At 47.3% G+C, this 280,368-nt stretch overlaps 18 protein-coding genes and 1 pseudogene across 38 annotated transcripts in view; 5 read left to right on the forward strand and 14 right to left on the reverse strand.

Moving 5' to 3' along the window:
- The first annotated feature begins 6,596 nt into the window (after positions 1-6,596).
- On the forward strand, positions 6,597-7,427 carry LOC115402717 (interleukin-17D-like). The gene is made up of 2 exons (XM_030111241.1): positions 6,597-6,914; positions 7,076-7,427. The coding sequence occupies exons 1-2, from the start codon at positions 6,601-6,603 to the stop codon at positions 7,425-7,427; spliced, it is 666 nt and encodes a 221-aa protein (XP_029967101.1). The 5' UTR covers positions 6,597-6,600.
- A 572-nt stretch (positions 7,428-7,999) lies between these two features.
- LOC115403276 (EEF1A lysine methyltransferase 1-like) lies at positions 8,000-11,338 on the reverse strand. 3 transcript variants are annotated; one of them, XM_030112138.1, is made up of 6 exons: positions 11,196-11,338; positions 10,472-10,560; positions 9,557-9,717; positions 9,281-9,363; positions 8,881-9,170; positions 8,000-8,793 (listed from the first exon to the last, which is right to left on the reverse strand). In XM_030112138.1, exons 3-6 carry the CDS (start codon positions 9,704-9,706, stop codon positions 8,666-8,668), a joined length of 651 nt encoding a protein of 216 aa, XP_029967998.1. In that variant the 5' UTR covers positions 9,707-9,717; positions 10,472-10,560; positions 11,196-11,338; the 3' UTR covers positions 8,000-8,665. The 3 variants fall into 3 exon arrangements, with proteins under 3 accessions (XP_029967998.1, XP_029967996.1, XP_029967997.1); XM_030112136.1 differs by having other exon boundaries at positions 9,557-9,723; XM_030112137.1 differs by having other exon boundaries at positions 9,557-9,729.
- A 13,465-nt stretch (positions 11,339-24,803) lies between these two features.
- On the forward strand, positions 24,804-26,047 carry LOC115403253 (interleukin-17D-like). Its single transcript, XM_030112111.1, has 2 exons — positions 24,804-25,114; positions 25,277-26,047. Exons 1-2 carry the CDS (start codon positions 24,804-24,806, stop codon positions 25,596-25,598), a joined length of 633 nt encoding a protein of 210 aa, XP_029967971.1. The 3' UTR covers positions 25,599-26,047.
- Positions 26,048-26,743: 696 nt separating this feature from the next.
- Positions 26,744-29,501, reverse strand: LOC115403347 (EEF1A lysine methyltransferase 1-like). Of its 2 annotated transcripts, none has more exons than XM_030112213.1 (6): positions 29,360-29,501; positions 28,638-28,726; positions 27,767-27,927; positions 27,491-27,573; positions 27,091-27,380; positions 26,744-27,003 (listed from the first exon to the last, which is right to left on the reverse strand). In XM_030112213.1, the coding sequence occupies exons 3-6, from the start codon at positions 27,914-27,916 to the stop codon at positions 26,876-26,878; spliced, it is 651 nt and encodes a 216-aa protein (XP_029968073.1). In that variant the 5' UTR covers positions 27,917-27,927; positions 28,638-28,726; positions 29,360-29,501; the 3' UTR covers positions 26,744-26,875. The 2 variants fall into 2 exon arrangements, with proteins under 2 accessions (XP_029968073.1, XP_029968072.1); XM_030112212.1 differs by having other exon boundaries at positions 27,767-27,933.
- Positions 29,502-44,113: 14,612 nt separating this feature from the next.
- Positions 44,114-45,134, forward strand: LOC115403445 (interleukin-17D-like). Its single transcript, XM_030112340.1, has 2 exons — positions 44,114-44,463; positions 44,626-45,134. The coding sequence occupies exons 1-2, from the start codon at positions 44,153-44,155 to the stop codon at positions 44,945-44,947; spliced, it is 633 nt and encodes a 210-aa protein (XP_029968200.1). The 5' UTR covers positions 44,114-44,152; the 3' UTR covers positions 44,948-45,134.
- A 372-nt stretch (positions 45,135-45,506) lies between these two features.
- On the reverse strand, positions 45,507-49,035 carry LOC115403304 (EEF1A lysine methyltransferase 1-like). Of its 2 annotated transcripts, none has more exons than XM_030112163.1 (7): positions 49,010-49,035; positions 48,718-48,898; positions 47,998-48,086; positions 47,115-47,275; positions 46,839-46,921; positions 46,439-46,728; positions 45,507-46,351 (listed from the first exon to the last, which is right to left on the reverse strand). In XM_030112163.1, exons 4-7 carry the CDS (start codon positions 47,262-47,264, stop codon positions 46,224-46,226), a joined length of 651 nt encoding a protein of 216 aa, XP_029968023.1. In that variant the 5' UTR covers positions 47,265-47,275; positions 47,998-48,086; positions 48,718-48,898; positions 49,010-49,035; the 3' UTR covers positions 45,507-46,223. The 2 variants fall into 2 exon arrangements, with proteins under 2 accessions (XP_029968023.1, XP_029968022.1); XM_030112162.1 differs by having other exon boundaries at positions 47,115-47,281.
- LOC115402718 (poly(A) polymerase type 3-like) lies at positions 48,889-58,965 on the reverse strand. The gene is made up of 18 exons (XM_030111242.1): positions 58,901-58,965; positions 52,580-52,771; positions 52,401-52,467; positions 52,225-52,306; positions 52,021-52,130; positions 51,862-51,915; positions 51,662-51,773; positions 51,449-51,538; positions 51,146-51,284; positions 50,949-51,012; positions 50,685-50,805; positions 50,418-50,523; positions 50,180-50,233; positions 49,902-50,021; positions 49,701-49,714; positions 49,455-49,612; positions 49,010-49,086; positions 48,889-48,898 (listed from the first exon to the last, which is right to left on the reverse strand). Exons 1-18 carry the CDS (start codon positions 58,963-58,965, stop codon positions 48,889-48,891), a joined length of 1,635 nt encoding a protein of 544 aa, XP_029967102.1.
- Positions 58,966-62,429: 3,464 nt separating this feature from the next.
- LOC115403483 (interleukin-17D-like) lies at positions 62,430-63,594 on the forward strand. The gene is made up of 2 exons (XM_030112382.1): positions 62,430-62,743; positions 62,906-63,594. The coding sequence occupies exons 1-2, from the start codon at positions 62,430-62,432 to the stop codon at positions 63,225-63,227; spliced, it is 636 nt and encodes a 211-aa protein (XP_029968242.1). The 3' UTR covers positions 63,228-63,594.
- Positions 63,595-63,837: 243 nt separating this feature from the next.
- Positions 63,838-67,108, reverse strand: LOC115403274 (EEF1A lysine methyltransferase 1-like). 2 transcript variants are annotated; one of them, XM_030112134.1, is made up of 6 exons: positions 66,994-67,108; positions 66,274-66,362; positions 65,398-65,558; positions 65,122-65,204; positions 64,721-65,010; positions 63,838-64,632 (listed from the first exon to the last, which is right to left on the reverse strand). In XM_030112134.1, the coding sequence occupies exons 3-6, from the start codon at positions 65,545-65,547 to the stop codon at positions 64,505-64,507; spliced, it is 651 nt and encodes a 216-aa protein (XP_029967994.1). In that variant the 5' UTR covers positions 65,548-65,558; positions 66,274-66,362; positions 66,994-67,108; the 3' UTR covers positions 63,838-64,504. The 2 variants fall into 2 exon arrangements, with proteins under 2 accessions (XP_029967994.1, XP_029967993.1); XM_030112133.1 differs by having other exon boundaries at positions 65,398-65,564.
- Positions 67,109-83,296: 16,188 nt separating this feature from the next.
- On the reverse strand, positions 83,297-85,502 carry LOC115402720 (EEF1A lysine methyltransferase 1-like; annotated as a pseudogene).
- A 14,477-nt stretch (positions 85,503-99,979) lies between these two features.
- Positions 99,980-141,731, reverse strand: xpo4 (exportin 4). Its single transcript, XM_030112458.1, is given in 25 exon segments — positions 99,980-101,274; positions 101,866-101,958; positions 102,187-102,304; positions 102,393-102,523; positions 102,596-102,717; positions 102,795-102,975; positions 103,190-103,276; positions 103,372-103,578; positions 104,190-104,364; positions 104,482-104,651; positions 104,730-104,889; positions 107,067-107,244; positions 107,416-107,561; positions 108,122-108,264; positions 108,355-108,443; positions 108,446-108,530; positions 109,136-109,310; positions 115,423-115,580; positions 123,251-123,363; positions 131,920-132,073; positions 132,168-132,284; positions 133,512-133,650; positions 133,750-133,891; positions 134,044-134,149; positions 141,659-141,731. Coding segments are annotated over 25 exon segments (3,453 nt in total). The 5' UTR covers positions 141,725-141,731; the 3' UTR covers positions 99,980-101,076.
- Positions 141,732-144,077: 2,346 nt separating this feature from the next.
- Positions 144,078-165,154, reverse strand: lats2 (large tumor suppressor kinase 2). The gene is made up of 9 exons (XM_030112088.1): positions 164,953-165,154; positions 158,522-159,261; positions 151,395-151,527; positions 149,732-151,305; positions 148,827-149,054; positions 148,378-148,732; positions 148,028-148,210; positions 147,600-147,706; positions 144,078-147,465 (listed from the first exon to the last, which is right to left on the reverse strand). The coding sequence occupies exons 2-9, from the start codon at positions 158,885-158,887 to the stop codon at positions 146,905-146,907; spliced, it is 3,507 nt and encodes a 1,168-aa protein (XP_029967948.1). The 5' UTR covers positions 158,888-159,261; positions 164,953-165,154; the 3' UTR covers positions 144,078-146,904.
- Positions 165,155-165,832: 678 nt separating this feature from the next.
- LOC115403480 (uncharacterized) lies at positions 165,833-172,664 on the reverse strand. 2 transcript variants are annotated; one of them, XM_030112376.1, is made up of 2 exons: positions 172,413-172,664; positions 165,833-170,375 (listed from the first exon to the last, which is right to left on the reverse strand). In XM_030112376.1, the coding sequence occupies exons 1-2, from the start codon at positions 172,588-172,590 to the stop codon at positions 169,081-169,083; spliced, it is 1,473 nt and encodes a 490-aa protein (XP_029968236.1). In that variant the 5' UTR covers positions 172,591-172,664; the 3' UTR covers positions 165,833-169,080. The 2 variants fall into 2 exon arrangements, with proteins under 2 accessions (XP_029968236.1, XP_029968235.1); XM_030112375.1 differs by having other exon boundaries at positions 165,833-170,432.
- Positions 172,665-173,528: 864 nt separating this feature from the next.
- Positions 173,529-177,371, reverse strand: ska3 (spindle and kinetochore associated complex subunit 3). Its single transcript, XM_030112373.1, has 11 exons — positions 177,152-177,371; positions 176,997-177,058; positions 176,692-176,863; positions 176,159-176,585; positions 176,009-176,070; positions 175,724-175,926; positions 175,385-175,579; positions 174,914-175,114; positions 174,681-174,760; positions 174,460-174,599; positions 173,529-173,814 (listed from the first exon to the last, which is right to left on the reverse strand). Exons 1-11 carry the CDS (start codon positions 177,267-177,269, stop codon positions 173,657-173,659), a joined length of 1,818 nt encoding a protein of 605 aa, XP_029968233.1. The 5' UTR covers positions 177,270-177,371; the 3' UTR covers positions 173,529-173,656.
- Positions 177,372-178,775: 1,404 nt separating this feature from the next.
- On the reverse strand, positions 178,776-185,988 carry LOC115403479 (immunoglobulin-like domain-containing receptor 1). Its single transcript, XM_030112374.1, has 8 exons — positions 185,752-185,988; positions 183,966-184,136; positions 183,059-183,208; positions 182,838-182,957; positions 182,604-182,750; positions 181,899-182,024; positions 180,334-181,178; positions 178,776-180,019 (listed from the first exon to the last, which is right to left on the reverse strand). Exons 1-8 carry the CDS (start codon positions 185,798-185,800, stop codon positions 179,981-179,983), a joined length of 1,647 nt encoding a protein of 548 aa, XP_029968234.1. The 5' UTR covers positions 185,801-185,988; the 3' UTR covers positions 178,776-179,980.
- Positions 185,989-198,979: 12,991 nt separating this feature from the next.
- Positions 198,980-206,386, reverse strand: LOC115402721 (immunoglobulin-like domain-containing receptor 1). Its single transcript, XM_030111243.1, has 8 exons — positions 206,338-206,386; positions 202,991-203,161; positions 201,755-201,904; positions 201,559-201,678; positions 201,325-201,471; positions 200,495-200,608; positions 199,116-199,362; positions 198,980-199,004 (listed from the first exon to the last, which is right to left on the reverse strand). The coding sequence occupies exons 1-8, from the start codon at positions 206,384-206,386 to the stop codon at positions 198,980-198,982; spliced, it is 1,023 nt and encodes a 340-aa protein (XP_029967103.1).
- An 11,228-nt stretch (positions 206,387-217,614) lies between these two features.
- LOC115403481 (immunoglobulin-like domain containing receptor 2) lies at positions 217,615-231,955 on the reverse strand. Of its 3 annotated transcripts, XM_030112377.1 has the most exons (10): positions 231,619-231,955; positions 229,341-229,670; positions 227,751-227,870; positions 223,133-223,189; positions 221,791-221,937; positions 221,543-221,704; positions 220,867-220,980; positions 220,382-220,592; positions 219,642-220,299; positions 217,615-218,108 (listed from the first exon to the last, which is right to left on the reverse strand). In XM_030112377.1, the coding sequence occupies exons 1-10, from the start codon at positions 231,659-231,661 to the stop codon at positions 218,073-218,075; spliced, it is 1,878 nt and encodes a 625-aa protein (XP_029968237.1). In that variant the 5' UTR covers positions 231,662-231,955; the 3' UTR covers positions 217,615-218,072. The 3 variants fall into 3 exon arrangements, with proteins under 3 accessions (XP_029968237.1, XP_029968239.1, XP_029968240.1); XM_030112379.1 differs by lacking the exon at positions 223,133-223,189 and having other exon boundaries at positions 231,619-231,954; XM_030112380.1 differs by lacking the exon at positions 220,867-220,980 and having other exon boundaries at positions 231,619-231,954.
- A 31,539-nt stretch (positions 231,956-263,494) lies between these two features.
- Positions 263,495-267,061, reverse strand: LOC115402722 (cell surface A33 antigen-like). Its single transcript, XM_030111244.1, has 7 exons — positions 267,013-267,061; positions 266,546-266,712; positions 265,064-265,277; positions 264,826-264,990; positions 264,627-264,743; positions 264,237-264,363; positions 263,495-264,068 (listed from the first exon to the last, which is right to left on the reverse strand). The coding sequence occupies exons 1-7, from the start codon at positions 267,059-267,061 to the stop codon at positions 263,495-263,497; spliced, it is 1,413 nt and encodes a 470-aa protein (XP_029967104.1).
- pou2f1b (POU class 2 homeobox 1b) overlaps positions 266,465-280,368 on the forward strand; it is a 23,840-nt gene continuing 9,936 nt past the window's right edge. For 12 of the 13 annotated variants that reach the window (XM_030111506.1, XM_030111507.1, XM_030111510.1 and 9 more), the window contains exon 1: positions 272,487-272,532. In XM_030111506.1, the coding sequence (XP_029967366.1) occupies positions 272,487-272,532 (46 nt within the window). Of the gene's footprint in view, positions 266,472-272,486; positions 272,533-280,368 lie in introns of those variants that run through there. The other variant, XM_030111515.1, reaches the window with a different exon arrangement.

Consider the following 280,368-nt stretch of genomic DNA (forward strand, 5'->3'; position numbering starts at 1 on the left):
CGTACTCGCTCTTTCGTTTACGCTTTATGAAGGGGATTCCCGAAACCAGTGTTGATGATCTAGAATTTCTCTAAACCAACAAACTTTGACGGAGTTACAGAACTACTAACTCCAGAAACCGACAACAAAGCGCTGGCGCTAAGTCAAAAACATGTTGGAAGCAAAATATCAGATTTTGTCATGCTCAAAAAACGATTCTTACCGCTGAGGAGGTGTTCACCACAAAGGATTGTTGTATGGGTTGGTGTCCACTCCGAGCCGTCCGGTTCCACTCTCTTCACAGCGTTTGCCCACTTTCTCCGACAATCGGGGTTCATGGGAAAAATATGGAAAGACACTTTATCCTCCTTCATGTTGTGGTTGGACAGCAGAGTCCATTCTGCTGACAGATAGATGAGGAAATGAAATTATCAAAGAAATATAAATGACGAAGAATATAGCAAATATTTGGTAGAGAGTAGAGGTGTCCCCGACTAAGAATTTCCATAGTCGAATCTGATTCGTCCGATTCTGCCAATAGTCGACTGATAGTTGAATCTATCATCTTGTTTGGCGGAGCGGGGGAAGGGGGGTGGGGGGGTTGGGGGGGGGTGGGGAGGGGGGGGGGGCGCTGCAGAGCGTGCCTACATGGGGAGTCGGAGCAGCGCAGCACAATGCAGAGCGGTGCTCACACAGCACACGGAGCGTCGGGGCGCCTATACCCACAGCCGGCCCTGATTGCACTAATAATAATAAAAAATACAAATAATTAAAAAAAACAAACAAAAAAAAAAAAAAAACAGCGCAGGCAGGTAAAACAACACTTATTTTTTTCCTACACACTGAAACACAGACTGGAACAAAGTGTCATAACTCTAAACATCAAACAAATGAAGTATAGTTCAAATGACCAGAACCAAACCCACTTCTAACAAACGGGCTAAAGCATGTCATTTATTTGTATCTATAATCTCTGCAGATAAGCTCACATTTTTTGGCTAAACAGTTTCTCACATTATCTGCTCCAATTAAATGAAAGGCTTAATTGCACTGTGTTGGTCCATTTCGCAGCGCAACATCCATGCAAAAACAAACACTAAATTAAATAGAATTAGCCTTTTAGATAAATAAAAATAATAATATAATAATAACCTAAAATATTACAATTAAACGAAATAAAAGTCAGCATTAAAAATGAGAATTGAGTAACAGAACCGTCTTTTATTAGCCCAATTATCTGGCTACTTACCCGTTTAATGTGGAAAGCCATGTTGTTGTGGAGTGATATGAAAGAACACAATTTGCATTTGACTTTTTTTGGATCATCTTTGACTTGGTCTGAAGTTCTGTTTTTTTCCGACATTGTAAGACTTTTAAAGTTAAGCTAAATCACCACAGAGATGCTGCTCTGTGACGGAGCTCTGCGCAAAATGGGATTGTGCCACTCACCATGGTGGTTGATTCACAGACACTAAATAGATAGAATATTGAATAAAACTACAAGGTAAGTAAATTTTTCCACAGTATATTTGATAGGCTAACATGTATATCAAATAGGCTTTATATCATGTTTATTTGGGGAAAAAAACCAAGCAATTCTATGTAAAATCAGTCATTCAGCACCCCCATACAGCTGGAATGGAATGGTCCTCGTTTAATAATCACATTTTTTCGATGCTTCGACTGCGTGATTGGTAGTCGAATCAGGCCCCTCCGAACGAATCGTCGAATCGTCGACTATCTGAGGACAACCCTACTAGAGAGATAATAAAAATCACCCTGCATTATTGTTTATAAATCACAGGATCAGCATACTGGAATGAAAAACCCTGGAAAAGTGTGTAGTGCCTGAAGAGGGCGCCGAATGTAAAATTTCACTTACTGTGTAATAGGTGACACTTTTCTCACATTTAGGTCACTTTTCTCACATTTAGCTAATTTTTCTTTCATTTGAGAGAGATTTGTTAAAAATGTGTAAAAATAAAGAATAAATCTATATCTAAATGTTAAATCTAAATGTTAAATCTAAATCTAAATCTAAATGTTAAATCTAAATCTAAATCTAAATGTTAAATCTAAATGTCAAATCTAAATCTAAATGCTAAATCTAAATCTAAATGTTACATCTAAATATAAATCTAAATGTTAAATCTAAATGTTAAATCTAAATATAAATGCTAAATCTAAATCTAAATGTTAAATCTAAATCTAAATGTAAAAGTTAAATCTAAATGCTAAATCTAAATCTAAATGTTAAATCTAAGTCTAAATCTAAATGTTAAATCTAAATGTTAAATCTAAATCTAAATCTAAATGTTAAATCTAAATGTTAAATCTAAATGTTAAATCTAAATGTTTAGAAAATATGCAAAGTAGGCAGGTCTTCCACGCCTCTCGCACGAGCCTCTGATCACGAAGCCCCGCCCACAGCAGCAGCGGGGAAGAGGCAGAAACATGGCGGACGAGCTCCTATCTGGCGAAGAGAGGGCGGTTATGGCTGGCGTACGGGCTGCTCTTGCGAGTGTTGCTCCACTGGTTCCTTCTAAACCACAAACGGTAAGTGATTCACAGCAAAGATTTTTTTATTGCTATATATGATAAACGTAACCCCGTTTCGCCATAATAGTGCAGTGTTTGGCAACATGGCTGCCCGCTCGCCAAATGACATCTGAGGCGCCAGACGATTTTGAAAATCTGAGGCACCTGTTTCGCGTAGGCAGTAACATCGTCCACTAACTTCTATCCAGGTCCTCCTAAACTGCCTCAATTGCCCGTTTGAAAACCTCTGCGTGCTGGCAGCAAGCTGATAGCTTAGTTACCAGCGTCTCGTCAGCTGTTAGCTTAGCTGTTAGCCACCTCACGCAGCCTGGATCAAGTTGACGCTCGTTTAGCGGGTACCAGTAGCAACAGTGACCATGCTGTGCAGTCATTGCTGTTAAAAAATAATCTCCAAGCAGCTGACTTTAGCTTGATTGCAAGCAAAGGTTTGCCTGGTAAAGATCTTTACAAAATTCACATTCTATATCCTCCATAGGTGGCTGCAGGTCCAGGACTTAAGCTACATATGGTAAAATCTCAAATATGTTGACGTGTTGAGATCCACAGTGTCACCTGTGCTGAACTCAGAGAAATCTGACAGCCTGTACAGCACCTTTATTTGAGACTGAACCCATAATATAAATGTCTCTTAACATGATGTGTATATATTTACAATAAAACCTTTAGTGACTAATCTTCATTTCCATATGATCCACTTCTCCAAGTTGTCTTGGAGTTGATTCTTTTATTGATAAGTGGTCATTTAGTGTAGTTATTACTTGTAGTGATTTGAAGCAGAGTATAGACAGAGATGTCAACTGAAACAGTGTTTTATAGGTTCGCAAGTGATTAACTACTTGAAATTGGATAATTACTTTGCCCCAGTCTGCCTACTTTGTGTTAGGAACAGGGGCTCTTCCAACTCACGTGACATTTGAAATATGGCCCTTTGTTTCAGGTTTCCACACCACAGATGCCTCTGGCGGGGCCCTCACATGTATCAAGCTTTGCCACTACCACCACGTCATTGAGATCAGTAAGTAAAGCTGTCATATGTGGCCAAATAACGTGATGTAGGACACACTGGAAATGAGAATAGGTTGATAGGTTGTGTGCCAATCAGGATGGCTGTGGGTGAATTGTTTTACACTTAACATCTTTTTTTTTTTTTTTTTTTTTTTTTTTTACAGGGTGATGATACCTTCATCTCCAAAGAGGACATTGAAGATTTAGAAGTTAGTGGACGATGTTACTGCCTACGCGAAACAGGTGCCTCAGATTTTCAAAATCGTCTGGCGCCTCAGATGTCATTTGGCGAGCGGGCTGCCATGTTGCCAAACACTGCACTATTATGGCGAAACGGGGTTACGTTTATCATATATAGCAATAAAAAAATCTTTGCTGTGAATCACTTACCGTTTGTGGTTTAGAAGGAACCAGTGGAGCAACACTCGCAAGAGCAGCCCGTACGCCAGCCATAACCGCCCTCTCTTCGCCAGATAGGAGCTCGTCCGCCATGTTTCTGCCTCTTCCCCGCTGCTGCTGTGGGCGGGGCTTCGTGATCAGAGGCTCGTGCGAGAGGCGTGGAAGACCTGCCTACTTTGCATATTTTCTAAACATTTAGATTTAACATTTAGATTTAACATTTAGATTTAGATTTAGCATTTAGATTTAACTTTTACATTTAGATTTAGATTTAACATTTAGATTTAGATTTAGCATTTATATTTAGATTTAACATTTAGATTTATATTTAGATGTAACATTTAGATTTAGATTTAGCATTTAGATTTAGATTTAACATTTAGATTTAGATTTAGATTTAACATTTAGATTTAACATTTAGATATAGATGTATTCTTTATTTTTACACATTTTTAACAAATCTCTCTCAAATGAAAGAAAAATTAGCTAAATGTGAGAAAAGTGACCTAAATGTGAGAAAAGTGTCACCTATTACACAGTAAGTGAAATTTTACATTCAGCGCCCCATACAAGGCAACAAAAGGAGGAGGTTGAGGTAACTGATGACTGCAGCTCTTCCCTGCTTCAGCACAGCTGATTGTAATGAGGCTCGTTATCTGACTTCCTGCTGAACCCGGTCATGAACCTCCATGACTTCCAGGTGTGTTGAAGCAGGGCTGCGGCCCTCCAGGACCTGGGTTTGACGCCCCTGCATCAGTGTATGTGCTAATTATCAAGGTCAAATTATAGGATGCTTCTTCAGTGGGCCAGAAGACCCTGGAACTGGAAGCAGCTCAGGAACTGAAACAAGTGTCCAGGAGGATGAAAGCGTTGAGTGGACATGCAGTGACAACAACCCCGTCTCTTCCTGAAGCTGATCAGCTCCTGTAAAGCTGGCCTTCGCCTGTCTGCGCTGCACAGCTTGATTCTGCTTTTCTGTGGAAGAATGAAAATATGGAATGAGACATCAGAAGCACAACACCCAACACAGTGCTGTGTGCACAGATTTCATATGTACCTTGTCTTAATCCATTTTAGGAGGTGTCCTCCATCATGGGTGCTCAGCCCAGTTCCTGGAGAGTCCCTGTCCCACTTGTTTGAGCTCTCTCCCTGCTTCAGCATACGTGAACCCCATGGTCCTGTCCTGAGGCGCCAACGAAGCCCAGTGATGAACCAGTCAATACGAGTAGGCTGACTAGAGCAGGGAGAGTTTAGACAGGCAGGACAGGGACTCTGCAGGAACAGGGTTCAGCATCCCTGGACATGCAGATCACTGTTTTAATGCCAGATCTTTTATTTTTCTTTTTTTAATGAATGATTTTCTGTTTGTGTTTTTTCTTAACCTGCGGGTCCTCGAGACAAACCGTAGCTCTCAACCTGCTGCAGAAGCCTGATTGGAAGCAAGGACTGTGTTGCTGAGTGGAACAGCAGCCACAGTCACTGCCCAAAGGGTCGTGCTGTGGATCCAGAGAATGGTGTCCATGAAGTTCCTGGACTCACTGAGACACTGCTCTCTGGAGAAGGTATTCCTAAAGGTTCTTTTTTTGTTTTGATGGGGGGAGGGGGAGGGGGGGGGGGGGGGGGGGGGGATTCTGTAGTTGTATTTATGTTTAGCACTCTGAAGTATTCCAAAATGTTATAGTTGTTGATGTGCTCTCATTTAATTTTGGTTACGTGACCCTGGTTAGCGGATTGCCCACAGGTCCATCCATCTATCCATTTTTCATTCCAATCGTGTGGAATTCATCCATCCTGACCTCTGCTCTGGAACCGTGACTCATTCCACATATCGACATGAGAACGGTGTAGAGTGGTGTTTATAGTTTTCTTTGTATCTTTTGTGGTGAAATGTCTAATAAAAATAATTATTTCTGCATTTAAATGGAAAAGCGAGTTTCATTTTGAGCAGAAGATCATCTGAAGAAGCCTTTTCTAAACAGCAGAGTTATGACTGTGACCTTTTCCTCGAGCAGGACGCCAGACGATATTCAGAGTTTCCTGCAGAAACAACTGCACTGAATTAATCTTGGACCGTCTGATGATCGTTTTATTTCATCTGAAGCTAATAAATCTCGCCTCACAACAAGATGTAATGGCGTGGATCTGAAGTAGGGTCACTGAAAAGAAATGTACTAATAACAGCAGTGACATGTGATTTGTGTTTATTTAGCGTTTGCGTTAACTCGACTTGATAATTTCTCTAGAGCTGAAGTGACGCTTTTCTCTGTGCTGACTGCACAGAGTCTGGTGTGAAGCCAGGATCCAGAACCAGGGAACGCGACAAACAATTAAAACGCGCGGGAGAGAAAGCACCACTGGCCGCTACAAGACAGGAAATAATATTTTCTGATTCTGAGAGGATTATTGTCCCTGGAGAGGACAGTGGACGTGTGGCACCAACATGTTCCCGCGGTTCACCTGGCAGCGCGCCCGCGGCTCGGTTCCATCGTCCGGACACTGGACCTTCTGCGCGCTGCTGGACTGACAGGACGCAGTTTTCTGGATTATAACGCGACGCTGAAGCGTCCGGATTATTAAGGGGACATGCTTTATTCTCTGCAGCGACTTTTGAGAGGAGAACAGACCGAACATTGCGCAGTTTGGCACAGCGGCGCAGCGATGCCACATCAGATCACCCTCCTCCTCCTGCTGCTGCTGCACGTGGCTCTGATGCTGCACAGCCTGCCGGCAGAAGCGGTGCGCGTCCGCAAGAAGGTCCCCAGGACCCGGTCCTGCCTGGACCTGCCGGAGGAGATCCTGGAGCAGATGTTCGGGCGCCTCTCGGTGGGCGTGATGAGCGCCTTTCACCACGCGCTGCAGCTGGAGCCGCGGGACAAACTCAACCTGACCTGCCCGACGGCGGCACGAGACGCGGCCGACGGCAAGGCCCGCCTGCCCGTCAACCTGCTCAGCATCTCCCCTTGGGCCTACAGGTGAGTGTCACCTGCAGTCCCCGCAGGTCCCTGCAGGAGGCGCCAAACCCCCTGCAGCCCCCAAGTTTTCTCTTGAAACGTCGTCGTGTAAACGGGTCTCCAGTCTGACTGGAAGAAGTGTGAAGTTCAGGATTATGATGAGGATAAATGTGTGGTTCCAGGATCTCCTACGACCCGGCCCGGTACCCCCGCTACATCCCGGAGGCCTACTGCCTGTGCCAGGGCTGCCTGGCCGGGCCGCACGGCGAGGACCGCCGGCGGCTCCGCAGCACGCCGGTCTTCGCTCCCTCCGTCGTCCTGAGGAGGACCGGCTCCTGCGCCGGGGGCCGACACTCCTACGCCGAGGTCTACGTCTCCATCCCGGTGGGGTGCACCTGCGTGCCGCGGCTGGAGAAGGACCCGGACGGCCGGGCCGCAAACCAGAGCCTGGACCGGGCGCCGCCCAAGGCTTCTGTCCGGGGGGAAGAAAGTATGAAGCCCTGCTCCAGCGCCGCTCCGCCCGCCTTCTCCTGACGTGAAGGACTGGAATACAACATGCTGCTTGGAGGATCTGCATGTTCTTCCTGTTCGTTTCCTTCCACAGCCCAAAAACAGGCTTGAGCTTAAACTGCTGAGCTCCGGATCCAAGTTCCACAAATCAGTACAGGGTTGGTTTCATGGGTTGTGAGAGGATGAAAGTCATTTTTCCTTTATTATGAAACTGTCTGAAGCTGTTTGGTCAGGAAGACACGGTTCGTCAGGATTCAGCACCGGCATGAAATAAAGGTGTGAAAATGATGGAACTGGACCAACTGTCCCTGAACATGAAGATCTGTCCTGATGCGTCGTGTTCATTAAATGATCAATCTTTCTTCAGTGAAGCAAATTTTATTTTAGTATATTAAACATTTGGGAGGGTTTCAGCTTTCACAGGAGACATTTCTAAAACCAGTGGATTGATTAAAAGTCACTTTATCAGCTGTAGTTTCTACAGAATGGATTTGACCAGACTTTAGTGGGACTTTACAGAGACCACAGCAGACCAAGACTTCAGGATAAAAGAAAACTTTATTTGTCACATCTTTCGCTGGATTCACACACAGTTCCTCCAGCACGAAACATCAAAAATGACAAGTGTTGAGTCCACATAAACAACTGAAAAGTTCATCATGTGTGAAATATCTACATTTAAAGCACATTTCTTACTGAACAGAGAAATTCAGTTTTACAGAGATTTGTTTGGAGAAAAATAAACTATTTCCTTTCAGTGAAAGGAGAGATACGGTGTTGGAACACAGTAAAATGTGAATTCATTCCATCTGCCCCGGGAATTACTGAACCAGAGTTAATAAAAAGTCTTCATGTGTTGGATAAAAGTTAACACTTTTCAGAGTCCTGGTCGGTCAAACTGAGTCTGATTCATGTATCGACGCTGCCACCTACTGGCAGACACAGAGCCCAGACCTGAGCCTGTGGAGTTGGAAGAACCAGGTTGATTGTTCTGTCTTTGTGCTCAAATGGAGTCGCTCTGTCAGGAAACGTTCGTCACATCCAGAAAAACCACCAGAGCGTTTAAATCTGCTGGCGTGAAGTTAAGAGTGAATCACTCGATAAGTTCTGCGGGCCAATTAAAAACAGGCTTTAAAAAAAAGACCCGCTGGAGCTCCTCACTCTGGTCTCCATGTTGAAACCTCTGAGTGAACTCGGTGAGCCGAGGCCTTCCGGTCAGCTGATATGAGTAAATAAAGCGTCCTCCGGCAGCGGCGAGCTCCTCAGGACAGGCGGGACGGGTAGTTGACGAAGCAGCGGAACTCATTGGACAGGTTTCTGTTGTGTTTGGGCAGAAAGCTGCACATCGTCACACCCAGGAGCTCTCCGGCCAGCTTCTCCATGATGGCTCCTGTGGGAGTCAAAAGACAAAGAGGTGAGCGCCGAGCGGGCTTTTCCCTCCTCCCCGCTCCGGTCCGGCCTCTGGGTTGTCGGGTACCTGTGCACAGCAGCACCTTGCCTTTGCTCAGGTACTTGATGGTTTCAGCCACTTTGCTCAGACACTCCTCGGACAGGTAAGGCGGATCGGCCAGAACCACGTCGAAGCTCCGCGGCGCCACGACGGCCGGGAGGGACAGCGGCTGGTTGTAGTCGTAGTACACGAAGTCCTCGCCGTAGGCGGCGAAGCGGCGGTCGTACTCCAGCACCACGGCCGACACTCGGTCCGAGCCGCCGACGACTCCCTGCTTCAGCTTCTGGTACACGCTGGGCGCGCTCACACACGCGATCCTGGGAGGAAACACACACTGTCAGGACACACACACACTCCTTCAGTGGTCATTAAAGAACAGACCGCTCCCTGCTGCCCCCTGCTGGCTGGTGGAGCTGCGTCTCTTTACCTGCCTCCCTCTCCAGCCTCTCGGACGACCTCCTCGGCCAACCGGGCCGCCGTCTCGTCGCTGTACCAGAACTGGCTCATCCTCTGGAGGAGCAGACACAACGGCACAGGGAGCTTCAGAGACTTGATGAGAGCAAAACCATCAGTTCTTCTTCCTTTTGAAATCCTGCTCATAGCGGTCGCTGTTCATCGACATTACTGTGGGTTCCAGCCTCGGCGTCTGCCCACTTCGTCTCCACCAGCGCCAGAACGATGTCCTTCAATCCAGAAAACTCACCCAGTCCTCCTCCACCGCTCCCACCGCGAACTGGTCTGACGGTTGGACGCTGTGGTCCAGACCGGTCCTGGTCTCGCTGTAAAACTCCTGCAGGGCGGCCAGAGTGTGAGCAGACAGGGTGGGAACGCCGTCATCGTCACTGTCGCTCATGGCGTCTGGAGCTGGAGCTGGAGCTGGAGCAGGACAGAATCCAGAAACACATCAATAACATCCAATTTATTTTATTTCATCTCTGATCTGACTTCGTTTAGTCCTCTTTTGAATGAATAGCTTATTTCTGGTCACAGAAAACACAAAAAACAACTAATACTGATCAAGAAAACTGACCAAGAAAACATTTAATGGTTTATTTATGCATATCTCACTAATCCTGGAATAATCTGTATATGTGCAATTTACAAAAAAACATTTCACTGAGAACGCACACACACACACACACACACACACACACACACACACACACACACACACACCAACGTGTTTAAATCATGGACAGGATACGAAGTAAAAAGAGAAATAGTTTGGATTTGGAGAGATTTGTCTGTGAGAATCAGAACACAGACAACTCAACAATGTTCTGCTGAAACAAGCTGCAGGCAGGTGAGGATTCTCTAACAGGGAGGAAACAGCGCTGCTGCGGACACGAAGCAACTGTCAGGAGGAAACACTAAAGAGAAGGACTCCCGCTGCGGCCTCTCTCCAGACTGAACAGTTCAAACAAAACAGACGGTTTGGTCCAGAGACTCAGATTTCCTTCCACCAGAGGACTCAGACGGTCGGTCACTTCAAAGTGGGATTTCAACACAGAAACAGACGCAGACGGTTCGAGAGCAGAGAGACCGGAAGAAGCTCAGGGACCGGAACCTTCCACCGACGGAGGGAATCCACAGAAATCCCGCAGAACAGACGACTTACCTGAGCTCAAACCCGGGACTCACGCAGCTTCAGCAGCGACCAACACGTGAAGTGTCGCATGTTGATGACGTAGCAGCAAAGTACGGCTCCTGCAGAGGGACAAAGGGAGGGTTTCGCAAATATGCATATGTATATGCTCATCAATATTGCACTGCAGATTACTGATTTTAATGTTATTTGCAGGCTTAGAGCCGTGATGTAAACGCCGGCCGCTGCTCTCTCCAGAGCTGCTGTTTTTTTTTTTTTTTTTTTTTAGCCTCGACATTACACACCAGTATTTTATCCTGGTTCTACGTGCTTCGGCCGTTCTCCTGGACCGGACCGACGAGTGACCCCGGGTCCACGTCAGGCTGCCAGGCCAAATTTTGTTTTTTTGTTTTTTGTTTTTTGTGTTTATTGTTGACATCTACACTGTGGTAATTGTTTGTTGTTTTGTTTGGCTGTATTGTTTAACATCTCTGTTATTGTTGTGTCCATTTTCTTTTTTTTTCTTTTCTCCCTTCATTTTTGTTTCTTTTCTATTGTCTTGCGGGTTTTATGTGTTTGAATCGTTGGGTCGGCCTTTTTCCTATTATTCTTTGGCCAGTGGGAAATATGATTCCCTCCGGGGGCTTTTTAGTGAAAACCTCTTTCCCATAGGCCCGTAGGCCAAAAGTAACAGCTTCAGAATTTGTTAAAGCCCAAAATTTGCTGAGAGCTTGGTCCCCCAGTTCAGAAATCCTACCTGTGGCCCTGGTTGTGGTCATGTTCCTGAGCAGCAGTGGAGGAAGCCCGGCAGCTTCACTGAGACAGGAAGCGTGGCTCCGTCTCCTCCTCGGCCTCACCTGCAGAGGCTCCTCAGACTCCTCCCCCTCAAGGAGTCCGCTGCCCCCCCTGCAGCAGGAAGCTCAGTCGCTCAATTAAAACTGCAATGAGAGAAACACAGTGAAGTCAGTTTTCACGCCAAAACTTAAGATTTACAAATCTGCCACGTAGCATGACGGTGGCATCAGGGTCTGAAGGGGTGTGTATGGTACCTGGGGCGTCTCAGCTTGAAGACGCGTCTGGGCTGGACTGGCTTTTCCCTCGAGTCCAGCCGCTCCACATCAGGAGTCTGAAAAGAAAAATACCAGACAGAATAATCAGTCAGATCTCTGATATGAGCCAAACACACCTTCCGTCCCAGTTGAACTTACCGGCTCACGTCGCGGGATTTTGGCCGCCGGTGCCTGAAGCTCAGGACTCCGGGGTCTCTTGATGGAGGAGACACAGCCAGACGGTCCCTCCCCAGGACTGACTCTAGGGTGAACAGCAGCTCTGGCGTCTCTGCCTGGAGGCTGTAGGAGACAAGGTGTGGGAGCAGGCATGTTACAGCAGCACCAAGACTGTTACTGTTCAGACTGGAGAGCCAGACATCCAGGATGTCCACATGAGAACATTCAAATATCAAGTCATCAGGAAATGCTAGATGGGTCTACAAACCGTGTCCACTTTGGCCTTCTTTGCCACATTCAAAGATTCCTCCCCGAGTCTTCTCTTCTGGGCTGCAGGACGGCACACCTGCTGCCCCCTGCTGGTCACTGAGGCGGAGAGCCTCATTCCGTCCTCCAGGATGCCACACTTCCTGGCGAACATGTACACTGCAACAACATCACATCCAACAAGTGAATACAATCATTCAGAGTAAGTCAAAGAGACTGATTTCTTCCTGATCCAAAACATACTGACCATATTCAGTGAACCTGTGCAGCACAGCGGTGATGTCCAGCGGCCGTCTCAGGACTTCCTGGTTGAGCAGCAGTCCCAGCCTCCACCTGGTGCTCTTCTCCTCTCTGAACCACACACAAAAACACGAACACTCGTGAGCCCAGACAACAACACACAACACAACAGAAAAATGAAGTCTTCCTCAGAATTGCACATCCTTACCTGTTGTGGAGATTCTGGGGACCTGGAGAGGGCTCTGGGATGGTACGGACCAGGGAGATCTGCCAGTCCTTATCCAGATATCCCACCAGAATCCGGAGTTTGGCCTCCACTAAGCCCACCCTGCCAAAAAAAGACAAGAACTTTAGAAAGAGCACAACGCCACTGGAGCTGCAAACCAGAATCCAGCTCTGTTTCTACATCAAGACCAGTGACAAGTCACAGAAACATACTGTTCCTGGCCATGCCAAAGATTTGAAGACTGTTTTTGGTTTACTCACCATCGCAGAGCCTGACTCTCGGACGTGTACGAGACGTCCAACTCAACGTAATGCCTTTAAGGAGAGAGAGAGAAACGTTTTCTCAACAGGAGTCATATTTAAATTCTACAGTCATAAAGCATTGGCCTTATTCAGAGAAGTGGACACTTCTAGTCCATGGCACTGACACCAACCAGAAGAAGAACAGCTTCAAGGGCTGTCCACTCAGAATAAGAGCACATGTGAGTGTTGGGCTGACATTCCAGCCATCAATACGTACTGGTACTTCCGCTCGAGGTCCTCCATCTGGAAGAGTCTGGCCCACTCAGCTCTTCCGCTGTAGATGCCCTCGGTGATGTGCCAGCCTGTGGAGGGGAGAGAAACAGCTTTAGGACAAAACACATCTCTGGCTTCCAAGAATCACATCCCTGAAGGTTTGGTAGCAGCAGAGTCACCGGCGTCTGATCAGCTTCATCATCTGATTCAACACGCGATTCAACCACGGAGCAGAAAAGAGACTTCATACCTCGAACAAACTCCTGGGTGATGACGGCCATGTTGGACTTGGCCATGTTAAAGGTGGAGTTCTGCTGGGGGAACGCTGGGGTCATTATGGGCATCAGGGGGAAGCGGTCGCTCCAGGGAGCCTGAAAACACAGGGTAGAACGTATCATCATGGTTTCACCAACAGAGAAATCAACAGAGAAGCGTTGCATTCCTCTTCCTGCTGGATCATGATGCTGCTTTTTGCATCGACTGTTTGTACAGAAAGAAAGCTCATGTTTCTTACCTGGGAATCCCAGGAAGGGAACTCCCTGTTCTCATTTCTCAGGCGCACCGGGTTGTTCCAGTCCCTGAAACACACAAACAAATGAGGCTCTGATGATCATCTGCTACTTTCAGCAAGCAGTGGAAACTCAGCTCTGCTACGATCTCTACACATTCCAGCTGTTTCCTCCAGTGACGGGAAACAGAGGATTAACTCACCACGTGCTGTACAGCCTGAAGAAATGGGTCACCAGGGCCGCCACGGTGGCGTTGGGGTAGAGCTGGCAAACCCTGGCGACCAAGATGGCCCATGAGATACCGCCCAGGAAGCCCAGCCTGTTGGAGTAAATCTGGCGCTCTGGAGGAAAAGCAGAACAAAGATTAAACAGCAGCAAAGGTGTCAGACTGAATCCTGGGTGTGAATGTGACGGGCAGCGAGGAGGACGGAGGACATGATGCTCAGGATGTTCAGTCTCCCCCGTCACCAGCTGGCTTTGGGATGTTTGAGTGGGCTTTACTCACTTTTGGCCCAGACCTTGATGACCCTCAACACGGTGCGGAAGACGTACACGTTGGGGACACACCTCAGGATCTGTACGCTGTCTCTGTAGCCTGGAGGGAAAAACACACAGTGACATTAATAACGCTGAGAATCAGCTGGTGTCAACAGAGACCAGCAGGGAACCAGTCCAGGGTGTTTCAGAGAGCGCTCTATCTCTGCACTCTGATGCTCACCATTCAAACTCCGCACACAGCGTGGATCCAGACCCCTCACCAGACCGTCGTCCATGAGGTCCACCGCCTCCGGGACGCTGTCCTCCGGGTACTGGACGTAGACCAAGTCCATCTACGGAAACAAAAACAAATGAAGTGAGAACGTGAGAACAAACACAAAGGTGACTGCCACAGTGTGCTGGTGGTGTTTGGATAGTTACCTTCTCTCCTTTATAGGTCAGCTTCACGACCGGGACGACCGTCTTTTCGAAGGTCTGAACAAAACAAGGTTCAATTAGTCACTCTTTCACAATAAAAACACTTTTTACACCTGTTTTTCATGTCCAGAATGTCTCGTCTGCCATGCGAGACGCCACTCACCAGCATGTCGGTGACCTCTTTGTTTGCGGCCAGCTTGCGGCAGAAGGAGGAGAAGAAGTGGTGCCTCTGGACGAAGCAGGGTCCCACACAGACGGCGTCGATGTCAGAGCCTGGGGAAACAGCACACATTGAAATGAGGCCAGATTCAGGAAACACTGCTGCACTGAGCTGAAAGAAAGGTTGAAAAAGCATCAGCTCCATTACCTTTCACCTCTGCACCGAGCAGCTGTGAGCCCACGGGGATGAGCTTGCCTCCAGCGCTGCGCCTGATGGATTCCTCCACATTCTGAAAAAAGCATTACAATTAGAAAGTGCTGTCACTGAAGCAAGAGTTCTGTTCCATTTCTGGGCTCATTTTAACACAAAGAACATTCTCTTACCATCTCGACACACATCTCATCCAGCCACTCGGTGAAGAGGGACCTCAGAGACTCGGCCACCTTCTTCCTGGAAATGAAACACACCGTTTCAAACGTTTTGCTCACCAAAGGTGCATGCAGTCAATACTTTGTGCTTTTCAATATATCAAAGAAAATCCCTTGAAAAGTGTTTTTCTTACTTGGTCATCGTGGTCAGGCGGTCCTCATAGACATCAGCAGCTGCCATGAACCTCGCCAGACTCTTGGTCAGGCTGATGTCTCTCCCTGTGGGCGGAGCCTTGCTGCTGAGCTCCATGGTGCTGGAGACCCCGCGGTTTGGCGGCTGAGGCCTGGGAGGTGGTCTTGGACCAAACTGCTGAGTCTTCCTCATCCTGAAAACCATATGAACGTTTAAGTCAAGTTTCAGAGACCTCCATTCTCACCAGAACTCAGAATCAATATCACTGTTATCATGTGATATTGTCATGTAACCTCTAACTGTGATTTTCCTCTCAAGCTACAGCTTCTGTCAGCTATAATGCTTGAGATAGTATGAAGTACAAATGTTTGACTTGAGGGAACAAAGAAACTCTACCTGGTTTACTGTCTTACAGCAAAATGCATTATTCTTTGTTTTAATCACCATTAAAAAGCTGTAGTAACGTGAACTCAGACTAATGAGTCATTAATTGATAAATCATTACTTAAATCTGTCTTTTCTTAATCACACATTTTGAAATAAACCTTGTAAAAGAACCCACATTAGCAGATTTAAATAATTATGCAGTAGGAGTAACTTAACTAGCACAGGTTAACAGCAGGACATCTCTCCTGTTTTTACCTGCACCATCTTCAAAAAAAGTGAAAAATGAAACAGAACTGCTTACCAAGGATGCATAGCTGAGCTAGAATTGGAAATACTGCAAAAATCACGGATCATATGATCGGATGAACTGCTGCGCGCTGGTCTCTCGCTGGTCTCTCGCTGGTTTTGACTGGAAAAAGTGTGTCGCGTTCATTTCAAACGGGCCTGCTTTGATGTCAAGGAGATGTGATGACGTCACACCGGAATCGATTCGTTTTTAGAGCTGGAACCGGTTCCCAGTGACTCGATTCCAAGGAACTGTTTGTCTTGGCGGTTCTTCCGCTGATCGGCTCCGCTGCGTGCGTGACGGCCTACCATGCGCGGAGCGCCGCCGGGCTCCAGCAGCCACGGCGCGGCTGCGGTCCGCTCTGGCCCCGCTGCACAGCCGCGGACCAGAAACTTTCAGCAAGGATCCTCACTCCGGAGCCCTGCTGTGTCAACCTAAACAGAAGTAAGTGGAGTAGCAGAAGGACAGTAGATACATGCTCCGAAATGAGTGATTTCAAAATAAAATCTGTGTCGTGTTTTTGCCTTAACATTGTTTTTTCTTATTCTTCTGGTAGAATATATAACAAACAACATTATATGCAAAACAAAGCTCCATGACCGGAGGCTCTGTGTTGCCAGATTGGGCGGGTTTCTGCACAATCAAAGTTTTTTTGAACCCGACAGGTGCGCTGATGAAATGCTCATGTGTTTGTGACATGTTTTATTATTATTATTATTATTATTATTATTATTATTATTATTATTATGCAAATCTGTTTTTTGGTTTTAACATGCATTTTCTACAGAGATGGAGATTTCGGCTGCTTTCTACTGTTGGGCGGCTGTATATTTGTGTCACTACCAGAGGGCAGACCATGCTGGGAAGGTGCCTTTATACTGCACGTTCGGACTCTACTGCCGGAGAACAGAGTTGAGAAAGGCTTTGTGTTTTCAGTTTTGCACTACAATGTGCTGTAAATGCTTGGTAGTGTGCAGCAAAAGCTTAGTTGTGTGTGCTCAATGAATGGTATGTGTCATTGGAAAATGCGACTGTGTGTAGCAAATGAAAACATGGGTTCCATTTTGTGAAACAATGTAGAGATTTGATGGCAAGAGTCTTCTTGCAAAGGGAGTGTCAGGTTTAGCGTTTTGTGTGTACAGTTTTCAGTTTTGTGTGTGCAGTATTGAGAAAGCAGTTATTGTATTGAGAAACGTGTGTTGAAAATCGTGAAAAACTGTAATTTCATTATGTTCTGGAACTCCCTCTAGTCCCTCTACAGCCTGAAGGACATCCCATCATACTCCCTCAATGAATTCGGCTGTTGCGTCACAGTGTTTAAACTGTGAGTAGCCCAGGTCCCTCAGTGTGCGGAGAGCAACTGTTACTGAGCGACTCAAAGTCTGTGCGGCCAGGGACACCTTCATCTTCTGGTTGTCCAAGTGAACATGCTTCTGCGTGATCTTGTTTGCAGCATGTAGTCCCTCCTTTGTCTGAACCTCACTGAGATGAACGATGTACTTCCAGCTGACGGGACCAGTGGTGCTCATGATTGGGCTATAGGCCTTCAGAATCACAATCGCAATCTTCACTAGTCACAGCTCACACAAAGTACACAGATAAAATGTGAAGAATCACATACAGTCGTAATTATCCAAATGGAAACATGACAACAATACACTGTAAAATTAAAAAGTAGGTAAGTTAGAACAATCAGCATTTACCTGTAACATGTTATGGGCCAGCTTCAGCATATGGCAGGCGTCCATCATGACAAACACTCTCTCTCCAATCTCTGGATGTGCAAAAGAGGTCTTCAGGGGTTCGTGGGGGTTCCCCTTGAGCTCACATCCGGGGTGGTTGCACATGCTGATGTTCAATGCATGTCCATCCTTTCTCATGCACACCACTCTCAGACCACGAGCATGAAGTTCTTCCAGTGCATGAACAACTGAGACCTTTAGTGTATCTGGTGAGACAGCGCTGCATGGCCACACTGTAAAAAAAAGTACCCCCTATCTACTCAATAAAATTAAGGCAACACATTACAAGCAATATTATTAATTAAATTCAACTATGGTTGATATTGAGTAAATTTAAGTGAAATAAGGCGTGTCATAATTACCCATTTAAAATCAGTAAATTCTGATTCGAAACATAAATGAATTAACTGATAACTAAACTAAAATATTAATTTGAATTGAAATAAACTGAAACTTAGAAATGATTTAGCAGTATTTATAAAAATTAATTTAATTCTACACTTCAATGATATACAGTTTAGTAATAATCATCTAAATTAATCACAGAAATTTATTTGATTATTCATTCATTTATTATCTGCCGCTTCTTCCCTTTCGGGGTCACAGGTGGCTGGAGCCGATCCCAGCTGCTGTGGGCGAAGGCGGGGTCACCCTGGACAGTTCGCCAGTCTGTCACAGGGATGACACATATATATACAGACATATAACCATTCACTCACACATTCATACCTTGGGGCAATGCATGTTTTTGGACTGTGGGAGGAAGCTGGAGTACTCGGAGAGAACCCACGCTCACACGGGGAGAACATGCAAACTCCACACAGAAAGGCCTGAGCCCCGGCCGGTATTTGAACCCAGGACCTTCTTGCTGTGAGGCAAGAGCGCTAACCACTGCACCACCGTGTGGCCCTGTTAATTACATCAATTAAATCTTATTTTTAATTAATCACAAATTCAACCATTAATGTAGAACTCTTGACTTTATTTTAAATGTCACCAGCATCCTAAAATTGAAACAGTACAATGCTTGACCACAGTATAGTGCAAATGATGCAACCCAACATTAGAATACATCCTCGGTTTTCTGTCCATTATTTTTTAAAAGGCAGTAGTTAAATGATGGGTAAAACAAATATACAGAAATCATCCAATGAAATGAAAGTGTAATAAAGTGCATGGAGACCATATCAATAATAAAAATAACCATTTGTGGCAGCCCTAAAGAATACAACAACAGTTTTAAACCTGTGGGAGGGGGGATCAAACCGCCAACCTTCCGGTTATAAAACAACCCGCTCTACCAACTGAGCTACTGTCGCACTTGAGTAAAATAAGGAAAAGGCACTTGCCGCAGGGCGACTGTCTCAGTCCCTGTTTGCAATTAATATTGAACCACTCGCAGCTTCAATCAGGATGAATGAAAATATTAAAGGCATTAAGGATGGGAATAAGAAAGAACATAAGATATCGCTTTTTGCTGATGATATATTATCGTACATTAGTGATCCAGCCACTTCTGTAATTCCCCTCTTAAAAACTTTCGAAGATTATGGCAAACTTTCCGGATATCAAATAAATCAATCAAAATCAGAAGCGATGATGTTAAAAGGCCAATGGCCAACAAATCTTAGAAGTAAATTTAATTTTAACATGTCTAATCAAGGATTTCGATATCTGGGAATTATAATTACCCCTGAAATATCACACTTATTTAAAGCTAATTATGGCAAAGTTCTGGATGAAATTAAAAAAGATCTTACAAGGTGGGAAATCTTACCCCTCTCACTTGTGGGAAGAATAGAAACAATTAGAATGAACATATTACCCAGGCTGCTTTTTTTGTTTCAATCCTTACCTATAAAAATTCCAATGTCCACATTCACTATGCTTAATAAATGGCTCTCAAAATTTGTTTGGCAGAATAAACGCCCAAGAATCAAACTTAAAACCCTTATGTGCCCAAAAGAACTTGGAGGGTTGAATCTTCCAAATTTAAGAAATTATTATTATGCCGCTCAACTTCGATCCATGGTGGCATGGGTTCGTCAAGAAGAGGATACCATTTGGTGTAGGATGGAACAAGGGGATTGTAAAGACGTATCTCTTGATACGATTCTGTTCATAAGTCCAGATGCATGGTCACAAAAGAAGAAAAAAATTACAAATGAATGGATCAAAATTACTTTGTCAACATGGTCAAATATCAAAAAGATACTAAATCTCCCTAACTCGATTTGCAGATTAATTCAAATTCATCACAATCCTGAATTTCTTCCTTCATTTGGATTAAAAACTTGGGCTGAAAAGGGCCTTACGATGTTGGGTCAATTGGTAGATAGTGGGAATTTAATGACCTTCCAGCAACTCCAACAAAAATACAATCTTCCAGCCAATGATTTCTATAAATATTTACAATTAAGACACTATCTACATAAACATGATTATTTGACGTCTTTACAAGCCCCACCCACTAGCATAGAACAATTTTTTATTTCAGTAATCAAAAGGACAATTAATAGCAGATATGTCTCATATGTCTACAAAATATTGCAAGGTGACAGAACAGAGGATACAAAAGACATTAAAGGAAAATGGGAACTGGAAATGAACATAATAATCAAGGATGAGGATTGGGAGCAAACAATGCAGGAGGGATATAAAATAACAAACAGCCCAACACTAAGAGAGTTTGAATGGAAAACCAAAATTAGATTCTTTAGAACTCCTTTTGTCACATCCAAATTTGGTAAAACTTCAGATCGATGTTGGAGGGGTTGTGGTGGTGTGGGGGACCATACTCATATATTTTGGGATTGTCCCAGATTAACTTACTATTGGAAAGACATTCAGAGTGAAATTATGAACTGCTTGGGTATTAAAATTCCATTGGAACCTAATTTCATAATTCTGGGAATTTTCCCAATTAATTTTATACCACACTGTAACAGAATTCCATTAAAAATATTACTTTTGATTGCAAAAAAAAAGATTACTACCTCCTGGCTTAAACCTCAACCCCCCAACATTACACAATGGAAGAACAAACTGAAGGAAGTATATCACATGGAGCAGATAACTGCAAGACTGCAAATGAAAATTGACATATTTAAAGATAAATGGTCTCCAATTCACAATTATATCTGTACTTGACTTCTTGTTTATTGAGAAAAAAATTGTTAATGTTTCATTGTAATATGGGAAAAAAGTGTTTGATGGCAACAAGGAGTACTATTGTACCACATTGTATCTGTTAAATTTAGTATTTTACAGCTGTATGGTGGAATTTGTTTTGCAGATTTTGAATAAAGAATAAGTTCAAAAAAAAAAAAAAAAAGAAAAAGAAAAGGCACTTGCCTAAACAACACAAAAATAAATCCTTCACGTTAATTTTTTTTTTCTTAATTTGTGTTTAGCATCAAGCATAGCAACAATGAGGAAGGCACCTGTAAAACTACGGAATTACTGAAGTTTTCGTCTCACTGACTCAAATACAACAAAAGTGCATTTTGTGTTCAGCGCTCAACTGTATACAACTTTATTACACTCTGACTCTACATAATCCCAAACTACACACGGCTCTTGTCCACAGCCAGGACAGTCAGCATTTCTACATGTGTTGGAGACGGGCTGCTCTCTTTTGGGAGCAGATGTTCTGCTGCAGAGAAAATCCGCTCCGATGGGGTGAAGCTCTGAAACATAACGGTAGAAAACATCAGCGCGACGTCACTTCTTATTAAAACACATCACTGTTCTAACATTCCAGAAAACATGAAATGTGTGCTAAAGGCAGCTAATGAATCAAATCGTCACCACTAATGTTGACAGCTATGAGTAAACAGCAAGTTAGCCCTCTATGCTAATATTATTAGCTTACCGAGACGACGGGCAATCATCGTTGTCACGAGCCACGACGTTCTTCTGTTTCGGCTGCTCATGCATCGCAGTTGTGCTGCCGTGGAAGGCAAGTTCTGTCCTGCAGATACTGCAATGCACTTTTCTCTGACGTTTTCTTGTCATGCTCCCACACTTTTGAGCTCCGCTGCCGCTGGGTGGCCATGTTGTCGCAGCTGACACGACTGCACATGTGTGTCAAACACAGAAAGGCAGACGCGGCAGTGGAAAGTACTGCAGCAGTTTCGAGACAAAAACAAACATTAGAAAAAAAAAAAAAAAACACGACTAGTCGACTATTAAATTAGTAGTCGATTATTTTAATAGTCGACATAATCGTGATTAATCGACTAATCGTGGCAGCTCTACTTCGTGGTGAACACCTCCTCAGCGGTAAGAATCGTTTTTTGAGCATGACAAAATCTGATATTTTGCTTCCAACATGTTTTTGACTTAGCGCCAGCGCTTTGTTGTCGGTTTCTGGAGTTAGTACTTCTGCAACTCCGTCAAAGTTTGTTGACCTTGCCCAGTATGAAAGTTGTGAGAGTGAATGGTTGGTGGTGGTCGGAGGGGCCGATGGCGCAGATTGGCAGCCTCGCTTCCGTCAGTCTGCCCCAGGGCAGCTGTGGTAAAGTAGCAGCTTACCACCACCCAGTATGGAGAGAATGAAGAATGCAATGTAAAGTGTCTTTGAGTGTCCTGAAAAGCGCTATCTAAAACCAATGCATTATTAAGTATTTGCAATTTATGCCCTTAAATAAAGGTTTAATGAACTCTCATCTGAATTGTCTTTATTTTTAGTTAGCAATATACCTTAAACACTTAAAGCTGAAATCTGAAAGGCTGAAAGAACAGCTTCACGGTGGTGCGATAAACTATGTTCTACATTTAATTTATATATGATGCGATGAGTCGACTAATCGAAAAAATAATCAGTGATTAGTCGACTACCAAAATAATCGTTTGTGGCAGCCCTACCACGAAGGATTGTTGTATGGGTTGGTGTCCACTCCGAGCCGTCCGGTTCCACTCTCTTCACAGCGTTTGCCCACTTTCTCCGACAATCGGGGTTCATGGGAAAAATATGGAAAGACACTTTATCCTCCTTCCTTGTGTTGTGGTTGCACAGCAGAGTCCATTCTGCTGACAGATAGATGAGGAAATGAAATTATCAACTCCCATGAAACTAGGGGGGATGTTTTCTTCACCTGGATATAAATGACGACGAATATAGTGAATATTTGGTAGAGTGATAATAAAAATCACCCTGCATTATTGTTTATTAATCACAGAATCAGCATACTGGAATGAAAAACCCTGGAAAAGTGTGTGTTGTGCCTGAAGAGCAGATGCAGGAGCTGCAAGGCAACAAAAGGAGGAGGTTGAGGTAACTGATGACTGCAGCTCTTCCCTGCTTCAGCACAGCTGATTGTAATGAGGCTCCTTATCTGACTTCCTGCTGAACCTGGTCATGAACCTCCATGACCTCCAGGTGTGTTGAAGCAGGGCTGCGGCCCTCCAGGACCTGGGTTTGACGCTCCTGCATCAGTGTATGTGCTAATTATCAAGGTCAAATTATAGGATGCTTCTTCAGTGGGCCAGAAGACCCTGGAACTGGAAGCAGCTCAGGAACTGAAACAAGTGTCCAGGAGGATGAAAGCGTTGAGTGGACATGCAGTGACAACAACCCCGTCTCTTCCTGAAGCTGATCAGCTCCTGTAAAGCTGGCCTTCGCCTGTCTGCGCTGCACAGCTTGATTCTGCTTTTCTGTGGAAGAATGAAAATATGGAATGAGACATCAGAAGCACAACACCCAACACAGTGCTGTGTGTACAGATTTCATATGTACCTCGTCTTAATCCATTTTAGGAGGTGTCCTCCATCATGGGTGCTCAGCCCAGTTCCTGGAGAGTCCCTGTCCCGCTTGTTTGAGCTCTCTCCCTGCTTCAGCATACGTGAACCCCATGGTCCTGTCCTGAGGCGTCTAACGAAGCCCAGTGATGAACCAGTCAATACGAGTAGGCTGACTAGAGCAGGGAGAGTTTAGACAGGCGGGACAGGGACTCTGCAGGAACAGGGTTCAGCATCCCTGGACATGCAGATCACTGTTTCAATGCCAGATCTTTTATTTTTCTTTTTTAATGAATGATTTTCTGTTTGTGTTTTTTCTTAACCTGCGGGTCCTCTAGACAAACCGTAGCTCTCAACCTGCTGCAGAAGCCTGATTGGAAGCAAGGACTGTGTTGCTGAGTGGAACAGCAGCCACAGTCACTGCCCAAAGGGTCATGCTGTGGATCCAGAGAATGGTATCCATGAAGTTCCTGGACTCACTGAGACACTGCTCTCTGGAGAAGGTATTCCTATAGGTTCTTTTTTTGTTTTGATGGGGGAGGGGGGGGGGGGGGGGCGGATTCTGTAGTTGTATTTATGTTTAGCACTCTGAAGTATTCCAAAATGTTATAGTTGTTGATGTGCTCTCATTTAATTTTGGTTACGTGACCCTGGTTAGCGGATTGCCCACAGGTCCATCCATCTATCCATTTTTCATTCCAATCGTGTGGAATTCATCCATCCTGACCTCTGCTCTGGAACCGTGACTCATTCCACATATCGACATGAGAACGGTGTAGAGTGGTGTTTATAGTTTTCTTTGTATCTTTTGTGGTGAAATGTCTAATAAAAATAATTATTTCTGCATTTAAATGGAAAAGCGAGTTTCATTTTGAGCAGAAGATCATCTGAAGAAGCCTTTTCTAAACAGCAGAGTTATGACTGTGACCTTTTCCTCGAGCAGGACGCCAGACGATATTCAGAGTTTCCTGCAGAAACAACTGCACTGAATTAATCTTGGACCGTCTGATGATCGTTTTATTTCATCTGAAGCTAATAAATCTCGCCTCACAACAAGATGTAATGGCGTGGATCTGAAGTAGGGTCACTGAAAAGAAATGTACTAATAACAGCAGTGACATGTGATTTGTGTTTATTTAGCGTTTGCGTTAACTCGACTTGATAATTTCTCTAGAGCTGAAGTGACGCTTTTCTCTGTGCTGACTGCAGAGAGTCTGGTGTGAAGCCAGGATCCAGAACCAGGGAACGCGACAAACAATTAAAACGCGCGGGAGAGAAAGCACCACTGGCCGCTACAAGACAGGAAATAATATTTTCTGATTCTGAGAGGATTATTGTCCCTGGAGAGGACAGTGGACGTGTGGCACCAACATGTTCCCGCGGTTCACCTGGCAGCGCGCCCGCGGCTCGGTTCCATCGTCCGGACACTGGACCTTCTGCGCGCTGCTGGACTGACAGGACGCAGTTTTCTGGATTATAACGCGACGCTGAAGCGTCCGGATTATTAAGGGGACATGCTTTATTCTCTGCAGCGACTTTTGAGAGGAGAACAGACCGAACATTGCGCAGTTTGGCACAGCGGCGCAGCGATGCCACATCAGATCACCCTCCTCCTGCTGCTGCTGCACGTGGCTCTGATGCTGCACAGCCTGCCGGCAGAAGCGGTGCGCGTCCGCAAGAAGGTCCCCAGGACCCGGTCCTGCCTGGACCTGCCGGAGGAGATCCTGGAGCAGATGTTCGGGCGCCTCTCGGTGGGCGTGATGAGCGCCTTTCACCACGCGCTGCAGCTGGAGCCGCGGGACAAACTCAACCTGACCTGCCCGACGGCGGCACGAGACGCGGCCGACGGCAAGGCCCGCCTGCCGGTCAACCTGCTCAGCATCTCCCCCTGGGCCGACAGGTGAGTGTCACCTGCAGATCCCCGCAGGTCCCTGCAGGAGGCGCCAGACCCCCTGCAGCCCCCAAGTTTTCTCTTGAAACGTCGTCGTGTAAACGGGTCTCCAGTCTGACTGGAAGAAGTGTGAAGTTCAGGATTATGATGAGGATAAATGTGTGGTTCCAGGATCTCCTACGACCCGGCCCGGTACCCCCGCTACATCCCGGAGGCCTACTGCCTGTGCCAGGGCTGCCTGGCCGGGCCGCACGGCGAGGACCGCCGGCGGCTCCGCAGCACGCCGGTCTTCGCTCCCTCCGTCGTCCTGAGGAGGACCGGCTCCTGCGCCGGGGGCCGACACTCCTACGCCGAGGTCTACGTCTCCATCCCGGTGGGGTGCACCTGCGTGCCGCGGCTGGAGAAGGACCCGGACGGCCGGGCCGCCAACCAGAGCCTGGACCGGGCGCCGCCCAAGGCCGGGAGGCTTCTGTCCGGGGGGAAGAAAGTATGAAGCCCTGCTCCAGCGCCGCTCCGCCCGCCTTCTCCGGACGTGAAGGACTGGAATACAACATGCTGCTTGGAGGATCTGCATGTTCTTCCTGTTCGTTTCCTTCCACAGCCCAAAAACAGGCTTGAGCTTAAACTGCTGAGCTCCGGATCCAAGTTCCACAAATCAGTACAGGGTTGGTTTCATGGGTTGTGAGAGGATGAAAGTCATTTTTCCTTTATTATGAAACTGTCTGAAGGTGTTTGGTCAGGAAGACACGGTTCGTCAGGATTCAGCACCGGCATGAAATAAAGGGGTGAAAATGATGGAACTGGACCAACTGTCCCTGAACATGAAGATCTGTCCTGATGCGTCGTGTTCATTAAATGATCAATCTTTCTTCAGTGAAGCAAATTTTATTTTAGTATATTAAACATTTGGGAGGGTTTCAGCTTTCACAGGAGCCATTTCTAAAACCAGTGGATTGATTAAAAGTCAGTTTATCAGCTGTAGTTTCTACAGAATGGATTTGACCAGACTTTAGTGGGACTTTACAGAGACCACAGCAGACCAAGACTTCAGGATAAAAGAAAACTTTATTTGTCACATCTTTCGCTGGATTCACACACAGTTCCTCCAGCACGAAACATCAAAAATGACAAGTGTTGAGTCCACATAAACAACTGAAAAGTTCATCATGTGTGAAATATCTACATTTAAAGCACATTTCTTACTGAACAGAGAAATTCAGTTTTACAGAGATTTGTTTGGAGAAAAATAAACTATTTCCTTTCAGCGGAAGGAGATATACGGTGTTGGAACACAGTAAAATGTGAATTCATTCCATCTGCCCCGGGAATTACTGAACCAGAGTTAATAAAAAGTCTTCATGTGTTGGGATAAAAGTTAACACTTTTCAGAGTCCTGGTCGGTCAAACTGAGTCTGATTCATGTATCGACGCTGCCACCTACTGGCAGACACAGAGCCCAGACCTGAGCCTGTGGAGTTGGAAGAACCAGGTTGATTGTTCTGTCTTTGTGCTCAGATGGAGTCGCTCTGTCAGGAAACGTTCGTCACATCCAGAAAAACCACCAGAGCGTTTAAATCTGCTGGCGTGAAGTTAAGAGTGAATCACTCAATAAGTTCTGCGGGCCAATTAAAAACAGGCTTTAAAAAAAAGACCCGCTGGAGCTCCTCACTCTGGTCTCCATGTTGAAACCTCTGAGTGAACTCGGTGAGCCGAGGCCTTCCTGTCGGCTGACATGAGTAAATAAAGCGTCCTCCGGCAGCGGCGAGCTCCTCAGGACAGGCGGGACGGGTAGTTGACGAAGCAGCGGAACTCATTGGACAGGTTTCTGTTGTGTTTGGGCAGAAAGCTGCACATCGTCACACCCAGGAGCTCTCCGGCCAGCTTCTCCATGATGGCTCCTGTGGGAGTCAAAAGACAAAGAGGTGAGCGCCGAGCGGGCTTTTCCCTCCTCCCCGCTCCGGTCCGGCCTCTGGGTTGTCGGGTACCTGTGCACAGCAGCACCTTGCCTTTGCTCAGGTACTTGATGGTTTCAGCCACTTTGCTCAGACACTCCTCGGACAGGTAAGGCGGATCGGCCAGAACCACGTCGAAGCTCCGCGGCGCCACGACGGCCGGGAGGGACAGCGGCTGGTTGTAGTCGTAGTACACGAAGTCCTCGCCGTAGGCGGCGAAGCGGCGGTCGTACTCCAGCACCACGGCCGACACTCGGTCCGAGCCGCCGACGACTCCCTGCTTCAGCTTCTGGTACACGCTGGGCGCGCTCACACACGCGATCCTGGGAGGAAACACACACTGTCAGGACACACACACACTCCTTCAGTGGTCATTAAAGAACAGACCGCTCCCTGCTGCCCCCTGCTGGCTGGTGGAGCTGCGTCTCTTTACCTGCCTCCCTCTCCAGCCTCTCGGACGACCTCCTCGGCCAACCGGGCCGCCGTCTCGTCGCTGTACCAGAACTGGCTCATCCTCTGGAGGAGCAGACACAACGGCACAGGGAGCTTCAGAGACTTGATGAGAGCAAAACCATCAGTTCTTCTTCCTTTTGAAATCCTGCTCATAGCGGTCGCTGTTCATCGACATTACTGTGGGTTGAAGCCTCGGCGTCTGCCCACTTCGTCTCCACCAGCGCCAGAACGATGTCCTTCAATCCAGAAAACTCACCCAGTCCTCCTCCACCGCTCCCACCGCGAACTGGTCTGACGGTTGGACGCTGTGGTCCAGACCGGTCCTGGTCTCGCTGTAAAACTCCTGCAGGGCGGCCAGAGTGTGAGCAGACAGGGTGGGAACGCCGTCATCGTCACTGTCGCTCATGGCGTCTGGAGCTGGAGCTGGAGCAGGACAGAATCCAGAAACACATCAATAACATCCGATTTATTTTATTTCATCTCTGATCTGACTTCGTTTAGTCCTCTTTTGAATGAATAGCTTATTTCTGGTCACAGAAAACACAAAAAACAACTAATACTGATCAAGAAAACTGACCAAGAAAACGTTTAATGGTTCATTTATGCATATCTCACTAATCCTGGAATAATCTGTATATGTGCAATTTACAAAAAAACATTTCACTGAGAACGCACACACACACACCAACGTGTTTAAATCATGGACAGGATACGAAGTAAGAAGAGAAATAGTTTGGATTTGGAGAGATTTGTCTGTGAGAATCAGAACACAGACAACTCAACAATGTTCTCCTGAAACAAGCTGCAGGCAGGTGAGGATTCTCTAACAGGGAGGAAACAGCGCTGCTGCGGACACGAAGCAACTGTCAGGAGGAAACACTAAAGAGAAGGACTCCCGCTGCGGCCTCTCTCCAGACTGAACAGTTCAAACTAAACAGACGGTTTGGTCCAGAGACTCAGATTTCCTTCCACCAGAGGACTCAGACGGTCGGTCACTTCAAAGTGGGATTTCAACACAGAAACAAACGCAGACGGTTCGAGAGCAGAGAGACCGGAAGAAGCTCAGGGACCGGAACCTTCCACCGACGGAGGGAATCCACAGAAATCCCGCAGAACAGACGACTTACCTGAGCTCAAACCCGGGACTCACGCAGCTTCAGCAGCGACCAACACGTGAAGTGTCGCATGTTGATGACGTAGCAGCAAAGTACGGCTCCTGCAGAGGGACAAAGGGAGGGTTTCGCAAATATGCATATGTATATGCTCATCAATATTGCACTGCAGATTACTGATTTTAATGTTATTTGCAGGCTTAGAGCCGTGATGTAAACGCCGGCCGCTGCTCTCTCCAGAGCTGCTGTTTTTTTTTTTTTTTTTTTAGCCTCGACATTACACACCAGTATTTTATCCTGGTTCTACGTGCTTCGGCCGTTCTCCTGGACCGGACCGACGAGTGACCCCGGGTCCACGTCAGGCTGCCAGGCCAAATTTTGTTTTTTTGTTTTTTGTTTTTTGTGTTTATTGTTGACATCTACACTGTGGTAATTGTTTGTTGTTTTGTTTGGCTGTATTGTTTAACATCTCTGTTATTGTTGTGTCCATTTTCTTTTTTTTTCTTTTCTCCCTTCATTTTTGTTTCTTTTCTATTGTCTTGCGGGTTTTATGTGTTTGAATCGTTGGGTCGGCGTTTTTCCTATTATTCTTTGGCCAGTGGGAAATATGATTCCCTCCGGGGGCTTTTTAGTGAAAACCTCTTTCCCATAGGCCCGTAGGCCAAAAGTAACAGCTTCAGAATTTGTTAAAGCCCAAAATTTGCTGAGAGCTTGGTCCCCCAGTTCAGAAATCCTACCTGTGGCCCTGGTTGTGGTCATGTTCCTGAGCAGCAGTGGAGGAAGCCCGGCAGCTTCACTGAGACAGGAAGCGTGGCTCCGTCTCCTCCTCGGCCTCACCTGCAGAGGCTCCTCAGACTCCTCCCCCTCAAGGAGTCCGCTGCCCCCCCTGCAGCAGGAAGCTCAGTCGCTCAATTAAAACTGCAATGAGAGAAACACAGTGAAGTCAGTTTTCACGCCAAAACTTAAGATTTACAAATCTGCCACGTAGCATGACGGTGGCATCAGGGTCTGAAGGGGTGTGTATGGTACCTGGGGCGTCTCAGCTTGAAGACGCGTCTGGGCTGGACTGGCTTTTCCCTTGAGTCCAGCCGCTCCACATCAGGAGTCTGAAAAGAAAAATACCAGACAGAATAATCAGTCAGATCTCTGATATGAGCCAAACACACCTTCCGTCCCAGTTGAACTTACCGGCTCACGTCGCGGGATTTTGGCCGCCGGTGCCTGAAGCTCAGGACTCCGGGGTCTCTTGATGGAGGAGACACAGCCAGACGGTCCCTCCCCAGGACTGACTCTAGGGTGAACAGCAGCTCTGGCGTCTCTGCCTGGAGGCTGTAGGAGACAAGGTGAGGGAGCAGGCATGTTACAGCAGCACCAAGACTGTTACTGTTCAGACTGGAGAGCCAGACATCCAGGATGTCCACATGAGAACATTCAAATATCAAGTCATCAGGAAATGCTAGATGGGTCTACAAACCGTGTCCACTTTGGCCTTCTTTGCCACATTCAAAGATTCCTCCCCGAGTCTTCTCTTCTGGGCTGCAGGACGGCACACCTGCTGCCCCCTGCTGGTCACTGAGGCGGAGAGCCTCATTCCGTCCTCCAGGATGCCACACTTCCTGGCGAACATGTACACTGCAACAACATCACATCCAACAAGTGAATACAATCATTCAGAGTAAGTCAAAGAGACTGATTTCTTCCTGATCCAAAACATACTGACCATATTCAGTGAACCTGTGCAGCACAGCGGTGATGTCCAGCGGCCGTCTCAGGACTTCCTGGTTGAGCAGCAGTCCCAGCCTCCACCTGGTGCTCTTCTCCTCTCTGAACCACACACAAAAACACGAACACTCGTGAGCCCAGACAACAACACACAACACAACAGAAAAATGAAGTCTTCCTCAGAATTGCACATCCTTACCTGTTGTGGAGATTCTGGGGACCTGGAGAGGGCTCTGGGATGGTACGGACCAGGGAGATCTGCCAGTCCTTATCCAGATATCCCACCAGAATCCGGAGTTTGGCCTCCACTAAGCCCACCCTGCCAAAAAAAGACAAGAACTTTAGAAAGAGCACAATGCCACTGGAGCTGCAAACCAGAATCCAGCTCTGTTTCTACATCAAGACCAGTGACAAGTCACAGAAACATACTGTTCCTGGCCATGCCAAAGATTTGAAGACTGTTTTTGGTTTACTCACCATCGCAGAGCCTGACTCTCGGACGTGTACGAGACGTCCAACTCAACGTAATGCCTTTAAGGAGAGAGAGAGAAACGTTTTCTCAACAGGAGTCATATTTAAATTCTACAGTCATAAAGCATTGGCCTTATTCAGAGAAGTGGACACTTCTAGTCCATGGCACTGACACCAACCAGAAGAAGAACAGCTTCAAGGGCTGTCCACTCAGAATAAGAGCACATGTGAGTGTTGGGCTGACATTCCAGCCATCAATACGTACTGGTACTTTCGCTCGAGGTCCTCCATCTGGAAGAGTCTGGCCCACTCAGCTCTTCCGCTGTAGATGCCCTCGGTGATGTGCCAGCCTGTGGAGGGGAGAGAAACAGCTTTAGGACAAAACACATCTCTGGCTTCCAAGAATCACATCCCTGAAGGTTTGGTAGCAGCAGAGTCACCGGCGTCTGATCAGCTTCATCATCTGATTCAACACGCGATTCAACCACGGAGCAGAAAAGAGACTTCATACCTCGAACAAACTCCTGGGTGATGACGGCCATGTTGGACTTGGCCATGTTAAAGGTGGAGTTCTGCTGGGGGAACGCTGGGGTCATTATGGGCATCAGGGGGAAGCGGTCGCTCCAGGGAGCCTGAAAACACAGGGTAGAATGTATCATCATGGTTTCACCAACAGAGAAATCAACAGAGAAGCGTTGCATTCCTCTTCCTGCTGGATCATGATGCTGCTTTTTGCATCGACTGTTTGTACAGAAAGAAAGCTCATGTTTCTTACCTGGGAATCCCAGGAAGGGAACTCCCTGTTCTCATTTCTCAGGCGCACCGGGTTGTTCCAGTCCCTGAAACACACAAACAAATGAGGCTCTGATGATCATCTGCTACTTTCAGCAAGCAGTGGAAACTCAGCTCTGCTACGATCTCTACACATTCCAGCTGTTTCCTCCAGTGACGGGAAACAGAGGATTAACTCACCACGTGCTGTACAGCCTGAAGAAATGGGTCACCAGGGCCGCCACGGTGGCGTTGGGGTAGAGCTGGCAAACCCTGGCGACCAAGATGGCCCATGAGATACCGCCCAGGAAGCCCAGCCTGTTGGAGTAAATCTGGCGCTCTGGAGGAAAAGCAGAACAAAGATTAAAAAGCAGCAAAGGTGTCAGACTGAATCCTGGGTGTGAATGTGACGGGCAGCGAGGAGGACGGAGGACATGATGCTCAGGATGTTCAGTCTCCCCCGTCACCAGCTGGCTTTGGGATGTTTGAGTGGGCTTTACTCACTTTTGGCCCAGACCTTGATGACCCTCAACACGGTGCGGAAGACGTACACGTTGGGGACACACCTCAGGATCTGTACGCTGTCTCTGTAGCCTGGAGGGAAAAACACACAGTGACATTAATAACGCTGAGAATCAGCTGGTGTCAACAGAGACCAGCAGGGAACCAGTCCAGGGTGTTTCAGAGAGCGCTCTGTCTCTTCACTCTGATGCTCACCATTCAAACTCCGCACACAGCGTGGATCCAGACCCCTCACCAGATCGTCGTCCATCAGGTCCACCGTTTCCGGGACGCTGTCCTCCGGGTACTGGACGTACACTAAGTCCATCTACAGAAACAAAAACAAATGAAGTGAGAACGTGAGAACAAACACAAAGGTGACTGCCACAGTGTGCTGGTGGTGTTTGGATAGTTACCTTCTCTCCTTTATAGGTCAGCTTCACGACCGGGACGACCGTCTTTTCGAAGGTCTGAACAAAACAAGGTTCAATTAGTCACTCTTTCACAATAAAAACACTTTTTACACCTGCTTTTCATGTCCAGAATGTCTCGTCTGCCATGCGAGACGCCACTCACCAGCATGTCGGTGACCTCTTTGTTTGCGGCCAGCTTGCGGCAGAAGGAGGAGAAGAAGTGGTGCCTCTGGACGAAGCAGGGTCCCACACAGACGGCGTCGATGTCAGAGCCTGGGGAAACAGCACACATTGAAATGAGGCCAGATTCAGGAAACACTGCTGCACTGAGCTGAAAGAAAGGTTGAAAAAGCATCAGCTCCGTTACCTTTCACCTCTGCACCGAGCAGCTGTGAGCCCACGGGGATGAGCTTGCCTCCAGCGCTGCGCCTGATGGATTCCTCCACATTCTGAAAAAAGCATTACAATTAGAAAGTGCTGTCACTGAAGCAAGAGTTCTGTTCCATTTCTGGGCTCATTTTAACACAAAGAACATTTTCTTACCATCTCGACACACATCTCATCCAGCCACTCAGTGAAGAGGGACCCCAGAGACTCGGCCACCTTCTTCCTGGAAATGAAACACACCGTTTCAAACGTTTTGCTCACCAAAGGTGCATGCAGTCAATACTTTGTGCTTTTCAATATATCAAAGAAAATCCCTTGAAAAGTGTTTTTCTTACTTGGTCATCGTGGTCAGGCGGTCCTCATAGACATCAGCAGCTGCCATGAACCTCGCCAGACTCTTGGTCAGGCTGATGTCTCTCCCTGTGGGCGGAGCCTTGCTGCTGGGCACCATGGTGCTGGAGACCCCGCGGTTTGGCGGCTGAGGCCTGGGAGGTGGTCTTGGACCAAACTGCTGAGTCTTCCTCATCCTGAAAACCATATGAACGTTTAAGTCAAGTTTCAGAGACCTCCATTCTCACCAGAACTCAGAATCAATATCACTGTTATCATGTGATATTGTCATGTAACCTCTAACTGTGATTTTCCTCTCAAGCTACAGCTTCTGTCAGCTATAATGCTTGAGACAGTATGAAGTACAAATGTTTGACTTGAGGGAACAAAGAAACTCTATCTGGTTTACTGTCTTACAGCAAAATGCATTATTCTTTGTTTTAATCACCATTAAAAAGCTGTAGTAACGTGAACTCAGACTAATGAGTCATTAATTGATAAATCATTACTTAAATCTGTCTTTTCTTAATCACACATTTTGAAATAAACCTTGTAAAAGAAACCACATTAGCAGATTTAAATAATTATGCATTAGGAGTAACGTAAGCACAGGTTAACAGCAGGACATCTCTCCTGTTTTTACCTGCACCATCTTCAAAAAAAGTGAAAAATGAAACAGAACTGCTTACCAAGGATGCATAACTGAGCTAGAATTGGAAATACTGCAAAAATCACGGATCATATGATCGGATGAACTGCTGCGCGCTGGTCTCTCGCTGGTCTCTCGCTGGTTTTGACTGGAAAAAGTGTGTGGCGTTCATTTCAAACGGGCCTGCTTTGATGTCAAGGAGATGTGATGACGTCACGCCGGAATCGATTCGTTTTTAGAGCTGGAACCGGTTCCCGGTGACTCGATTCCAAGGAACTGTTTGTCTTGGCGGTTCCTCCGCTGATCGGCTCCGCTGCGTGCGTGATGGCGTGCCATGCGCGGAGCGCCGCCGGGCTCCAGCAGCCACGGCGCGGCTGCGGTCCGCTCTGGCCCCGCTGCACAGCCGCGGACCGGAAACTTTCAGCAAGGATCCTCACTCCGGAGCCCTGCTGTGTCAACCTAAACAGAAGTAAGTGGAGTAGCAGAAGGACAGTAGATACATGCTCCGAAATGAGTGATTTCAAAATAAAATCTGTGTCGTGTTTTTGCCTTAACATTGTTTTTTCTTATTCTTCTGGTAGAATATATAACAAACAACATTATATGCAAACAAAGCTCCATGACCGGAGGCTCTGTGTTGCCAGATTGGGCGGGTTTCTGCACGATCAAAGTTTTTTTGAACCCGACAGGTGGGCTGATGAAATGCTCATGTGTTTGTGACATGTTTTATTATTATTATTATTATTATTATTATTATTATTATTATTATTATTATTATTATTATTATCATTATTATGCAAATCCGTTTTTTGGTTTTAACATGCATTTTCTACAGAGATGGAGATTTCGGCTGCTTTCTACTGTTGGGCGGCTGTATATTTGTGTCACTACCAGAGGGCAGACCATGCTCGGAAGGTGCCTTTATACTGCACGTTCGGACTCTACTGCCGGAGAACAGAGTTGAGAAAGGCTTTGTGTTTTCAGTTTTGCACTACAATGTGCTGTAAATGCTTGGTAGTGTGCAGCAAAAGCTTAGTTGTGTGTGCTCAATGAATGGTATGTGTCATTGGAAAATGCGACTGTGTGTAGCAAATGAAAACATGGGTTCCATTTTGTGAAACAATGTAGAGATTTGATGGCAAGAGTCTTCTTGCAAAGGGAGTGTCAGGTTTAGCGTTTTGTGTGTACAGTTTTCAGTTTTGTGTGTGCAGTATTGAGAAAGCAGTTATTGTATTGAGAAACGTGTGTTGACAATCGTGAAAAACTGTAATTTCATTATGTTCTGGAACTCCCTCTAGTCCCTCTACAGCCTGAAGGACATCCCATCATACTCCCTCAATGAATTCGGCTGTTGCATCACAGTGTTTAAACTGTGAGTATCCCAGGTCCCTCAGTGTGCGGAGAGCAACTGTTACTGAGCGACTCAAAGTCTGTGCAGCCAGGGACACCTTCATCTTCTGGTTGTCCAAGTGAACATGCTTCTGCGTGATCTTGTTTGCAGCATGTAGTCCCTCCTTTGTCTGAACCTCACTCAGATGAACGATGTACTTCCAGCTGACGGGACCAGTGGTGCTCATGATTGGGCTATAGGCCTTCAGAATCACAATCACAATCTTCACTAGTCACAGCTCACACAAAGTACACAGATAAAATGTGAAGAATCACATACAGTCGTAATTATCCAAATGGAAACATGACAACAATACACTGTAAAATTAAAAAGTAGGTCAGTTAGAACAATCAGCATTTACCTGTAACATGTTACGGGCCAGCTTCAGCATATGGCAGGCGTCCATCATGACAAACACTCTCTCTCCAATCTCTGGATGTGCAAAAGAGGTCTTCAGGGGTTCGTGGGGGTTCCCCTTGAGCTCACATCCGGGGTGGTTGCACATGCTGATGTTCAATGCATGTCCATCCTTTCTCATGCACACCACTCTCAGACCACGAGCATGAAGTTCTTCCAGTGCATGAACAACTGAGACCTTTAGTGTATCTGGTGAGACAGCGCTGCATGGCCACACTGTAAAAAAAAGTACCCCCTATCTACTCAATAAAATTAAGGCAACACATTACAAGCAATATTATTAATTCAATTCAACTATGTTTGATATTGAGTAAATTTAAGTGACCCATTTAAAATCAGTAAATTCTGATTCGAAACATAAATGAATTAACTGATAACTAAACTAAAATATTAATTTGAATTGAAATAAACTGAAACTTAGAAATGATTTAGCAGTATTTATAAAAATTAATTTAATTCTACACTTCAATGATAACCATTCACTCACACCTTGGGGCAATTTAGGGTTATTAACCCGAAATGCATGTTTTTGGACTGTGGGAGGAAGCTGGAGTACTCGGAGAGAACCCACGCTCACACAGGGAGAACATGCAAACTCCACACAGAAAGGCCTGAGCCCCGGCCGGTATTTGAACCCAGGACCTTCTTGCTGTGAGGCAAGAGCACTAACCACTGCACCACCGTGTGGCCCTGTTAATTACATCAATTAAATCTTATTTTTAATTAATCACAAATTCAACCATTAATGTAGAACTCTTGACTTTATTTTAAATGTCACCAGCATCCTAAAATTGAAACAGTACAATGCTTGACCACAGTATAGTGCAAATGATGCAACCCAACATTAGAATACCGAAGCTGACACATCCTCGGTTTTCTGTCCATTATTTTTTAAAAGGCAGTAGTTAAATGATGGGTAAAACAAATATACAGAAATCATCCAATGAAATGAAAGTGTAATAAAGTGCATGGAGACCATATCAATAATAAAAATAATCGTTTGTGGCAGCCCTAAAGAATACAACAACAGTTTTAAACCTGTGGGATCGGGGATCAAACCGCCAACCTTCCGGTTATAAAACGACCCGCTCTCCCAACTGAGCTACTGTCGCACTTGAGTAAAATAAGGAAAAGGCACTTGCCGCAGGGCGACTGTCTCAGTCCCTGTTGTTTGCAATTAATATTGAACCACTCGCAGCTTCAATCAGGATGAATGAAAATATTAAAGGCATTAAGGATGGGAATAAGAAAGAACATAAGATATCGCTTTTTGCTGATGATATATTATCGTACATTAGTGATCCAGCCACTTCTGTAATTCCCCTCTTAAAAACTTTCGAAGATTATGGCAAACTTTCCGGATATCAAATAAATCAATCAAAATCAGAAGCGATGATGTTAAAAGGCCAATGGCCAACAAATCTTAGAAGTAAATTTAATTTTAACATGTCTAATCAAGGATTTCGATATCTGGGAATTATAATTACCCCTGAAATATCACACTTATTTAAAGCTAATTATGGCAAACTTCTGGATGAAATTAAAAAAGATCTTACAAGGTGGGAAATCTTACCCCTCTCACTTGTGGGAAGAATAGAAACAATTAGAATGAACATATTACCCAGGCTGCTTTTTTTGTTTCAATCCTTACCTATAAAAATTCCAATGTCCACATTCACTATGCTTAATAAATGGCTCTCAAAATTTGTTTGGCAGAATAAACGCCCAAGAATCAAACTTAAAACCCTTATGTGCCCAAAAGAACTTGGAGGGTTGAATCTTCCAAATTTAAGAAATTATTATTATGCCGCTCAACTTCGATCCATGGTGGCATGGGTTCGTCAAGAAGAGGATACCATTTGGTGTAGGATGGAACAAGGGGATTGTAAAGACGTATCTCTTGATACGATTCTGTTCATAAGTCCAGATGCATGGTCACAAAAGAAGAAAAAAATTACAAATGAATGGATCAAAATTACTTTGTCAACATGGTCAAATATCAAAAAGATACTAAATCTCCCTAACTCGATTTGCAGATTAATTCAAATTCATCACAATCCTGAATTTCTTCCTTCATTTGGATTAAAAACTTGGGCTGAAAAGGGCCTTACGATGTTGGGTCAATTGGTAGATAGTGGGAATTTAATGACCTTCCAGCAACTCCAACAAAAATACAATCTTCCAGCCAATGATTTCTATAAATATTTACAATTAAGACACTATCTACATAAACATGATTATTTGACGTCTCTACAAGCCCCACCCACTAGCATAGAACAATTTTTTATTTCTGTAATCAAAAGGACAATTAATAGCAGATATGTCTCATATGTCTACAAAATATTGCAAGGTGACAGAACAGAGGATACAAAAGACATTAAAGGAAAATGGGAACTGGAAATGAACATAATAATCAAGGATGAGGATTGGGAGCAAACAATGCAGGAGGGATATAAAATAACAAACAGCCCAACACTAAGAGAGTTTGAATGGAAAACCAAAATTAGATTCTTTAGAACTCCTTTTGTCACATCCAAATTTGGTAAAACTTCAGATCGATGTTGGAGGGGTTGTGGTGGTGTGGGGGACCATACTCATATATTTTGGGATTGTCCCAGATTAACTTACTATTGGAAAGACATTCAGAGTGAAATTATGAACTGCTTGGGTATTAAAATTCCATTGGAACCAAATTTCATAATTCTGGGAATTGTCCCAATTAATTTTATACCACACTGTAACAGAATTCCATTAAAAATATTACTTTTGATTGCAAAAAAAAAAGATTACTACCTCCTGGCTTAAACCTCAACCCCCCAACATTACACAATGGAAGAACAAACTGAAGGAAGTATATCACATGGAGCAGATAACTGCAAGACTGCAAATGAAAATTGACATATTTAAAGATAAATGGTCTCCAATTCACAATTATATCTGTACTTGACTTCTTGTTTATTGAGAAAAAAATTGTTAATGTTTCATTGTAATATGGGAAAAAAGTGTTTGATGGCAACAAGGAGTACTATTGTACCACACTGTATCTGTTAAATTTAGTATTTTACAGCTGTATGGTGGAATTTGTTTTGCAGATTTTGAATAAAGAATAAGTTCAAAAAAAAAAAAAAAAGAAAAAGAAAAAGAAAAGGCACTTGCCTAAACACTTGCCTAAACAACACAAAAATAAATCCTTCACGTTAATTTTTTTTTCTTCTTAATTTGTGTTTAGCATCAAGCATAGCAACAATGAGGGAGGCACCTGTAACTACGGAATTACTGAAGTTTTCGTCTCACTGACTCAAATACAACAAAAGTGCATTTTGTGTTCAGCGCTCAACTGTATACAACTTTATTACACTCTGACTCTACATAATCCCAAACTACACACGGCTCTTGTCCACAGCCAGGACAGTCAGCATTTCTACATGTGTTGGAGACGGGCTGCTCTCTTTTGGGAGCAGATGTTCTGCTGCAGAGAAAATCCGCTCCGATGGGGTGAAGCTCTGAAACATAACGGTAGAAAACATCAGCGCGACGTCACTTCTTATTACAACACATCACTGTTCTAACATTCCAGAAAACATGAAATGTGTGCTAAAGGCAGCTAATGAATCAAATCGTCACCACTAATGTTGACAGCTATGAGTAAACAGCAAGTTAGCCCTCTATGCTAATATTATTAGCTTACCGAGACGACGGGCAATCATCGTTGTCACGAGCCACGACGTTCTTCTGTTTCGGCTGCTCATGCATCGCAGTTGTGCTGCCGTGGAAGGCAAGTTCTGTCCTGCAGATACTGCAATGCACTTTTCTCTGACGTTTTCTTGTCATGCTCCCACACTTTTGAGCTCCGCTGCCGCTGGGTGGCCATGTTGTCGCAGCTGACACGACTGCACATTTGTGTCAAACACAGAAAGGCAGACGCGGCAGTGGAAAGTACCGCAGCAGTTTCGAGACAAAAACAAACATTAGAAAAAAAAAAAAAACCCACGACTAGTCGACTATTAAATTAGTAGTCGATTATTTTAATAGTCGACATAATCGTGATTAATCGACTAATCGTGGCAGCTCTACTTCGTGGTGAACACCTCCTCAGCGGTAAGAATCGTGTTTTGAGCATGACAAAATCTGATATTTTGCTTCCACCGTGTTTTTGACTTAGCGCCAGCGCTTTGTTGTCGATTTCTGGAGTTAGTACTTCTGCAACTCCGTCAAAGTTTGTTGACCTTGCCCAGTATGAAAGTTGTGAGAGTGAATGGTTGGTGGTGGTCGGAGGGGCCGATGGCGCAGATTGGCAGCCTCGCTTCCGTCAGTCTGCCCCAGGGCAGCTGTGGTAAAGTAGCAGCTTACCACCACCCAGTATGGAGAGAATGAAGAATGCAATGTAAAGTGTCTTTGAGTGTCCTGAAAAGCGCTATATAAAACCAATGCATTATTAAGTATTTGCAATTTATGCCCTTAAATAAAGGTTTAATGAACTCTCATCTGAATTGTCTTTATTTTTAGTTAGCAATATACCTTAAAACACTTAAAGCTGAAATCTGAAAGGCTGAAAGAACAGCTTCACGGTGGTGCGATAAAATATGTTCTACATTTAATTTATATATGATGCGATTAGTCGACTAATCGAAAAAATAATCAGCGACCAAAATAATCGTTTGTGGCAGCCCTACCACGAAGGATTGTTGTATGGGTTGGTGTCCACTCCGAGCCGTCCGGTTCCACTCTCTTCACAGCGTTTGCCCACTTTCTCCGACAATCGGGGTTCATGGGAAAAATATGGAAAGGCACTTTATCCTCCTTCCTTGTGTTGTGGTTGCACAGCAGAGTCCATTCTGCTGACAGATAGATGAGGAAATGAAATTATCAACTCCCATGAAACTAGGGGGATGTTTTCTTCACCTGGATATAAATGACGAAGAATATAGTGAATATTTGGTAGAGAGTAGGCCTGGGCGATTATATGATCGTGATTGTTGATCGCGATTAATTTCCAGTCGATCACGGTGATCAGCTGTGAGCACAATTACTAGATCAGACAAGGCAGAAATGTGCGTGACCACAGCCAATCAAAGTCGGCTTTTTCCTGCTCAACTTCCGCCTGAAAGTTGTCTGAGAAGTAACCAGAGATGGAGCTGAACGTGGAGCCGAGGGCAGCGAAGCAGATGAAGTCAGCCATGCCTCGGCGTTATGCTCTGAAGATGAGGCTGCTGCTGACAGGACAGGCTGCTCCACCCGCTCCGCTGCTAGCACGCCGCTGCTAGCACACCGTTCCGCAAAGAATCTGGTCTTTTTAGTAGGAGCTACTTGTGATACAGTTTAACTAACGATCGTTCAGTTCTTCTCTTTTACTGAAAAAACGCTGCATCGCATCATTGAACATATCTCCACGTCTTGCCGCTGACACTCTTCTTCTAACAACATGCAGAGAGAGCCTGCAGCGACTGCAGCGCCCTGCTTCTTCTGTGGTGTCTGTGTAAAATAAGGTTGAACATGCAAACAGCACCCCTAGTGGCATGAAGTGTAAATGCAGTCATGGCGTCGTCTGTGGCCGTGGTCTGAATGAGGATCTCTCTGGGGTTATTATGTTTCAGAAACCAGAATATTTATCTTAACACGAATATTGACTGCATGTAAACGTAGCCAGTGTCGTCTTTTCAGGCCACTGCACCATACGAGCAACATTCTAAGAGGATAAAAACAATTACTTTTGTCTATTTTTTTTGTGTGTTATTGTAGTTTTGTACTGCTACATTTTAAGTGTAATCTGTCCAATCTCGATTATTTAAATTTTGTACATTTGATGCAAGCATTAATGATGGCAGCAGCATATTTAGCATCAGAACTTGAAAATAATGTTTATATTCTAAAGCACCTTCATTATCTCCAGGCGGTTTCTTTAGTTTTTTAATCTTTTATAGCAACAAAAATCCTCAGGGCTGTAAACTGTAACACTGTAACTAACGATCGTTCAGTTCTTCTCCTTTACTGAAAAAAAAACGGTGCATCGCAAGATTTTATTATCTTGGTGCTAGATTTTTTTTTTCCATTTACTGCACTGTTAAGTGAAATTGTTCTTATTTTTCTATGTTTATATTATTTAATTTGCATTGCTATTTACTTAGTTTAATAAAATGTTTAACTATTCTTTACTTCTAGTTTTCAGTGCAGATGCTTTAAAACTGGTTTAAAAACAATATAACATATCGTGATTATAATCGAGATCGAATGATATGAAAAAAAAAATCGTGATCATTTTTTTTGCCATATCGCCCAGCCCTAGTAGAGTGATAATAAAAATCACCCTGCCTTATTGTTTATTAATCACAGGATCAGCATACTGGAATGAAAAACCCTGGAAAAGTGTGTGTTGTGCCTGAAGAGCAGATGCAGGAGCTGCAAGGCAACAAAAGGAGGAGGTTGAGGTAACTGAGGACTGCAGCTCTTCCCTGCTTCAGCACAGCTGATTGTAATGATACTCGTTATCTGACTTCCTGCTGAACCCGGTCATGAACCTCCATGACTTCCAGGTGTGTTGAAGCAGGGCTGCGGCCCTCCAGGACCTGGGTTTGACGCTCCTGCATCAGTGTATGTGCTAATTATCAAGGTCAAATTATAGAATGCTTCTTCAGTGGGCCAGAAGACCCTGGAACTGGAAGCAGCTCAGGAACTGAAACAAGTGTCCAGGAGGATGAAAGCGTTGAGTGGACATGCAGTGACAACAACCCCGTCTCTTCCTGAAGCTGATCAGCTCCTGTAAAGCTGGCCTTCGCCTGTCTGCGCTGCACAGCTTGATTCTGCTTTTCTGTGGAAGAATGAAAATATTGAATGAGACATCAGAAGCACAACACCCAACACAGTGCTGTGTGTACAGATTTCATATGTACCTCGTCTTAATCCATTTTAGGAGGTGTCCTCCATCATGGGTGCTCAGCCCAGTTCCTGGAGAGTCCCTGTCCCGCTTGTTTGAGCTCTCTCCCTGCTTCAGCATACGTGAACCCCATGGTCCTGTCCTGAGGCGCCTAACGAAGCCCAGTGATGAACCAGTCAATACGAGTAGGCTGACTAGAGCAGGGAGAGTTTAGACAGGCGGGACAGGGACTCTGCAGGAACAGGGTTCAGCATCCCTGGACATGCAGATCACTGTTTCAATGCCAGATCTTTTATTTTTCTTTTTTAATGAATGATTTTCTGTTTGTGTTTTTTCTTAACCTGCGGGTCCTCTAGACAAACCGTAGCTCTCAACCTGCTGCAGAAGCCTGATTGGAAGCAAGGACTGTGTTGCTGAGTGGAACAGCAACCACAGTCACTGCCCAAAGGGTCGTGCTGTGGATCCAGAGAACCGTGTCCATGAAGTTCCTGGACTCACTGAGACACTGCTCTCTGGAGAAGGTATTCCTATAGGTTCTTTTTTTGTTTTGATGGGGGGAGGGGGGGGGGGGGTTGTATTTATGTTTAGCACTCTGAAGTATTCCAAAATGTTATAGTTGTTGATGTGCTCTCATTTAATTTTGGTTACGTGACCCTGGTTAGCGGATTGCCCACAGGTCCATCCATCTATCCATTTTTCATTCCAATCGTGTGGAATTCATCCATCCTGACCTCTGCTCTGGAACCGTGACTCATTCCACATATCGACATGAGAACGGTGTAGAGTGGTGTTTATAGTTTTCTTTGTATCTTTTGTGGTGAAATGTCTAATAAAAATAATTATTTCTGCATTTAAATGGAAAAGCGAGTTTCATTTTGAGCAGAAGATCATCTGAAGAAGCCTTTTCTAAACAACAGAGTTATGACTGTGACCTTGTCCTCGAGCAGGATGCCAGACTATATTCAGAGTTTCCTGCAGAAACAACTGCACTGAATTAATCTTGGACCGTCTGATGATCGTTTTATTTCATCTGAAGCTAATAAATCTCGCCTCACAACAAGATGTAATGGCGTGGATCTGAAGTAGGGTCACTGAAAAGAAATGTACTAATAACAGCAGTGACATGTGATTTGTGTTTATTTAGCGTTTGCGTTAACTCGACTTGATAATTTCTCTCTGAAAGCTGAAGTGACGCTTTTCTCTGTGCTGACTGCAGAGAGTCTGGTGTGAAGCCAGGATCCAGAACCAGGGAACGCGACAAACAATTAAAACGCGCGGGAGAGAAAGCACCACTGGCCGCTACAAGACAGGAAATAACATTTTCTGATTCTGAGAGCATTATTGTCCCTGGAGAGGACAGTGGACGTGTGGCGCCAACATGTTCCCGCGGTTCACCTGGCAGCGCGCCCGCGGCTCGGTTCCATCGTCCGGACACTGGACCTTCTGCGCGCTGCTGGACTGACAGGACGCAGTTTTCTGGATTATAACGCGACACTGAAGCGTCCGGATTATTAAGGGGACATGCTTTATTCTCTGCAGCGACTTTTGAGAGGAGAACAGACCGAACGCTGTGCGCTACATTGCGCAGTTTGGCACAGCGGCGCAGCGATGCCACATCAGATCACCCTCCTCCTGCTGCTGCTGCACGTGGCTCTGATGCTGCACAGCCTGCCGGCAGAAGCGGTGCGCGTCCGCAAGAAGGTCCCCAGGACCCGGTCCTGCCTGGACCTGCCGGAGGAGATCCTGGAGCAGATGTTCGGGCGCCTCTCGGTGGGCGTGATGAGCGCCTTTCACCACGCGCTGCAGCTGGAGCCGCGGGACAAACTCAACCTGACCTGCCCGACGGCGGCACGAGACGCGGCCGACGGCAAGGCCCGCCTGCCGGTCAACCTGCTCAGCATCTCCCCCTGGGCCTACAGGTGAGTGTCACCTGCAGATCCCCGCAGGTCCCTGCAGGAGGCGCCAGACCCCCTGCAGCCCCCAAGTTGTCTCTTGAAACGTCGTCGTGTAAACGGGTCTCCAGTCTGACTGGAAGAAGTGTGAAGTTCAGGATTATGATGAGGATAAATGTGTGGTTCCAGGATCTCCTACGACCCGGCCCGGTACCCCCGCTACATCCCGGAGGCCTACTGCCTGTGCCAGGGCTGCCTGGCCGGGCCGCACGGCGAGGACCGCCGGCGGCTCCGCAGCACGCCGGTCTTCGCTCCCTCCGTCGTCCTGAGGAGGACCGGCTCCTGCGCCGGGGGCCGACACTCCTACGCCGAGGTCTACGTCTCCATCCCGGTGGGGTGCACCTGCGTGCCGTGGCTGGAGAAGGACCCGGACGGCCGGGCCGCCAACCAGAGCCTGGACCGGGTGCCGCCCAAGGCCGGGAGGCTTCTGTCCGGGGGGAAGAAAGTATGAAGCCCTGCTCCAGCGCCGCTCCGCCCGCCTTCTCCTGACGTGAAGGACTGGAATACAACATGCTGCTTGGAGGATCTGCATGTTCTTCCTGTTCGTTTCCTTCCACAGCCCAAAAACAGGCTTGAGGTTAAACAGCTGAGCTCCGGATCCAAGTTCCACAAATCAGTACAGGGTTGGTTTCATGGGTTGTGAGAGGATGAAAGTCATTTTTCCTTTGTTATGAAACTGTCTGAAGCTGTTTGGTCAGGAAGACACGGTTCGTCAGGATTCAGCACCGACATGAAATAAAGTGGTGAAAATGATGGAACTGGACCAACTGTCCCTGAACATGAAGATCTGTCCTGATGCGTCGTGTTCATTAAATGATCAATCTTTCTTCAGTGAAGCAAATTTTATTTTAGTATATTAAACATTTGGGAGGGTTTCAGCTTTCACAGGAGCCATTTCTAAAACCAGTGGATTGATTAAAAGTCAGTTTATCAGCTGTAGTTTCTACAGAATGGATTTGACCAGACTTTAGTGGGACCGTACAGAGACCACAGCAGACCAAGACTTCAGGATAAAAGAAAACTTTATTTGTCACATCTTTCGCTGGATTCACACACAGTTCCTCCAGTACGAAACATCAAAAATGACAAGTGTTGAGTCCACATAAACAACTGAAAAGTTCATCATGTGTGAAATATCTACATTTAAAGCACATTTCTTAGTGAACAGAGAAATTCAGTTTTACAGAGATTTGTTTGGAGAAAAATAAACTATTTCCTTTCAGTGGAAGGAGATATACGGTGTTGGAACACAGTAAAATGTGAATTCATTCCATCTGCCCCGGGAATTACTGAACCAGAGTTAATAAAAAGTCTTCATGTGTTGGATAAAAGTTAACACTCTTCAGAGTCCTGGTCGGTCAAACTGAGTCTGATTCATGTATCGACGCTGCCACCTACTGGCAGACACAGAGCCCAGACCTGAGCCTGTGGAGTTGGAAGAACCAGGTTGATTGTTCTGTCTTTGTGCTCAGATGGAGTCGCTCTGTCAGGAAACGTTCGTCACATCCAGAAAAACCAGCAGAGCGTTTAAATCTGCTGGCGTGAAGTTAAGAGTGAATCACTCGATAAGTTCTGCGGGCCAATTAAAAACAGGCTTTAAAAAAAAGACCCGCTGGAGCTCCTCACTCTGGTCTCCATGTTGAAACCTCTGAGTGAACTCGGTGAGCCGAGGCCTTCCTGTCGGCTGACATGAGTAAATAAAGCGTCCTCCAGCAGCGGCGAGCTCCTCAGGACAGGCGGGACGGGTAGTTGACGAAGCAGCGGAACTCATTGGACAGGTTTCTGTTGTGTTTGGGCAGAAAGCTGCACATCGTCACACCCAGGAGCTCTCCGGCCAGCTTCTCCATGATGGCTCCTGTGGGAGTCAAAAGACAAAGAGGTGAGCGCCGAGCGGGCTTTTCCCTCCTCCCCGCTCCGGTCCGGCCTCTGGGTCGTCGGGTACCTGTGCACAGCAGCACCTTGCCTTTGCTCAGGTACTTGATGGTTTCAGCCACTTTGCTCAGACACTCCTCGGACAGGTAAGGCGGATCGGCCAGAACCACGTCGAAGCTCCGCGGCGCCACGACGGCCGGGAGGGACAGCGGCTGGTTGTAGTCGTAGTACACAAAGTCCTCGCCGTAGGCGGCGAAGCGGCGGTCGTACTCGAGCACCACGGCCGACACTCGGTCCGAGCCGCCGACGACTCCCTGCTTCAGCTTCTGGTACACGCTGGGCGCGCTCACACACGCGATCCTGGGAGGAAACACACACTGTCAGGACACACACACACTCCTTCAGTGGTCATTAAAGAACAGACCGCTCCCTGCTGCCCCCTGCTGGCTGGTGGAGCTGCGTCTCTTTACCTGCCTCCCTCTCCAGCCTCTCGGACGACCTCCTCGGCCAACCGGGCCGCCGTCTCGTCGCTGTACCAGAACTGGCTCATCCTCTGGAGGAGCAGACACAACGGCACAGGGAGCTTCAGAGACTTGATGAGAGCAAAACCATCAGTTCTTCTTCCTTTTGAAATCCTGCTCATAGCGGTCGCTGTTCATCGACATTACTGTGGGTTGAAGCCTCGGCGTCTGCCCACTTCGTCTCCACCAGCGCCAGAACGATGTCCTTCAATCCAGAAAACTCACCCAGTCCTCCTCCACCGCTCCCACCGCGAACTGGTCTGACGGTTGGACGCTGCGGTCCAGACCGGTCCTGGTCTCGCTGTAAAACTCCTGCAGGGCGGCCAGAGTGTGAGCAGACAGGGTGGGAACGCCGTCATCGTCACTGTCGCTCATGGCGTCTGGAGCTGGAGCTGGAGCAGGACAGAATCCAGAAACACATCAATAACATCCGATTTATTTTATTTCATCTCTGATCTGACTTCGTTTAGTCCTCTTTTGAATGAACAGCTTATTTCTGGTCACAGAAAACACAAAAAATAACTAATACTGATCAAGAAAACTGACCAAGAAAACGTTTAATGGTTTATTTATGCGTATCTTACTAATCCTGGAATAATCTGTATATGTGCAATTTACAAAAAAACATTTCACTGAGAACGCACACACACACACACACACACACACCAACGTGTTTAAATCATGGACAGGATACGAAGTAAGAAGAGAAATAGTTTGGATTTGGAGAGATTTGTCTGTGAGAATCAGAACACAGACAACTCAACAATGTTCTCCTGAAACAAGCTGCAGGCAGGTGAGGATTCTCTAACAGGGAGGAAACAGCGCTGCTGCGGACACGAAGCAACTGTCAGGAGGAAACACTAAAGAGAAGGACTCCCGCTGCGGCCTCTCTCCAGACTGAACAGTTCAAACTAAACAGACGGTTTGGTCCAGAGACTCAGATTTCCTTCCACCAGAGGACTCAGACGGTCGGTCACTTCAAAGTGGGATTTCAACACAGAAACAAACGCAGACGGTTCGAGAGCAGAGAGACCGGAAGAAGCTCAGGGACCGGAACCTTCCACCGACGGAGGGAATCCACAGAAATCCCGCAGAACAGACGACTTACCTGAGCTCAAACCCGGGACTCACGCAGCTTCAGCAGCGACCAACACGTGAAGTGTCGCATGTTGATGACGTAGCAGCAAAGTACGGCTCCTGCGGAGGGACACAGGGAGGGTTTCGCAAATATGCATATGTCTATGCTCATCAATATTGCACTGCAGATTACTGATTTTAATGTTATTTGCAGGCTTAGAGCCGTGATGTAAACGCCGGCCGCTGCTCTCTCCAGAGCTGCTGTTTTTTTTTTTTTTTTTAGCCTCGACATTACACACCAGTATTTTATCCTGGTTCTACGTGCTTCGGCCGTTCTCCTGGACCGGACCGACGAGTGACCCCGGGTCCACGTCAGGCTGCCAGGCCAAATTTTGTTTTTTTGTTTTTTGTTTTTTGTGTTTATTGTTGACATCTACACTGTGGTAATTGTTTGTTGTTTTGTTTGGCTGTATTGTTTAACATCTCTGTTATTGTTGTGTCCATTTTCTTTTTTTTTCTTTTCTCCCTTCATTTTTGTTTCTTTTCTATTGTCTTGCGGGTTTTATGTGTTTGAATCGTTGGGTCGGCCTTTTTCCTATTATTCTTTGGCCAGTGGGAAATATGATTCCCTCCGGGGGCTTTTTAGTGAAAACCTCTTTCCCATAGGCCCGTAGGCCAAAAGTAACAGCTTCAGAACTTGTTAAAGCCCAAAATTTGCTGAGAGCTTGGTCCCCCAGTTCAGAAATCCTACCTGTGGCCCTGGTTGTGGTCATGTTCCTGAGCAGCAGTGGAGGAAGCCCGGCAGCTTCACTGAGACAGGAAGCGTGGCTCCGTCTCCTCCTCGGCCTCACCTGCAGAGGCTCCTCAGACTCCTCCCCCTCAAGGAGTCCGCTGCCCCCCCTGCAGCAGGAAGCTCAGTCGCTCAATTAAAACTGCAATGAGAGAAACACAGTGAAGTCAGTTTTCACGCCAAAACTTAAGATTTACAAATCTGCCACGTAGCATGACGGTGGCATCAGGGTCTGAAGGGGTGTGTATGGTACCTGGGGCGTCTCAGCTTGAAGACGCGTCTGGGCTGGACTGGCTTTTCCCTCGAGTCCAGCCGCTCCACATCAGGAGTCTGAAAAGAAAAATACCAGACAGAATAATCAGTCAGATCTCTGATATGAGCCAAACACACCTTCCGTCCCAGTTGAACTTACCGGCTCACGTCGCGGGATTTTGGCCGCCGGTGCCTGAAGCTCAGGACTCCGGGGTCTCTTGATGGAGGAGACACAGCCAGACGGTCCCTCCCCAGGACTGACTCTAGGGTGAACAACAGCTCTGGCGTCTCTGCCTGGAGGCTGTAGGAGACAAGGTGAGGGAGCAGGCATGTTACAGCAGCACCAAGACTGTTACTGTTCAGACTGGAGAGCCAGACATCCAGGATGTCCACATGAGAACATTCAAATATCAAGTCATCAGGAAATGCTAGATGGGTCTACAAACCGTGTCCACTTTGGCCTTCTTTGCCACATTCAAAGATTCCTCCCCGAGTCTTCTCTTCTGGGCTGCAGGACGGCACACCTGCTGCCCCCTGCTGGTCACTGAGGCGGAGAGCCTCATTCCGTCCTCCAGGATGCCACACTTCCTGGCGAACATGTACACTGCAACAACATCACATCCAACAAGTGAATACAATCATTCAGAGTAAGTCAAAGAGACTGATTTCTTCCTGATCCAAAACATACTGACCATATTCAGTGAACCTGTGCAGCACAGCGGTGATGTCCAGCGGCCGTCTCAGGACTTCCTGGTTGAGCAGCAGTCCCAGCCTCCACCTGGTGCTCTTCTCCTCTCTGAACCACACACAAAAACACGAACACTCGTGAGCCCAGACAACAACACACAACACAACAGAAAAATGAAGTCTTCCTCAGAATTGCACATCCTTACCTGTTGTGGAGATTCTGGGGACCTGGAGAGGGCTCTGGGATGGTACGGACCAGGGAGATCTGCCAGTCCTTATCCAGATATCCCACCAGAATCCGGAGTTTGGCCTCCACTAAGCCCACCCTGCCAAAAAAAGACAAGAACTTTAGAAAGAGCACAACGCCACTGGAGCTGCAAACCAGAATCCAGCTCTGTTTCTACATCAAGACCAGTGACAAGTCACAGAAACATACTGTTCCTGGCCATGCCAAAGATTTGAAGACTGTTTTTGGTTTACTCACCATCGCAGAGCCTGACTCTCGGACGTGTACGAGACGTCCAACTCAACGTAATGCCTTTAAGGAGAGAGAGAGAAACGTTTTCTCAACAGGAGTCATATTTAAATTCTACAGTCATAAAGCATTGGCCTTATTCAGAGAAGTGGACACTTCTAGTCCATGGCACTGACACCAACCAGAAGAAGAACAGCTTCAAGGGCTGTCCACTCAGAATAAGAGCACATGTGAGTGTTGGGCTGACATTCCAGCCATCAATACGTACTGGTACTTCCGCTCGAGGTCCTCCATCTGGAAGAGTCTGGCCCACTCAGCTCTTCCGCTGTAGATGCCCTCGGTGATGTGCCAGCCTGTGGAGGGGAGAGAAACAGCTTTAGGACAAAACACATCTCTGGCTTCCAAGAATCACATCCCTGAAGGTTTGGTAGCAGCAGAGTCACCGGCGTCTGATCAGCTTCATCATCTGATTCAACACGCGATTCAACCACGGAGCAGAAAAGAGACTTCATACCTCGAACAAACTCCTGGGTGATGACGGCCATGTTGGACTTGGCCATGTTAAAGGTGGAGTTCTGCTGGGGGAACGCTGGGGTCATTATGGGCATCAGGGGGAAGCGGTCACTCCAGGGAGCCTGAAAACACAGGGTAGAACGTATCATCATGGTTTCACCAACAGAGAAATCAACAGAGAAGCGTTGCATTCCTCTTCCTGCTGGATCATGATGCTGCTTTTTGCATCGACTGTTTGTACAGAAAGAAAGCTCATGTTTCTTACCTGGGAATCCCAGGAAGGGAACTCCCTGTTCTCATTTCTCAGGCGCACCGGGTTGTTCCAGTCCCTGAAACACACAAACAAATGAGGCTCTGATGATCATCTGCTACTTTCAGCAAGCAGTGGAAACTCAGCTCTGCTACGATCTCTACACATTCCAGCTGTTTCCTCCAGTGACAGGAAACAGAGGATTAACTCACCACGTGCTGTACAGCCTGAAGAAATGGGTCACCAGGGCCGCCACGGTGGCGTTGGGGTAGAGCTGGCAAACCCTGGCGACCAAGATGGCCCATGAGATACCGCCCAGGAAGCCCAGCCTGTTGGAGTAAATCTGGCGCTCTGGAGGAAAAGCAGAACAAAGATTAAACAGCAGCAAAGGTGTCAGACTGAATCCTGGTTGTGAATGTGACGGGCAGCGAGGAGGACGGAGGACATGATGCTCAGGATGTTCAGTCTCCCCCGTCACCAGCTGGCTTTGGGATGTTTGAGTGGGCTTTACTCACTTTTGGCCCAGACCTTGATGACCCTCAACACGGTGCGGAAGACGTACACGTTGGGGACACACCTCAGGATCTGTACGCTGTCTCTGTAGCCTGGAGGGAAAAACACACAGTGACATTAATAACACTGAGAATCAGCTGGTGTCAACAGAAACCAGCAGGGAACCAGTCCAGGGTGTTTCAGAGAGCGCTCTGTCTCTGCACTCTGATGCTCACCATTTAAACTCCGCACACAGCGTGGATCCAGACCCCTCACCAGACCGTCGTCCATGAGGTCCACCGCCTCCGGGACGCTGTCCTCCGGGTACTGGACGTAGACCAAGTCCATCTACGGAAACAAAAACAAATGAAGTGAGAACGTGAGAACAAACACAAAGGTGACTGCCACAGTGTGCTGGTGGTGTTTGGATAGTTACCTTCTCTCCTTTATAGGTCAGCTTCACGACCGGGACGACCGTCTTTTCGAAGGTCTGAACAAAACAAGGTTCAATTAGTCACTCTTTCACAATAAAACACTTTTTACACCTGTTTTTCATGTCCAGAATGTCTCGTCTGCCATGAGAGACGCTACTCACCAGCATGTCGGTGACCTCTTTGTTTGCGGCCAGCTTGCGGCAGAAGGAGGAGAAGAAGTGGTGCCTCTGGACGAAGCAGGGTCCCACACAGACGGCGTCGATGTCAGAGCCTGGGGAAACAGCACACATTGAAATGAGGCCAGATTCAGGAAACACTGCTGCACTGAGCTGAAAGAAAGGTTGAAAAAGCATCAGCTCCGTTACCTTTCACCTCTGCACCGAGCAGCTGTGAGCCCACGGGGATGAGCTTGCCTCCAGCGCTGCGCCTGATGGATTCCTCCACATTCTGAAAAAAGCATTACAATTAGAAAGTGCTGTCACTGAAGCAAGAGTTCTGTTCCATTTCTGGGCTCATTTTAACACAAAGAACATTTTCTTACCATCTCGACACACATCTCATCCAGCCACTCAGTGAAGAGGGACCCCAGAGACTCGGCCACCTTCTTCCTGGAAATGAAACACACCGTTTCAAACGTTTTGCTCACCAAAGGTGCATGCAGTCAATACTTTGTGCTTTTCAATATATCAAAGAAAATCCCTTGAAAAGTGTTTTTCTTACTTGGTCATCGTGGTCAGGCGGTCCTCATAGACATCAGCAGCTGCCATGAACCTCGCCAGACTCTTGGTCAGGCTGATGTCTCTCCCTGTGGGCGGAGCCTTGCTCCTGGGCTCCATGGTGCTGGAGACCCCGCGGTTTGGCGGCTGAGGCCTGGGAGGTGGTCTTGGACCAAACTGCTGAGTCTTCCTCATCCTGAAAACCATATGAACGTTTAAGTCAAGTTTCAGAGACCTCCATTCTCACCAGAACTCAGAATCAATATCACTGTTATCATGTGATATTGTCATGTAACCTCTAACTGTGATTTTCCTCTCAAGCTACAGCTTCTGTCAGCTATAATGCTTGAGACAGTATGAAGTACAAATGTTTGACTTGAGGGAACAAAGAAACTCTATCTGGTTTACTGTCTTACAGCAAAATGCATTATTCTTTGTTTTAATCACCATTAAAAAGCTTGTAGTAACGTGAACTCAGACTAATGAGTCATTAATTGATAAATCATTACTTAAATCTGTCTTTTCTTAATCACACATTTGAAATAAACCTTGTAAAAGAAACCACATTAGCAGATTTAAATAATTATGCATTAGGAGTAACGTAAGCACAGGTTAACAGCAGGACATCTCTCCTGTTTTTACCTGCACCATCTTCAAAAAAAGTGAAAAATGAAACAGAACTGCTTACCAAGGATGCATAACTGAGCTAGAATTGGAAATACTGCAAAAATCACGGATCATATGATCGGATGAACTGCTGCGCGCTGGTCTCTCGCTGGTCTCTCGCTGGTTTTGACTGGAAAAAGTGTGTGGCGTTCATTTCAAACGGGCCTGCTTTGATGTCAAGGAGATGTGATGACGTCACGCCGGAATCGATTCGTTTTTAGAGCTGGAACCGGTTCCCAGTGACTCGATTCCAAGAACTGTTTGTCTTGGCGGTTCCTCCGCTGATCGGCTCCGCTGCGTGCGTGATGGCGTGCCATGCGCGGAGCGCCGCAGGGCTCCAGCAGCCACGGCGCGGCTGCGGTCCGCTCTGGCCCCGCTGCACAGCCGCGGACCGGAAACTTTCAGCAAGGATCCTCACTCCGGAGCCCTGCTGTGTCAACCTAAACAGAAGTAAGTGGAGTAGCAGAAGGACAGTAGATACATGCTCCGAAATGAGTGATTTCAAAATAAAATCTGTGTCGTGTTTTTGCCTTAACATTGTTTTTTCTTATTCTTCTGGTAGAATATAACAAACAACATTATATGCAAAACAAAGCTCCATGACCGGAGGCTCTGTGTTGCCAGATTGGGCGGGTTTCTGCACAATCAAAGTTTTTTTGAACCCGACAGGTGGCTGATGAAATGCTCATGTGTTTGTGACATGTTTTATTATTATTATTATTATTATTATTATTATTATTATTATTATTATCATTATTATTATTATTATCATTATTATGCAAATCCGTTTTTTTGGTTTTAACATGCATTTTCTACAGAGATGGAGATTTCGGCTGCTTTCTACTGTGGGCGGCTGTATATTTGTGTCACTACCAGAGGGCAGACCATGCTCGGAAGGTGCCTTTATACTGCACGTTCGGACTCTACTGCCGGAGAACAGAGTTGAGAAAGGCTTTGTGTTTTCAGTTTTGCACTACAATGTGCTGTAAATGCTTGGTAGTGTGCAGCAAAAGCTTAGTTGTGTGTGCTCAATGAATGGTATGTGTCATTGGAAAATGCGACTGTGTGTAGCAAATGAAAACATGGGTTCCATTTTGTGAAACAATGTAGAGATTTGATGGCAAGAGTCTTCTTGCAAAGGGAGTGTCAGGTTTAGCGTTTTGTGTGTACAGTTTTTCAGTTTTGTGTGTGCAGTATTGAGAAAGCAGTTATTGTATTGAGAAACGTGTGTGACAATCGTGAAAACTGTAATTTCATTATGTTCTGGAACTCCCTCTAGTCCCTCTACAGCCTGAAGGACATCCCATCATACTCCCTCAATGAATTCGGCTGTTGCGTCACAGTGTTTAAACTGTGAGTAGCCCAGGTCCCTCAGTGTGCGGAGAGCAACTGTTACTGAGCGACTCAAAGTCTGTGCGGCCAGGGACACCTTCATCTTCTGGTTGTCCAAGTGAACATGCTTCTGCGTGATCTTGTTTGCAGCATGTAGTCCCTCCTTTGTCTGAACCTCACTGAGATGAACGATGTACTTCCAGCTGACGGGACCAGTGGTGCTCATGATTGGGCTATGGGCCTTCAGAATCACAATCGCAATCTTCACTAGTCACAGCTCACACAAAGTACACAGATAAAATGTGAAGAATCACATACAGTCGTAATTATCCAAATGGAAACATGACAACAATATACTGTAAAATTAAAAAGTAGGTAAGTTAGAACAATCAGCATTTACCTGTAACATGTTACGGGCCAGCTTCAGCATATGGCAGGCGTCCATCATGACAAACACTCTCTCTCCAATCTCTGGATGTGCAAAAGAGGTCTTCAGGGGTTCGTGGGGGTTTCCCTTGAGCTCACATCCGGGGTGGTTGCACATGCTGATGTTCAATGCATGTCCATCCTTTCTCATGCACACCACTCTCAGACCACGAGCATGAAGTTCTTCCAGTGCATGAACAACTGAGACCTTTAGTGTATCTGGTGAGACAGCGCTGCATGGCCACACTGTAAAAAAAAGTACCCCCTATCTACTCAATAAAATTAAGGCAACACATTACAAGCAATATTATTAATAAATTCAACTATGTTTGATATTGAGTAAATTTAAGTGAAATAAGGCGTGTCATAATTACCCATTTAAAATCAGTAAATTCTGATTCGAAACATAAATGAATTAAACTAAAATATTAATTTGAATTGAAATAAACTGAAACTTAGAAATGATTTAGCAGTATTATAAAATTAATTTAATTTAACTTCAATGATATACAGTTTAGTAATAATCATCTAAATTAATCACAGAAATTTATTTGATTATTCATTCATTTATTATCTGCCGCTTCTTCCCTTTCGGGGTCACAGGTGGCTGGAGCCGATCCCAGCTGCTGTGGGCAAAGGTGGGGTCACCCTGGACAGTTTGCCAGTCTGTCACAGGGCTGACACATACATATACAGACATATAACCATTCACTCACACATTCATACCTTGGGGCAATTTAGGGTTATTAACCCGAAATGCATGTTTTTGGACTGTGGGAGGAAGCTGGAGTACTTGGAGAGAACCCACGCTCACACAGGGAGAACATGCAAACTCCACACAGAAAGGCCTGAGCCCCGGCCGGTATTTGAACCCAGGACCTTCTTGCTGTGAGGCAAGAGCGCTAACCACTGCACCACCGTGTGGCCCTGTTAACTACATCAATTAAATCTTATTTTTAATTAATCACAAATTCAACCATTAATGTAGAACTCTTGACTTTATTTTAAATGTCACCAGCATCCTAAAATTGAAACAGTACAATGCTTGACCACAGTATAGTGCAAATGATGCAACCCAACATTAGAATACCGAAGCTGACACATCCTCGGTTTTCTGTCCATTATTTTTTAAAAGGCAGTAGTTAAATGATGGGTAAAACAAATATACAGAAATCATCCAATGAAATGAAAGTGTAATAAAGTGCATGGAGACCATATCAATAATAAAAATAATCGTTTGTGGCAGCCCTAAAGAATACAACAACAGTTTTAAACCTGTGGGAGGGGGGATCAAACCGCCAACCTTCCGGTTATAAACGACCCGCTCTACCAACTGAGCTACTGTCGCACTTGAGTAAAATAAGGAAAAAGGCACTTGCCGCAGGGCGACTGTCTCAGTCCCTGTTGTTTGCAATTAATATTGAACCATCGCAGCTTCAATCAGGATGAATGAAAATATTAAAGGCATAAGGATGGGAATAAGAAAGACATAAGATATCGCTTTTTGCTGATGATATATTATCGTACATTAGTGATCCAGCCACTTCGTAATTCCCCTCTTAAAAAATTTCGAAGATTATGGCAAACTTTCCGGATATATCAAATAATCAATCAAATCAGAAGCGATGATGTTAAAAGGCCAATGGCCAACAAATCTTAGAAGTAAATTTAATTTTAACATGTCTAATCAAGGATTTTCGATATGGGAATTATAATTACCCCTGAATATCACACTTATTTAAAGCTAATTATGGCAAACTTCTGGATTGAAATTAAAAAAGATCTTACAAGGTGGGAAATCTTACCCCTCTCACTTGTGGGAAGAATAGAAACAATTAGAATGAACATATTACCAGGCTGCTTTTTTTGTTTCAATCCTTACCTATAAAAATTCCAATGTCCACATTCACTATGCTTAATAAATGGCTCTCAAAATTTGTTTGGCAGAATAAACGCCCAAGAATCAAACTTAAAACCCTTACGTGCCCAAAAGAACTTGGAGGGTTGAATCTTCCAATTAAGAAATATTATTATGCCGCTCAACTTCGATCCATGGTGGCATGGGTTCGTCAAGAAGAGGATACCATTTGGTGTAGGATGGAACAAGGGGATTGTAAAGATGTATCTCTTGATACGATTCCTGTTCATAAGTCCAGACGCATGGTCACAAAAGAAAGAAAAATTACAAATGAATGGATCAAATTACTTTGTCAACATGGTCAAATATCAAAAAGATACTAAATCTCCCTAACCTCGATTTGCAGATTAATTCAAATTCATCACAATCCTGAATTTCTTCCTTCATTTGGATTAAAAACTTGGGCTGAAAAGGGCCTTACGATGTTGGGTCAATTGGTAGATTGTGGGAATTAATGACCTTCCAGCAACTCCAACCAAAAATACAATCTTCCAGCCAATGATTCTATAAATATTACAATTAAGACACTATCTACATAAACATGATTATTTGACGTCTCTACAAGCCCCACCCACTAGCATAGAACAATTTTTTATTTCTGTAATCAAAAGGACAATTAATAGCAGATATGTCTCATATGTCTACAAATATTGCAAGGTGACAGAACAGAGGATACAAAAGACATTAAAGGAAAATGGGAACTGGAAATGAACATAATAATCAGGATGAGGATTGGGAGCAAACAATGCAGGAGGGATATAAATACAAACAGCCCAACACTAAGAGAGTTTGAATGGAAACCAAAATTAGATTCTTTAGAACTCCTTTTGTCACATCCAAATTTGGTAAAACTTCAGATCGATGTTGTGGGGTTGTGGTGGTGTGGGGGGACCATACTCATATATTTTGGGATTGTCCCAGATTAACTTACTATTGGAAAGACATTCAGAGTGAAATTATGAACTGCTTGGGTATTAAAATTCCATTGGAACCAAATTTCATAATTCTGGGAATTTTCCCAATTAATTTTATACCACACTGTAACAGAATTCCATTAAAAATATTACTTTTGATTGCAAAAAAAAAGATTACTACCTCCTGGCTTAAACCTCAACCCCCCAACATTACACAATGGAAGAACAAACTGAAGGAAGTATATCACATGGAGCAGATAACTGCAAGACTGCAAATGAAAATTGACATATTTAAAGATAAATGGTCTCCAATTCACAATTATATCTGTACTTGACTTCTTGTTTATTGAGAAAAAAATTGTTAGTTTCATTGTAATATGGGAAAAAAGTGTTTGATGGCAACAAGGAGTACTATTGTACCACATTGTATCTGTTAAATTTAGTATTTTACAGCTGTATGGTGGAATTTGTTTTGCAGATTTTGAATAAAGAATAAGTTCAAAAAAAAAAAAAAAAAAAAAAGAAAAGGCACTTGCCTAAACACTTGCCTAAACAACACAAAAATAAATCCTTCACGTTAATTTTTTTTTTTCTTAATTTGTGTTTAGCATCAAGCATAGCAACAATGAGGGAGGCACCTGTAAAACTACGGAATTACTGAAGTTTTCGTCTCACTGACTCAAATAAAACAAAAGTGCATTTTGTGTTCAGCGCTCAACTGTATACAACTTTATTACACTCTGACTCTACATAATCCCAAACTACACACGGCTCTTGTCCACAGCCAGGACAGTCAGCATTTCTACATGTGTTGGAGACGGGCTGCTCTCTTTTGGGAGCAGATGTTCTGCTGCAGAGAAAATCCGCTCCGATGGGGTGAAGCTCTGAAACATAACGGTAGAAAACATCAGCGCGACGTCACTTCTTATTAAAACACATCACTGTTCTAACATTCCAGAAAACATGAAATGTGTGCTAAAGGCAGCTAATGAATCAAATCGTCACCACTAATGTTGACAGCTATGAGTAAACAGCAAGTTAGCCCTCTATGCTAATATTATTAGCTTACCGAGACGACGGGCAATCATCGTTGTCACGAGCTACGACGTTCTTCTGTTTCGGCTGCTCATGCATCGCAGTTGTGCTGCCGTGGAAGGCAAGTTCTGTCCTGCAGATACTGCAATGCACTTTTCTCTGACGTTTTCTTGTCATGCTCCCACACTTTTGAGCTCCGCTGCCGCTGGGTGGCCATGTTGTCGCAGCTGACACGACTGCACATTTGTGTCAAACACAGAAAGGCAGACGCGGCAGTGGAAAGTACCGCAGCAGTTTCGAGACAAAAACAAACATTAGAAAAAAAAAAAAAAAAACACGACTAGTCGACTATTAAATTAGTAGTCGATTATTTTAATAGTCGACATAATCGTGATTAATCGACTAATCGTGGCAGCTCTAGTTCGTGGTGAACACCTCCTCAGCGGTAAGAATCGTTTTTTGAGCATGACAAAATCTGATATTTTGCTTCCACCGTGTTTTTGACTTAGCGCCAGCGCTTTGTTGTCGATTTCTGGAGTTAGTACTTCTGCAACTCCGTCAAAGTTTGTTGACCTTGCCCAGTTTGAAAGTTGTGAGAGTGAATGGTTGGTGGTGGTCGGAGGGGCCGATGGCGCAGATTGGCAGCCTCGCTTCCGTCAGTCTGCCCCAGGGCAGCTGTGGTAAAGTAGCAGCTTACCACCACCCAGTATGGAGAGAATGAAGAATGCAATGTAAAGTGTCTTTGAGTGTCCTGAAAAGCGCTATATAAAACCAATGCATTATTAAGTATTTGCAATTTATGCCCTTAAATAAAGGTTTAATGAACTCTCATCTGAATTGTCTTTATTTTTAGTTAGCAATATACCTTAAACACTTAAAGCTGAAATCTGAAAGGCTGAAAGAACAGCTTCATGGTGGTGCGATAAACTATGTTCTACATTTAATTTATATATGATGCGATTAGTCGACTAATCGAAAAAATAATCAGTGATTAGTCGACTACCAAAATAATCGTTTGTGGCAGCCCTACCACGAAGGATTGTTGTATGGGTTGGTGTCCACTCCGAGCCGTCCGGTTCCACTCTCTTCACAGCGTTTGCCCACTTTCTCCGACAATCGGGGTTCATGGGAAAAATATGGAAAGGCACTTTATCCTCCTTCCTTGTGTTGTGGTTGCACAGCAGAGTCCATTCTGCTGACAGATAGATGAGGAAATGAAATTATCAACTCCCATGAAACTAGGGGGATGTTTTCTTCACCTGGATATAAATGACGACGAATATAGTGAATATTGGTAGAGTGATAATAAAAATCACCCTGCATTATTGTTTATTAATCACAGAATCAGCATACTGGAATGAAAAACCCTGGAAAAGTGTGTGTTGTGCCTGAAGAGCAGATGCAGGAGCTGCAAGGCAACAAAGGAGGAGGTTGAGGTAACTGATGACTGCAGCTCTTCCCTGCTTCAGCACAGCTGATTGTAATGAGGCTCGTTATCTGACTTCCTGCTGAACCGGTCATGAACCTCCATGACCTCCAGGTGTGTTGAAGCAGGGCTGCGGCCCTCCAGGACCTGGGTTTGACGCCCCTGCATCAGTGTATGTGCTAATTATCAAGGTCAAATTATAGGATGCTTCTTCAGTGGGCCAGAAGACCCTGGAACTGGAAGCAGCTCAGGAACTGAAACAAGTGTCCAGGAGGATGAAAGCGTTGAGTGGACATGCAGTGACAACAACCCCGTCTCTTCCTGAAGCTGATCAGCTCCTGTAAAGCTGGCCTTCGCCTGTCTGCGCTGCACAGCTTGATTCTGCTTTTCTGTGGAAGAATGAAAATATTGAATGAGACATCAGAAGCACAACACCCAACACAGTGCTGTGTGTACAGATTTCATATGTACCTCGTCTTAATCCATTTTAGGAGGTGTCCTCCATCATGGGTGCTCAGCCCAGTTCCTGGAGAGTCCCTGTCCCGCTTGTTTGAGCTCTCTCCCTGCTTCGGCATACGTGAACCCCATGGTCCTGTCCTGAGGCGCCTAACGAAGCCCAGTGATGAACCAGTCAATACGAGTAGGCTGACTAGAGCAGGGAGAGTTTAGACAGGCAGGACAGGGACTCTGCAGGAACAGGGTTCAGCATCCCTGGACATGCAGATCACTGTTTCAATGCCAGATCTTTTATTTTTCTTTTTTAATGAATGATTTTCTGTTTGTGTTTTTTTCTTAACCTGCGGGTCCTCTAGACACACCGTAGCTCTCAACCTGCTGCAGAAGCCTGATTGGAAGTAAGGACTGTGTTGCTGAGTGGAACAGCAGCCACAGTCACTGCCCAAAGGGTCCGTGCTGTGGATCCAGAGAACTGGTCCATGAAGTTCCTGGACTCACTGAGACACTGCTCTCTGGAGAAGGTATTCCTATAGGTTCTTTTTTTGTTTTGATGGGGGGAGGGGGAGGGGGGGGGGGGGGATTCTGTAGTTGTATTATGTTTAGCACTCTGAAGTATTCCAAATGTTATAGTTGTTGATGTGCTCTCATTTAATTTTGGTTACGTGACCCTGGTTAGCGGATTGCCCACAGGTCCATCCATCTATCCATTTTCATTCCAATCGTGTGGAATTCATCCATCCTGACCTCTGCTCTGGAACCGTGACTCATTCCACATATCGACATGAGAACGGTGTAGAGTGGTGTTTATAGTTTTCTTTGTATCTTTTGTGGTGAAATGTCTAATAAAAATAATTATTTCTGCATTTAAATGGAAAAGCGAGTTTCATTTTGAGCAGAAGATCATCTGAAGAAGCCTTTTCTAAACAGCAGAGTTATGACTGTGACCTTTCCTCGAGCAGGACGCCAGACGATATTCAGAGTTTCCTGCAGAAACAACTGCACTGAATTAATCTTGGACCGTCTGATGATCGTTTTATTTCATCTGAAGCTAATAAATCTCGCCTCACAACAAGATGTAATGGCGTGGATCTGAAATAGGGTCACTGAAAAGAAATAATAGCAGTGACATGTGATTTGTGTTTATTTAGCGTTTGCGTTAACTCGACTTGATAGTTTCTCTCTGAAACCAGAGCTGAAGTGACGCTTTTCTCTGGGCTGACTGCAGAGTCTGGTGTGAAGCAAGGATCCAGAACCAGATCTCTCAGAGCGCCAGTGTGGTTCATGTTCAGACGTCTGCGTAAAGCGCGCACGAATCCGCCGGATTTTACGCGACAAACAATTAAAACGCGCGGGAGAGAAAGCACCACTGGCCGCTACAAGACAGGAAATAATATTTTCTGATTCTGAGAGGATTATTGTCCCTGGAGAGGACAGTGGACGTGTGGCGCCAACATGTTCCCGCGGTTCACCTGGCAGCGCGCCCTCGGCTCGGTTCCATCGTCCGGACACTGGACCTTCTGCGCGCTGCTGGACTGACAGGACGCAGTTTCTGGATTATAACGCGACGCTGAAGCGTCCAGATTATTAAGGAGACGTGCTTTATTCTCTGCAGCGACTTTTGAGAGGAGAACAGACCGAACGCTGTGCGCTACATTGCGCAGTTTGGCACAGCGGCGCAGCGATGCCACATCAGATCACCCTCCTCCTGCTGCTGCTGCTGCACGTGGCTCTGATGCTGCACAGCCTGCCGGCAGAAGCGGTGCGCGTCCGCAAGAAGGTCCCCAGGACCCGGTCTTGCCTGGACCTGCCGGAGGAGATCCTGGAGCAGATGTTCGGGCGCCTCTCGGTGGGCGTGATGAGCGCCTTTCACCACGCGCTGCAGCTGGAGCCGCGGGACAAACTCAACCTGACCTGCCCGACGGCGGCACGAGACGCGGCCGACGGCAAGGCCCGCCTGCCGGTCAACCTGCTCAGCATCTCCCCCTGGGCCGACAGGTGAGTGTCACCTGCAGATCCCCGCAGGTCCCTGCAGGAGGCGCCAGACCCCCTGCAGCCCCCAAGTTTTCTCTTGAAACGTCGTCGTGTAAACGGGTCTCCAGTCTGACTGGAAGAAGTGTGAAGTTCAGGATTATGATGAGGATAAATGTGTGGTTCCAGGATCTCCTACGACCCGGCCCGGTACCCCCGTTACATCCCGGAGGCCTACTGCCTGTGCCAGGGCTGCCTGGCCGGGCCGCACGGCGAGGACCGCCGGTGGCTCCGCAGCACGCCGGTCTTCGCTCCCTCCGTCGTCCTGAGGAGGACCGGCTCCTGTGCCGGGGGCCGACACTCCTACGCCGAGGTCTACGTCTCCATCCCGGTGGGGTGCACCTGCGTGCCGCGGCTGGAGAAGGACCCGGACGGCCGGGCCGCCAACCAGAGCCTGGACCGGGCGCCGCCCAAGGCCGGGAGGCTTCTGTCCGGGGGGAAGAAAGTATGAAGCCCTGCTCCAGCGCCGCTCCGCCCGCCTTCTCCGGACGTGAAGGACTGGAATACAACATGCTGCTTGGAGGATCTGCATGTTCTTCCTGTTCGTTTCCTTCCACAGCCCAAAAACAGGCTTGAGCTTAAACTGCTGAGCTCCGGATCCAAGTTCCACAAATCAGTACAGGGTTGGTTTCATGGGTTGTGAGAGGATGAAAGTCATTTTTCCTTTATTATGAAACTGTCTGAAGGTGTTTGGTCAGGAAGACACGGTTCGTCAGGATTCAGCACCGGCATGAAATAAAGGGGTGAAAATGATGGAACTGGACCAACTGTCCCTGAACATGAAGATCTGTCCTGATGCGTCGTGTTCATTAAATGATCAATCTTTCTTCAGTGAAGCAAATTTTATTTTAGTATATTAAACATTTGGGAGGGTTTCAGCTTTCACAGGAGACATTTCTAAAACCAGTGGATTGATTAAAAGTCAGTTTATCAGCTGTAGTTTCTACAGAATGGATTTGACCAGACTTTAGTGGGACTTTACAGAGACCACAGCAGACCAAGACTTCAGGATAAAAGAAAACTTTATTTGTCACATCTTTCGCTGGATTCACACACAGTTCCTCCAGCACGAAACATCAAAAATGACAAGTGTTGAGTCCACATAAACAACTGAAAAGTTCATCATGTGTGAAATATCTACATTTAAAGCACATTTCTTACTGAACAGAGAAATTCAGTTTTACAGAGATTTGTTTGGAGAAAAATAAACTATTTCCTTTCAGCGGAAGGAGAGATACGGTGTTGGAACACAGTAAAATGTGAATTCATTCCATCTGCCCCGGGAATTACTGAACCAGAGTTAATAAAAAGTCTTCATGTGTTGGATAAAAGTGAACACTCTTCAGAGTCCTGGTCGGTCAAACTGAGTCTGATTCATGTATCGACGCTGCCACCTACTGGCAGAAACAGAGCCCAGACCTGAGCCTGTGGAGTTGGAAGAACCAGGTTGATTGTTCTGTCTTTGTGCTCAGATGGAGTCGCTCTGTCAGGAAACGTTCGTCACATCCAGAAAAACCACCAGAGCGTTTAAATCTGCTGGCGTGAAGTTAAGAGTGAATCACTCGATAAGTTCTGCGGGCCAATTAAAAACAGGCTTTAAAAAAAAAGACCCGCTGGAGCTCCTCACTCTGGTCTCCATGTTGAAACCTCTGAGTGAACTCGGTGAGCCGAGGCCTTCCGGTCAGCTGATATGAGTAAATAAAGCGTCCTCCGGCAGCGGCGAGCTCCTCAGGACAGGCGGGACGGGTAGTTGACGAAGCAGCGGAACTCATTGGACAGGTTTCTGTTGTGTTTGGGCAGAAAGCTGCACATCGTCACACCCAGGAGCTCTCCGGCCAGCTTCTCCATGATGGCTCCTGTGGGAGTCAAAAGACAAAGAGGTGAGCGCCGAGCGGGCTTTTCCCTCCTCCCCCGCTCCGGTCCGGCCTCTGGGTCGTCGGGTACCTGTGCACAGCAGCACCTTGCCTTTGCTCAGGTACTTGATGGTTTCAGCCACTTTGCTCAGACACTCCTCGGACAGGTAAGGCGGATCGGCCAGAACCACGTCGAAGCTCCGCGGCGCCACGACGGCCGGGAGGGACAGCGGCTGGTTGTAGTCGTAGTACACGAAGTCCTCGCCGTAGGCGGCGAAGCGGCGGTCGTACTCGAGCACCACGGCCGACACTCGGTCCGAGCCGCCGACGACTCCCTGCTTCAGCTTCTGGTACACGCTGGGCGCGCTCACACACGCGATCCTGGGAGGAAACACACACTGTCAGGACACACACACACTCCTTCAGTGGTCATTAAAGAACAGGACCGCTCCCTGCTGCCCCCTGCTGGCTGGTGGAGCTGCGTCTCTTTACCTGCCTCCCTCTCCAGCCTCTCGGACGACCTCCTCGGCCAACCGGGCCGCCGTCTCGTCGCTGTACCAGAACTGGCTCATCCTCTGGAGGAGCAGACACAACGGCACAGGGAGCTTCAGAGGCTTGATGAGAGCAAAACCATCAGTTCTTCTTCCTTTTGAAATCCTGCTCATAGCGGTCGCTGTTCATCGACATTACTGTGGGTTGAAGCCTCGGCGTCTGCCCACTTCGTCTCCACCAGCGCCAGAACGATGTCCTTCAATCCAGAAAACTCACCCAGTCCTCCTCCACCGCTCCCACCGCGAACTGGTCTGACGGTTGGACGCTGCGGTCCAGACCGGTCCTGGTCTCGCTGTAAAACTCCTGCAGGGCGGCCAGAGTGTGAGCAGACAGGGTGGGAACGCCGTCATCGTCACTGTCGCTCATGGCGTCTGGAGCTGGAGCTGGAGCAGGACAGAATCCAAAAACACATCAATAACATCCAATTTATTTTATTTCATCTCTGATCTGACTTCGTTTAGTCCTCTTTTGAATGAATAGCTTATTTCTGGTCACAGAAAACACAAAAAACAACTAATACTGATCAAGAAAACTGACCAAGAAAACATTTAATGGTTTATTTATGCGTATCTCACTAATCCTGGAATAATCTGTATATGTGCAATTTACAAAAAAAACATTTCACTGAGAACGCACACACACACACACACCAACGTGTTTAAATCATGGACAGGATACGAAGTAAGAAGAGAAATAGTTTGGATTTGGAGAGATTTGTCTGTGAGAATCAGAACACAGACAACTCAACAATGTTCTCCTGAAACAAGCTGCAGGCAGGTGAGGATTCTCTAACAGGGAGGAAACAGCGCTGCTGCGGACACGAAGCAACTGTCAGGAGGAAACACTAAAGAGAAGGACTCCCGCTGCGGCCTCTCTCCAGACTGAACAGTTCAAACAAAACAGACGGTTTGGTCCAGAGACTCAGATTTCCTTCCACCAGAGGACTCAGACGGTCGGTCACTTCAAAGTGGGATTTCAACACAGAAACAGACGCAGACGGTTCGAGAGCAGAGAGACCGGAAGAAGCTCAGGGACCGGAACCTTCCACCGACGGAGGGAATCCACAGAAATCCCGCAGAACAGACGACTTACCTGAGCTCAAACCCGGGACTCACGCAGCTTCAGCAGCGACCAACACGTGAAGTGTCGCATGTTGATGACGTAGCAGCAAAGTACGGCTCCTGCAGAGGGACAAAGGGAGGGTTTCGCAAATATGCATATGTATATGCTCATCAATATTGCACTGCAGATTACTGATTTTAATGTTATTTGCAGGCTTAGAGCCGTGATGTAAACGCCGGCCGCTGCTCTCTCCAGAGCTGCTGTTTTTTTTTTTTTTTTTAGCCTCAACATTACACACCAGTATTTTATCCTGGTTCTACGTGCTTCGGCCGTTCTCCTGGACCGGACCGACGAGTGACCCCGGGTCCACGTCAGGCTGCCAGGCCAAATTTGTTTTTTTGTTTTTTGTTTTTTGTGTTTATTGTTGACATCTACACTGTGGTAATTGTTTGTTGTTTTGTTTGGCTGTATTGTTTAACATCTCTGTTATTGTTGTGTCCATTTTCTTTTTTTTTTTCCTTTCTCCCTTCATTTTTGTTTCTTTTCTATTGTCTTGCGGGTTTTATGTGTTTGAATCGTTGGGTCGGCCTTTTTCCTATTATTCTTTGGCCAGTGGGAAATATGATTCCCTCCGGGGGCTTTTTAGTGAAAACCTCTTTCCCATAGGCCCGTAGGCCAAAGTAACAGCTTCAGAATTTGTTAAAGCCCAAAATTTGCTGAGAGCTTGGTCCCCCAGTTCAGAAATCCTACCTGTGGCCCTGGTTGTGGTCATGTTCCTGAGCAGCAGTGGAGGAAGCCCGGCAGCTTCACTGAGACAGGAAGCGTGGCTCCGTCTCCTCCTCGGCCTCACCTGCAGAGGCTCCTCAGACTCCTCCCCCTCAAGGAGCCCGCTGCCCCCCCTGCAGCAGGAAGCTCAGTCGCTCAATTAAAACTGCAATGAGAGAAACACAGTGAAGTCAGTTTTCACGCCAAAACTTAAGATTTACAAATCTGCCACGTAGCATGACGGTGGCATCAGGGTCTGAAGGGGTGTGTATGGTACCTGGGGCGTCTCAGCTTGAAGACGCGTCTGGGCTGGACTGGCTTTTCCCTCGAGTCCAGCCGCTCCACATCAGGAGTCTGAAAAGAAAAATACCAGACAGAATAATCAGTCAGATCTCTGATATGAGCCAAACACACCTTCCGTCCCAGTTGAACTTACCGGCTCACGTCGCGGGATTTTGGCCGCCGGTGCCTGAAGCTCAGGACTCCGGGGTCTCTTGATGGAGGAGACACAGCCAGACGGTCCCTCCCCAGGACTGACTCTAGGGTGAACAGCAGCTCTGGCGTCTCTGCCTGGAGGCTGTAGGAGACAAGGTGAGGGAGCAGGCATGTTACAGCAGCACCAAGACTGTTACTGTTCAGACTGGAGAGCCAGACATCCAGGATGTCCACATGAGAACATTCAAATATCAAGTCATCAGGAAATGCTAGATGGGTCTACAAACCGTGTCCACTTTGGCCTTCTTTGCCACATTCAAAGATTCCTCCCCGAGTCTTCTCTTCTGGGCTGCAGCGACGGCACACCTGCTGCCCCCTGCTGGTCACTGAGGCGGAGAGCCTCATTCCGTCCTCCAGGATGCCACACTTCCTGGCGAACATGTACACTGCAACAACATCACATCCAACAAGTGAATACAATCATTCAGAGTAAGTCAAAGAGACTGATTTCTTCCTGATCCAAAACATACTGACCATATTCAGTGAACCTGTGCAGCACAGCGGTGATGTCCAGCGGCCGTCTCAGGACTTCCTGGTTGAGCAGCAGTCCCAGCCTCCACCTGGTGCTCTTCTCCTCTCTGAACCACACACAAAAACACGAACACTCGTGAGCCCAGACAACAACACACAACACAACAGAAAAATGAAGTCTTCCTCAGAATTGCACATCCTTACCTGTTGTGGAGATTCTGGGGACCTGGAGAGGGCTCTGGGATGGTACGGACCAGGGAGATCTGCCAGTCCTTATCCAGATATCCCACCAGAATCCGGAGTTTGGCCTCCACTAAGCCCACCCTGCCAAAAAAAGACAAGAACTTTAGAAAGAGCACAACGCCACTGGAGCTGCAAACCAGAATCCAGCTCTGTTTCTACATCAAGACCAGTGACAAGTCACAGAAACATACTGTTCCTGGCCATGCCAAAGATTTGAAGACTGTTTTGGTTTACTCACCATCGCAGAGCCTGACTCTCGGACGTGTACGAGACGTCCAACTCAACGTAATGCCTTTAAGGAGAGAGAGAGAAACGTTTTCTCAACAGGAGTCATATTTAAATTCTACAGTCATAAAGCATTGGCCTTATTCAGAGAAGTGGACACTTCTAGTCCATGGCACTGACACCAACCAGAAGAAGAACAGCTTCAAGGGCTGTCCACTCAGAATAAGAGCACATGTGAGTGTTGGGCTGACATTCCAGCCATCAATACGTACTGGTACTTTCCGCTCGAGGTCCTCCATCTGGAAGAGTCTGGCCCACTCAGCTCTTCCGCTGTAGATGCCCTCGGTGATGTGCCAGCCTGTGGAGGGGAGAGAAACAGCTTTAGGACAAAACACATCTCTGGCTTCCAAGAATCACATCCCTGAAGGTTTGGTAGCAGCAGAGTCACCGGCGTCTGATCAGCTTCATCATCTGATTCAACACGCGATTCAACCACGGAGCAGAAAAGAGACTTCATACCTCGAACAAACTCCTGGGTGATGACGGCCATGTTGGACTTGGCCATGTTAAAGGTGGAGTTCTGCTGGGGGAACGCTGGGGTCATTATGGGCATCAGGGGGAAGCGGTCGCTCCAGGGAGCCTGAAAACACAGGGTAGAATGTATCATCATGGTTTCACCAACAGAGAAATCAACAGAGAAGCGTTGCATTCCTCTTCCTGCTGGATCATGATGCTGCTTTTTGCATCGACTGTTTGTACAGAAAGAAAGCTCATGTTTCTTACCTGGGAATCCCAGGAAGGGAACTCCCTGTTCTCATTTCTCAGGCGCACCGGGTTGTTCCAGTCCCTGAAACACACAAACAAATGAGGCTCTGATGATCATCTGCTACTTTCAGCAAGCAGTGGAAACTCAGCTCTGCTACGATCTCTACACATTCCAGCTGTTTCCTCCAGTGACAGGGAAACAGAGGATTAACTCACCACGTGCTGTACAGCCTGAAGAAATGGGTCACCAGGGCCGCCACGGTGGCGTTGGGGTAGAGCTGGCAAACCCTGGCGACCAAGATGGCCCATGAGATACCGCCCAGGAAGCCCAGCCTGTTGGAGTAAATCTGGCGCTCTGGAGGAAAAGCAGAACAAAGATTAAAAAGCAGCAAAGGTGTCAGACTGAATCCTGGGTGTGAATGTGACGGGCAGCGAGGAGGACGGAGGACATGATGCTCAGGATGTTCAGTCTCCCCCGTCACCAGCTGGCTTTGGGATGTTTGAGTGGGCTTTACTCACTTTTGGCCCAGACCTTGATGACCCTCAACACGGTGCGGAAGACGTACACGTTGGGGACACACCTCAGGATCTGTACGCTGTCTCTGTAGCCTGGAGGGAAAAACACACAGTGACATTAATAACGCTGAGAATCAGCTGGTGTCAACAGAGACCAGCAGGGAACCAGTCCAGGGTGTTTCAGAGAGCGCTCTGTCTCTTCACTCTGATGCTCACCATTCAAACTCCGCACACAGCGTGGATCCAGACCCCTCACCAGATCGTCGTCCATCAGGTCCACCGTTTCCGGGACGCTGTCCTCCGGGTACTGGACGTACACTAAGTCCATCTACAGAAACAAAACAAATGAAGTGAGAACGTGAGAACAAACACAAAGGTGACTGCCACAGTGTGCTGGTGGTGTTTGGATAGTTACCTTCTCTCCTTTATAGGTCAGCTTCACGACCGGGACGACCGTCTTTTCGAAGGTCTGAACAAAACAAGGTTCAATTAGTCACTCTTTCACAATAAAACACTTTTTACACCTGCTTTTCATGTCCAGAATGTCTCGTCTGCCATGCGAGACGCCACTCACCAGCATGTCGGTGACCTCTTTGTTTGCGGCCAGCTTGCGGCAGAAGGAGGAGAAGAAGTGGTGCCTCTGGACGAAGCAGGGTCCCACACAGACGGCGTCGATGTCAGAGCCTGGGGAAACAGCACACATTGAAATGAGGCCAGATTCAGGAAACACTGCTGCACTGAGCTGAAAGAAAGGTTGAAAAAGCATCAGCTCCGTTACCTTTCACCTCTGCACCGAGCAGCTGTGAGCCCACGGGGATGAGCTTGCCTCCAGCGCTGCGCCTGATGGATTCCTCCACATTCTGAAAAAAGCATTACAATTAGAAAGTGCTGTCACTGAAGCAAGAGTTCTGTTCCATTTCTGGGCTCATTTTAACACAAAGAACATTCTCTTACCATCTCGACACACATCTCATCCAGCCACTCAGTGAAGAGGGACCCCAGAGACTCGGCCACCTTCTTCCTGGAAATGAAACACACCGTTTCAAACGTTTTGCTCACCAAAGGTGCATGCAGTCAATACTTTGTGCTTTTCAATATATCAAAGAAAATCCCTTGAAAAGTGTTTTTCTTACTTGGTCATCGTGGTCAGGCGGTCCTCATAGACATCAGCAGCTGCCATGAACCTCGCCAGACTCTTGGTCAGGCTGATGTCTCTCCCTGTGGGCGGAGCCTTGCTGCCTGGGCTCCATGGTGCTGGAGACCCCGCGGTTTGGCGGCTGAGGCCTGGGAGGTGGTCTTGGACCAAACTGCTGAGTCTTCCTCATCCTGAAAACCATATGAACGTTTAAGTCAAGTTTCAGAGACCTCCATTCTCACCAGAACTCAGAATCAATATCACTGTTATCATGTGATATTGTCATGTAACCTCTAACTGTGATTTTCCTCTCAAGCTACAGCTTCTGTCAGCTATAATGCTTGAGACAGTATGAAGTACAAATGTTTGACTTGAGGGAACAAAGAAACTCTATCTGGTTTACTGTCTTACAGCAAAATGCATTATTCTTTGTTTTAATCACCATTAAAAAGCTGTAGTAACGTGAACTCAGACTAATGAGTCATTAATTGATAAATCATTACTTAAATCTGTCTTTTCTTAATCACACATTTTGAAATAAACCTTGTAAAAGAAACCACATTAGCAGATTTAAATAATTATGCATTAGGAGTAACGTAAGCACAGGTTAACAGCAGGACATCTCTCCTGTTTTTACCTGCACCATCTTCAAAAAAAGTGAAAAATGAAACAGAACTGCTTACCAAGGATGCATAACTGAGCTAGAATTGGAAATACTGCAAAAATCACGGATCATATGATCGGATGAACTGCTGCGCGCTGGTCTCTCGCTGGTCTCTCGCTGGTTTTGACTGGAAAAAGTGTGTGGCGTTCATTTCAAACGGGCCTGCTTTGATGTCAAGGAGATGTGATGACGTCACGCCGGAATCGATTCGTTTTTAGAGCTGGAACCGGTTCCCGGTGACTCGATTCCAAGGAACTGTTTGTCTTGGCGGTTCCTCCGCTGATCGGCTCCGCTGCGTGCGTGATGGCGTACCATGCGCGGAGCGCCGCAGGGCTCCAGCAGCCACGGCGCGGCTGCGGTCCGCTCTGGCCCCGCTGCACAGCCGCGGACCGGAAACTTTCAGCAAGGATCCTCACTCCGGAGCCCTGCTGTGTCAACCTAAACAGAAGTAAGTGGAGTAGCAGAAGGACAGTAGATACATGCTCCGAAATGAGTGATTTCAAAATAAAATCTGTGTCGTGTTTTTGCCTTAACATTGTTTTTTCTTATTCTTCTGGTAGAATATATAACAAACAACATTATATGCAAAACAAAGCTCCATGACCGGAGGCTCTGTGTTGCCAGATTGGGCGGGTTTCTGCACGATCAAAGTTTTTTTGAACCCGACAGGTGGGCTGATGAAATGCTCATGTGTTTGTGACATGTTTTATTATTATTATTATTATTATTATTATTATTATTATATTATTATTATTATTATTATCATTATTATGCAAATCCGTTTTTTGGTTTTAACATGCATTTTCTACAGAGATGGAGATTTCGGCTGCTTTCTACTGTTGGGCGGCTGTATATTTGTGTCACTACCAGAGGGCAGACCATGCTCGGAAGGTGCCTTTATACTGCACGTTCGGACTCTACTGCCGGAGAACAGAGTTGAGAAAGGCTTTGTGTTTTCAGTTTTGCACTACAATGTGCTGTAAATGCTTGGTAGTGTGCAGCAAAAGCTTAGTTGTGTGTGCTCAATGAATGGTATGTGTCATTGGAAAATGCGACTGTGTGTAGCAAATGAAAACATGGGTTCCATTTTGTGAAACAATGTAGAGATTTGATGGCAAGAGTCTTCTTGCAAAGGGAGTGTCAGGTTTAGCGTTTTGTGTGTACAGTTTTCAGTTTTGTGTGTGCAGTATTGAGAAAGCAGTTATTGTATTGAGAAACGTGTGTTGACAATCGTGAAAAACTGTAATTTCATTATGTTCTGGAACTCCCTCTAGTCCCTCTACAGCCTGAAGGACATCCCATCATACTCCCTCAATGAATTCGGCTGTTGCATCACAGTGTTTAAACTGTGAGTATCCCAGGTCCCTCAGTGTGCGGAGAGCAACTGTTACTGAGCGACTCAAAGTCTGTGCAGGCCAGGGACACCTCATCTTCTGGTTGTCCAAGTGAACATGCTTCTGCGTGATCTTGTTTGCAGCATGTAGTCCCTCCTTTGTCTGAACCTCACTGAGATGAACGATGTACTTCCAGCTGACGGGACCAGTGGTGCTCATGATTGGGCTATAGGCCTTCAGAATCACAATCACAATCTTCACTAGTCACAGCTCACACAAAGTACACAGATAAAATGTGAAGAATCACATACAGTCGTAATTATCCAAATGGAAACATGACAACAATACACTGTAAAATTAAAAAGTAGGTCAGTTAGAACAATCAGCATTTACCTGTAACATGTTACGGGCCAGCTTCAGCATATGGCAGGCGTCCATCATGACAAACACTCTCTCTCCAATCTCTGGATGTGCAAAAGAGGTCTTCAGGGGTTCGTGGGGGTTTCCCTTGAGCTCACATCCGGGGTGGTTGCACATGCTGATGTTCAATGCATGTCCATCCTTTCTCATGCACACCACTCTCAGACCACGAGCATGAAGTTCTTCCAGTGCATGAACAACTGAGACCTTTAGTGTATCTGGTGAGACAGCGCTGCATGGCCACACTGTAAAAAAAAGTACCCCCTATCTACTCAATAAAATTAAGGCAACACATTACAAGCAATATTATTAATTAAATTCAACTATGTTTGATATTGAGTAAATTTAAGTGAAATAAGGCGTGTCATAATTACCCATTTAAAATCAATAAATTCTGATTCGAAACATAAATGAATTAAACTAAAATATTAATTTGAATTGAAATAAACTGAAACTTAGAAATGATTTAGCAGTATTTATAAAAATTAATTTAATTCTACACTTCAATGATATACAGTTTAGTAATAATCATCTAAATTAATCACAGAAATTTATTTGATTATTCATTCATTTATTATCTGCCGCTTCTTCCCTTTCGGGGTCACAGGTGGCTGGAGCCGATCCCAGCTGCTGGGGGCGAAGGCGGGGTCACCCTGGACAGTTCGCCAGTCTGTCACAGGGCTGACACATATAACCATTCACTCACACATTCATACCTTGGGGCAGTTTAGGGTTATTAACCCGAAATGCATGTTTTTGGACTGTGGGAGGAAGCTGGAGTACTCGGAGAGAACCCACGCTCACACGGGGAGAACATGCAAACTCCACACAGAAAGGCCTGAGCCCCAGCCAGTATTTGAACCCAGGACCTTCTTGCTGTGAGGCAAGAGCACTAACCACTGCACCACCGTGTGGCCCTGTTAATTACATCAATTAAATCTTATTTTTAATTAATCACAAATTCAACCATTAATGTAGAACTCTTGACTTTATTTTAAATGTCACCAGCATCCTAAAATTGAAACAGTACAATGCTTGACCACAGTATAGTGCAAATGATGCAACCCAACATTAGAATACCGAAGCTGACACATCCTCGGTTTTCTGTCCATTATTTTTTAAAAGGCAGTAGTTAAATGATGGGTAAAACAAATATACAGAAATCATCCAATGAAATGAAAGTGTAATAAAGTGCATGGAGACCATATCAATAATAAAAATAATCGTTTGTGGCAGCCCTAAAGAATACAACAACAGTTTTAAACCTGTGGGATCGGGGATCAAACCGCCAACCTTCCGGTTATAAAACGACCCGCTCTACCAACTGAGCTACTGTCGCACTTGAGTAAAATAAGGAAAAGGCACTTGCCGCAGGGCGACTGTCTCAGTCCCTGTTGTTTGCAATTAATATTGAACCACTCGCAGCTTCAATCAGGATGAATGAAAATATTAAAGGCATTAAGGATGGGAATAAGAAAGAACATAAGATATCGCTTTTTGCTGATGATATATTATCGTACATTAGTGATCCAGCCACTTCTGTAATTCCCCTCTTAAAAACTTTCGAAGATTATGGCAAACTTTCCGGATATCAAATAAATCAATCAAAATCAGAAGCGATGATGTTAAAAGGCCAATGGCCAACAAATCTTAGAAGTAAATTTAATTTTAACATGTCTAATCAAGGATTTCGATATCTGGGAATTATAATTACCCCTGAAATATCACACTTATTTAAAGCTAATTATGGCAAACTTCTGGATGAAATTAAAAAAGATCTTACAAGGTGGGAAATCTTACTCCTCTCACTTGTGGGAAGAATAGAAACAATTAGAATGAACATATTACCCAGGCTGCTTTTTTTGTTTCAATCCTTACCTATAAAAATTCCAATGTCCACATTCACTATGCTTAATAAATGGCTCTCAAAATTTGTTTGGCAGAATAAACGCCCAAGAATCAAACTTAAAACCCTTATGTGCCCAAAAGAACTTGGAGGGTTGAATCTTCCAAATTTAAGAAATTATTATTATGCCGCTCAACTTCGATCCATGGTGGCATGGGTTCGTCAAGAAGAGGATACCATTTGGTGTAGGATGGAACAAGGGGATTGTAAAGACGTATCTCTTGATACGATTCTGTTCATAAGTCCAGATGCATGGTCACAAAAGAAGAAAAAAATTACAAATGAATGGATCAAAATTACTTTGTCAACATGGTCAAATATCAAAAAGATACTAAATCTCCCTAACTCGATTTGCAGATTAATTCAAATTCATCACAATCCTGAATTTCTTCCTTCATTTGGATTAAAAACTTGGGCTGAAAAGGGCCTTACGATGTTGGGTCAATTGGTAGATAGTGGGAATTTAATGACCTTCCAGCAACTCCAACAAAAATACAATCTTCCAGCCAATGATTTCTATAAATATTTACAATTAAGACACTATCTACATAAACATGATTATTTGACGTCTCTACAAGCCCCACCCACTAGCATAGAACAATTTTTTATTTCTGTAATCAAAAGGACAATTAATAGCAGATATGTCTCATATGTCTACAAAATATTGCAAGGTGACAGAACAGAGGATACAAAAGACATTAAAGGAAAATGGGAACTGGAAATGAACATAATAATCAAGGATGAGGATTGGGAGCAAACAATGCAGGAGGGATATAAAATAACAAACAGCCCAACACTAAGAGAGTTTGAATGGAAAACCAAAATTAGATTCTTTAGAACTCCTTTTGTCACATCCAAATTTGGTAAAACTTCAGATCGATGTTGGGGGGTTGTGGTGGTGTGGGGGACCATACTCATATATTTTGGGATTGTCCCAGATTAACTTACTATTGGAAAGACATTCAGAGTGAAATTATGAACTGCTTGGGTATTAAAATTCCATTGGAACCAAATTTCATAATTCTGGGAATTTTCCCAATTAATTTTATACCACACTGTAACAGAATTCCATTAAAAATATTACTTTTGATTGCAAAAAAAAAGATTACTACCTCCTGGCTTAAACCTCAACCCCCCAACATTACACAATGGAAGAACAAACTGAAGGAAGTATATCACATGGAGCAGATAACTGCAAGACTGCAAATGAAAATTGACATATTTAAAGATAAATGGTCTCCAATTCACAATTATATCTGTACTTGACTTCTTGTTTATTGAGAAAAAAATTGTTAATGTTTCATTGTAATATGGGAAAAAAGTGTTTGATGGCAACAAGGAGTACTATTGTACCACATTGTATCTGTTAAATTTAGTATTTTACAGCTGTATGGTGGAATTTGTTTTGCAGATTTTGAATAAAGAATAAGTTCAAAAAAAAAAAAAAAAAAAAAAGAAAAAGAAAAGGCACTTGCCTAAACACTTGCCTAAACAACACAAAAATAAATCCTTCACGTTAATTTTTTTTTTCTTAATTTGTGTTTAGCATCAAGCATAGCAACAATGAGGGAGGCACCTGTAACTACGGAATTACTGAAGTTTTCGTCTCACTGACTCAAATAAAACAAAAGTGCATTTTGTGTTCAGCGCTCAACTGTATACAACTTTATTACACTCTGACTCTACATAATCCCAAACTACACACGGCTCTTGTCCACAGCCAGGACAGTCAGCATTTCTACATGTGTTGGAGACGGGCTGCTCTCTTTTGGGAGCAGATGTTCTGCTGCAGAGAAAATCCGCTCCGATGGGGTGAAGCTCTGAAACATAACGGTAGAAAACATCAGCGCGACGTCACTTCTTATTAAAACACATCACTGTTCTAACATTCCAGAAAACATGAAATGTGTGCTAAAGGCAGCTAATGAATCAAATCGTCACCACTAATGTTGACAGCTATGAGTAAACAGCAAGTTAGCCCTCTATGCTAATATTATTAGCTTACCGAGACGACGGGCAATCATCGTTGTCACGAGCCACGACGTTCTTCTGTTTCGGCTGCTCATGCATCGCAGTTGTGCTGCCGTGGAAGGCAAGTTCTGTCCTGCAGATACTGCAATGCACTTTTCTCTGACGTTTTCTTGTCATGCTCCCACACTTTTGAGCTCCGCTGCCGCTGGGTGGCCATGTTGTCGCAGCTGACACGACTGCACATGTGTGTCAAACACAGAAAGGCAGACGCGGCAGTGGAAAGTACCGCAGCAGTTTCGAGACAAAAACAAACATTAGAAAAAAAAAAAAAAACCACGACTAGTCGACTATTAAATTAGTAGTCGATTATTTTAATAGTCGACATAATCGTGATTAATCGACTAATCGTGGCAGCTCTACTTCGTGGTGAACACCTCCTCAGCGGTAAGAATCGTTTTTTGAGCATGACAAAATCTGATATTTTGCTTCCACCGTGTTTTTGACTTAGCGCCAGCGCTTTGTTGTCGATTTCTGGAGTTAGTACTTCTGCAACTCCGTCAAAGTTTGTTGACCTTGCCCAGTATGAAAGTTGTGAGAGTGAATGGTTGGTGGTGGTCGGAGGGGCCGATGGCGCAGATTGGCAGCCTCGCTTCCGTCAGTCTGCCCCAGGGCAGCTGTGGTAAAGTAGCAGCTTACCACCACCCAGTATGGAGAGAATGAAGAATGCAATGTAAAGTGTCTTTGAGTGTCCTGAAAAGCGCTATATAAAACCAATGCATTATTAAGTATTTGCAATTTATGCCCTTAAATAAAGGTTTAATGAACTCTCATCTGAATTGTCTTTATTTTTAGTTAGCAATATACCTTAAACACTTAAAGCTGAAATCTGAAAGGCTGAAAGAACAGCTTCACGGTGGTGCGATAAACTATGTTCTACATTTAATTTATATATGATGCGATTAGTCGACTAATCGAAAAAATAATCAGTGATTAGTCGACTACCAAAATAATCGTTTGTGGCAGCCCTACCACGAAGGATTGTTGTATGGGTTGGTGTCCACTCCGAGCCGTCCGGTTCCACTCTCTTCACAGCGTTTGCCCACTTTCTCCGACAATCGGGGTTCATGGGAAAAATATGGAAAGGCACTTTATCCTCCTTCCTTGTGTTGTGGTTGCACAGCAGAGTCCATTCTGCTGACAGATAGATGAGGAAATGAAATTATCAACTCCCATGAAACTAGGGGGATGTTTTCTTCACCTGGATATAAATGACGAAGAATATAGTGAATATTTAGTAGAGAGTAGGCCTGGGCGATTATATGATCGTGATTGTTAATCGCGATTAATTTCCAGTCGATCACAGTGATCAGCTGTGAGCACAATTACTAGATCAGACAAGGCAGAAATGTGCGTGACCACAGCCAATCAAAGTCGGCTTTTTCCTGCTCAACTTCCGCCTGAAAGTTGTCTGAGAAGTAACCAGAGATGGAGCTGAACGTGGAGCCGAGGGCAGTGAAGCAGATGAAGTCAGCCATGCCTCGGCGTTATGCTCTGAAGATGAGGCTGCTGCTGACAGGACAGGCTGCTCCACCCGCACCGCTGCTAGCACGCCGCTGCTAGCACACCGTTCCGCAAAGAATCTGGTCTTTTTAGTAGGAGCTACTTGTGATACAGTTTAACTAACGATCGTTCAGTTCTTCTCTTTTACTGAAAAAACGCTGCATCGCATCATTGAACATATCACCACGTCTTGCCGCTAACACTCTTCTTCTAACAACATGCAGAGAGAGCCTGCAGCGCTGCAGCCCTTCTTCCTCTGTGGTGTCTGTGTAAAATAAGGTTGAACATGCAAACAGCACCCCTAGTGGCATGAAGTGTAAATGCAGTCATGGCGTCGTCTGTGGCCGTGGTCTGAATGAGGATCTCTCTGGGGTTATTATGTTTCAGAAACCAGAATATTTATCTTAACACGAATATTGACTGCATGTAAACGTAGCCAGTGTCGTCTTTTCAGGCCACTGCACCGTACGAGCAACATTCTAAGAGGATAAAAACAATTACTTTTGTCTATTTTTTTGTGTGTTATTGTAGTTTTGTACTGCTACATTTTAAGTCTAATCTGTCCAATCTCGATTATTTAAATTTTGTACATTTGATGCAAGCATTAATGATGGCAGCAGCATATTTAGCATCAGAACTTGAAAATAATGTTTATATTCTAAAGCACCTTCATTATCTCCAGGCGGTTTCTTTAGTTTTTTAATCTTTTATAGCAACAAAAATCCTCAGGGCTGTAAACTGTAACACTGTAACTAACGATCGTTCAGTTCTTCTCCTTTACTGAAAAAAAAAACGGTGCATCGCAAGATTTTATTATCTTGGTGCTAGATTTTTTTTTTCCATTTACTGCACTGTTAAGTGAAATTGTTCTTATTTTTCTATGTTTATATTATTTAATTTGCATTGCTATTTACTTAGTTTGTTAATAAAATGTTTAACTATTCTATACTTCTAGTTTTCAGTGCAGATGCTTTAAAACTGGTTTAAAAACAATATAACATATCGTGATTATAATCGAGATCGAATGATATGAAAAAAAAAATCGTGATCATTTTTTTTTGCCATATCGCCCAGCCCTAGTAGAGTGATAATAAAAATCACCCTGCCTTATTGTTTATTAATCACAGGATCAGCATACTGGAATGAAAAACCCTGGAAAAGTGTGTGTTGTGCCTGAAGAGCAGATGCAGGAGCTGCAAGGCAACAAAAGGAGGAGGTTGAGGTAACTGAGGACTGCAGCTCTTCCCTGCTTCAGCACAGCTGATTGTAATGATACTCGTTATCTGACTTCCTGCTGAACCCGGTCATGAACCTCCATGACCTCCAGGTGTGTTGAAGCAGGGCTGCGGCCCTCCAGGACCTGGGTTTGACGCTCCCTGCATCAGTGTATGTGCTAATTATCAAGGTCAAATTATAGGATGCTTCTTCAGTGGGCCAGAAGACCCTGGAACTGGAAGCAGCTCAGGAACTGAAACAAGTGTCCAGGAGGATGAAAGCGTTGAGTGGACATGCAGTGACAACAACCCCGTCTCTTCCTGAAGCTGATCAGCTCCTGTAAAGCTGGCCTTCGCCTGTCTGCGCTGCACAGCTTGATTCTGCTTTTCTGTGGAAGAATGAAAATATTGAATGAGACATCAGAAGCACAACACCCAACACAGTGCTGTGTGTACAGATTTCATATGTACCTCGTCTTAATCCATTTTAGGAGGTGTCCTCCATCATGGGTGCTCAGCCCAGTTCCTGGAGAGTCCCTGTCCCGCTTGTTTGAGCTCTCTCCCTGCTTCAGCATACGTGAACCCCATGGTCCTGTCCTGAGGCGTCTAACGAAGCCCAGTGATGAACCAGTCAATACGAGTAGGCTGACTAGAGCAGGGAGAGTTTAGACAGGCAGGACAGGGACTCTGCAGGAACAGGGTTCAGCATCCCTGGACATGCAGATCACTGTTTCAATGCCAGATCTTTTATTTTTCTTTTTTAATGAATGATTTTCTGTTTGTGTTTTTTCTTAACCTGCGGGTCCTCTAGACACACCGTAGCTCTCAACCTGCTGCAGAAGCCTGATTGGAAGCAAGGACTGTGTTGCTGAGTGGAACAGCAGCCACAGTCACTGCCCAAAGGGTCGTGCTGTGGATCCAGAGAATGGTGTCCATGAAGTTCCTGGACTCACTGAGACACTGCTCTCTGGAGAAGGTATTCCTATAGGTTCTTTTTTTGTTTTGATGGGGGGAGGGGGGGGGGGGGGGGGGGGCGGATTCTGTAGTTGTATTTATGTTTAGCACTCTGAAGTATTCCAAAATGTTATAGTTGTTGATGTGCTCTCATTTAATTTTGGTTACGTGACCCTGGTTAGCGGATTGCCCACAGGTCCATCCATCTATCCATTTTTCATTCCAATCGTGTGGAATTCATCCATCCTGACCTCTGCTCTGGAACCGTGACTCATTCCACATATCGACATGAGAACGGTGTAGAGTGGTGTTTATAGTTTTCTTTGTATCTTTTGTGGTGAAATGTCTAATAAAAATAATTATTTCTGCATTTAAATGGAAAAGCGAGTTTCATTTTGAGCAGAAGATCATCTGAAGAAGCCTTTTCTAAACAGCAGAGTTATGACTGTGACCTTTTCCTCGAGCAGGACGCCAGACGATATTCAGAGTTTCCTGCAGAAACAACTGCACTGAATTAATCTTGGACCGTCTGATGATCGTTTTATTTCATCTGAAGCTAATAAATCTCGCCTCACAACAAGATGTAATGGCGTGGATCTGAAGTAGGGTCACTGAAAAGAAATGTACTAATAACAGCAGTGACATGTGATTTGTGTTTATTTAGCGTTTGCGTTAACTCGACTTGATAATTTCTCTCTGAAAGCTGAAGTGACGCTTTTCTCTGTGCTGACTGCAGAGAGTCTGGTGTGAAGCCAGGATCCAGAACCAGGGAACGCGACAAACAATTAAAACGCGCGGGAGAGAAAGCACCACTGGCCGCTACAAGACAGGAATAATATTTTCTGATTCTGAGAGGATTATTGTCCCTGGAGAGGACAGTGGACGTGTGGCACCAACATGTTCCCGCGGTTCACCTGGCAGCGCGCCCGCGGCTCGGTTCCATCGTCCGGACACTGGACCTTCTGCGCGCTGCTGGACTGACAGGACGCAGTTTTCTGGATTATAACGCGACGCTGAAGCGTCCGGATTATTAAGGGGACATGCTTTATTCTCTGCAGCGACTTTTGAGAGGAGAACAGACCGAACGCTGTGCGCTACATTGCGCAGTTTGGCACAGCGGCGCAGCGATGCCACATCAGATCACCCTCCTCCTGCTGCTGCTGCACGTGGCTCTGATGCTGCACAGCCTGCCGGCAGAAGCGGTGCGCGTCCGCAAGAAGGTCCCCAGGACCCGGTCCTGCCTGGACCTGCCGGAGGAGATCCTGGAGCAGATGTTCGGGCGCCTCTCGGTGGGCGTGATGAGCGCCTTTCACCACGCGCTGCAGCTGGAGCCGCGGGACAAACTCAACCTGACCTGCCCGACGGCGGCACGAGACGCGGCCGACGGCAAGGCCCGCCTTGCCCGTCAACCTGCTCAGCATCTCCCCCTGGGCCTACAGGTGAGTGTCACCTGCAGATCCCCGCAGGTCCCTGCAGGAGGCGCCAGACCCCCTGCAGCCCCCAAGTTGTCTCTTGAAACGTCGTCGTGTAAACGGGTCTCCAGTTCTGACTGGAAGAAGTGTGAAGTTCAGGATTATGATGAGGATAAATGTGTGGTTCCAGGATCCTACGACCCGGCCCGGTACCCCCGCTACATCCCGGAGGCCTACTGCCTGTGCCAGGGCTGCCTGGCCGGGCCGCACAGGATGAAAGTCATTTTTTCTTTATTATGAAACTGTCTGAAGCTGTTTGGTCAGGAAGACACGGTTCGTCAGGATTTCAGCACCGACCTGAAATAAAGTGGTGAAAATGATGGAACTGGACGAACTGTCCCTGAACATGAAGATCTGTCCTGATGCGTCGTGTTCATTAAATGATCAATCTTTCTTCAGTGAAGCAAATTTTATTTCAGTATATTAAACATTTTGGGAGGGTTTCAGCTTTTCACAGGAGGACATTTCTAAAACCAGTGGATTGATTAAAAGGTCACTTTATCAGCTGTAGTTTCTACAGAATGGATTTGACCAGACTTTAGTGGGACCGTACAGAGACCACAGCAGACCAAGACTTCAGGATAAAAGAAAACTTTATTTGTCACATCTTTCGCTGGATTCACACACAGTTCCTCCAGTACGAAACATCAAAAATGGACAAGTGTTGAGTCCAATAAACAACTGAAAGTTCATCATGTGTGAAATATCTACATTTAAAGCACATTTCTTACTGAACAGAGAAATTCAGTTTTACAGAGATTTGCTTGGAGAAAAATAACTATTTCCTTTCAGTGGAAGGAGAGATACCGGTGTTGGAACACAGTAAATGTGAATTCATTCCATCTGCCCCGGGAATTACTGAACCAGAGTTAATAAAAAGTCTTCATGTGTTGGATAAAAGTGAACACTCTTCAGAGTCTGGTCGGTTCAAACTGAGTCGGATTCATGTATCGACGCTGCCACCTACTGGCAGACACAGAGCCCAGACTGAGCCTGTGGAGTTGGAAGAACCAGGTTGATTGTTCTGTCTTTGTGCTCAGATGGAGTCGCTCTGTCAGGAAACGTTGTCACATCCAGAAAAACCACCAGAGCGTTTAAATCTGCTGGCGTGAAGTTAAGAGTGAATCACTCGATAAGTTCTGCGGGCCAATTAAAAACAGGCTTAAAAAAAAGACCCGCTGGAGCTCCTCACTCTGGTCTCCATGTTGAAACCTCTGAGTGAACTCGGTGAGCCGTGCCTTCCTGTCGGCTGACATGAGTAAATAAAGCGTCCTCCGGCAGCGGCGAGCTCCTCAGGAAGGCGGGACGGGTAGTTGACGAAGCAGCGGAACTCATTGGACAGGTTTCTGTTGTGTTTGGGCAGAAAGCTGCACATCGTCACACCCAGGAGCTCTTCGGCCAGCTTCTCCATGATGGCTCCTGTGGGTAGTCAAAAACAAAGAGGTGAGCGCCGAGCGGGCTTTTCCCTCCTCCCCGCTCCGGTCCGGCCTCTGGGTCGTCGGGTACCTGTGCACAGCAGCACCTTGCCTTTGCTCAGGTACTTGATGGTTTCAGCCACTTTGCTCAGACACTCCTCGGACAGGTAAGGCGGATCGGCCAGAACCACGTCGAAGCTCCGCGGCGCCACGACGGCCGGGAGGGACAGCGGCTGGTTGTAGTCGTAGTACACAAGTCCTCGCCGTAGGCGGCGAAGCGGCGGTCGTACTCCAGCACCACGGCCGACACTCGGTCCGAGCCGCCGACGACTCCCTGCTTCAGCTTCTGGTACACGCTGGGCGCGCTCACACACGCGATCCTGGGAGGAAACACACACTGTCAGGACACACACACTCCTTCAGTGGTCATTAAAGAACAGACCGCTCCCTGCTGCCCCTGCTGGCTGGTGGAGCTGCGTCTCTTTACCTGCCTCCCTCTCCAGCCTCTCGGACGACCTCCTCGGCCAACCGGGCCGCCGTCTCGTCGCTGTACCAGAACTGGCTCATCCTCTGGAGGAGCAGACACAACGGCACAGGGAGCTTCAGAGACTTGATGAGAGCAAAACCATCAGTTCTTCTTCCTTTTGAAATCCTGCTCATAGCGGTCGCTGTTCATCGACATTACTGTGGGTTGAAGCCTCGGCGTCTGCCCACTTCGTCTCCACCAGCGCCAGAACGATGTCCTTCAATCCAGAAAACTCACCCAGTCCTCCTCCACCGCTCCCACCGCGAACTGGTCTGACGGTTGGACGCTGTGGTCCAGACCGGTCCTGGTCTCGCTGTAAAACTCCTGCAGGGCGGCCAGAGTGTGAGCAGACAGGGTGGGAACGCCGTCATCGTCACTGTCGCTCATGGCGTCTGGAGCTTGGAGCTGGAGCAGGACAGAATCCAGAAACACATCAATAACATCCGATTTATTTTATTTCATCTCTGATCTGACTTCGTTTAGTCCTCTTTTGAATGAATAGCTTATTTCTGGTCACAGAAAACACAAAAAACAACTAATACTGATCAAGAAAACTGACCAAGAAAACATTTAATGGTTTATTTATGCAGTATCTCACTAATCCTGGAATAATCTGTATATGTGCAATTTACAAAAAAACATTTCACTGAGAACGCACACACACCACACACACACACACACCAACGTGTTTAAATCATGGACAGGATACGAAGTAAGAAGAGAAATAGTTTGGATTTGGAGAGATTTGTCTGTGAGAATCAGAACACAGACAACTCAACAATGTTCTCCTGAAACAAGCTGCAGGCAGGTGAGGATTCTCTAACAGGGAGGAAACAGCGCTGCTGCGGACACGAAGCAACTGTCAGGAGGAAACACTAAAGAGAAGGACTCCCGCTGCGGCCTCTCTCCAGACTGAACAGTTCAAACTAAACAGACGGTTTGGTCCAGAGACTCAGATTTCCTTCCACCAGAGGACTCAGACGGTCGGTCACTTCAAAGTGGGATTTCAACACAGAAACAAACGCAGACGGTTCGAGAGCAGAGAGACCGGAAGAAGCTCAGGGACCGGAACCTTCCACCGACGGAGGGAATCCACAGAAATCCCGCAGAACAGACGACTTACCTGAGCTCAAACCCGGGACTCACGCAGCTTCAGCAGCGACCAACACGTGAAGTGTCGCATGTTGATGACGTAGCAGCAAAGTACGGCTCCTGCAGAGGGACAAAGGGAGGGTTTCGCAAATATGCATATGTCTATGCTCATCAATATTGCACTGCAGATTACTGATTTTAATGTTATTTGCACGGCTTAGAGCCGTGATGTAAACGCCGGCCGCTGCTCTCTCCAGAGCTGCTGTTTTTTTTTTTTTTTTTTAGCCTCGACACACCAGTATTTTATCCGGTTCTACGTGCTTCGGCCGTTCTCCTGGACCGACCGACGAGTGACCCCGGGTCCACGTCAGGCTGCCAGGCCAAATTTTGTTTTTTTGTTTTTGTTTTTTGTGTTTATTGTTGACATCTACACTGTGGTAATTGTTTGTTGTTTTGTTTGGCTGTATTGTTTAACATCTCTGTTATTGTTGTGTCCATTTTCTTTTTTTTTTTTCCTTTCTCCCTTCATTTTTGTTTCTTTTCTATTGTCTTGCGGGTTTTATGCGTTTGAATCGTGGGTCGGCCTTTTTCCTATTATTCTTTGGCCAGTGGGAAATATGATTCCCTCCGGGGGCTTTTTAGTGAAAACCTCTTTCCCATAGGCCCGTAGGCCAAAAGTAACAGCTTCAGAATTTGTTAAAGCCCAAAATTTGCTGAGAGCTTGGTCCCCCAGTTCAGAAATCCTACCTGTGGCCCTGGTTGTGGTCATGTTCCTGAGCAGCAGTGGAGGAAGCCCGGGAGCTTCACTGAGACAGGAAGCGTGGCTCCGTCTCCTCCTCGGCCTCACCTGCAGAGGCTCCTCAGACTCCTCCCCCTCAAGGAGTCCGCTGCCCCCCCTGCAGCAGGAAGCTCAGTCGCTCAATTAAAACTGCAATGAGAGAAACACAGTGAAGTCAGTTTTCACGCCAAAACTTAAGATTTACAAATCTGCCACGTAGCATGACGGTGGCATCAGGGTCTGAAGGGGTGTGTATGGTACCTGGGGCGTCTCAGCTTGAAGACGCGTCTGGGCTGGACTGGCTTTTCCCTCGAGTCCAGCCGCTCCACATCAGGAGTCTGAAAAGAAAAATACCAGACAGAATAATCAGTCAGATCTCTGATATGAGCCAAACACACCTTCCGTCCCAGTTGAACTTACCGGCTCACGTCGCGGGATTTTGGCCGCCGGTGCCTGAAGCTCAGGACTCCGGGGTCTCTTGATGGAGGAGACACAGCCAGACGGTCCCCTCCCCAGGACTGACTCTAGGGTGAACAGCAGCTCTGGCGTCTCTGCCTGGAGGCTGTAGGAGACAAGGTGAGGGAGCAGGCATGTTACAGCAGCACCAAGACTGTTACTGTTCAGACTGGAGAGCCAGACATCCAGGATGTCCACATGAGAACATTCAAATATCAAGTCATCAGGAAATGCTAGATGGGTCTACAAACCGTGTCCACTTTGGCCTTCTTTGCCACATTCAAAGATTCCTCCCCGAGTCTTCTCTTCTGGGCTGCAGGACGGCACACCTGCTGCCCCCTGCTGGTCACTGAGGCGGAGAGCCTCATTCCGTCCTCCAGGATGCCACACTTCCTGGCGAACATGTACACTGCAACAACATCACATCCAACAAGTGAATACAATCATTCAGAGTAAGTCAAAGAGACTGATTTCTTCCTGATCCAAACATACTGACCATATTCAGTGAACCTGTGCAGCACAGCGGTGATGTCCAGCGGCCGTCTCAGGACTTCCTGGTTGAGCAGCAGTCCCAGCCTCCACCTGGTGCTCTTCTCCTCTCTGAACCACACACAAAAACACAAACACTCGTGAGCCCAGACAACAACACACAACACAACAGAAAAATGAAGTCTTCCTCAGAATTGCACATCCTTACCTGTTGTGGAGATTCTGGGGACCTGGAGAGGGCTCTGGGATGGTACGGACCAGGGAGATCTGCCAGTCCTTATCCAGATATCCCACCAGAATCCGGAGTTTGGCCCTCCACTAAGCCCACCCTGCCAAAAAAAGACAAGAACTTTAGAAAGAGCACAACGCCACTGGAGCTGCAAACCAGAATCCAGCTCTGTTTCTACATCAAGACCAGTGACAAGTCACAGAAACATACTGTTCCTGGCCATGCCAAAGATTTGAAGACTGTTTTTGGTTTACTCACCATCGCAGAGCCTGACTCTCGGACGTGTACGAGACGTCCAACTCAACGTAATGCCTTAAGGAGAGAGAGAGAAACGTTTTCTCAACAGGAGTCATATTTAATTCTACAGTCATAAAGCATTGGCCTTATTCAGAGAAGTGGACACTTCTAGTCCATGGCACTGACACCAACCAGAAGAAGAACAGCTTCAAGGGCTGTCCACTCAGAATAAGAGCACATGTGAGTGTTGGGCTGACATTCCAGCCATCAATACGTACTGGTACTTCCGCTCGAGGTCCTCCATCTGGAAGAGTCTGGCCCACTCAGCTCTTCCGCTGTAGATGCCTCGGTGATGCTGCCAGCCTGTGGAGGGGAGAGAAACAGCTTTAGGACAAAACACATCTCTGGCTTCCAAGAATCACATCCCTGAAGGTTTGGTAGCAGCAGAGTCACCGGCGTCTGATCAGCTTCATCATCTGATTCAACACGCGATTCAACCACGGAGCAGAAAAGAGACTTCATACCTCGAACAAACTCCTGGGTGATGACGGCCATGTTGGACTTGGCCATGTTAAAGGTGGAGTTCTGCTGGGGGAACGCTGGGGTCATTATGGGCATCAGGGGGAAGCGGTCGCTCCAGGGAGCCTGAAAACACAGGGTAGAACGTATCATCATGGTTTCACCAACAGAGAAATCAACAGAGAAGCGTTGCATTCCTCTTCCTGCTGGATCATGATGCTGCTTTTTGCATCGACTGTTTGTACAGAAGAAAGCTCATGTTTCTTACCTGGGAATCCCAGGAAGGGAACTCCCTGTTCTCATTTCTCAGGCGCACCGGGTTGTTCCAGTCCCTGAAACACACAAACAAATGAGGCTCTGATGATCATCTGCTACTTTCAGCAAGCAGTGGAAACTCAGCTCTGCTACGATCTCTACACATTCCAGCTGTTTCCTCCAGTGACGGGAAACAGAGGATTAACTCACCACGTGCTGTACAGCCTGAAGAAATGGGTCACCAGGGCCGCCACGGTGGCGTTGGGGTAGAGCTGGCAAACCCTGGCGACCAGATGGCCCATGAGATACCGCCCAGGAAGCCCAGCCTGTTGGAGTAATCTGGCGCTCTGGAGGAAAAGCAGAACAAAGATTAAACAGCAGCAAAGGTGTCCAGACTGAATCCTGGGTGTGAATGTGACGGGCAGCGAGGAGGACGGAGGACATGATGCTCAGGATGTTCAGTCTCCCCCGTCACCAGCTGGCTTTGGGATGTTTGAGTGGGCTTTACTCACTTTTGGCCCAGACCTTGATGACCCTCAACACGGTGCGGAAGACGTACACGTTGGGGACACACCTCAGGATCTGTACGCTGTCTCTGTAGCCTGGAGGGAAAAACACAGTGACATTAATAACGCTGAGAATCAGCTGGTGTCAACAGAGACCAGCAGGGAACCATTCCAGGGTGTTTCAGAGAGCGCTCTGTCTGTGCACTCTGATGCTCACCGTTCAAACTCCGCACACAGCGTGGATCCAGACCCCTCACCAGACCGTCGTCCATGAGGTCCACCGCCTCCGGGACGCTGTCCCTCCGGGTACTGGACGTAGACCAAGTCCATCTACGGAAACAAAAACAAATGAAGTGAGAACGTGAGAACAAACACAAAGGTGACTGCCACAGTGTGCTGGTGGTGTTTGGATAGTTACCTTCTCTCCTTTATAGGTCAGCTTCACGACCGGGACGACCGTCTTTTCGAAGGTCTGAACAAAACAAGGTTCAATTAGTCACTCTTTCACAATAAAACACTTTTTACACCTGTTTTCATGTCCAGAATGTCTCGTCTGCCATGAGAGACGCTACTCACCAGCATGTCGGTGACCTCTTTGTTTGCGGCCAGCTTGCGGCAGAAGGAGGAGAAGAAGTGGTGCCTCTGGACGAAGCAGGGTCCCACACAGACTGGCGTCGATGTCAGAGCCTGGGGAAACAGCACACATTGAAATGAGGCCAGATTCAGGAAACACTGCTGCACTGAGCTGAAAGAAAGGTTGAAAAAGCATCAGCTCCGTTACCTTTCACCTCTGCACCGAGCAGCTGTGAGCCCACGGGGATGAGCTTGCCTCCAGCGCTGCGCCTGATGGATTCCTCCACATTCTGAAAAAAGCATTACAATTAGAAAGTGCTGTCACTGAAGCAAGAGTTCTGTTCCATTTCTGGGCTCATTTTAACACAAAGAACATTCTCTTACCATCTCGACACACATCTCATCCAGCCACTCAGTGAAGAGGGACCCCAGAGACTCGGCCACCTTCTTCCTGGAAATGAAACACACCGTTTCAAACGTTTTGCTCACCAAAGGTCCATGCAGTCAATACTTTGTGCTTTTCAATATATCAAAGAAAATCCCTTGAAAAGTGTTTTTCTTACTTGGTCATCGTGGTCAGGCGGTCCTCATAGACATCAGCAGCTGCCATGAACCTCGCCAGACTCTTGGTCAGGCTGATGTCTCTCCCTGTGGGCGGAGCCTTGCTGCTGGGCTCCATGGTGCTGGAGACCCCGCGGTTTGGCGGCTGAGGCCTGGGAGGTGGTCTTGGACCAAACTGCTGAGTCTTCCTCATCCTGAAAACCATATGAACGTTTAAGTCAAGTTTCAGAGACCTCCATTCTCACCAGAACTCAGAATCAATATCACTGTTATCATGTGATATTGTCATGTAACCTCTAACTGTGATTTTCCTCTCAAGCTACAGCTTCTGTCAGCTATAATGCTTGAGACAGTATGAAGTACAAATGTTTGACTTGAGGGAACAAAGAAACTCTACCTGGTTTACTGTCTTACAGCAAAATGCATTATTCTTTGTTTTAATCACCATTAAAAAGCTGTAGTAACGTGAACTCAGACTAATGAGTCATTAATTGATAAATCATTACTTAAATCTGTCTTTTCTTAATCACACATTTTGAAATAAACCTTGTAAAAGAACCCACATTAGCAGATTTAAATAATTATGCAGTAGGAGTAACTTAACTAGCACAGGTTAACAGCAGGACATCTCTCCTGTTTTTACCTGCACCATCTTCAAAAAAAGTGAAAAATGAAACAGAACTGCTTACCAAGGATGCATAGCTGAGCTAGAATTGGAAATACTGCAAAAATCACGGATCATATGATCGGATGAACTGCTGCGCGCTGGTCTCTCGCTGGTCTCTCGCTGGTTTTGACTGGAAAAAGTGTGTGGCGTTCATTTCAAACGGGCCTGCTTTGATGTCAAGGAGATGTGATGACGTCACGCCGGAATCGATTCGTTTTTAGAGCTGGAACCGGTTCCCAGTGACTCGATTCCAAGGAACTGTTTGTCTTGGCGGTTCCTCCGCTGATCGGCTCCGCTGCGTGCGTGATGGCGTACCATGCGCGGAGCACCGCCGGGCTCCAGCAGCCACGGCGCGGCTGCGGTCCGCTCTGGCCCCGCTGCACAGCCGCGGACCGGAAACTTTCAGCAAGGATCCTCACTCCGGAGCCCTGCTGTGTCAACCTAAACAGAAGTAAGTGGAGTAGCAGAAGGACAGTAGATACATGCTCCGAAATGAGTGATTTCAAAATAAAATCTGTGTCGTGTTTTTGCCTTAACATTGTTTTTTCTTATTCTTCTGGTAGAATATATAACAAACAACATTATATGCAAAACAAAGCTCCAGGACCGGAGGCTCTGTGTTGCCAGATTGGGCGGGTTTCCTGCACAATCAAAGTTTTTTTGAACCCGACAGGTGCGCTGATGAAATGCTCATGTGTTTGTGACATGTTTTATTATTATTATTATTATTATTATTATTATTATTATTATTATTATTATTATTATTATATTATTATGCAAATCCGTTTTTGGTTTTAACATGCATTTTCTACAGAGATGGAGATTTCGGCTGCTTTCTACTGTTGGGCGGCTGTATATTGTGTCACTACCAGAGGGCAGACCATGCTAGGAAGGTGCCTTTATACTGCACGTTCGGGACTCTACTGCCGGAGAACAGAGTTGAGAAAAGGCTTTGTGTTTTCAGTTTTGCACTACAATGTGCTGTAAATGCTTGGTAGTGTGCAGCAAAAGCTTAGTTGTGTGTGCTCAATGAATGGTATGTGTCATTGGAAAATGCGACTGTGGTGTAGCAAATGAAAACATGGGTTTCCATTTTGTGAAACAATGTAGAGATTTGATGGCAAGAGTCTTCTTGCAAAGAGAGTGTCAGGTTTAGCAGTTTTGTGTGTACAGTTTTCAGTTTTGTGTGTGCAGTATTGAGAAAGCAGTTATTGTATTGAGAAACGTGTGTTGACAATCGTGAAAAACTGTAATTTCATTATGTTCTGGAACTCCCTCTAGTCCCTCTACAGCCTGAAGGACATCCCATCATACTCCCTCAATGAATTCGGCTGTTGCGTCACAGTGTTTAAACTGTGAGTAGCCCAGGTCCCTCAGTGTGCGGAGAGCAACTGTTACTGAGCGACTCAAAGTCTGTGCGGCCAGGGACACCTTCATCTTCTGGTTGTCCAAGTGAACATGCTTTCTGCGTGATCTTGTTTTGCAGCATGTAGTCCCTCCTTTGTCTGAACCTCACTGAGATGAACGATGTACTTCCAGCTGACAGGACCAGTGGTGCTCATGATTGGGCTATAGGCCTTCAGAATCACAATCGCAATCTTCACTAGTCACAGCTCACACAAAGTACACAGATAAATGTGAAGAATCACATACAGTCGTAATGATCTAAACATACAGAGTTAATGGCATTTACCTGTAACATGTTACGGGCCAGCTTCAGCATATGGCAGGCGTCCATCATGACAAACACTCTCTCTCCAATCTCTGGATGTGCAAAAGAGGTCTTCAGGGGTTCGTGGGGGTTTCCCTTGAGCTCACAGTCGAGTTGGTTGCACATGCTGAGTTCAATGCATGCCCATCCATTGTCATGCACAACGCTCTCAGACCACGAGCATGAAGTTCTTCCAGTGCATGAACAACTGAGACCTTTAGTGTATCTGGTGAGACAGCGCTGCATGGTCAGATAGTCAGCAATGGGAGCTTTCCAGTGCCCTTGTATGCCGACCTACGTTTTCAAGTTTTCTGTTTTATTTCAATGACATTAAAAAAAAAATATGTTCAACAGAGCAGAATGTCTACCCTAATTATATAATTCTACAATTCTACAATTTCATTTAGCAGACGCTTTTGTCCAAAACGACGCACAACACAAGCAAGAATTCAGACATAAGGATAAGCATATAAATGACCTAAATTCATCAGCACAATGTTACAGCAACATGCTTTTACTCCTGGTACACAATGCTGTCACCAAGGCTGACAAAAACTGCACAGGAAATCATTATTTTGTCAACTCTGCTGAGCTCAAGTGACGAGGGGCGAGGTACTGCTGTCCGTGTGTGAAGGTTAACTGTCGGTGGTGAATGAAGGTCGTCTTGGAGTACCTTCTGTTTGGACAGGCTTGGTGTTGGGATGAGATGTTTTCTCTTTTTGGCAGCAGCAAATCTCCGGAGTTCTGACTCTGATGACTTGGGGTCAGTTTGCTTGAAGATGGAGGGAATGAAGTCAGGATGTGTAGGATCCCTGCTGGGTCTCCCTGAAAACAGAAAGCAATGGAATAAATGAGGCTAGATGATAATACATAGTTCCTACAGTCAGACTAATGCGTTATTCATACCTTGGCATGTTTCAGCAGCTGTACGGTAGATTACTAACTATGTGAAAGTATGTGTGCAGTTTTGAAGTCATTTGCGTCAAGATCTTCAGAGAATTTGAAGATAAGAGTGATGCGTCTCGTACTCGCTCTTTAGTTTACCCTTTATGAAGGGGATTCCCGACATCAGTGTTGATGATCTAGAATTTCTCTAAACCAACAAACTTAGACGGAGTTGCAGAAGTACTAACTCCAGAAACTGACAACAAAGCGCTGGCGCTAAGTCAAAACATGTTGGAAGCAAAATATCAGATTTTGTCATGCTCAAAAAACGATTCTTACCGCTGAGGAGGTGTTCACCACAAAGGATTGTTGTATGGGTTGGTGTCCACTCCGAGCCGCCCGGTTCCACTCTCTTCACAGCGTTTGCCCACTTTCTCCAACAATCGGGGTTCATGGGAAAAATATGGAAAGACACTTTATCCTCCTTCATGTGTGGTTGGACAGCAGAGTCCATTCTGCTGACAGATAGATGAAGAAATGAAATTATCAAATCCATGAAAACTAGGGGGAGGTTTTCCTTCACCTGAATATAAATGATGAAGAATATAGCAAATATTGGTAGAGAGATCATAAAAATCACCCTGCATTATTGTTTATTAATCACAGGATCAGCATACTGGAATGAAAAACCCTGGAAAAGTGTGTGTTAGTGCCTGAAGAGCAGATGCAGGAGCTGCAAGGCAACAAAGGAGGAGGTTGAGGTAACTGAGGACTGCAGCTCTTCCCTGCTTCAGCACAGCTGATTGTAACCCGGTCATGAGCCTCCACGACCTCCAGGTGTGTTGAAGCAGGGCTGCGGCCCTCCAGGACCTGGGTTGACGCCCCTGCATCAGTGTATGTGCTAATTATCAAGGTCAAATTATAGGATGCTTCTTCAGTGGGCCAGAAGACCCTGGAACTGGAAGCAGCTCAGGAACTGAAACAAGTGTCCAGGAGGATGAAAGCGTTGAGTGGACATGCAGTGACAACAACCCCGTCTCTTCCTGAAGCTGATCAGCTCCTGTAAAGCTGGCCTTCGCCTGTCTGCGCTGCACAGCTTGATTCTGCTTTTCTGTGGAAGAATGAAATATTGAATGAGACATCAGAAGCACAAACACCCAACACAGTGCTGTGTGTACAGATTTCATATGTACCTCGTCTTAATCCATTTTAGGAGGTGTCCTCCATCATGGGTGCTCAGCCCAGTTCCTGGAGAGTCCCTGTCCCGCTTGTTTGAGCTCTCTCCCTGCTTCAGCATATCTGAACCCCATGGTCCTGTCCTGAGGCGTCTACGAAGCCCAGTGATGAACCAGTCAATACGAGTAGGTTGACTGGAGCAGGGAGAGTTAGACAGGCGGGACAGGGACTCTTGCAGGAAACAGGTTCAGCATCCTTGGACATGCAGATCACTGTTTCAATGCAGATCTTTTATTTTTCTTTTTTTAATGAATGATTTTCAGTTTGTGTTTTTTCTTAACCTGCGGGTCCTCTAGACAAACCTTTGCTCTCAACCTGCTGCAGAAGCCTGATTGGAAGCAAGGACTGTGTTGCTGAGTGGAACAGCAACCACAGTCACTGCCCAAAGGTCGTGCTGTGGATCCAGAGAACCGTGTCCATGAAGTTCCTGGACTCACTGAGGCACTGGTCCTCTGGAGAAGGTATTCAGGTATTCCTAAAGGTTCTTTTTTTTGTTTTGATGTGGGTGGGGGTGGGGGGGTTGGATTCTGTAGTTGTATTTATGTTTAGCACTCTGAAGATCCCCAATTGTTATAGGTTGTTGATGTGCTCTCATTAATTTTGTTATATGTGACCCTGGTTAGCGGATTGCCCACAGGTCAATCCATCCATCCATTTTCTACCGCTTATCCGGGACCGGGTCGCGGGGGCAGCAGCCTCAGCAGAGATGCCCAGACTTCACTGTCCCCAGACACTTCCTCTAGCTCCTCTGGGAGGACCCAAGGTGTTTCCAGTCCAGGCCGGAGAGACATAATCTCTCCAGTGTGTCCTGGTCTTCCCCGGGGTCCATCCTCCCGGTGGGACATGCCCGGAACTGCTCCCCAGGGAGGCGTCCAGGAGGTTCCACCCTAAAGAGGTGCCCGAGCCACCTCAGCTGGCCCCTCCGATGTGGAGGAGTAGTGGCTTTACTCCGAGCTCCTTCCTGGTGACTGAGCTCCTCCCCCTATCCTCGAAGGGAGACACCCAGCCACCCTACGAAGGAAGTTCATTTTGGCCACTTGTATCCGGGATCTTGTCCTTTCGGTCATGACCCCAAAGCTCATGACCTAGAGGAGGTGGGAATATAGATTGACCGGTAAATCGAGAGCTTTGCCTTTCGTCTCAGCTCTTTTCTTCACCACAACGGACCGATACAACGCCGCATCACTGCAGACGCTGCGACCGATCCGCCTGTCAATCTCACGTTCCATCCGTCCCCTCACTTGTGAGCAAGATCCCAAGATACTTAAACTCCTGCACTTGGGCCAGGCTCTCCCACCGACCTGGAGGGGACAAGCCACCCTCTTCCAGTTGAGGACCATGGCCTCGGATTTGGAGGTGCTGATCCTCATCCCTGTTGCTTCACACTCGGCTTGCGAACCACCCCAGTGCATGCTGTAGGTCTGGGTTCGATGGAGCCAACAGGACAACATCAGCTGCAAAAAGCAGAGATGAAATCCTGTGGTCCCCAATCTGGACCCCCTCCGGCCCCTGGCTGCACCTAGAAATCTGCCCATGAAGATTATGAACAGAACCGGTGACAAAGGGCAGCCCTGCAGAGTCCAACATGCACCGGGAACAGGTCCGACTACTGCCAGCAATGTGGACCAGACTCCTACTCCGTTCATACAAAGACCGGACAGCTCTTAACAAGGGGCCCGGACTCCGTATTCCTGACGCACACCCCACAAGGCACTATGAGGATGCGGTCGAACACCTTCTCCAAGTCCACAAAACACATGTGGACTGGTTGGGCAAAACTCCACGAAACCTCGAGCACCCTATGGAGGGTCTAGAGCTGGTCCAGTGTTACGCGACCAGGACGATAAACCGCATTGTTTCTCCTGAAGTCAAGGTTCGACTATCGGTCAAATTCTCCTCTCCATACCCTGGAATAGACTTTCCCATGGAGGCTGAGGAGTGTGATCCCCCTATAGTTGGAGAACATCCTCCGGTCCCCCTTTTTAAACAGGGGGACCACCACCCCGTCTGCCATCCAGAGGCACTGTCCCCGACCGCCATGCGATGTTGCAGAGACGTGTCAACCAAGACAGTCCCTGCACATCCAGAGACTTGAAGTACTCAGGGCGAATCTTGTCCACCCCCGGTGCTTGCCACCTAGGAGCTTAACAACCACCTCAGTGACTTCGGCTTGGGTGATGGTGATTCCACCTCTGAGACCTCAGCCTCTGCTTCCTCCAGGAAGACGTGGCGACGGGATTGAGGAGGTCCTCTAAAGTATTCCTACCACGGCTCAATATATCCCCAGTTTAGGACAGCAGCTCCCCACCTCCACTATAAACAGTGTTGGCGGAGACCTGCTTTCCCCTTCTGAGGCGCTGGACGGTTTGCCAAATTTCTTTGAGGCTAACCGGTAGTCCTTCATGGCCTCTTCGAACCTCCGTCTCCTGACCCCGTGTTTTTTGCCTCTACAACCGCTCGGGCTGCAGTTCGCTTGGCCTTCCGGTACTTGTCAGCTGCTTCTGGAGTCCCATGAGCCAACAAGGCTCGATAGGACTCCTTCTTCAGCTGGACGGCAGCCCTTACTTCTGGTCTCCACCACCGGGTTCAGGGTTTGCTGCCATGACAGGCACTGGAGACCTTATGACCACAGCTCCGAGCAGCTGCTTCGACAATGGAAGTGGAGAACATGGTCCACTCAATGTTCCCAGCCTCCCTCGGGACATGAGAGAAGCTCTCCTGGAGGTGGGAGTTGAAAACCATGCTGACAGCGGTTTCCACCAGACGTTCCCAGCAGACCCTCACAACACGTTAGGGTCTGCCAAGTCTGTCCGGTTTCCTCCTCCGCCAGCGAATCCAACTCACCACCAGGTGATCGGTTAAAAGCTCTGCTTCTCTCTTCACCCGAGTGTCCAAGACAGGAGGTCAGAGGTCAACAAAGACAACAAAGTCGATCATCGACTTCCGACCTAGGGTGTCCTGATGCCAAGTGCACTTATGGACCACCCTGTGCTCGAACATGGTGTTTGGTGGTTCGTTATGGACAAACTGTGGCTAGTACAGAGTCCAATAACAGAACACCACTCGGGTTCAGATCAGGGAGGGCCGTGCGTCCCAGTCACCCCCTCCAGGTCTCACTGTCACTGCCCACGTGAGTCCCCAGTAGAACAATGGAGTCCCCAGTTGGAGCACTGTCCAGCACCCCTCCCAGGGACTCCAAGAAGGCCGGGTACTCTGCACTGCTGTTCAGGCCCGTAAGCCCACAGGTGTGCTTTGTTAATCAATAAAACAGGTGAGCGCTGCTGCGTGTGCGTCTCCCTCTCAGCATGATATGACTTTGATCGTGTTTATGTTTTATGTCTGTCTCACATTTAACGCTGAGCAGAAATACGCTCTGCTAACAATAGTGTGTTATGCTCATGTATTGTTATTGTTATATGCATAGAATTAAAATATGCAACCCTTGATACCATCTTGCAACATGATTTTAATGATAGCTACTGAGCCCTGCGAGAGGAGCTGATTTAAAAAGATTACGGTAATTCTCTTCTGAGGCGCTGTTCAGAATTTCTTATGCACAAAACAAGGCAAAATTATTATTCAACTCATCAGACCCAGAATTCAGGATGGACGAGCACTTGTGCACAATGTGATCCCAAAAAAGTAAATGCTTCCTTTGCCTCCTTTTATCAAGAGCTGTATAAATCAGAAATCAAATTTGACAATCATATTTTTGATAGCTTTATGAAAAACATCAAATTACCTCACTTTAGTCAGGATGAATCAGTAACGTTACTCCCGTCACGCTGCAGGAGTGTGAGGCAGTGTTCAGGACATGGGAAAGGTAAATCCCCTGGTCCGGAAGGAATCGCACCTGAATCTCATCTCCTTTTTTGGCCTTTCATCGGCCCACTGCTGTTGGATATGATCCAGTACTCAATTAAAATGGGATCTTTCTTTCAAGATGTCAATTCAGCTTGAATCTCGCTGCTTCTTAAAGAAAAGGACCCACTTGAGTGCTCCAGTTACAGGCCTCTGTCACTGCTGGAAGCAGATTCTAAGATCTACGTAAAAATGCTGGTCCGGCAACATCAAGATCACGACATAATTGGTTCATGTGACCAGATAGCTTTCATAAAATCCAGATTGGCCTCTGACAGTGTACGAAGATTGTTACATGTTATAGATGGTGCTCAGAATTCAAGTTTTCCTGCTGCGTTCCAGTCACTAGATGCAATGCAGGCCTTCGACCACTAGGAATGCAGTTCTTCAGAATATGGGGTTTGGTACTCCTTACATTATTATGATAAAGATGCTGTATAAAATCTATCAGCTGTTGTGCTCACAGGCAAAAACATTCTCCCCTTCATATCCAATACTGAGAGGGTGAAGGACAGGGCTGTCCTCTCAGCCCTTTATTCTCTCTCGAGCGTCTAGCACAGGCCGTCTGCAGCTCTCCACTCCGATTTCTATCAGAAACACTCATCATCGCATCGCTCTGTATGCTGATGATGTTCTGCGTTATCTAAACAACCCGGCAGTGTGGCCCACATGATTTGTCAACTTTTGAAGATTGCAGCAAGATCTTGGTTTTGAAATAAACTGGTAGAAATCAGCTTCTTACCTTTAAATCAGGCAATGTTCAGTTCTCTCTTCCTTTTCTCTATCTCAGTTGTTAAAAACTTCGTCTATATGGCGATAGATTCTCTTCTTCTATAGGAAAAATAATTAAAACCAATTTCCGTAATTTACTTAAATTAACAGCAGACCTGGAGAGGTGGTCCAATCTGCCAGACTCACTCCATGGCTGGATTTCTGTCATTAAATTAATATTCCACCCAGATTAAATTTTATCAGCTCAATGTCTGTCCAACCCCCCCAACAGTCACAAAATTCCTTTGCATGTCGAACGACCTCACATCAAACTACAACGCAGCGAGAAAGGCCGGCCGGCGGCCCGTCGCTCCCATATGATAAACTCTACGACTGACTCAGTGTCACCTCAGAGAGGAAAACCTTGTCTGGATGTAAAGGATGGGCTCAGACCGGAAGTTCAACAAATGCATGAAGACAAGCTCGGCTCATGACCAGGATTAAGACTTTCTGACTGAACCACCATCATGCTCTGCAATGCTGAAGGTTCATAATCAATGTCATCTTTAGCAGCTTCAGTTGATTTAACATTTTCAAGCAGAGATTTCTGTTCAACTCCACAAATCAGCTGTGAATCGATGTTGAAAGGCACTCCAGTAACAGTGCACGGCACTCTGGATCACTGTCTGCTCTCAGTGAGAGGATGTGCTTCATTTCCGAGTACAGGAGAATCTACTGAATGATTCAGAGGAACGATTCAAATCCAACAGAGATAAATAATAAGTCCTGTCTGGTTCAGGGTCCACTGCTCCAAGAACACCATCCTGCTGCAGACGGAGAAGAGAGCAGGAGTCCAGCATCGTGACAGAAAACACGTCAAGTAGAAGCACAGACCAGAAGATTTTATACAATAACTTTATGTACACTTGTACATTTTATTAACAAAGCAGCCGTGGACAGTAACGGGGAGGTGAGCGAGGAGGCTTCCGTCCCCGCATGATGCTTCCACAAGTGGCTCTGCTCCTGTATTTGGTTTCTTATTGCTGTCCTTCCGTCCAAACAGTCTCATTCCAGTGTGTGTGTGTTGAAGAGTGATTGCAATGAATGTGCTGCTGTAGAAAAATACGACTCAAATGAACCCGCCGAGCTCCTGATGCGCGAGTCCGTACGCCGCGGGCTACAATCCAAATACAAATAAAAATCAAAGCTAAAAAATTAACACGGCTCCCAGTTCAGCTGAATTCGTTCAACTCTGTCCGGCATATAAAAACACTTCAGTCGCTTTACATTTTAGAAGGTACATATCATCTACATACTCTTCACAACAATCAGATTTTGGTTTTCTTTCACCCCCCCCTGACCCCCCCAGCAACACAGGGAAAAGACACAAAGGCCGGCCATGCTCGTTGTCATGGCAACACTGTGCATGCGTCTGTGCATCTGTGTGTGTGTGAGTGTGTGTGTGTACATCTGCCATGTTCGTGGCAAACGGCAGGCACAGTCGAAACTTCTCCTGGGATGGCGTGAAGCATGATTCACACACAACGAAACCCGTCGACACACAAAACAATCAGCTGAACAAAGGCACTCTGGGTACAGCTGGGGCCAGCGTGTGTGCGCGCGTGTGTGTGTGTGTACTCTAGAAGCCTCCAGGCACATGAGGAGTGGGGAGGGGGGTTAACACCATCGTCAACATGAGCTGCTGCTCGACGCTCGGCTGCTTTGGTCTGACAGAACAGGAAGCTCCCCGAGTCCGTCTGCTGAGCAGGTCAGTCATCTTCATCGTCGTCATCGTCACACTGCCTGTCATGCCAGAGGGACGGCGGCACAGGCGGGTGTGATGTGTGGAGAGGAGGACAGAAACAATGGAAGGAGGAAATCCACCGAAGCATCCAGACATGAGGCGGATCCCCGAGCGGCGAGCCGCCGCCGCCGCCGCCTCCTCCACACGGCTGTCCGGGAAAAAGGTCTCTGATTGGGGGGGGGCGATGCTGGGAGGCGTGCCGGTTCCAGTGGTTACTTGACGCAGAGCAGCCCGCCCACGTTGGCCACGAACTCCTCCAGGCTCTTGACGAAGGCCACCTTCTGCTTGCGGTCCATGGCGGGCGGCGTGCTGCTGGCCGTCAGCTTGTTGAAGGCGTCGGCCAGCCGCTGGTAGACGACGGCGTCCCTCTGGGTGGACAGCAGCGTCTCCACCAGCTCCGCGTACTCCGCCTGCAGGGGGACGGCGGCGCATCGTCAGACCCAGAGACACCACCAGAAACTTGAAGACATTCGGGAAAAGAGTTGGTGAATAATGTCAAGGGTCAAATTCACCGAGGCTCAAAGTGGAAGGTAGAGATACTGCAATACTGGAAAAATAGTAAGTAAAGTTTATGGTCATTATGGAGAAGAAAATGTCAGAAATCCTCGAACTAGAGAAGCAACAGCCGGAGCTAAAGCAACACTGTAAATTCTGAAATGATCAGGAAACATTTCGATAAATTTTAATACTGTGAAGAAAAGCACAATTAGTTTGCTGTGTAGCAGGGATGGAGAGCCGGAAGCTGCTTCTGTGGTTTACTACATCAATCCTTCTCACTTCCTGTCAGACTTTATTTTAAATTGCTCCATAGCTGCTGTTCCTGTGTCACTTTATTTTGTACAATTCACCGATTTATACTGGGATTTATGAACCACGACACATGTGAGGCTGAGCCTGTGAACCCAGCCGCCACTAGAGGGCGACTGGACCCCAGTGAAGCCTCGGGTAGTGTTCCGCCCCTCCAGTCGGGTTTCCTCCAGCCTGAGCGCCGCCTCGCTCACCTGGTGCAGACACACCAAGGTGTAGAGCGCCTCTCCGGCCGCCGTCGTCATCTCGGTGCTGTGCTTCTGCAGGACCAGCATGTCGAACACCAGCTGAGGGAAAACAGAGCAGAAAAGAACCTGTTTCCTGCAGGTTTGACTGAGTGCTGGGTCAAAGGTTAACATGTTTTTTTGGTTTTTTTTTTTTAAATGAAAAGACAATAAAAGAGGTTTAGATCTGAGGAGTTCAGTAATCAGCGGCAGCGAGTTTAAACTGCTGCTCTTGCTCTGACGTGAGTGTTCTCAGCTCTGCCCGTGTGTGGCGTCCGTCCGCGTTCCCACCTTGAGGAAGTGGCGGGTGGCGATGAAGAGCGGCGAGTCCTTCTCCTGGTTCTTGGCGCACTGCTCGGCCAGCGGGGACAGAGCCTCCAGACACAGCTGGCTGATCTCCGAACTCATGCTGAGAGACGGGGGTCAAGGACAAGACCGGAAGACGAGCCGCGGCCCGGACGGAGGCTCGGGGAGGAAAGAGCCAGAGGTCAGGATACGAGGTCATCCCCAGCTCCAGGGAGAACATGAGGCTCTTGAAGAGCTCCTCCGGCAGCTGAGGGATCTTCTCCGGGAAGATCTCACAGATGAAGGTGATCAGCTTGTAGTACTGGTTACACAGAGACGGGAACTGCAGGGACAGACCAGGAGGGCCGGGTTATGATGGTCCCAGAGAGGGGGGGGGGGGGTGCAGGGGGTTTACCTTCAGCAGGTCCTGAGACATGAGAGGAAGAACAATGTTGACGCCATAAAGAACCACGTCTGCTGCCGATACGGTCCGACTGGAGGCCGGAGTCCCGGGGTCCTGGTTCCGGAACACCTCGTCTGCAACACAGGCGGAGCGGGGGGGGGGGGTTAGACTCGGGTGGAGGTCTGGACCAGGAGGACTCGGCAGGACTCACCGGTGTCGCTGAAGTCGATGAACTCCTTGGACAGCAGGTTGGTGAGCAGCTCCATGATGAGCAGCAGGTCCTGGTACTGGTCCTCCTCCGCCGTGGCGTCGCCCCGCCGCCGGCTCTGGTTGTTCTTGGAGTAGACCTGCAGCAGCGTCAGGCAGGCCTCGTACAGCTTCATGGACTTGGTCTGCGGGGGCGGAGCGGAAACGGTTCCCTGTCAGACTCAAGGAGGGACCCTCTGGAGGTGAAGGTCCTGCGGCCTCCACCTGTTTCAATGCTAATATACTAGAGGTAAAGGTCAGAGGTCACTCAGCTGTCCGGGAAAAAAACCTCTGACCTTTCACCTGGAGTTCACAGAACCGGTACGTTAGAGTGAGCGGAGAACCTGAGGGGTGTCTCACCTCTCCCAGGTAACAGATCTGCTTGTGAGCCACTTCCACGAAGACCTCGATGATCAGGTTGATGGTCTCCGGCGTGTTGCTGTAAACCTGAGGACAGACGGCGGCGACTTGGCTCAGCGTCGTTCCCAGAGCGTAAAATCCCCCGCATCACCGAGAGACTGACGGACGGACGGACGGGTTACCTCCATGAGGCCGATGCAGCTGGACAGGAAGTCCATGAGGAAGGAGAAGAGCGAGGCCACGTTGTCGATCTGCGTGGCCTCGGCGATGCCGCACAGCGCCTCCAGCGTGGCGACGATCTCCTGCTTCACCGCCTCCTCCTGGCTGATCTGGGCGAAGTTCTCCTGGTTGATGAGGTTCAGGAAGCGCTGCTGCAGCGGGTGGAGCACCTGGGCGGAGGAGGGGGGGTTACACCCATCTGTGTGTGTGTGTGTGTGTGTGCTCCAGGCTGCTGCTCTGGACGCAGCAGAGCGCTAGCAGCTGGAGGCCTGTGCGTCTCAGGCCTGTTTACAGTCTGACCCTGGGACTGGAGCTGAAGAGCCGTGATGGAAACCGGAGCCAGAGACCGTCTGATAAGGTGCTGGCCCCCCGCCAGCCCCCAGTCCCCCCCCCCCCCGCCCCGAGACATCTGAGTTCACAGGGAGCAGCTGGAAGACTCGGCAGCTGCCGTCTCCCTCGTTCAGCCTCCTTAATGACTCTGGAGTCGAGCGGCTTTGCACCCTCAGTTACTACTGTCCGCCTATTAGGACGGAGATCCAGGATCACCCGGGGGATCGGGTTCTCCACACGGGGATGACAATGGACCGCGTCGGCCAGTCCTGATCCTGCGATGAGGCGGGAGACGGCCACGCTGCACAGGTCTGGACGGGACCGCTGCTGCTGTCTTCTGAGGACACAGACTGGGCCCTGGCGGGTTTTCCCTGCTCACCCTGGCTTCCTGTGGTTAGGAGGCTGTCTGGTGCCTCACAGGTTTGTGTTAAAGCGCCGCCCGCCGCCTCACCTCTGCCCAGTACTGCTGCTTGGCGTCCGAGTCCATGTGCGCGAATCCCCCCAGGACCAGGGCCTTCATGAGCGCCCGCTGCACCGAGCTGGACAGCAGGTGGAGCGGCGGGCTGCGGCTGGCGAACTGCTTGGCCAGGCTCCACCAGCTCTCACACTGCACCACCATGTTCGCCCTGTGCGCAAAGCAAGGGGCGCGTTAGAGCGCCGGCCGCCGCCACCCACGGAACAGTGTTGACGTTTCAGAAGCTTCAATACAGTTCATCAGGACCATCAGGACTGAACCGGCTGACCTCTCCCGCTTCTCCACCAGCGTCACCAGCAGCTCCACCGTGTCCGTGGCCAGCTCCGCCTCCGAGCTCCACACCGACAGGTTGTTGATCACCTTCTCCAGGAGGTATCCCACGATCCACTGGGCGCCCTCGGTGTCGGCGCCGAACGCCGTGCTGAGAGGGATGCTGATCTGAGGAGAGAGGCGCCGGGGTGACGGAGGAGCGGGGAAGTCGCGTGGCCTGAGGGCGCCTCCGCCCGCGGCCCCCACCTGCTCGTAGAGCTTCTCGTCCAGCAGCAGGTAGGTCTTGGCCCAGCGCCTCAGGAACCACACGATGTCCTTCCCCATCTGGGGGCTCAGCAGCTCCGTCAGGCTCGCCCTGGTGGCTCTGGACTCCACCTCCGACGTCCGCAGCACCGCCGACAGCAGCCTGTGGGGGGGCGTCACATTAATGAATAGTTCCAGGTTAACAGAACCTCTCTACTTGTGTTCTTTAGACCCATCTTTCCTCCGTTAGAGTTGTTTTGGGTTTTTAGACTATGAATAAATAATGTATAACCCTCACCCTGTTGACGTTCCTGGACAGATAAACTGAGCTCTATTTGTTCGTTTGTGTTTTCCATGTGATGAAAAATAAAGAACTGCTTCATCAGGTTTAAACAGTAAGAAGAAGAGACGAGGCTCCAGGACAGGGGTGTTCAACCTGTGGCTCTTCAGTCCCTCTGTAGCGGCTCCATGAAGCCTTCAGCACATGATACGTGAATAAACATTTAACTTATCTTTAAATTATTATATGAGTTGTCACTTTTGGTTGAAAAGGGATTTTAAAAAAAAAGGTAAAAAAAAAATTGGGGACAATTAGCAAAAACCACAAGAAATGGGGGAAAAATGATAGAACAGCTTAGAAAACTGGAATGTCTACAATTTCTAACAAAAAAAGATGAAATATGGCAGGAAAAAGCATAGAAAACTGCTTAAAAAGATTTAAAATGGCTAAAATTTCAAAACTGTCAACAACAAAAAAAAAAGCTTGAAAAGAACACAACTGTTAAAATCAGGAACAAAAACAGGTTCAGCGTAATAAAACATTCACTCTTCTGAACTGTAGTTAAAACGTCATGAATGCATCTTAAGATCTAGTTTCTGTTTGTGAAACGTGAGCTGCATTCACCTCGTTTTAATGGTTCAATGTTCTTTACGGCTCCAGAACTACTGGACTTGATGGAAAGTCATAAAGGCTGCAGAACCCTGATCTAGGAGAACTGAAACAGCAGCTCTGTTTCCTGGAGGAGAGCGTTCCATTTGACCAAACTCAACTCACCTCTGCTTCAACTAAGGTCACTTTAATGTACAAAACACTTCAAAACTCCTGATGGAGAAACGCAAGAGTCCCAATAAATCAGCAGACAGGCTGAGTTCACGTGGACGATTTAAAAACCCTCCACATGTGATGTTAGAATGTTGTTCTCTCTGTTGGTTCTGTTTCTTCCCCTCGCTCTCATTGGTGAATCAAACTGACCACTGACCAGCCGGTCCACACAGGAGGCGGCCGGCACCACCGGAGCGTGTTTCACAAAGTCACGTCCACATGAAAGGACACGGAGACAGAGGGCTTCAGGCCGCTCTCGGCCCCGCCCCCTCTCGGCCCCGCCCCCTCAGCTTCACATTGTCTGCAGAAAACAAAACCACCCTGACATTTACAGGTCCGGGGTCGGCCGCCGCTATCCGGACACCCGATGCCATCGGCCGCCGGTCCTCCGTGTGTGTGTGTGTGTGTGTGTGTGTGTGTGTGTGAGAAATGAGAGCCACAACACACACACAATATAGAAAACAATGCGGAAAACACAGGGACAGTGACCTTCAGCAGACAATATCAGAGACCGCTGTAACGCAGACCGTGATGACACGCACACGCACACGCACACGCGCACACGCACACGCACACACACACACACACACACACACACACACACACAGCTAATTGCTGTGAAGACATAAATCCTCTCTGGTAACTGAACCTGCAGGAACACTGGGTTCATTCCATTATATTCTATTATCTGGCGGTTTATTCTTAGCGCCACAGTTTTAACGTTCAAGTATCCCACAGTGGTAAAAACCAGAGGGCAGGAGAGCAACGTCACAATGTCACAGGCAGAGCAGCTGCTAACGTTTCGGAGTTGCGGGGAAAACCCAGAGGTGGAGCTGTGATTCCGTCCGCTCTGCATGTTTCAGGTGAAGGTTCTTCCTTCCTCCAGCCTGACAGCCCTTCTTCTGGCCCCCGTACGGAGTACCAGGGGCGTGGGGGGCGCTCAGTGAGCCTATTCAGGACTCTAAGGAACTCTGCCAGGTCCTCTCATTTCAACTGAAGCGTCAACATGAAGACAAGGACTGTGAGTGATACTCCTATCAACTGCAGATTAACGATTCCCCTGTTTGAATTCTTCAGTTTCAGCCGGTCCTCTGAGGAGCTCAGTCCTCCACGGATCAGCTGGTCATAATGTTATGGTCAGTCGTTGTGCTATCATACAGTCAACTTTACACCCTCATCAGTCAGACGCTGCCCAGCAGCTAAAGCTGGTGTGGCTGGGGCGGAGGCAGGCGGCGTACCGGATGACGCAGTCGGTGCGGTGGCAGCCGGGGATGGAGGAGGCCTTCTCTCCCGGGGAGCCCAGGATCTGCAGGGTGGTGTTGATGTCCACCTCAGTGGAGTGCTTGATGGAGAACTCCATCACCTCCGGCGGGATGAGCGGGGTTTCCCCCTGGGGGTCGTCTGCCAGCAGGTACCCTGCAGAGACCCAGATGGAGATCTATGTCAGTCTGCGGGGAACTGGAACCAAGTTCAGACCAACAGCCAGTCTCACTTTCAGTGCCCGAGTAAACCCTGCTGAAGCTTCAATGCTTCATTAATTCCACATTCTGGCCTTGGAGGTGTGGCAGGTCTGTCCCCGGGACTCACCTGAGACCAGGATGAGCCAGTGGATGTCCTCGTACAGGTCGTCCAGGACCTTGCGGTCCACGGAGCCCAGGTCTGAGGAGGCCATGAGGTGCTGCTGGGTCCTCTGGAGCTGGCCGTGCAGCCGGGTGACCCGGTCCTCCAGCAGGCTGCAGGAGAACCAGAACAGACTGACTGAGACGCAAACAGGCCGATCAGTCAGAAGCTCCCAGCAACTCTCATTAAATGAGAAGTAAAATAAGCATTCCCTCATGTCCACGGTCAACACTGTAGATCTGAGATGCAGTTTAAAAAACAAACTAACTCTACGTCAACACGTCTCAGAGACAAAAACAAGACAATATGAAGTCTCACGTGACAATAATTAAAAAAAAATATTGAAAAAATCATCCCAGAGAAGCTAATTCAAACCTTTCTCATCTTGTGGTAAACACGTTAAATTCAGCCACAGAAAACATTGAGCCGAGCGTCTGAAGGACCTTGAGGAAAAACTCTATCGGGCTGGAAGCTTCGTATTCAGCCGCTACTGCTGATTCCTCAAGGATTTCTGGACTTAAACCACAACCAGAAGCGTACTCCGCAACACTTGTCCACCATTGTAGAGAAACTGACGGCGCTGCAGGCTGGACTCTGGGCTCTGGATGAACGAAGGAACCCATCGGCAGTGTCCAGAGGCCCCATGAGCCCCAGCTGGGCGTAGCGGGCGTACCTGGTGAGCAGGGGGATGCAGTGGTCCGCCGCCACCCGTCCCAGCATGCCGATGCTGGACAGCTGGTCTGAGAACAGCTCCCGGTCGTCCTCCTGCAGCTCGTTGATCTCCTCCTCGTCGTGGGACGAGATGCCGTTCACCGACTGGCCGGAGACAGAGAGACAGACGGACGGACGCCTTGAGTGACCCGGCGGACCGACCCGCCACGCCGTCCGGCGCTCCGGGAGCCTCACCAGGTTGCGCGTGCCGTCGGGCGCGGCCAGGTGACACTGGATGTAGGAGTTGAAGACCTGGACGGCCGGCTGGACGAAGCAGCCGCGGGGAAGTGCTCCTCGTCCTGCACCAGCGTCACCCAGGACTCCAGCAGCCGGTCGTACGCCTCCATGTAGACCATGTCGTCCTTATCCAGCTGCAGCCGGGGGGGACAGACAGCAGCCGCTTTACCGGGCAGCCAGCACCACCTCAGCTTCAACATGACGACAATAACAGACACCAGACTACACAGGACCAGCTGGATCTACACAACCCGGCAAAACTCAGAGCAGCAGACACCAACGTCCAGCTTGAGATATCAAGATATACGAATTTAAATCAAGAAATAGGTCTCTCTATCTTAAATGTATTTTACATCAAGGTGGATGTGACATTTCGACTGAAAACAAAGACTCATGAACTTGGTAAGATGTTAGAATTTTTGCCGTTTTTGAAGTGTAGCTCCTAAAAACCACATTTCATTGAATCAATAGTTCAAAACAGTTACATTTTCTTATTCATCAAACAAAATAATCTCTTCAAATCACCTGAACTTTTGCTTAAAAACTGTCTGAAGTGAAAGTTCTGGATGAGCAGTAATCGGCGTGCTCTGAACAGCCGAGTCTGGAACAGTCGGATTCAACATCATGCTGAAAATAACCGTTTTAATGGAGCTGCTGTTGAAGCAGGAACTACTTCCCTCGCTGAATCAATCGCAGCCCTAAAGGCGTTAACGTGAAGTCGCGCTCTGGCCATACTGACCACCTCCTCCAGGGCGGCGCTGCGGCCGAACGAGCAGGTGAGCAGAGTGAGGCAGTTGATGAAGGAGGTGAAGAGGTCGCTGGGGAGCGCGGTCAGGACGCTCCGGGGGAACATGGTGATCAGGTTGGAGATGACGTTGGAGATGCCCACCGCCTCCGAGTCCTCGATCTCGATCCTGGAAGAGTCCCAGAGGTGAACGGGTGCACAGCGAAAAGACTCTTCGTTCAAAAAAACAAAGACAGGAACTCTGAATCCAGGAGGCAGGAGTAGGGCTGGGCGATATGGACCAAAATTCATATCCCGATATATTTAGGCTGAATATCGATATACGATATATATCCCGATATTTTTTTTCCGCAAAGTGAGAGCAAATGTTCAGTCAAAGTCAAAGCCAAATATAACAAGTCACAAGTAGTTTTATTGAAACCGGCTGTTTCAGTGAACAGTGGCAAAATCAAATGAATAATCAACAGGTTTCCTCACCTGGTTCATGAAAAATGCTCAGTTGTTCAAATAATGAAAATATAAATACCATACAACAGGAGTACCTTTATCAAATTAAAGCTCTGTAAGGTACATATTTAATTGAAAATATATCTTACTAAAATAGCTTATAAAATAAAATAAGCCAATCTTTTTCTGAAATAAACCTATTCATGAAAATACAACAAGCATTTTTGTTTTTTTTTAATTCTACAACTAAAAATAGCTTATTGAAATCAAATGACTGATTTTCTTCTCCTTTCTAACAAATCTACAGATGCAAATAATAAAAAATTGTATCACAAAATATGACAACCCTTTGTAAGAGCAGCATTTATATATAAAGAACAAAATAAAGTGCTCAGTTTAAGAAACAAATATAAACATCAGCTTAGATTACCCTTTCCTCTTGTTCCTTGAGCAATTTCTTTTCTGAACAGTCTCAACCAGTTGCACAAGAAACAGAATATCAAGTCAATATACGTTTTCTCACTCTTTTTCTACTTTGACAAACAGCTTTACACACTCCGTACTGCAGTTTGCGTCGCTGTTTAAGGTGGTGAAAAAGATTTGTCGTGCTTCCACCCTTGGCTGTATCTTGTTCATAGCACTTCCAACACATAACCGGAGTGTCGCTCTCTGCCCCTCCCCCCTCTGAGCGCGAAAGAGGAGGGGTGGGGGCACGTGGAGCAGTGCAGAGAGCTCCGCTCCGGGTCAGCAGCGCAGCAGAGCGAGGATCACAGCACAAATCTGAACTATATCGATACAAACGATCTAGTCTAATTCCATATCACATTTAAAAATATATCGATATAATTTTAATGTCGATATATCGCCCGGCCCTAGGCAGGAGGCAGTGTGTGACTCCGTGTCTTGACAGAGAGGTTAATGAAGTTTCCATTCGGGTCTGAGGATGAAGCGGAGTTTCCAGGCTGAGGCTGATGGGGTCACTTTCCACTGCAGCTCTGGAAACAACCTGACCCCGAGCTCTTTCCACTGCTGCATCCCAGGCTTTATCTGCTGCTCAGCCGCAGCGTAAAGGACCAAACAGGAAAATAAAGCTTTTCATTTCTTGGGCAGGATCAGAAAAAGGAAGTTTACAGTATTAAGCTGTGATGAGAGAAAAGTTACAGCATACAACCCGACCAGACAAGACTGATGACACAGTTAGGAGCTGCTGTCACAATTTATTAATAAACCACCTCTGACTGAAATACTGCATTTATGATGAGGTGAAACAAAGCCAAAGCATGAGTGTGTCCTCAGTGTGTCCTCAGTGTGGTCACCAGGTGAATCAAAAAGTGCTCAAACGAAACAAAGTGAAGTGGTTTGAATAAGAAAGATACCAAGAGCAATCAGAACATCCTGCAAACCAGAGCTGTCAAACATGGAGCTGAAAGGTCAGACCCGGCCTGCAAGAGGGTTCAAACCCGGCAGGAGAGACCAGTCGGAGAAACCAGACCTGGTAAATTAATGAAATGAAATGAACGGCAGAGGAAGTCATAACAGTCAGACTGGATCTGAACAGCAGAGCTGACAGATCTTCATCAATGCCGAACCAATGTTCTGTTTAGCTCCAACGACATAAAGACCAGGAGCTCATGAACATGGCAGAGCCTGGAGAAGAAGCCTGGAGGGGCAGGTAAGGTGTCAGGTTACACCTCGCTCCACAAACACTCTGTGACTGACGTAGCTCTAACGAAGAGCATCATGGGAGAAGATCTGCAAGGTGAGCAACAACCTCAGCACCGGGACCAAGACTTTAAAAACACTACACTGCTGGGATGGATGGATGGATGGATGGATGGATGGATGGATGGATGGATGGATGGATGGATGGAGGAAAGTGAGGAAATAAGGCATTTCAAGCTGCTCTGAAGGTTTTCATGAAAGTTTTCCTCTGCATGACAAACTGGTTTAAGTTGGATCAGTTGTTTCTCAGAGACCAGTCGAGTGGACCTGAAGAGCATTTAAAACTCCACTGAACCGTTTCCTTTCAAGAGTTTGTCAAACCTGAACCTCTGACTCTGGTTTCTCATCGCTTCCTGCTCTGCCAGCAGGACATCTGCGACGCTGCCTCTCTCCTACTCGCTGTTCTGCCTCTGCGTTTGAACCTGCACCTCTGTGCCGCTGGTGCAGTGGAGAGCCCCCCAACCCCCCCCCCCCCCCCCCCCACCTCGCCCCTATCACAGCTCAGCCGCTGCAGGCCGGCCGTCCCCTCCCGCTCTGCGTGGCTTTCCGATGAGGCAACTGGAAAAAACCTCCAAGAATAGGTGATTACAGTCGGAGCAGGAGAGGAGGGACGAGAGGCGGAGGAAGAGAGAGAGAGAGAGAGAGAGAGAGAGAGAGAGACCCCATCTCCGGCGGTCCCGTGCCTCCATAGAGCCGTGGATGGTTTTCATACGCTCCAGCGCGGACCCTTGATTTGAATCAGAACGCTCCCCTGCAGCAGGCAGCCCAGCCCGGTCATCTCAGGCTCCAGCAGGCTGCTCCCTGCATGAGCGCAGCAGGTGGTCAACAATGGAGCCTATAAATAGCACTAATGGGCCGAGTGTCATTGTTAGAGGAATTACAGCCGCATGTCGGCCGTCACCGTGCGGCTCCTCACCGGACTATAATTAGAGCCAGGCCCGCTCACACACACACTCACACACACTCTCAAAACCCTACCAAGGCACAGCGCAGGAGGAACACCGGCAACTCAAAGTGATGAGAAGAATCTGAGGCACTTCAAGAATGACTGCTGGCAGAGGATCAACGCCTGCTGCGAGATTTTCTCATTAGCCGTTATTTTAATTAACGGTTATTTTGTACGATCAACTCAAATGAGACTCTCATCTTTAAATGTTCTTGATAAAAGCAATCAGGACCACTAAGTCAGTGAAGTGAAGTATTACGGAGAGCTGTGAGACAGAATGGTTACGTTGAAATCGATCAAACGGTGAAGTCAAATGAAAAGTTCGATGATTAGAATTAACTCTGAGGAGGAACCGAGCTTTTCACTGTGAAAACAATCTGATCGTAACGCCTCGTCCCAAAGTGTGAGAGAGAAACAGATCACTACATCCGTCAAGAAACATTCCTGCAATACCCTGAACAGGGGTGTGAAACATACGGCCTGCGGGCCGGAACTGACCCGCCTCAGAGTCAACTCTGGACCGGAGGATGGAATCTGCAAGATGTGAGAAATGATGCGATTCGGTGCATCTGTTTGACCACCGGGGGCGCACTTCGGTGTGTAACACGATGAACGGATCGACACACAGCAGAAACAGTGTGTGGAGCTGAAGTTACTCTGATCAAGAGATGAACACCTGAGGCAGAGTGTTGATGAATTAGCAGTTCTTCTGTTCTACTACCAGGTTTGTCAGGTGTTTTTAAAGTCCGCTTCAATAATGTGAACCTCTGAATGATGCACTAAAACTGAGAGACTATTTCTGTTAGAATGTAGTTCCTCGCTCGCCCGGCTCTCCCCACATCAGGGATTAAAACAGCCAGACTCCATGGAAGAAGCTGTCCGTCCCACGCTGTCCCCTCCAACACTCCGTCTTCAGCAGACTTCACAGAGCGTCACTCCCACACTAACAACCATCAACGGACGTTCACATCCAACTGTGGAAAACTCCGGACTGGAGAATCCGCAAGAATCACCAAACGACCCCCGCTCTGCTCCTGTGGCGTAAACAAAACGTTGGCGCTCAGTGTGCGCTGGGAAGGACGTCCGTGTGGGTTTAGGATCCAGTTTAGGATCCAGTTTAGGCAGGTTTCATTACAGGCCGCGCAGCCTGGTATCAGATTATAGGACGACAGCAGGCTGACAGATGAAAGGCGCCGCAGCCCGTGTTTACGGGAGTTTCAGCGGTCCGCTCTGTTGGTATTTTGTCCTCTCGGGTTGAAAACAATGTCTCCGTGAGACGTTTAAAGGCATAATTTGATCCACTTTAAAAGAACTTTGGCTTTAGAGGAATCTGGGAAACATAAGTTACTGGTTAACTCCATTTTTTTCTCTCAACAATTTTTCCATAGTCTGAGTGCAGATTGTGGAATAAGAGGCCATTAAAACCGAGACTCAACAAGCAATTACTTCCTGTAAATAAAGCCGAAACGGCAGAGCATGAGTCACCCTGCGGCCCAAACGCTGGCCTGCACCGCCTGTTGAGTCTCCCACTGCAGAAACATTCAAAACCTTGAGATAGCGGATCTCAGAGAGGGGGATCCCCACACCGACAGGGGGGTCTGGATATTTGAAAATATCTGCACAACAGGAAGCAGCCAGCGAGCTGAGAGTGAAACAACTGCTGCTTCAAACAGCTGGATCAGCCTCATCAGGAGGTTCACAGCTTCACCTGTCAGAGCAGCAGACGGGCTGGAGACCAGCAGGGAGACCAGAACCCCGGAGGGGCACCAGAACCAGGGGTTGGACCAGGCGTCACCAGACTCGGGGGAGGTTTTCTGCTACGTCTTGATTAAACATGAAGTAAAAATCTTGCAGAGGATTTTCAGAAAGTCTGAAGGAGCCACATGGTTTCAGAACGCTGCTGCAGAACAATAAAAAACAAACTTCAGCAGAATTACAGAAACATGAAACAAAAGAAGAATTATTCTGGACTTTTTCAATGATGTTTTCTAAACTGAACCACTGTGCAGGCTGACAGTAAATCAGTGGACTGAAACGAATCAAAGAACGGATTGAGAAGGTGGAGGTCCAGAGGGCGGAGGTCACATTCAGGAGGAGTTATCCTCACACAGCAGACTCCGGGGACGACGTAGGCAATCCTAACCAAACAATAAAGCCATGAGAGACATGGACACAGGGTCATAAATAAAACCTCAGACCACTGTCTGGGCCACAGTACGCTTTAGCTCCTTTCAGGATCACGAGGGACTGAAGGCGTTTCGCACTCTTTCCAGTCCATCACAGACACACAGCGGTGTTTACAGGGAACAAGCTGCAGAGGAATCTCCCTACTCAGCTCGTTAACGGAGATTTCAGACGGAGACACAGAACCTCTGAGGCTGTTCAGTCGCTGCTGTCTCCGGACTTTAATTCAGCTTTAATGGAACCACAGCAGACCAAGCAGGTCGAGATGTGAGTTTCAGACTCATCCTGACTGTAGGACTCATCACGAAGGTCTGGAGAGGAGCATGAACACAAACAGACGACATGAAAGCAGAGGCCTCACTGGACGTTATTTCAGCTGGACACAGGACGAGACAATCTGAGCACAACAGAGTCCATCACAGCGACGAGCCTCAGCCTGGATCACCTCCTCCGTTCTGCTTCACGCTGAAAAAAACCCTCACAAATCACAAAATCACAAAAGCAGGCGGCTGTAAAGACGGGGTGAAGACGGAAAGTCCGACACTACTTCAGTCTCATCCGGAGACGAGTTCGCTCCGTTTTTAGAAAGCTTCAAACATCACCGTGTGTTTCATGAGAGTCCATTCAGAATCTCCTTCGGAGAAAAGTCAAATCACCGCAACCTTTAAGACACGCGTCTCTCCTGCTGCCGCTGGGGCTCGAACCTGGGTTCGGTCTCAAACTGCCAGTGAATTACAAAAAAAAAACCTAAAAATCTGCTATTATAGATTATAGATGGACATGTAATGGAAAAAAAAAAAAAAAAACATCTAAAAACAAAGGCCAGCTGAGAGAAAGAGCACCGCAGCTTGTAGAGAAACCTGAAGGAGTGATTCACAGCGTTACAGCAGGAATGTTCTGATTCCCAGTCCTCTTTTACATGGACGTCCAATCAGCTCCATGCCCACACAGTAAAGCCCACTGAGACGGAGACGGCCCTCACCTGTCCACCATGCTGAGCAGGCCCTTCACCAGGTGAGCCAGGTAGGAGATCTGTGCGCGCTCATCGGGGAAGATGGGTCCGTGCATGGAGGCCAGCTGAGCCAGGCACTGGAGAGAGTCCTGAGCCATGTCCGAGTCCTCCCGGATCTTACTGTGGACCTGCAGGGGGGCGGGGACATCGGGCTCAGGTTTAGTGATGTGAGAGAGGACGAGAACCCCTCAAAAAGTACATAAATAAAACATTAAATCAGTCTTCCAGGATCCAACATGGACCCGGCTAAAAAAGAGGTTTAAAATGAAAACAGTAATCACAGAAGTCAGCTGGTGACCTGAAGACCAGTAAAAGGACAGAACCAGCTGCACGGCGAGCCTGACCGCCAGCCTCTGGACAGCAGGCCTGCAGTCAGCTTTACACACTCCGGACTGGTCTGGTTACTGCTGAACACACTCCACACTTCACACACCTGTTAGAGCTGTTAGAGCCGCCGGTCACAGCTAAACTCCGGGGGTTTCTGCTAATTTACTCCATTTGGGTAAAAAAACAAATTACCTATGACTGTAGATGAGTAAACATTTAACCAGAATTTGACAAAACTCAGTTTAGGACAATTTTACATCTTTAAATTTGCTTATTATTTATTATTATTATTAAAGATCAATTTTTATTTTCAGACTTTCTTAAATTCCAAACACATGGAATATATTCACAACACTAAGATCTTTCAAACTGGTCCGTTCTGCATATATTACTGTTTTGTATTTATATTTAAAAAAAAAAACACACAAAGGAGTATACAGACAAAGACTTTTCAACCGAGCTGTGTTAAAGTTACTGAAACAGGTGTTAAAAGACGTTTTTTATTCATAATAGAGATAAATCAACAGACGTGAAACCATCAACCTAACATTTACCAGAGCTGCAGACTGTCCATGAATTCAAACACCTTTGGATGTGAGAAACATTCCACCAGAGTCACTGCATCATCTCGTATCACAGCACCGACGTTTCCACCAGCAGCCAAGCACTGACCTCTCATGACTGAAGCCGAGCAAACCTTCTTTCTCTACATATTCAGTTTTTACAAACAAGACTAAATGAAACTGATCAAAGCTCCTGATCGACGATGTCTCAGCTGTTTATCTGTAGGTGATCGTTCTGATCGAAGTAGGTAGTGAATGAGGATTTCTGTTCTTGCGAAGGTTCCAGAGGGAACATGTCCTCATGGCGGTGAGGGAAATAAGACACATGATTAAACATATCTTCATTTTCTAAACGGATGTAAGAATTGATCTTTTCTCTTTGAATGTCACTTTATTGTCTTCATCTCTACTCTTACACGGGCTTCCTACTCAGTGCTTTTCATTTGCTTTGTTTTCTCTCCCTCTCTCTCATGATTTGTGTCATTTTGAACCCTAAACAAACTTTTCCAGGACTTCTCTCGGTCGTATTTGGGTTTCCGCTGGCGTAGCTTTGCTTTTAAAACTCTCCTAAGAAGCAAAACAAAAGAAACAGCGACTGCGATCGTTATCTCCTGAAGGAGACGCAGAAGGTCGCGTCTCCTCGGCTCCGTGAGAACGTCGGTTTCTCCACAAACCCCGGTGCTGCCGATATTTTTACACGTCGGTCAAACTGAACAGACAGCAGCCGCAAATAGAAAAGCCTCAGGTCAGGAATGAAGAGGTGAGCCTGCCTCATCCTCCTGCTGTCACCGCTTCCTGAACAAACATCAGCTGATCCATACTCACTGCTGAGACTCACTACCGGGGCGTCCTGGGAAGGGAACACTCCCACCGTGTCCCCCGATTTCAAACCGACGGTCCCGGAGCTGGTCCACAGCCCGGACCCTCAGAGAGCGGAGGCTGCTCCGGCTCCGGCGGGGAACCGGCTCCTCAGCCCTCACGCTCCAGCTGGGGAAGCAGCATTCCTGGACTCAGCCCTGCACGCGGAGCGGAGCGGCGCCGCCGCTCATCCCAGCCTCTCAGCAACATGTGTTTCCAGTGACGGCTCTGTGGAGCGCAGAGGGCTCCCCCCCCCGCCCCCCCGCCCCCCCGGCAGCTCTGGCTCTGTCCTCTTTATTCCTCTGGAACTACCATCCTCTGAAATCCAGGACGAGGGCTTCTTCCCCGGGGTCCGCTCCCCGAGCCGGCGCCTGACCCCATCCCTGAAGCGATCAAACTTTCAGCCTCCCTCTCCTCCTCCTCTGAAACCTTCCCCCTCCGCCGGTCCAGAGGCACGCTGCCGGGAGGTGAGCTCAGATGCTAGCGTAGCATAGCCGTCACAGTGTGTGCCGCTGCCCCTCTTCCAGAGCGTGAAGTCATCCTCTGGACGAGGAGGAGGAGGAGGAGGAGGAGGAGGAGGAGGAGGAGGACAGAGGGTGAGAGAGCAGGAGGGAGGGGCAGAGAGAGGCAGCGCAAGGCCAAGGGAGCGAGCAGCTGCACCAGAGAGAAACGCCACGCCAGTAATGTCAGTCGCCTTGAGTCCGACTATAGTTAGAGAGACACACTCCTCTGTGTGTGTGTGTGTGTGTGTGTGTGTGTGTGTGTGTGTGTGTGTGTGTGTGTGTGTGTCAGTATCTGGGGAGCGGGACGGACGGAAGGAGGGAGAACAAGATACAACAATACGAAGCATTTGGGGCATGCGGGTCGGATGGCAGCAGATTAATCGGCGGATGAGGCGTCGCTCCAGCACCAGGAGCCGGGCCCGACGGCGTTGTCCCCGACGCTAATGCAGCGGCTCGGCCTCAGGGCGGAGGGCGGAGCGGCCGAGCACCGCCCAGGCAGAGGTGGAGCCGGGGCCCGGTGGGACCGATGCAGAATTCTGATTTTAACGATCAATCAGCGCAGAGCCCAGCAGGCAAGACTCAAGAGGAACCGTCACAGGATTCAGACTTTTAAAAACTGCACACTGCTGTTCCTCATTCATCACTCTTCATTTTGTATTCCGGATCCAGGAGGTTCGCTCACACACAGCGTCAGGTGAACCTCCTCCGTGTTTACAGCCAGTCAAACGAGGATTCTGGACGAGGAAAGACCAGACTTCTCTCTAATGTTGACGATGTTGCTGTACGACTCTGCTCTTCTCACTAACCTGGTGCACTTTTCTAAATCACCTTTAATTCTGAAGAACAGGTGTTTTAATCCTCCACTGGTAGATTCCTGAGCCATACGAGGTCAAAATCAACAAACCGTCATGTGAAGCAGACACACTGGTGTTTCAGAGTCAGACCCTCAGAACACTGAAAGGCTGGAGGCAGGAGGATAAAGCACCTCAAAGCAACACTGTTCCTCCAGTGTGGGCAGTACGGAACATGTCCGACAAAAGACAAAGCTTCTCCTCTTATTTTCCATATGCCAGGTGTGTATCTGATCATGTTTCATAGCTGCTAATTTTCCACTGTACCCAGGCGATTGAAATGAAAGCAGCCGCTGGAGGTTCGGTCATTTCTCTACATCCACCTGTGAATCCCTCAGTGTCTGAGACTCAGCATCCGGCAGCAGCCGGGAGAAAGAGAAGGAGAGGAGAGGAGAAGTGATTAAAAGACTGACAGGAAGATGAGCAGGAGGGCAAAGAGGTGGAGGGGATGAGCAGCCATATTTATAGAAGGACACAAAGCCTGGTGTGCGTTACCTCGGGGGCTCGTCTTTCTGTTTTTTCAAATCAACACTGCGCTTCCAGCTTATTGTCTTTTGCTCGCTCCCTCCCTCCATCGCTCCCTCCCTCCCTCGCTGGCTCTCAGATTGGGTTACTGCCTGCCTCGGGCCTGAGCTGCAGCCTCATCAGTCCCGGCTCTCCACACTGATTGTGTTTACTGGGTAAACATGTGTGTGTGTGAGCTGCTGTCCTCCGTCTCAGCGAGGACTGGGAGCGACACTGATCCAATCAGCTCCACGTCACAACAACGATGATACAGCGCTAAAAAAAAAATTAAACAATCATTGGGAAAGTAATAGACAGCGAGCAAAGGTGAGTTTGTCATACAATGACATTTTAAAAGGACGATTTTCACTGCTGTTGCGTTCACACAGGATTCCAGTTGTGCACACGTTTCACTGGTTCTTGTTACTTCCAGCTCTTCATCACACTATGACCCTCTGGAAATGCTCCTTCTGCTGAATCTGTCCACTTTGTCTCCTGGAAGACTTGAACCCTCCATTCCTGCACATTCCTCCATTTTCCGGTCACTGTCTCCTGCACTTCACTGGAGCCCGGGGACCAGAACCACAGGCCGAGCCTCGCACTCTGCAGCGGCCAAACGATTTCCAGAAACAGATTTATCCTCCATCTTTAATAGAAACGCTTTATATGAGACCAGCGGTGGAGCAGTGGTTAGCACGCTCACCTCACAGCAAAAGCTCCAGGTTCAAATACCGGCCAAGGCCTTTCTGTGAGGGGTTTGCATGTTCTCCCCGAGTGTGTTCATGGGAGTCTTTCTATTAATCAGTTCTTCGTGATTTTAAAGCACCTGAACTGTCTGCTTCAGTGTTGGAAACAGGTTAAATCAGGATCCAACATGGCGGCTCTTACTGCGCTCCGAGTCTGTTTCTCTCGTCCACCAGTGACTTTGATTCTTCTACAGCTCTTCATGGCTTTGTGTCAGATCTCCACCATGTTTCATTATTAAAGTCCAGCCTTAGTCAACGATGGATGACCGAAAGCCCCAAGTTTGATCTGAGAGCACTTCACACGGAACACAGACTGTAATGTATCTGAGGTCGACGAGTCAAAAAACTCATATCTGTTAGAGGACGACATTTTGGATTTGTCCCAAAAGTCCGGGCTCTATTGCTAACATCTTTCTCCATCTCGTCACACTCCGTGCTATCCTCACTTACTCGCCATCAAAAACAATTATTTTTAGCTCATCAACAGCAAAACGTGCAGAAACAACAGGAAGTGGAATCTGTTCGCGACGGCGCACAGTTTAGAACATTTTACATCTAAATAAAGATTCAGTACTCAGAGCTGAATGCGTTTAAAAGTGACAACATCAAGAGCGACACCAACCTTGAGGAATCCGACAGACGAGCGACCTCCTGAAGTCCCGCCCGTCCGCCTCGCTGCTGCTCATCAGGAGTCATGCTAATCAGCGGCGTGGGGCCGGCGTGAGGGCGGGGCCGCCTCCACCCACCGGCGATCAAGCCTCAAGGCTCCACGGCCTTCTGTTAGCTAATACCGCTGATCTCTGGAGCCATTTAATGGGAGGCTGACACACACACACACACACACACCCAGAGAGCCGGAGACTCCCCGGAGACCCTCGGCACGGTGATTCAAGTGTGTGTGTGTTATGGTTGGGTTACCGAGGTTGTTAACAGGGGCCCCTAATCCTGGGGCCGGGCTCTAATCCCGCCCCAGGCCGGCGGCGGACCGCGACCCTGACGGCGCGTGTCTCTGAGCGCCTCCTCCACGCCGACACACACACACAAACACACACACACTCAGAGCGGCGATCTGAAGAGACGCGGCAGCTGACACGGCACAGGGTCCCATTAAACTGCATAAACACACACACTGACACAAGGTCTAACTGACCCCACACACACACACACACACACACACACACACACACACACACACACACACACACACACACACACACACACACACACACACACACACACACAAGGCCGGCGCTGCGGCGCACACGGGCAGCTGACAGCGCCGCGGCGGCCGAACAAAAACAAACAGTGGAGCTACTAGAAATGCCAGAGCGGGACGGCGGAAAACCGAGCCGCCTCCGAACACATCCTGCACATTCTTACAGGGAACCGGAGCTGCAGGAACACGACAGGCATTTTGATTCCCGTCAGAGCGCCGCGGCGAGCTAATCAGGCGCCTGATGCGGCCTCGGCGATTGGCGAGGGAAATCTCTGATTACATCAACCGCTGAGAGCCACTCGGTTATCGGCGATTGTTTTGTTGAACAATCAGACCGAAAACTTTCAGCTCCGGGCCGGAGCGACCATCAGGCGCAGGAACAAAGCAGATTAAAGAACCGAGCGGCGAGCGGAACAGACGGTAACGCTGAAGGTCAGCGTGTCGCTTCACGGATCAAACAGTACAGCTGCTGAGCTTTTATTCTGAAAGCGGCAGCTTCTCTCCCCTCAGCGTTCCTGAGTCTGGGCGAAGCGTTCACTGAAAATCACAGCCTGAATCTCACCATCAGTCAAAGGATGCAGAAACACAGGAACCCGAGTGACGCCGAGCAGAAACAGCAGCTCATCAAGAACCTGCTGCCATTCATAACAATCCTGGAGAGGAGTGAGCCAGACTGCACTACCGTTCACACCCACTCCTACTATTCAGTCCATCAGAAGCACAATGAATGAAAAGCTATCAGACACTGAACCCAGACTGACTGGCTAAAGTCGTTTTTCACAAGCAATTAAAGAAGAGCTGAACATCACTGACAAGCTGGTTATTTCTGCACTCAGCCTATGCTGGCCAAAACATTTAATCCAGTCTCGAACCTGACGTACTCTCCGTTAACAGTGAGAAATTAAATTCACTTCCATGAGTTTACCGGGTCGAGTCACAGCTCTGCTCTCAGGACCGACGACGCTGGTTCACGGTCTGGACTGAAGATTCTGTGGCGCTCGCAACCGTCACGGAAACATTTTTACTGCAACTCTGAATACTGCAGGAAAACTTTTTCATGAATTAATCTACTATTTTACGATGCTGCATTTCGGATTATTTCAGTTTCAGCGTAATAGATCCGGGATTTATCAGAGTTTTACAGTTTGGATTAAAACCTGTGAAAGGTTTTAAGATTTCTAGGGAGTTCTAACTTTTTTTTTTAAATGCACCAGCTAATTTTAAACAGAACTGAAAATAAAGCAGAACAATTAAAGTCATTAAATGCAGCTTTGCTTTCGACCAAAAACATGCCACGTTGAGATGTTTTTTGTAAATTGATATAAACTGATCGCACTAATCAATACGCAGCGCGATGAGGAAGAGCGCTCAGGAATTCAAACTGGTATTTATTTAATTGGAATTCTCACAGGGTGGTGTGATCGTCTGCTGTGAGGTTTAACTGTTAGAACTGCTGCCGATCTCCTTCCTCCAAAGTGTTCAAGCCTGAATCATGTAAATCTGACCGGAGCAGGAACCAGAGGAGCTCGGCGCTCTGCTGCTGGTTCACAGTGATCAGGGAGGGAAATGATGTCCGACCGTCTGGACAGAGCGAGGAGTCAGAGCCGAGCGGCCGCCGCCACACACACCGCTGAGACGGAGATGGTCAAGGAAAACACTCCAGGCAGACTGGAGAGGGAACTAAATAACGATCTGGACCGAGGGTTTCAGTCCAAACAGCGGGCAGGTGGAGGGTGGAGCAGTATCTGCTCATGGGCGCCTCGGCAGTGGGCGGGTTTGGACGGAGGCTGACCGGTTTGTTCCACACTGCTCTCCCACACCGCCTCCCTCAGACTCAGCAGCCGGGACATAAAAACACCCGTCTGCCTCCCCGGGCGGTCCGTTTGGACAGCAGCACCGTAAACGCGACCGCCGCGGCAACGGCACCCGTAAATCCACTTAACGGTGCATTCAGGGAGCCCACAAAACGCAGGACGCGCCAAAAAGCTGCGGTCAAACTGGATCACTCCGCCCAACATGAGAAGACAAACCGTCTGGTTAGAACAAACACACCACAGTGAGGAAAACGTCAAGAGACCGAAGGACCAGAAGAGACCAAAAACACCAAACGGCTCCTGCTGGGAAGAGAGCAAGTCGTGAAGCAACGACTAGGAAAGTTACAAACTGGGAAAAGAGGAGCGCCGCGGCGCCGCGGGCCGACCGGCGGCGGGATGGAGGCGAGGATACTCACCGTGAAGAAGAGGTCTATGATGCGGGTGTCCAGCAGCGCCTCCCTCCAGGACTCGGTGGGCTTCAGCATGACGTTCTGCGTGGACTCGAACATGGCGATGTAGTGGCGGCCCAGTGATACACTGCCAGTTAAGACCAACACCAGCATGAGGAAGAGGAGGAAGAGGAGGAGGAGGAGGAGGAGGAGGAGGAGGAGCAGCAGCTCCTGTCACTGAGCTCCCTCTCAGCGGGAGCCGGTTCCTCCCGTTGACCCCGTCCCTCGCTGCTCCCCTCAGGTTGTTTTTAATCGAGGCCCTCGGCTGCTGATTCGCTCGGTTCTCCTGGGTTCTTCACTCACCAGGGTTCCCCCCCTCCTGTTCACGCCCCTCCAGGTTTCCTCGGACTCCTCCTGACACCCCCGTCCCTCCGTGTCCCCTCGCTCACCCTCTCGCTCTCTCCTCCTCCCCTCTCGGCCCTCTGCTTCCTCCAGATCTTGAGCGCAGGAGACGCACTGCCACCGCAGCCAATCCGCTGTCTGCATGCCTCTGGCAATGTGTCCGGTGACGAGGAGTCCTCCAGGCTCCTCAGACACTCCCTCTGCCATCTCGGCCAATCGGCTCCCCTCACCCCAGCCACACACACACTGATCCTGCTCCTCTCTCCCATTCACACACGCTTCCTCTCCTCCGTGTTTCAGACCATCGTCCAGACTCTGGAAAGAACATTCTCAACTTTACCACTTTCCTCCCAAACAAGTCTTTCTTTACCCAGACTGCCACATCTGAGCTGTCTCCTCATTTAAGACTTTCTCTGCACCCACAACAAGCTTTTTAACCGAGCCACAACACACACTCTCCCCTCACAGCCACCACTCTTCCTGCCGGACTCACAGTTTCTCGACACGCCCACCAGCTTTCTGCTTGGCTCGTCAGGAACAGTCCCAAAGGAGGCTTTACCACCAAACACCCGGCTGCCCACCACGACCAACCCACGGCTCACTGCCGTCTGCATGGACAGCCAGTCCTAGATCCAGAGCAGGCCTGGTCTTCTCCCGAGCTCACTGACATCCATCATCAATAGAGTGATGATAGACGAACACATGAGAACTGAAGAGTCATGAAGTAAACCGGCCCAAAACTTTCTTGATCTTCATCTCAGACCAGCCAATAATGCTATCCGTCGTTTTTCTTCTTTAATAAACAGACGAATGGGGTCCTGCTTTAGAGCAGGGGTGTGAAACATAAAGCCTGTGGCCCAAAACTGGCCCACAAGAGGCTTGTAGCCGGTCATCAGACTGGAAACGCTTCAAAAAAAACATCAATTGCAGTTCTTCAGAGAATCCCGGACACAGCGGAACACTGGAACCCGAGGCAAGCAGGAACCAGCTGCCCGGCTGATATCCCGCCTCAAAGAAGCCATGCTGTCGGGGGGAGTCTGGGAAAACAGGCCAAGCGTTATTCTACTGGATTGTCTCCAGAAGGTTTCGTTAAAATTGGCTTTATTGGGGATTGTGGTCATTTTCCATAGAAATAGTTTAGCTTTGTGAAAATTTTCATCACCAACACTCTAAACCACATGAAAGAAAAAGTTCACGGTTTCAGTTTTAAGGTTAACATGGCTCTATTTTACCATTCCGGTCCCCTCAAGATGGCATTTGGCTGAACTGCGGCTCCAGAGCTGAAATATATTTGTCTAGATAGGTCAAATCATTTCCCATGTGTTTGGTCTGCAGAAGCTTGAAAAGATAAATAGAATCAAGAGGACATAAACGACAGCCTTGAATCGTCTGACCGGCTGGTAAAAAGCCAAACTCAGAGGGTTGATTCAATCAAAGCGCAGCAGTAAATTTATACATTAAATTCTGTGCAGTCATGACCGACAACGCTTCATTTCACCGCTTTATTTTTCCCGGAACAATTCCTGCTAAATGACGACACTACACCAAATGATGCAGATTATGTAAAATCCAAAAAAAAAAAAGAATCTATTCCCATCTCATCCCTTTCCAGTCCTCGCTCACACAAAATATAAGCACACACACACTCTCTCTCACACACACACACACCCAGGTCACCGGGCTGTGGCTCAGTGACAGCAGAAGTCGGAAACTTTGGGAGGAATGTTCGATCAAAGCCAAACGGCGGCGGAGGGCGGCAAGGTCAGGCATTCCTCCGACACAGCCAGCAGTCCCTCCCCACACACACCCGCCACAACACACACCACACCACGCGTTTCGGCACATGAGCTGGCACCTGTTTAAAGGCCTGCGTGTCTGTGTGTGTGCGTGTGTGTGTGTGTGTGTGTGTCTTTCCTACGCTTGGCTTTTAGACCCTGTTAAAAATAGTGGCGTGGAGGCAGAGTCCCTCTAACTGAGCCTTTCCAGACGGACGGAATAAATACCAGAGATCGGAAAAGTCCAGAGAAAAGACTTAATGATACAGCTGAGTTCAAAACTAAACCGGTGTGTTTAAAGATGTGAGTCACGCTCAAAATCACTAAACCGGCTCTTATTTCCTTCGCACTGGGAAAACGGGACGCTACATTCTAAACCCAAACATGGAGAATGACGGCATGAAGACAGATTAATGTTGATCTGTGGAGGAAAACAAACAGCAGTGGATTTTTTTTTCTGACAAACTGAAACACTCACAGTAAAGCTGAAGCCTCTTTTTGAATGAAGCCTTCCTGTGAATCAGTGAATTCATGTTTAGAGCAGACCCTCTGGTCCTGAGTCCACCAGCTTCAGGGATTCCAGCTCAGGATGCTTTGAAAACGCTCCACGGCTCCTCTGCAGGGCTTGTTTTGGCCTCAGAAACAAAATTTTTACGTCTCCTGACATGTTCTGGCGTCTGTTGACTGATCCATGATCGCAGTAGGTGAAAACAGAACTAAAGCCATAAGAGAACAGCCCCACAGCATGATGCTTCCTCCTCCATGCTTCACTGTGGCTTGAATTCTCTGTTTGGGTTTTCCGCACATCTTTTTGGTTTTTAAATAAGTGAGGCTTTGGCTGCTGCTTGTTGAGATATTAACTTCTCATAGACGTCCTCTCAGAGTCATCAGTCCATTCGAGTTTTCTTCCACGTCTCTTTGGTGTTGCGTGGCATTTTAAAGCTTTGTCGATCATTTTAGCCCAGCAGCTTTTTGAGCTGCGTCGTTTCCTGAACTTCTCTGATTGACTGGAGAGTGGGACACGGACAGTGAGCCACTTTTCTCAGGTTTTCAGAGAAAACTACACGGACAACGCGCTACTGTTCTGAACACAGCTGTACTTTGGATTTAGAAAGGGGAACGTTTAGTGCGGCTGTAGGCGTGGCTGAGCGAGTCCCGTTAACTCCAGGAGGATGGAAACACACTGTTTAGATCTCGTAACGCAGCTGAGATCAGAAGCAAAATCAGAAACCGCAGGTGAAAACTTATCGGACGAGTGTGTGTGAGACGTCAGATGTAAACAGCAGAGAACGTGGTGGAGGTGTGTCAGAGGGCAGAACACGTGCTTCACATCTACCCGCCTCAATAGAAAAGTCCAAACAGTGTGTGTCCATCTTCACAGTGCCTCCTTTTCATTTTATAGTGTTAAAGAATCAAATAAATTTTCTTTAATTTATTCTGATTTTCTTGTTGTCATTTACACGAGTGTCAAAACTTGGGAGAAAACTCGGAGTGTATTTCCCGCCGCTGCGTGAGCCGCACTCCAGCCTCAAACGGTTTCTTAATTTAGAATGAGAAAAGCTTTTGAACTCCGAGGAAACTCTACTCGCTAACCTGACATGTAAATTTACAACCTCAACCACAACATCTCTTCTTGTTAAAAAGAGGCCGACAGAGAGAGTGTGTGTGTGTGTGTGTGCGTGCCTGGAGGATGAGTAATGCTCACGGAGTGACGAGGACATGTGGCTGCGGTTTGGTGGGTTTTTAAAAGGCATCACCTGCTACTATCTAAACTCTTCCAGCAGGCTCCAGAATAACTAATGCGACACGTCAGTTTTCCACTGCTCAGATAAGACGTACTGACAGACAGACACACACACACACACACACACACACACACACACACACACACACACACAGACACACACACACACAGACACACACTGAGCTGTACCAATCAAACCTCTGACTGACCGCAGGAGTTTCAATCTAAACACACGTGCAGAGATTTGCGCTGGCTCCTCAGTCGATGTGCAGCTGCCAGGTTTGTAGGCCTGCACGCACGCACGCGCGCGCACACACACACAGCCTAATGCGCTAATTACCAGCAGCCGAGCGGCGAAGAGCAGGAGAAGCGCTGCTGGAGGATTTCTCTCGTCCAGCAGTCACGTTAGCGGACAAACACACACAGGACAAAGCAAAGAGGTGTTTTCCAGCAACACACACTCTTCAGTGTCTGTTAGATCTGCAACCAAACAAAACCCCACTGAGCTGGCACTACAAACGACTGCAGAGATCCCGTCTAACGGATGGAATGATTGACTAACATGGACCGCACAAGAAAAACACTTCAACCCCCGGATTTCAGTTAGTTAAAGTAAGGCTTTAAAATGTCAGGACCGTCGTCTCATCTCGGTATGTTAGAGTTCAGAAAAGGTTCTGAGGCTGAACCGAACCAGCCGCTGCGTCTTTCTCTGCTGTGCTGTGGTTGGAGTTGTAACAAGACAAAAGCTTCCAACAGAGGAACTGAAAATTCACCAGGTTCAGTTTGTAGTTCTGGCTTTAAACGGACTCCGCTGCTGCCCTGGTGGACTGACGGTTTGAGGTTTACTGCCTCAGACACAGCGGTCGAAACAGATGAGTCTGGGATTCAGTTTTTCACTCAGGAGATTGAACCGACACCTCCACCTCGCTGGACATCAGTCTGGAGCAGGAAACATCTTTAGAGTGAAATAATGAATATTCTGATCATTCTTCCTACTCTAAACACAGTGCTGTTCATATCACTCCTCAATATTCAGGAGAAAAACAAAACGGAGGCCGAACGTTCCATCCTGCTGTGAAAAATAAACACATTATCGGTATTTTCAACGTGTTAAACAGTGTTTACATGAAGAAACAGCTCGGATAAAACGCCCCCACCTCTCTGAAAATCTAATTTCACAACAATCAACAATCTGCAGACGAGGCTGAAAGCAGCCGCTGACTGAAGTCGACGGTATGTCTGCGTGGGTTTTAAATAGCAGAGCCAATCTATGTGGATAATGGGAATATTCTGCAGGCCCGGACGGCCTCCGCTCTCAAGGATGCTGGATTAGCGGCCTTCTCCCATATCCTCCGCTCATTACGGCGGACCCTGCGCTCCAAGACGGGCTGACGGCGTGCCAGCGGCCTGGCCGGGACCGCCGCGCTATGCTAAGGCGCGTGGTGGGGTTTAAGTGATATATCCTGCCTTAAGTCTGCCCCGCCGCCTCGCCATGTGGAATAACAGTCCAGGAATACCTCCGACAACCTGCCCCCCCCCCCCCCCCCCCCCCCCCCCCTCCACCGCTCACCCCCCGTCTGTTGAGACAGCAGTTGCCGTTGATTATCATTCTACTGAATTAAGCCAATAATAAAGCAATTACAGCACTGAGCTCAACGCCACTGACGTTTTACCCACAATCCAACAGCAACAACTGACAGAAAACTGCATCTGTTCACTCGTGGAGAAGAAGTCAGGAGGAAGTCCTCATCAGGAAAGTCACAGCAGAACAGAGGAGGAGGGGCGCTCCGGGCATTGCTCCTCCTCTGGATCTACGGACTGATGGAGCGCCGGTGTCTTACGGCCCACATGCTGCCAGAGTCGCCATGCAGGTCGAGGGAAGGCAAACGTTAGCACCAGCTGACACACTCCTGATCCTAACCTTAACCCCGAGGGCCACTGGGCCGACGCGCTGACCCCCGACCCCTGAGCGGCTAATGAGAATACTGAGGCCGAGCGAGGCGAGCGCTGGACTGACAGCCGTCTCTCCAGAATAGCTCCCGAGGAGGCGGCGTTCATTACACCTGGCTTTAGATACAATAACGGCAGGATAATCCGCCATTCACCAGATAACGTCCAGGGTGGAAGTCAGAAACAGATTCCTGATCTCTGCTCGAGTAAAGGAGTCAAACACGACGCTGCTGCCAAGATGAAAAGAAAAAAAAAAAAAAACACCTATTCTCTTCAGTGTTTCACTGCTTGCTCAAGAGAAAGTCAAAAGGAAGCCATCAAATGTGACCTTCAAAGTAAATGTATTCCAATGTGAACTACCGTACTGGCCCGAACATAGGAAGATATTTTTTTCCAGAAATTGTATCCTCAAAAATGAGGTTGTACTATAATCGAGGACTAGACTGTCGTTACACATCCGCGCCACTAGATGGAGCCAAAGTACCGGTGACCAGGAAGCGAATCGAGCGTCACATGATCTGACGAAAAATGCAGAAACGCGACCATATGGAAAGAAGGGGCTTGAACTCTAGACGAGTAAGCAAACAACAGAGGCGAAGGTTTGATGCCGACTGATGGTGATCAACGCAGCAGAGTCAACAAACAACTGCCAAGCGGAAATATTAGACTGAATTGTTAATGCTCATTGAGTTGAATAGAACTTGAATTTGATGGTTATAAAGTTTTTTTACATCATTAATGCAGTTATGGAACCTTTGAGACTTATTTGCTTATTTTGCAAATTTTTAGAAAGAATATATTTTTTATTTAACACTGCAGTAACATTGATCTTAAATCATGTGAAATCTTATCTGTGTTGTGAGTTTTTGAGTTTAGAATAATTGTACAATAAAAAGTTGTTTTATGAGTAACCTTATTGTCTTCAATATATTTTTATTTTCACAAAATGATATTTGAAAAATAGGGGTCGTCTTATAATCAGAGTCGTCCTATATTCGGGCCAATACGTTAAATGTTCTAACGGTAATGATGACACCTGCTGCAGCACGAGCCTTCAGCGTCCATTATAAAGTTGTTCAGTTACACAAACATGCCTCTAACATGCTTTTACAGAGAACTGTGTTTAAAAAAAATCAGCTTTAAGTGGCAAAATACAGACCAAAGCTCAATCAATGCTTCAATTTCAACTCCAGGAAAAAGGTCAAGCATAGATTTACATGATACTTTTAAAGACTTGATGAGCTCTCAGCACTACGGGAGAGAAGAACGTTCACTGCAATGAACACATGGAACCAATGAAACCTGACAAATGAACCCACAGCTGAACCGGTTCATCCTTTCATAAACAGCAGCAGGACGGCCTGCAGCTCCGGATCAGAGGCTCATCTCGCTCTCAGCTCGCACGGCCATTACGCCCCCCGACCGCCGCCGTGGAGGGACGCGGTGTCGCAGCAGCAGACGCCAGCAGAGCCGGAGGACGGAGGACAGGCATGCCGCCGGGCCCGGGTGGACACGGGGGGGACAGGGGGAAGGAGGGGGGTTAAAAGGCCCTTTGAGCCGCTGTATTTGTGTGAAAGGTTCCTGCTGTCAGCCTCGCAATTAAGGAGCAGCCCCCTGATGCCCCTCCAGCCCCCTGATACCCATCCAGGCACATACCGCCGCCGCCATCGCATCACGCCACGCGGCGGCGGCGGCGGCACAGGCGTAGCGTGACACTTGCAAACAGGCGGCCGTGATCACCGGGCCTCCCGGCGGCCTTCATCAATCTGTTCTCCTTTCAACAACCGTCCAGACGGCGGAGGCCTTCACTCACACTCACACACACACACACAGTTCAGGCACTGCTGCTTTCAGGGCCTGAAGCGTTCATTCCCCGTCAGGACCCTGCAGGAGGACAGCTCCGGTTACGTCTGTGTCCTGATTTCATGAAACTGAAGCGGATGAGACGCACTCAGAGTCTGGACCGAAGAACACAGCAGCTCCACAGTGAGCAGCAACGAGTGTAAATCACTTCAGAAAAACACCAAGTGGGGTCAAAACTGTCTCTCTGCAGCCAAACAGAAGAATCAATCACACTGACTTTAATTCTACTGACAATAATGAACACCTGAGTAGAGGCAGCTGGAGGCGTGGCAGAGTGTGTGTGGAGACGAGAAGCTGGACTCCCGATCCGGGCTGGAGGTGAACAGACGAGGCTGAACCCTGAACGCCTCCCGATCCCGCCGTCGCCTGCTCTGACCTCGGCCTAAACCACCCCGCACGTCTACGGCAACTGCTCCGGAGGCGTCAAGCAGACACACGATCCTCAGCCCGAGTCACAGCGCCGGCCAGAAGCCGAGCGGCGAGCAGAGGAGCGAGAGGTGAGCGTCTGAGAACACACACACGTACCGAGGCCGGCGTGCCGCGCATACCAAGGGGAGCCTGAACAAGCCGAGGCGGGGGCGGCGTGCTGCTGGAATGACACGGGGATGGACACACACACACACACACACACACACACCTCTTTGAAAGTGATACATGGCCCTGACTGGCAGCGAGCGCCACTGCAGATCCCTCAGACAGGCAGAGGGGATGCCAGGCGGCCGGGATTTAGGTTGTAATGAGCGCAAACACACACGCACACACACACACACTCCAAGTGCCTAAGATCGGTCAACAATGCGACCAACTGCGAAGATAACACCGATGTGAGCAGGAGAGATGAACTCTGCAGTCAAACTGATGGACGGAGCTGCATTCCCGGGCGCCGCATGCTTGCAAAGCCACACACACACACACACACACACACACAGGCACACACACACACACACAGAAGGAAAGGATATGATTGGGTGGCAGGAAGTTCCAGCTGAGGACCTGGTTGGCCAGAGCCAGGTAGCGCTGGAAGATGGAGGACATCTGGGCGTTGAGGTTCTCTCTGCGGCTGAACTCCTGCAGCACCTCCATGGTCAGCATGAAGATCTGCCGCAGGCCGTCCTCCTGGGAGACCGGAGACCAGCCAGAGAGGACATGTAGCAGCGGTGGACCGGGTCGGCGGGGGGGGGGGGGGCCCCGGGCGGAGAGACGGACTCACCTGGAACAGGCGCTTGCAGCTGCTGTGGAACTCCATGCTGAGGCCGATGCTGCTGGTCTTACTGGAGCTGGAGAACTCACTGAGCAGGGCGGTCAGGATGGAGCAGGCCAGGGTTTGCTGGACAGGACAGAACAGGACCAGGATCAGGACCAGGACCAGGACCAGGACAGAAATCATAAAAAAATGCAATTTTTCCGAAGAGAATCCCTGACATGTCCAGAACGGATCCAGATGTTCTCCAGAATGAGCTAATCTGAGGTGTTTAAAGCTTTAAAGAGATGAACGGCGGTGTTCCTGAGGCCTTCACCAGGCTACATCTTCTTCTCCAGCCACAGCGTCTTCCTGAAGCTCATCCAGAGGCGGTGCTGCCCCCTGCTGGACACGCCTGAGTCCAGCAGCTCAAACCAACATGAGCGCATGAGGGGAAACATGAGGTTCTCTCACTCTGCTGCAACTCGCCACATTGACCGGACTGAACCCTCTGATGGTCCAGTTCTGGCCCGCGGGCCACAGCTTTGAGAAAGACAACAAAACAGCAGTGGTTTCTGAAACGGCAGCAGACTGAACAGAACGGAGATCAGCGACGCTGCTGTTGAAAGCTAGCAGACTAGCATTAGCATCACAGCCATGCTGTCAGGGGAGGTTTAGAAAACACCCAGAATGCAACAGCTGCAGGAGAAGCTTTCTCTGTATTTCACACCAGAAGGTTTCAATGAAACTGGCTTCGTGCTCATCAGGTCCACTCTGCGCCAAAACAGAAGCTTTACAGGTGAAGTTTAAATGTTGTCCCGGTTCTGTTTGAACGGTCCGGAACCCTCAGCATGAAGCTGGACTGAACCCCGACGGCCGGACCCTGAACAGAAAAGAGTGACTCCTGCGCCCAGGCCTTCTCGGTGTAATTCCCGGTGCAATGGCGCCCCCTGCTGGTCTGATGGTGAAGCAGTGAAAAACTAATGTTTTTGGAGCGATTCCTCCCAGAGCTCACACAGGAGCCCATCATGGACAGAAAACTGAAAATTCTGCTAATAGTTACTCCCAGTTTACCAACAACACTTTACACAGACCTTAAAATTCAACCGCATTTAGGAAAACGGCTCCACTCTGACAAAATCACCGAGGTTTAATTCTACAGCAAGTCAGAAAAAAAAAGATTCTAAAAGAAAACAAATGAAAACTTGATGTAGCTGTGATAATATTCATATTATCTAATGTCGTATTTGAGAAAATCTGCGCAATGAGGCGAATTCATCTACTATAAAAGTTATTTCTGATTATTAATTCAGTCTTGTTGATCTATTCATGTCTGCCTGTGATAATTCCCGCATATAGAAGTGAAAGTCTCACCACGGTGGGGTTCCCGCTGCTGATGAGCTGGCCCACCTCGTGGAAGATGCTCTTACAGCTGACGCTCTTGTCGAGGGAGCCTCTCTTCACGATGACGGCCACCGCCAGCAGGATCTGCTCGCGGACGTACTTCTGCAGACTGGAGGGAGTGGGGGAGGACAGTCAAACCCACGGCCCGTCCAGGTTCCTGGACTCAGCCAGTGAGACAAACGGCAGTGGCGGCGGTGGCGGCACTGACTTGGGTCTCTGTAAGACGTAGGTGAGGAGAAAGGCCCGCAGAGACTCGATGCTGGTCTTCTCCAGCAGGATCCACTCCCGCACCACGGCCTCCATGACGGCCGTGGCTGCCTGGAACAGCACGTAGTCCACCTTACTGGTCTCTGGAGGAGGAGAGGGAAGCAGAAGCTCACTCTCTACACTCAGCACAGCGTGGATTTCAGTTCACTCGACTGTACTGGACTGAAGCTGGGCTGTTTCCTGACCTGCTGGACACGGAAACAAGTGAAGAGATGAGAACGAGGGACTGAATTACCCAAGATGTGCTTGCAAATGGCGAAGGGGGATTTGGACTTCCTGAAGGAGAGGAACACATGTTCGGCATGCTGCCTCTGCTCGGTGCTGACCATCGACGGTGGTGCCTGAAAAACACAAACACAGCAACGGTGGACCAGCGTCACTCTGCATGGAGTAAAAGGAACGACAACACTCTGCTTCAGAGGTCTGCTCTTTTGCTCCTCTGAGCGAGGAGGAGGTCTCCAGCCTTCTTCTGAGCTCAAACCCTACAACATGTCCTCTCGATCCAATACTCACCGGCATCCTGCAGACTAGGGCTGAACGATATGGGCAAAATTTCATATCTCGATATCCGTGCCAGATATCTCGATATCGATACAATATATTACAATGGATTCAGTGAAAGTTAAGCATTTTTCAGAAAAATAAAAACATCATAATACGGATGTAAAAAAAAATGCAGTTTTATTTATGAGAACTCACTGTCACTACCACCAAACTCGTTTGTGCAGATTCTGCAACCGCCCTCTGCCATCAGCTGTCAACCAGTAAAGGAGGTTTGTGGTTGGCTGGCCTTACCTGTGCATGGGCAAGCTTACATGCAGGGCAAGCAGGGGAAATCTTGATATCGTTGATTTTGAGAAACTAATGTCCTGAATGTTCATATCGCGATATCGATATGATAACGATATATCGTTCAGCCCTACTGCAGACCATCTTCCCCACAATCAAACCTGCAGTCACGCACACTGTCAATTCCTCCCTGCAAACCAGCATTTTTCCTTCTACTTTTTTTTTTTTTTTTATTTACTTTTTATTGTTGTTTCAAGAAGAAAAAAAACCCCAAAAAACAGCACAATTACAAAACAATAGTAGAACAAACAGCAGGAGGAAGTTTCATTACTTCAGCAACCTTTACACCAGTTGTTACTATACAAAATCAGGCCTTACTGTGCAAGCGTACGTGAGCAACTTTGACCAAATGTCATCAAAAATATCCATTTTACATCTCAGTTTAAATGTGATTCTCTCCATAATGTATATAGTGTAGACAACATCAATCGAATCATTTATAGTAGGTATGACTTTTTTCAACCATTTTCTTGTCAGGGCTTTTTTGCTTGCTACTAATAAAAGTCGTAATAAAGATTTGTCTCCCTTTCTACATACAAGATCTTCTAAGTCGTTAAGGTACATGATTTTGAAGGTGAAACTTATTTTAAACTTAAAAACTGCCTCCAGGACGCCATGGATATGTTTCCAAAATAACCACAGAGGGACAATCCCAAAAGATGTGAAAATGGTTCGCCATCGTATTTCCACAGGACCTCCAACAAGCAGTTTGATTACAGTACTTAATTTTCTGTGCTGGAGTACAAAAGAAACGAATCAGGTTCTTCCAACTGTATTCCCGCCAGGAAGGAGAGCTTGTTGTTAACCGTTGCTGTCTGCAGATTCTGTCCCATTCCTCTACTGTTATGGTGATATTGCCCTCTACTTCCCATCTTGTTTTAATCTCAAGAGTATGATCTCCCTTTAAATTCTGGAGAGCATGGTATAGTCTAGAAATTATTTTTTTGTAGGTGCCATCATTGCAGGCTTTTTGAAAAATATCCAGAATTTCAATTCCATTTGTCATGTTAGTTTCAAATTTTTTCTTTTTAATAAAGTCCCTAATTTGTAAATACCTAAAATGGTCGTGATTTTGCAGATTATAATCATCCCTGAGGTCCTGGAAGCTTAATAAAATACCTTTTTTTAGAAGTGAGGAGTAAGTTGTCAGCCCCTTTGCAGACCACTCTTTGAATCTTGTGACATGTTTACTGGGTAAGAACTCTGGATCATAAGCAAACCATTTCAAGATTGTAGCCCTCCCTCCCAATTGGTACTTTTTAATTATTCCCTTCCACGTCTTTAGTGAGCTAGTTACATATGGATTATCAGAGTCTGACAAATGACTAATTAAAGAAGGGTCTCCTATTAATGTGTTGACTGGCAGTCCTCTCCCCATTGTGCTCTCTATCTCTTTCCATCTTGATCTGTAAGTGGGTTTGCACCAACCAATCAGTGGCCGTAATTGAGCAGATCTATAATAGTCAAACAGACATGGCAGGGCCAATCCTCCTTTCTCCTTTGGCAGTTGCAAAAATTTGTATCTTACTCTTGGTTTTTTCCCAGCCCAAATAAATCGTGAGATGGTTTTATCCCACTCTGAGAAGTACTGCTCCGGTTTTTCGATAGGCACGGATTGAAATAAATATAAAAGTCTTGGTAAGACGTTTTCCTTCTACTTTTAAAACAAGCCCACGTCCCCCCCCACTGCTCAGAAAGCCTCATCTCAACACAGCCGAGGCTGAAGACTCCAGTCTCACTTCTACCATTCCTGTCAACTACTGGAGCTTTACTTATTTTTCCTCTTACTCTTCTCTCTGTACACCACCTCTCTTGGTGCAGTGATTCGCTCCCATGGCTTCTCCTACCACTGTTATGCTGACGACACTCAGCTCTTCCTCTCTTTTCCACCTGACGACACGACAGTCTCAGCTCGGGTATCAGCATGTCTGGCTGATATCTCCACATGGATGAAGGAACGCCACCTTCAGCTAAAGGCCAGAACACACTACAGGATTTTTTCAATCTTCCCCGATTCAGAGACCACACACTAGAAGACAACAGAGGACAGATCGCACCAGATCGTCCTCTCCTGATCTTCTAGTGTGTGGTGTCGCTCTGGAGCAGAACACACACTACAAGATTCTTCAGCCAAGAATCGGCTCCTCACTCTTCCAAATCTTGCGTAGTCCAACGTGACTTTGCGCGGTTTCCCTTCATTCCTGTGTTTACATTCAGCTCCACTTTAAATAATAAGTGTAGAACTCATTCATCCCCTCAGTTCATTCATTCACATCGGTATAGCTCTGTCAGCACGGACCGGACCGGACCCCTCCCGCATGCGCACGGAGCACGGACTGTCGGGACCTTGTCAGAAAATTTAAATGTTCGAGTACAGAAGAAGGAAACTGTTTCAGATCATTTTCTATAATTTACCCTCTAAATTTGATAATAAATCAGCTTATTAATTTGTGTGTGTGTTTTGTTTTTTTGTTTTTTCCTTTTGACTCCCGAGTGGAGCAGTAGAATAAAGTTATTAGCAGTCCGTGACAAATAAAGGCTACTTTTTAAAAATCACCAAATGTCTTAAATCATTCTTTTTGTCCACAGATTTGATGGTTTAAACCAGAATAAAAACACGTTGAGCTTTGATTAGGAAAAGTTTTATTATAGGTCCGCTCTCTGAAGGCACGGAGTCAGCAGAAAGTTTTTTCTTTTCCCCTCCCATTCTTTCATGATGGTTAATAATTGAGATTAATTAAAACATTGGGATTATTGCAGGACTGGCCGAGATGCAGATGAATGTATCAGATCGGAGTTTGAGTCTGAATAGAGGAAATACAGTTCATCCAGGAGCGATAGGATTAACCACTCACTTTCTGCACGGCTGAGTTTAGGAGCTCTGGCTTTCCTCTTTCACTGTCATATAGTGAACATATTTCACAGACATGCTATATTCATGTCTCCAGCTCTGACAGCTGAGAGGGGATTTTTTTTTTAAGCAGCAACACCTTGGTGAGACGGAGATGTTCAGCCAATCAGAGAGCTTTCTTTCGAGGGTGTGGACAGCTCTACTCGGAGCTGATCGGCACCTCTCGGAGCGGACCACACACCACAGGATTTGTGATCGGAAATATTAAACATGTTCATTATCTACGATCTCCCCTTCCGACGCCTCCCAAGAGGCTCCAACCGGAAAAAATCCCTCGGAACACACCGCACACTACAGGAAGATCGGACCCGAACTCATTATCATACTCCCGACAATTGGACCTTGTTGGCTTCGGTCGGGAGGAGAAGATCGGGAAAATCCGGCAAAATTCGGCCCGATCATCCTGTAGTGTGTGCTGGACTTAAATCTGTCTCAGACTGAACTCATGGTCTTTCCAGCTTCTGCATCTGTCCAGCCTCAGATCAGTGTCCAACTTCACTCCAGCCTACTTGTGCCTACAAACTCAGCCAGAAACCTGGGTGTCATGATGGATGACCCGCTGACCTTTAAGGTTCATGTGGCCTCAGGTTCTCCATCTTGTCATTATGTCCTCTACAACACCAGGAAGACCAGATCCTTCCTGACCCAACAGGCCCCACAGCTTCTGGTCCAGGCTCTTGTGATGTCCCTCTTCTGGCGGGTCTCCCTGCATGTACAGTCAAACCTCTACAGATGACCCAGAATGCAGTAGGTTTGGTATTCAACCAGCCTACAGAGCTCATGTCGCTCCCCTGTTCATCTCCCTTCCTTGGCTTCCAGTTGCAGTCAGAATCAAATTCAAAACTCTTCTCTGGGTTTACAAAACATTTACCTGGACTCCCTGATCCAGGTCTACTCTCTACCTGGTGCTTCCAGCCCAGCACGGCTCTAAACCTCCACTACTGCAACTTGATGGCAACTCCTTTGACCAATCGCACCTGAAGCACTTTTTGCACTTACTAAAGGTTTTTCCTTATGTCTTAATTCTGACTTGTGTTGTACATCACTTTGGACAAAAGCACCTGCTAAATGAAATTGCAGAATTGTAGAAGTTTGGTTCCAGGGAAACAAGGAGTCAAACAAATGAAGCTAAACCTGAAACATCTGCAGTATCTTCACTGCTTGTTTGATTGATTTCCAATAATGTGATTTCTTAATTTGCTGTACTGACATTAAAGTCTATAAATGACCATATGACACAGCTCATGATGACCAGAATGAGATATGAAACAAACGGATGAAAACACGCTTCATTTAAACAGGAAGTGAGAAGACTGCAGAGACGAAATGTTCCAACACGGCAACAGACATCAGCTACTGTTCACTAACGCGACTGAAACGGTGAAATCAGGAAATCTGACTGAACCTTTCTGTTCACATGAGACAAACACAACAACCGAAATGACAAACAAACTGCTTTGTGCTTTAGACCACTGTTCATCTCTTCAGTTGCTGTGAGACATTACAGTTAGTCAGGGTGTTGTTCTGCTGTAAGTCGAGGTGTTATACTACACTGTTCCTATTTGATCATCAGTCATAACAGAAACCCTGAACTGAGCCTCTGTAGAAAGAAGATTCCATTTAAATATTTCAAAAGTATAAACTCCATTTAGCGCCGGCTGTTAACTCAGCAGGCGAAGCGGTGAAAACCTGCGGATGGTTTGTGTTGTGAGAAGCGAGACACTCGCTCAGCTACAGCGTCTCACTGAAATAAAACCTGCTGCTTTGTGACGGGCTCCACGCTGCACCCTGGTATTGTTCGCTTCGTCCTCAAGTCACACTGACAGTAACGAACGGGAAGCTTCCTGCTCTTTGCTTCAGTCCTCCGGAGCTGAAACCTGCTCTGGTTCTCCTCTGACGGTCTGAACAACTGCAGTTTGAGACGTTCAGATTCAGAAAGAAAACCAAACATTTGAAGCAGAACGTTGAGCCTCACTCAAACACACACTCGGAGCGCTGCAGTGTGTGTGAAGCCGAGCGCTCATGGCCTCTGTACATACGGCCCCTTCCTATAGGGGGGGATTATGGGACAATAGGCCTGTTTGGACCAGACTGTTCCAGAGACCCCCCTTCAAGCAGCCCCCTCTGCTCTTTTGTTATCTGCATCCATTCAGACACGGGGTCAGAAATGACGAGACATTACATAACCAGACCTATATGAAGGACGGACCGACCCGCATGCTGAGCCTGGAGCTTCACAGGAGGAGGATGCGTTCATGTTCAGTTTAAAACACCACTCCTTTCACGCTGGACCAATCAGAATGCATCATTCCAACCTGTGGCACAGTATGAGGGTCTGGACACGGACTGGAGCACCGACCACAAACATTCCTCATATCAGGGCTGTCAAACATAAGGCCCGCGGGCCAAAACTGTCCCACAGGAGGCTCCAATCTGACCACCAAACCACCATGGAAGCATAAAAAAAACCAACACTGAGTCTTTTAAAAACATTTCTTAAGAGTAGCAGACACAACACGACACTGAGACCTGAGCGGAGAAATCTGTGACGCTGCCCAGAAAGCTGGCTACCGAGCTAACGAGCGTTAGCCTCGAAGCCACGCCGTACCCCAACAAGTCCAACACACAGGGAAAACATGCAAACTCCACACAGGAAAGCTCTGGCCCAACATTAGACCGGGTCCTCCCACTTCAGGAAAAAGTGGGAGGACTCGCGCCTCCGAGTGTGAAGGTGCTTCATCCTGTGTCATCATCTGTGATCCTCTTTTCACTATCCCTCTTCCGGTTCTCACTGCATCTCATTCCGTGACTCTCAGTCATTTCGTGCTGCTTTGGAGCCATTCTGAATGTTTCTAATTGTTATCTGTTGCTTTGCAATGGCTCCTCTCCTTGCCGCTGCTTTATAATCTCTTACTGGGGATTTTAGGTAACATGAACATCTTTCCAGCTGATTTGTGCCTCTTAGTGTCTTTTTGAGTTGTTTGAAGCCATTTCTGTCGTTATGTAATATTTTCTGTCTTTCTTGGTCTCTTTCAGTGGCATCTTCTGGCCGTTCGTCATCTCTTCATTTCACTATGGTACTATTATCATTCTTCATTTCATCTTCCCTCATTAGTCCCTCTGCCTGTTGTCACTGCATCTCATCTTGTGACTCAGTCAGTGTTGCTTTGGGGTAAATTTGAACGGTTTTATTGGGAATGCTGCTGTTTTGTAACGGCTTCTCTCTCTGTGGTTTCTTTATAAAGACTCTGTGAGAACTTCAATCTCTTAGATAATATCTGACCAGCCGATTGGTGCCAGTCTTTTGGTGTCCCTTGGAGTTAATTACTGCCCCATTCTGTCAACATGTAATAGTTTATTTCCTTGCTGGTCTCTTCTAGTGGCTTTCTCAGTTTCCCTCCAGCTGTTTCGTCTCCCACTGTGATCACTTCGTGTTGCTCTGTGACAGTTCTGTCAGTCACTGTGAGAATGTTAAATAGTGTAGAAATACTTTATTAATCCCAGAAGGAAATTATTTGTAGAATTGTTCCACACAGACCAACCAGAATGGAAGTTAAACTATCAGTGAGGCAGAGTACGGGGCTAAGCAGTGACTGCTGGAGGCATGGAGTCTGAGGGACCAGCACCTGACCTGGACCTGATCTGAACTGAAACCCTGCCTGGATGAGCCAGCTGGAGGACTGCCACGGACCCCGGCAGGGTGGTCCGGTCCGGCCCGGCCCGGCAGGCAGAGGGGGGGTCAGACTGGAGCAGAGACACATGAGACACATGAGGCTGGAGCTGGTGCAGCTGAACTGTGAGGCTGAGCCGCGGAGCGGAGAGCAGCCAGGCCCGGAGGAGGCTCCCGGCGGGCGGAGGGCCGAACACACCCGGGGCGCTGCTCACACGCCGGGCTTGGGTTGCGGGTCTTTTTGTTTGTTGTGCTCAGCCCGGTGATGAGAAGCGAGGCGCTGCGCCACGCATCGCTCCCACACCGCCCGTCTCTCCTCCGGCGCCACAAAACCCGGAACCCCGCGAACACCCGCCGAAGTCCCGCGCGGACAAAGTTGGCGTACGCCCCCCGGCCCCGGAACGAGCGGGAATTTCCTACCATTAAAACTTTGGCAGCGCTTTCCAGCTGTGTGATCACTTCTGGCGCACCGACCGCCGCCATCATGGTCCCTCTCCTATGACGCGCCGGCCGCGGTGCATTGTGGGAGAGGAGAGCAGCGCTGCCGCCGCCGCTGCTGCTGGTACCCGGCGGGCTCGCGCGCGCACACGTGCTTATGTAATACTAGATAGATGTAATAGAAACCACACACACGCACACACACACTAGTATGGATCTTTTGAAGAACGGAAATCCCTTCATGGATCCATCATTTTATTTTATCTCTCAATAATCATTTGATTAATTTGTCTGTAAGAGTAGACACTTATCCTCAAGGCTGAAGCATCATTCATCTTCATGCTGGAGTCAGTTCCAGCTAACACACACACACACACACACACACACACACACACACACACACACACCTAGGGCCAGTTTAGTTGTTTAATTGTTTTAGGACTGTCAGAGAAAACCAGGTTACCTGAGTGAAACCCAAATATGGAAACACCACAAAGACAGGCCCGCCATGACCCATGAACCCATGACCGTTCACTGTGAGGAGAGGGTGCTAACCACTGCACCAATGTGGCCTGGTGTATCCAGAGTGAGTAAAACCCTTCACATCCAGGGAGCTTTAATAACAGAATGAACTGAATGAAGGTGTTTAGTCCTCATGACAGGTGAATACAGAGTGGAAGGATGAGCCTCACATCACTTTAACCGTAGTGTGAGTCCCCAGCTCTCACTCTGCACACTTTCTTCATTTTTGATTCTCTCCCATTATTTTTCAGATGATAAGAATGATTTCTTGCATCCATCAGTAACAAAGAGCAGAATTCCTCTCCTGCCAGGCAGACACTCTCAACTTGAAATATTTGGCAAGTCTTCAAACAGTCTGCAGGTGTAACTTCTGAAAGAGGCATTTTAAAAAATGTTTTTTAAAAAAAAATCTTGATGCAGTGATGCTGTTATGAAAGATTGACCGGTAAAGCAAGAGATTCTTTCAGCTCAGCTCCTTCTTCACCACAACAGACCGATACAACGACCACATCACTGCAGACGCTGCACCGATCTGCCTGTCAGTCTGACCTCCATCCTTCCTCCACTCATGAACAAAACCCCAAGATGCTTAAACTCCTCCGCTTGGGCCAGAGTCTCTCCACTGACCTGGAGGGGCCAAGGCACCTTCTTCTGGTCGAGGACCATGGCCTCGGGTTTGGAGGTGCTGATCCTCATCCCTTTGCTTCACACTCGGCTGCAAAGAACCCCCCCCCCCCCCCCCCCCCCCCCCCCCCACAAGATACCATGGGGAACGTGGGCGAAAACCTTCTCCAAATCCACAAAACAGATGTGAAATGGTTGGGTGAACTCCTACAAACCACCGAGCACCCTGTGGAGGCTGTAGAGCTGGTCCAGTCGGTCCAATCCTCCTCTCCAGGACCTGGAATAGACTTTCCCAGTGAGGCTGAGGAGTGTGACCCCCCCTACAGTTGGAGCACATCCTCCAGTCCTCCTTTTTAAACATGGGGACCACCACCCTGTTCTTGTATTGTCCCTAACCACCATGCGATGTTGCAGAGGCGTGTCAACCAAGACAGTTCCTGCACATCCAGAGACTGAAGGTACTCATGGTGAATCTCGTCCAGCCCCGGTGCCTTGCCACCGAGGAGCTGACCGACCACCTCGGTGACTTCAGCTTGGGTGATGGACGAGTCCACCTCTGAGACCTCACTCTGCTTCCTCCACAGAGGACATGGCAACGGGATCGAAGAGGTCCTCGAAGTTTTCCTTCCACCATCTGTTAATATCCCCTGAGGTCAGCAGCTCCCCTCCCCGACTCGTAAATACTCACTGAACCCACATCAAGAGAAAAGCTTCACAGTTTAACCTTCAAGGTGAATTTGGCTCCATTTCCCCTGTCCAGCCCTCTCCAGGTAGAATCAGGCCTGCTGAACTGAACTGTGCTCGACACGCCTTTCTTCTTTATCAGGCCTCACTGAGCTGTAAGTTTCATCACTTTCACCTCACGACACAAAGTCCTGAGTGTTACTTGTGCTTGTGGGCCTTTCTGTGTGCAGTTTGCATGTTCCCCCTGTGGGTGTGTGGCTTTTTCAACCACGTAGTCCAGTTTCCGGGCCTTTACATGCTGTTGTGGTTTATTGGCGAATATGGGAGTGAGTGTGTGCAGACGTGTGCTTTCCCTTTGAATAAGTTCCTTTTTCAATCAGAAGATCAAATATTTTTAGAAAAAGCCACATTAAGGGTTGTAATTTCAATAACTGTGCCAATTAGTTTAAATTTTACGTAAAAGCATACGTTTAACTTACTGGTAGATTCAGTGTTGCGGTTTAAAACAATTAAAAATGATAATAAAGCTTCATTTTGTCATGTTCTTTACAAGCATAAACGTACCAAAGACTCAAGTTGGTTAATTTAATTTATACATACATTTTACACACAAGGACAGTAAAAGCATGTTTTTCTTTTCAGTTCATACATAAATGTAAAAAAAAAGAGATAGCTGTCCAAATTACACCATCGATAATACTGCGTAGACATGGATCTTTAACATTAGCACAAAGGAAATTTGGGGGGAAAAGGGTAAAAAGATACAAAAAATATGAATATCTGTATAAATATAAATTCAAGAGTAACAGAGTTGTACATGAAGGAGCACCAGAGACGAGCGGAGACTCCTCAGAGTAAAAATACAAAATGCAAAAGGAAACGCACGCCAGTCACGAACACAAATCACATCAGAGTCAGTCAAAGATTGTCAGTCGTCACTCTCAAACCTCACCGACACCAAAAACACACCGAGGGAAGGCCTCACACACACACACACACACACACTCCCAATAAAGCTTGTTTTCTCCACTGAAGACGCCGTCCTGTCAAACAGAGGCTGCGACGTCTCGACAGGAAGACCGGAGAGAGAAGTGACAGAGCAACACGGCCCGGTTCCACAGCCTGATCCATCAGAGGCTTCCTCGTTCACCACGGGAGTCCCTGCTGCGGGACGAATCCAGCTGGAAGCGGTGCAGGTTAATTAATTCCTGGATGGTTTTGCCGCCCAGGTACTGATCTGAATGATGAGGCTTCAACACAAAGCACGGGCTGGATTTCCACGCAGTGGTTCAAACCGCCACTAAAACACAAGCAACCTTCTTCCGCATGGTTTCCACGCCGTCAGTGTGAAACGCGTGACCGATCCTCTCCACTCAGGAACCACAATTTTAAACAAGACCTGAGTTGCAATGTGAAAACAGTGGCAACAACCCCGTTTCCCTTTCCTGACCTGACCCGGAGCAACGGAGAACCGTCTGGAAGAGCGAGGAACGCCGTCTGACTGGACTCAGACTGGAACCGTCACCGCCTGCATGGAAACGCGGGCCGCTCTGTCACCTTCCCCGCACCAAGACGGAGGCCAGTGGGAAAACACAGGAGGAAGTCTTTAGGATTGTGCTGCTCGATACAAAAGGCACATTTACAATTAATTAAAAAAAAAAAAAAAAAAAAAAGATAATTGTCAAGCAAAAACAAACTTCCTGTGATAAATCTGATAAAGGTTGAGTTACAGCCTCATCGGCCGTGGAGAACACTGCTCAAACGGTTACTGAAGGACCAGGAGATCCTGCTGTCAGCTGATTGTCAGGTTGCTGCAAGGTTCTGGATGAGAGCAGGTCTGGAGCTGAACATTCAGCCAGACTGGGAAAGCTTTTCCTTCTGTCTCCTGAAGCCGACCTTCCTCACCTCTCTTCATCCTCAAACACCTCTGTCCCACCAAAACCCTGACCCCCTCCTCCTGCACTCAGGACCAGCCTGGCTGCACAGTGGGGGGGGGTTAACCAGCCAAACACACACCATCATCTCCATCTCCTCCTCCTCCTCACACTCCAACATTCAGTTAGAAAAGGCACACAGCTCGGTACTTTCAAAACCCAAACACACTAAAGTCAACACTTCTTTGAGCAAAAAGAAAAAAAAAAGAAAAAGAAAAACTCATGTAATTATTACAGTTATTATAATAAAGTAAATAATATTATAACCACAATAATAAGCAGCATGTTGTAACTGAGTAGAGAGAAGAAGAAAAAAATATATATAAACCAATATATTTGTACATTTTGGAACTAAACTTTCAAAAGGATATTAAGTGTTTAAAAAACTATATATAATGTATTTTATTTGTATTGCACATAGTCATACTCTCACATGTTTGGCTGCGGGAAGGACTCCATGCTTTGATTCAGATCAGGAGACGGGTTCAGGTACAACACATCTTTGCAAACTAGCTGTACAACTGTGCACCTTAGTGTGTGTGTGTGCGTGTGTGTGTGTGTGTGTGTGTGTGTGTGTGTGTGTGTGTTGGAGCATCTGAGCCTCTGGATTCAGGTCAGTGCTGATCCTCCTCATGTTCCTCTGCCCTGTCCAGACTGGACCAGGTCTCCTGCTGCTGGGCAGCGATCACACCGACACGCTGATGCTTCCTGGTCAACAAGAGGAATCATTCAGGAGAGGAAACTCACTCTGTGCTCAGATTAAAGTGACACTTCTGCTTCAGTGAATTTGGTCTTGATTAATACTCCTGAGGTTCAGTCTAGAAAGAAGCAGTTGGCCGTTTCAAACGCGATGCTCAGACCTGGAGCTGATCCACCTGGAGCCAGAAGGCAGGTGTGGATGTTCACCCTAAGCGTGCAGCGGCTCCTCTGTCCCTCTCTGAGCTGACGTCTGACGGACCTGCTTGCTCGCTTAGCGCCCTCTTCACCCCGTGGCTGTGTGTGAGAGTGTGGACGTGCAGGCGTGTGTGTGTGTAGCTTATCAGACGGAGTAAAGCAGTTCCGTGTGAAGCAGCCCGGGCTGAGCCAGGTGTGCCAGGCTGTGGTGTTCCAGACGTCCGTGACACCACAGGTTGGAAGGAATGGGACGAGAACCAAGCGGAGGAACCAGAGGAACCCCTGAAATGTGACGCTCTGTCTGTGATCCATGCAGGAGGAGCAGTCCGGCTCTCTTGGTCCCGGATCATTGGTGAAGGTTTGGATTTTCAGTCTTTGTCAATGCATCGAGTTTCCACAAGGTGGCGATGTTCCTCCATCCGGCTCCTGCAGCTCCACTGTCACACTGTACAGAGCCACACCTGCGCAGCACACGCGCGCACACACACACACACACACACCTGTCCTCCCAGAGGCTGACGGAGCAGGGTGAGCAGCGGGGTGAGCTGAGCTGAGTGTCAGCAGGGAGCTCTAGACGTACACCGGCTCACACCCCTCCCCCTGCTCTCCCTCCTCATCCTCCTCCTCCTCTTCATCCTCGTCCTCCTCCTCCTCCGGGTCCTCCTCCTCCGGGCCCCCGCCGGCGGCCCCGGCGATGCTCGGCAGCCCCTCGCCGGCCTCCGGGGGTTTGGGGTAGCGGAAGGGGCAGCCGTTGTCGTCGAAGAACCTGCGGAAGGTGAACTCGTAGAAGGCGTGCTCCGGGTGCTTCCCGTGCGGCGAGCAGAGGGCGTCGAGCGCCCGCGTGCTGTCCCCGCTGTCGCTCCACGCCCCCGGGCCGCCCTCCTCCTCCACCGGGTCGAAGTTGGACGTGTCCATGGGGTGGGCGATCTTGGGCCGGTAGGGGGCCGGCTGCTGCCGCAGGTTGCTGGAGAAGTCCACCTGTGCGAAGAAGGGGTGGGCCTTGATCTCGCCGGCGCCGTTGGCGCCCAGGCGGTCCTCGGCGGAGCAGCACAGGCGGCCGATGATATCCACGGACTCCGGGCTCAGCTTGACCTGGGCGGGCACCTGCAGAGTGCTCTCCCAGTTAATGACCTGCAGGGACGACACACACACACACACACACCATCAGCTGACCGCAAACCCCACTGAGAAAGCAGTGAGACCAACCTTTATTTTGAAATGACACAACCTTAAACATGAAAGTTTATGCCTCCTCCTTCACTCACCTTGATCTGAGTCTCGGTGGGCGTGGCGGCCAGGAAGGGCGGCTGGCCAACCAGCATCTCAAACAGGATCACTCCCACACTCCACCAGTCACACAGCTGAGTGTAGCCTGAACACAACACACACCTGATAATCAGCAACTGCTTCACTTCCACAGATCAATAAAGTTCAATACGGTAGAGACCGACAGATACAGTCTGTCTCACGCCTCCAGACCGTCGATCTGCCATGAAATGATCAAATTTCAGCGATTCTTCTTAACTGGTGCACATTTCGATGATGTGAAAATACCAAACAAACTGTATTTGTTGGGAAAATCAGCTCTTAAATTCAAATATTCGATCATTTAAAATAGGAAATCTATTGATCCAGTCGTCAAAGAGAAGGAAATATCAGCGGCTGCAGCAGATCTCAGGATATCGTCAGCCACCTTTGCGCAGCAGAACCTCGGGTGCGATGTAGTTGGGCGTCCCGACCAGGGAGTGAGCCAGGCAGCGCTGGTGCTGCCGGTTGGCGCGCTGCTCCAGGGTCATCAGCCGGTCGCCACAGCGACAGTTGGACACGTCGTCCCAGAAGTCACTGGGCTCCATGCTGTCCTGTCTGACGTGGCTCCCTGGAAGGCGACACCACACGTTAGCGGGAACTGAACAGGGTACCACTTCTGAGGAGCCGGTGAGCCTGCCAGGACCAGCCAGAGGTAAACTGTCCCAACCTTTCAGGCCGAACTCAACATTTCTGCCACATAACACGGAGAAAGGACACGGAACGGCGGCGTTTCACCTTTCTGGTAGTATTTGGAGTTGTGCGTCCAGCGGAAACCCGTGCACAGGCCGAAGTCCGTCAGCTTGATGTGTCCGTCCAGGTCGATGAGGATGTTGTCCGGCTTGATGTCGCGGTGGATGAAGCCCATCTTGTGGACGCTCTCGATGGCCAGCGTCAGCTCCGCCACGTAGAAGCGAGCCAGCGGCTCGGGGAAGACGCCCATTCGGATGAGCAGGCTCATCATGTCTCCCCCGGGGATGTAGTCCATGACGAAGTACAGGCTGTCCCGGTCCTGGAAGGAGTAGTAGAGACGCACCACCCACTCGTTGTCTGCCTCTGCCAGGATGTCTCGCTCTGCTTTCACATGGGCCACCTGCAGGAGAGAACCGGGTCAAGGGTCAGAACTCATCCTCTGAGCACGAACTGACCGGCTAAACTGCAATGACAGCTGAAGTGTGTGAAATGACCTGGTTGCGATTGAGGACATCCTTCTTGCGCAGCGTCTTCATGGCATAAAGCGCCCCAGTGTCGACTTTGCGCGTGAGGCACACTTCACCGAAGGCGCCGATGCCCAGCGTCTTGATCTTGACGAACATGGACTTGTCCATTTTGGCGCGGCGCAGCCTGTTGTAGTTGGACTCCTTCTGGTTGAGCATCTTCCTCATCTGCTCCTGCTCCGCCTCCGACAGGCCGGCCTGGGAGAGGGCGACACGGTCACTACCTCCTTTAACTCAACCTTCGGTTTAACCGTCTCAGTCAAGGTTTGGCGCGTTTCGCTCTCCTTCATAAAAGCCTTTCAATCATGCTGAAGACAGAGGTCAAACGGGCAGAAGGCCACGGCGCTCTAGAAAGCAGCAGAGTCAACAGCCTGACGCCTCACTCCCAGACAAAGATCTCGCTGTCTGACATGAAGTCCTGAGGGGGAATTCTCCAGATGGTAACCTCTGGGACCTCAACACTCTGCACCCGTCATCACGTCTCATCTCGTCTGCTGTTTCACTCCAAACACTCCACCAGTGGTTTACCAGGTGTCTGCTTTCAGTCACCGGTTAGAAAAATGAACTTCAAGCTGAAATGTAACATCTAGTGATTTTAAAAGGCTGATTAGTGCTATTTGTGGAATTGGTCGCTCGGCGACTGAGCTCCACCTGTGTTGTGTTCTCTTTTTTTGGACAGGAGTTAGAAAGTCATAAAACTGCCTGAAAATACAGCAGTCCTCTTCATGACAGCGTGGCGTCCCATAATGAAGATAGACTCCAAAAACATCTTTAAAATGCAATACATGCCAGAAGGAATGCAAATTTCAGAAGGCAGAAGCCATTATTTTGATAGACTCCGGTGTTTGGCAGGAAGCGGGACTGGCTGGCCTTACCTTGGACATCTCTTGCTCCAGCTGAAGCCTGCGGTTGAGCTTCTGCTGATAGGTCTTCATGACGTTCTCGATGTGCTGCTCCATGTAGAACTTGAAGGCGAAAGGCGAGTACGTCTTGATGCGCGACTCCCTCTTCTCCTCGTCCCGGCCGTTCTTCCTCAGGGGAACGGGAGACGTCTGGATCTGCTTCTTGTCTTTCACCGTCTTCTCTGCCTTCCCCGCCTTGGTCTTCTCCTTCACCTGCTGGCCGTCCTCGCCCTTCCCGCTGCCTCCGCTGCCGCCGTGTGCGCTCCTGGCAGCCTGGCCGCTGAGCTCCTGAGCTCCGCCCCCCTCCAGGGCTCCCGGCTCCGCGGCGGTCCCAGACACGAGCAGGTTCTTGGGGTACGGCGGCGGCGGGCAGCGCGGCTCCTGAGCCGGCTCCAGAGAGTACGCCTCCTCTGACATGTAGGCCAGCTGCTCGGCGGCGTCCGGGGACTGAGCCGTCATCCACCCGGGGTGGCACGGCCCCACCGCCGTCTTGGGCTCTGGCCTCATCACGCGGATACTTTTGACTGGCTGCTGGATGGGCGGAGAGGTCACGGCCGTGATGGTGTTCGGGGGACCCAGGGAGGGGTCTTGCTTCCCAGCCGCAGGAGGTGTGGTCATCTGGGGCCGAACGCCGCTGGGACCCGCAGAGCGACTGTTGAAGGAGTTCGTCCTGCTGGGGACGCGCACCTCCCCTCGGAAGGGGCCCTGGGGCTGGGGCTGCCTTGCCGGAGGGGCTCCTTCGGGGCCCGGAGGCCCTGCCCAGTGGTGCTCGTACAGGTCCAGGTTGAGGCTGGCCCTGGAGGGAGTCATCAAGCCCTGGGGAAGGTCTGAGAAGTCGGGACCCATGGCCGCCACCCCGCCGGGGGAGCGGGACATCATGTGGACCTGGTGCGAGGTGGGGCTGGCCTGTCTGGGGTGGGAATGAGGAGGGAGGTATAAGTTAGCGGGGTACCCTCCGCCCGCTCCGCCCGGCCCGTTCTTCCCCTGCATGTTGACGTAGTTGTCTGGGGGCGCCATGGGCGGCGCTGGCATCTTGTTCTGAAAAGAGGGGGTCCTCTTCACTCCGTAGCCCGCCGGCTCCATCATGTGCGGCCGGGCGTGGCCGTAGTCGTAGTGCGGACCCGGAACGGGGCCCCCTGGAGGCTGCGGCTGGAGCTGCAGAGGCTGGCCGGGGACGCTGTAGCCCATCATGGGGCCGTGCTGCTCCATGCCGCCCGGGTAGCCCTTCTGCTGGGCCCCGGGGGGGTACATGGTGCTCCCTGGGTTGGTCTGGGCGGCCATCACTGCCGGGTATGTGCCCATGCTCGGAGGCCGGCCCATGGGGTTTCCCATCGCGGGGCCCTGCGCGGCACCCGATGGGGGCATCATGTAGTTCATGACAGGGGGGGCCGTCATGTAGGGGCGGGGCATCTCTCCCTCTGGCCCGTACCCCGCCGCCCCCTCATACATGGGCGCTCCCATCTGATGGTACGGAGGCATGGCGCCGGCCTCGCCCGACGCCTCCAGTGCTGGCCGGTGGTCCATCGCGGGCGGCATGCCGGCTTTTCCTGTGACCAGAGGCAGCGAAGAAGAGGTTCCATCAATCACCGGCTAAAAACCACAGACGCATGCTCGTATGCTGAAATGGCAGCCGTACCTGGTGAGGTCTGTTTAATGACGCGGACGATGAGTTCGTTGCGAGGGTCAAGGTAACTCATCTTACTGATGTACTCCAAGGCCGCTTCGATGTTCCGGCTGCCGGTTTGCTTCAGCGCACGCACCGCCATTTCCTGCAAGGCAGCCGAGCAAACAGAGGGACGAGATTTAGCACCTGAGACAGACACAGAGCGATTACCGACACCGATTACATCTGCAATCAATCAAACACAAACAAACACACACACACACACACACACACACACGGAAACAGGAATGTTCAGAAGTAAAGCAGCTGATATAAATACGCACATTTATAAAAAGAAGGGAAAAAAAACACACGGGTCCAGCTGGAGATCAAGCACCTGCATCCTCTCCACTCAAGGGTCACATACCAGTGATTTCCTCTCAGTCAGCTCAAAAACACCAGAATGTAGAGGGATGGAAGGCCAGCTGTGAGCGCCGACTTGACGCAGTGAAATCATTTTAACTATTGTGAGAAAAAGGTGATGCTTGAGCACATCTCAGCCTTGACCAGAACGGTCGCAGCTCGGCAGCACAATGTGGTAAATTCATCTCATTTGACACAAACGGTAAACTTCGACTTCGCTGACCGTGCGGTTGTGTTTTTCTGTGACTTCTTGCACTCTCAGCCAGAAGACAGCAGGAGGGTCACTATAAAAGCCAGGAGGTATTTAGGTCACTCATGTGAAAAATGCTGGTGAACCACTTCGGCCTTTTCTATTCATCAGGTGATCTGTGACGGGACCGGAGCAGCACAAACAGGCAGAGCATTCCTCTTCGGTTTGCATCCGTTTATCTAACAATACCGATCATACTTTAGGTTCATGGGAAGAGTTCTAGTCGGACATCCTGAGCTTCAAGTCTCGGTGAATTAATGGAAACGCCAGCATTATCTGGAATAACAGCGCTCCCACGGAGCATGAAAAGCTGCATCAGCGCATCATCAGGTGATCAGTCTGCAGACTGACTGACCGAGGACCACGGCCGTCGAGCCAGTGCCTGGTGGAGAGTTCTGCTGGAAGGAATCCAGTATCTCAATAAAGGAGGGGTGTCAAAAATAAGGCCCGTGGGTCAATACTGGCTCGCAAGAGGCTCCAACCCGGCCGACCACAACCACCGAGCAAATGGCAAAAATTTAGAAGAAAGCATTGATTTTTTTTCAACAAACCTTTTAAGAGTAGCGGACACAACGGAACGCTGAGACGTGAAGGAAGCTAGCCAGCTAGCATCAAGATGAGTTTGGAAAAACATGCATATGACAATAGCTATAGGAGAAGTCTGGTTTTTTTAGACAGTCACTGTTATTTTCCACCAGAAAGTTTAACTAAAATGGATTTCATGTTGAGATTGTAGTTATTTTCTGTAATAATTATTTGGTTTAGTGAAAACAGACACTTCCCTGATGCATACTCTTCACCACAGTAAAAGAAACATTAATACTTTAAAATTAAAGGTTATTCTGGCACTAAATAAATAAACTAATCTGCATGTGGAGCAGCAGACGACGCGGTGCTACGCCCCTCACCATCTAACCAGCTAACAGTGTGTTTGTCGTACGCCCGATGAAGACAATGCAGCAGCGGCCCTCTCTTCCCGAACCCAACGTCTGTTTGACACCAGTAAACATGTAAACAAACAGCAGCAGAAAGTCTGCCTCTGCCTCCGCGGAGCGACGAGCGACCCACACCTCCATGAGGAAATCCCCTCCAATGGCATATGACCTCACTGCACAGACATTTCAGAGCTCGGCGGGCCGGTCCGACGGAGGCGGCGCCCCTGCTGGCCACCCATCGCAACAAGGGCCAGCGTTCAAAAGGCCCATTGTGGAGAATCCAAGCTGCTCGGACAGCAAGAACCGAAACAGCCTGAGGAATGGAGCTTCATTTTTCATTAGAATCTCACTGAAACTGAAAGACAAACACATGAGGCATGACTGAGGCATGCACTGATCTCTAAACCTCTGAACGCTGCTGATATGATCAGGCTGAAGGTTGATACGGAGCAAATTTCACTGGTCGGCATTTAATCTGATGAATTTGTGTGTGGAGTCCCTCAGGGCTCGGCGTTGGGACCCAAACTGTTTATTATGTACACCAACGACATCTGGAAAGTTTCTGAAATGGTGAAATTTTCTTTATTTGCCCATGACAGTTATTTTAGGAACTGGTGAGGATGTTCAGCAATTTTTGGAATTAATCTCCTCAGAGTTGAAAAAAAAAATTAAATGATAGTTTGATAAAAAATAACATCATTAAATCTAAGCAAAACAAAAATTTGGAGTTTAGGAAAACGTAAAATAATGAGCTAAATCTACAGATAGAGAGTGTAGTGACTGAAAGGGTAAATCAAAACCATTTTAAGGAGTTTTGATTGATGACAACATTTTCTGGAAGCCAAGTAATCCAAAACAAAACAAAACATCCAGAAACCTCTCAGTTCTGGCCAAAGCTCAGTACTACCTAGACCAGAAAGCTCTCTATATAATTCACTGATCCTACCATAGCTCGCTTACTGTATGAAGTGCGGGGAAACACTGATGCTAGTTCCCTGAAAAGAGCAAGAAGAATTGTTTACAGTGTTGACTTCATACAAATCCACTTTTCTCAAGATCAGAACTTTTAAAATTTATGGACGTTGTTGAGTTTGAAACAATTCAAATAATCAAAAAAGTAAAGAATAACTTAATACCTGGTAATATTCGGAAACTGTCCTGTAGCAGAGAAAATGTCTGATCTCAGAGAGCTACAGTTTAAAACTCAAACATTCCCTACAACTCCAAAAAGTTTCTGTGTCACTAATTCTGGCTTAAAACTATGAAACAAATTATGCGTAGAGACTAAAGGATTGAAAAATGTGTTCCAACTAGTTCAAACGCCTTTCAGCTAGTGTGTTCGAACTCAATCCTTCAAATCTAAAACCCATCCTTTGGTCATGTGACCACAGGGACTGTTGGGTATGAATGGGAAACTCCTCTGCTAACACAAAGCTCCATCTTAAAGGTCAGATCACCTTCAGCCTCACTGACCTCATTACTCTCTACAATACTTGGAAACATCGAATCTGGACAGAAATTAGTATAATTATTATAGTATATAATAAGTATGCACGATTCCTTTAAATTCTGGATGTAATGTCATTATTATGTGTATTTATTATAATCATATCTGTGCAGGCTGAGCTTTTCTAATGACCTTTCACCTTCATCACTTACAGCGCCTGAACAAGAGCATCAAACTGTCTCACAAAGCGTTTCACCGAACAGGAGGCGTAGAAAAGGCTTTGTCTTTAGGAGCGCGAGGAAATGGAGGAACAGCTGAGAAAAGAGGTTCTCTCCCCGCCGGGTCGTTGTGCGGCGCGGCGTTCTGCGGTTCCTCAGACCAACTGGCAGCCTTTATTTGTCAGGAGGACAGTAAATCAAACACGGAGCCTTTAAGAGCTGGACTGCAGCGACTGTGGGCACAGCGGGCTCTGAAAGGCAGGAAATGCCAGGGCCACACACTCTCCGCCTCCTGCACGCCGCCGCGTGCGCAGGGTCCGTGCCAGCAAGCTCCTCTGTGTGTGTGTGTGTGTGTGCGTGCGTGTGTGTGTAACGTGCACATGCCTGCCTTTTCAGTCCCCTCCCATTGCAAAGAACATACATAACTTTATTTCCCTGAGCCCAACACACACACACACAGTTTATACTGCGCTTCCTGTGTGTGTGTGTGTGTGTGTGTGTGTGTGTGTGTGTGTGTGTGTGTGTGTGTGTGTGTGTTGCATTCCTGTGTAGCCAACAGAGAGCGCAGGCTGCCAGAGCCGCCCTGTAATGTCACATTTTGTGCTCCTTTGCTGAGACTTTCTGCCGTCTCTCCTCCGTTCTTTCAAACTCCTCCAAGTCTCTCTAGCTTCCCGGAATCGCCCTGAACTACCGAGTCTCTAAACCTTCACTGACAACGACAACGTGTAAAGCTGGAACAAAGTCTGAACACCATAAGAAACCGATATTGGCAGCGGTTGACTCCACTCTTCCATGGCATTTCTGTATTGAGTTTGCATGTTTCACCTGTGTGTGTAACAGTTTTCTCTCCCAGTCCATAAACGTGGATTTGAAGTGTCGACCTTGAACATGGCCGCTTGTCCATGAACCTCAGAGTTCTCCTTCAGTGTTCCAGCAGAACACTTGTTCAAATCCTGTGTAGCAATACAAAACTGAACATCTTGTTAAAAAAAAAACAAAAAAACAAAAGAAAAAGTGTTTTTAAGCAAGTTCTGTTCAGCCTTCTTCAACTGAAACTACCCGTTTTCCTTCTGCTGCTTCTTTTCAGGGACAGCCGGCTGTTCGGCTTGTTCTGATGTCAAACTGCATTAGCCTGTATTCTGGACACGTCTACATCCTGGCAGTTAGACCCAGTGCAGGCAGTAAGGGTTTAGCGCAGAGGTGTCACAGTTTAACAGAATATTAAAACCACTGGCACGTCAGATAAAGCACAACACCAAGTCTGTCACTGTCACAAACTCACAATAGCTAATAACAACAGTTATGTTTCCTTCTCAATAATCACATTTTTCTTTGACAAAAGTAGTTTCTGGTACAACAATGGTATAAATTCCTATAAATGTGACCAAAAAGGCATCTGGACGTCCTGAATTTCCCCTCAAGAGTCTGAACAGTCGTCTCACCACAAACAGGTCGGTCCTGCATGTTTCTGACAGCCAGAAAGACTCAAGACGCTTCACTGTGTGAGGAAAACCTGAAGAAGGCCAGGAGCACGCAGTGGTGTACATTTATAACTGTGTGTGGGTGTGTGTGTGTGTGTGTGTGTGTCTGTGTGTGTGTGTGTGGGACTGGTGACCCCGGCTGTCATGGCGACAGATGTTCCTCGCTCACATTCCTCAACCCAGGAAGCAGGAATTCAAGCTATTTGCAATCTGGAGAGTCTCTGTCCCTGTCTCTCTCTCTCTCTCTCTCTCTCTCGCTCTCTCTCTCCCTCTCCCTCTGTCCCCCAGTTGAAAATGTCCAGGCCACACTTTGCGCCCTCGTCATGATACACACACAGAGACACACACACACACACACCTCTCCATCTTCCCTGAGCTACACTGTGGTCATGGTTGTATCGTTTCTTTTGCTGCGGTTCCTGAAGCGCCCCCTGCTGGTCAGATGGGACAGAACGGTCCTTCCTTCGCTTTCTACACATTTGTGGCAAAAAATGAAACAAAACAAACTGGAAAACACTCTCAAAGCACAGCCAAGTTTTCTTTACATATTACTTTTTCCGCGGCCTCAACATGAACACAAACACACACACCACCTGTAGCCGGGGTCCTGTCGGCCCCGCCGTTACATAAACGCCACTGTGTGTGTGTGTGTGTGTGTGTGCTCACATGTCAAGGCTTCAATACGCCGAGCGAGCGGCAGATTCCTCCACATACGAGGAGAGACGGAGGGAAAATCGCCGCTTCCCCCACTTCCTCTGGTTCCCTCTCATCTCCATGCCTGTCATTCCACCCCCCCCCCCCCCCCCCCCCCCCCAGCCCCCACAAAACATTTCCTCTTTTAAAAAAATGATTATGTAACAAGCCACATTGCTCTGTAATTTGCAGCTGGAGAAGATGGGGGAGATGAAGAGGAGGAGGAGGATGAAGGCTGGCTGATAAGACGGAGTCTGAAGAGAAGAAGAAGAAGAGCTGAGGCCGACTGGAGGAGCAGAGACAATATGGCCGACATGAGGCTGAAACCAGAGCTAACCACTACCCCACCGCGCCGGCCCGTTCTCACATCGCAGCTTTGTTTTGGTGGAAGAGCGCGGTTCCTGACCCCGGAGAGAGATTTAAAGATGGTGCCAGTGACTTTCTGGAGAGAAATCTGTGGAATGTGCGATCAGTTCTGGACAAAGACCGTGACGTCCAGTTCAGGGGGAGGAGGCGGCCCGGCGGCGTGTTTGGCGGCAACCGGGCTGCAGGAGAAGGAACTGTTCCACCCTGCTGCCATTGAATGCTCACTTCCTGTTTGTATTGACGGGGCCAGCTCGGCTCGGGTCCATTCAGAGAACAGCCCACAATGGAAGCGGCTGCTCCAGTCCCGGCATGAGCCTCACGTTTTAAAGTTAAACTCAAAATAAAGAGAAAAGGTGGAAATACGGTGTATTCCCTCAGCTGGCACCGCTGTGTCCTCCGTGAGCTTTATTTTTCCCCCCGAGTGTGAACCATCAGCTCTGTGGATAAACAGCAGGTGTGTGTCGCTCTCCACGCTCCGCTCAGACAGAAACGATGCCCGGGTCAAAGGTCACGCTGGTATCAGGCCACAGCGGGCCTCACGGCGTTCTCCGTGCAGGGTTCTGAGCGGAGCGTGGTTCACACGCCGTCCTCGAACCAGACGCCCCACATCCTACTACTTCGCACACGCTCGATGGCGAACCCACATTCCCCAGGCCGGGCAGCGGGGAGTCCACCTGACGCTTCAACACACACGGCCCAACGTTATGCAACCAGAGCAACACACACTTGGCAGAGGAGGCTTGTATTGTGTTGCATGTTGAAGCACTGCTTCCTCCGAGCATTCCTGACTGAAGGAGGCAGCCCGGCTGCAGAGCAGACCTTTCCACTGGTCCTCACCACCTCGCTTTGATTTCTTCTTTTCAAAAATTAATAAAAGTGTCGGTTTACTTGTCTTAACATGAGTGTTTTTGGTTTAATTCTAGACCAAAAATAGAACAACCTAAAAAATGTCTTTCTGAATTCAATTCCAGAAGAATAAAGAGGGCTGGGTCAAACAGGAGGCACTGTTCCATCCGTTCACCAGCCAGCCTCTCACAGCTTCTACAGCCTCTCATCTCCATGGACTCCACTTCTTAAAGCGAGCAGCAGCCTTCCTCCGAACTTCATCCCCACTGCACCACGACTCGACACACACTCTGAGACGTGAGGATTAGAGCCTGAAACACTCACACACCAGACGGTTCTCACTTTTATGAAGGTCACCGACCAGGAAACATCAAAAAGCTTTGGTTCAGTTCACTCTGCGTCGTCCTAGCGATTCTTCAGAGAAAGACTACATTCAGATGGATCTTTGTTTCTCTGTCTTGAGAAACCGGAACCTCCCGTCCCACCCAGCCTGAGACTCACCTGGTCGCAGCCGGCGTTCACCAGCTCCTGCAGCATCTGCCGGTTCACCTCGCCGGCGCCCGCCGGGTGCGCCGAGCCGGAGGACGGGCCCGACTCGTTGGCGAAGGGCATGAGGGACTTGCGGATCTCCCGCAGCGCGCTCTGGTAGTTGTTGAACTTCTGCGGCGGCCGGAGCTGCTGCTGGCGGCCGGCCGCGTCCTTGCCGCCCTTGCAGTCGGCCGGCCGGCTGCCCTCGCCGCGGGAGCCGCCGCCGTGCAGCGCCTGGCTCACCAGCTTGGCCGGCTGCTTCAGGCCCTCTTTGATCTCCTGGAGCCGCTGCCGGGTGTTGCCCACATATGGGGCGGCGGGGAAAGTCTTGGGCCTCATGGCCCGAGTGCCAAGGCCACTGACCTACTCTAAAGGGAAACACACACACGCACACGCACACACGCACAAGCTGCCGCTCACTTTGTTTCACTCTTCAAATGATTCCTTTCAAGCTGTCGGGCCTAAACTGATAAAGAGCCGGCAGCAGCAGCGGCGGCGGCGGCGGCACGGGTTGGGGATCCTCCTCCTGCTGTGTGTCTCACTGTGTGTGTGTGTGACGCCCGCGGACGCCGGCGGGCTGGAGGACGGTGAGGTGGGATACTACAGGCGTGCCATGGCGCGGCGTTTCAGGGCTCGGGTTCCAGCTTATTCCAGGAAATGCGGCGGGTCACGAGGGCACGGCGGAGCCAAACCATGACGATGCCAATCTGCGCCTGCGGAGGGAGGGAGGAGGGAGAGCGTGAGGACGGCGGCGGTCAGGCACGGCGCTTCAGCTTCCTGCCATCGCTGCACATACCGGACAGCCGAGGAATGCTGCTCTTTAAAGCCGACCGCTAACGTCTCGACAAAAGGTCACGAAACAAAATAAAACAAAAAAACAGCAATCCTCAGACTTTCTGCTGCAGCACACGGTTCAGGACAGGAATTCCAATAATGCTGCATCTGAGGACGGCAGTGAGGACCAGCCGGGGGGGGGGGGGGGGCTCTACAGCTCGGTGCATACCTCATGCTTTAGTCAAGACTGCTTGGGGTCATAAAACACCACCTGACCCCCCCCCCACTGCACAAGTCAGCCATGTCACTGCATACTTCTGGTCAGTGGTCACTGATAAACCCTGGAGCAGGGGGTCAAAGCGAATGCCCCCCCCCCGGGGCTGATGGGACGCTGCTGTCAGGAGCTCCAGGTGGGGACCAGCATGAGACGGAGACTGTCGGGACGACTCCGGGACACGCCGAGTGTCTGAAGGGTTTTTCCTCGGAGGGATGAGAGGACAGGAGGACAGCGAGTGAAGCCAGCAGTCCTGGCTGGTCGGGAATCAGACACCGCAGTGTTTATGTCAGCGACTCTCAGAGTGGACATTTCAACCTCAGTTTTTTGTGTCTGTGGAAGGATGGAGTCAAAGCACCGCAGGACTCACTCTGAAACGAATCCTGCGTCCAACAGACATGCTGAGTGAAGAAACACGTCCTCTTTATAGACCGAGGAGCCCTAATGATCATCAGTGACTGGCTGCTGAAAACATCAATCAAACGAGTCTCTAGACATGTAAACATACAGAGTCACGTGACGGCTGCTTCACAGGACCTGGAATTAGATTTCCTGAAGCTCTGCTTATGGGCACCATGGCAGCAGACGGTTCATTCCAGTGTCCATCTCGCTCCGCTGCAGCTTCACCTCAGTGTTTACCTCCGTCTTTCAGGATCCACTTAAAGTTCCTCTTTACAAGCCGGCACTTGACAGGACAGCCTGAAGCTGACAGGCCCCTTTGTTCCTCCCAGCTGAGCGGCCTGCAGTGAGCTGTGTGTTTGCAGACTTGAGTCTGGCTGCAGGTGGAATCCCGATCGGGTTCAGCGCTGGCTCTGGAACCCCTGGTGCGGCAGGCTGGGACACGGCTGCGGTCTGAGACGCTCCTCCGGCTTTACAAGCAGGCTGTTCAGTGATTAACGTTTAATGGATCTGGTTACCGAAACTAGTCTGGGAGACAGGTGAAAAAACACCTGACGTCCTCCAACACGCCCCAGCCTCTGAGCTCCACGCTTCTGCTTCACTCACGTCATACTTCATGTCGTTAAAGTAGTGCCAGTTTTAACCGATATTAAATTGGTGATATTGTGTGTTGATGATTACAAGTTCACAAATGATGTGATTAATTGAGGTCAGAGTTGTGATTAATTACTTTTAAAAGGGTTTAGTTGATTGACGGCACCAGTTTAAATCCAGATTTATGATGCACTCGCGACAATTTTAAAGGGCGAGTGGTAGCGTTAATTTATTAGCCGATACTCAGCACCAATACGAGCAGTTATCGATACTTCATACCCAAATGATAGGAGGGTATTGGTTTTTTTGTTTGTTTTTTTCTGGGAAAGACGAAAGTTAATAACCCACATTACCCCGGGTTATAAACTATAATGTTAAAAAAAAATCAAAGGCATGATAAAAAATACCGAGCATCCAGATGAATAACTGATGTTTTAAAAGATGATGCATCTCCTGGAGAGTTCTGATCGATTCTCCTCCATCGGGGTGATCACCGGAGTGAAGCGGGAGACGGCTGCAGCTCCGGCAGGCCGAATCTGATAAGCTGCTTCCTCTGTAACTCTTCCCAGGTGAGACAGGACTTCTCCATGTTTGCCAGAGTTTTAACTCATGCATCTGAAGACAGACGGGATAAAACACCAGTGGCAGGTCGGACATGTGTTCTCCAGGAAGCTGGATCTGATCCAGAGCATATCGCTCTGGATGGCTCACAGTTACTGGAATTATAAGACATGATGGGAAGTGAAAATGAAAATACTTCCACTTGTCAGGAGTGAGTGTGGCGTCTGGCAGGACGAACACACTGCATCTGATCTGAACCTTCTGGAAGAGAGATCTCACCAGGGTGAATCAGGCTTATCGTTCAGAGAGAGAAACCTCTTCCTGATCAGCTGACAGACTGCTTATTCTCTTATGAATAAATTATTAAGACTTATGAAGCATGATCTGGAGCATCAAGAACAAAACCTGCAGAAAAACCAAGCATTTGGGTTTGATTACATCTTTTGATGACTCAGTTGCTTATCATTTCCAACTGTTTGTCAGGTCACCCTGAACAAAAGCTGCAATTCAGGTGTGAACTGACACCACGATAAAGATACTTCCAATAACATACATCTATTTTGGATCAATCGTCATGTTAAAATTATAAAATTACAGTTTATATTTCCAGTTAAACTGCTTCCTTCATCAAAGTTTGGTCTTGCTGATATCTGTTTGGCATAAAGATGGCTCCACACATTCAGGTCTTCATACCAGAAGAAGGCAGATCACCGACAGAGTGTGTTACAGGGTGTTTTTAACTCAGAATTGGTTTATTCTGAATGAAGTAATCCTGAATTCTATTCCTGAGCTTGGTGTTTTCATGGGAACATGAAGGATTGACTCCTCTTTAACTCTGGAGGCAGTGAAGCGTTCTGATTGGACGGGTCAGTGACGGAGCCATTGACGCAGTCTGCGGCCATTTTTCTCTCTTTTGTTCTGGATGAACTTTGATGCTGCAGCTTTAAAATGTCCTCATTTTTCTGCTCTTTTCATTATATCCATTTCTCCTGAAGCTCCCGTTGAATAAACGGTCTCCGTGCGAGTCGAACCGCCGGCCGCCATCTTGGAATACCGAGTCATGGTGACGGACAAGCAGAACGACAGGAATAAAGTCACACTAAAATTACATATAATCCCATTCCCGAAGGAGAATAAACTGGACGGTCTATTTGGATTTAAACTTAATTCAGAACAAAGTTTTCAGGTGTTTACATGGTCAGTTTAGAGCAGAATGCGGCTTTATTAGGACTAAACGGGAGGAAAAAGTCCCATGTAAACACTGATGTCATGTCAGGAGCTGAGATAAAGATAAAATGTTTTGGCTTGTGGACTGTTAATAGCCATAGTTTGAAATAAAACACTTTCAGCTTCTGTTTCCGCATCATGTTACCCTCAGACTTCAGACTTCACCGGGAGAGCAGTCAGACTCATTAACCTGTGGAAGCAGCAGGTTCCTGCAGACATGAACAGCTCCGCTCTGCAGTCCTGACTGGTCCTAACTCAGTTATTTCCAGACGCTGCAGCCCCTTGGTGACCCCTGGAGCCCCTCGGTGACCCCTGGAGCCCCTCAGAGAAGTCCCTCACCTCAGGTTAGGAGAGCCAGACACATGCTTTTATTAAGTTGATTTTATAAACATAATCCAGCTTCATGTTAGACAGACACTGAGGCTAAAAACTCAGCATTCAAATCACAGGGCCTTCTTTACAGCTAAACTATTGATTATATGACGTTAGGCATTCTATCAAAAACATCCCATAATGAAGAACAATCCAAATGAATCTTACATATTTCTGCTACATTTATTCTGCTCAGTCAAGCCAAGAAGACAGGAGTCAAACCTCTCTCTTTGCTTTATCTACACAGAGACGGTTTTTTAGAATGCTTAAGGCAAATCTAAAACAGTCGGCCATAAAGATTTCCCAAAATCTGTCAATTTGACATGGAATTAGCTGCAGGGGGGAAAAGAGCAGCACACAAGAGAGCGCGGAACAACAGCCCCCCTCCCCTGGCAGCCCCCACCCCTCTGGGCCGTCTCCGACCAGGACACAGTTCCCTTTATTGGCACAATTAAAAGTTTGTGTGGATGAAAACATGGCTTTTGTGCCGCTGGCAGCGGGGTAATGTTGGGCCAAGGGAGCAAAGCCACACAAATGTTGCCCCATCTCTGAGATCTCCTGCCTCCATTCCAGCGATGCTCGGGGCGCCGTGTCCAAGCGATGAGCATTCCTTTCCACAAGTAACTACAAGTAACATACCGCCAGTGAATCATGGGACGGGCCGCGCCGCGCTGACCAAAATAAACCAAAAAAACTTCTATGTGAGTCTTCTGTCTGGAGACAGGCTTTAAAGGGGCTGGAGCGCTCGCCTCGGAGGAAACACTCAGAAAGAATCGTTTCTGAAACCAGAACTTACACAACACAGTCAACACCGACAGTTACCAAAACACAGCGGAGCTACGGGCTGTGAAAACACAGGGTCCTGAAACATCTGGAATGAAACCAGATTTTAAAAGCGACCGGCAGGGAAAACGACTGGATAATCTGACGAGGTGTTCAGGTAAACAACCACTGCAATCCAACATCAAGCTGGAGTGACTGAACTGCAGTTCCTTTAACGGCCACTAAACACCAACACTCTGTTTTAATGATAAAAAGTTCCTCAAACTCTGCTGTATTCATCAGTCATGTTCTGCAAACCGTCTGCGTTACAATAAATAACTCATTAAAATGACCCAGTAGCAGAGGGTCAGTTTAAAATCACAAAGAGTTCAAATGCATCAAATGGTTTCTGTCCCTCATGATCAATAAAGGTCTCCTGTCCCATGTGTCACCAGACGTCTCAATGCAGCTCAAGAGGAGGCGTCCAACATCTGGCAGCATCTGTTTATATGCATTCATTCATCCTGGCTTTCTGACACATCTGTCCCACTGCAAGCATGCTGGAGCAGTGGTCTGGACAGTGGTCTGGACAGTGGTCCCTGTCTCTCCTGCACAGCGTCTTCTGCCGTTTAAACCAGGTCCTGTCACATCCTGCTGCACCTCGGCCACTTAAAGGTCAGATGAGAGGGGTTTCAACCCCCCAGACATCAGATCAGACTCAGGATGTCTGATGAATGCGTCCCACTGCAGACGGCCTGGTCAGACCTCCACCTGGAGAGGCACACACCCTTTAACCAGACCAGCTGAGCCAACCAGGACCAGGGCTGGGTAGTGAGTGTGAGGACAGTGCAGGATCACCTGAATGAAGCACATGGTTGAACCAGCGCCAAGCTAATCACTACTACACAAGTCTTTCTCTTCATGCACACAGATGAAGCTTTGGGAGCTTCAAACCTTAACGAAACGGGGTCACCCTGCAGAAATCTGCAGCTACTTGAGTTTAGCAGCAGGGGAGCAAGTCTGGAAGCAGCTTCATTTCTGTTTTTTATTATCATTATTATTCTTCCTTTAAGTTTGCACCAAATGTTGAGAGGCTGTTATAAAGTAGGATCCAAGCAGTTTGCAGTCAAAACGACTTTACAGAAGTTTTTAGAGTCCAGTTTGAGAGCCGAGAGGCTTCCTGACTGAATCCCAGGCAGGGGGGGGAGAGGGGGGGCTGATTCCTGACTGTATCCCAGGCTGAGGGGGAGGAGGGGGGCCGAGAGCAGCCACACATTCCTCTGCAGGGGGAAAATGGGGGTAGTCCAGTAAAGCCCAGACGACAGCGGGCAGAGAGAAAAAACACTTTAACTTCAGTTCAGCTTCATTTTGGAGCCTCCGTTCTCAGCGACAAGCCGTCGCGGCACCACTCCCCTCCCCACAAAAGTAACGCTCAACTTACCATGTGAGAGAAGTAGCGAGAATAAGCGGAGCTCGGAGGGGGTGTGGGGGGTGGGGGGGTCCGTCCCTCCAGAAGTCCGCTCCGGACAGTCCGGGTGCGCGTCGAGGCTCAGAGGAGGCGAAGCGGCGGGCTGGACGTGATGAAATAAGCCTCCATTTTCTCCGCTCGGGATCAGAAATGCAGCACAAAGTTGGACACTCGCTGCATTGTTAACATTCCTCAGGTCACGTGACGGACCGACGCACGTCAGCACCCGCGCGAAGATCCTGTCTCAACGCGGACGTCTCACTCCGCGCCAAACTGCGAGGGCCACTTTGTAGTCCCCTCTGTTTACTGCAGCTATTGTTTACTCCTTAATTAACCGATTAGAATGTAGGAAGCTTGATACAAATCAAAACTCCACTCGCGAGCTTGAAATTGATATTCTAGGCTGTGAATGGAAGCAATGTTCTTGTTCCTTGTTGAAGGAAAATCTATATCCGAGAAAACAGAAGGGTGATCAGCAGATGAGGTTTAATTCAAAGCGCATCATCAAACTGACTGATTTCAGTGAAAACTGTAACCAGCGTTCAAGTTAACTTACAGGTAAACTTTCAGCGAGGAGATTTTAAAAAAGGGAAAGAGTGGGACTTCTTCAGTTTTCCTCCTCTCTGACCACACATATTTAAGGTGGAGCTTCCTCCAAAGCATTTCTCCCTTTGACAAATTATATCTTCAAAAAAAAAAAAAAACAGTACATTACTCACTCCTCCTGGGAGGAATCTTCACCAGAGAGCCAAACACACTCAACCAGTGTGAAAGTAAATGAAGGCCTGCAGTCCCGCTACTTCAACACACACAGAAAATAATAAAACAAAGAACAGGACACAACTCCGGGGTATTGAGTAGAAAAGGCTTGAAGCATTTCCCAAACTTTAATTATTCAGTCACAGGAGACATATTAAACGAAACTTAAGGGACGTTTGAGATTACACATCACTGGAGTACATGCACCCAAAGAAAAAGAGCAAACGACATGTTGTGTAAAAAAACAGAGACGTTTACCAGGCGGTCTCCGGAAACTCAGAAGATTATGATTTCATTTAGAAAAGGAGACACTGTGAGTACAGAGAGAGAGAAAAAGACTGTGCTCCTGCATATACATGTGAGAACCAAACACTGGTTTCATAAAGGTTTGGAGGTAAACTAATCATGATGGTATTTGGTGTAATCACTAACAATCCTCCGTACAGAGGAGCTGCTGCAGTTCATGCTTTCAGACGCGCTGACACATTACATGAGAGGGTTTCAATTCCTTAAATACCGAACCATGCAGCAATCCTCCTGTCTGGCATCATTATTCTCCTTTTTTAAAACAACAGTTTGCAGATCTCAGGGTGCGGGGTGGAGAATCGAAGACACACACACACAGACACACACTCTCACACACTCACACAGCTGTAGAAACACACCGACCGCAGCACTGCTGAGCCGTTTCATGTTTCTGGTTTGCTCTGAGTGAAGAACTGACGACCACAGCTACCTCAAGAGCAGGACGAGACTAAAGACAACACCATCGCCAAAGCGTAGGTTAGGAGGACGTGACAACGTAACCGTGGATGGCAGGGGACATCCAGGGGACATCCAGGGGACCGGAAGGCACAGGCTAAACCCACAACTGTTTCAGATCATGGAGGAACATTATGATTAGAAGCCATTCTTCACAAGGTGGAATCCGTCATTAACCTAGGAGACGACGGTCAGGACATTAAACTCATCACTGGAGATATATATGTATAATCAGATACTTGACAATGCTTGGAACTAAGACATCGACTGACTGAAGGCTGATTTTCACACTTAAACAAAGAAGAGAAAGTTTAACCACTTTACAAACACAAAACATCATGGAAAACAGGAGGATACTTTATGAACACTTGATGCTTCAATGTTGACACATTTGATTGAAATACCAAAGAGAAAGAGGGTCTAAAGCAGTGGTTCCCCACTGTGTTTGTCTCAAACAGCCCCAGATCAATAGTGAGCCCCCCTCCAAAGAGTTCAAACACACAAAAGGACTCTTCAAAAAAACAAACATCTGATGTTGAGTCTAAAAGTGCCTTATTCTATCTGCTTGTTTGTGCAAATCAATTTTTGACAACCTCAGAGCAGGTAGCTGTCTGGAGCCTCACTGGGACCTGTGGGGGGTTGGGGGGTTGGGGGGGTCCAAGATCCTTGGAACTGAAGCAAGCCGTACAATTTATTGATTTCTAACATCTGTTTGAACTAAGGCACCAACAACGCAGGACAACAAAAATCAACAGCAGGCTTTTGACACCACGGCGTCTTCATCTGACTCATGAAATAGAAAAGATGCTTTCTAACATGCGGTATGGACTCATGGGTCAAACTGACCACTGTCCAGCTGAAGACAGCATGTTGAGCAAAAACTACCCACTAGTTCTCATACCGAGTGGAATCAAACCTCATCGCCAGGTCGAAGGAAGAAAACAGTCTTTGGGAAATTTAACCTCTCAACGTGTGCTTCAACTGCTTGTGACGGTGCTTAGACGGACTAAAGAGCTGCACAGGAGGAGCGTAAAGGAGGGAAAAAGATCAATTAAAATAAACTCAAGTGTGGCAAGGTAAGTACTGACATCATAGTGAATGAAGCAGCCCCGGCTGGAGGCTTTTGGTCCTTTCCAGTTAAAGTTTCTGCAGGAAGTGCTGTCTATTCTGCGTAGGAATCATCAATACCAGCAAATCCCTGCTGAGCAAAACAGCTGTCATTCCGGTATGTGCGATCAACCAGGAGGCCGCCGTAGAAAACCCCTGGAAACGAGCAACGTTTCTACGGAGCCCGGGAGCCCGGCGGTCAAATGAACAGCAGACTCTGGCCATGTGGCGCAGGATTGGTCTGGAGGTGGCTTTCTTTTCCGCAGCCAATCAGTAGTAGTGATTACTTTTCAAACAAATGGATATGCTGGGAAAAGTGAATTAAGATTTTGAGATCTTAAAGAGGTACAGTTCTGTCTGAGTGGAGACCGGACCAGTATTTGGTCTATACCCGGTACTTGGACCTGTTTGCGTGTTTGCATTGAGTGCACTGTTCCTGATCGACAAGCAGGGATGCAACAATAAGCCAGTTTCACCTTTTCTGCAGCAGAAGGAGGCTGCGATTCGTTAAGTCAGCAGCTGTAGTGTTTGAGGAGGGAAGAAGGGGGAATGCACTCTGAGTGGACACAGGGTAGAGGAGGAAAACTGCCTGCATCCTGCACAGGGCAGCTTATGGACCGTGGCGCTAACAAACCGCTGATGGAGAAGAATTTAAGCAAAGGTTTCACTTTTACAGATGTCATTTAAAGCCCAAAACTGAATTGCATAAGTTAATGACACATCTGAACAATGTGGTTTGTACGTTTGGGAGAATTATTCTTATTGCCATGAGTACACTGAGTTCAGATAGTGAGAAACCCTCGCAAAGCCAAGAGGTACAACTCACTTTCATTTAATAATCATGTTGTTTCGACTCATTTAAACCTGGCATTAGGGTGTATTACGTGTCCTACATTGAGATGTGATTGTGATCTGATTGCTTTGTTTAGTTCAAGTCATAAAGAAGAAAGGGTAGTGAAGGGCGGCTGCAATGTGTCAAAAACAAAAGCGAAGAAGACAGGTGAGTTGACGTGTCTCTGCCGTGTTCAGAGCAGCAGCTGTCAACAGCATCAATACATCAGTGTGTCTGGAGAAGACAGTGACGGGTACCTCAACGGGAAGACTGTTCGTCTAACCTACAGATCCGGATTGATCCTATTTGTGGAAGACTACAGCCTATTGGGAGGAGACTATGGCTTTATAGAAGGTTGCAGTCCTCACCTGTACCTCAGAAATATCGCATATTTCTACCCGCATAGTTCCGATGTTCTTTGAACGCATCCAGCCAGAGATGGTCTGAACAATCGGATCACAATCTGCCCTCAAAGTTTGTGGGTCAACCTCTATCTCACTGCAATGCAGTCACCTAAAACACCAGATAATGTCAGGTGTGAACGGCCTCATTGCTATAGTGGGGGAGCGAGGAGTGCATTCCAGAGCAGTAAAGGGAATCGGAGTGCCTGACCAGCATTCGAGAGCACGAGACTGAAGGAATCACTCCAGCGGAGCAGCAGAGATGCACAGGTTGTTTAAGGCACAGGCAACTTGTACAATCTTATCAAAGGTGGAGAGGTTGGACGTGCGCTCGGAGGCTGTGGTGAAGGGGCTCTCCACGGGGCCGGTGAGCATGGCGTACCTCTGCTTCACCATCGAGATGACCCTCTCCACGTGCCTCTGCACGCTGACCATCTCGGAGGAGGTGTCCGCCGGCGGCGAGCTGTCCGGTCTACCGTATGCCTCCCCTTGGTAGCCGCCAGCGATTCGGAACAGGGCTCCTCGGGCCGCCACGGACTCGCCGATGTCGAGGTCGCGGCTGGCCAACACAACGTCGCCCGGGAGGAGCTTGCAGAGAAACCCGCAGCCCTCGGCCAGGCTCTTGTCACTGACGTTTCCCAGCACGCCCCGGGAGACGAAGGTCACCACGCCTTGCGGAGCCACACCGATGAGATACTTCAAAAGGCTGTAAGTCGTCCCCGCCTCCTGAGAGACCGGCAGCACCCTCTGCTGCTGCTGCGCCCCCCGAGAAACCGGCTCCTCGAAAGGCACCGTGAAACAGTCGATGATGACGGCGCAGTCCGGGTGGGACGAGCGCAACGCCGCCGGAAGGTTCTTCCGCAGCTCGGCCCTGGAGGGCCAGAAGACCGCCGTGGGCACCAGGGTGGAGGACATGATGTTGACCATCCTGTGCACCGTTCTGGTCACCGTGCCGATTTTCACGCCAAAGCGATACGCCAGGTCCTGATTGCGAAGGTCCAGACGGAGACGCATGAGAGTCAGCAGCAGCTGCTGGAACTTGGAGAGCTTCACGTTCTTCATCCCGTCCATGTGAGGCGCCAGCAGCCACATGACCGTCTCCAACACAAAGTAGTTGGGCAAACCGGTGTAAAACTTGACCTTCTCTGCATCGTTCCTCAACGAGTTCTCTGAGAGGGACATTTTGTCCACAGACTCCCTGAGGGCCTGGTTCTCCTTCTTCAGGGCTTTTAACATATCATCAAAGTTAATCGGCGCGTCGGAAGTCTGCGCGAATTTCCCTTTTTTGCTCTCGCTCACGGAATTGTCATCATCCTCGTCGGTGCTGAGGGAAGAGGACGCGCTCTCCTCCACGATGGCCTGCTGCTCCTTCTCCTTGTCCTCGCCCTCGCCATGCCTCTCTTGGCCCTGGACCTCCACCACCGGCCTGCCCTGGCCCTGCAGGAACAGCAAGGCGTTGGCCGCCTCCACTCGCGCTTCCTGCTTGTCCAGGATCTCTAAGGCACCCGGCTCCTTCATCTCCGGGGATAAGGGAGCTGCCGTGAACACAGAGGGAACATAATCTGGTGAACGAGGATTTTTCACCTGTTTACCTGAGGATCGGGGGAGAAACACACATCAGGACAAGGCGTTACAACACAATTATCCATTTCTGACTTTTCCATCATGATTCCCCTCCTACAGGAGTTAGTGACAGTTGAGAGAAGAATGGACTATTCCACGTCCTGGGTGACAGAGTATGTTCATGTGTCGTTTAGTTAAATGTGGTGTCATGTGACCTTTTGTTCTGGAGCGTTTCAGCAGGATACCTCCTCAGTTTGACATGTTGTATTAGCGTGACGATTATATCGTTAGATATTTTCAGCCTAAAATTACCATAACTGAGTGAACTGTGTTCAGTAAGTACCAGAGGATAACTCTCACCTTGCAACAGAAAAAACAGACCTAGTCAGTTGAGAAATGCTAAGATGTCCAAAAGCAACCATCTTTTGTGTTATTTATAGTTATTTGCTGCATATTTAAACTTGCTAAAACAATAATTATACATTGCGTAAAATAGATTAAACTCTAAATATCACTTTTGATCCTCAAAAACTCCATGTTTGTTGTGATTTGTCATTAAACTCTTACCACTCGTGTGTGCAGGTTATGTTATCAACAAGGTTTACCAACAGTTATGAAACAGAACAGGTGAGAAAATCAATTTACTCCATTCAATTTCTATGATGTTACTGTGTGAACTGAGAAAAAAAGTTCTTCTCTCCACTGAAAATGTGATTTTGTTGCTGTGTTGTGACTAAAGAGGATGGTAAAATGTAGATAATATTTTTTTTTTTCTTCTAAGCTATAAATAAAGAGACTTTGCTTAGGTTTGATTGAACAGTTGCCATCTCACACTGATGAGTGTCATCCCTGTATTTGCTTGCTCGGTTCTAGCTTGACACACCAATAGCTACTGGTATAATAAAGAAATTGAGTGAAGAAGGGGCCTTTTAAACAACAATCTGCCATTAGCTTTGGCATGAAACACCACAACAGTACCAACCTGCAGATATCACACCTTCTAACTCAGGGGTGTCAAACATAAGGCCCTTGAGCCAAAACTGGAACACAAGAGGCTCCAATCAGGCCTGCCAAACCACCAAGCAAAACATTTCAGAGAAAACACTTTCTTTTATTTTTTTCTTTTAAGTACCACAGCACTTTTACCTGAGCTGAGATTTTAGCGATGCTGCCATGAAATCGATCTAACTAGCATTAGCTCCCGGGTGCATGGCAACATATTCAAGAGAAATTGCAAAACTCTTGTTGTGTTTCATGACAACATTGGTCAAAGCCACTAATAATACAAAAATATGTACCTCTTGTAAACTGCTGCTAAAGTTGACCTTTTTGGAAACAGCTGGGTCCTTCTCAGTCTACAGCAGAAGCGTTGCTACTGCGCATGCGCACCAAGGCCAGAGTGAATAGCTCTGCACATGCGCGACCTGGTGGACACGCACTATGGCATCCTCCACAGTGGCATGACTCCCAGTCCTTTTTCTCCTGGGATTTATAACATAAGTTTCAGTGTTTCTGCTATTTCTGTGTAAACGTGGAACCCTTGTAAAATCAAAAAGCAGACCAGATGTCATCATTAGAACTGGCGTCATGCTGAGACTGCTGTCACTCCCGGTAGTCATTGCTTGGTTTTATTAAAATATAGACATTTCTATCACACATTATCTGCACCATAAATAGAACTTCAGTGTAAGGTTATTATGGCACTAATTCACCACCGGACATGTGGAGCCTGCACTAAAACGTTTGACACCCCTGATATAAGTGATGCCACAATCACATTTTTTTAAAAACCTTGCCAATGGCTCGTATGAGGTTAGAATAGTGTCTAATTAACTTAAACAGAGTAACTTCACAAAACGTGACACTGATGAAGCTAAAGCCACTCAAAACAAGCGTGTGTCGGAGAGCCACGGGGGCTGCAGGCTGCTGCTGCGGGACCGGAGCCCGGCCCCCCGCCGGGCGAGCAGCTGCCCCGTGCGGGGAGCCGTCAGCTCGCTGGGCTCCTTTACCTGAGATGAAGTGAGTGCTGCACAGCCGACTGCCGTCGTTCGGCACCCAGCCCTCCCGGTTCACGGCGGCGATCCACCGCTGCTTCCTCTCCGGGTCCCGGGGGAAACGGTAGAACGACAAGGCGGTGCCCGGGGTCCTTCGGTTCCTACAGCCTGCCACCACACATGTGTGAACCATAGTAAGGCCACGGAGAGGCGTGGAGGGGCGCGCGGCTGTTTACTCGGTGTTTTGACTCCCAAAATGGTGGCCGACCAGAGGGGGACGGGAAAAAAAAAAAAAAAAAGAAAAACACTCGGGGACGCATCATCAACGGTTGTTCGCATCCCGTCATCTCATTGGACCGTTCCGGCGTGACGTCACCGAAATGCGATATTCACTCACGCGGTGCTGCGTAAAATTATTAAATATGATTAGAAATATAACAGAAATGTGTTGGAATTTAGAAACAAATAAACTAGTTCTCTCAACAGTTTTAACTAAGTTACAGTAGATCAGTCAAAATTTAAATACAAAAAAATAATAAATTTACCCTGCAGCTTGACTGATGTTTTTTTTTCTTTCTATCATAAACAGTAGGCTGGCCAAGAAAGACGCCCCCCAACTCAGAAACGGGGGGAGGAAAACTAACTAATAATAAATGGAAATAAACTAGCTTCATTTTCTGTAAGTAATATGCAATAATAAAAAGTTACCCTGAGGAGGCGGGTCTAAGTAAAGATTCTACCAATCACTGATTAACAATATTACAGTGATCTTGACATGCCATGAAATGAAGGCAACCACAACATTTGATGGCTGTTTGGGGTGAATTAAAGGTCATCCATCACTACCTGGTTTATAAACTGAAAATGAAGAATGATGAAGCGCTGATCTTTAGAAATTTACCACCGGCCGCCTCGCCACCCATTCAGAGGGCCGGCTCTCAGTCAGGCCTGAGAACTCCTCATCCCCACTTCCAAGTCTCTAGAGTGGGCCGACGGTTAGAGACATCATTTAAACTTAGCATTCATTGTGAAGCCACAACACGAATGTAGACATTTCACATCTTTTATCCATCATGAGGTACATTTTCACAATGATGGGCGCAGAAAAACCATCCATACATGTTAGCACTTTATTATACACAAAAGGAAAACAATCATGCTTTAACAGCCATCAACTTTTTACAATCTGGATCCAAAACTCTCCTCTTGTGTGTGTGTGTGTGTGTGTGTTATCCAGATCCCTGCCTGTGGCCGGGGCTTCAGATGGCCTCGGTCAGCCTGTACACAGAGGTGTTCCTGAACTCTCCGACATGATGCAGCCTTTTCAGCTCCACCAGGCAGAGGAAGTAGACCGGGGCCGTGGTCCCCACGCCGATGACGCTCTTCAGCTCCTCCGTCTGCAGCTCCGTCACCTCTCCTGCAGGGGGCGCCACACAACACAGAGTGAGTGAACACATCAGACTGTGTGCAGAAAAGCAATCACAACATGCTTGTACAAATGAATTAGTTTATAACAATAGGACTCCTAGAACCACTTTGTCTTGTTTAAAATACATTTTAGAATTATCAAAGTTTATCAAAACACCACTGTGGAGTAACTTTAACCCCCTGAAAGTTGTAACGATGTAACAATGGCAATTGCCCAGAAGGGGGCGCCACTCTCACATTTCAACTGTACCTGAAAAGATAAGACAGAAGCTACTTCATTCATCCCCAAGAGGAGAAATTGAAGGTGTCCAGAAGCTCACAATAAAACAATCATGACACTAAAAATTCAGCGAGACTCATGACCGCATTAAATAATAAAGAAGTAGTTAAAATATACAGTTGGAATGTATTTCCTATCATTGAAAATTCCTTAAGTGTTTTCAATAATAATACATAAACCAAACAAGCACTGTTTCACAAGGTTTTGATTATAAAATAGAAGAAAAAAGGCCATAAATGGGTCCGGTAAAAAGCTTTACGCCTGTGGACTCGGTAGCAGTTCAGTGATCATCTTCCTGTGGGACGGTCTTGAGAGCCATCCCTCATGCGGAGTGTCGTGCAGCGCTGCGCTGACCTCGGTGCTCTTTGATGAACCGGTTGATGCTGCGGACGGCGGCGTTCAGGCCGGACAGGCTCATCTGCCTCAGGTAGCTGGGTAAACTCTGGAACTCCTTCTCTGAGACGTCGGGCAGACTCGCCGCTCTGGAGAGAGCGCTGGGAGGAGGAGAAGAGCGTTCAGAGCACCGTGGAGGAAGGATGGTGGGTCAGGTGACGGCCACTGATCAGTCGGTTCACCTGTGTGGATCACTTCCTGGTCTGACGAGGCTCTCTACACTCTCTGTCTTTGTCTTCTTCTGCTGAGTCTGGGACACCAGCTGCAACACGAGAGACGCCAGCAGAATGAGCACACTGACTTCCTGCTGTGTTCCAGATGTAACTCTAATGGCCACAGAATGTGCTGAATATGAAGGAGACACACACAGACACACACACACTGTGTAGCCGTGGCGTCGTGGACGGACACAGACCTTACAGATGTCTTGTGTCACAGAACTCAGCTCCGGCATCTCGGGCGTGCTGGGATCTTGGTAGTTCATCCGGATGCGAGGCGTCCTCAGGCTGAACTCCTGGGTGGGTCCGTCCAGGTCCAGGTCCAGGTTCAGACCACTCACACTGGCATCCTTAACCAGCTTTTCCTGCTCGCTCATCTGTAGCTGTTTGGCATTTTTCTGTAAGCAAACACAACTCTCGTAAAACAGCTGCTACACTTTGGACAATAGGAGACTGTTTGATTATTAGGATCAGCTAAAACATACAGTTAAACTCATGAAGACAGGTGTAATGTAGCTCATCTCTGAGGCAGCCTCCCAGTAAGTGGAGAGGACAACACTTCCTTCTAAGCAGTTATGACCATTAGTTGTTGAGTTTGCTCAGATGCCACACTGCTCTGACCATAATCAATACAGCAATCAGAGTAAACAAGGAGAGTGAGGCCTCACACTGATCAGAGACTGTCCCAGAGCAGACTCCAGCCTCGGCATCGGTGGCAGCTCCATGAGGGACACGTCCGGCACGTTGTACTCCCAGCGAGGCTTGGGTCCGGCCGCTCCGTTCTGAGGAGTAGGCAGGTCGAAGGTGTGGCCGTCGTCCTCCGCCTGGCGCCTGGAGACCGCCTCATTCTGCAGCGCGCTCCGCTTCACGGGATGAAAGGAAAAAGACTCGAGCTTTCAGTTTGTGTCTTCATGGTAAAACTTTAGGAGAGACAACAAACTTGAAGAACACACAGACACACACACACACACACACACACACACACACACACACACACGTGTTCAGACCTTGTTCATGCTGAACAGCTGGTTCACGTACGATGACTGGAACACGGGGACCTCCGGGGTGGAGCGCTCCACGTGGGTACGGCAGGGGGATCCCAGGTCACTGCTGACCTGCACAGCTGAGGAACTATGAGCTGCGTTTGTCTTTCTGATCTTCAGTCCTGGTGTGCACAGTGCAGGCGGCTCTGGAGTGTCCAGTTTTAAGGCTGCAGGTAAGAAGAACATGTTTTTTTATTTCTGCTTACATCGTGGAAATAGATTAGTTAACGACCAGGAATGTTTTCCTACTGTTTATTGGTAAACCTTCCGTTCCAGAGGTCAGTGGTGGTGGAGGAGCGTCCTGTGGTTTCCTGGGGAGGAAGAGACACATGAAGAGACAGGAAGCAGAAACCTCAGACCTCGAACACTCCCCTGAACCCGGAGCCTTCTCATCCTCACCTGTCGCCGTCCTTGCGGAGGAGATTCATGGTGAAGTCGTTGTACAGAGACATGGTGTGCTCCGAGATGCCGAAGTCGCTCATCTGGGGAGTCCGGAGCTCCTCCTCGTCCATCCGCAGGGCGCATTTAGGAGTCAGGGGCATGGGCGGAGCGGGCGTGTCCAGCGATGGCTGCGGGAAGCTCATCTGGGGCATCGGGGGAACCTCGGAGCTCCACTTCACCCCAGCCAGGACTCGCCTCATATGCAGGTCGGACAGGCCGAAGTCAGACAGCTTGGGCGTCTGCAACACGTCGCCGCTGAATTTCAGCTGCGACTTCGGAGGCGGTGAAGACGGATTTTCTCCATTGTCATCGTCCTCCTCCTGGCTTCCTTCTTTTTCTTCGGCTGAGTCGTTTCCTTCACCTGCTTCTTCTTCACCTTCAGCCTCTTCACATTTTGTGGAAAACAGTTGCAGCGAAATGGCTTCGTGAATGCACCTTACAAACGTCTGCACCGTCGTACTGACACTTTTAAAGCGGCGGTCGGTCCTCACCGGACGCTTTCTGCGTGTCCCTTGGTGCTTGATAGCCGTACTTCTCCCAGTGTGTCTTCAGCGTGTGGACGTCCTGAGCCAACCTCTTCTCCGTCACTCGACAGGCCTTGATGAAGTCCCTCACCTCTTTACCTCTGGCTTCTTCTTCAGCCAGCTGACCCCGGACCTGCTCCTGTAGGGACACAGGGCAGACGCCTTCAGACCAGAAACACATCTGACAACACACGCACGCACACGCACACGCACACACACACACACACACACACACACACACACACACACACACACACACACACAGAGGTTACCGTCAGGTCACGGACGTCACTGTTCAGCTCGTGGTACGCTCGCATCGCTCTGGCTGCTTTTTCTGAAACACAGTAAAGGACGTGAATGAGCTCTGCGGGGCGTCTCGCGCCTCACGCGTGTCTCATGTCTCCCGTTCGTCTCGTTTCTCTCTCACCGCCGTCGCTGTCCTCGGCGTTGCGGCTCTCATAGTCCTGCTGCAGTTTGGCGGTTTCTGTCTCCAGAGTCACCGCCAGCTTCCTCAGTCTGCTGAAGAACTGTGTGGTCGGGTCCATGTCCGAAAGGCGTCTCCGCGAAGCCCCAAGCCGCGACCGGCCGCTGTGTTTACCTGCTGTCTCTCTGTCTGTCTCTCTGTCTCTCTTTGTCACCGTCTCTGTTTTCGATTTTGGCGGCTCTGGCAGGAAGTCAGCCCTCCTCTTCCGCTTGTCTTCTTCGCGTTGGTAAACCGGGTCTGGTCGTCGGAAGAGAAAAGCCGCATCGCCCCCTAGCGGCTGTCCGGAGGTTTGCATAAATAATAAATAATGCATTCCATTCAGACATAAAAACACTAACTCCGCCTGGATTGACTCAAAGTCCTGCAGCAAACATTTAATAGTATTAGAACAGACTACAGTCTCAACATAAAGCCCATTTTAATGAAGCCGTCTGGTGCAAAATACTGCCCAAATATAACATTTCTCCCTGGCTGTCATGGAACTTTTTTCCACACTCCCCTGACAGACTGGCTCTGAGGTTAGTTTGATATTATCATCCAGGTAACTGTCTCTCCTGGCACAACCACTGAGACCTCAGCTCAGGACTCAGCGTCATGTCGTGTCCAATGCTCCTAAGAAAGGTGTGAAAATAATGTTTTGTTTTGTTTTTTATTTATGATAATTTTACAATCAGTTTGGAGGTTTGACTGGATTGGAGCCTCTTGCAGACCAGTTTTGGTCCACAGGCCTTATGTTTAACATTAGAATGAGTTGTTACATTGGCGATGTATAGAATTTATCCATTGTCGTGGTACAATGGAAGCTCAGATTGATTTGAAAGCGGTCTGTAGGTTTGTAACAACCAATGCTGGTAGAATTTTGGAACATTTGAAATGCAATCAGGCTCACTTGCCAATATGTACCTTCAATGAATGAATGACAACTATTTTAACCACTACACTCATTCTTGATAATCTCAATTTTTTTTCCCCAAGAATTTAAGTTTTAACTGTTTTATTATACTGTATTATTGGGGAAAGTTTAAACATTCTGAAAGGAATTTCTTTCATCATGTAGCAACTTCACTGGCAAAATGTTGAAATAAGGTAAATGATTCCATTACAGGTTGCTGATTGGCTGTTACTGATCTTTATATGGTTCTTTCTCAGGGAACTTAATTTCATTCAGGAGCCACATCAAGACTAACTTCATTATCAGTTAGAAAAAAACATTACGGTTAATATTACGGTGAAAAAAACTAATATAGAACAATCTCAAACGTTCCCCATAGTTTTACTGAAAAGGCTAAATTCAGAACATTGTGAAAATGTTTGAACTGAAAGGAAAATGTTTTCCATAACTCGAACAAGTTCAATGCTCAAAACAAAATAGATGAAACTTTCTAACACAGAATGCTGCACAACTCTCAGTAGGAACTCATTTCTCTGTTTAATTTAATGCAGCTGCCTCCAAAATGCAACAAATTACTTGATTTTGTTCATTATTTACAGAGATCACTGTGAAAAATCTGGCCTCAGATGCTTATAGAAACTACTGCAGCAGAAAGACACTTCACAGAAGACTGCTTCGTTTTTGTTTTATTACAAACACATTGCATACAGACTACAAAAGAAGTTAAATAAAAATCAAATCCATCCATGCTGAAGAAAAGAATACTTAATATCTATTTCTATTCACTTTATTGAAAATGTGGTGAACTCTTAATTGCTGCCGTCCTGCTAAACATGGTCACAGCTCATAAATATGAAAAAGAGGCTTTAAAAAGTAAAATTATGGAAAAATAAGAGCTACTATTGAAAACAGGCAAAATGCGCTTGCATCTAAGAAATTGTCAAATACATAATATTGGATAAGGCAAAAGGAGATTTTCTCTTCAAAATATAAAAAAAATTGACAAAACTCCTCAAAGAGGGAAATGTCTAAAAAAAAAAAATCAACAGTTGATTACAACACAGACATCAAGAACATAATATGAGCAGAACAGAGGCCTGTTTTTAATTTGGTTCTTCAGGCTCCTCAGTCTTGGTTTTGATTCCTTTGACAGGATTATGAACAGCTGGTTCTTAACATTTCATTTATTTTTTTCATTTTCACTGTTGCGTCCAGTCTGCTGTTAAAATCACTTCCTGTGACAACAGTAAAAATACCCCAACTGTAATTCCTTCCCTCGAAAACGCCACGATTTCCCCACAAACTATCCAAAATACACAAAACCTAAATTCTTATCATTTGTACTAATGCTACAGATTCTCATAAGCTGAAGCTGGTCGGGGTCAAATATGATCCCAGTCTGCTTGAAATGGATGAAAATGCATCAGTGCTGACAAGGTGAAAGTTCAGACAAGACACAATGTCAATCGTTTTAGTTCACAGGCAGCAGAAAAACTGAGAAAATACAATCTCCCGGCTCTTTAAAACATCAGTGAGGGTTTAATCATCCTTTGTCAGCGTCATACAGGCTACCTAAACATGCTAATTAAACATTCCACTGTTATGAGTGAATAACTGGCCTGAGTCAAACAAAATCTGCACCATTAAGCATGAAATCAGTGCCGGAAACTCAGAGCAGGACACTTTCAGAACACAAAAACTGCACTACTTAAGAAAAACAGTGACGATCCTAACAGGAGACTGTCTCCACACACACTGAAATATTCTTTCTGTTGTTACGTACATTTCACACACAGTACAACCACACCAACACAGTGCTTCGTCGCACCGTTTCCCTCACGCTTCCAGCTCAGTCCCGTCTCTGGAAAGACAGAAACGTGTCAGATGACGACGCTGGTGCTGCTCCGGGAGCTTCGGTCCTGAGAGACAGAAAAGACAAGAGGGGGGGTCAGAACGGAGGAAGACATGGCGTCTTCAGAGGAAAGAGGACCAGAGATGAGAACAGGAAGAGACGGAGGAGAGACTGAGAGACTGAGTGAGTGAGTGAGTGAGTGAGTGAGTGACCACTGAAACGTCAGTAATGTGACTGTAGTTGTCCACATCAATAGTTGTGTGTGTGAATCAGTTGTCCTGAGCTTCAGCTGTTGTGCACAGCAATAGTTCTATCAGCAGCTGTCCAGTGTGTCAGTCGCCCTGTGTGTCAGTCGCCCTGCGGTGCAGACGGGAGTCTTACAGACGGGTGGTGGTAGTTCCTGCGGTGGTCTCTGGCCGCCTGGCTCTCGATGGAGGAGTAGCTGGGCGGTTTCTCGGGCCACTCCCTGCCTCTGCCGCCCTTCCTGGTCCTGCTGTCGTCGTCGGAGCTCCAGGACGACCCGTTCAGAGGGGGAGAGTAGCTCCTCTCCCGCCGCGCTCCCCTGCTGTGCAGCTCCTCCATCAGGTCGTCGCGGCTCCGGGGGCGGGGCCTGGCGGAGCCTCCTCTCTCGTCCCTGGACCTCCTGTGCGGCGGTCTCCCCCTGCGGTGGTCCCAGTCTGAATCGTCGCTGTAGTCACGCAGGATCCCCCGTCTGGGAGGAGACGTGTCTCTGTAGCCCCGGCCTCCGCCCCCTCCTCCGCCCCCGGCCCTTCCCGATCGGCTGGTGCTCCCGCTGGACCGGCTGGACAGGCGGGGGCCTCCTCTGGCGCCGTCCTGCCCGCCGGGGGCCCTGCGGGAGGTGAAGCTGGACACGCGCTGGATGATGGGGGGCAGGGTGATCACCCTCCTCTCCGTCCCCCTCACCCCCATCTCGTCCAGCGCCGACAGCATGCTGGGAGGTCCGGCCGTGTAGGGCACGGCGGTGGGGGCGGGCCGCGCCTGCGGCGGGGCCACGCCCTGGACGGCGTACTGCGCCGTGGGCAGCGGCCCCGCGTCCAGCCCCCTCAGCTGGTTCTCCACATAGTCCAGCATCTGGTGGTTCCCCGGAACGCCGCCGCCGAGATGGTGGGGAGCAGGAGGGGGGGGCTGCTGCTCCAGGCCCAGCGGGGACAGCTGCAGGGGGGGCATGGAGAAGTTGGGCTTGGTGGGGTAGTCGCTGTAAGAGCCTGGAGCAACACAAGGAGAGAACTCAGTCAAAAAGACGTTTTTTTATTTTACCTGTTCTTCCTGCAGCTGTTCAGAGAGGAGGGGGGAGCAGGGCTGACAGGAGAGGGTGGAGGGCTGGCACCAGCATGGCCGCAACCAACACCTTCATGTTGTCCAAGTGGCCAGAGCAGGAACACGCGTCATGTCGAGTGTTCTTCACAGAACGACTGAAGGCGTCAGTCTGTGTGAACCGCCCCCACTTCTCAAGCTGCAAGAACTCTGGGTGACGGTAGGCCGGGTCGAATCTCCTGCAGGCGAGCTGTGTGGCTGCGTTTTCCCGCGCCGACGGTGTCCCATGTTGATGACATCATCAGCGCGCCGGAGCACAGCGACGTAGACAAAGGAGCAGAACACAGTCCCCGTTACCTGTGGATGAATCTCCTCTTCCCCACGGATCAAGAGAAGCTCTCTGGTCTATCATGGCGAAGGATATCTCCCGCTGTGGCCAAAAACAACTACTGCGCTAACGTAGCCACGCTACGGCAACGTCATCACGTAAATTACCACGTCGACCCGAGTCTGTCTTTCCCACTGAAGCCAATCGAACCGGGTTGGAATGCCGATTAAACCCTTCCCCACTGCCACGAGGAGCCGGCTGTTAGCGGGTTTGAACGGGTTTTTTCGGCCAGTGTGAAAGGGGGTATGAGGACGGGTCCTCCCAGTGCTGTGGTGTGTCTCACCGGAGTAGAGAATGGGGACGCCCTGGGACGAGGCTGCGGAGCTGATGGGAGCGTAGACCGGCTGTCCGTTCATCCAGGGACCCATGGCTTTCCGAGCGTCCCGCAGCATCCGGTGCTGCATCACAGCTGCAGCAGAGCAGAGTTAAAAAGAATGTTTAAACAAACTTCAGCGAGTTTCAGCAGAGACTGAGGACGTTCTGTGGAGCTGGTCACAGCGAACTGGAAGCATTTTAACTCTTTACTGGAGAAAACCAGGATCTAATTCAAACAGTCAACAAGAAATCTGTCTGGTGGAGCCTGAGCTCACAATACGACGGGTTTCTCTTTCAGAAACTACTGAAACATAGCCACGCACACACGCACACAATGAGGCATCCGGCAGCTGACACACATGTTCACAGGACAGATTAGCAGAGCACACACAGTATGCTTCATTCTCACATCAAACCGGTTCCACTCACACACCTGAACCTTCCTGTTGGACACACTTCTCAGCTCACTGTGGTGTGTCTCAGCGCGAACATTAAGTGTGTAGAAATGTATTTTGCTTTATTCCTTCACTGCAGAGCCTCGGACCGACGCTCTGACCTTACGGCTGGAGAGCGGCCCACAGTCTACACGGTTCTCAACATTTTTAACTTAAATGAAGTTCGAGACCGTGTCGGATAACATCCTCCCCACAGAGGAGTCTGGAGAGAGTCCCACCTTTCTCCGGGCAGCAGCAGGTCTGAGGACAACAGGGACAGCGGACGTAGCAGCAGCACTTCTGCGGGCAGCACTGGCAGCAGCAGATGCAGCAGAGCATGAGGAGCATGAGCGCGCCCAGGATGATCAGCAGGACCGTCAGCCAGTCTGGGGAGCGAGACACCACCTCCGTCAAGACCCGAAAGATCATTTATGGAGGTCTAATCTCTCCCGATGGACAGGGAGTGGACTCACGGTAGACGATGAGCTTGATTTCTCGGTCCGAGTCCCCCGTGGTGTCGCCGGCAGCGTCGATGGAACAGAAGTACACGCCGTTATCCCACCACATGACCTCGGTGATGACCAGGTCGGCCTCTGATGGAGAGCAGCGGGTTCACGTCAGGAGCGGGACGGGGCGGGACGGGACGGGGCGGGACGGGACGGGGCGGGACGGGACGGGACCGGCTCACACTTACTGTTCTGAATGGTGATCTTGCGGTTGCGGTACTCGGCTCCCAGGATGGGCTCGTTCAGGCCCCTCTTCTGCACCACCGTGCGCACCGTGCGCTGGCGGTCCGGGCAGTCGTTGGAGGGGTCCTGGCCCAGCTGCAGAGCCGCCTGGTAGGCTTCATAGGAAGAGGACAAGCCGCTTCGTTAGCTCACACAGTTCACTGCAGCCCAGCAGGACGAGGGCCAGGCGGCTCCACACAGCTCCAGATAGTCAAACACTGCTTGTACTTTCAACATCTTAAGCAACAGTTTCATCAACATTTTCATTTCATTTGGAAAATTACAGACTCAAATTAGGAGAAAATAGGAAAAACTTGAAGAAATAGTGAGTATAATGAACAAGCTTTTACTTGTTACGAGTCATTACTTATCTCGTTCTGCTAGTTTCTGGGAACTTTTCAACAATTAATGCTACCTTATTGTTACTTTTTAACAATTACTGCTACTTTATTGGTTCTTTTCAACTCTTGCTGTAACTTTATTGATACTTTTCAACTCTTCCTGCTACTTTCTCTTGAGGCGTTTGTTCCTGCTGCTTTAATTTTAAACTATTAGTGATACTTCTTTTTGGTACCTTCTTTTTTCATTTGAAATGATACAAGATATTTCGGATACGATGTTTCTGATTTTCATGATTGATGAAAAAGATATAACAAAACAAGTCTGAAGCACTTCATTGTGTGAAACCTAAAGAATGTGGAGGTGGCACTGTTGGCACTACAGAATGGGAGATGATTAATCCATGGTTGGATGTTTTTCTATGTTCCCGTGGCGTCTGAGTGAAAGTTATGCGCCATGGGTTTATAATCCGACTCTTCACACGGTGGAGGAGAGTCCCGGCTTCATCACACACACCGACACGGTCAGCCTCACCTGTGGAGTAGTACTCCAGCACCGGGTCCTTACAGAAGGACTTGAACCTCCAGGTGACCAGGACGTCCTGCGCCGTGGACGAGGTGGAGTAGTCACACCTCAGGATGACGCTGGCGAACAGCATGGTGCTCCGCTCGGTCTCGGGGACCACCACCTGGATGGACAGCAGCTCTGCAGCAGGCACACAGGACAGACAGGGATTTGAACCAGCAGCACACACTGTAACCATTATGGCTTCCTGTGAGTTCCCTCTTGACTGCTGACGGATGAGAATCTGAACAAACCGGTTAACAGTTTAGAGCGGAGCCTCTGAAGTGAACCCGGCTGTCAGCACCGTGTGTAAAGTGTGTGTACGAAAACAATCAGACAATAGAAAACAGCTGGAGCACATCAATCAGAGAGGAAACTGAAAGTTTCTCCTGGAACAGAGACAGGTTCTTCATTTGACTGAGATTTAATCAGATCAACCACATCCTGCAGGTTTCCAGCGTCACAGGTCACCGAAAGACTAATGATGAGCCCATTTCTACAGTTCCAGCTCAAACACACGCAGGAGCTGCATTTCACTGCAGCATTACACTGATCAGAAATCTAATATCACATCCAACATCTGGGTTTTCTAACTGAAATTCAAGACAACATGATTCCTTACTTCAGCTCGAGATCTTATAAAAACAGATGAAAACCTTTAAAAGTGAGGAGCATTAATATAATTTACCTCCCAAACCTGACTAAATCCTGCCGTTGCCGAAGGAAACCAACTCACAGGAACATCCGATACCTTCCATCTGTACTGTCAGCCAGAACATTCAACCTTCAACCTGACAGAGCCTGATTTTCATAAACTCCACTGTTTGTCTTTGAACCAACATGTTTGAATTCAAAGTGTCTGATTGACGTGGAAACAAAATGCATCTCATGAAGAAAAAAATCAGAGAAAAGTAGAGTTTTTTTCTGCTTTTGAGTTCAATTTTGTTTAGTACTTTTGTAACTCTGGTGGGTCATTTTCATCAGTTTTTTTTTATTGAGCACAAATGTAAAACTGAACACTGAAGGTCTTGATGTGTTTTTGTCTCTCAAACATGTTTGTCTGTGACAATGATCAAGTTTATTCTAGAGCACTGAAACAAATTAGGATTGAATAAATTCATATAAAAGAACCAAAATCCAAGAAATAGAAATACAGTAATGAAAAAATAATAATGTGCACTTATTAATACTTATCAGACCAACTGAGTCTGGGACAGATCAGTACAGTTAACATAAAGGGAAGAATTTATTTAATAGAGCAAATCCAACACTAAAAGAAATGTGTCAGATATAAATACTGTACAGCAGGGATGTCAAACTTAAGGCCCACGGGCCAAAACTGACTCATTAAACCACCAAGCAACGTGTAAACATTCCAAAGAAAACGCTGACTGATTCATGTTCACTTTTTAAAGATATTACTTTAAAAAACAGACACTAGAGATCAGCGGTGAGTTTTTGGGACTTTTCCCAGAATTTTACTCTGCAGCACAACAGAGAAACATTAAACTCTCTGAAGTCTGAGTTTAAAATGCGTTTGGAGCCTTTCACGGTGAAACGGGCCTGTTTGTGTTGGAGAGCTGCGGTCACGTGACCCGGGCCTCGACCTGTTTACACCTGGAAATGATTAACCTGCACGAGCTCCGGTGAGTTTCGGTGTCTGCTCTGAACCCGGGCCCGGCGGGCCTCAGCCGGACCAGCGGGCCCGGCGGGCCCGGCGGAGCCGGTGTGAACCCCGCTCACGGCCCGGACTCACCTGCGGGCAGGTGCAGCAGCAGCAGCGCCGCCAGGATCAGGTTCCCCATCTCCGCGGCGGAAGGTCCCGGATGTTAGAAGGTCCAGCAGTCAGGACTCAGAGTTCAGGGTTCAGGGTTCACAGAGAGGCGACACGAGCGGGTCTGTCTGCATAATAATCCAACCTGCCGCTGCTGGACGCTTCAAGCGGGCTGGAGCTCCTGATTCTACACTCAGCGACGCTCTCTCTCTCTCACTCTCTCTCTCACACACACACACACACACACACAGCAAATACTCCACCTCCTCCCGTTCCTCCACCCAGGTGACATCACTAGCCCCGCCCCCTTCAGCAGGTGCATCATGGAGGAAACGGGAGGAGGAAGCAGCGCGAGCTCCCATCACTTTTCATTTGAAATTAAAAATAATCATTAAAATCGATCACCAGGACTGGAAGATAGAAACACACTCCACTCTCACTCTTCAGCATCTTCATTAACTTTATGAATATACAGCTAAACTTTATGAAAATAACCCCACTCTGTTCATCCCAGAGGGATGAGGAAGTCCCTGCTCAGAATAGAATACAAATAAATCACACAGAATATTAAATAAGTTATATTGAAATGTGGAAGGCAATGCCTCCTCTTCAGCTTTGTCTTGATAGTATTATGCAATATTATGAGAAATTCTATAACAATAACTATGTCATAAATAATAATATAATGTATAATTAAATAGATATTACTATGGTAATAAAGTTAGACTGGAAACTTAGCCTCCATGATGAAACAACCTAAGTGTTTTCACACTGCCCTCCGTTGGCTGCATGGTGGTACAGTGTTTAGCTCTGTCTCCTCCCAGGGTTCCAATCCCAGCTTGGACGTCTGTGTGTGTCTATAACGTCATTTGGCATTTGGCTTAAATTTTTTTATTGTCAGTAAAAATATGCCTTTATCTGTTTTCTGTTGTTCCTCTGTGTCAGACTGGATCTTCAGAAGCTTTAAGTCACTTTTTTTTTTCTTTATCATCTCAGCTTTTTGGGATTGAGAAGAGAAATTGGACTGATCAGTTGGATGTGGACTCCCACTGTTGATTCTAGCAGTTTTCACACAGTTTTCAGAGTTTTATGCTGAGTGTTCAGAGAGATGAACGATTTCCTGCGCCTATCAAAACTGCAGCTCCAAGCAGGATTGAACACACTGAGTGTGTTGAGGTGTGTGTTCCGCTGCAGTCCGTCCTCTCATGTCTCTGCTGGTGGATAAAACAGCAGGCTGGTGAACGTTACAGCCGCCATGAGTCTCCGTTAATCACATGTTTATGAGGAGGACGGAGGAACCTCTCCACGCCTCCTGCTCCTGCTGAATGTGGAACGGGGAAAGCAGAGCAGCGACGGTCTGAAGCAAACAGTTGGGGGTAAAGTTCACCTCAGGATGAGTCAGAGCGCAGCTCTTTGTGTTGACGCCTCCTCGACCGCGGCCTGCCAGAAACAAGCCTCCTCTGCTAAACTCGAGGGTTTCTCTGTGCTCAGTGAAGAACGGCGGCCTGCTGGGAAGCTTGTTCAGCACGTCTGTTTCTGGATCAGGGCTAAACCAGATCCTGTGGAAACCGGCCTGGGCTGCAAAGTGTCAGAACAGACAGGATGTAGACGAGAAGCGCTCAGCTCCTGAACCTGAGATGGAGAAGAAAGGAGCCTCTTAAAGCTGCTGAGTGTGTGGAGAACCTCCATGTTCAGATCTGAGGAGTCGCAGTAGAAGCAGGACGCACAGAGGACGAGTGGAAAGCTGTGCTTCGTCCTGCTGTTTGGCATTGGCATCCTAATGAAATCACCGTTCTGTGTTTTTATTTACTGATATTGATATAAATGTTACATTTTTGGACTTTGTAATCTGATTACAGGCCCCATTGGCCCTTGGTTTTGGTCCACGAGTCAGACATTTAACACATGCAGCTGTGTTTTCACACATCAGCTGATTTGGAATGATGTTTATTTAGTTTGGAGCTTTGCTCCTCCAACCTGAAGACCTACTGATCTGCTTCTGGGTTACCACTGTCTCATTGAATCATTAATTAATTAATTAATTTAACATTTATTTATAGAGGAGTAACCCCTTGAGATGCATCATCTCGTTTTCAAGGGGTTCCTCTGAAATAAATGACAATTAACATAAGGAGCATGGCATAAAAACGGGCCAACCATAATAATCATGACACAATGAATTAAACAAGAGAACTAAACAAAACCAAAAATACAAAACACAACGACAACCACACACACGCACGCACACACACACACACACACACACACACACACACACACACACACACACACACACACACACACACACACAGAGCTGTCGTGAATCAACCAACTCCCCAGCCACCGCCACCACCGCATCATGCACAGAGTAAGAAATATGGAACCATCAGACTCCATTATATTACAAATGAGTCAGTTTTTAGCGTAAAATAAAGTTTTTAGCATAACATTGGTTTCAAAAAATAAAATAAATGGTAATACAAAGATATATAAGGGAAAAAAACCACACAAAACAAGCACAACAAGATTATGTAACAAAAGCATCAGTGCATACTAAACGAGTAAGTAAATAAAGCTAAATAAAACAGGGTTTATTGTGAACTGGGCAGGGGATCCACAGCTGCAGGCCTCCCCCCTGCCCAATGAGCAGAGGGTGACCAAGGGGAATGAAATACCCAGAACCCTCCCCAAACCTGAGAGCGTTGACAGGGGAAGTGAAGGCTTGTAGAGTAGTGTAGCCAAGCCTCCGTACTACCCTTGAGGTGTGGAGACAGTCGAGATATATTTAACTAAAAACACGAACAGACATTCTGAAGAAATGAGAAAACAGAATTTAGAAACATTTGAATTGAGTTTATTGAGCGAATATGTTCGGGAAGGTTGTTCCAGTCTTGAGGAGCTTTTACGTTGAAAACTAATTTTCCAATTTCTAATGTGGTTCTAGGCACATTCAGATAAATTTGGTCATGATGACGTAAACCATAAGGAGTACTGAAAGGCACTAAGTATCTTTTCAAATAAATTGGGTAATTGAGGTGTATACATTTGTAAATAAACTGTAACCAGTGATACTGTCTTCTCTGAGAAGGAGCAAGCCATGACAGCTGCTCATACAGCTCACAGAATCAACGGTTTCTCACTGACGTTTCTTCAGGTTTAATGATGCTGTTTCAGCCATTATGCGTGTGTGCTGTTGGTGGGTGTGAGTCAGGTGTTGTGAATGAATGGTTACGTCATGAGTGTGTGTGTGGATGTGTTGTCTGTGAAGGCATATGAGTGGGTGTAAGTGTGGGTGTGTGAGTGACTGGGTGAGCACACAGTTTTTGACTGCCTTGTGCCACGCATCTTTCTTAAACACTGTTGGAATAAAAATATAAAGTTTGTAAAACGAACGCTGTAGAGTGTGCGCGTCACCTGTCTCATACCCAGTCATGGAAGTGACAAAAGGGAGTCATAGTCACAACAGAGGCTTTAGAATTTTAAAGTGAAGTGAATGAAAAACAGTAAGCTACAGCATCCCTTCACCGCACCTATCATACGTGTCATACATGTTGCCAGCAGATGAGGCTAAGCCCATTAACCACCCATTTACCCATGTTAGGAAGCATGAGTGAAGTACTTATACTAGAGCCTTAGTTGTGAGCCTTGGTTATGAGAGTTAATGTGGAATATTTAAAGTTAAAGTGTCAGGAGCATTTAATTTATTTTTTTCTTGGGGAGTGTGTGATGCCTTCAAGTGTATGATCACAATTGTAAGCTTTATTCTGTTTTTATATGCAGAACTGTGGACACTCGAGTCATGAATTTGATGACTTTCGACTCAGCTTGAAAATTTTTTAAAAGACTTGCAACTTGACTTTGACTTGACCAGCCCTCTGACTCGAAATGACTTGCTGCTTTCACCCAAACTCAGATTTACAAAGAAAAGTATGTTCATGAACGTTCTGCTGCTCTCTCTCTCTCTCTCTCTCTCTCTCTCTCTCTCTCTGTCTCAATTTCAATTCAATTGAATTCAAAGAAGCTTTATTGGCATGGCAAACACACATTCACATTGCCAGAGCATTACATAAAATAAGCACACAATATAAGCAGTTTAACACACTTCACTGGAATGCAAAACAGTGCAAGACTGTACAAATAGTATAAAGTAAGAATAAAAATTAAAGAGAATAAAAAAATATCGTCTCTTTGTGCTTTCTGCGTGCTGAAAGTACAAGTGTGCAGTCGGGCTGTAAAGTGTTTTTTTTTTTTTTAGAACTTAATTTTTTATTGACATTCAACACATGAAAAACACTTACAAATTCAACTGTCATTTTTCAAAAGGTAAATGATCGGTATTACAAAGTACAAATAGGTGAAAAGAAAGAGAAAAAAAAGAAAAGAGAAAAAAAAGAAAAAAGAAAAAGAAAAAAGAACTGAAATAGAACAAGGAATTTAAAAGTAAATAGAGACAAAAGGTTCACATTTATTCCAAAATGTGCTTGATAATTTTGATCTGCTCACTGCACTATGTCCATTGCAGGCATCCACCTTCTTATGAATATGTCAGTTTGGAGTCTCAGCCAGTATGTAATTTGTTCCATCTGGTAAATTTCCCTGACTTTGTCCCTCCACATATTGTGTGTTGGAGGATCTGGTTTCAACCACATAACTGTAATGCATTTATTTGCTGCTGCTAACAATATCTGAAAGAGATATTTTTTAGACCTTCCCTCTATACCGGCTGGTGTCAACCCTAATATAGCCACCCTTGGATCCATCTCTATATTCAGGTGAAAGATTTCCATCACAGATTCAAAAACTCCCCGCCAAAACATTTTTAGTTTGGGGCAGAACCAAAATATATGGGCATGATTTCCAATTTCAGAATTACAGTTTCTCCAACATTTGTTTGTGTGTGTTCGACTCATTTTGGCCACTATTACTGGAGTACGAAAGAATCTTATGTTTACCTTCCATTTAAACTTCCCTCCATGAGTTTGAATTTGTCACAAGAAGTGCTTCAGTGCATATTTCACTCCATGTTTCTTCTGAAATACTCAGACTCAGTTCACTTTCCCATTTTGATTTTATCTGCAATGAATTGCCTATGTTCATGTTCAGAAAAATTTGGTAAAAAGAGCCTATAATTTTCTTGTCCCATTGCTTCACTCGCACTTTTATGAGGAATTCTTCAATCAGGGAGGGATTCGTGACTTTGTCCCATTCTTTATGTTTGGTTAAAAAAATCCCTTATCTGAAGGTGTCTGAAAAAATCAGTTTGAAAGTGTAAATTCTTCCCTTAACTTAGCAAAGCATTTGAATATTCCATTCTCATGGAGCTGATATAGAGTGGTAAGGCCATATTTTGACCAATTTTGGAACCCTGCATCCATTTGGGAGGGTATGAAATCTTATAGAAATCCAATGTTGGTAAGGGCAGAAATGAATTTGGGCAAACCGAATGTTGTCTTAATTTTTCTCCAAATTTTTAATGTGATTCTAGTCCAATTGCCCATTTTAATTTCTTTTATTGGGGCTTCAAAGAAAGGTAGAATATGTAGAGGTTTGTCACTTAAGTCTTTTTCAATGTTAAGCCACTGTGTTTGTGAGAGATCCAGGATCCATCGTGTAAGAGGTTTTAATTGTGTGGCCCAAAAATAGTGTCTCAAATTAGGGAGCTTAAGTCCGCCCTTTTCTTTAGACAATTGTAATGTTTTTAGTCTAATTCTAGGTCTTCGTCCTTGCCATATAAATTTAGAAATCAAACGATTTAATTTATCAAAGGTAACTTTTGGTATATCAATGGGGAGCATCTGGAATAAGTAAAGTAACTTGGGTAATAGAGTCATAAGTACACTCTCAATAAGTCCCAAGAGTGACAAAGGAAGGGAGGTCCATCGGTCCAGATCCTTTTTCATATTTTGGATCACACATTTGTAATTTGCATCATACAGCTTTTCTAGAGAAGGAGGGATTTGAATTCCAAGATATCCAATACCACCCAGTGGCCATTTAAACTCACTCTGCATTTTAACTGATTGTGGGGTCTGGCTGCCAATGCTCATGGCCATAGTTTTATCTACATTAACTTCATAGCCTGAATAATATCCATAGGTGGCAATACCATTCTTTAAATGTGGGATTGTTAATGCCGGTGACATTAAATATAGTAATACATCCTCCACATATAACAAAATTTTGTGTTGTTCTCCATTTATTGTTGGACTTTCAATTTTGATGTCATCTCGAATGAGTTGTGCTAGAGGCTCGATACTAATATTGAAAAGTAGGGGCGACAGTGACCAACCTTGTCTACAGCCCTGCTCTAAAGTAAAGCGGTCTGATAGGCATCCATTTACCTTAACAGCTGACTTTGGTTGAGAATATAATGACTGTATCCATTTTAGAAAATTAGGACCAAATCTGAATCTTTTCAATGTCTAAAATAAATACTGCCATGACACTCGATCAAATGCTTTCTGGGCATCTAATAATAAAATCATTGTTTCCTCTTTTATGACTTTTGGATGAGTCATTAAATTTAGTAATCTCCTGATGTTGTCCCCATAGAACCTTCCAGTTATGAAACCCGTCTGATCAGGATGAATAATTTCAGTGATTATTTTATTGACCCTTTTTGCTAAAACTGCTGTCAGTATATGCAAATCTGTGTTTAACAATGAAATAGGTCTATATGATTGACATTTTGTTGAATCTTTACATTCTTTATGTATTACCATAATTGTTGCTTCACTCCAAGAGGGGGCCATAGTGCCAGATTGCAGCATGTATTGATAGGCATTTAACATTAAGGGTGATAGTATTTCTTTAAATTTTTTATAAAATTCATTAATATAACCATCAGGTCCTGGGCTTTTATTGCTTTTTAGTTTGGAGATTACTTGGTGTATTTCGTATTCCTTGATTGGCTCATCCAGCTCTTTTGCCTTGGATTCTGGTAATTCTTTTAGTTTTATGTCTTTCAAAAACTGCTCCAGTTCTTTATCATCTGTACAGGTATCTGTGTTACTGTAGAGTTTTTTTTTTTAATAAAACTTTGCAAAAGCCTATGAAATTTCACCGGGTTTTGTGAGTGTTGAGTTATTGACCTTTAATTTAGAAACTATTCGGGACGACTGCTGTTTTTTGAATCTCAATGCTAACAATCTACTTGCCCTGTTACCATTCTCATAATATTTTTGACTAGTAAACCTCAGGTTGCCTTCTATTTTCTTGGTGATGACATCGTTTAATTCCCTATGCGTTCGTTTAAGTTCACTGAGTAAACTTGGGGAAGGATTTCGCTTGTGTTGTTGTTGTTCGAGCTGTTTGATTTCATTTTCTAAATCACGATGTTTAAGTTCCTTTTCCTTTCTTTTTGCACTACTGAATGAAATTATTCGACCTCTTAAATATGCCTTTGCACAGTCCCACAAAATGAGAGGTGATATTCCAGGTGACGAATTTGTATCTAAATAATGATTTAATTCAATGGTTACAAATTTAATAAACTCTTGGTCATTAAGAAGTGATGCATTAAGTCTCCACTGTTTGGTTGTTGGCCGCTGTCCTATATTCCACAGTAATTCAAGGGGTGCATGGTCCGATAATGTAATTGGCATAATTTTTATGTTTTCTATTCTGTGCAGCTCCGATTTGGGGGTGAAAAATAAATCGATTCTAGAATAACAAGAATGCCTATGTGAGTAGAAAGTAAAATCTCTATCTTTGGGGTATTTGTATCTCCATGTGTCCACTAGTCCTGCCTCAGCAGACAGGTGCTTCAGTGCTTTACTCATTCTGGAGATGGGGGTCTTTGAGACTGGTCTTCTGTCTACATGTTGGGACATAATGCAATTAAAGTCCCCACCCAGCAGCAGGATACCTACACTGTGCTGCAGTACTGTGGAAAAAATTATTTGAATAAAGTTCGGGTCGTCTTCATTTGGAGCATACACATTCATAAAGCAAACCTCTATCCCATCTACATGACCATTTACCAGTATAAATCTCCCTTCAGTGTCTTTATGGATCATATCTGGTGTGAAGTTTACCTGCCTGTGTACCATAATCACCACTCCTCTCTTCCTTCCTGAATGATGGGATGAATAAAATATCTTATCTGTCCAGGATTTTTTTAATTTCTCATGTTCCAAGTCTGACAGGTGTGTTTCTTGCAGAAATGCCACCTGAAATTTGGAACTTCTAAGCTGATTAAGGATTTTCTTCCTTTTGATTGGATTAATGAGCCCGTTCACATTGTCACTTATTACTTTAAGAGATCCCATACTTTAAATAAGGATCTAATTCGCTAGTTTTATTGCCCAAGCAATGTGGATGAACAAATAGTGATCTAATGAGTTTAACAAGGGGAGTACAGTATGTTTTATCAGTGTTTGTAGTCAAGCAGGTCAGAGTGAGTGAGTTTATGTGGTTTGGAAATTGTACTCTACAGGGACACAACATATAGAGGGCAAAAAGAAGAGGTTATCTGGACGTCCAGTCTGGTTAATAGAACGTGAAGCTGTTTTTTATACATCCGGAACTTGTGAAATTGAAAAAAGTAATAATAGCAGGAATGATACTGATGTAACTCTTGTTTTCCGAAACTAACAAAGAACTTTCGTCTCGAAATGAAAGTAAAAACTGACAATCATCAGGTACACTCGTTTTCTGATCCCAAGAGAACAGTAGGATCAAAACCTTTAAAACAAAACATAGAACAAGGAGGGCCAAGAGCTCTGCTCCATTTAACATCCAGACAGTCTTTTGGGGCGTAATGCCAGGCTGCTGATCAAACATGCAGCTGTGCAAGCAGTCTGAAAGGTGCTTGCCTTTGCTTGGCTCAAATCCAGACGGTAAAAATTAAATCCAGTAATATGTACTTCGGCTCCCGTAGAACCGAGCAAATAAACAAGTTGGTGCAATGATCTACACAACAGTTTGCAAGGTAAACAGTCGGTGCATGTAAAGAACCATACAATTGACAAGTCACAGTATTGTGTTTAAGCCCTAAATTACTCGTAGTGTTCTCACGTGCCACAACCTATTCTAAAACTGTCTTAAAAAGCGAATCAGTGTGTTACAAGTGTAATCAAAGTGCAAATGTAAAAGTTTCATTCAGACTGTTTCACCTCACATGTTTAATATGGGTGCTGTCACTCAGTTCTCCGTTTCTGTTGTGGTGTTGACATGCTTCTTTATGTAGTCCATGGCTTTGGTAGCATCCAAAAACTCTTTCTTCAGGTCTCCGTACGTGATGCAGTATGGCTGGGTAGAATATTCCATACCGGACTCCTGGTCTCCCTCGAAACATCTTCCTGACTCCCGTGAAGGCCGCTCGTGTAGTCCGGGAAGATGGCGATGGGGCTGCCTCTGTAGTGAAGTTGTCCGGCTCGATCCCTGGCTTTTCTCAGGATGTCTGCAGCGTCTCCTTCATTGTGCAGCCTTGCAATGATTACGCGCGGTCTGTCTCCGGGCTTCCGCTGTGCCAGGCTGCGGTGTGAGCGCTCTACCTGCACATCCTTATCCAATTTCAGTGCCTCTTTAAGAAGTGCGGAGATCGCCGCGGGTGAGCTGGAGCCGGGTTGTTCAGCGATCCCCATAATGCGGACATTTCCCCTTCTCAGTCTCCCCTCCATATTAGCCGCCAAGTCGTCGACTTGTTTCTGCAGATTGGTCGCCGTTGTTTTCACCTCCACCACGTTGTCCGACCATGTTGAAAGTCCGCTCTCCACACTTTTAACATGGGCTCGCAGCTGCTCGACTTTGGTGCGGATTGCGGTCGTGCTGTTAGCAATCTCAGTTTTCACCCCCTTAATTTCCCGCTTTAATGACTCGAAGCCTTCTGCTAACGCACTCTTCAGCTCTTCTCTTATTACTGCAGACACGTCTTTTCTCAGAGAGGAAAGGATATTTTTCTTTAAAGCCTCGGTGTCCATCGTTGGTTTGCTCCCCGGTGAGGGCGACGCTCGGTCGGATTCGTCGGAACTCTTTGCCAGGGAGGTGCTGGGCCTTGTGTTCGATGCGCCTTCGTATTTGTATTTTCGGAGATTCGATGCCATTACAAAGGTTCCACTGATCCTAAACTATACTTCAGTGCATCCACTGCTACGTTTATTGCCTTTGCAAACAAGTTAAAGATTTTAAATCCGTTAAATTATGGAATTAGGGAAGGTTCCATGGGTGCACAAAAAAAGCACAACTTACTCCATTAACACTCAGTAGCGCCCCCGGCTGTAAAGTGTTGACAGTGTTATTATTTTTATATACAAATGCAGGACCAGTTCCATGTGCTTGCACACAGCCTCATTCACAGGATGGAGATGGTCTTTGTTCTGGTCCTGGTCCCAGTCTGTCCTCCTCGGGTTCATGGAGGTTTCAGTTTTTGAAGTTCATCTCCTGTCATAGCCGTGCACAAACCTGGCTGCTGTGTTTGCACACTGCTGTACTTCCCCGAGCAGGTATGGCAGTTTGAGCATGTCAGGCATGCTCTAAAGTCAGTGTGTGTGTGTGTGTGTGTGTGTGTGTGTGTGTGTGTGTGTGTGTGTGTGTGTGCGTGTGATGAGGGGGAAGCAGGGGTCCCTGAGATCCTGGTCCAGGGGGCAGGCAGTCAAGAAGTGCAGTTCGGTCTCCACCTGACCCTGTGTGCAGTGGGGGCACAGTCTTTCCTCTCAAGGGGTCCAGGTCTGTCTGTGCCGGCCACTCTCGATGGCCAGGTTGTGCTTGCTGAGCTTGAACTTGGTGCAGGACCTCCTGAGCTATGTTAAGATGACTTGAAAAGACTCGAAAGTGAAAGTATAGGACTTGTGACTTGACTCAGGACTTGAGAGAAATGATTTGAAACTTACATGTGACTTGCAAATCAGTGACTTGGCCCTCTGTTTATATGTGAAAAAGGTCACGTTTATGTATTTTTGTAATGTGCTTTTGGATATACATGAAAGGCGCAGTTTCAAAATTGTGGCACAAGGAGTGTCAGCACAGTTGAGCGTGAGTTGTTGCTCAGATAGAGAACGGCCTGCTGAATGTGAACAACTACCGACTCATATCTCTGCTTCTCCTGTGTAAAACAGGTATGGTGCTATAATCCATCATGAAACATTTCAAAGGACTTTTAAAAACCTTTCTAGTCTTATTTTAGCAAAATTGTAGATAGAAAATATGAGTTTTGATTGTGTTTAAAAGTTTTTGCTGATCATCATGGCGGCTGTGGTGTAATGTAACAAGATGGCGACTGCCATGAAAATGCGGTGTTTCTGTGTTAATATTGGTCCTTGTCATTTATCAATATATATTTCCACACATGTACATAATGTTTGAGTAAAATGAATGGGTTAAAGTTGTTGAAATGTTTTCTGCTTTGTAAATTTGTATAGTTAAACCTATTTTTATACTTCCTCTGCTGTGTGTGTTTTAAGTATGTGTAAGTAAATTGCGCAGTAAGCCAATTCAAGTGTTAAAGCCACTACTTAAATGCATTTTTTCAGTTGGTAAGCAGCAGTAATTGAGTGGATAAAAGCCCACATTGACATTTTACCACTGGAATTGGCAACCAAAAGAAGTTTTCTGTATAAAAGCGTATTGTTCATGTTATAATAAGTTATGGTTATTCCTAGGGATGAGCGAGTACACTACTATCTGTATCTGTATCTGTTTACCCATCCAAATTATCTGTATCCGTATCTGTACTAGGAGGGGGCGTGGTCTAAACCGAAAGTGGGCGTGGTTTAACTGGAAACGGGCTGGGGCAGAAATTGGTGCACTATTTAAAGGTGTAATACAACATTTTGATTTCTGGGTGGATCACCTAAATAATTGGTGGGTCTGTTTGTCAATCATTCTGACGAGCTGCTTTCGTAAGGCGGTTCTCCGTGCTTGCGCCCAATCAGCTTCTCCCTTTTGCGCATGCGCATTCAGAGTGTTTATGTAGCCGGTGAGCTTCTGAGCTAGTACTTACCGATGGCGAGTCTGACATAATGAAACTGTAGCTGTTTCGGAAAAAAAAAAGCTTTATTTATGAGCGAGGCGGATCGCAGAAACTGTACAGAGCCGTGCACGCCGGAGAAGAGGAGATCGCGCTCGTACACTTCCGCGTTTTCTGGGAGAAGCAGGAGAGCCGGGCGGATGGTCTGGAGCATGCGCGTTGTTCAAAAAGTGAGTAACAGACGTGGGGCTTCGTCTTTTCGAGAAAATGTTGTATTCCACCTTTAAGTCTGAAATTGATATGGATTGCTCAGAAGTTGCTATATTGATTCTTCATTTGAAAACTATTTACAGAACAGTCTCAATGATACAATGTACAGATTTTTGTTTTTTTATTTTAGTCAGAACATGAATATTTTATTAAAGTTATATAAATGATTAATTATTCACACAAAAGCCTCAGAAATAAAATTTGAACATTTTTGGTCACAATAGTAAAGGAACTATTTACAGAACAAGTATTATTTTTATTGAGTCAGAACATGAATATTTTAATTGTATGAATGCCTCCCCCCATGATCCCCATCGGAATCTCCCCGACGTCCAGGGAAACCTCTCATACGCCCCTGCTGAGCTTCCTGGTCATGTCCGCGGCTGCAGTGCCACGGACATGACCAGGACGTCGACCTCGGTTCAGTTATCATCTCTCTCCCACAGATCACACCCTCCCAGTGGAGAGCAAGCCCAAATTATTATGAAAAAGAAGAGAAATAAGAGGGGGGGGGGGGGGGGGGGGTGGACGCGTGGGAAAACGAAACTTAAAAACCCCGAGCAAGCACAATCACCCGACGTTTCAACCTTATAAGGTTTTCCTCGGGCACAATGCACGCTACAAAGAAATAAAACACCACATTTTTAATTTATCAGCTCCGATTGGCTTCTCTCACAAGGATCCTGTCGTCTCGGCGGAGCACGGAGCAGAATGAAAGACCAATGAGGATTTCCCATCAGCACGAGTACGAATAATGACTGACAATGCTCGGGCTGTGCTCGTATTCGGAAAAAATGCATTATCCGTAACGAGTACTCGTTTAAAACGAGTATTCGGCTCATCCCTAGTTATTCCAGCAGTTGACCTGTGTGGTTGTGTAAATGCTGACTTGGTGATTTTTGTGAAATGATTTACTGTGAACTGAAAGACATGGTTTGTTAAATGATGCATTTGAAAAGAGTTTATTGAAATGAGAAAACAAGTGATTAAGAAACTTCAATGAAGACAGAACGGCCTGCTGAACGTTAACAACTACCGACTCATGTCTCTGCTTCTCCTGAGTAAAACAGGAAATCACACCTGCTACAGGCCACACGAGGCGTGGAGTCTGTAAGACTTGCTTTAGCCTCCCTCTCCGGTACTGCTGTCGCCGTATAGTATTGGGTACCATATGAACTTCAGCTCACTAACCAGTGAGGGAGAGTTGCTCAGGCTCCTCGCGCGCTGTACGCCAAATGGCCGCTCCACCATCAGGTCGTCGAGGTCCCAGTCTGAATCCTCACCGCTGTCAAATACAACGCTGCCGCTGAGATGGTGAGGAGCAGGAGGGGGGGGCTGCTGCTCCAGGCCCAGCGGGGACAGCTGCAGGGGGGCCGTGGAGAAGTTCGGCTGAGTGGGGTAGTCGCTGTAAGAGCCTGGAGCAACACAAGGAGAGAACTCAGTCAAAGAGACGTGTTCTCAAAGGAGCACGTACCAAGCTCTAGACTGGTAAAGAGCATTTTAAAGGACCTATATCATGCAAAATCTATTTTTTTAAGGTTTTTAGCATGCCACAAAGTTGAGTTCCCTTTTAAACCACCCCCAAAATGTTATTTGCCTTCTTCCATGCATGTCTGAGTAATCTCTTTCAGTCTGCCGCTCGTTACAGCAGCCCCTCCCTTCGGGTAGAAAACAGCTCGTTTGAAACTCTTCAAACCTAAGTAAGTCACAAAGTTGAACTCCTCCCCACCACTCTTCTCCCACCCCACCCCCGCCAGACAACACGCCCACTCTCCTCTGACCAGCAGCAGCTGATTCACATTTCCCACTGAGGAGGAGCCCCCCCGTCCTCCCGCAGGCCCTCGGCAATCAGCGTTGCTGCTTTTTATATCTCCGATTACGGAGATAATCTTTAACCATCGTCTGAAAGCAACAATCAAGCAAGAGCAAGAGTCTGAAGGGTCTGCGCTTGGTGAGTTTCTAACAGGAAAAGACGTTTTCGCGTGTGTTTGTGTGTAGAGAAGCTAGAGCTAAAGAGCTAAAGCTAACCCTTAGAGAAGCTAATGCATGATGTATTGAAGCTCCGATTGGCTGAAGTACGCTGTCAGTCAAAGTCCACAGGGGGAGAGGCGGGATCTTCAGTGAAACTGAGCGTTTTCTCTTCCGGGTTTCAGAATTAACCTCCGAAAATCTTTTATTTAACACAAAATGACTTTTCCTTAGCACCAAAAATAAACTATTACCATGTTAATGCCAATAATAGGGTTTGGACGAGCTAAAAAAGCATGATACAGGTCCTTTAATGCAACGTGTTTCCCAAGACACCGGCGGTCACGGCCGCCAAGCCCAGGTGAGATGGAGGATGGCCTGATCAGACAGTTTTCTGAAGTACTGGGTCGAAGGATGAGCCCTCCCAATTCAATTCAATTCAATTTAGCTTTATTTATGAAGTGCCAATTACAACATGGTCGTTTCTAGACACTTTTACAGAGAAACCCAACAGATCCACATGAGCAAGCATAAGCGACTGTGGAAAGGAAAAACTCCCAGTGCTGTGGTGTGTCTCACCTGAGTAGAGTATGGGGACACCCTGGGACGAGGCTGCGGAGCTGATGGGAGCGTAGACAGGCTGTCCGTTCATGGCTCTCTCAGCGTCCCGCAGCATCCGGTGCTGCATCACGGCTGCGGCAGAGAGGAGTTAAACATAATGTTCAAACAAACTTCAACGAGTTTCAGCAGAGATGGAGGGACCTTCTGCGGAGCTGGTCAGAGCAAACTGGAAGCATTTTAACTCTTTACTGGAGAAAACCAGGATCTAATTCAAACAGTCAACAAGAAATGTGTCTGGTGGAGCCTGAGCTCACAATACGACGGCTTTCTCTTTCAGAAACTACTGAAACATAACCTCGCACGCACGCACACACACACACACACACACACACACACACACACACACACAAAACATTGTTTACTTCATGTGCATCAAAGTGAAATTTGAGAATTTGGACATCTTGTCTTTAGGGGTGGAGGGGTTAGTACTCCTACAGAACAACAGGATGAAGGTGATGTCTCTTGAGGAATAAAATAATGTCATCATGGTTTCAAACAACAGGATACAGTTTGGCAGATCAGTGCCTAAAGGGCTCAATTCCTGGTGTGAAATGATTTGAAGTGTTGAGTAGAAGGAGGTGGGATGTTCTTTAGGCTGTAAATGTGTGTCTCAGAGTGTGGCCAGCCATCGTCATGGTAAATGATGATGATGATGAAGGTAATGAAAAGCTAAATGTTGCCTTGCAGGTGAATCACTCGTAGGCCGGGCCTAGCGGCCCGTCCTGCCTGAAGCCTGTCAGATAACATCCTCCCCACAGAGTCATCTGGCAGTCTGGAGAGAGTCCCACCTTTCTCCGGGCAGCAGCAGGTCTGAGGACAACAGGGACAGCGGACGTAGCAGCAGCACTTCTGCGGGCAGCACTGGCAGCAGCAGATGCAGCAGAGCATGAGGAGCATGAGCGCGCCCAGGATGATCAGCAGGACCGTCAGCCAGTCTGGGGAGCGAGACACCACCTCCGTCAAGACCCGAAAGATCATTTATGGAGGTCTAATCTCTCCCGATGGACAGGGAGTGGACTCACGGTAGACGATGAGCTTGATTTCTCGGTCCGAGTCCCCAGTGGTGTCGCCGGCAGCGTCGATGGAACAGAAGTACACGCCGTTATCCCACCACATGACCTCGGTGATGACCAGGTCGGCCTCTGATGGAGAGCAGCGGGTTCACGTCAGGAGCGGGACGGGACGGGGCGGGGCGGGGCGGGACCGGCTCACACTTACTGTTCTGAATGGTGATCTTGCGGTTGCGGTACTCGGCTCCCAGGATGGGCTCGTTCAGGCCCCTCTTCTGCACCACCGTGCGCACCGTGCGCTGGCGGTCCGGGCAGTCGTTGGAGGGGTCCTGGCCCAGCTGCAGAGCCGCCTGGTAGGCTTCAGAGGAAGAGGACAAGCCGCTTCGTTAGCTCACACAGTTCACTGCAGCCCAGCAGGACGAGGGCCAGGCGGCTCCACGCAGCTTCCTTTAGCTTCAAATAGTCAAACACTGCAGCAACCATAGAAACGCAACCCAGTGATTGCTGGTGGATGGATGAAATATTGAGCACGAGGAGAGTTTTCACTTCCCCAGGAGGAAAATGAACACTGTCAGATCAGGAAAGTCCCACTGGGAATGTGGAGGACTTGGAGAGAGAGCAGAAGTGGGTTCATTCAGGTAGCTGCTCTTTACACCAGTTTTCTAATCAGATTTTGGATATTTGGTAATCCTTCTCACCATCTGACTGTAAAATGCAGCAGCAGTTATAACTAGATTAACATCTGAGGGCAAAGTAGTGACTGTAAACGTGTATGAATATATAAGTGTACTGCCTTCATGAGAATCTTTGTCAACTGTAACAGTCCCACATAGAAGCTGCATCACTGAATGATTTGAGTATTATTAGAAAGATACTTGTTTTGTCTGTCATTTTATCTGCTTTTAGGAGCTTAACCAACAGTTTCAACAATTGTTTAATTTCATTTGGAAAATTACAGACTCAAATTAGGCTATAATAGCACAAACAAGAAGAAATAGTATGTCTAATGAACAAGATTTTACTTGTTACTATATATTACTACTATATATTACTATATTACCACTTCTTGCTACTTTATTGTTACTTTTTAGCAATTCCTGCTGCTTTATTTTTTTTAACTATTAGCGGTACTTCTTATTGGTACATTTGAAATGATACAAGATATTTCAGATACGATGTTTCTGATTTTCATGATTAATGGAAAAGATATAACAAAACAAGTCTGAAGCACTTCAGTGCGTGAAACCTAAAGAGTGTGGAGGTGGCACTGTTGGCACTACAGAATGGGGGATGATTAATCCATGGTTGGATGTTTTTCTATGTTCCCGTGGTGTCTGAGTGAAAGACTGAGTGAAAGTCATACGTCATGGTTTTATAATCTGACTCTTCACACGGTGGAGAAGAGTCCCGGCTTCATCACACACACCGACACGGTCAGCCTCACCTGTGGAGTAGTACTCCAGCACCGGGTCCTTACAGAAGGACTTGAACCTCCAGGTGACCAGGACGTCCTGCGCCGTGGACGAGGTGGAGTAGTCACACCTCAGGATGACGCTGGCGAACAGCATGGTGCTCCGCTCGGTCTCGGGGACCACCACCTGGATGGACAGCAGCTCTGCAGCAGGCACACAGGACAGACAGGGATTTGAACCAGCAGCACACACTGTAACCATTATGGCTTCCTGTGAGTTCCCTCTTGACTGTTGACGGATGAGAATCTGAACAAACCGGTTAACAGTTTAGAGCGGAGCCTCTGAAGTGAACCCGGCTGTCAGCACTGTGTGTAAAGTGTGTGTAGGAAAACAATCAGACAATAGAAAACAACTGGAGCACATCAATCAGAGAGGAAACTGAAAGTTTCTCCTGGAACAGAGACAGGTTCTTCATTTGACTGAGATTCAATCAGATCAACCACATCCTGCAGGTTTCCAGCGTCACAGGTCACTGAAAGACTAATGATGAGCCCATTTCTACAGTTCCAGCTCAAACACACGCAGGAGCTGTATTTCACTGCAGCATTACACTGATCAGAAATCTAATGGAACATCCAACATCTGGGTTTTCTAACTGAAATTCAAGACAACATGATTCCTTACTTCAACTCGAGATCTTAAAAAAATAGATGAAAACCTTTAAAAGTGAGGAGCATTAATGTAATTTACCTCCCAAACCTGACTAAATCCTGCCGTTGCCGAAGGAAACCAACTCACAGGAACATCCGAAACCTTCCATCTGTACTGTCAGCCAGAACATTTACCCTTCAACCTGACAAAGTTCCTTATCTTTCTTTCCAAAACAAATTGCCAAAATTTTATTTTTTGATAAATTCCACTGTTTGTCTTTGAACCTACATGTTTGAATTCAAAGTGTCTGATTGACATCGAAAAAAATGCAGCTTATGAAGAAAAAATACAGAGAAAAGTAGAGTTTTTTTCTGCTTTTGAGTTCAATTGAAGTATTTTGTTTTGTACTGTTCTCACTCTGGTGGGTCATTTTGATCAGAATTCTCTTTTATTGAGCACAAATGCAAAACTGAACACTGAAGGTCTTGATGTGTTTTTGTCTCTCAAACATGTTTGTGATAATGATCAAGTTTATTTCTAAAGCACTGAAACAAATTAGAATTTAATGAATTCATTTGAAAGAACCAAAATCCAAGAAATGAAAATACAGCTATACATAGATAGTAATGTGCACTTATTAATACCTATAAGACCAACAAAGACTGGGACAGATCAGTCCAGTTAAAATAAAGGGAAGAATTTATTTAATAGAGCAAATCCAACACTAAAGAAATGTGTCATATACCGTATTGGCCTGAATAAAAAACACTGTCTTATTTTTGGGCCAATACGGTATAAATAGATTACAGCAGGGGTGTCAAACATAAGCCCCGCAGGTCAAAACCGGCTCAGCAAACCACCAAGCAATAATAAATAAATAAATATTTCAAAGAAAAAACTGATGGATTTATTTTCATGTTTTAAAGACATTACTTTGAAAAATTGACACAAAATATCAACGTTGAGTTTTTGCGATATTTCACTTTATTTTACCCTGCAGCACAACAGAGAAACACTAAACACTCCAAAGTCTAAATCTAAAATGAGGTTGGAGCCGCAGTGAAACGGGTCTGTTTGTGTTGGACAAGGTGGAGAGCTGTAGTCACGTGGCCCGGGCCTCCACCTGTTCACACAAAGTGGCAAACATTCACATCATTACCCCTTTGTTTCTATTATCATCAAATGAGGCTCCCTTGGAGGCTGACATGATGAAAATTTGGAGCCAGAGACGAAAAAACAAACACAGTGAGGGGGCGGGGCCAGAGAGCGATAAGGGGCGGGGCTGACTGAGAGCCCAGGACTGTGGCTTTGTGTGATCATGTGATGTTCTGCAGCAAACTACTTCCAGTGTTTCATATCATTTAATTGTCAATAATAAACGTTTACAGTGTTTATGCATTTCACCATGTCCCCAAGCAACACCGGGAACATCCGCCCCTGCACCTGCCGGCGACTAGCAGTATCTTGGCTCTCTTCGGGGATTCACAGGCTGGAAGGTTCGTGGAGGGAAGTGCCGCTGGGCCGCTGCTCAGCACTGACAGCAACCGCAAACGGCGCTCTGTCCCCGGCCAGCCAGCACGGCCAGCCAGCACGGCCAGCCAGCGCTAACGGTGCTTCCCCACGGCCACTGACGTTGCTTTCTGCCCGGTAGCGGTGCTTCCCCCTGGCTGCTCCCACTGTTTTCTCCCAGCTAGTGGCGTCAGCTTCCTGGCTGTCCATAGTTTTTTCTCCCGGGTAGCGGTGCTAGCTCCCGGGCTGATTTTTCTCCCCGGCCGTTGGTGGTGCTCCCCCTTCCGGCCGCCAGGCACGGCCAGCGGCGGAGCTTCTCTCCACCTGAGTTTCTCTCCGAGCCCTCAAGCCAGTGGATTTCCAAACTGAGCCATAATGCTGCAGCTCGGCTGTGGTTAGCGAGCAAAGCCCCGAGCAAGGGCTGCATAATTAGGGGCAAAGCAACCTGGATCCAAAACGAAGCAGCACCGACGAGAGCCAGGAAAACAAAACCCGTTGCTAGCTTAGAGCTGGTTAAACCTCATGTTCAAAACACAACACCTCAGAAAAGATTATTTTTGGGGGGAACACAGCACATCACCTTTGGCAGTCTTTTAGAGCAATTAATCCTGGAACTAGTCATGGCTACAATGAATCAACAACTAATTAAAACTAGTCAACAAACTAACTGTGGAAAAACTCAAACATAAGAGAACTTAACCTTAATATCAGGTCCTTAATGTAAACCTGCTGAAAGCCACTGGAAGGATCTATCAATCATTCCAGAGCAGACCTGCCAATCAAGTAGCCACGCCCCCTCATGATGAAAACTTTAATGCTCTATATAAAATTCAGTATTGACATATTTTCAGATGGACCAGCTGATCTCTCGTCTGGACGATGAAATGTAATGAAAATAACTCCGAGCTGTATAAACTCAGCAGATCAGTTGTATTGACGTTTCATTTTGACTTGAAGTCGATGGAGTCACAGCCTTTTGGAGCCAGCCCCTGGTGGACACTGTGATATTGCAACTTTTTGACACTTCCGGGTAGGCCTCATGTTTTGGCGTCACACGTTTTATCCATTATATAAACAATCAATCATTTACAACTATAAATGATTAACCTGCAGGAGCTCGTGTGAGTTTCGGTGTCTGCTCTAAACCCCGGGCCCAGCTATGCCAGATGTGCCAGATGTGTGGCTGACAGGAAAACCCCTTCACAGGCTACAGACTCACCTGCGGGCAGGTGCAGCAGCAGCAGCGCCACCAGGATCAGGTTCCTCATCTCTGCGGTGGAAGGTCCCGGATGTTAGAAGGTCCGGCAGTCAGGACTCAGAGTTCAGAGTTCGCAGAAAGGCGACAGGAGCGGGTCTATCTGCATAATAATCCAACCTGCCGCTTCTGGATGCCTCAACTGGGACTGGAGCTTCTGCTTCTACACTCAGCGACGGTCACTCACAAACACACACAGCAGATCCTCCTCTTTGTCCTCCCGTTCCTCCACCCAGGTAACATCACTAGCCCCGCCCCCTTCAGCAGGGTCAAACATGGAGGAAACAGGAAGAAGAAGCAGCGCAAGCTCCTGAGCGGAAAACATCAGTTTTCATTTGGAATTCAAAATAATGACGGGGCCTTGCCGGGTTCAGCCCGAAGGGGTGACGTGGGCCGACCCTTCACCCATCACCCGCCGAGGTAACCGATGGGGCCGGGTGCAGTATGGATTGGGCGGAAGCCGACAGCAGGGTGCCCAGCCGATCCTTGGACACAGAGACTAGCTCTAGAGACATGGAATGTGACCTCGTTGGGAGGAAGGAGCCTGAGCTTGTGAGAGAGGTTGAGAGGTACCGGCTAGTGGCTGTAGATAGTTGGGCTCACCTCCACACACAGCCTGGGCTCTGGAACCCAATGTCTCGAGAAGGGCTGGACTCTCCACTTCTCTGGCATTGCCCGTAGTGGGAAGTGGTGGGCTGGTGTGGGTTTGCTTATAGCCCCACAGCTCAGTCGCCATGTGTTGGAGTTCACCCCAGTGAACCAGAGGGTCGTATCCCTGTGCCCTCGGGTCGGGGATAGGTGCCTCACTGTTGTCTCGGCTTACAGGCCGAGCAGCAGTGCAGAGGACCCGGCCTTCTTGGAGTCCCTGGGAGGGGTACTGGACAGTGCTCCATCTGGGGACTTCACTTTGTTCTACTAGGGGACTTCAACGCCCATGTGGGCCGGCTGTGGGGTGCGCATCCGCCGGGCGGCAGAGATTGGGATTCTCCCGCTGCAGAAAGGGCTCTGGCCGTGGCGGGCCCCTGGAAGTCAGACGCCCAGGTGCCGTGACAGCCGAGGCCGACTCAAAGTGCCTTTCTGCTGGGCAGAGGAGCTCCGCAACATTCCCATCTGAGCTAATTGGGGCTAAGTTAGCGAGAACTGTCAGCTCGTCAGCTGACCCACCTGAAGACGGTAGACGAGCCGACTTTATTAACACTAGTGATGGATGAAAAAAATATAGCCGAAATGAGCGATTTTGCAGAGATTATGTCCCGCGCTGAAGCTCCCTTGCCGTGGCCCCCGCTAAATCGGTTGGATCTAAATAACTTCTGAAGGACTCTGAGCTGCACAATGTTTGTCTGAGTGAGTATATGAGCATGCACACACCTAGAAATAAGGTCCAGGTGTGAAAAAACCGGAGTTACCCTGTAAGGACCATCCGTTCTCCGTATGACCGGAGTAGGAGTCTGGTCCACATTGCCGGCAGTAAGTCGGACCTGTTCCCGGTGCATGTTGGACTCCGGCAGGGCTGCCCTCTGTCACTGGTTCTGTTTTTAATCTTCATGGACAGAATTTCTAGGTGCAGCCAGGGGCCGGAGGGGGTCCGGTTTGGGGACCACAGGATTTCATCTTTGTTTTTTGCGGATGATGTTGTCCTGTTGGCTTCGTCGAACCTGGACCATCATGCACTGGGGCGGTTCGCAGCCTAGTGTGACGCAACAGAGATGAGGATCAGCACCTCCAAATCCGAGGCCGTGGTCCTCGACCGGAAGAAGGTGGCTTGCCCCTGGGTCAAGTGGAGAGACTCGATCTGGCCCAAGTGGAGGAGTTTAAGTATCTTGAGGGGCAGGAGCGCGAAGGTGTTTTACAGCTTGTGTCCGGAGTTTCCGTTCATTTCCAATGTATGTATCATTTTTTTCAACAGAGCTTAAATGTGTCAGTCTGGTTTGATACTATAATATAATATTAGCATAAAGCAATATAAAAATGTATTTATGAGCCCCACCTTCGTCTTATAGACCCCCATGTTATCCGAAAAAGCGCCGGTCAGCATCAGCCAATAGATTTCGAGCTTCCGCCTTGTCCTGCTGTCAATCAACATGTACACGCAGCCAGAGAGCACGGCCGCTCGCTCAGGCAGAGGTGAGTTAGCTCCGCAGCAGCCGCCGCGCTTACCTCGGATATATCCATTGTCTGCTGAACATCCACCGTAAACAGCTAAACATGTAGGATGTTGTAGGACTTGGAGGCTCTCATTTTCACCCGACAGATAATGCGCGTGCACAATTAAATGGGCGTGGCTTGGTCGCTCATGAAAGCAGAGGGAGGGCGGAACCTCGAGACGTTGGATTAAAAAAAACTCTCTCTTTCAAAACTCCGGACATGAGCTTTAAGTCGAGGGGGCTGGCAACAGAATGAATGGAATGACGTCATTGCATTTTTTTTCCCCTGCTGTATGGCACATCACCACTCAGGCTACTGGCTGGAAGCCATATGATACATCAGTTTCAGCTGCCACAATGTTGTTTTTACCTTTGTCATCCTCTGGAACATTTGATTTTGATTTTTTTGGAAGTATTGCCTGTGAAGAAATCCAATATTCTCTTCTGCTTGCTGTCGGCCATCTTTGTTTGATTGTGACGTGTACGCCATTAAGTAAGCTGCTTCCGGGTGCGGGAGGAGTCTCAACAAACAATTTAAATTTAATTTCTTTTAAAATCGATTTTTGCACATATCCCCACAGTTCTGTGTAAATCCATTCCACACATACGTTTTATATTTTTAGAGTTTTTTTTAAAAATAAGTTTACAGTCAGTGCTAATGCATAGCAGCTACAAGCTGGCTACAAGCGGCTGAAATGAGCTTCTTCCGTAGCCGCTACTCCTCCACATGGAGAGGAGCCAGCTGAGGTGGCTCGGGCATCTCTTTAGGACGCCTCCGGGACGCCTCCCTGCGAAGGTGTTTGGGGCATGTCCCACCGGGAGGAGACCCCGGGGAAGACCGAGGACACGCTGGAGAGCAGTGGCGGCACCAGAGTATTTTTTTCTGGTGGGGCTAAGGTGGGGATGACCCAAATTGTGGCAGGGCTCCATAAAATGCCAGAACTTCAATGTGAATGTGTATCTAAAATAAAACAACACCCCAGCTCGATCTAGATGCAGTGAGAACACAGTAGCTCCCTGGGTCGAGCCAACTTTCCTCATTTGCCGCACTTTTGTCCGTGTGAGGCTTCCATAGCGCACGACACGAACTGTTATTCTGAGCATGTACATCAAGCATGGCGGAGAGCCTGTCTTCCTTCTGAAAGTCAGCGATTTGTACGGCCTGCAGAAAAATCATGTACAACAGAACAACCGTTCTGGCTGCGTTCCGTCTCCGGTCCGGAATCACTGCAGCACTGTGTCTGCAGTGCCTCTGCAGTCTGATGGAGGAGGTTGCCAGATCTGTCATGAAACCCGTTCAAGTCAATAGAAAACAGCCCAAACCGCCATCTCGGTTGAAAATGCACATTAAAACCGTATTTGTATCATTAAAAAAAACACGTCATAAACACATAATCATTCCATCAACCCGTCCGACGTGTTCAGTAAAGAAGCTTGATTTGGCAGAAACCCGCCCAATCTGGCAACACAGAGCCGCTCCGGTACATACAGCTGTATTCCACAGAACAGCCAAGAATCTAAACACAGCTCCAAAAAAATTAAGAATGCAGGCAGCAAGAGCGCATCGAGGAGGCAAATCACACGCAGCAGTCAGGAAAATAATATACAATATTAAACTCACCAGGCTGATTTTCACAGAAGTACAGCCCTCCGGTTTTTATGACTGAAGGCAAAAACCACAGGTGCACAGGTCCGCTGCTCTGTCCCGAATCTCACTCCACGACTCTTGTGCACGTTTGTCTGATAATGTTGCCATGACTGACTCTGATGAGTCTATTGCAGGGGTTAAAGTAAAAAAAAATGATTTGACTGAAAATTTTAGGAAAAATTTTTTTTTAAGTGAAACTTTGTGCTTTCTTCTCAATTTAGATTTGAACAATGTCCTTTATAACAAACAGCATCGATATTATGGTACAGCCAAATCTACACCACGGTTAACTTTCTGTTAAGATTCATAAATTGGTATTAATTGAATCTTTTGTTTTGACTGATTTGCTGTCTTTTTTTTAAACAGGGATTTAAGAGTATCTCTTTATAAAGATAAAACTGTCCAGAAAGGATTATTGAATTGCTCTGATATTTATACCCTCAAATGGAGGCTGAATGGACTCAAATATTTGTGACAACCTCTATATGTCAGTGGCTGCATACTGATTAACTCTCTGTAGGATACATCTGTACTTAACTTCCTCCTCATCTCTCTCTAAGGCACACACAACGGCTGGTGGATGCCCTGTGCACGCCACTCATGTCGGTTCAGTAGCACAGCTTTTTGTCATAGTTTAACACACAACCACATCTATGCACACACTGATAACTGACAATCTGTGAAGTTTTTCACATTTTGTAAATAAAAAGTGTTTAGCCCTGCATCCTGGCCTCTTCGCCGGTCTTTGTTGCAGACTTGGAGCTCCTGGTTGTCAAACACACAGCTTCACTGCAAGGTAAGGCTGGGCTCTGTACAGGTAGGTAAAACAGTCTCTCTGGTCTCTTCAATGCTTTAAGAGCAGCAGAAACCAGTATTAATGAAATCATAGATATGAATCAATATAATTAGACTGGGAAATATTAAAAAAGAGTGGCTTTAGCTTGAAACATTTTAATACAAAAATAAAAGCTTTATTGACAATGATATTCTGCAATAAAATCATTCAGGAACTGACAAGAATTTGTAGTGAAAATAAAACTGCATGAAACTGAAGAGGAGCAAACACAACAGAAAGTGTAAAGCTGGCCTCCACACAGCTCCTGAATGAGGAAGAGGGTTTCCTCATCCTTCATCCCACCAGCATCTTTGTCCACCTGCCACAGTAAAAACAAAAACTGAAATTATCAAAGAAAACACCACTGAACAAGCCCTACAATACTATATTAATATAATATATAATCAGGAAGCAGTCTTGGGTGTTTTACTTGTTATCAATAGGATAACACCTGTTAAAGCTGTAACAAAGCAGAACCTTCCTGCAGTCAGCATCAAACAAAACATTTTTTCCAATTCAGGAAGACCTTAAATTTCACTGTGGTTCACTTCAAGTCCCAATTTCTCATTTACTGTGTCATAATTCATTCATTTTAACTTAATTTTGTAAAGAAAAAAAAAACACAAGCAAAGAGTCTGCCTTTTTCTGTGAATTCAGACAAAACATTAGTGAATTTATTTTATTTTATTTGGATGTTTCAGACTTCCAAATACATCTAAAGTTTCTCAAGCAGGTTCCAGTCACCTTGCTCTTGTAAGTTAACATTGCTGTGACTGATGATTCTGTCAACATAGAATCATTTTAAACAGTGACTTATATATATTTTTCTGTAATGAGCATAAGGCTGTGACTGTACAGCTACAGCAAGTAATAGCAGTGTGTACCAGTTACCTGTTCTTCTGCCATTGTTCCCACGAAGAAATGACTTCCAGCAGTTTGGTGAACAGAGGGTGAAAACTTTGCCACGCTCCATCCTCTGCAGGCATCGCTGTAGCTGTTCTAAAAATAGAATCTCCGTCCATGCCGTCGCCGCGGCTGTGCAATATTTCTCCAACTCGTATCTTAAAGCACTGAAGCCCACTGGCTGAGGGCGCAATAACATTCTCCGACCTGAGCATCATCTAGGCGAGCCCTCTGAGCCCCTGACATGATTTAACTTTTAGCTAGGAGTCCGAGTTTTAACTTGAGCGGGCCTGAAAACGGACAGCCTCCATGCGTTGGTTCACAGACCCCGAGGAGACGCTCTGACCCCCGCGGTGTCCTCCCCCGGCTGGAGCTAGCTAGCCTGAATAAGTAGCTCCTGATGTCCCGTGTGCTTTTAACGCTGCATTGTTCTTGTAGATTGTGTAAATCAGGTCATGTCTTCAAAACAGCAATGATAAATGTATTCCTTACAGCGGAGAAACTCTTCTTCGGCTGTAAATTCAAGGCAATGTGAATATGTACATGTACTTCCCGCATCACCTACAAAATAAAAGTCCCCATGTACTCCTGCTATCAGGATAGATTTATTGTGACGAGGTGCGACAACAACAAAGCCTGTAACCTTGCGCATATGACATTTTAGATCAGATGAATGAAATAACTTAATTGAAAAAGCACGCAAGCCAGAAAAAGCGGCACCCAGTCAATATGCGCTTATGATACGTATTTTTTTTTTTCTTAATTTTTTCAACTGACGGAATTCCGTCGTGGCAACGGAACTCTTTAAGCCCTGGTCTATTGTGGATGAAAGCTCAAGAGCGGGAGATTGGAGCTGGTCAGACATGAATTTTGTGACCCGGAAAAGCTCCTCGAAAACTGTGAGAAGAGACGGACTGTCCGGTGAGGTTGAAAAACAAATGCGTCCATGTTTTGACCAACTTACTACCGTTAACGGGTGACTATGAGCCGCCAAAACAAATTACAGCCAGGTTAGCTATCCCAGGAGCCCAGTGAGTGACTAGCCTCGTAAACCAGATCCGCTCACTCCTCATCCACATTTGGATTTGGTTAAGTCTGGATAGGAGCCCATTGAAACTTGTTGCAGGGGGTGTCAGTTACTCCTTTGATTGACAGAGCACTTCAGCCAATCAGCGCTTCAAAACAAATACGTCATCAAAATGCGTTCGCTTCTCTAAGGATTAGCATTAGCTCATTAGCTCCAGCTTCCTTACACGCAAAGACACGCGAAAACACCTTTTCCTGTTAGAAACTCACCAAGCGCAGACTCTTGCTCTTGCTTGATTGTTGTAATTCTTGGTATTTCGGCTATAACTTTACTTATTGCAGCTTTCAGACGATGGTTAAAGTTAAAGTCCGTCATCTCCGATACACGCAGCGAAAGCGTCACTTTCGGTTTAGCCACCGGAATTCGCCAAAAATATTTGAAAATAAAAAGCGGCAACGCTTATTGGCTCGGCCAGTGTTGCCAACTTAGCGACTTTGTCGCCATATTTAACGAGTTTTCAGACCCCTCTAGCGACTTTTTTTTAAAAAGCGACTAGCAACAAATTTAGCGACCTTTTCTGGTGCTCTGGAGACGTGACAGGACGTCTCCACTGTCCTCAGTAAGCAGCGGGTGCTGCCCAGTGTTGCCAACTCTCCAGTAAGGAAAGTCGCTATTGGCTGTCCTAAAGGTCGCCAGAAGTCGCTAGATGACATCATCACCTAATTTGCAAAATTGTCAATTTGCATGTAATTGTAATGGACGCTGTAGGAGAGAGGAATAACATCATGGGAGAAGCAAAAAGTGAGCTAAAAACATCCTAAATATGTTTAAAACTACAAATGAACTGACAAAAGTATGACAGTGAAGAAACATTTAACTTGTCCATCCCGCTCTGTGACCCAAGACGGGAGCAGTGGCGGATTTGCGCACACTCGATTCATTTTAAGTGTGGAGGAGTGGTGTGGGTCTCCTCTCTGCTCTGACTGCAGCAGGGGGCGCTGCGCTGACCGCTTGTGAGTGCTTTGGGACGGGGGAGGGGCTCACAGCAGCACCCGCTGCTCATTGAGGACAGCAACAAGACGTCCTGTCACGTCTCCAGAGCACCAGAAAAAGTCGCTAAATTTGTCGCTAGTTGCTTTTTAAAAAAAAAGTCGCTAGAGGGGTCTGAAAAGTCGCTAAATATAGCGACAAAATCGCTAAGTTGGCAACACTGGTGCTGCCGTGAGCTCCTCCCCCGTCCCAAAGCACTCACAAGCGGTCAGTGTCAAGCAGCGCTCCCTGCTGCAGTCAGAGCAGAGAGGAGACCCACACCACTCCGCCTCCACACTTCAAATGAATCGAGGGTGCGCAAATCCACCGCTGCTCCCGTCTTGGGTCACAGAGTGGGATGGACATGTTAAAGCAACATTAAGGAACTTTCAGTTTTCGTTGATTTTGGCGGCGCCAGTGGACAAAAGCGGTAGTGTTTTGCTGACCGAATACTACAGTTCCCATGAGGACTAGCGCGTGGCGTCGTAAAATGCTGCTCCCGGTGGCATGCTGTCGGACTGAACTCGCCTACATTTGTTTCCAGTGGCTGTGTGAAGGATGGATAGCAACGAGGTAATGAATCTAAATGAATCTAATGGTGGCTAAACAATGTTATATCGTGATGTGATGCATGCCATTAAGCAGTCCGCACATTTGGAGTTTTTTAGTGTACAGGGTTCCTACCACCCTCCTCACAGCTGCTTAGTCCAAGTGAAAGCAATACTGACACCCTCAGCCTGTGACAGAGGGGTCATTCAACTAGTTGTAAGTCGATGTATCATCACTAAAGATATTAAAATGTTTTATTAAGGTTTTAAAGTTCCTTAGTGTAGGTTTAAATGTTTCTTCATTGTCACACTTTAGTCAGTTCATTTGTAGTTTTAAACATATTTAGGATGTTTTTAGCGCACTTTTTGCTTCTGCCACGACATCATTCCTCTCTCCTACAGCGTCCATTACAATTACATGCAAATAGCCAATTATGCAAATTAGGTGATGACGTCATCTAGCGACTTCTAGCGACTTTTAGGACAGCCAATAGCGAATTCTCTTACTGGGGTGTTGGCAACACTGGGCTCGGCCGTTTCAGGACTGCGTGAAATCCCCTTCCATGGGCTCCTACCCAGACTGAGCTCATCTCCAAAATCAAACGGATGAGGAGTGGGCGGGTCTGGTTTATGAGGCAAGTGAGTGACAGCTCAGCAGTCCTCCCCGATGCCTGTCTGAATGTCGTTACATGCGCCACAGTGGCACAGTTGGATTTAAAACTTTTACTTTTTCTTGGTTGGCTTATGGTAGGGCTAATACAATTCTTGGTGGGGCTTTAGCCCATCCAAGCCCCATCCTGGCGCCGCCTATGCTGGAGAGATGTCTCTCGGCTGGCCTGGGAACACCTCGGAATCCTCAAGGAAGAGCTGGAAGAAGAGTCTGGGGACAGGAAAGTCTGGACATTACTGCTTAGACTGCTGCTCCCGTGACCCGGTCCTGGATAAGTGGTGGAAAATGGATGGATGGATGGCATTAAAGCTAGGGTTGGCGATCTTGGAAAACTAGCATGTAGCACGAATGTAGCATCTCCCCGAAGCTCCGCCCAGCTCCCACCCCATTGGAGGAGCTCCGTTGGGAGCGGAGACGCAGAGACGTTCCGCGCGCGCGTTGCGCGCGGTGCGGGCAGCACTTCCGCGTCCAGTGTGTTCCTGGCGTAACCTGTCCTCAGCGCTTCGTTTCTTCGTTTTTCTTTATTTGCACTATGCCAAGTATGGCGCACTCACCGGTAAGTAAAGCCCCAAACATTCTTCTCCGCCATTCTGCAACGACGCTCCGTCCTTCTACGCGCGCACTGAATCAGGGTCAGTGCACGCCATTGACATACATGTACGCGCAGGGGGCAGGTCGAACGGCGAAGGGATTTGATTGGTTTAAAAAAAGGTGTCCCGTCAAGACAATTGGTTGCTGTTTTTCCCGTTTTACTCCTGCTGTAGATAGCGGATATTTTCCAAACTACTTTAAGAACACGCCATGAATTGTTTCCCATCGGGTCATAAAGATCATTTTAACCAGTATTTAAAAAAATGTATCTCATTCAAATCGCCAACCCTAGCTTTAAAATTAATCACCAGGGCTGGAAGGTAGAGACATCCTTCAGTCTCACTCTTTAGCATCTTCATTAACTTTATAAATATACAGCTAAACTTTTACAAAAAAAAACCAAAAAACATTTTGGTAATCCTCGAGGGATTAAGAAGTCTCTGTAAAGAATAGAATATAAATAAATTGAGAATTGAGAATATATAAAGATTGAATATAAGGCAATACCTCCCCATTCAGCTTTGTTGAATAAATGAATGAATTATAAATTTTCAACCCTTTGGCACCTGTCTTGGCCGCTTGTATCCTTGGGTGAGAAAAACAGTGTGTGTGTGTGTGTGTGTGTGTGTGTGTGTGTGGGGGGGGGGGGGGGGGGGATAAAAAAACAGGCATATCATTTCAGACTGTGCTTCCTAAGGGAAGGATGAGGATATAACAATGACATAAGACAGTTGCTTCAGTTCTGCCGGACTGGAACTATGAGTGACCATGAGTCCACATCAGGCTGCCAGACTGAATTTATTTATTTATTTATTTTCTAACTGTTGAAGCCTACACTGTGGTTATTGTTTGTTCTTTTGTTTGGCTGTATTGTTGTCTTTCTTTCTTTCTCCCCTCATTTTTGTTTCTATTTTATCCATTCTATAGTGGGTTTTGTGTATTTTATTTGTTTTTTCCTTTTTTTTTCTTTTTGGAACAGGAACTGTGGGCCCCTGGTCCAGCCAGATCCCTTGGTGGTGGTGAGCCGTTGGCTGCAGTGACGTGCACTCTGGGTGTCCTTGGTTTGTGATGCCACGTAGTGTGTAGATCCCCCTTGTGTGTATTTGTGTTTGCTGGCCGCCTGGTACGCCCCGATCCTGGTTCCCTTGCATAGGTTGAGTTCACCCACGATTTTAGTGAACTTAGATTTTACTTTGTTCTTCCTTTATCTGTGTTAAACCCTTTTTTTTTTTTTTGTTGTAATGAAATTATTGAAGCATCTTTGAGTGGGAGACTCTTAGTTTGACCAGACCGGCTGGAGCAGGTGGAAGTCCATCCGTCCATCACTTCCTCTACGTCAGGGAGGTGAGGAGGTGCAGTCCATCCTGTTCTCCATCTGTCTAAATCCAGAAACCAGTTTCTCTCTCATATCCAGCGAGGACCGAGGTTTTACTCTACTTGCTGTGAAACTCAGTAAGTTATGATGTAGATTAAAAAATACATTTTAAACAAATCTAGAAAGAAGAGATGCTACAAGCGCTAGTTCAAACCGGAACTGATCAAACACGCTAATGAACACAGCCAGCTAAAGCACTGAAGGCCTTGAATGTGATGTTTGCGTGTGAACAGATCAGTCCTGTCAGTTCAGCCTCTGCTGCCTGAAGCTGTGTTGACGTCCGATCAGATTTCACTTCATATGCAAAGAAGAAGAAAAACACGGTGACGCCGCATCTGTGTGTGAAACCGGATCCAAGAGGAGAACCGTGGCTGCTGTTTGGAGGTACGGATCACAAACCCCGAGCAGACGATAACGCCGGGTTGTTCTGAAGAATCCGTGTTTCATGGGACTAATGGGAGAGATCACACACATCTGCTACTTTCTTTATTCAAAAAGTATTTAAACAGTGCAATTCCAATCTGTGAGACAGTTCAAGGTGCACACACAGAGTCACAACGTGAAAGAGAGGAGGATACAAAAATACACACACAGTGACCCTGAGTCCGTGCAGAGGGCCGAGTGTGACGGCCGAAGGCCGACATGAGAGTTACACTCTGGAGCCAGCAAATAACAACAAAAACATGTTGGCACTGATGTGAGTCCTGCAATCAGCACGTCGCGATTCCACAGCTGAACATAAACACACACACACACACACAGGTATGGCAGAACTCTCCTCTACTGACAGACAGAGGACGGCATGCTGTGTCGGTGGCCGGACGTCAGGCGGGTGACGGCGTGGCAGCGCGGCGTGGCGCGGTGCGACGCGGCGGCTGACGGCGTGGTTATAATGAAGCAGCGTGCGGCTGGAGGCGGGAGGAGCCCCGTCACACTATGAGAGTGTCCCTGCTCAGTGCCGTGCTCTGTCAGGGAAACACACCGAGAGAGGCCGCAGGTTAGAGCCGTGCAGTGTTAGTCCCACACACACACACACACACACACACACACACACACGCCATGCACCCGACACTTCCTGTGTGTTCCACAAGCGTTTGAAGCACAGGTGACCTAGAGAGCCGTTCCCTCCACAGGTATGTTAATAAAAGCTGCAGCTGGACACACATGAAGCATGTAGAAAAACAGTGTTAAGACTCTTTAAATGAAAGACATGAGGGAGAAAACAGCGTAAAACATCTTCACATATCAAAATACAACATCAACCTCATCCTTTGTTTTCTTACTGTCAGCAGTTTTCAAGTCAGAACGTTCTGGGAACATCTGGGAACATCTGGGAACACGTGGCTCCAGAGACTCTTTCAGAGTAATGCCGGTAAAAGCTTGTAGCTCCTCACACTGCAGTCTGAAATCCTCATGAAATCACACTGTTCCGTGTTTTTGTTATATCTACTGACATTAATATAAATGGTTAAGTTCTGGACTTTGTAATCTGATTACAGGCGCCATTTGGTCCTCTGGCGAGCCGGTTTTGGTCCATGAGCCAGACGTTTGAACCATGCAGCTGTGTTTCCACACGTCAGCTGATTTGGAATGACGTTTATTTAGCTTGGAGCTGTGTTCCTCACCTGAAGACTCACTGAACTGCTTCTGGGTTCCCACTGCCACTGAATGAACGGTACTGATATGTTTCTCACTGACGTTTCTTCAGGTTTAATGAGGCTTTAGCATTTCAAAGTGAAATGGATGAAAAACGGTAAGCTACATCATGCATCAAAAGTGTGTGAAAAGTCACATTTGAGCAGCTAAAAATAAAATCCGGTCTTCTGCTGCACATTTCCACTCTGCTATCTGAGCGGATTCAGAGTCGCCGGAGGAGAGGAAATGACGGGAGGACAGGACGGCCGGGGGCAGGAGGTCCCGCCTCACACTCCGGGAGGGTCAGTGCTTTTCTGAAGCTGCTGACCTCTGCTCTCTCAAGCTCAACACGTTTCCACACGTGAACCATTACTTACAGCACTGTGTAAGTCATTTATTTTCATTTTAGATGTCAAACCTATGAATTCTTTAATATTAGTTTCACATTATGGCATTTGTCAAACTTTACAACTCGTATTTTGATAGTCAATATTTTGTACTTTAAAGGCCTTTCAGTAACCATTCTAAACACTATTCATTCATCAGATGTAAAAGTTGATTTATTATAATTAGCTAAAAATGGGAGCAGATGGCCACAAGGTGGCAGGATGCCTCGTCCCAGTGTGTGTTTTCTTCACCTGCTCCTTCAGACATGTATGTGAGGTTGAGCTGTGTGTGTGTGTGTGTGTGTGTGTGTGTGTGTGTGTGTGTGTGTGTCTGACGGACTGGAGACCGGTCCTCTGGGTTTGGCCGGCTCCCTGCTGGCAGTAAGAGGAAGCTGGGCCGTCGGTGTTTACAGGCTCTGTTCCTGAGAGCAGGAGAGGAAGGAGGTCAAGTCCCGGTTCCCGCTACAAGTAACTCACCAGGTTCCGGCTCCGGTCCCGGTCCCAGTCCCGGTCCCGGTCCTCTCTGCCCCCCTGCATTGTGTGGGGGCGGGTGTAGGAGAAAGGCCTCATGGCGGCGTCGGAGCGGGGGGGCTCTGCGGTGCGGTAGCGGTCCGGGGCCGGGGCCGGGTCGGCCCTGCGGTGGCGCTCCGCCTCCCGCTCGGAGTACGGCGGCAGCGGGTCATCCTCCTCCGGACGGTTGCTGGGAGACCGGCTGTAGTAGCTGTCGCTGGCCTTCCCCCTGGAGCTGCCTTTGGAGGGGGTGTCGCTGTCCTCGTCGGCCCGCCCGCCCCCCCTGTCCCCGCCCCGCGCCCTGGCCTTGCTCTCCAGCACGCCGTCGAGGAAGGCGTGGTCGTAGGCCCGGCCCTGCGGCGGCCGGGACGGCCGGTCGCTGTCCCAGGTGTCCCTCCTCTTCTGGAGGCCGGGCGAGGGGCTGCGGCGGTACCAGTCCTCGTCCTGGTCCCTGCAGAAGCGCCTGGGGGGGCCGTAGTCCGGCTCGTAGTGCCGGTCCGGGGGCTCGGCCCGACGGCCGCGGGACCCGTAGGACCGGGCGAACTCCTCCAGCTCGTCCAGGGAGCCGGTGCGTCCTCTCCGGCTCAGCGTCTTCCTCTGCAGGTGCTCCGAGCGCGAGTTCCACCTGGAGCAGGGAGGGGGTCCGACATGAGGCCACATGCAGCCGCCCCGGACCAGGCCGGGGTTACCGGGGTGACCTGCCGTACCTGCGGTCCAGCTCGTCGTCGGACTGGTTGCCCCGGTCCAGTCTGGGCCTCCGGCTCTGCTTGGCCGGAGCCGCCCTCAGCACCGAGAGGTCGTGGAGGTCGTGGAGGTCGGCGATGGGCGGCAGCGCCTTCATCTGGACCGTCTGGTAGGTGTGTCTGAAGTCTGTGGCGCCGCCGTCGTGAAGCGAGCTCAGCTCTGACAGGCTGCTGGCTGCCGGAGCACAAACAGCAGCACATCAGCCTCAACCAGCAGCTGCTCCACTTCCTCCGCTAACCCGTCACGTGATCGGTCAGAATGAACGGAGGGCCGCAAACAGTCAACAAGACACTGACTCTAGAGCTAAGCTAACTCCGCTATGCTAGCAAACCAAGTGATCACTTGTTAAGGGATAGGAAGAGAGTGTGTGTGACAGAGAAGCACTGGTAACACAGACACACACACACACACACACGCCGCCGCCCGGATCTGGTCTGAGCAGCCTTACGTTTCACCGCCGCCGCCCTGCTGGAGGGAAACTGACCCAGCTCCTTTTCTATGTAGTACAGAACTTTCATTGAGTCCTGGTCTGGACTGGCTTTCAGTCGGTAACCACTGCGCACTGTAGACGTAAAGACACACACACACACACACACGTATATATATACACACACACGGACATGATCATGCAATGACAGACAATGATAATGGTAACCAGGTTTAATTCCCCAGCATGCAGCAGGCTGACAGACATGGACCGGGTTGGATTGAGCAACAGGGATGAGACATGATGAGACATGACAGATGAGATGAGGGTTAGTCCACCAGGGGTCAGAAGAAGGTCCAAGAGGCCCCGCCTTCAGGATCTACCACCTAAAGGTTAGCAATAGCTCTTCGCTTCCTTCCTGTCTCCTCGGTCTCTGCTGGACTGAGAGTTTTCATGACCTGCTGTGGTTTAACCCGGACCCTTTATTTTCATTCTTCATTTTAACACAGAAGTCTACTTTCTAGTCTTCCCTACTGAAAATTGTCTCATCCTTCAACCTCTAGCGATGAGTTTGTCTTTTTTCTTGAGTACATTTTAGGAGCTGTTCATTTTCACAGTTTGATGCTTTGACTTTCAAAAGTGATTGGAAATGCGACCTTGCACTGAAGCAAAGAAAGTGAAGAGCGTGGGCTCTGACCTGCAGCCAGGTTGTTCTCCACTGAGGGGACGGAGGACATCTTGGGCTCCAGGCGGGACGGAGGAGCCACGGGGAGAATGGCAGGAACCCCGGGGATGTAGTAGGGATACACCGGGACCTGAGCCGCCTGGCCGCTCTTGGCCATCTTCCCCGCCTCATACACTGCAGGAACAGAGCGGTTACCCTTGTGTGTGTGTGTGTGTGTGTGTGTGTGTGTGTGTGTGTGTGTGTGTGTGTGGGGGCCTCACGGTGTCGGGGGCAGCAGCAGCTGTCCGGGCAGCAGCAGCAACGGACGTAGCAGCAGCAGGAGTGAGGACAGCACTGGCACCAGCAGACCCCCAGCAGGAGCAGGAGCAGGACGCCGCCCAGGACCACCGAGCCCACGAAGGCCCACTCTGGAGGACCGACACAAACACACACACACACACACACACACACCGTTCAGCTCACACACATCCAGACGTCAGCTTCAGCAACACCACTGCAGGAACGTCAAACCAGAGAATAGAAAGAAACTTCACCGTTTGTTCATATCGGCGTTATCAACACTGGAACGGGTGAATCACACTGATTTAAACACTTTACTAACAACACAGTCGAAGTTTAAGACAGAAATACTGTCCTAACAGTCAGCTGTCAGCATCATATTACTCTAATTTATCATATTCATCCTTTCATCGCCCCTCACACACAAAGTGCAACTTACTGGGTTTTCATGTCGAATGAGAAAGTACAATACGAAACATATTCAGCAAATGTGAAAATAAAATGAATTATAAGATAATTCAAGATTAAAATACATGAAATAAAAGATAAGAAAATAATTAGGACAGATAACTGAAAGCAGTGGCATAAAAGTCCATTTAAAGCTGTTTCTTAAAATGAAGTTTGCAGAAATACAAACTAAAAACTGCCATTTCTCCATGCTTCATGTTAGATTACATTTGGTTTGGTGAGCAGTTCAGCTTCAGGGGATGTTTTTGGGAACATATTCAGGTATGAGGGTGCACGGTCACATAATGCCTCAGACACCAATAAAAACATTTTAACCCATCCTGAAAGCTGCAGGTAGCAACAGAAGAGACGCTAAACCCGCCGTCTGCATCGGTTTAACTCGTCTCTGGTGAGTTTGAGATGCCGTCCTCAGCTGTTCACACCAGCCTGGTCACAATCAGCTCTAAACGTTCAGAAAACGTCTGTGATTCCAGATGTCTGACATGTCCAGAGGAGGAAACTCTGGGCGTTCTGGAGGGAACTGCCACTGACTTTTATCCACCAGCACATCTGTAAAGCGCCCAGAGCCGAACCACACGCTTCCTGAGGGAGCGCCGAGGAGCGGGACGCACCGAGAGCCGCTCCTCAAGTCAACACTCATCCCCCCGGGAAATTCATGATGTGAAAGAAAGGATAAGATCTGCCAGCGTCTGCTGCCTCCGGCTCTAACAGCCACCCGTCTGGGGCACATTCTGCTAACTGCTCGGTTCTGTGACTTGATGATCGCCAGCAGAGGAAAAGAAGCTGTTAGTGAAAGAGGATGTGATTCAGGGAAAAAGCCAGGCGGTGAGACAGGATGCAGCTGAGAGGGCGTACCTGGCATGATCTCCACATCAAACTCAGGTAGAAGATCGTTCTGCTCAAGCTTCCTGCCTGCAGAGAGAGGGAGAGCACAGGTGAAGGCCGGCGGCGGAGGAGGCCGGAAGCAGGCGTCGAGGGATCGATCAGAGCCAACAGAGGACTGGGGTCATGCACGGTGTGAGGGGCCGAAGCAGCCAGAAAACCAGCGGCCAGAAAACAGGCATGGAGTGTTTCAACGCAGAGAGCTACGGTTAGATTTTTACAACAAAACCACATCATGAGAACGTCCACTGAACAAACTCAGATCTCTCTGATTGGGTTCAAGTTTCAGGAAAACTAAAGGAAACTTGAAGAGAAAATAACTCCAGTTATTTTCTAATGTGCGAAAAGCAACTCAAAGCTTCAAGGAAATGTTTTTTTACTTGGCTGTTGCATTGTCAATTGGAATATTCCATCGTTTCAGATTAACACAATAAATTTACAGCAAATTACTGTTGTATTTAAAAAGGAAAGCCACAAACCTAACACTTTATGTCCATCTTTCATCATTTTATGAGCTATAAATACAGTGATTATGAATTTCCTGAAGACCTGAGCATCGTCTGCTGCTCTAAAACACAAAAGGAAACCCAAACTTCAGAGTGATCAGCCAGATTTACAAAGATAAATGGGTTTGTAATAGAGGGGAAATGCTGATTTCAAGGTTTCTCCTGAGTCACAGCTTCCTCATTATCTTTGGTTTATCTGAACACAGACAGAAGCCTGCAGTAAAACACACTCTGAATGTCATCACACACACTCTTAAAGCTGCAGACTGCTCGGTGTTAGACTAACATGAAGTCATAGTTCAGAGTTCAGCCCAACATGCCTCTCCGGTGGCTTCCAGGCTACAAACACACACACACACACACAGGCAAGGGGATGGACGCGGCGTCTGGGAACGGGGTCACATCACAATGTACCATGAGAGCCGATGGAAACAAGGTGAAACAGTGTGCCTTTGTGCTTCATGCGTGAGATAAAGAGGGGGAAAGGCGGCGAGGAGGGTGCACCAGACGTGCTCCTGCTCATTACGAGGGCTGAAACACCGTGATTACAGGAGCCAGCGGCCGCGGTCTGACCACACACACACCCGGCACGGCTGACTCGGCTGTTACCGTGGCGACGGGGAGCAGTAATATGCGGCTGCCCCGGCCCGGCACGCTGATCTACAGTAAATAGCGGCCGTGGCGCTGAGCAACCCGAGGAAGCCGAGGAGGAGCAGGAAGGACGGCGGCAGAAACACAGCGCATTCAGAGAAAGAAAGAAAGAAAGAGAGGATGAGCAGCAGATAATCTGGAAAAGAGGCTGTTTCCAACTAACTGAAGAGAAATCAGTGAAGCCAACATGCCTTAGAGTCATTTAAAGTGCAGCAGAACAGCAGATCAGCGCCAAAGTGGATTTATCTGAAAGGTCTGATGTTTCATTCAAGAGGCAAACTGTTGAGTTTGAACGTCCCAGACTCATTTATAGACGATTTACAGAGCAAACATAATGCAGCATCAACCTGCTCACCCACAAAAATGACAGCTACATGCTTTCTCTCACAGCTGCTGATTTATCTCAGAAACAAACTGTCATGTTCACAAATAAAAAAAAATAAAAAAACTGGTTAAAAATCGCAGTAGCAGACAAGACGGTAGGTGAGACCATTTCCTTTGGGGTTTTTTGTGATCAGTCTTGTATTGATATCTAACTCAACTCGAGGTGTTTTCTGCTGCCTGGAGAGAGAGTTTGCTAATCTATATAAAAAAGATTCTCCTTAAAGTTGGAACTGTCTATAATTACTCCTTAATAGAAGAAAACCAGAACAACCCCAGGTTCCTCTTTAATACCATAGCCAGGCTGACAGTCACAGCTCTGTTGAACCTCAGATCCCTCCAGCCTTAAAGCTCGTGTCCGGAGTTTTGAAAGAGAGAGGTTTTTTTTTTAATCCAATGTTTCGAGGTTCCGCCCTCCCTCTGCTTTCATGAGCGACCAAGCCACGCCCCTTTAATTGTGCACGCTATTATCTGTCGGGTGAAAATGAGAACCTCCGAGTCCTACAGCATCCTACATGTTTAGCTGTTTACGGTGGATGTTCAGCAGACCATGGATATATCCGAGGTGAGCGGGGCGGCTGCTGCGTAGCTAACTCTCCTCTGCCTGGGCGAGCGACCGTGCTCTCTGACTGCTCCACACTTTGATTGACAACACGAGAATGCGGAAGCTCGAAATCTATTGGCTGACGCTGACCGGCGCTTTTTCGGATAACATGGGGGTCTATGAGACGAAGGCGGGGCTCATAAATACATTTTTATATTGCTTTATGCTAATATTATATTGTAGTATCGAACCAGACTAACACATTTAAGCTCTGTTGAAAAATGATACATACGTTGGAAATGAACGGAAACTCCGGACACGAGCTTTAAGCAGGAATGATTTTATAAACTTCTTCAACCACAAAATCATAACTATTAGAGATAAAATTGAAAGCACTCTCCCCAAAGTGGTCACAGACCGACCAACCACATCCTCAGATCTGTCAGTAGAACCTGACTCACAACCATCCAGCTGCCTCCAAAAGAACTCTCTGAAGTCTTCATATAAACCTACAACTTGTCCATTGATCCAACCTGACGAGACTGTTTAAAGACATTTTCCCCCTGATCAGTACATCAATATTAGATCAGATCAACTTATCTTTAGCAACAGGCTCTGTTCCACAGGCCTTTAAGGTTCTGTTATTAAACCTCTCCTCAAAAAGCCCACCCTTGATCCAGCTGTTCTAACAAGTTACAGACCAATATAGTCTTTTCAGTCAAGTTCTAGAGCTCATTATAGACCAAAGACCAAGTTCTAGAGCTCATCATAGACCAGAAACCAGGTTCTAGAGTTCATCATGGACCAGACGACAGGTTGTAGAGCTCATTATAGACCGGAGACCAGCTTCTAGAGCCCATCACAGACCAGAAACCAGGATCGAGAGCTCATTATAGACCAAAGAACGGGTCCTTGAGCTCATCATAGATCAGATGCCAGGTTCTAGAGCCCATCATAAACCAGAGACAGCTTTGTTTAAGTTACTAATGATCTCCTCATGGCCTCGATGAACTGGCCTCTGTTCTGGTCTCTGCTCTGATCCTGTTCCGGTCTCTGTTCTGGTCCGGTTCTGGTCTCTGTTGTAGTTTCTGTTCTAGTCTCTGCTCTGATCCTGTTAGATCTCACTGATCCTGTTGATCAGAACCTCTCCCTGCAGAGCCTGGAGCAGATGATCTGGATTAAGACCTGATTCACCAACACTCTGCTTCCTGCTTCAGTCCTCCCATACAGACAACCAGTGACAGGGTTCTTCCAGTTCAGGCGGGCGGTTTGTTGTTTCTCTGAGTGACGTCCTACTGGAGGAGTTCTCTACTGAGGGGTTTGATGCATCAGACTGTTTCCAAAAGCAACCCATCATTAGAATACAGTTTGACTTATATCTTTCCTGCCGATCAGGAGAACACACCCCGACACACACTCTCCTCTCAGCTGCACCGTACGAATGCTGAAGTCCTGAGCGCCTGAAATCCAGCCGGTGCTGTTACCCTGACAAGTTTAAGGCCCCCTCTTCCCTCCTGGAGGCCGATTCTAATCAGATTAGAGCTGAGCGGAGGAGGCTGCATGAATGAGCAGACTGTCTCTCTTCTTAAAGTCGGGGCTGCCAGGACACTCACATTCCTCACTTCACTGGACGAACACGCAACTGAGGGAAGAAAGACTGTAACAAGAGCACAGACGATGTTTTCACTCAAGCAGACAAGTGAAAAGCAGATGGTTGTGGATGTCTTTTCTTTTCATTTTGGTAGAAAAGTATTTTTTTATCTTGATAAATAAATGCGATGATAACAGAATTTCAAATGAAACAGGATGAATTCCACTGAAAACCTTCCTGTGTAGGACTCTGAGTGCGTCTTGATGGAGGTTCCATCTTTTAACCTTTTCGCACTGATGAGATAACGTCGCTGATTTGGAAAAACTAAATAAAAAGTACTAAAGTTTACAGGTGAATGAGAGATCCGGTCGGCTCAGGTCAGACTCAGGACAAACTGGTGCAGAATCAAACACAGAATCTGGAAGGAAACAGCTGGAATAGGCTCCGTCTACCCTCTGGCCGGCGGACCGGGACCGGCCCGTGGTGAAACAGGTTTGGGGACCGCTGGTGAGACAGACAGACAGGAAGTGCTGGAATCCAGCCGTAACCGATGGAGCATGAATCCCTGTCGGGCTGTGAACGTCTCCAGCTACAGCGTTCATGACTGTTTCTGTCTCTTCACTGAGAACGCAGAGAGACGTCAGACCACGCCCGCAGCGGCGAGCTGGCTTCAAACGTCCCGGCTCGGCCAAATCCAGACCGGCCCTCTGGAGAGCCCAGACAATGGCGTCTGTCATGGAGGACGGAGGCCACGGGAAGAGGAACACAGCTCGTTTCCATGGGAACCGCGTACCGACTTAGGGAATTTAGACTTAGAGGAAGAAAAAGAATGTCCTCAACCTTTTCTGGACCATGCATGAGAAGGCCTTCGTGCACGTAGTGATGAAAGAGTGAGAGGTGTGTGAGAGGTGTGTGTACCGAGCACCAGCAGCTCCAGCTGCGCCTCGTTCTTCCCCTCCAGGTCGTCGGCGATCACCACCTTACAGAAGTACACTCCGCTGTCGCCCCACTGCAGCTCGCCGATACGCAGGTCTGCCTCTGCGTGCACACACACACACACACACACACACAGAGTCAGAGGACGCTCAAATCAGACCAGATCACACTCCCGATGGCTTCTCTGTGATTCTCTCCTCAACAATCAGCTGCCTGCCGTGGTTGAACATCCACAGAGTGAATGAGCACTTCTGTGTGGAGTTTGCATGTTCTTCCTGTGTGCTGTGGGTGATCTCCAAAGCTACTGGGTGTCTAGATGCTTGACCGTGTCTGTGACGGAACAGCAGCCTGTCCAGAGTCCGGAGGGTTCAGTGAGACGGATCAGTGGACGACAGACCAGCTGTCAGTACAGGAGCGATCTGGAATGACCTGAGGGTCCGATCCAGGGGTGTCAAAGATAAGGAACGGGAGCAAAATCTGGACCCAAGAAGGTCCAACCCAGAGTGTCAGGGTGAGTCTGGAAAAACAGGCATGATGGAACAGCTGCAGGAGAAGGTCCTCTGCGACAGCTCACCAGAAGGGTTCGTTAAAACCGGATTTATGTTGAGATTGTTGCTATTTTCTGCTGTACGATTTTTTTTTCTTATTATTCTTATTTTCTTATTATTTTCTGCTCGTAATTGTTTGATTTGGTGAAAGTATCGAAATTCTCATCATGTATACCAAGGTTCCTAACCACTGGGCCGTGGCCCAGGACCGGGCCGCAAAGAGAAAAAAAAAAAGGTTTATTATGAAAGTATACACTCAAATTTCCATTAGTTTGCATTGAGTTTTATTTTGAAAAACACTTCACTTCTTGCAGCTCTTCTTCCCTGCACTAAACTCAATCAGTTTTTTTTTCTCTTCCATACATCTTCAAGCCCTTCTTAAGACCTCTTTACACTCCGTCCTGCTGGTCCATGGACATGTTTAAAACCCGTCCGTGGTGGTTAGCACTGAAGCACACTCTGCTCCACAACAGAGAAAAACTTTAAAGTTTGAATCTAAAGGTTATCATGTCTCTGTTCTGCTGGGCCCAGTGTGTCTGACACCCCCGGTCTCATCCAGACCTGCTCCAGCCTCCCTGGTTCTCTGACCCACACACACATGAGACTGAAGAGGAATGAAAAGAACCTGATCGGCAATAAAGATCTCTTTTTGTTTTTTTCAATCACATATTTAACAACATGTTTGTATAGAAGGCGTCTGTTTCACCCTGATAAGGGACTCGAGGACAGAGGGCGCTATAAACGTGTGTGTGTGTGTGTGTGTGTGTGTGTGTGTGTGTGTGTGTGTGTGTGTGTGTGTGTGTGTGTGTTCTCTGGAGCCTCCTCCTCCAGCCGGGTCTCCGTTGCCACTGTAACGTTAACAGGTGAAAACTGTTCGCACGCTGTCTGTCTCCATTTAGACGGGCGAAAACACAACTTTCTGAAAGCCGCTGGATCGTGGACACGGCGCGTTTTGGCCTGGACTGCTGTGTAAACGGGTGTAGAGAGCAGGAGACGGTCAGAGGGACAGAGGCGGGGACATTACTGTTGACGATGGCGATGTCTCTGCCCTTGTAGTGCTCGGCCAGCGTCATGGACGCCCCCTGCGCCGAGGCCACCACCCGCACCGTGCGGCTGCTGTCGGAGCACTCCAGGTGCGAGCCGGGCCCCAGGTCGGACGCCTTGGCCCCCAGGCTCTCGGGCAGGCTGAAGGAGTCCCTGGTGCGGTCCCGGCAGTACGACTTGTACCACCACTGCACCACCGGCGTCTGGGCGGACGCCGTCTGGTACTGGCACGGCAGCACCACGGACTGGAACAGCATCGCAAACCGCTGCTTCTCCCGCACCGTCACGTGCACGCCGGTGCACACACACACTGACACACACACACAAAGGAGAGAGGAAGGTGCCGTTATTTCTAATAGTTTTCAAACGAGGCTTCAATCCAGCGAGTCAGTGGTGCAAATTTAAAGAAAACAGAATTCTTAATAAGTTTGGACTCAACTTAACATAAGTAACACATGACATTATACAGTACAATTCTGTATGATTTATTGTAATATCAGTGATACGAGAACACGTGGAAGAGGAAGCCTGGACTTCACTATGAAGAAGCAGCTGTGAGTTTTCTGTCTGAAGCATCATTAACATCCTATCAAAGCAGCGCAGAGTCGGGGAGGGAGATTAGGTGTGTGGGGGCTCCTCTGCTGCTCCGGGCGGGGGTCAGGAGGTCACATTCCTGTGTGGGGGGCTGGGGAGGCCCCCGAAGAGCCGGGGGGGTTGTCATCACACATGCTTGTGGGTAATTTCTGCTGCTCATATTAGCTGTGGGTGGGGCAGGAACTGGCTCCAAACATTTACCAGAAGACAGGAAATCAAAACAAAAGCCAGTCCGGCGCCCTGCGAGCCCAGCTCCAGCTCTGGGCTTCGTGCTTCACGGTGAACGCATCCCGACTCTCTGCTGAAATCTGCAGTCTGATCTGAGCCAGTGCGGTGGATGCAGTGGTACAGCGGCGTGGCTTTTACAGCGTAACATGGAGGAGGGGTGCCGGAGCTGTGAAATTCCCACTGCATAAGAGCTGAGGTCTTCCCTTTGTTTCTTTTTTTTTCCATCATGGACCAGTCCATTGTTGGAACCCCCCCTTGTCCCACTTGAGGAGCTGAAAGAGGGGGAGGATGCCGGAGCCTCCCAGCCAATGGGAGCAGCCGGCCGCGTCCAGCTGGATGTGAACAGACCAATTAACCAGCAGAGATTTAAAGCCAACGGTTACTGTGTGAGTCCTGCTGAATGCATGACAAACACACCTGTTAACCGCTGTTTACCCAGCCGGCGGGGTAATGAGGGGTTTCAGGGGCAGGTGTCTTCATCCCCGCCGGGATTCACACCTACAGGCTTCGTTTCACCGTCAGAGGATGCTTCAGAGGCAGAGAGAGTCCCGGCGGAGCCCAGCTGCTGGCTTCCTGAACACACTCAGACCTTTCCTCTCCGAAGCCGCTCACGCTTCCTGCCTTTCCTTCACCCTGCATTCCTTCACATTGACTCAGGCTCTGCTGATAAACCTCAATACAGCATTTCAACAACAGCACGGGCTTTTACTCGATATGCTGCTCATTTTTGATAAAAACCTGTTGCTCAAAGGTTCCCTGGCAAACAGACATGACTAACCTTCAAGGAACCTGATGTACACTTTATTAAATAAAGGTATTTACAGAGTATTGGACAGCTTATAACTCAATAAGAGTCAGTTTTGTTGATTATTTGAATATAAAGAGGAAGAAAAAGAGTGAAAATGTATCTTTTGAATAGCTGGAGTCCAAAGCAGACTGAAGTTTAGTCCATAAAGGCACAGAGGGGTCAGAATGAGGAGATTAACTTCATGAATAAGGCACAAAAGGCTGGCTTCAGGGACACTTCACATGCTCAAATATGTGTCTTTTAGGGACTTTTTTTTTTTTTAACAAATGTTACAAAAACTTTAACACACACACACACACACACACACACACACACACACACACACACACACACACACACACACACACACACACACACACACACGAAGTTCATCGTGGAGAAATGGCTCAAACGTACATTTGCTCACTGTGTTCTCCCTGATCATTAGCACGGTTACGTTCACTGTGGAAGTGCTGCTGTGACTCTGAATAACACGGAAATGTGTAAATTATTCAGTTAAAGATGAAGAAGTAGCAGAGGACCTGCGGAGGCGCTCTGCAGGACGAGAAAGAAGTTTACAGGGGATCAACCTGTTGCACAGGCGCAATCAGGGCTTTCTATCGTTCCAAGAGAAGAGGATCGGACTCACCTAATGCTCCCAGGAAAACAGCAAACCGGCAGGAATTCATCATACAGTCCGTTATCTGGGTAAAGTGGCGTTAATCCGTGCGCCAGACATGTCGCGGTGCGCCCTCGGTGCGCTCCCGCCCGGCGGCTGCGGTAAACAGCCCGAGTCCGCTCCGGCTGCAGGCTGCGTCTAACGGGACCGTACCACTCCTCCACCCAGAGGTGAGTCCAGGCCGCCCCGACACCCGGACAGCGCTCCCGCTACCAGCCCAGACTCCTCCAGCAGCCGGGCTGCGAGCAGTCCGCCGGTCCGGATCTGTGCGTAAACTGCGCTGAAAGCAGGACTGGGGTCTGCTCCGTGGTAATCCTGGGAGGGAAGGAGGGAAGGAGGGGCCGCAGGTTCATCAAATCAGGTCACACATGGGTGAGAGGCTACATGCTGAAAGACTTCCTCAGGAAATGAGAGAAAGAGCGCTTTTCACCCAGTTTTTTTTAAAAAAAGTTAAATTTGGCTTTATGTAAAATGCACATTATGAACTGGATGAGAAGTTTTAAGTTGTGGGATAACCAGTGAGCGCCTCTTAACTTCACCCCTTCTACTTCTAATTATTTAAAATCTTCCGTGTGAGATGTAATGTAATGTAATGTAATGTAAATGCAACTGTGTGAACAGCTGGTGTTGGAATATTTAGGCAGCAAAACACCTTGTGTCTCATATGAAACCTTTCTAAACAATCTGCAGCTGGAAGCTGATTGTGTCCCTGACTCAGTTTACATGGCATTTCAAGTAAATATGCATCGTTTCCCCTTATCTTCTCAGAAACATTCAGTGTGGCAATGTTTTTTCCAAAGATGTGGTTTTCCTGCTGGGCCACTAGTGGGAGCTGTGGGTGTTTTTGCAAACGTTAACAGTGGTATAAACAGAGGACACAGTTGGGTTGGCCTCATTCTCTTCATTCCAGGACATGTCCACTCCTCCTCGTTATGTATTGATGATAAAGTCGGATTAAAAGGGAAAGGCTCGGCCCTGCCCCCCACACTGGGTATGCTCCTCATGAAAGACCTGCCCCTCTCTCTGAAAAACACTTCTGCAGGATATTTATCAAGCAAAAGAAAAAAAAAAGTCATAAATGCTTCACTCTGAAGTCTCATGTAGAATATCAGACTGTCTCTGTTGGAGGTGGGCGGCGCCGGGCTGTGATCAGAGGAGTCTGGCTGCAGTGACCTGGATCACCTGGTGCCGGTGAGGATCTTTCTCCTGAGATGTGGTGACTCTATTTAACTGTACCTCAGGCCTCATCCTAAACCTTCACCCACCTGATCTGGAGCCCTGTGCAGTCAGCATTTCCACCTCGCTCTGCTCCCCGGTCCTTGCCGTCCACCCGCCCACACTCTGACCCCAGAACTCATCCCAGCAGGACCGCACCAGGTTTGCTGAGGCACTGAGGAATTCTCTCAGTTCTCTGCAGCTCAAACTAAGTTTTGTCTGCTTTTGAAAGGACCTGTTTTTCTCTCTCTCTCTCTTTTTGATTTAGGGGCCTTGGGGCCTGTTTGTGTGGACTTTGCATGTTCTCCCTGTGTGTGCGTGGCTTCCCTCCAGGTACTCCGGCTTCCTCCTGCTGGAGCCTGGGACTTCCATCCATCTTCCCCGGTTCTTCAATTCTATACTTGATATGAAAAATGGCAAACCACTGACTTGAGATTGTTACCATTTATTGAAGTACAGCCAGATGTAACGTTCAGCGCTGGACCCAACTAGGGAAAAACCCTCAGAACAGTCCTCTGAGTATTTTGCCACAGAAGGATCCTGATCATTCATGCAACAGAGCTCTGATTCCATCTTCTTCTGGTCAGGGCCCCGACAGACAGGTTGGACTTCATTTGCAATTGGACAGTTTGGTGTTGATGCCAGCTGCCAACTGAGAGCCGAGATCATTATCAGGGATGTTTGAGGCACTAAAGTCTGAGTGTTACTATTCTGGAACATGTTGGTATGTTTACATCAGTGGCGGACCGTGCATTTCACACTAAGGCCTTCAGAACAGATCCGCCTGAACCAATCCACCTCTCAATAACTATTTCATGTCTACAAAAAAAAACTCTTATTATGCAGATATGCATATAAAGAGTTGTTGCACAGCAGATAGATACTTGTGCAGCCAGAATAAATGCCTTTGCTGAAGTGCACAAGTCTCCTACTACATCTGTGCACATACAATAAGCATCAACAACTTAATAAAACAGCAGTAGTATTTAGGAAAAGAGGAACATTTTACTCACCAAAATCCCGATTATTTAAACAAAATACATCCTCCTTTCCTTCCTCAAAAAGAGTTCAATTGCTCTGTCATAGAGATTATCCGTGTGTTTCAGTTCCATAAAGCCAGTGCTGAAAGTCCAGCTTGCCCTGTGGTATATGGTATTTCTGGCCTAAGTTTTATTTCTCTTCAGGTCTTCTTCTTCTTTGGAATAATAGCGGTAGGCGACCAACAACTTAGGTGCATACCGCCCCCTACTGTATCTCTTGGTGAATGTAAATCAGAAGGTCTGGATATGCTGTTGTTAGTGTACGCAAGCTAGAAGGCGCTGAGTCAAATACCCAGTCGCCAACTCGAAATCTGATTGGTTGAAGCAACTGGGTCTGTTTGACGCTTCACTTTACTTTACTGCGCCATCGGAACGGACAGCGAAGGCCGCGGCAGATTTCTTTGACCCTAGCAACAGATGATGCCTGAAATCTGATTGGTTAGATGATTTAATATGAAAAAAACATGTCTGGAAGCAGCGCAACCACGGGGAAACTATGAAAGGAACTGGAACATACGGTTTGGAATCATTTATTAATTATTTATGGACAAAATATAATTTACATCAGTCTGTAATTCAGATACTTTTTAGGCCAGCAGAGAAGGCTTTGCAGGCCCTGACGGCCCACCACTGGTTTACATTTTAGTAGAACATCTTGTAAGCTTGGTACACATGTCCCAGGGACACATGTCCCAACGGCCTGATGTGCAGGAAATACAGCTGTTCTCTTTACTTCATCATGGCAATAGTGATAATAACGCCATGTTTCCACCGGACGCGACGCAAATTTTTGCAATGAGATTACATACAAAGTCAATGTAATGATGCGACTGTCGCTCAATCTCAAGCGGCGGGCGGCGGACGGAGAGCGATGATGCGGCAGGCGGCCGGCGGCGAGCGTTTCCAGCGAAAAATCCGCACGCCCGTCGACTTGCACTGCCACTCGCTCCCCACTCGCCGCTCGCTGATCGCTGTCCGAAGCCCGCCACTCTGTGAAGCTCAGTTGGGAGGATGGTCACTTTGGGCCCGGGCAGTTGTCTCAGCATTCCTCCCAGATCACCATTCTGACCACTTGGCTGAGCACTCTGGGTCCAGATTCAACTCCCTCATCATCGAGCCCTAGGTCTCAGTTCGGAGCGGGTCCTCCAGAGCCCCTTGCTCCTGCCCTGGAGAGGTGTGCTGCTGCCTGGAATATGGCCGGACTTCCCTGAGCCAAGCCGGTCTAGGGTTCCAGCAGTCAATCTGTGTCTGGTCTCCGACAGCTAACCTTCAGTTACCCTGTTCTCTTCCTCTGTCTCATTTCCAGGTTCAGCTGCAGCAGTTCAGTTTCCCATCCCAAGTCCCAGCCTCACATTCAGTCCTTGTGTGTGTGTGTGATCAGTCTCTGAGTCTTGCTCTGCTTTGCTGAGTCTCTCTGAATCCCACTTCTGAGTCTCTGCTGCCTCTGCTGTCTCTTCCTTCCTGTGATTTTGACAGCATTCAGTCCCAGTCCATCTCAGCCTCAGATTCAGCTTCTGCCGTTGCTCTGTTTCCAGGTAGTTCTTGTTCCCCAGCTTGGCTCTGGTGTTCTGCTTGGGGAACCCTGCCATCCCTGTCAGTCCCGTCTCTGTTGGAACCTTTTTGTTTTTCCGTGGGGTTTCTGTGGCCTGAGGTTCACCTGGTGCCCACTTTTGAAGATATGGTTAAGAGTGGGCTTGAAGCCCTGATCTCCTCATGTATGAATCAGTGACCTCGTGGCAACACCTGGAAGTAGGCATCGTGGCCGGATGTACCGTATCTCCCTTGGCGTTCACCATGGCGATGGAGGTCATCATCCGAGCCTCAAAATAGGTTGTAGGAGGACAGAGACTCGGCTCTTGCCGCCGCCTCCCCCCGCTTCAAAGCCTACATGGACAACATCACCACTTTGACTACCACCATCCCATGTACCAGGAGGTTACTCAGACAAATGGAGCAGAACATCAGTTTGCTTGCAGACCTGCGGTTTTTCATCGGAGATGATCCAATCCCCACTGTATCTGAGCGACCAGTCAAAAGCCTGGGAAGGCACTATGACGCAAGCTTGAAAGATAAGAACCAGGTGAAGCAATTGTGCAACAACATCAATGCAGGCCCACTGGCAATTGACAATACCCAGCTACCTGGGAAATTAAAGTCCTGGTGCTTCCAGTTTGGCCTGCTACCCCAGGTGTTGTGGCTCTTGGCAGTCTATGAGGTGCCCATCTCAAGAGTAAAGAAGCTGGAGAGAACAGTTGCTGTCTACATCAAGACATCTGCTTCTTCATAGTGAAGGCCTGTATGGAGAAAGTGTCCTCAACCTTCCCCTTACCAGCCTTACGGAGGAGTTCAAGTGTGCCAAAACACGTCTGCAAATGACCTTGAATTAATCCAAAGATCCGGTGGTTAGGGACAATGCACCTACCTTGGCTGCTGGGTGTAATTGGACACCAGCTAGATCGGTGGAAGAGACAACAGCAGCTCTTAGAAATTCTGACATTGTGGGGAATGTTCAGCAAGGAAGAGGAGGTCTTGGATTAACAGCCAGCCGGCCAGCTTGGAGAAGTGCCACTGCGCCAGCACCGAGGAAGATGGTGGTGGAGGAAGTGCGGCGTCAGGAGGAGGCGGCAAGATGGACCAAGGCAGTCGCCCTTGGTAAACAGGGTCTGTGGACGCGGTGGAAGGGAATCGAAAGGAGGAAGTTGAGCTGGAGGGATGCATGGGCCATGGATGCAAGGAACCTGAGCTTTGCCATCAGAGCTACATATGATGTCCTTCCAACACCAACTAATCTCCATCAGTGGTTTGGTAAAGATCCTGCATGCTTCCTGTGCGCCAAGCCAGCCTCCCTCCGTCACATACTCATAGGGTGCAGAACCAGCCTCACCGAGGGACGGTACACTTGGAGGCACAACCATGTCTTGAAGAACCTTACTTCCACACTGGACAGAAAACATTCTAGCATTAACGCCCTCCTACTGTCAATATCTAATACCCCATAGGGAACTACTTTCATCCGTGAAGGGGCCACTGCTGGCAGGAGCAACTCTACACCACCAGAGAGAAGCCAGCTGTGCCCAGTGCGCGACTGGAAGATGCTGGGAGATGTCAGAAAACAGCTGGTCTTCCCCTCAGAGATCACCACTACCACGTTGAGGCCTGACCTGGTGCTCTGGAGGCCTTCCTTAAAGAAGGTGTACATAGCATGGCTACGTTAGCATAGTAGCTGTTGTTTCTGGACACAGCGTGAGATTTCCTTTGTCAGGATGACCCTGCTTTGGCAAGATAGCGAGACCAGAGAGCTTCCCCTGATCTGTGGGGAAGAGGGGATTCGTCTACAGGTAACGGGGACTGTGTTCCGCTGCATTGTTTACTTTCGTTGTGCTCCGTCGCGCTGATGATGTCATCAACGTGGGACACCATCAGACGTGAGAGTGGATGCAGCATGACCACTGTCCAGCAGAGCCTGCAGAAACTCCAACACCCCGCCGATAGCACAGGAGACCAGGTCCCAACCCCTCTCCGAGCACCACGACGTGAAGAGATGCCACCGAGACCTGTAAGCCTTGACAGTAGAGGGGGCCCTGGCGCTCTGGATGGTGGATACCACAGCCGGGGGGAGATCTAGTCCCACTAGTCTCATCGTCTCTCTGAAGCTCCACTGCGCTCACACAGGGAGATGCAGGCGGGGAATGCAGCCTGGGGCACTTATGAGCTGACGGTAAGTCACCGGAGGCGCTCCCCTTGTGCGTCACGCACGGCGTGAGGGCGAACGGGCCCTGTTCGGCGGTGTGATCTGCTCCCGCGGTCGCAGTGCAGCGAAACTGCTGCAGAGGGAAAGCTGGTGAGGGAGTGGGGGGCCCGTCGCTGAGCGCAATGCGCCCCTCTCTTGAGGGAGCGGCGTGCGGACGGTGCTGCTTCAGGCCGTGGTAGGAGGCTTCCGATGGAGCGAGTGCGGCGGTAGAGACGCCGCGGACACGCTCCGCACTGCCCAGCAAGGCAGGCGCAGCGGGTGTCCAGGCACCATCGCGAGCGCCCTGCTCACCACGACACTTCGCTTCATGAGGTCATGGAGGGAGGGAGGAGGAGAGCTCTGCTGGGCTCGACATGCTTCAGTCATGCAAGCGCGGTGAGACAGGAAGGACTGCTGCTCTTTAGTGATGTAACGGTTCTGACGGCCTTTAAGTGTCACATTTGTCACAACAGCAGCAGCAGGAGGACAAGCAGATGAGGCGCTCCGCGACTCGGGAGCGTGGGAACGTCTCGGCTGGTTGGAACCCCGGGAAGAAGGAGACCGGCGGGCAGCTGAGTGGGTCTGGTCAGGTGCCGCGGCATCCCAGGGGGCAGACCTCCGTCTGCACCCGCGCCGTTGCTGTGGGTTCGGCGCACGGTGGGGCTGAAGATGGGGGGCGAGATGCTGAGAGCCTCGGGCCGCCGCCTCCAGACGCTCGATGATCACCTGGATGTCTGGATGGAAGAGAGAGGAGGTAGACAGGTGGAGCCCCAGGATCCCCCTCTGGTCCCATTCCACGTGGGAGGAGAGGCCAAGCCACAGGTGCCTCATGACAAGCTGGGCGCTGGCCATGGCACGGCCTCCGTTGATGGTGGTGGCGCGGCACATGCACAAGACCTCGGCCGTGTTCTGGATCTCCTTGATGATCGGTGATGTCAGTAAATCTTGCAATTCAGAAATAAATCCAGGGTGTGGTTTAGAGGGGTGATAAATGAGGAGTAATGTTGTGGATTCTTTTTGTTATAAACACTTGAATAGAAGACCTTCAAATGTTGTCAACTGTGGCAGTGGGAGGGGGCTTATGTTTAAATTGTTGTCATAAATGACAGCCAGGCCACCACCACGACCAGTACGACCAGTATTCAAGGTAGCCCTTCTCCGCCCCCTTGGCGGTGAGCGGCGCACACCAGTCACGCTGCACGTTGGCCTGGAATGATGGCATGGCGGGACACAGCACCGCAGTCTGGGACTGAGCCTGGGACTGAGCCCGAGTGTGAAGTCGCGCTTCGCTGGCTCCGGAGGCTGCGGTGGGAGCGCCAGGCCGGTGCGTTCAGCGGCGGACGTGAAGAGCCCCATGAGGTGTTCCACAGACTCGCGGGGGGTGCTCTGATGGCTGGCTCTGGAGAACGTGGAGAGGGAATCATCATGCCGAGCAGATTTCTCTGATTCAGAAGAGGTGCAGCAGCTGTGGAGATCCCCGCCCGACTCGGCCCAGTCGGTGAAGGAGGCGGGAACGGCGATGAAGTCTGTGCCGGCGTCGCCCGGGGCGGGAGTCGGTGAAACGGCGCCCATGAATTCCGCTTGCCACTCGGATTCCTTGAGCGGCAGGGCGAGGCAGGTAGGGCAGGATGCCCAGTGGCGCTGATGCTGCCAGCCCAGGCAGGTGAAGCAGCGTTCGTGGCAGTCTTGCTCCAGGAGCGCTGTGCCGCAGCTGCGGCAGGAGAACGGAAAGACGCCGGATGGTGACTCGTCGCGCGCCCATCTTGAATCTTGAATCTTCGTCTTGAACAGTAGCTTCGTAATGTCTCAAGGGCTGAGAAAGAAGAAGGAAGTGGAGCGGGCGCGTGCTGACTATATCCCCTTGGTGAGGGGCGTGGCAGTGTGCCATCGCGCGTAGGGGATTGGTGCGTCGGTTTCGGATTTGTCTCAGTGATTGGCTGGCGCCAGAGGTGGGTACCAATAGCGAAGCCCGTAGGTGGGCTAAGCACTACACGTAGTAGAACTGGTCTGTTATGTTTCTATGTTAATGATTTGAACTGCTCAGAGTAACTGCCTGTTATTACTTTTGGAGGAGCAATAAAGCCAATATTAAGATGGTTATTGGGAAAATAATACCATTAAAACAACTGAAATAACAAAATTAATTCCTTGAGTACACTTGATGGTATGAAACACTTGGAAGTCTTCAAAAGTGAAATGACAAACATAACTTGAGTTTCATAAACCGTAAGTATTCCTAACCTGAATTTTCTCGAAACAAATTTTAAACAAAAGTGAAAATACATTTCTTCAATATAAGACAACACCTGAATTATTTTTCAGAAAGAAAAAGAAAAGATTTATTAGGTACTTGGGTAATAAAAAAATATTCACTAATCAATGGTGGGCTCCTATTGCAGTTTCACAGGAAGAACAAACAGTCAAACAGTTGGATTAGATCCTCCGTCTCCCACTACGAGGCATTCTGTGTTATTTTCTGCTGAATTATGATTAAAGTACATCCATAAATCACTCCATCTTTTCTTCCTGCCAAGCCCCTGTGCCGAAGTAACTCCGTGCTGTCTTGTGCGCCAGTGCATGCAGTGTAGGCGTGGTCAAACAAGAACAGGAAGTAGCTTGTGAATTGCTGATATTGTAGCACCTAGCGATGACTTGAGGAGGATTGAGAATGCTCTTCAGGTTCCAGCATACTGCAGCTCTATTGTTAAAACAACTGAGCTGTGAGTGACGGCGGCAGCAGCAGGATTGTGAATGCTCTTCAGGTCCCAACACACCACTGCTTTATGGTTAAAACAACTAAGCTGTGAGCGGGTGCGGCATCGGCGCTTGCGGTTGTGCTAGCTGTGGCACTGGCGGCAGTGCCAGGCGTGGCAACAGCACGAGCGATAGTGCTCTTGGCAGTGGCGATAACAGCTGCAATGGCTACAGCACCAGTGGCAAACTGAAGACTCTAGAACACAGCAAGTCCTTATTATTACAACAATTAAGAATTGGGCTCTGACTTTCTTCTGTTGGCAGACAGGCCAGGTCACTGTCATACTGGCCCTTCTCACTCCTGGTCCGACATAACGTAAATGAAACTTAACATAAAAAGACCGGAAAAATGGCATCAACGCATAGAAAAACAATTACTTGAGACATCTAGAACAAAAGGAAGTACATTTTAACACATTTAAACACAAAATATGGCATGAAACGGCCTGAACAATCCCCTCCCATGATGCCTTGCGGCACCAAACACACAGTATAACAGTACAGCGGCCCCCAGCGGCGCCTGCCGCCACCACAATAATTTTAGAGTAAAGGAGCCCATCTACATGAACAGCGTGGGGGAATCGCATTTGTTCTAATTTATTTTCATAGTCAAAATACTGACATTTTCGTCTCGTCTCGTTAACGAAAACAACAGATACGTCTCGTCACATTTTCGTCTTTAAAGCTATAGTGCGTAACTTCGGTCGCCCTCTAGCGGAATTCTGCATTCTTACAACAATAAAGCCGGCGCTTCCACATGACGTACGCCCAGGTGTCCCCGGTGTCCCCTCCTCCCCCTCTCCCCTCAACCGCTGCCACGGTGATTCGCGTTTCCACAGCGCGAATCACCGTTGGAAACGGTTTTCATTCTGTGTGAATAATGACAGCTGGTGAAAAAAAGATGGACTCTTCCGAAGAGGTAATTATTGTTTAATTTTTTTTTGCCACAGAAACGCAAATAGCTTATTACAAACGAGACAAGGTCCCTGCTAATTTGTAACTGACAGGTCAAGTGGATGAAAAGACCCAGTGGTCGTCAGTGGAAATCATTTGTTGTCCGTTGGTCTCCAGGAGCTGCTTCTTGATGAAAACCGAAGTGTTGCACACAAAGTAGGAAAAAAAAAAACCATGCCAGTCCCACTAATTATAGAAAGTGTGTCAGTGCTTGTGCCGCACCACTGCTCTCCACCTTCAGGGGCGTCTTTGTCGAAGTACTCCATCTCACCGGGGGACCTGAAAGACAAACAGGGACGTTCCTGTGTGGTTCTGTCAACTGTAGCTTAATGAGTGATGTATTGGTGGATTGGTGAAGTCCTAAAGCTATAAAAAGACAAGAGTTTCCAGTTGAAGGGTATTTCCAGTGGTTTCGTAGACTTAGGTTTCTTAGTAGTAGATACCTCGCTTCATGTCCCTTCGTTTTGTTGTTTTTGCTCCGACATAAACAGTAGATGAGAGTCTGGTTTTGAGCTGTTGGAGGAAACTCCAGTTCCTGGATGAAGCCCATAGATGCACATGGAGAACATGCAGACTCAGCAAGGGAAGACACAATTACGGAACCCAGGGAAGCAGAGTGGGACTCACGAGGCATCACGGCTAAGGTGAAGGTACAGCTGGCAGAACCGACTCGGTTTGTGGACGAGCACGTGAAGAACCCAGATGTCTCTCTGGTGATGTTGAAGAGCGACAGAACTCCATCCTCTGCAAAACAACAGCCAAAGCATAGAGTCAGGCAGCTGGACGTCCGAGATCTTCAAGTAGTACGAGTGACTCAGACGCACACCTTGAACTGTTTTAGGAGGGAGCTGTCTCGGCACGTTCTCCACATTGTAGCTCTTCCACTCATAGGCTGGTGCTGGAGATCCCTCTTCGGACAGACAGGTCAGCTTGATGTCTTGGTAATATTCAGCTGTTCCCTGAATGCTGCAGATGGGTGTAGAGGGAGCCACTGGAAAACAGCAGATTTAACATTTTACATTTCAACACAGTCGGAACAGACAGAAGAGGGCTGAAATCCCCACCGAGGACCAAAAGCGAGGTGGTGGCCGCTTGGTAGCGCGGTGTGTTTCCCTCGTCGTCATTGGGGATGATGACGCTGCACTGGTAGTGGCGGCTGTCCTCTAAGGTGGTCTCGGTTAAGGTGAGCGAGCTCCTCCTCTGGTCCAGGTCCACCTCCATGGTGGCCCTGCCTTCGTAATACGGAGAGATGTCAGGGTCGTTGTCCTTGAAGATGCTGGCCACAGTTTTCTGTACAAGTGAACACATTTTGATTCAGCCATGTGTGGATGCTGGGACCAGTCTGGTGCTAGAAAACCAGTCTGCTCCGGGTTGGGTCTGCTAAATGAAGATAAGTTCAGTCATTGTCCAGAAATTGTTGTTAGATTTCCAGCTGCTGTTGCCCTGCTGGGAATGTGAGCTCACACTGTGTGAAACTCCTTATCCCTCTGTCTCTGAGTCATCCGATTTCTGCCTCGGTTATGACTTATGCACACAATACAGCCCTGAGTCATCCACCGATCCATCGTCCACAGGTCAAGGGTCATTACCAGTAAACGAGAGGAAGTGGGAACTCTTCCACTCATACGCTCTAACGGTGCTAATGGTGCAGTTAAACTGTTTAATTTGCAGCTTGTCTTCGTCTGTGATGTTTGTATTTGCGTAAACTTCCTGTTTTCATGAGGGAACGTTGGCATTATGTTCTGAGAGACGGGGTTTTTCCTGCATGTCACAGTCTGAGCAGAAACACACCTGAATTTGTACCGAGCCAGGTGTAAATTAAATTACTTCATGAAAACACCACAGAGGTCCACATAAAAAAGAAAATTGGCTGTTTTTTTTTTTTTGAGCGACACCTTTTCCTGATAGAATTTCAAACTCAGGTGAGTCTTTAAACATGGTGATGAGTTTATGCGTCTGGCGGCTGTTGAATCTTGACCATTCATATAGGAGCTTCCCGTTTTTGTTCTTATCTTTACCACATGTAATTTATTTGTTCACACGTGTAAAACACATTAAAACTTTATCAATTTCTAAACAATTTTCAGAGAGTTTCTTTTGTATTTTAAAAGAGTCTTTGCATGGTGTTGGGCGCAGAAGAGTTAGTTGAATTTCCTTTCAAAGAACTCATAATGACTATGACAATGATCAGCAGAGTAATAACAGAGGCTTTCTGTATATATGAACTATTAAAACTGTAATATTCTGCTGCTCTTTCCAGAAATATCTTTTTTTACTGTGGTACTGCGATATTGTAGAATTACACTAACGTTCTAAGTTCTTCAGAATCATCTTGAAAATCAATAGATCTGATTGAGAATAAATCCATTTGAGTAAAAGAGTTCAATGCTATAATAGGAACGTGAAAGCAGCATATTAGTTTTGTTAGCCATAGTGAACTGACGTTTAACCATCACATCAAACTGAAATCGTAAAGAGTGTCAAAATTTCCCAGAATGCATCTCCCTTCCCGCTCTCTTCCTATCTGGTTGCCATCTCCATCAGTCACACTCCCTTTGATCGGTTTCACTTCCTGGTTCAGAAGCGACGGGTGTTTCTCACCGCCGGATACCCGTCGTTGTCGGACAAGGCTTCCCATTTGATCAGAAACTGGGTCAGCTCGGGCCTGGCTGGGACGAAGACGCAGGTCAAAGTGATTTCACCCCCCCTGGCAATCTCATACTCCTCCTGCGGGATAGAAACCTGCAGACTGGTGCAGCAGGGAAGCACTGGAGAACGGAGCAGAACCGACAGAAGCGTTCAGTGGACATTAAACTTAGGGCTGATTCTCTAATAATCTGATTTGGTAATGTGGTGCTGAGAGTTTACAAGAAAAAAGAAAAGTAAATAAAGCATTTCTTTGCATGCATATTGAAGAAGACCATATATACTGGTCTTCTTTCAGTTAAACTTAGACCTGCATCCAGTTCAACAAGGATCTGGGTTGATGATTAACGCTGTGACTGTAGCATAAAGGAGAGGCACCAGGTTCCTCACAATGAAGGAAGTACACACAGACAGCAAACCTACCTGTGAGGACCAGAAGCAGCTGCCGCAGTGCCCAGTGTCTTGGAGCCATGATGGTAAAAAAGAGGACTGAAAGACGTCCAGAGAGAAGTGGACGCTGCGTGTCCAGGAGCAGGACCTGCCGCACCTTCACGGTCAACTCCCAAGACTGGAGGACACTCTTCCAGGTAATGAGTCAACCGGAGGAGGTCACATGTCAGCCCAGGTCCAATCACTGACGCCTTTCTCTTTGAATTAACCGAGAAATGCCCGAGACCGAGACGGGAGGGGGTGTCCACGGATGGAAAAGGCTCTAAAACTGGCTCTGCCGTCTCTCAGGTGTCGCTTATCAACACTGTAAAGCAACACTGCTTTTATATGAGCACAGCAAATATGTTTCTTCTAAAACTTCCCACTCTTACCAGGCGCACGTAGACATGTGACTGGGCTGAAGTTCAATTCTGCTTTCAGTTTAGACCTGCTCTCTGTGCCTAATGATGTGTTAAATGTTCCATCCATCCATCCATCCATCCATCCATTTTCCACTGCTTACCCGGGACCGGGTCACGGGGGCAGCAGTCTAAGCAGAGATGTCCAGACTTCTCTGTCCCCAGACACTTCCTCCAGCTCCTCTGGGAGGATCCCAAGGCGTTCCCAGGCCAGCCGAGAGACATAGTCTCTCTAGCGTGTCCTTGGTCTTCTCCTTTCTCCTTTCAGACGATAGTTAAAGTCCGTAATCTCCGCTACGCGCACTTCCGGATTAGCCACCGGAATTCACCAAAAAAATTTGAAAACAAAAAGCAGCAACGCTGATTGGCTTGGCCATTCATGACCGAGTGAAATCCCCTTCTATGGGCTCCTACCCAGACTGAGCTCAACTCCAAAATCCAAACGCGGATGAGGAGTTGGCGGGGCTGATTTACGAGGCAACAGACACCCTTCGGAGGAAGCTCATTTCAGCCGCTTGTATCCGGGATCTTGTCATTTCAGTCATGACCCAAAGTTCATGACCATAGATGAGGCTGGGAACGTAGATTGACCAGGAAATTGAGAGCTGAGACGAAAGGCGAAGCTCTTTCTTCACCACAACAGACCGATACAACGACCGCTTCACTGCAGACGCTGCACCGATCCGTCTGTCAATCTCACATTCCATCCGTCCCTCACTCGTGAACAAGACCCCAAGACACTTAAACTCCTCCACTTGGGCCAGAGTTTCTCCACCGACCTGGAGGGGGCAGGCCATTCTCTTCCGGTCGAGGACCATGGCCTTGGATTTTGAGGTGCTGATCCTCATCCCTGTCGCTTCACATTCAGCTGTGTACCGCCACAGTGCATGCTGTAGGTCCAGGTTTGATGGAGCCAACAGGACAACATCATTGATTGATTGGCTTTATTTCGAAAGCATGTGTCCCATTATGGATATGCAAGAGTACAAAAAAACAAACAAACAAACAAACACAAGATTCGAAAAGAAGTAGTAAGAAGGAAAAAACTTATATGAATCCTACCCCTACCCCTACACAATCATCAGCATGAATCAGACAAAAAAAAAAAAAAATCACGACATTTCAAAATTATTCACCTATTCTCTCAATTCCTAATAACTAGAGAATAATGGTTGGCATCACTCAACATTTTCATTCATTTCTATAGTTGCTGAACACAAGATCTTTATATTTTCTTTTAAACACACTCAAATTAGCGCTTTTCTTTAGATCCTCAGTTAGTTTATTCCATAAATCCACACCATAAATTGAAAGACAAAAGCTCTTTTTTGTCGTACGGTGACACTGCTTTTTGAAGTTTGAATCCCCTCTCAGATTATACCCTCCTTGCCTAATTGAAAACAAAACTTGTATATTACCAGGTAATGTGTTTTTTTTGTGCCTTAAACATAAGTATTGCCGTTTTAAATTTGACCAGATCTGGGAATTTTAATTCCTTGGATTCCAAGAACAATCTGTTGGTATGTTCAAGGTATCCAGCTTTGTGCACTATTCGTATTGCCTTTTTGTGAAGTACCACAAGTGACTGTAAATTGCTGGGATATGTATTGCCCCATATCTCCACACAATAACTGAGATATGGCATTACTAATGAAGAGTACAAAATATATCGTGCTTTGTAATTTAAAAAGAGTTTAGTTTTGTTCAGTAATCCAACACTCTTTGCCAGTTTTATTTTTACATTCTTTATTTGTGGCTTCCAGTTTAACTGTTCATCAAGTATTACACCTAAAAATTTAGTCTCAGTTACTCGTTCAGTTTCGTTATTATCTATAATCATCCGTTCCTCAGTTTTTGTCTTTTTGTTTCCAAACAAAATGTATTTAGTTTTTTCTATATTTATTGATAATTTGTTTAGCCTGAACCAGTGATTCAGATATGTTAGTTCTGTCATTACATCATGCATCACATTCCTTAAATTTTTTTCCAGAGCATAGGATGTTGGTGTCGTCTGCAAAGAGTATAAATTTCAATTTTTTGGATGTCATGCATAGATCATTAATAAACAATGTAAAGAGTGTTGGACCCAATACAGAGCCTTGTGGTACTCCAACTGTGATGTCCAATGATGATGATCTATAATCTCTAATCTGTACATACTGTTTGCGATTTCCCATGTAACTTTTTAACCATTCCAGAACAATGCCACTAATCCCATATCTTTTCATTTTCATAAATAATATATCATGGTTAATTGTATCAAATGCTTTTTTTAGATCCACAAAAACACCTATCACATGATTACTTTTATCAATACAACTAGATATTTCTTCAGTTAGGTCAAGCAATGCAAGTGCAGTTGATCTTTGTTCTCTGAACCCATACTGACTGTCTGACAAAATGTTGAATTTTTCCAAGAAAACTTTGAGTCCTATTTCAAACAGTTTTTCCAGTACTTTTGAGAACTGGCACAATAAAGACACCGGCCGATAATTTGAATATAATTTGCTATCACCTGATTTGTAAAGTGGGATGACTTTGGCCATCATCTGCAAAATATGCAAATATGAAATCCTGTAGTCCCCGAACTGGACCGCCTCCCTGGCTGCACCTAGAAATTCTGTCCATAAAGACTATGAACAGAACTGGTGACGAAGGGCAGCCCTGCCGGAGTCCAACATGCACCGGGAACAGGTCTGACTTACTGCCGGCAATGCGGACCAGACTCCTACTCCGGTCATACAGAGACCGGATGGCCCTTAACAAGGGGCCCCAGACTCCGTATTCCCGGAGCACCCCCCCCACGAGATACCACGAGGGACATGGTCGAACGCCTTCTCCAAGTCCTCAAAACACATGTGAACTGGTTGGGCGAACTCCCACGAACTCTCGAGCACCCTATGGAGGGTATAGAGCTGGTCCAGTGTTCCGCGACTAGGACAAAAACTGCATTGTTCCTCCCGAATCCGAGGTTCCACTATCGGTCGAATCCTCCTCTCCAGTGCCCTGGAATAGACTTTCCCAGGGAGGCTGAGGAGTGTGATCCCCCTATAGTTGGAGCACACCCTCCGTTTCCCCTTTTTAAACAGGGGGACCACCACCCCAGTCTGCCAATCAAGAGGCACCGTCCCCAACCGCCACGCGATGTTACAGAGACGTGTCAACCAAGACAGTCCCTGCACATCCAGAGACTCAAGGTACTCGGGGTGAATCTCGTCACCCCTGGTCAGGGCCGGTGATTAGGCTGGGCATACTGGGCACTTGCCCAGGGCGCCAAGCCATAGGGGGCGCCAGAAGCCCATGGTGTGAGCGCTGCTGTGTCACGCTGTGACGGCCCGTGTGAGCAGCGCACAGCTCAGCATCGGTCGGCATCGGTCACTCTCAGCGACACTCGCTCACCCCCCCCCCGCGCTCCACAACTCGGCGCTCGTGTTGGACTTGCCCAGGGCATCTGAGAAGCCCACGCTGGCTCTGCCCCTGGTGCCTTGCCACCGAGGAGCTTACCAACCACCTCAGTGACTTCGGCTTGGGTGATGGATGAGTCCACCTCTGAGACCTCAGCCTGTGCTTCCTCCATGGAAGATGTGGCGATGGGATTGAGGAGGTCTTCGAAGTATTCCTTCCACTGTCCTATGATATCCCCAGTTGAGGTCAGCAACTCCCCACCTCCACTATAAACAGTGTTGTTGGAGACCTGCTTTCCCCTCCTGAGGCGCTGGACGGTTTGCCAGAATTTCTCCGAGGCTGACCGTTAGTCTTTCTCCATGGCCTCCCCGAACTCCTCCCAGACCCCAGTTTTTGCCTCCACAACCACTTGGGCTGTGGTTCACTTGGCCTGCCGGGACCCGTCAGCTGCTTCTGGAGTCCCTCAAGCCAACAAGACTCGATAGGACTCCCTCTTCAGCTTGACGGCAGCCCTTACTTCCGGTGTCCACCACCGGGTTCGGGGGTTGCCGCCATGAAAGGCACCAGAGACCTGGAGACCACAGCTTCAAGCAGCTGCTTCGACAATGGAGACGGAGAACATGGTCCACTCGGACTCAATGTCCCCAGCCTCCCTCTGGATGTGAGAGAAGCTCTCCCAGAGGTGGGAGTTGAAAACCATGCTGACAGAGGGTTCCACCAGACGTTCCCAGCAGACCCTCACAACACGTTTGGGTCTGCCAAGTCTGTTCGGTTTCCTCCTCCGCCAGCGAATCCAACTCACCACCAGGTGGTGATCAGTCAACAGCTCTGCTCCTCTCTTCACCCGAGTGTCCAAAACAGGAGGACACCTAGGGTGTCCTGGTGCCAAGTGCACTTATGGACATCCCTGTGCTCGAACATGGTGTTTGTTATGGACAAACTGTGACTTGCACAGAAGTCCGATAACAGAACACCACTTGGGTTCTCGGCACCGCATGGTGGAATACATCCGAGCTGCGCCCCTGGGAGAGATGCAACCCTCTCGTTCACCAGGGTAAACTCCAACACATGACAGTGGGGCTATAAGCAAACCCACACCAGCCCGCCGCCTCTCACTGAGGGCAACACGAGAGAGGTGGAGAGTCCAGCCCTTCTCGAGAAGTTGGGTTCCGGAGCCCCGGCTGTGTGGAGGTGAACCCGACTATATCTAGCCGGTACCTCTGTGTTAAATGTTGTTACAGTAAATCACCTTCCTATTTATGGTGATTTAAAGGTTTAGTTAGACTTCCTTCATAAACCGTCCTCCAGCTCTGCAGTTTTGACAAACATGAAGGTGAATTCAGTCCCGACTGGCTGATATTCCTTCCAGATGTGAATCCAGCTGATCCAGAGCTGCTGACAGCTCTGCTCACTGTCCAATAAAACCTTCACTCTTCACCTTTATTTGGAGAGTTAAACCATGCTGTGACATTTGGGTAAAGTGTGATCAATCACCTTAACTTGCTTCTCATGACGTTCCTTTGTGTTTTCTACATATCGGTCCACAGTTGAGTTGAGTTTGTTGATCTTTGTCTCCAGCTGAAATAACTGCGTTTGCCTCTTGTCTAAAAACACAACAGAAGAAGAGATGCTGCTATGAATTCCTAATAAAAAAAAGACTCCCTGACTTGATATGATCTAATTTTGTGCTCAATATTACAACCAGCCTAAAACCCTATGGGTTGGCATGGATGGGGATACAGTCAGGTCGGCGCCAATCCAAGTCGGCCCTGGCCAACTCGGCACCGCCCCCGGGATACAGTCAAGTCGGCATCAAGCCAAGTCGGCATGTAGCCAAGTTGGCCTCGTGGGCGGGGGGGGGGGGGGGGGGGGGGGGGGTTCTCAAGTGGCCGAGTTGGTCAGTGCTGACTTGACTGTAGGCTGCTCACCAACTCGGCCACTTTTTTTTTCAATCACGATGCTGGCTGCGGCGCGACGATTTGCACAGTTTTTTTCGTGCCGGCAGCGCCGCTTCTCCTCACGTAAGCAGACTGTGGTCAAGTGAGCTGGCCCTCTGACAAACACAGTCAAGTGAGCCGACACGTCATTAAGCCGTGTGCACATATTCTGTGCATTACAGTAAAAGCGAAACTGAGAGGATTGCGAAACAAACGTTGATCACAACTCACCTTATTAATAATGAATAGGAGACATATGAATACTGTTAATAAAAGCAAAGCTGACCAACAAAGTACATTAAGGAAAGCTTATGCTAATTGGGATTTTCAGTCAATATAGGTCAAATGACCAGGGAGATAATGAGCTCAAATACTGCATTTCTCTTAAAAATAGAATTTTTTTTTACAATATTTAAAGGTAAAACAAAGAGATGCGTCTGAAAGAGACACTAGAGTAATGTGATTTACAAGAGATTTGGAGTTAATCGGTCAAAAAACCTGGAAGCTATTGAGGAAAAACTCACTTTTTTCATAAAAATATTAATGAAATTTATTATTAACATTCCCCAAGAACACAAAGAGCTGTGTCTGAACCAGAACCTACAGTAATGGGAGTCACAAGTGATTTGGAGTCAATAGGTCCAATAACCTGGGAGCTATTGAGAAAGAACTCTTTTTTTCATTAAAATATTAATACAAATTATTAATAACTTTTTTGAGCAAACAAAGAGCTGTGTCTCAACCAGACAATGCAGTAATGGAATTCACAAGTGATTTGGAGTCAATCGGTCAAATAACCTGGGAGCTATTGAGAAAAAAACTGTCAATTTTTCATAAAAATATTAATAAAAATTATTGATAACATTCCCCAAGAAAACAAAGAGCTGTGCCTGAACCACACACTACAGTAGTGTCATGGCCGTTTCTTCCTATAGGCCAACTAGGCGAATGCCTAGGGCCCCCAAGCCACCAGGGGGCCCCAAAGCTGCATGTTCAACCTCTTCTGAGGATAATTGAAATGTCCTGTTTTTATCTGTAGCTAGCTCTTGTGTTTATTACACCTCTTATATGCTTAAAAATAAACGTTGGATATAATAAACTGCAATGATAAGCTGTGGCTGGTGCTTCTGTGGCGTCTGTTGGACCGCACTGTCACACAGCAAGTGACGTCACGTAGCGGCCGCCGACAGGTATGATGGGAATGATTGACAGCTACCCGGCATTAATGGCATCAAAAAGAAATAATCCCAGCGGAGCGGAAAAACGGAAGAAAAAGAAGAATGATGAAGAAAAACGTTCAAAGGATCAAGGTAAGTCATTTGTTGGTGATGTGGGCTGGAGAGGTGGAGGTGAAACGAAGTTTTTTTTTGTGTGTTTTTTTTTGCAAGTTTGTTTATTTGTCCCACTTGCCAGCTAGCTAGCGTCGGATAAATGTTAGCCTGCTGCCGGATATTATCTGTTCGTCACAAACTCAGCTTTAATGTTTGTGTCATGAAAGTTGGCCTGTCTTACCGTGGGAATGATTGGCTGACTCCGTAGACCCGTTCATTCAGATGGATGGAGAGGAGGAGAGGAGAGGAGGGAGGGCATGTTGTTGTGGTAGTCTGCTCTGTCAGTGTTCAGTGGAAGTTGTCTCAAATATTTTACACTTTATTTTATGATTAGTTAGAATTAATTTACTAAGTTAGTGTGTATTGTATAGGGCTGTAATTAGGGACCGAGCCTGGAGGGCAAGGTCTCTACATGGTTCTTAAAACTGCTACTGTTTTGTTTAGTTTTTAATTTAAAGAACTGTTTTAAAGGTTTGTTTTTAATCTATTAATCAATCAACATTTATTTAATAGAGCCCTTTACAACACATACAGTGACCAAAGTGTGTTCCAACAAAATTAAAGCATATGAATAAAAATAACTACATCATTTAAAGCCAATAAAGCAAATAATAAAACAAGATTAAACCAATAAAAACAAATACAAGGAATTTATTTGATTATTGTGTTTTAATTGATGTATAAATATTATTCATGGCGTTTTATCCTTATTTCAGACTTTTGTGGCAGTTTTTTTTGTCTCAGTTTTATTACTTTAGTACAATTTGTAAACTATTGCAGAAAACTCTAAAAAGTGGCAACTTTGTCAATCAATCAATCAATTTATTTTTGTATAGCCCAGTATCACAACAACAGCTGCCTCAGAGGCTTCAAAATGTTACATTGATTGGTAAAAATAAAAACAGTGAATAAGCATAATGTTAATATGTCAAATTCACTTTGTAACTGGATACAAACTTTAAAGGGACACTGTACATCACAATGTTTAATATAAAAACAGATTGCCAGTAATTTTAATTTTCTGTATTACTGCAACAACACTAATAATAAAACAGAATATGTACTCAGGATCTATTTTTTGCTTGATAACCTAATGAGCTTTGTCTTTGCAGGAGCAATTCTAAAATATTTCGGAGCTCCAGACATCGAGCCTGAGTGATCGTCCGAACATCCTGACCCGGAAGCCCTGGGACCATCAGGTATCTCCTTCTGTCCAGGAAGCTCCAGAACAATCGCTAACATCAGAACCTCTTTCTGCCCAGGAAGCATTGGAGCAGAAGAAGATACAAATACAAACTCTGAGAGCAACTCCCTGTGTTGTGTCTACCTTGGCAAGTGTGCTCACACCCGGTCAGACCCCTTTCATTGATGGTAAACTTCAACCAGGTCAAATTTTTCCATTACTCAACCTTTCCATAACCCCACCTCACAATTTTAAGCAGTGGTTTGTTTTGATTGTTGCACTTTAAAATACATGTTGATTTGTTATGTTTTCTTATTTGAAATAAACGTGTTTCTTTTTATAAACACTCAATCTGTTTTATTTATTGACATGTAGAGGATGGTTTTCCTCGTATTATAGTTTTATCGGTTTAACTTGCCTGAGTGGCTCAACTCTTCAGACGTTTGATTTTAACTGTAGCCTGGGCTTAGTAGACCATCTAAAGGGTTAGGAATCTCTTCTTCACAGTCTGACAAAATAGGGGCCCCCAGACAACATCTGGCCTAGGGCCCCCATGAAGCTAGAAACGGCCCTGAGTAGTGTGAATCACAAGTGGGTGAAGTTGAGTTAATCCATGCGCCAGACATGTTGCGCTGCGCTCTCGGTGCACTCCCGCCCGGCGGCTGCGGTAAACAGCCCGAGTCCGCTCCGGCTGCAGGCTGCATCTAACGGGACCGTACCACTCCTCCACCCAGAGGTGCGTCGAGGTCACTCCGACACCCGGACAGCGCTCCCGCTACCAGCCCAGACTCCTCCAGCAGCCGGGCTGCGAGCAGTCCGCCGGTCCGGCTCTGTGCGTAAACTGCGCTGAAAGCAGGACTGGGGTCTGCTCCGTGGTAATCCTGGGAGGGAAGGAGGGAAGGAGGGAAGGAGGGGCCGCAGGTTCATCAAATCAGGTCACACATGGGTGAGAGGCTACATGCTGAAAGACTTCCTGAGGAAATAAGAGAAACAGCACTTTTCACACAGTTTCAGAAAAATTTAATTTAGCTTGATGTATACTTTACATTATGAACTGGATGAGGGGTTTTCAGTGTGAGATAACACCTTTCTTTCCTTCACCACTTCTACTTCTAATTATTTCAAAATCTTCCTCACATTGTGAACAGTTGGTGTTGGAATCTATAGGCAGTAAAACACCTTGTGTCTCATATGAAACCTTTCTAAACAATCTGCAGCTGGAAGCTGATTGTGTCCCTGACTCAGTTTACATGGCATTTCAAGTAAATATGCATCATTTTCCCTTATCTTCTCAGAAACATTTTAGTGTGGCAATGTTTTTTCCAAAGATGTGGTTTTCCTGCTGGGCCACTAGTGGGAGCTGTGGGTGTTTTTGCAAACATTAACAGTGGTATAAACAGAGGACACAGTTGGGTTGGCCTCGGTTCTCTTCATTCCAGGACATATCCACTCCTCCTCGTTATGTATTGATGATAAAGTCGGATTAAAAGGGAAAGGCTCGGTCCTGACCCCCACACTGGGTATGCTCCTTATGAAAGACCTGCCCCTCTCTCTGAACAACACTTCTGCAGGATATTTATCAAGCAAAAGAAAAAAAAAAGTCATAAATGCTTCACTCTGAAGTCTCATGTAGAATATCAGACTCTCTGTTTGAGGTGGGCGGCGCCGGGCTGTGATCAGAGGAGTCTGGCTGCAGTGACCTGGATCACCTGTGGTGCCAGTGACAATCATCTCCTGAGATGTGGTGACTCTATTTAAAGGTGTAATATAGGATGTTCTATTTGCTTTGAGTTCCGGGTGGATCGTCAAAATAACTGGTGGGTCTGTTTGTCAATCATTCTGACGAGCTGCTTTCGTAAAGCCGTTGAACGTGCTCGCTACCAATAAGGTTCTACTTATTGCGCGTGCGCATTCAGAGTGTTTATGTAGCCGGTGAGCTTCAGTTCCAGCTAGTACTTGCCGATGGCGAGTCTGACATAATGACACTGTAACTGTTTCGGAAAATAAGCTTTATGAGCGAGGCCGATTGCAGAAACTGTAAACAGAGCCGTGCACGCCTGTAGAAGATGAGCTCGCGTTCGCACGCTTCCGCCATTGATGGGCGTTTCCACGGTTGTCTGGCGCATGCGCGTTTTTCAAAAAGCGAGTAACAGACGTTTGGCTTCATTTTTTCGAGAAAATCCTATATTACACCTTTAACTGGACCTCAGACCTCATCCGGCTTCGGATCCTAAACCTTCACTTACCTGATCTGGTGCCCTGTGCAATAAGCATTTCCACCTCGCTGTGCTCCCCGGTCCTGGCCGTCCACCCGCCCACACTCTGACTCCGGAACTCAGCCCAGCAGGACCCCATCAGGTTTGCTGAATCACTCTGAATACCTCAGTATGCTTCCCCATTGCAGCGATGTCGTTCCTACGCCGGCAACCCTATGCCGGCAACCCTATGCCGGCAACCCTATGCCACCACTGAACATATCTTGCTTCTGCATCAAGGGAATGCCCTCCTTTGCAATTTCACCGCCAAGCTGCGAGGCGGGTGTGGCGATGCCTTTGTTTCGCAATCGACAGTCACAACAACAATGCAGCTTCCGTAGCTCCGGCTTTACCTAGACATACATCTATAGACATAGATATCTAGACATAGATATTAGGGCTGTCGTGGTATACTGGTATTGGCGATAATCGTGGTATTAAAAAATGAAATTTCAATATCGTGTTCAAAATGCTCACATGATAATATCGCATAGAGGATCTCGTGCCACTTGAAACGTGTTGAAGTGTATTTTCAAAATCCGCTCCTGTTCTTCCGCCCTGCTTCGTCTCCCTCCTGCAGCACCCCTCCCCTTCCCCCTCCCCTCACATATAAACACAGCAGGAGCAGTGGTAGCCGGCTCCTAGCTAGCATGGCTCCCAGTTAGTGAGCGTCACGAGTGAACTAAACATGTCGGCAGTGGCCGACGACAGCGAGACGCTCTATCATAACCCGAAAAAAGTGTGTTTAGCAACACTGACTGCACATGCAAGCCGGGTAGTAGTGGGGCCCCATTAGGTAGGTTCCAGACGTGCCAGATGTGTCCGGGGGGTTTCAAGTTGTGTCGCTGATATCCGCCGTCTTCTCCGCTGGCCCCCTTCTAGCAACTAACCGGTGAGTAATCGGAAAGGGCCCCATGCGGGGGATTTTTGACACGTTGTCGTTGCAGCGTGTAGTGTCGCGCCTTAAATTTGTCATTGAAATTGACTGATGTCAGCCGTTCCTCGGGACCCCCTTCAGCTCGGGGCCCGAGCCAGTAGCAGCGCCTCTGGCTGGAGAGAAGCCGCTGCTGCGCTCATTCCGCCTCCGATTTAAACAAACAAACAAACAAACAAAAATTCCCGTTAGTGTGGTGGTGGTATAGGATTTCACCCCAACAGGGCCCATGGGTTTCATAACCCACCAACCCTACGTAAATTACGCCTCTGCTGTGGATCCTCTGTTAATCAGTTCATCAGATTTTAATTATTTGAATGTAACTACACTTTTGGTATGCAGTTGTACAGTTACTGTTCTCATATTGTTTCAGCGCCTCATTTGACAGGTATTCTGAATGTCATTCATCTGGGAAAAGAGAGAAAACAAACAAAAATAAAATTAAAGATTAATCTGAATGTTTGTACCATTATTAGTTAAATTTTTGCTGATATTGTGATAATATCGTTATCGTGACATTTTTTGCCCATGATAATCGTGAAGAGAAAATTTGATATCGTGACAGCCCTAATAGATATCTAGACATGTGTACACTTACTGAACATATATCTGCATATATGACATATCTGGCGACACCGTGCTGTCGTGGAGGAGTGGCGTGAGCGAACCATGATGAAATATTGGTGAAACTAATGAGCTTTTGGACGATTAAAGCCGTTTTAGGAGCAGCTACACATATAGCCCCGTCTGCTAACAGTATAGGGATGTGCGCCGCTCAATTTTGGATCTAAATTTCGCCTGAAGCACTGTTCGTATCAGAAAAGCATTCGGGGTGAGTTCTACTTCATTCTATAAACAACACGAAAGCGGACCAATCATAGCCTTCGACGTGCATGTCACCACGCGTCGCACAACGCGTTGTTAGAATTTTTGGGAGGTGCACGTCAAGCCCCGGTGTAGGCGCTGCGTAGGGTGCTATGTACACGGCGTAGGAACGGTGTCGCTGCGACGGGGAAGCATACTGAGGCCTTCAGGAATTCTCTCAGTGCTCTGCAGCTCAGATTAAGTTTTGTTTGTTTTTTAAAGGACCTATTTTTTTTTCATTAAAATCTTTTTGATTTAGGGGCCCTGGGGCCTGTTAGTGTGGAGTTTGCATGTTCTCCCTGTGTGTGCGTGGGTTCCCTCCAGGTACTCCGGGTTCCTCCTGCTGGAGCCTTCGATGTCCATCCGTCTCCACCTGGTTCTACTTGGCATGAAAAATGCCAAACCACTGACTTGAGATTATTATCATTTATTGAAGGACAGCCAGATGTAATGTTCAGCGCTGGACCCAACTAGGGAAAAACCATCAGGACAGTCCCCTGAGTATTTCACCCCAAAAGGATCCTGATCATTCATGCAACAGAGCTTTTCCATCTTCTTCTGGTCAGGGCCCCAACAGAAAGGTTGGACTTCATTTGCAATTGGACAGTTTGGTGTTCATGTCAGCTGCCAACCGAGAGCTGAGATGATTATCAGGGATGTTTGAGACACTAAAGTCTGAGTGTTGGTATCTGCGGAACATGTTGGTATGTTTACATTTTAGCAGAACATCTTATAAGCTTGGTACACGAGTCCCAGGAACACATGCTCCAACGGCCTGCAGGAAATACAGCTGTTCTTTTTACTTCATCATGGCAATAGCAGTAATAAGAGTACCAAACACTCCCACGGTCCAGATACATGCATGTAAGGTGAACTGGTAACTCTAAATTGCCCCTAGAAGTGAATGTGAGGTTATTTGTCTCTATGTGTTGCCCTGAGACAGACTGACGATGACCAGGGTGACCCCGCCCTCGCCCACAGCAGCTGGGATTCGCTCCAGCCCCCTGCAAGCCTGAGAGGGACCAAGCAGGTTAGATAATGGACAGAAATCCTTTTTGAATCTTTCAAATCCTGTCTCCACTTGCTGCTGCACCTGAGCCGCTGATCCACTCCGTGGCACGACGATCCCGCCAAAACGAGCTCAGCGGATGGAAAGCCCAGATTTGGATTTTCTCTTCATTGTGTTTTGGTCAGTTAGGAGGCTGGATCGACTGGAAGTGAAGCTCGGGCAGTTGTCTCAGCGTTCCTCCTTGATCACCATTCTGTCCACTTGGCTGAGCGCTCTGGGTCCAGATTCAACTTCCTCATCGTCAAGCCCTAGGTCTCAGTTCGGAGCGGGTCCTCCAGAGCCCCTTGCTCCTGCCCTGGAGAGGTGTGCTGCAGCCTGGAATGTGGCCGGACTTCCCTGACCCAAGCCGGTCTAGGGTTCCAGCAGTCAGTCTGTGTCCGGTTTCTGACATCTAACCTTCAGTTACCCTGTTCTCTGCCTCCGTCTCAGTTCCAGGTTCAGCTGCAGCAGTCCAGTTCCTAGTCTCAGTCTCTGGCTCTGGCTCTGGCTCAGCTGCAACAGTTCAGTTTCCCGTCCCAAGTCCCAGCCTCACATTCAGTCCTTGCGTGTGGTGATCAGTCTCTGACTCCTGCTCTGCTTTGCTGAGTCTCTCTGAATCCCACTTCTGAGTCTCTACTGCCTCTGGTGTCTCTTCCTTCTTGTGATTTTGTCAGTTTCCAGTCCCAGTCCATCTCAGTCTCAGATTCAGCTTCTGCCGCCGCTCTGTTTCCAGGTAGTTCCTGTTCCCCAGCTTGGCTCTGGTGTTCTGCTTGGGGAACCCTGCCATCCCTGCCAGTCCCGTCTCTGTTGGAACCTTTTGAATCAATCAATCAATCAATCAATCAATCAATCAATCAATTCATTTTTGTATAGCCCAGTATCACAACAACAGTTGCCTCAGAGGGCTTCATGATGTTACATTGGTTGGTAAAAATAAAAACAGTGAATTAGCATAATGTTAATATGTCAAATTCACAGTAACGAGACAAAACGAAGCAACCACCGCCTTAGACCCTCACATCCGGCAAGAAAAAACTCCAAAAACCCAATGGGAAAAGAAGAAATCTTGGGGAGAACCACAGTATGGACGGATCCCACTCCCAGGGACGGACAGCTTTGGCAACAGCTAGCATGAGACAATAAGAAGTAAAGCCTAGGACTATGTTGAGTACAGTCCGTTGGACGGTCCAGCACAATAACCACAGATCCCAGAAGTAGAACCGAAGTCAGTCCGCGGGCAGGACCGACAGGAGTGTCCTCCCGGTCCGGACGGAGCTTGTTTGTAGGCCCTCGTAATAGTGGAGTCAGCAACTGAAACTGAAGACTCCCCCTCGAAGGGGGGGACAACAGGTGAAAAGCAATGAACGGACTAAAGGGAATAACATTCAGACATTAGAGGATAGGGCTCAGTGCACCGCACTTCCCACAGCATTCTAGCTCCTAGGGCAGTTTTGTGGATAGTTTAGTATTTAAACTAGTATTTAGTTAGTATAGTTTAGTTTAGTTTAGTTTAGTTTAGTTTTGTTTAGTTTTGTTTAGTTTAGTTTAGTTTAGAATCCCTAGCTGACCTGATCATAGGCTGCATCGAAGAGAAACGTCTTGAGCCTAACCTTAAATGTGGAGACTGTGTCTGCCTCTTTGACACCACTTGGAAGCTGGTTCCATAAAAACGGTGCCTGATAGCTAAAGGCTCTTCCACCTAGTGTCCATTTAGAGACTCTAGGAGTCACCAGTAACCCTGGATTTTGAGAGCGAAGTGCTCTGATTGGTTGATAAGGCGTTTAAGCATCTTGGAGATAGGTCAGAGCTAACCTGACACGCCAGATGGACAGTTTCATATGTCCGCCACGGAAATATTTCACAAGTCCATCTGGGTAGCCGCTCTTCCGATTTGATTTCAGAGGCGGGACCATCAAAACAATCCGTAGTTGACGATTGGACGACCGTTCGAACCAAAGAAGAAGCAGATTGGACGATCGTTCTGATTGACACGCGACACACTCACCACAGACTAATCCACATCAAGCCACGGTGTGCCGTAGTTACGTGCGCTGCTGCTGAGAAGCAGGAGACGTCGTTTCCTGACAAAAAGACTTTAAGTGATGTTCTGTGCTCCTCTTTCAAAGAAGAAATTGAGTCGCTTTCTTATAAAACTGCAGATATTACCGTGTCCACGGAAATCACTTCGCATGCCGCCATTATTTTCAAACTTTCAAGCGCTTCCCGCTGTTGTCACATCTTCTCGTCACTTCCGCTCCTCCCGCAGCTCCCGCCTCTTTCCCCTGATTGGGCCGGCAAAATTTTAACCCGGTGAAATCACTGGTCTATGGAGCGCTACAAGATGGGATCTGCAGGATTTAGGAATTGAATCAGGCAGGCCCATCAGCTATGCAAGGTTAGGTCGGAGCCACCCCATTTAGGATTTTGTAAGTCAGGAGAAGGATTTTAAATCTAACTCTAAACTCGACAGGAAGCCAGTGAAGAGACTTTAGAGCGGGAGTAATGTGTTCACGTCTTCTAGTTCCAGTTAATAATCTGGCGGCCGCATTTTGAACCAACTGAAAGTTTTTTAATGCACTTTTTGGGCAGGCTGCAAGAAGGGAGTTGCAGTAGTCCAGTCTAGTAGAAACAAATGCATGGATGAGTTTTTCTGCATTGCTTCTAGGTAGAATGTTTCTTATTTTAGCTATGTTGTGCAAGTGGAAATATGCTGTTTTACAAGCCAGGTTGATGTGTGCTTTAAAGGAGATATCCTGGTCAAATAAGACCCCGAGGTTCCTGACAGTAGAGGAGGAGGATACACTGACGTTATCTAAAATGATAATCAGTTTGGATAAACACTCTTTCAGTTTATGGGGGCCTAGTATAATGACTTCTGTTTTGCCAGGATTAAGACGGAGATAGTTTGTAGTCATCCAGGTTTTAATTTCTCTGATACAGTCACTGAGTCTGTCTATTTGATTAGTTTGATCAGGTTTCATAGATAAATACAATTGTGTGTCATCTGCATTTTTCCGTGGGGTTTCTGTGGCATGAGGCTCACCTGGTGCCCACTTTCGAAGATATGGTTAAGAGTGGGCTTGAAGCCCTGCTCTCCTCATGTATGAATCAGTGACCTCGTGGCAACACCTGGAAGTAGGCATCATGGCTGGATGTACCGTATCTCCTTTGGCGTTCACTATGGCGATGGAGGTCATCATCCGAGCCTCAAAATAGGTTGTAGGAGGACAGCAACTCGACTCTTGCCCCCCCCCCCCCCCCCCCCCAAGCCTACATGGACGACATCACCATTTTGACTACCACCGTCCCATGTACCAGGAGGTTACTCAGAAAACTGGAGCAGAACATCAGTTGGGCCCGTATGAAGATGAAGCCATCTAAGTTTCACAGCATCTCAGTGGTGAAGGGAATGCTTGCAGACCTGCGGTTCTTCATCGGAGATGATCCAATCCCCACTGTATCTGAGCGACCAGTCAAAAGCCTGGGAAGGCACTATGACACAAGCTTGAAAGATAAGAACCAGGTGAAGCAACTGTGCAACAACATCAATGCAGGCCCACTGGCAATTGACAATACCCAGCTACTGGGGAAATTAAAGTCCTGGTGCTTCCAGTTTGGCCTGCTACCTCAGGTGTTGTGCCCTTGGCAGTCCATGAGGTGCCCATCTCAAGAGTAGAGAAGTTGGAGAGAAGAGTTGCTGTCTATATCAAGAAGTGGCTTGGAGTTCCACGCTGTCTCACCACCATAGGCCTGCATGGAGAAAGTTTCCTCAAGCTGCCCCTTTCCAGCCTTACGGAGGAGTTCAAGTGTGCCAAAACACGTCTGCAGCAGTGGCGATTGCTCTAAGACTGCAAGGAAAGCTCAACTTCCCCTAAAATGTCAAAAATAAGTGGTCCAATATTTACTGTTGTGTGAACATTTCATTGACTAAATATGTGCTAAACACGTTCATCTTTTGTTCAGAGTCAGCTACTTATCTCAGGTAATTGACTTGGCTTTTTTCTCACTCCTCCTTGCAGCGGCACGACACTTCAAACAGCCGGACGCTGAGCGTCCATGCAGAAGCTGGAGTGGGTTGTTCCGCTGCAGTGAGACTGGACGCTCATTGGATAATGCTTGTATCGGACTATGGAGCTTCAATGGGGCTCTATGTGGAGGCATGTGAGCAGAAGCACCTGCAGTATTTCGAGCTGGCCACGGAAGCTTGACATCCTGGCTGGAATGCTGAAATTTGCCCAGTCGAAGTTGGGTGCAGAGGCTTCATGGGAACATCCACCATAAAACTTCTGGCGGACCTGGGAGTCAGGGGCCATAGCCAGCGCACAGCCGTTAAAGCTGCGTCAGAGGCAGCCAAAAGGAGCAGCCTGAGGAATGACCACAGTTGGGCCCCCAAGTAGTGAGACAGGAGGCATGCGGACAGCCAAGGTGAGTCATGACTAACTGGACTTGGGACGCATGCTCAGGACTGATCAACCTGAAGCTGGCCACCTCTGGAGAGGGTGTGTAATGTTAAAGGCCGAAACACCCTATGACCTAGAGGAACACTACTACTGATTCGTACCCGTAAATGTATTCTTCCTTCAAGTCTACCAGCCACCATTTACCGACAAGTCCACCGATTGCATGTGCTCGCACAAGAATAACAACATCACATTATGTGTTTTCTGGAATCTGTGTGTCTCGGCATAGTTTGTGCCGTCCCCTGTATGAGCCCAATGCCTTTGTTCATCCACGTGTCTGTGGAAATAATTGAGTTTCTCGGGAACATGGCTGCCTGCATTTGAGTCTATCAATCTGCATATTGAGAACCACCAGACCTGCTGAACCACTGAGTTCTCTGCAGCTCGGACTAAGTTTTCTTTGTTTATTCAAAGACCTTATGATTTCCATACGTAATAAGAGCAGAGAATAGAGGTGTGTGCATGAGATTGTGGGAGGGAGGAGGGCTGCAGGACAACATAGTCAAATCAAAGTTCCTCCTTCTATCAAAATGGTGTGTTGTTGATAGAGAATGAAATTACCTTCAATTCTGACTTCTAATTTTATCCAAAAGCATTTATTAGTAAAATGATAGAAAACAAGTTGAAAAAACGATGTAAGAAAATTAAATCCAGGACAGTTTTGCTTGAGAATTCATTCACAAAATGCAAGATTATTAAGACAACGTACAGTACATGATTAAAACAGTGGGAAAATACATCGATTACTGAAGTAAATTAGCTTTCTGGAGCAACTAAAACCTATTACTGTGACCTCTGCTGGCTGAAGCTGGAATGAAGCAGGAAGTGGAGGAAGACAGGTGAAGAGACATGAAGACAGGTGAACAGACGTGAAGACAGGACGAGGACAGTTTAACCTGTTGACCTGTTCTAACACCCAAATCAGGAGAGAATTTATTAAGAAGCAATAATCAATAATGTAGAGAATTTTAGAGGTTAGAGGTCAGTGTATCCTGAAGCATAACCAGACAGACACATGATGTGAGAGGTCCTGATGGACCGCAGCTTTGGTCAGTCATCCAGAGCCGGTGTGACGGTGTGTCTGTCCTGTGAGGGACTGGCGGTCTGTCCAGGGTCTTTCCTGCCTCTTGAACTTCAAACCTGTCCTCAAACACTGGGCTCAGTTTAGGATTTCTGAACACACTTAAGAAGAAGCAGGAGCTGATATTCTTTGCTTGAAAACCATTATTCAGTAACCTGTGGCTAATCGTAACCATCTGCGTGGCCGTGGCTGCTGGAGTAGTGACCGCCGTGATCGCCGTAGTCATCCCGACTGCTCTGGTAGTTGTAACGGTCATGACCGTCGTTGAGGCGATCCCGACTGCCACCATAGCGTTCACGCTGATCGTCCAGACGGTCGCGGCTGCCACGATACTGATCCCTCCGGTCGTCCAGACGGTCCCGGCTGCTACGATACTGATCCCTCTGGTCGTCCAGACGGTCCCGGCTGCTACGATACTGATCCCTCTGGTCGTCCAGACGGTCCCGGCTGCCACGATACTGATCCCTCTGGTCGTCCAGACGGTCCTGGCTGCCACGATACTGATCACGCTGACCGTCCTTGTAAAGCTGAGAGCTGTCCTTGCCATCACGCCTTTCCTTTTCACTGCTGTCACTGTGGCGATCGTCATCCGACTCCTCTTCTCCGCCACGCTTCTTCTTAGCATTGTCCTTGTCTTTGCGCTTCTTGTCCTTCTTCTTGTCCTTCTTCTTGTCCTTGTACTGCTCTCCACCTTCAGGGGCGTCTTTGTCGAAGTAGTCCATCTCACCGGGGGACCTGAAAGACAAACAGGGACGTTCCTGTATTGTTCTGGATGAATCAGGTCAACTGTAGCTTAATGAGTGATGTATTGGTGGATTCCTGCCCTAGAAGTCATAAAGCCATAAAAAGAGAAGCGTTTCCAGGTTGAAGGGTATTTCCAGTGGTTTCTTAGACAGTAGATACCTCTCGTCATGGGCCTGGTTTTTGTTCTTTTTGCGCCGACGTAAACAGTAGATGAGAATCGCGATAAGGACCAGGCCTGCAATTACTCCTGCAACGATACCGATGATGGTCCCAGTGTTGGACGAGGCTGGAGACAAAACAGACAAGAGGTCCAGTGTAAACCAGCACTTAACATATGGACAGATCTGGATAATGTGTCAACCAATATTCAACAGGCATTCACACAGCTACAGCATGTTTTAGAGTCATCAGCTACACTGAAGACTTGGTTTTGAGCTGTCGGAGGAAACTCCAGTTCCTGGATGAAGCCCATAGATGCACATGGAGAACATGCAGACTCAGCAAGGGAAGACACAATTACGGAACCCGGGGAAGCAGAGTGGGACTCACGAGGCATCACGGCTAAGGTGAAGGTACAGCTGGCAGAACCGACTCGGTTGGTGGACGAGCACGTGAAGAACCCAGACGTCTCTCTGGTGATGTTGAAGAGCGACAGAACTCCATCCTCTGCAAAACAACAGCCAAAGCATAGAGTCAGGCAGCTGGACATCCGAGATCTTCAAGAAGTACGGGTGACTCAGACGCACACCTTGAAATGCTTTAGGAGGGAGCTGTCTCGGGTTGTTCTCCACATTGTAGCTCTTCCAGTCATAGACTGGTGCTGGAGATCCCTCCTCGGACAGACAGGTCAGCTTGATGTCTTGGTAATATTCAGCTGTTCCCTGAATGCTGCAGATGGGTGTAGAGGGAGCCACTGGAAAACAGCAGATTTAACATTTTACATTTCAATACAGTCAGAACGGACGGAAAAGGGCTGAAATCCCCACCGAGGACCAAAAGCGAGGTGGTGGCCGCTGTGTTTCCCTCGTCGTCATTAGGGATGGTGACGCTGCACTGGTAGTGGCGGCTGTCCTCTAAGGTGGTCTCGGTTAAGGTGAGCGAGCTCCTCCTCTGGTCCAGGTCCACCTCCATGGTGGCCCTGCCTTCGTAATGCGGAGCGATGTCAATGTTGCCGCCCTTGAAGATGCTGGCCACAGTTTTCTGTACAAGTTAACACACTTTGATTCAGCCATGTGTGGATGCTGGGACCAGTCTGGTGCTAGAAAACCAGTCTGCTCCGGGTTGGGTCTGCTAAGTGAAGATAAGTTCAGTCATTGTCCAGAAATTGTTGTTAGATTTCCAGCTGCTGTTGCCCTGCTGGGAATGTGAGCTCACACTGTGTGAAACTCCTTATCCCTCTGTCTCTGAGTCATCCGATTTCTGCCTCGGTTATGACTTATGCACACAATACAGCCCTGAGTCATCCACCGATCCATCGTCCACAGGTCAAGGGTCATTACCAGTAAACGAGAGAAAGTGTGAACCCTTCCACTCATACGCTCTAATGGTGCTAATGGTGCAGTTAAATTGTTTTATTTGCAGCTTGTCTTCGTCTGTGATGTTTGTATTTGCGTAAACTTCCTGTTTTCGTGAGGGAACGTTGGCATTATGTTCTGAGAGACGGGGTTTTTCCTGCATGTCACAGTCTGAGCAGAAACACACCTGAATGTGTGAATTAAATTACCTCATGAAAACACCACACAGGTGGTCCGTATAAAAAAGACAATCGGCTGTTTTTTTAAGTAGCACATTTTCCTGATAGAATTTCAAACTCAAGTGAGTCTTTAAATGTAGTGATGAGTTTGTGCGTCTGGCGGCTGTTGAATCTTGACCATTCATAGAGGAGTTTAACGTTTTTGTTCTTATCTTTACCACATGCGACTGATTTGTGTAAAACACATTAAAACGTCCTCAATTTCTCATCAATATTCAGATAGTAGTTTCTATTGCATTTTAATTGAGTCTTTAGGTGAATTTGGATGCAGAAGTTAGTTGAATTTATTTTAAAAGAACTGATTATAACTATGACATTGATCAGCAGAGTAATAATAACAGAGGCTTTCTGTATATATGAACAATTAAAACTGCAGTATTCTGCTGCGTTTTTCAGAAAGCTCTCCTTTTACTGTGGTGCTGCAATATTGTAAACTGATATTAAAGTTCTAAGTTCTTGAGAATCTTGAATAAATTTGATTGAGAATAAAAATATTCAATGTCATAACAGGAATGTAAAAACAAAAATTTTAGTTTTGTTAGCCATAGTGAACTGACGTTTAACCATCACATCAAACTGAAATCGTAAAGAGTGTCAAAATTTCCCAGAATGCATCTCCCTTCCCGCTCTCTTCCTATCTGGTCGCCATCCCCATCAGTCACACTCCCTTTGATCGGTTTCACTTCCTGGTTCAGAAGCGGCGGGTGTTTCTCACCGTCGCTTCCCCTTCGTTGTTGGACAAAGCTTCCCATTTGATCAGAAACTGGGTCAGCTCGGGCCTGGCTGGGACGAAGACGCAGGTCAAAGTGACTTCACCCCCCCTGGCAATCTCATACTCCTCCTGCGGGATAGAAACCTGCAGACTGGTGCAGCAGGGAAGCACTGGAGAACGGAGCAGAACCGACAGAAGCGTTCAGTGAACATTAGACTGAGAGCTGATTCTCTAATAATCTGCTTTTGTAATGTGGTGCTGAGAGTCAACATGGAAAAAGAGAATAAAATAAAGCATTTCTTTGCATGCAGATTGAAGAAAACCACATACATACTGGTCTTCAGTTAAACTTAGACCATGCGTCCAGTTCAACAAGGATCTGGGTTGATGATTAACGCTGTGACTGTAGCATAAAGGAGAGGCACCAGGTTCCTCACAATGAAGGAAGTACACACAGACAGCAAACCTACCTGTGAGGACCAGAAGCAGCTGCCGCAGTGCCCAGCGTCTTTGAGCCATGATGGTAAAAAAGAGGACTGAAAGACGTCCAGAGAGAAGTGGACGCTGCGTGTCCAGGAGCAGGACCTGCCGCACCTTCACGGTCAACTCCCAAGACTGGAGGACACTCTTCCAGGTAATGAGTCAACCGGAGGAGGTCACATGTCAGCCCAGGTCCAATCACTGACGCCTTTCTCTTTGAATTAACCGAGAAACGCCTGAGAGTGAGACGGGAGGGGGTGTCCAGCACGGACGGAAAAGGCTCTAAAACTGGCTCTGCCGTCTCTCAGGTGTCGCTTATCGACACTGTAAAGCAACACTGCTTTTATATGAGCGCAGCAAATATGTTTCTTCTAAAACTTCCCACTCTTACCAGGCGCACGTAGACATGTGGCTGGGCTGAAGTTCAATTCTGATTTCAGTTTAGACCTGCTCTCTGTGGCTAACGGTGTGTTAAATGTTGTTCTATTTATGAACGTTTATGGTGATATAAAGATTTAGTTAGACGTCCTTCATAAACCGTCCTCCAGCTCATCAGTTTTGACAAACATGGAGGTGAATCCAGTCCCGACTGGCTGATATTCCTTCCAGATGTGGATCCAGTGGGGAGCTGCTGACAGCTCTGCTCAGTGTCCAATAAAACCTTCACTTTTGACCTTTATTTAGAGCGTTAAACCACACTGTTACGAGTACATTTGGGTAAAGTGTGATCAATCCCCTTAACTTGTTTCTTATGATTTACCTTTGTGTATTTTCTACATGTTGGCCCACAGTTGAGTTGAGTTTGTTGATCTTTGTCTCCAGTCGAAATAACTGCATTTGCCTCTTGTCTGAAAACACAACAGAAGAAGAGATGCTGCCATTAAATCCTAATTAAAAAAAAAAAAAAAAAAAAAAAACAGACTCTCTGACTTGGTATGATCTAATTTTGTGCTCAATTTTACAGCCCACCTAAAGTCGGATGGGTTGGCATGGATGTTATTGGAGGGTGTAAGACAGAACTGAGAAATCATTTTACTCAGTGTGTTTTATCCTGTCTGACTGTTCATTGTTACGGAACACCAGGCTGAATTATTGCAGCTCGAACCGTCAAATCCAGGAACCCTGCACTCCAGTAGAGTGCTCAGCTGCATGCACGTATGCTTTATAAAGGGTTGGAACAGGTCAGAAGATGCATCAATCATCAACCCTGATGAGTTTCTTCATGCTAAATTGTATTAAGAATAAATGTTTATTAACTTGAACAGAGTCTTTTCATTTAGGCAGACCTGTAAAGCCGACCTGAACGCCGACAGCACCGAGCTGTTGGTGTATCAGTCTTTTCTTCATCATTTACACATTTTGCTTTCAGAGATCAAGGTTCACTGAGGCACATGGGAAGGCTGGAATATGAGGTCAGATCTCTAAAATGAGGAATTGTAAAGGTATTAAAGTACAGACTGCACCAGGAGGAGGAGCTCCACTTCATCAGTGCTGTGGAGTGTTTTATTTAGATGCTTGAACAATTCATTCAGAAAACTGGATCATTTCAAACATTATTTAGATTTTTTTTGAAGTGGAAATGATTGAAGTTTTCATGTTGAGCTGTGCTGATTTTGACCTGCAGGGCGCACTATTTTACTGACAGCGGCAGAGCCGAAGCTCTTAAATGAAAGTGAACAGATAAAAAGCTTTGATCGTCCTCCTGCTCTCCGCCGTGCCCTCTCCTTTAAAGCCGTTACACACAGCTGAAAGGCAGGGAGCGTGAGCTGAGCTGATGTTTCATGAAGCATTGTGTGAAAGCGAGGAGAGCTGTGACCTTCATGTTAATGGAGAGCGCTCCACATGCTCTGGCCCAGAGCTACAGGTTCAGACTCAACTCTTCACAGTGGTGCAATCCTCCAAGCTGCAGGAGTCAGCCTTTAGAAACCATTCAGTCTTGATGGAGAACCCAGAGCCCATGAGAACAACACATCCATGATGCACAGAAGACACACTCAGAGCTGCTGTCAGGTTTTTGACACACAAAGCCAGTAATCAGACACTGTTTGATCCAGCTGCACTGTGGCAGATGTGCCAGTTCCCTGTCAGATTTGCAGTTAATCATGTGAGCTGAACAGAGGCCGGCGGTGAATGTGGGACTTTCCCGCGGCTCCATTAAATGGGCGTCGATGAAGCTTTCAAGTTGTGCAATCAGATGTTTGAAATACCAGGTCTTCATTTATTTTCTCACTGCTGGGCATCGCCACAGACTTCCAATACCTTATGATATATCACACACACACACACACACACACACACACACTAGTAAAATCACAACCTGCCATAAACTAACTGACGTCAAAAGTGGTTTGTATATGAAGGCTATTGCGCCCCCTGGAGTCCATATGCTGACAGAACAGTGTTCAATGTAAAAACCACTCCGGACAGTGGTGTGCAAACCATTATTACATGAATGAATGAATGAATGAGTGAATGAATGAATGGGTAGATAAAAGTTGAGTGGCGTTAACTTTACAGTCCTTCCAACCGTAGGATTTTGCAATAGAGTAACATTTTCACTCAGAATAACATTTAACCTCTTTACACTGATCATCTGGAATGTTTTTGCTTTAAGTCCTGCTGAACAGGACAACTTGACACACTCAGCTCCCGAACCACTGCATGTAAACAACTGATTTTCAGTCTTTACAGATACAGCCTGACGTTGTGCTTTCAGCTGAGTGCAGAAATAAACCATATAAAGACAGGAGCAGTACTACGTGTGCTTTTATTTTCAGTTAGGTCGACTTAAGATAACATGGGTTAATTGATGCCAGCATTTAACTTTTTTTAACTCGAAGGAACTTCTTGATGTTTGCGTTGAAGGTTAAAGGTCAAATCTCAAAGAAAGCCTCATTGTTTCATCAGATAAGATAGTGTGCAGCATTAAAACGCTGAGACATCCACAACATGCCCCATGTCTACAGACACTAATAGTCCAGTATCTCCAGACAGCGTAGAGTGCCAATTAGAGTTTTAAACACCACTGAAATTATTAATGGATAAAAATGGCCATTTCTGAAGAAGAAGTCATTCAGAGATCTGACAGGGCTGGACTTTCAGTTTGTGAAGATGCAGCCTGTGAATTAATCAGCACTCTCGAAGGGTGATTGGGGGAAAGTGATGTAATCTAATGGCTCTCTCAGCGTGTGCAGCGCAGCTCAATGGCCATGAGGCAGGAAGTGGTGGGGAGATGGCTGAACGCTTCCCCACTATCATCCCCACATGAGGGAGAAGTGAAATGTTGTTCTGGTCAAAGTCAGGTCATCAGAGGAACTGACAGCCCACACACACACACACACACACACACACACACACACACACACACACACACACACACACACACACACCAATTCACTCATTCACATGCAAACAAGCAGACAATAAAAAACCGCAGAGGCATTCAAATGACGAAAACATGAATCTGTTTGGGATGTAGATGAACTTTGCAGACATACTGTGGTGCAGTGACACAGTTCTGGCAGCTGCACAGACTCTGATACTGATACCTCTCATATAGTGAGGTCAAAGTGATCGTTCTGATGTCCAGCCAGCAGACTGGAGTCGGCTCTTTTCTCCTGGAGTTAGTTAGCTTGCTGTCCTGTGTCTGGGTGAGTTCAAGCCTTGCTCAACAAACCAGGCATTTCTTTTAGATCAGCGATTGAGTTTGCATTTTCCTGCTTATTGACTGCCCGACTCTCTGAGTCAGTGTCTGATGACGGCCGGTGACGGACCGGGTTCGCTCCAGCTCCCCGGGAATCCAACTCCTACTGGAATGTAGCTTGTATCGCTCTCCTGTGGAACCTCAGTGGGAAATTTCCCACTTCCCACAGGGAGAAATCCCACTTCCCAAACTAGGAAGATCAGAAAATTCCTTGAGCTCCCAGATGTTACACTCCTCCATCTATAATAATGATATTACAAGCATCCCTGTAATGAAAATGTTATTTGTTTATGATCTGGAGGTGTTAAAAATAATAAGTCACTTTGTGTAAGTGTGTGGGATGCAGAACCTCCAGTTGAACTCTGACCTGGACTTGAACCCATGACCTTCTCCTCTGAGGTGAGAAGAAAAACCAACTTAGAACCACGACCCAATGACATGAGACCACAGCTCAGTACAAACATAGAGCCCAATGAAAAAAGAAATATATGGGATGACATTCCGTAACAATAATAATAATAATAATAATAATAATAATAATAATAATAATAATAATACAGTGATGAAAGCAGGGAACAACTTCAGAGGAATAAAGTAACGTAGTTCTACTGTGAGAGATTCAGTAGATCAGCTCACTTTCTGACTTTTTGATCAGAGTTCCAAAATAAATAAATAATAGAACCATCAGCAGAGCAATCAGGCTAATCGTAACTGGAAAGAACATCAAGCAGATGAAATGAAACGCTGGAGAGCGATCAAGCTTTATGACAAACAGAACAGTCCAGAAACACAGAACAGCTGAGAACACAGAACAGTCCAGAACACAGCTCCAGGAGGAGATCCAGAACATTTTTAGGCTTTAAATAAATAATTTAATTCTCATACTTCAGATGAAAAAACAATAGAAACCGTCAGCCGTTAGACATGAGGTTCAGACTGTCTGAGTTCTGAGTTTTCTCTCCTATTTCTGTACTTTGAGCCCACTGGTAACTCTCATCCTAATGCTGTGATTAATATTGATTTAAAAAAAATCTGTCTTTTGACAGCCCTACGTTAATTAATCATAATTAATGCGATGAGCACTGACAGCCTTAAAGTATATATATATATAGAAATATGGACATTATATATTTTCTTTTTGTCTCTGTTCTAAATGACAAAAAAATGTTTTTGCACACACACACACACACACACACACACACACAGAGTCTTGTATTTCTATCCTTGTGGGGACCGTCCATTGACTCCCATTCATGTCTAGCCCCTAACCCTGACCCTTACCCTAACCCTAACCCACACCACAACAAAGCCTAACCCTAAAGAAATGTTTTTGCACTTTTACTTTTTTCAGTAACAACAACATGGTCAAGAAAACACTGTTTCTCCTACTTAGGACCAGAAAAAGGTCCCCACAAGACACGTCGTTTCACGTTTTGCTATCCTTGTGGGGACATTTGGCCCCAACAAGGATAGAAATACGAGAACACACACACACACACACACACACACACACACACACACACACACACACGCTCCTCCCTGCTTCTTTAATTTGTCTAGTATTTGAGATTAAAATTCGCCTTTTTAATCAAAATGTATTTAGTGAGAATAAATTTAAAAAAAATGATTATTTAAGTATGTAAATAAGTTACAGCTAAGAGACTTCACAGGTTTGTGTGTGTGTGTGTGTGTGTGTGTGTGTGTGTGTGTGTGTGTGTGTGTGTGTGTGTGTGTGTGTGTGTCTCGGGTTAAATATTCAAAATGGCGGACGGAGGAGCAGCAAGTCAAGATGAGAGTTCGGGTCCAGGTAATGATTACAGCATTTTACATATTCATACTCATATTCAAACTGCGCCGCTCGCAGTTTATGATGCGGGGACGGTGATGAGCGGCGGGTCGGCGGCGCGGAGCGGCCCGCCGCCCGGTTTTCCGCCGCTTTCTAGTGTTTTTTTTGTTGCACTCCAGCCGAGCCAACTGTAATTTGACAGAGGAGGAAACGAGCAGTGCGACGGCGAATGACATGGAAACATGCCTCCCCCCTTTGTGCGATCAGACGGCCGCACGCCGCTACATATTCATACCTGCGTCCACAAACACAGTTTAGCATATTTTATTAGTAATCCGCGCGGCGGCCGCGGTCCGCGGCGACACGTTCGCGGCGCGCGGGAGCAGTTTGATTGAGCCGGGGATGCTAGCAGGCTAGCGCTAGCTCGCCGCCGCTAGCCGCTCGGCTTTGTGTTGATGCGCAGCTCTTTGACGGAGCTTTGCATATTCATTTGTGACGAGCCGAGCCGGCTGCTCGCCTCCGTCTTCCCCTCCCTTTTCAGCCGCTTTATGTTTGTTTGTAGTGGAGAAGGCAGAGCGAGGGAGAGAGCGGGGGAAACGCGGCGCAGCCGTGTGTTTTAGTGATGAAGTGATGAAGCCGGGGTGGTTTTACAGCAGCCTTTTGTGCTCGGCTCTGCTCGGCTCGGCGCAGCGGCAGCAGCAGCAGCCTGTTGTGTTATTCATGCGGGCCTGCCTCGGCCAGAGTGCGGACTTCAGCATATTCCGTCCGTGGAGCCGGAGCTTCACAATAACAGCCGCGGTGGCTCCTCGCGGGATGCGATGCGGCTGTTTTTGAGCCGGAGATGATCTCCACTCTGTGGCCTCTCACGGATGAACCTATCCTCCCACTGCCTCCTCATCCTGTGGAAGAGTGGGAAACTCTCCACGCTGAACTTTATCACTGTCCTCAGACTCTCTCTGCAAGTTTGATTCCATCCGTGTGCAGTTTGATCACATGACAGGTTAGATACTCACTATCCAGTCTGCTGAAGTGCTTGATCACTCCTTTTATCTCCCATGAAACCAGGTCAAAAATCCGTCACTCTTAAGGCCTGTTTATGCAATTTCTTTCAAGTGAAAATGCAGAACTTTTGGTGTTTTTGGGGTCTGTTTACACGACAACGGTGCTCGAAGCAACACAACTTTTAACAATTGCTCCAAAGGTAGAACTTTCTGAAAGACGCCGTCGTCATGTGACAGGACGAAAATCGCAACTTTCTGGAAACGTAAACAGCAGAATGCTGCTGGGTGTATCGGCTCCACAGCGGGAGGAAAAACCTCTGCTCATGCTCAGTAGAAGAACAGTAAGAACAATGTTTTCCTCCAGAGTGTGTGGTTTCATTACAGAACAACCAACAGCACCAACTTGTGGCCTGGCATGCTAACTGCATCATTTCCATGTAAACATATTTTTAAAAATTTTCTATAAACGCAAAACTTTTCTGAAACGAAAACTGCAGTTTCTCTTGAAAAGCTGTGGTGTAAACGGAGCCTAGGTGTTGGTGGTATTTCCATCACAGGGATCATCAGGTGGTCTCTGCCTCCGCCTCACCGTGCTGCTCGTGTAGCGTCTGTTATTGTGTAACTTTGACAATAATATGAACAAAATAATAAATGTGTGAAGCCTGAAACCCATCTGGCTCCAGTTGTACAGCTGTAGAAATCGGGTGTTTTGGTGGATTCCCCTCCAAGTTGAAGGGAGCTTTATACCTGGAAATCACTTCTAGATTCTTTTTCCTGGAGCTAAGCTGAGATAATTAAACTAATCGTACTTTATTAATCAACTTGGCAAAATTCCTTCTTTGGCATTTACCTTTCCTATTTACCTAGGATGTGCTTTGCAGCCACATAAGGCGAGCTGGCGGAGGTCAAGGTCATGCTCAGGCACCCACAGTAGTGATCTGTCCACAGTGGGATTCAAACCCGTAAGCTGCTGATCCCAGGTCTGCTTCTCCTCTCAAATCTGATGCTGAAATTCTAGTACAGCAGTGATAAAATAGTACAATGTCACTTTTTTAAACATTTTTATAAACTGATCAGAAAGCATGTCTTATAAAATCTACACTCTAACAGAGCATTTAGGGAAAAGTATTGAGTTTGATGTGAGTTAGTTCAGTCTAATTTGTAAGTCATCCAGAAATCATAATACTGATGAGAAAAGTTGTGAAACTTCAAACATCTGAGATTCTTTTGGGTTGTAAATACAGAGCGGATATTCTTTTCACTCTGCATCGTAAATGAAGTTGTCCATCAACTTTCCTTTCAAGTGCAGAATCAGAGCTTCACTTCAGCGCCTCGGTTTGGCTGAGCTGGAAAACTCTTTTGTTTTTTCTGTTGAGCCTGAGGTGGGAGTCGTGCGTGGAGTTTGGCTCTGCCTGGTACCAGCTCGCTCCATCTCATCACAATGTGTCATGTACGTGTTCGGCGTTTCGTTGCGTCCACGAAGCCTTTGTTTTTGCTTGTTTTGAAGCCGTCCTGCCCTCCTTTGTGGTGGCGGTTTTCAGCCGAGCGCTGGAGAGATCGTACCTGTGTATTCCCCCCCTCCAGGCACAGGGAGGGGTGGTGAGGCCCACTTCCGGACGGCCGCAGTAATAACAGGCAGGGCATTCTTATTATTCACTCTGCTGCATTCACGGCCGGGCAAGACACAGCTTGATGGCCCTTTTTCTCCCTCTCACTGAGTGCTGAGGTTTGTCATTTAGCCTGTTTGGAAGGAAAAAAAGAGCCTCAAGTCTTTTGTAGTAACCTCAGAGATATGTCCAATCTCAGCGTTATCTTTATAACTCCTTCTTCTGTTTAGTAAGTTCATCCAGTGGTGTCAAACATAAGGCCTGTGGGCCAAAACTAGCCCGCAAGAAGCTCCAATCCAGCCCTCCAAACCACCAAGAAAGTTGAAAAACTTTACAAAGAAAACACACACACACACACACACACACACACACACACACACACACACACACACACACACACACACACACACACACACACACACACACACACACACACACACACAGGAGTTTCTTAAGGGTGTCTAACAACACAGAGGCGAGCTGAGATGCCAGTGGAGCTGCCATTAAAGCTAGCTGTCTCAGTGCTAGCAGACTAGCATTAGCCATAAAGTCCTGCTCCTGTCTAGTTTTGTGAAATTGGACTTTTTCATCACTTATACTCTGCTCTGCAACAAAGAAGAAAAAAATTTGAATTTAAAGAGCGTTATGAGATTATTTTGCCAGTCCGGTTCATTCTAGATGAAACTGGGCTGCATGAGGCCCCCGAACTGTCGATACACATGATAACATCAGTAGTCATGTGTCTGGATACTTACAGTATCGATATGTGGTGGAAGTTATCATTAATCAGTCTGCAGAATTGTAATCAATCAGCCATAATCACTATATAAACTTTTCATTCAACTCGAGAGCTTTTTGTTGTGAACTGCTGGTTATTAAAAATCTTTTGTGGAAAGCCAGTTTCTTCTACATTCTTGTCCCATTTAAAGATAATGCAGTGAGTTGAGTGAGTGATGGATTAGAGCAGGGCTGGAGCCACATGCAGACACTTTAATCCTGAGTGGGCCAGACTGGTAAAATTGTGCCATAATAACCTCTGAATTTTAATTTAAAAGTTCTTCTTGAGCATAAGTTTTGGAAAAAAAAAAAGTCTGTTTTTGCAGCATGTTTAACAATTAGGTCAGGAAATTACTGCAATCTCAACATAAAGACAGTTCTGATGATACTTTCTGGTGGAAAAATTCAGTGAAATATCTATAAAGCTCCTGCTTTTTACAGCCTTCTTTGTTGATGTGTGGTTTTTTTTGTTTGTTTTTTTTTTTTTTTTACCAAATGTTCGTCTGCTAGCTAGAGTTTGTGTTGTTTTGTCCGCTACTCTTAACAAGTCAATAGTTTCATCTTTATTTGTACAATTTGCTCGGTCAATTCCAAGTGTAAATTGGAGCCTCTTTTTTGGGCCTTATTTTTGACAACTTGGATTAATGGCAGTAATTCCGAGACGCATGTTATCATTGTTCCTGATGTTCTTTGAAATGTTGTGACAGTAACGCTCTGTTTGTGCTGTAGTCGCTGTGTTACATCGGAGTCTTTCTACCGTCAGGATTTTATGGTTTAAGCTCACTCTGTAGTGACTTTAATGAGAATATAATGCAAATGTTATGAATAACCTGAAGGATAATTGTCCTGATTGATAGAAGCTGTCTGCCTGCTGCTTCTGAGGCTGTTACAGTTTCATTTGCTGACTGTCTGGTGGCTTGAGCCACAACAGGAAGGCCTTTTTAAGGTTTTTCTCTGATTACCTTGCATAAGTCATTGACTACAGACCTCTGAGAAGTGTCAAAATGTGTAGGACTGCGTCTGAAAGCGTCCTGTAGAGACATGGCAGGGGCTCAGAACAGTGTTTTACACTTCGTCTGGAAAATGAGACATTTTCATCAGGTTGTGCACCGCTTCAGCCTTCACTAAATGTTACTTTTAATTTATTTGTTGCTCGATTTGTGTTTGAGATGAATGCGGCTCTGTCCACACTTGTGTGTGTTGCTGTGTGTGCACGTCTGTCGCGTTGCCTGCGCTGTTGGTGCAGGAATCACAGGGTAACTTTGCCCCCAGCAGAAACAGCATCACATTACAGCCACTTTTCTGACATGTGATATACTGGAAGAGAGTCGCAATACTGAAAGATACACTTAGTTTCACAGAAAGCCAAGAACAGGCTTCATGTAACAATGTTTTCAGTAGAAACTCTTAAATGTTGTGTTTTAAAGTTATTTTTTGTTTGTTGGCATTTTATGACCGTCTAGAAATAGGCTCACTTATGTAAATAAAAAATAATTGGCTTATTAAAGTGGGTTGCTTAAAGAACAGATTAGAAATAATTCTGTTTTCCTCACACTTAGGCTACTTTTCTCATTTAATCAGTTTTACAGTTCCACCCTCATTCCAGCCTTGTAGTTTCATCATGAATATTCATGGATGTAAACACGGCTGTTATGAATAATGCATCGTTCGCCGTAATAAATTCAGGACATGCCATTTCAAAGCACTGAGAAGGCCTCCGTGAAGGCTCCAGTCAGACAGGCTCTCCTCCGGTGGAGGGAGGGAGGAAATCCAAACGAATGGCAGCAGTCTGCCGTCCTCCGGACCGGCGCAACTCATTCTTACTGTGTCCCAGTCAGTCCTGGCCAAACAAGCATGTCTGGCTTCTGCAGCACAGAAACACACTAACCCACTGAGTTACCTCAATCTCTACATATTAAACGTTTGGAAGATAGTTGAAAACAACAATCCAGTATTTTACTATGCAACTACTTGTTGCATAGTAAAATAAAAATAGATTTATTCCAGAGGAGTGATATATTTGGAATTTTCCATACATATGCACACACCTTATTAAAGAGCCATAATAATTGGGGAAGTTTGTGCAGTTTGTGCAGTCGGGCCGTGTTCGGTCTTTGATAATCTTTGGATAAAGTGAGAAAGGTGCAGAAGAGAGTTCGTAACACCGGCTCTGTTCAGCTGTGATCTTCAGATTTGTGTCTGTGGAGAATCGCGAGGCTAACCTCCGCATGTGCTGATTAGAGAGAGCTGAATATTCCTCTTTGCCCTCCCTGAGAAAACGGCACTTTCATTTGGTGAGATTGAATTTTCCACCTAGCCGATGGACAGTTGGCTAATGACCACCCCAGAGAGCGAGCGAGCGAGCGAGCGCGGCAGCCTGCAGTAGCGTTAGCCCCCATTACTGTTCATCAAATTACACTGCATCTTGTGTTTTCTGCTGGTTGGCGGGGCGCAGTCCACTGCTGCTGCTCTCCCTCCTGCACTGACCAGCACTCAGCCATTTGAATAGTTTGGATATTAATGTTGATGCCGCATTATAATGTTGCTGGGGCATGAGCTAATTGGATCAAATTGAATGATTATCGGTCTTGACCTGGCATCCAGAATGCGCTCGGTGCTGGGCGGGCCGGTCCGGACGTGGAGGAGCGGGCTCCGTGCGTTCTGTGTTTTAAGATGGAGAATATAGGTGTTCAGACAGGAATGTGAATGTGCTAATTAAGTTTTGCTTTGTCTCATGTTGAATCTCTGCGCTTGCATTAATGGCTCGGCGGTATTCATCCTGCCTTCCCTTATTACAGCGCTAATGAGATACCTGTTTAAAATTCTCTTGGCAGGATATTTGTATAATGCATTGTTCCACAGCAAGCTTTTGCAAACCGTTCATCCAAGTAACTGTACATGTGTAGGAGCCGGCTGCTGATAACCGCTGCGGTGTTTACCCCTCCTTTGTTTCCTCATTTGGTTGCACAGAGTCATGCAGATGAGGCCTACTTTCTGACCTCCTGGATGCACCTCGTTGGGATGACCTCTTTCGAGAGTTTTCTTCCGTAGTGGCATCTGTAAAGTAGGCTAGTCACCCTCTCATGAGGTTTGTTTTGGTTTGGGGTTTTACTGCTCCTTTTCACAAACACGGTGAGGGTCAGTTAATCAATCGTGTGTTTCTGGCTGTATCAAGACATTTTGAATGTGACTGGAGCGCTGTGCCGAGGTCAGTCTCCGTAATAACATATGGCCACAAAACTCTGCCACGGTGATGTGATGTGCGTGTTTGACTTGGCTGTAGCTTTACCACGGATGCCCTTCTTTTGGCAGCCGGGGGCGGGGTTAGGGGACAGTGGGATTCAAGCTCTGACTTTCCCATGAGACGCAAATCAGAGGAGGTTAAAATTTAAACGAGAACTTCCGCTTGATTTGCAGATGAGAATGAAATAAATGTGTAATTAGGCTGGCGATAAACAGACAAGTAGCAGTAGACAGATTAAAGCAGCAGAACTTGAAATGTCATGCTGATTCCATGTATGCGCTGCGGCCGAGCTTCTTTGCTAGTCTGATGGACTCTTCATCAGTGCTGGGTGATTGAAGACTCTGAGCAGCAGTCAGAAGCCCTCCAGCCCTCTCGCCATTGTTTGATTAGGTCAGCTTGTATGTAAATGCTTTTCCACAGGCAGCGAAATAGGTAAATCAGTTGATTGGGGTTTTGGCCGGGGGCAGTTGTTGTGGATTTAGTCGGTAAGCCCCTTCCCCTGCAGACCACAATGCAGCCGTGCATTCCAGCGCGGCCGCCGGCTGGCCGGACACCTGTGCAGCCCCAGAAGCAGCCCGTCTGGCAGCTGGATGAACTCCGAGGCGCGCGCCGCAAATGAAAATGAAATACTAATGGAATGTAAAGCTAATCTAAATATGCTAATCCCCCCAGCACTTCATAAACAGAGCCGGCCGCGGCCCGCCACCCACTTTCTCTAGTCGCTCGCTGAGGAATGCTTTAGCCACGGGGGGTCCGGCAGTAATGACGGGCTTGTGGCGGATTAATGTGGAGTTATTTATTTCCGATTGAGCGCGTCCCCCCTCCCACTCCCCTCTTTGCGGCGGTCGGGTCGGGTCTCCGTGACTCCGAGAGGTGTTCCGAACGAGCAATCACGGACGCCCCGTTAATGCAGTCCGTCATGCTAACATGCTCAGACCGCCGCCGACAGACCCCACACTGCATTCTGGGATATCTTCAGCCTTTTACCTGCTCTTAGCTAATTACTTTTTCGGCCGGCGCCCGTTCAGTAATTGGTCCTGTGCTGCTGCCTCCCCTCCCTGCGCTGCGCCAAGTGCTAGTTTGAGCACTTTTTTTCCTCCTTCTCTCTGTCGTCCTTATTCCCCTGTTTTTTATCGTCCTCCAAAAGCCATCCAATTAATATGCTAATGAGCTGATAAATATTTATAGGGGTTTAAATTATGCAGAAAGCTTTCAGAGCCTGGTGTGA

The sequence above is a fragment of the Salarias fasciatus genome, chromosome 16 (assembly GCF_902148845.1).
Source record: "Salarias fasciatus chromosome 16, fSalaFa1.1, whole genome shotgun sequence".
NCBI lineage: Eukaryota > Metazoa > Chordata > Actinopteri > Blenniiformes > Blenniidae > Salarias > Salarias fasciatus.

Excerpts from the sequence above, each read along its gene's own strand:
- LOC115402717 (XM_030111241.1), top strand. The coding sequence starts at position 6,601 with ATGCCACATCAGATCACCCTCCTCCTCCTGCTGCTGCTGCACGTGGCT. Across the intron at positions 6,915-7,075 it reads ATCTCCCCTTGGGCCTACAG|GATCTCCTACGACCCGGCCC; the intron begins GTGAGTGTCACC and ends GTGTGGTTCCAG.
- LOC115403276 (XM_030112138.1), bottom strand. The coding sequence starts at position 9,706 with ATGAGCGACAGTGACGATGACGGCGTTCCCACCCTGTCTGCTCACACT. Across the intron at positions 9,364-9,556 it reads GAGCGGTGGAGGAGGACTGG|AGGATGAGCCAGTTCTGGTA; the intron begins GTGAGTTTTCTG and ends CTGCTCCTCCAG. Across the intron at positions 9,171-9,280 it reads GAGGCTGGAGAGGGAGGCAG|GATCGCGTGTGTGAGCGCGC; the intron begins GTAAAGAGACGC and ends GTTTCCTCCCAG.
- LOC115403253 (XM_030112111.1), top strand. The coding sequence starts at position 24,804 with ATGCCACATCAGATCACCCTCCTCCTGCTGCTGCTGCACGTGGCTCTG. Across the intron at positions 25,115-25,276 it reads ATCTCCCCCTGGGCCGACAG|GATCTCCTACGACCCGGCCC; the intron begins GTGAGTGTCACC and ends GTGTGGTTCCAG.
- LOC115403347 (XM_030112213.1), bottom strand. The coding sequence starts at position 27,916 with ATGAGCGACAGTGACGATGACGGCGTTCCCACCCTGTCTGCTCACACT. Across the intron at positions 27,574-27,766 it reads GAGCGGTGGAGGAGGACTGG|AGGATGAGCCAGTTCTGGTA; the intron begins GTGAGTTTTCTG and ends CTGCTCCTCCAG. Across the intron at positions 27,381-27,490 it reads GAGGCTGGAGAGGGAGGCAG|GATCGCGTGTGTGAGCGCGC; the intron begins GTAAAGAGACGC and ends GTTTCCTCCCAG.
- LOC115403445 (XM_030112340.1), top strand. The coding sequence starts at position 44,153 with ATGCCACATCAGATCACCCTCCTCCTGCTGCTGCTGCACGTGGCTCTG. Across the intron at positions 44,464-44,625 it reads ATCTCCCCCTGGGCCTACAG|GATCTCCTACGACCCGGCCC; the intron begins GTGAGTGTCACC and ends GTGTGGTTCCAG.
- LOC115403304 (XM_030112163.1), bottom strand. The coding sequence starts at position 47,264 with ATGAGCGACAGTGACGATGACGGCGTTCCCACCCTGTCTGCTCACACT. Across the intron at positions 46,729-46,838 it reads GAGGCTGGAGAGGGAGGCAG|GATCGCGTGTGTGAGCGCGC; the intron begins GTAAAGAGACGC and ends GTTTCCTCCCAG. Across the intron at positions 46,352-46,438 it reads CAAGGTGCTGCTGTGCACAG|GAGCCATCATGGAGAAGCTG; the intron begins GTACCCGACGAC and ends TGACTCCCACAG.
- LOC115402718 (XM_030111242.1), bottom strand. The coding sequence starts at position 58,965 with ATGCATGAGCAGCCGAAACAGAAGAACGTCGTAGCTCGTGACAACGAT. Across the intron at positions 50,806-50,948 it reads TCCCTTCCTGGGATTCCCAG|GCTCCCTGGAGTGACCGCTT; the intron begins GTAAGAAACATG and ends CTGTGTTTTCAG. Across the intron at positions 50,022-50,179 it reads GAGAGTCAGGCTCTGCGATG|GGTGGGCTTAGTGGAGGCCA; the intron begins GTGAGTAAACCA and ends TTTTTTTGGCAG.
- LOC115403483 (XM_030112382.1), top strand. The coding sequence starts at position 62,430 with ATGCCACATCAGATCACCCTCCTCCTGCTGCTGCTGCTGCACGTGGCT. Across the intron at positions 62,744-62,905 it reads ATCTCCCCCTGGGCCGACAG|GATCTCCTACGACCCGGCCC; the intron begins GTGAGTGTCACC and ends GTGTGGTTCCAG.
- LOC115403274 (XM_030112134.1), bottom strand. The coding sequence starts at position 65,547 with ATGAGCGACAGTGACGATGACGGCGTTCCCACCCTGTCTGCTCACACT. Across the intron at positions 65,205-65,397 it reads GAGCGGTGGAGGAGGACTGG|AGGATGAGCCAGTTCTGGTA; the intron begins GTGAGTTTTCTG and ends CTGCTCCTCCAG. Across the intron at positions 64,633-64,720 it reads CAAGGTGCTGCTGTGCACAG|GAGCCATCATGGAGAAGCTG; the intron begins GTACCCGACGAC and ends TGACTCCCACAG.
- lats2 (XM_030112088.1), bottom strand. The coding sequence starts at position 158,887 with ATGAGGCCCAAGACTTTCCCCGCCGCCCCATATGTGGGCAACACCCGG. Across the intron at positions 148,211-148,377 it reads CTCCAAATACTACCAGAAAG|GGAGCCACGTCAGACAGGAC; the intron begins GTGAAACGCCGC and ends GTCGCCTTCCAG. Across the intron at positions 147,707-148,027 it reads CGAGGTTCTGCTGCGCAAAG|GCTACACTCAGCTGTGTGAC; the intron begins GTGGCTGACGAT and ends TGTTGTGTTCAG.
- LOC115403480 (XM_030112375.1), bottom strand. The coding sequence starts at position 172,590 with ATGGTTCACACATGTGTGGTGGCAGGCTGTAGGAACCGAAGGACCCCG. Across the intron at positions 170,433-172,412 it reads CAGCACTCACTTCATCTCAG|GTAAACAGGTGAAAAATCCT; the intron begins GTAAAGGAGCCC and ends CCCGATCCTCAG.
- ska3 (XM_030112373.1), bottom strand. The coding sequence starts at position 177,269 with ATGGACCCGACCACACAGTTCTTCAGCAGACTGAGGAAGCTGGCGGTG. Across the intron at positions 175,927-176,008 it reads GGAAGGTTTACCAATAAACA|CCTTAAAACTGGACACTCCA; the intron begins GTAGGAAAACAT and ends TCTTACCTGCAG. Across the intron at positions 174,761-174,913 it reads TGACACAAGACATCTGTAAG|CTGGTGTCCCAGACTCAGCA; the intron begins GTCTGTGTCCGT and ends CTCGTGTTGCAG.
- LOC115403479 (XM_030112374.1), bottom strand. The coding sequence starts at position 185,800 with ATGGGGAACCTGATCCTGGCGGCGCTGCTGCTGCTGCACCTGCCCGCA. Across the intron at positions 183,209-183,965 it reads GCTGGAGTACTACTCCACAG|CCTACCAGGCGGCTCTGCAG; the intron begins GTGAGGCTGACC and ends CTTCCTATGAAG. Across the intron at positions 182,958-183,058 it reads CAAGATCACCATTCAGAACA|AGGCCGACCTGGTCATCACC; the intron begins GTAAGTGTGAGC and ends GCTCTCCATCAG.
- LOC115402721 (XM_030111243.1), bottom strand. The coding sequence starts at position 206,386 with ATGAGGAACCTGATCCTGGTGGCGCTGCTGCTGCTGCACCTGCCCGCA. Across the intron at positions 200,609-201,324 it reads CTGCTGCTGCCCGGAGAAAG|CCGTGATGCAGCACCGGATG; the intron begins GTGGGACTCTCT and ends TCTCTGCCGCAG. Across the intron at positions 199,363-200,494 it reads TGTCCCCATACTCTACTCAG|GCTCTTACAGCGACTACCCC; the intron begins GTGAGACACACC and ends GTGTTGCTCCAG.
- LOC115403481 (XM_030112377.1), bottom strand. The coding sequence starts at position 231,661 with ATGATGAATTCCTGCCGGTTTGCTGTTTTCCTGGGAGCATTAG. Across the intron at positions 229,671-231,618 it reads TGTTTTCCTGGGAGCATTAG|TGTGTGTGTGCACCGGCGTG; the intron begins GTGAGTCCGATC and ends TGTGTGTGTCAG. Across the intron at positions 221,938-223,132 it reads TGATGTGGAGATCATGCCAG|AGTGGGCCTTCGTGGGCTCG; the intron begins GTACGCCCTCTC and ends TCGGTCCTCCAG.
- LOC115402722 (XM_030111244.1), bottom strand. The coding sequence starts at position 267,061 with ATGGCTCAAAGACGCTGGGCACTGCGGCAGCTGCTTCTGGTCCTCACA. Across the intron at positions 264,364-264,626 it reads CACCTTAGCCGTGATGCCTC|CCTCGTCCAACACTGGGACC; the intron begins GTGAGTCCCACT and ends TTTTGTCTCCAG. Across the intron at positions 264,069-264,236 it reads AACCAGGCCCATGACGAGAG|GTCCCCCGGTGAGATGGACT; the intron begins GTATCTACTGTC and ends TTTGTCTTTCAG.